We start from the raw sequence: 264,299 nt of genomic DNA, 5'->3' as shown, positions 1-264,299 counted from the left end.
TGCTACTTGAATGAGTTATCAGAACATTGTTTCACTTGTTTTGCTTAATTAAAAATGCCAAACATCTTAAATGCCAAACATTTTTGGGATTTGCCATCGAAAATACGTATATATATCTTATATAACGATAATAATATCGGTTACTAATATACTATATATAGGCCTATAGCCTACTGAATAATGTTGGTATTTTATAGATATAAAATTAATAAAATTCAACACAAATTTATTAATAAAAAATCAATAAAGGGTTATTCAAAAAATTTTGAGTCATTTTATTTACTTTTTATTAGTAAACTTCTTGACTGCACCAGTCTATATTCAATGGCACAATATTTATAAAATGAACGAATTTCGGTGAAATTTTAAATAGACTGAATTTGAAGTTCATAGAACACTGCTTGTTCACAGAGTTGCCGGTTTATAGCAACAGAAAACCCTCTGCAATACTTTGAAAATCTCTAAAAGACGTGAGAAATTCCTACACTGTCCGTACCGTTTATAAACTCAATACATATCACCGGTGAGTTCTCCGTCGAGTCCGTCTGTTGAACGATCTGATGTCACGTTTTGTAGAAAAAGGAAACGTTTGCATCGAGAGGGCGATTTCATGATAGCCGATTTAAGGAGAAAGCGACGATTGCGGATTTTTGCTAAATAACTAAACTAACTCACTTAAACATTATCCGAATGAACCCTTACCTGTATCATTTTCTTCTATACTGGGTCCTTCTTCAATAATTTTAATTTCTTAGGAAGATGTAGAAGGCAAATATCGGTCTTAATCAAATTTTGGAAATTCATGGAGGTAGTTTGTCTCTTTAAAAAAAGCTTAATATTTCAATATTGACAAAATTATTCAACATAATCGTGCAATTATATGTTTTACCATCTACAAACGTTCACTAATCTGTCCGCTATTACAGCGTGCACAGAAAGAGTGAATCGATAGTTTCTGTAAGCAAAACTTACTTGTTTCGTGGAAGACGCCATGTTAATTTGTTGAATACTCATCATCTTTCAGGTCGTGGAGACTATTGAGCTCAGCAGTAAACCAACGCTGACATCACGAGCTTCAATGAACAACTCAACGGTCCATTTAGAAACGTTGTTTTCTCACTGTTGAGCCAATCGTTGAATATAGAAACGTACCCTGTTAAACATGTCATTTTTCTCATTAAAGTTATAATAATGATGACAATAAATAGTCTACTTGCCATCATCTATCTCAGTGGCGTGCGGTAACATTTGATGACAGGGAAGCTGTGTTTCTGTAAGAAGCCGACTTCCAGGGACAATCAGTTAATTGCGCGTCAATGATGGTCTAGGGCAGGGATGGGCAACCTGCGGCCCGCGACATATAAAATGTGAATAAATATATCAATTTCCCAGCTTAAGGAAGTATGCAGCAAAAATTCAAACGTTATTTTTACAACTTATGTATGTGAATAGTTTTTCCCACAATGAATTTAATAAAAATTAAAACAAGAAACCGGCTGACAGACACATCGAAACTAATTTAAAACTAGCAGTGACGAATATTTAACCAAATATTTCCAATATATTACGTTTACATCAGTTTCAGAAGCTAAATTAAGTATGCCTATGCTAATTTATAATTATATATGAATAAATAATTCTGATTTACCAACATTTTTTTCTCTTTCTGTTGTATGCGGCCCGCATCAGTTCAAAAGTTTTAAAATGCGGCCCTTACGTAGAAAAAGGTTGCCCATCCCTCGTCTAGGTTCCATTCGTATTCCTTGGTTCGATAAGCCAGTAAAACCGTAGACTTCTCTAAATGTATTTTTAATATCACAATTACATTCTGAATCGCTTGCCACGATATAAGGGCTAAAATTATAAATAAACTATAAAAACTTAATCGGTGAAATAAAATGTGCGGTGGGTATACAGGGTGGGCCAACGAAAACGAAACGAAGGAGTGTTCGTGTTCGTCCAAGCAAATCGCTCGGACAGGTCGATTTTATTCTCGAGGGGACATCTTTTGCAATAAAGTTTTTGCGATTCTGAATCTTCAACAGACTACAAAAAATTTTAAAAACTCATTTATTTTGTATTATCTAAACAAACATTTATTTCGAAAAAAATGTTTGTTTAGTTAATATTCAGATTCTCAAAAACTTTATTGCATAAGATGTCCCCTCAGAGAATAAAATCGACCTGTCCGAGCGATTTGCGATTATTAGAAATACTGGGGCACCTGGCACTCGGTTAACGTTCCGAATAACCAAAACGCCGTGTGTAAATGCGCAAAAAAAAACAAAAAAAACAATTTCTCGTCTATTGTGCCAACCTGTAACTCGTGCCACTTCGGACTTACTCGTGGACCGTGTCACCGACTCCAACGGACGAAGTCTCCCCGTGCCTTACAGACTTGTCGACGCCACTGTCCCGGGCCACCTTCGATCGACCATCGAAGAACACATCGATGCCCAGGACGTCCGAACAGTTGATTGTCCTAAAGCAAACAATTTCGTACATAGTGTATGTTTATTTATGTTAAAATAAACGCACCACGCACGTACGAATGGACCCTAGACCATTACTGACGCGCAATTAACTGATTGCCCCTGGAAATCGGCTTCTTACAGAAACACAGCTTCCCTATCATCAAATGTCACGGCACGCCACTGATGTAAAATAATTTTTGTATGGGAATGTAATCAGCAAACGTTAACGGCGTCATATACAGTCAAACCTGTTTTTATGCGGGGGATAGGGACCGCATAAAAGAAAATGCATAAAAAAAAATCGCGCGAAACTTCACGAGTGGCTATAAAAAATAGTTTTCGCAACACAATTAAAAAAATATTTTTTTAATGCGGTGAATAGGGACAGCATTAAAAAAGTCTCACGTAGAAAATAACTCGAAACCGTACGAAATAACTAGGAATTGCTTTTTTAACTCCTTGGGCCTTTTTCTGCAACACCTAATGGGGAAAAAAATCCTCTAAGAATTTTAATTTTTATATTAATTAATTATTTCCACTTAAATACGAATCTAACATTAAAAAGTTAAAAATAATCGTTAAATAATGATTTTATTTGATAAATATAGCTGCAGGAAGTGTTATTTCATTTAACAAGGCGTGAAATTTCACACCTGCAGTCTAAAGCTGGAGGGGAGCTAACTTACCGCATCTGTTCAAATATAACATAATATTTATGGTTTTTATGCTATTAAAATAAGAGGGGACCGAAATAAACGTATGAGAAAAAAATTTTACTGAATAAAAAATGAAAAAACCTGCTGATGTCATAGAAAACAACTAATAGAGTTTTTAAAAATTTTACAGGAGTCAATTATGTTCCAATTTGATTGAAATTTTCATATTTCGCACAAAAAAATCGCACAAATAAAAATCGCACAGAAAAAGACCGCACAAAAACAGGTTTGACTGTACTATAGTCTAGACCGAGTGCGCTGTTGATTTCAGAAAGGTTTGCCACCCCTGCGTTAAAGTTGATATATTGTAAGTGTTTCCCGACTTCAAAAAGATTGAGTACTACGGATATAAGCCCATATGTTCAGCATGGCCAACAATTGGACAGCTGAGTGGTGAAGGACGGGAGCCGTCATATCCGGACGGACCACCCCCGGAGGGGTGTTTAACAGGTAGGCCGCAACCTTGACCGCTCGGCCATCCGGCCAAAATTATATTACATGAATAATTATTAATATACTGGCGATCTCGGCGCCACTGACTTCTCAATTGATAGCCCTATCATTGATTGATCGGGCTGTCGACTTTCTTTAAGACTCGCACGAGAGAACCTTCCCTTGTTCGTTCCACGTGCAAAACAACGTGTTTCAAGATGAAATAACGAAGATTTCTCTGTAAAATAATTAACTCTTTGTGGTTACCGTCAAGACAATGACAAGAAATATGTTTAGAAAAAGTGAATGTTTATGAATTTATGTAAATTTAAAACAGGATAAGTAAAAAGTTGCAATGGAGAATGTTGTTGCTAGAACGAATTTACAAATTGTCAGCAATAATTTAATTCATTAATTATACATTAATATAATTGTGAAGAATTTGATTTATAAATTGCAAAAATTTCTGTGAAAATATCGATATACCTATTGACGAAACAATAAACAATCGACAATACAAATAATAAGAATGTAATATGACAATCGGACGTCTTATTTGTTTGACTTCATTTAATGCAGACAGACGAAATTCGCTCCTCTCCGGACTAAATGGGGGCGGAAACCCAAATCCTCCGAGCCTTGACCCCCTCGTGGTGCCCCCGAGGTTATCTCCTTTCTGCCGCACTCCCGTGTGATCTGACCAAAACTTTTTTCTATAGAAAGAAAAAGAAGAAAATAAAGAAAGAGAAAGAAAGTTAAAGAAACTTTCTTTCTCTTTCTTTAACATTTTTTCTTCATCCTGGTCGGTGTCGGGCAGTGGGTCAGATTGAAATAATGCAAACAAGGCAGGGGGTACTTCCCCCGTTGTGTCTCCACCTTGTCGTGGTGGGGAGGCTTGGTGATCTGTGCTGCAGTGTCTCGATAAAATTTTTCGTCAGAGTGTTGCGGCCGGATCCAACTAAGAGAGAGACACATGCCTGAACTTGGAAGGCACGGTGCAGAGGTAGCGTTCTGCCTCAAATTTAAGTACGCCTTGTCAGAAAAGACATATGGCTGCTGACAACCACTCTTTTTATTACTGGAATTTTATTACTTCAGTGTTTGCTATAACGATGTTTTACCTGTATATTAACCGTAATAATTTATTTATTTCAAGTACAATAAAAAACGTCGTTGGACAATAGATTTCACTTTGATTTCAATAAAAAGTAAAAATATCCTTTAAAAACAATTTAAAAGTCAAAATAGTAGCAGATGAGCCCAGCGTTTCTCGGGCAAAAAATAACGATAGCGTATGATTAAGATTATTAGATTATAGTCGATCTTACATCTTTACACCGGGGAAAAAAATTTGGATATTTCCGTGGACCCTGGTCCTAAAACGAATTAGAAAACAAATGACGGACAATCTACTTAGTATTAAGTTTAACATATTTAGATTTTCACAGCTATGGTGAGAAACGTTTAAAATTTACAACAACCCTGTCGCGTTCTTTGAGGTACACTAGTGATGCGACAAGAGGCATTTGACATTGGCCGGGCTTATCTGCTGGTGTATAGATAAACATTATCATCTTTATCACGAATAATTGTTACAATTTATAGCGAGTAGCAAGTTTATATTGTAAGAAAAAGTTTTTTTGAAAAATCTTCTGTAATTATATAACGTTATTATTATGTATGAAGAGTAAACTTTTTAATAGAATTTCGAAATTTATTTTATAAATTCAATAAATGTCTTAAAATTACATATTTAATTATTTTCAAAAATGTCTTTCCACAAATTCATGACGTCACTGTCTTTTGTTCGTTCCACAATTTTTTCATTTAGCATCGTATTTGTTCTTCATTAAAGTGATTTTTCCAATCGCCAACAATTCATTTTCTAATAAGAGTCCCGCTTTTTGTATCTTTTCCTGTTTTATTTAAATTTTGTACAACTTTCATTATCATTGGAGGTACATTTTTGTTTTCTTGCCATGTTTTGTCTTTTTCAAAAAACACATCAATGTTCCTCTTACTGCTCTCTTTCATATAATCGAAACTACTGTAATGAATAATATTTTCTAATATTGTTGGATCATTCAAAATACTTTTCTCGTATTCTTCTCCCATGAATTTGGCTATTTTCAATACTTCTCCCTTAATATCTTTCTTGAGATCTTCGTATGTAAATGAAGTGAATTAAGCGAATGCGTAATCTGTTAAAATAGCACTTACTCGAAAGGCCGTTCATAAGACAAACAAGTTTTGGATTTCTAGGCCTTGCCGAAGCAACAGCAAGAGAAGTTCCAGTTTATCTTAAACTTCTTACTTTGCGGAGGACCTCCGAACTTTGCTTTGATCTCCAACTCCTTTTCGAACTTAACGAAAGCCTCTCTTAATCCTGCTATCATGGCCTTGTCCCAATATATCTTAGGGTTGTCCCTCTATACGTTCGGGATGATGCATCGAGGACCCCGAAGAAAGCCCACTGACGTCTGGGTCCTTTTGAATTTCCGAGGACTCTGGTGTAAGTCCTCCAACATCTGGATCCTTCGAATGTTCCGACGATTCTGCCGAAAGCTTGATGACGTCTGCATTCTGTGGAGGATCATTTGTCTCCTCCACTCTCTGCTCACATCGCTCTTGAATTGGGGTTCTTCGTCCGAAGATTCTACCAATCCACCTCCAAAACCTTTTCGTCTTTTCACTCATCTTTCTTGAAAATCGCACGAAAACGCAGCAACAAAACAAATCGCTTCGATATGGACAATCGAAAAACAAAGATATTGTTGTCGCGCGTCATTAATTGTTATCTACTGTCTGTGGAAACTATTTATTTTAGAAATTCTGTTTTTTACGATTTACCGGGTCTTATACGAGTGATTTTATTATAATTCGACCACTTACAAACCGATAAATTTCACGTTATTAATTTTTTTAAAAATATAAGTTTTTGAAAAAGATCAACAAAAAATTTTAGATTTTTTTAATTTATTATGTATTATAATTGCTTTTAAGTAGCCACGAAAAAATTAGAATGCCGGATACCGTTCGAAAAAAAATTAGAGATGACAGTTACATCATTGTGTGCACAAATGTGCGCTTTCACAACTTCTAAAGTTTCATTTATAAAACTACATAATGACACTGAAATGAAACTATAGGAGCTATGGAGGACGCCATGTTGCTTTCCATCGTAAACTACTACTACAAGCAGAGTCAATAGATATACTAGTCTATGAACTACCACAAGCGTCTATCCCCTTGAGCCAGCATTAGTTCTAAATTAAACCGTTACGACGAACAGCGGCAATGACGGAACTGAAGTTTTCGGTTTGCAGTGACAAAATATTTTGCTAATATACAGTGGATTGTTCGCTGTATAAAATGGAATGCGGTGAATGTAATTTGAAATATAATCATAAGCAAAGCTTAAATAGACATATTAAAGCGAAGGATATAAAGGACTATGATAGGAATGATAAAGATATTAAATTATTTAAATGCAGTCTGTGTTCGAGTAAATATCATAAAAGAATAACTTCAGCGAGATACACGATATTACATGTTTATATAAATACTTTTCCTGTAAAGATAATAAATGTATATTTGAATTGTTAACTTCTGTTATTTATATACAGTACTTGGAATTTGATAGTACAGTATTAAAATTTAATTATTTGTACTTATTATTCGGTTTGGTATATATTTAACTAGATTTTTCTGTAGTAATTTGTTTTCTGCTAACATTATTTTTTCTTCGGTCTCTTCGGTCAAATATTACTTCGATGGAAATTAATGCAAATGAAATCGTGACTATATAAGCTAAATTACAACGAACCACTATATAGTACTGTACCAGTTTCTCAAGATTGACGTTCCTAATATTAGTATATTGTTCTATCGGGGACAAATCTGGATAGGAACAATAGGGATATCCTTACCTGTTGACATTTTATTTATTATAAAATCACATCTTGAGATTTGGTCCTATCTGCCCTTATGGGATGGAAGAATGTTAAATATGTTGCTATTTAATGTTGAAAAATACTCCATATAAGAAAGTATACTGCAATTACATAGTATGTTGTTATTTGTTTAGAAAATAATAAACGTTTAGAAATTGCATATACTTCATAAAACGATCAAAATTTATTTTGTGTATACAGTATAAGTTTTTAGCTTTTATGTTAGGCTTTCCTCGACGATTAAAATATGTAGTTCTAAAATAGCTAAAGTGACCAGACATACTGATTTTAGAGATTGTGTTCTGATTTCAAGTATGTACTGAATTTTAAAGTCGCGCTGATTAAGAAAGAAAAAAAAATGCCGAGTAGGCCTAATTCTCCCTAGCGAATATTACTTCCGCTCTACTTATAATTAGCTGTGGGTGAGAGATTTTAGTCTTGAATCATGTCTTTTCTCTATAACTACCATAAGTCTCCTTTCCAACATACAGTAATGTTATCCATACAATATTATAGTTGCGTATGTCATGTGAGTAATGAATTTATAATTAATGCAAACAATAATGTTTTTTTAAGGTTATATACAGTACATATGCATATTACAGAATGGCACTTCTTTCAGGAAGAATATGAAATTTTAAGTTCCTCTATGTTCCTTTATTCATAATTCTCTCTCATAATCTTATAATACAGTAATACCCCGAACTTACGCGATAGGTGAGACCGAGCGATAACTGCGTAAGTCGGAGTATAATTTCGCATATACAGTCAAACCTGTTTTTATGCGGGGGATAGGGACCGCATAAAAGAAAATGCATTAAAAAAATCGCGCGAAACTTCACGAGTGGCTATAAAAAATAGTTTTCGCAACACAATTAAAAAAATATTTTTTTATGCGGTGAATAGGGACCGCATAAAAAAAGTCTCACGTAGAAAATAATTCGAAACCGTACGAAATAACTAGGAATTGCTTTTTTAACTCCTTGGGCCTTTTTCTGCAACACCTAATGGGGAAAAAATCCTCTAAGAATTTTAATTTTTATATTAATTAATTATTTCCACTTAAATACGAATCTAACATTAAAAAGTTAAAAATAATCGTTAAATAATAATTTTATTTGATAAATATAGCTGCAGGAAGTGTTATTTCATTTAACAAGGCGTGAAATTTCACACCTGCAGTCTAAAGCTGGAGGGGAGCTAACTTACCGCATCTGTTCAAATATAACATAATATTTATGGTTTTTATGCTATTAAAATAAGAGGGGACCGAAATAAACGTATGAGAAAAAAATTTTACTGAATAAAAAATGAAAAAACCTGCTGATGTCATAGAAAACAACTAATAGAGTTTTTAAAAATTTTACAGGAGTCAATTATGTTCCAATTTGATTGAAATTTTCATATACCGCATAAAAAAATCGCACAAAACAAATCGCACAAATAAAAATCGCACAGAAAAAGACCGCACAAAACAGGTTTGACTGTAATACAAATTATTTTTAATTGGAGCCGGAGACTAAAGAAAACAATAATTTAGAAAAAGAAATATTTAATAAAATCTTAGATAATACATATGTATAACAAATTATATTATTAAAATCGTAAAGCGAAGTTATTTTGATGTAGAAGGCTTCATAAAATCTAACAAATTCGTCTGACGGCTCAAAGATTTTTTTTCTCTCGCAAAAGTTCTTCGTAGCATGCTAATAATTTTTTTATTTCTCGTTTTGTAGAAGAAATGCGCTCTTCTTTGGAGTCTATATTTTCTAAAATTTGTAACCCCTTTTCAATTAAACTGAAGCCTTCTGTCAAGTTTTCACAGCTTCGAGAATTTTTTCTTTACCTTTTATAATTGTTCTGGCCGTCGATTCCGGTAGATCAACTTCTTTGCCAATTCACAAATTTTCATTTTTGTATCGAAGTCTTTAATAATGTCAACTTTACATTCCAAAGATAAAGTTTTTCTTTTTTTTTTTTTTGTTTGATGCAGAGGAATCAGTTCTACTTCAGTAGAGTCTCTCAAGTCTCCGTAGATATAACAAACACAGAAATAAGTAACACAAAATAAATTGTAGCTATTCGTCGATTCCGCGCGACATGTCCGAACATGTAAGCTGAACAATAGTGTGGGAGGAGTGAGTAATCAAGAGTTGCGTGGCGCTCAAACAAAAGACGAATCGAAGAGATTTGAAAATCGCGTAACTCCGGGTTCGTGTAAGTCGGGGTATTTATTTTTTATAGAAAAATTCTATAAAATGTATAAATGTCTATTCATAAATTTAATTTATTTTCACGTTTAACTAAACTTCATCTGTAATTTCAAATTATCATCTTATTAAATTTCTCTAAAAACCAAATATACTTTTTCTCCGTACTTATTTGATTGCTTACTGTTCTCTCAATTTGTATTTTTTCGGAATTAGCACAAGGTTGCTATAGAAAACAAATAAGAGAATGGCGATTGTCAAATAAAGAAACGCACTCTAAGAATATATTGAAGAATATAAACATCGAAGAAATGAGGTCCCTACTGTCATAAATTTGGCAAGTGATCACATGATATCGACTGATGATGACGACGCAACGTATCATACAATTTTGGTTTATCATCTTTTTTTCAATCATCGTTTCGGTTTATCACCCGATCATCCTTTTTTTCAATCAGATTTTTTACATTTATTCTAATTAATGCATATTCGTTTAATTTATTTAAATATCGTTATTTGAAGTCTAAAACTTTGTCACGCATAAATATCTTTAAAGATAAGTAAGCTTATTATATGGCACGCGGGCTCAAAAAGATTTTCCATCCCTGCTATATACAGCGCCGGATCCAATAGGTGCGAGGCCCGATTGAATTTTCTTTTGCGGGGCCCCTCAAACTTTAAATAACAAAATTAATTAACAGTTAATTTACATATTGAAATATAGATTTTAAAAATTTATTTAAAACAAAATCCAAAATCCAATTATAAAAATCAAAAGTCCATGAACCATAAGGTAGACAAATTTCTACATTAAAAAACCTGTACCAAATATAAAATCAACTACATTTTATTGAATATAACTACATAAATTTTTGCCATGAAAAGTCTAATACGTTGATGAATGAATATAACTGAATTTTATTGAATATAATCCTTTTTTTTTTTAAACTCTTTCCGCCCAGTGGGCACTAAGAGGGCCTCTTATAGCAAGCCCATTATGGTTTCGGCCAGGCCCACAATGGCGCGGCCGGGTGGTGAGGGACGGGGACCGACATATCCGAACGGACCACCCCCCGAAAAATTCCTGGGGATTTTTCGACCCGTCCGGATTCGATCCCGGGTCCCCCAGGGCAACAGGCTGCTAACCTTGACCGCTCGTCCAACTGGCTTGCTACTTGACTCTCAATCGACATGACCGTTAAACTGCTTAATCTATTCTGAGCCATTGTCGATCTTAAATAGTTTTTTTTAATAAGTTTTAATCTAGAAAATGACTTCTCTTCAGACGCAACGCTCACTGGAATTGTTAAATATATTCGAAGGGCAATAAATAGGTTTGGAAATGCCGTAGCGCTCATTTTTAGATAAAAATTGAAACATTTTAAATAGATTTTAGAAATATTTTGATGAAAGAATAGATTTTAGAGCTTCCATTGCTTTGACTAACATATTGCCGTCTAAGTCTGCTTCCTTCACAATATCAATAGATGTATCATTTTGTTTAATCTTAGAATCTGTCAGAGCAATTTATAAATCTGCTGCATGTTTTTTTTAGTTGTTCTTTTTCCATATTTTGAAACATTCCCAAAATCCCAAGTAAATCATTATAATTTTTTAATTGTTCAAAACGATTTTCTAAAGATACTTTAGCTTTATCTAAAACTAAATCGAAAAAAGATATCTTGAATGCTTTTAAAGGATCTATAATAGGTTCATCATCGCCTTCATAATTTAAATGTTTCTTTTTTTTCCGGAGACTTTATTTTGAAATTCCGGAGATATTCCTAAGTCTTCTGCGAGTGTTTTTGCCTGAACTAAAATTTGTTCAAATCCAGTGTTTCTGTATTTGGTCAACCAACTTAAAAGTTTTTCAAATGAAGAAACTGCTGTTGATATGTCTACTGAATTACTTTGAAGTTCCTTGCTTACAAAATTTACTTGGAATAATAAATCATACCAAAAAACCAAAGACACTAAAAATGTATAATCCTTCATTAAGTTTCCAAGTGATTCCGCTTCACTTTTGATTTGTGAATCTTCGGTTTTGCAAAATTATGCAAAACAGTTTAAAAAGTTCACCAGTAATCAGTCATTTTTTAAAAGAAACTATGTATTTTTAAGTATTGACTTGTCACTGGTCTGCTGAACAACAAAGTTCCCAGAACTTTCAGATATACAGTACCATGAATACACAAAAGACGATAGCAAGCTGACACTTAAACGACACACTAGTCTGTTGAAATTAATCTCTGAAATATTGAAGCGTTTATGAAATTAAGCAAATTTTTCTTTAACTTTTTCCTATATAGAGTGATTTTAATTCGCGCAAAAATTTAATAACTTTTCACCTGAATGAGATAGAAATAAAATTCAAAAAGTACTATATAGTATCGATGTTTACATTTTAAATGTCAATGATTGATTAATGTTAACAGTCATTTTCAAACTCGTGGCACTCACTTTAGAACACGTGTTTATTGTAAAAAATTATCATCAAAATTCTAATTCTCCAATTGGTGTTTCATCAGTGTACTATTTGGTGTGCTATCAGTGATAGCAGAGTTATTGGACCATTCTTATTCAAAAAGAACATTACTTCTGCTGCATATGTTGAATTAGTGAAAAAAAAAGTTTTATCCCAAATGCTTGTTGGGCATAAACATCGTCGTTCTTGGTTTATGCAAGATGGTGCAAGGCCCCATCGCACAAAGCAAGTGTTTGAAAGCCTTTACAGCATGTTTGAGAAGCATGTAATCGGATTAGATTATGAAAAATATGTTGGAGGAGGCGTTGAGTGGTTGTCTTATAGCCCCGACTTTAAATCCATGTGATTTAATTTTATGGGGCTATCTTAAAGACAGAGTTTATCACAATGCTCCTACAACTATTGAAGTGTTGATAGACACAATAAAAGAAAAAAAAAACCAGAAATAATGATGATTCCAAGAAAGACCTTTATTACCGTTATTGAATGTTTCAATCGGTTAAAGGTTCTAAATTTCATTGTTTTGTTAATTACAGAAATTACAGAAATTTTTAAATGATGTTTCGTTGCTGAATTGGCTGATGGATGACATTTGATGCGATAATTGTTTCCGAGATGTTTTCTGATTAAAATGTATTCAAATTCTCATTGTCTGTTTTCATTGTTCGAATATGTTCTCTTCTTCACTTATTATTATTGTTTAAAATTGAACTTTCGCTACTTAAAAATAATAATTAAATACGAATTTTAAGAAATAAAAAATATTTAAAAGAATTTATAAAAATCTACATCAAATTGAATTTTTACTATTTATAAAATCAAATGTCATTCTTTAAATTTAGATTCCTAAACTTTTTAGATGACGAATCCTTTTTGAAGTTAAAAATTGCCGAATTCCTAAGATGGAAGGACATTTTCTTAATCAAATTTGTAGTTAATCCTCCTAAATATTTTTTGAATATTTTACCTGTATTCTAGTTTTAGTTATGTTTATATACGCTAATAAATATAGGCTATAGCTACTTTATATCTTCAGTATATTTGCTTTATTACGATTGCAATTAATTCTGTTGGAATCACACTCTTATCGAAAGAAATGTTGAATTTTTGGCAGACCCCGTGGTATGCCAAACCCTTTAGTCAAGCAATTAGAAATTATAGTAAATTATAGTTTTTCTCGGGATAAATCTATTATTATCATTATTATTATTATTTCTAAATAAACTTTTAAACGAGAACTCAATAAACTGTCGTATTCGATTCTGTAACAGATATAAGGCACATATTTTTGAAATTTGAAATGAAATTTTTAAGTGTAGATAGCAATTCTTTCATAATAAACAATCACATTATCACATTACAGATGATTTTTACATATTTTAAAACTAATAACTTTATTATATATTTAAAATTAAACTTATTGTATATTATTTATTAATATTTAACAAATATTCGATCGCTCATTTTCTTGTGATATTCGCGTTTTTATTCGAATACGCTCACCATTAACTACCCGTTAAGTATAAAAATACGTAAAAGTAAAGATAATCATTGAATAAAATGTTGAAATACGCAATATATTACAATTTGTATTAAATTTCATTTAAATTTCTTCATATTTATGAAGGCAGTAAGGTTGATTTATTGACTTTGCTCAACTCTTTTTGGTAGTCAATGTGAGCAATATAAAAAGTATCTACACAAAATTATGAAGAATTTCGAAACAAATTTTAATATCTTAATCGGGATTAGATAATATAATCGTAAAATTGTTTAAATTAAATGTTTATAAACAGTTTTATAGACATATTAGATGTTGAATAAAAATAATTAAAATTAATTGGTACAATACTTAAACAATTATACTTAATTGTTGACATACAGTTAACATCAACAACGTAATAAAAATAAATTTCATTTTCTTTTTGTTTTTGAAAATTCGCTTTGATTATCGCACTAATCGCACCCGAATAATATCAAAATAACTATAAATAGCCAAAAATACTATAAAGATGTTTACGTTGTAATAGAAATTTAATGTAAAAATTTGTTTTTAAGCTAAATAGCAAATTTTGGTAATTGAAAATAAGTTTTAAAAAGTAATTTCGTACAGAAAACTACCAAAAATATTTTTATTTTTATTTATCCGCTACAAAGAAAATTTTAATACATTATTGTTTAATACATTATGTTGCATACAAATCGGTTTATTATGATTTATGCGTGTGCTATGTGCTGATGCAAATTAAACCAATTATTTATAGAAATGTAATGAAATTCCAGAGATGCGACTGAATAGTCACGAACTCAATAACTGCTTATTTTATGAAGATAAAATAAAATAAACTAAAATAAGAAAAAAAATAAATTTATAAGAATTTACATACATATAAGAAAATTACATTATAAAAAATTTAGTCGAAAGTTACTTTATAACACAGTAAAACGTTTGCTGTAATTATTTAATCAATGATTTGTTCTAGATCACAGACAAATTAACAATGACAAGGAGAGCCATCGAGACAATTTAGTCCGTGCGTCGGACACAAGGAAGGCCTCAAAATTTAATTTTTCGTGTAAAAAAAGATGACACGAACGTTTTTAATAAGTAGTAAATAATCTATATTTATTTTGCTAATTTCAATAATTTCCTAAGGAAGTGGACCTTGAATTTATGACTGGTTGGATCCTGTTTCACTTGTCTCAGTAGCTGATTGCCAGCGTTTGGATATATACGTTTTATTATAGAATTTGAATATTTTCCGCGCTCTTTTTTCAGTTTATTATTTAATATCTCGTTTGTAGTCAGTATGGAATAAATAGGATATTTCTGTTTATATTTTTGCATCTTTGTACATAATATAGGTTAATTAATCTATAATAATTGGTGAGAAAAACGGAAGTAGACAATAAAATAATGTGTTAATGAGTTTTGTCGGCAATTTAATGATATGAGAAAAAACTGCGGATATTGGCCTTTGTGTAATAGTTTGCTCTTTATTATATAGAATAGCTGTTCCTTTTTAACAAAAACCTTTTTAAAAATTCGGTAATTAAATATATAAAGTTTTGAATATTTTTTTCTCTTTAAAATATTGTTTCGTTAATTTTAATTATAATAAATATTCGTACAATCGGATAAATGTTTTCTGTACTACATTAAAAATCTTTTTCCGAATATAATAATATATATATTTCTCTATAAATTGTTTATTAACTTCAAAATGTCAGCATCACTTTCTCTAGATTAGATACTGTAATAAAAACCAGAAACAAAATCATAAATTACTTGAAAACTTTTATTTTATAGATCATGTGTGCTTATAAAATATGGATATTGAAATATATGATGATTTATGTAAGAAACCTTTAAGTTAAATTAGATTGAATTAGAAGAATTCAACAGGTAATAAATAATGAATTAAAATTCACTTGCAAATATAATAAAAATATCAATTTGGGTAACTTTATAGAAAGTTAAACAGGTAAATAACTTTGGAAAAGTATCAGTAATGAATTGGTTTAAATAGAATAAGACAGAAATAATTCATCTTAAGAAGTGTTGTATTAATAGCATTGTTATTAACAGTATGAGAATTTTTTCTGTGGATGCAATAGACATAGTTTTTGAGAAGATATTAAAGATCAAATTAGGGCAGAGATAAATCTATAATCTATCTAGTGTCATTGGTATTATGTTTTGGAGATTTAAAACAAAAAGTTAAAACATATGTAGACTCTCTCTACTAGATATTAATGACTTAAAAGAATTACTAGTAAATGTGATGTTCATGGACATCTAAACTTTAATTTTTAAATGAAATAACAGAATTTCTCAAAGTTTTTACAATTTTCTGATAAAATTAAATGATCAAGACAATATGAACAATAGTAAGTAGGAAATAATCTAAATTAAAATTAATTTATTATTTGAATTGAAAATAATTGATTTAATAAATACAGGAAACTGCTTTACTGGAAATGTAACTTTACATTAATAGCATCTGTAATATTTGCATCTATATATATTTATAAATGTCAGCATCCAGAAGATTGAAAAATATTAAATTTAGAATAAGTAGAAAGCTACGAATCAATGTAGAAAAGTTAAAATCTTGTTATTAAACACAGATAGATGATAAAATAATAATGTGTATTTGAAGCTCAAAAAGAAAGAAATGGAAGAAATCGACTAAGTGTGGACACAACTTAAGAGTAATAAGAAAATTAAAAAGGAAGGAAATGAGAATTTAATTTATTATAAGAATGCAGGCTGAATAATAGTTGAAATTCTAACATTTTTGAAGAAAGAAATAAAATGTAAAACAAAAAGTTGAAAAAAACATAAAAGATAAATAGATCATATATAAATTAATATGAGTATAGATAATTTATTCAAAAAAATTTAAAATGATTATATTATAATAGAATAAAGGGCAGTAAATCAAGGAAAAGGCAATTTGTATACATGGAAAGTAACCTGGCACATTTCCTTGAGAGCAAAAATTTTAAAAATGCTTAAATCTTTCTGGTTATATATCCATCTTCAAGAGTCAACCAGATAATCAGGATCTAAGAGAATAATTTTCTTGGATCTTTATTCTTGTTTGAAGATGGATGTATTACCTGAAAGTGCTTAAGTATTTCAAGAATTTTTCCTCACTAATGGTAAGAAAGATTAATATTACAGCAGAGGCACTAAGCAGTTGTTTTCTAATGTAAGATAAGAACCTGTGATGTAAGATATATCATTTAATCATCATTGGATCTTGTACTCTCTTTTTTTGTTTATGTAATGAAAATAAACAACATAGGAGATAGGAACAGAAAAAATTTGAACTTTTATGTATGTTACAATGATCCCTTAAAACAATAAGATGCATTCTTTTCTTGTACTCTGTTTATTGTAGTTTTAAGTTTGCTGACCACACACAGATAAAGATCAGCTATTATCTTTAGTTGGATGTAGTTAGCTGAAGCTGGCCAAAAAGTAGGCTGAAAATATACTGAATAAATTCTTATTTTTGGTTTCCTTAACAAGTAGTTTCAGTTACTTAAATAACTCAGACTACTTTTATTTTAATATGGTGACAGGTTTTGTTTCATTCAAATCATAGCAATAGTGTTAGCTTTCTCTGCTAAAAGCAGAAAAAAATGATTATTTTATGAAAAGTTAACTTGTTAGAAAATATGGGGCTTACTCAGAAATAATATGAAAATTGCTTATCTGAAAAATAATATATGCAGGCTTGCCAGACATCCCTGTTTTAAGGTGAGGTTCCAGTATCCTGGCCAACTTGTAATTTTGTCCCAGTTAGAGGAAAGCTACTAAAAATGTATGTAAATTAATTGGAAACACAGAGGAGCAACTTTTGGAAGTACCCAAGTCAAGAAAGGTGATTGTAGCGTGGAGGTTACACTACTGTCAGTTTTCCTTTCCTACTCCAAAATACTGCTACCACCTCCCACTTCTGTCAAATAAGAGCAAATGCATGTTACCATGTGTCTTGAGTCAGTAGCTAACTATTCTTTTGCATGTGTATTGTTTTCTCATCATAATTACTGAATCTTGGGTTGTATGAAATTTAAATATGTTGAATTGTAATGGGAAAGGTGAAAGGTGCTTCCGTAGCCTGTATCAGTTTGACATTGTGAAAATCTGGCAAGTCTATCAAGCCTGGCCAAATATGGTAACTGTCTTTTCAAATGAAAATAACATTTCTGATTTATTAAATTTGAAAATTAATTACACATTTATAATACTACCACTCAGAACTGATTATACTTGAATTAAAAACCTATAATTCAGCAATTTTTTAACACATGCAAATGTTTTTGTCCATGCTGAATGAGCATCATCAGGCAAACTAATCCCCAGCTACTGCAATCCCTGTTGTCTCAGCAGCTGGGAATTAGTTTGCTTGATGATGCCCGTTCAACACAACCAAAAATGTTTGCACCTATTATAAAAATTGCTGGATTATAGGTTTTTAGAGTTTTTAATTATACATTATTTTTACAAACAGAATAGACATCTTACTTGCTTTTCCAGCAAATTGAAATGGTTTTCAAATTGTTTTCTTGAGAAGCCTTCATGTCATATTCTAATTATAATGTAGATGTTTTAATTTTTAAATATATATTTTTTATGATTCCATAAAAATAAATTACTTCTTACAAAACATACCCAAGATATTAAAAGATAATGTCGTAATATGCCATATTAATGTATATGTTAGACATCAGTTTAGTTTTAAGTTTTCTTTCTTCTTTGTTCTTTCTTTCGTTTTCTTGAGTTTTCTATTAACATTCCTTCCTGTGGGTGGGGTAACCCTTTCCATGAACCAGGTTAACAAAGGGAAGTGAAGGCCCTGAAGCTACTAGAAGGATAAGAAGTTTCATTCTTGGGTTGGACTCTCGGTGAAGGTAGACTTGTGAAAGTTAGAAGAGTTGGAATCCGAAATAATCCTGTATATTGCTAATCATGTGAAAAAAATAATAATAATAATTGTTGTTATTTTTTTGTGTACTGTCTCTCATGGACTATTGTACACTTGTGTGACTATTACAATTGTGTAAATCTTGTAATTATCCTGGCGTAAAACAGATTGAAAATGTTTCTCATTAATTAGTTTGGCTAACTAAAAAAGCAGTTTTATTTATTTTTTAATGAAAGAAACTTTCAAAATACAAATTGTAAAATACTATACAAATTTTATATACAAATTATTATAATTTAAATGTAGAGAAATTCAGTTAAAGTTATTCCTTAATTTACATAGCATGATTAATATAGTTGAGTCCACCTAAGAGAGCACCCTTGTGATTGCTGCATTATGATTTCTTATCTGAAATAACAAGATCACCCAGAGGGGTTGTTGTTCATGATATTCTAATTTCTTTACTCTTTCATATCTTAGGAAGTCTGCATAACTTATAACATGCTTGGAAACATGGAAATTTACAACTGATGCAGCATTTTCTGAAAGTAGTGTGAAGGCTTCTCAAGAAAACAATTCGAAAACCCTTTCAATCTGCTGGAAAAGTAAGTAAGATGTCTATTCTGTTTGTAAAACATGGAAACATTAAAATTTATCATCACATAATTTTGCTATATTTACATATTGATCTCCATTCTTATAATATCAATTTTATCATTTTATTGAATAATCAGTAAATACAGTACAATTACCAGTCACATTACATTTTCACTGTTTTTTAGAAATACATAAGAGGCCTAGCTGAAAAGATATGAACATCCTTGTTCCAAAATTTTTGAATGTTCTCTAATGGGACATAAAGTTAAAAAACAAATATACTATTGCCTTAAAGTATGATGATATGATCTCTAAAATCTGGTTGCTAATCACTTCTTGCCTTGATCCCTCAAGATTAACATGTACAGTAAATGTGACCTGCATTGTTTGTTAATATATATTATATAATACCTTTTTTTTTAATATGTAAATTGTGTGTTTATCCAATAAAAGTTCATTGTGATTCCATAAGAAATCTTTTGACTGACTTTATTTGAAAACCAATAAAAGGTTTCATCAAATCTCAACAAATATTGTAGTGTAGAGAGCTCTGTCACCATGCACTCTGGATGGTGATATACTATACCACCATAAGATTAAAGATAGACCCTTATAAATCTTTATTAGACTAGTTATTCCTTATGCAGACTACTGCTTTAAAATATGCTCATTTAAATAGATTACTATGCAGTGCTCTGTTAACAAAGATTCTGCTTCATATAAAACATAAGGAAGCAAATTGGGAATAAATCTGGAGTCAAAATCTTTCACAAGGCATATGAAAAGCTAGTTATGGCACTAGCCCTATGTATATTATTTTGTATTGTGAGAGTATAAAACATGAGAACGAGTCGACATGTAAACTTTAGTGATTCTTCAAAGGGACAAATTTAGAACAAGCGTGCTTGATAGAGCAGATGCTTAGCAGGGGAAATCCACTGATCTCAATAGGGACTAGACAAAGATAACTATCCAAATTAACAAGATAACCCTTTAATTTTCCTGAGAACATACAGTACTTATAGGAAAAAACACAGGAATGTACAGAGCCCGACAATCCAATATACCGAATATTGTTAACATCAAATCTCCCGACAATATATTGCTCAAAATTCCCGTAACGTGAGGACATAAAACATACCGACAAATGAGTTTGAAGTGCACCTCTTCCTTTTCTTCACACTGGGCAGAAAACAGTTTGAAATTTGAAATCTCCACACTGACTTGGTTTCACGGTTTTCCACTTCCAGACTATTTTTCCCCACACTTTCACACACCACCACTACTTTGCTTCTTCTCCGTCCTCTCTCCACTTCCATTCTGACCTTTCCTTGAGACACACCCTCCAATGAAACTCCCACCCTCAGTTATACACCTAGAATTACACAACTCCTCTCCATCGAGACGGACCCATCACGTGGAGAAGGGGGGAGAAAAGACATAAGGCAGAGTATATTCATCTTAATTTTATTGCATATCATAGGATTTTAGGCAAGAATTCAAGACATTCCATCTGAAGATGATAAACTATTAAAAACATTTATAAAATATGATTCAAAACAAACTTCACCCGTGACTACCGGTACATATAAAGTCTAATCCAGCAACTTCAACCTTTAAATTTCCAGTACAAACGACGAAAATTAACAGAAAAAACTAACGTTTTCGAATCTCCATCGAGATCTTCTTCAGGTTCGTTAATGGAATGTCACGAGAATAGAACTCTTTTGAAGTTCAAGAAATCGAACATCTCCAGTGTGCGATGACGATGCAAAATATAAGATTGATTTAATAGACCTGAGTCTACTATCGTAACGTCGCAAAATATCAATGCAGGAAATAAAAACATGTCTACCATCGTGGATTGACCTCCGAGATGTATCACCACGCGTACGATAAGACGTTGCTGTCTTTGTAATTAATATGGTCCCCATGTGGCGTCCGCGACGTACGCCACGGACCCCGATGTAAGAGCGGACTTCGATAACGCCACCCTCATTAAGAAGTCGTTCAAAACGGACCACATTAGGGCATTGGAGACCCTGGAGATTTACAGAGCTACCAAATTGGGGAAATGCATTAATTACAAAGACAGCAACGTCTTATCGTACGCGTGGCGATACATCTCGGAGGTCAATCCACGATGGTAGACATGTTTTTATTTCCTGCATTGATATTTTGCGACGTTATGATAGTAGACTCAGGTCTATTAAATCAATCTTATATTTTGCATCGTCATCGCACTCTGGAGATGTTCGATTTCTTGAACTTCAAAAGAGTTCTATTCTCATGACATTCCATTAACGAACCTGAAGAAGATCTCGATGGAGATTCGAAAACGTTAGTTTTTTCTGTTAATTTTCGTCGTTTGTACCGGAAATTTAAAGGTTGAAGTTGCTGGATTAGACTAAATATGATTCAATATTGTAGTACTTAATTATTTAATCTTATTGAAAAAACATTAAACCATATTTTATTTTATGAATATTTTTAAAAGTTTATTATCTCTAGATGGAGCAATAGTTGAAGCTGAGTTTGCATATACTGATTTAATTGGAATTAGTTTGCTGTGAAAGATAAATTATATTAAGTAGTATATAGACTTTGTTTAGGACTAAAACAGTTCTTAAAAAAGGAAATATTATGGTTCAGGAAGTTGGAAGATAGTAATCAATTAGAAATAAAAAAATTTAAAGAAGTGTGTACTTTTTCATAACTTTGAGAACAATGATGGAAATGCAAAATGATTGATAGTTAAGATACTTTATTACATTAAAATTTAGCATAACAGAAAAAACTTTTATATTATTTTGTTTTATTATAATAACTCTTCAATTACTTGTATTGCAAGGTTGAACTTTATTATTAGATAATTTTTGAAATCTTTTTCTTGAATATGTAGATTTTTTCTCTATTTTTTGAATCAGTTTTTGTCGAAGGTAAATTATACAGTTCTTTCTCTCTCAAATTTTATAATCATTAAATATATTACTGCACCATGAAGTTTGTTTGCCAAATATATTAATTTCTCCTTTTTGTTTTGAATTTCTGTGAAAATTAAATAATGACCTTTGATTGTTTGAATTTGCAGTGATAAAGACCTGAAGAAAACATCTCATAAAAGTTGAAAACTTAGTGCAAGACTGAAATTATCTGCTAGAAAAGGTGAGTAAGGCTATAATTTTGCCATATTTTGAACTGAGGTTCCAGCTTGAACATTTAAAATTAAACAAGTATTAGCACAATATTATATCAATTATAGGAAGATGCTGTATCAGTTGTAAGAAAATAAATACAGTAAATATTGTAAATGACAATATTTACTGTATTTATTTTCTTACAACTGATATATACAAGGCAAATATTTGTCATTTACAATATTTACCTTTTTCTTTCAATTGATATAGCATTTTTTTTTAACATCAAGAAATTTTAAATGTAAAATATTTTTCTGAAAATTTAGAATTGAATAATCTATGATATAACAATAGCAGTTGTACAAGATAGTTGCTGGAATTCTCTGGAAAAAAGTCTTTGATAAAATGGGAAAAGTATCATTACAAATTGATATCAAGGTATTGTTGTTAAAATGTGAAGTCGCCGAACCATGCATAATGGCAGGATGTCCGAGTAGTGCCAAATTGTAAATAAGAAATTTCTACACTGGAGTACTTTATAATAAACGTACCTCACTGCCTTTTACGGTGTGTTCCTTCCAACTGAAATTGTATGTGGGAGTGTCGAATACAGAAACAACTCTCTCCAGTTACAACAGTTAACCCAGTTTATTGTAACAAAAAAATATATCTTACAACAACAGTATACTTTTAGCTGTTGGTAGAGGTCTAATCTTCAGGTTCCCTTTTTCTCAGATGATGACAGTAAGAGGAAGGTCCCTCGATGTTCCTTTAGGAGTAGACAGCCCCGAGGTGTTGTTATAGGATGTTCGAAGAGGAGATGCTTAGTCTGGTTTTGAGTTGGGGAGTGAAAACAATCCTTTCGATAAAGGAGTGGCTCATTCAGAAGCACAAGAGAAAAGCCCCCCCTATGTCCATGGAATTCCAATTTGCTTCTTCTCTAGAAGAGTGAATGTCCTGCAATGACTATCCTTTCAGGTTTCGTATGGGAAGATGATGGCCCAGGGTATTGGAAGGAGAAAGTCCGTCACAAAGTTGAGGTGTAATGCTGATCGATGTCGTGATGTGGAGGCGATTTTCCTTTTCTTTGAATGGTGTAGCGCAATGGGAAGACAGAAGAAGAAGCTCTCTGTGTCCTTGGAATTCCAATTTTATATTTTTTTTGGGGTCTCAGATTGAATATTTTGATAGGTCGATCCGACTCACCTCCACTTTCTAATTGGTCTTCACTCGTTACTAAGTGTAATGAGATCAGAACTCAGATTGCGGGATGAGTCAATATTGTCTGTCAATTTGATCTCTATCGAAGATGAATGGTCTTAGGACTTATATCATTCTATTGTTTAATATGAGAAGTACAGTTTTTCCAATAATTTCTTCCAAACGTGTCCCTTTATGGACATGCATTTTTCTATTTTTCCTTTTATAGCAGTTTTTCTTTATTTGCAGCTTTAAAAAAATATTTTTTTTTTCTATATACAAGAAAGTAAAATTTGTTCATTTGTGTGGTTCTAGTCACTTCCGGAGCCTCACAAAAAATCTAAATAAAAACAATTGTGATCTTATGAATTAGATTTACCTAAAACCAAACCATATTGAAAATAAAAAATATCACTATTTAAAATTTATTTTGTATACTAGTACTTTCTATATATTAACAGGACTTATCATACTGGAAATGATGGATGCAGATATTTAGTCTTACAGATCAAAAACAATGTTCTTTATTTAGTTCACCCGAACACATACACTTTAAACATGTGTTTTGGACTTGTTCGTCCCTCCTCAGCAGGCCTTTAAACGACACTTTCTACAATCAACAATAAAAACATTTCTAGGTACAATTATAACTAAAATTAGTTAAAAACACAAACATTTCCCAACAATAAATTTAAAAATTCTTACAATTTCTGTATTTCCGATCTTCTCTACATTTCCACTTAAACTCACGATCCACAGTAACCATACAATTTTACACATTCCTAATTTTTATACATTAAAATCAGTTTAAAACGATAAATTTAATTATTATATAAAATATTATTATTTCAATTAACTTACTTCTTTTTGTTTATTCGTTTCTACTTAATTTCTATTCCAATACGTTCCTATCACTTCTTTTAAACCTCTTCCTCTCCCTTTTTATAATGCTTAACCATGTTTGATGGATCTCTCTACCATTGTTGTTATTCATTTTATTAGTTTGCCTAATTATATTTAAATGCTCATACAGTTATCTTTTGTAATTGTTTTTTTTTCCTTTTTCCTGATTTTTACCGTATTTAGATCAATCGCACGACCTTCTGTATTACAATGGTCAGCTACTGCTGAATTTGCATAGTTTCCTTTGATTGCTCTGATATGTTCACTTAAACTTATTTTTAATTTTCTTTTAGTTTCTCCTATATATGTTTTCTTTGGATTACAATTACAATCAAATGAATATACTATTCCTTTCTCATCTGTTATATCATATTTTTCTTCTTTTCTGTAACATAATTGTTTTTTAGTTGAATTTATTTTTTCCAGTATTAAGTTGATTCTATTTTTAATTACATTTTTAATTCTTTCAAATAATTTTGGAACATATCTTAATTTAATAAATTTTTTCTCTTTATCTATTGATTTTGGTTGTTTGTCATTATCTAGTTTTTCAAGCCATTTTTTTATTATACATTTTGGGTAATCGTTTAAAATAAACATTTTAATTATTTCTTCTTCTTTTGATTTTGTGTTTCAATGCTGAACAAGCGAAATAGAAACACAAAAACAAGAAGAAGAAGAAATAATTAAAATGTTTATTTTAAACGATTACCCAAAATGTATAATAAAAAAATGGCTTGAAAAACTAGATAATGACAAACAACCAAAATCAATAGATAAAGAGAAAAAATTTATTAAATTAAGATATGTTCCAAAATTATTTGAAAGAATTAAAAATGTAATTAAAAATAGAATCAACTTAATACCGGAAAAAATAAATTCAACTAAAAAACAATTATGTTACAGAAAAAAGAAAAATATGATATAACAGATGAGAAAGGAATAGTATATTCATTTGATTGTAATTGTAATCCAAAGAAAACATATATAGGAGAAACTAAAAGAAAATTAAAAATAAGTTTAAGTGAACATATCAGAGCAATCAAAGGAAACTATGCAAATTCAGCAGTAGCTGACCATTGTAATACAGAAGGTCGTGCAATTGATCTAAATACGGTAAAAATCAGGAAAAAGGAAAAAAAAACAATTACAAAAGATAACTGTATGAGCATTTAAATATAATTAGGCAAACTAATAAAATGAATAACAACAATGGTAGAGAGATCCATCAAACATGGTTAAGCATTATAAAAAGGGAGAGGAAGAGGTTTAAAAGAAGTGATAGGAACGTATTGGAATAGAAATTAAGTAGAAACGAATAAACAAAAAGAAGTAAGTTAATTGAAATAATAATATTTTATATAATAATTAAATTTATCGTTTTAAACTGATTTTAATGTATAAAAATTAGGAATGTGTAAAATTGTATGGTTACTGTGGATCGTGAGTTTAAGTGGAAATGTAGAGAAGATCGGAAATACAGAAATTGTAAGAATTTTTAAATTTATTGTTGGGAAATGTTTGTGTTTTTAACTAATTTTAGTTATAATTGTACCTAGAAATGTTTTTATTGTTGATTGTAGAAAGTGTCGTTTAAAGGCCTGCTGAGGAGGGACGAACAAGTCCAAAACACATGTTTAAAGTGTATGTGTTCGGGTGAACTAAATAAAGAACATTGTTTTTGATCTGTAAGACTAAATATCTGCATCCATAATTTCCAGTATGATAAGTCCTGTTAATATATAGAAAGTACTAGTATACAAAATAAATTTTAAATAGAGTTAAAAAGGACACAAAGGCATAATAATTAAAAAAATCACTACTTATTTTTAGTATTAGATATGTTGGTAATTAATCAGCTAAAAGTAATCTGGACACAAAGGTACTGTAATAGTTTTGAAGTAATTTTGATTTATCAATCTGCTCAGCATAATAATCCTTTGATGAGAGGTGGACAAAAACAGTGTATGTATTCTTTGTAAAAAAATTATTAAATACAATTTATATGATTTTTTTCACACAGGAAATGTTAAAATATATATTGCAGTAGAAAAAATTATTGTATTGTACAATTTGATCAAAGTGATTTTTTTCTAGAATGAAAAAGAAAATGTAAATCAAATTTACTGAAAACATTTTTGGATTTGCATTATCTGTCTACTGGATGAACTAGAGAATGAGCAAACAAAAGAATTCGAAGTTAAATATTTTAAAAGCAAAGAAAAACATTGTTATTTAAAATCTTCTGATATTAATACTGTAGTTAAATTTTATAGGATTATAGCCCAAAATTCTTATAATTTCTTTTAAATATGATGAAATACATTTTAAGATGAAAACTAAAAAAATGAGTGCATTTGATTAAAAAAGAGTAAAGACTTTTTAATATGTTATGCATTTTGAAGTGTTTCATCAGAGTTGCATGCACCTCATCATCATTAAGATTAGCACATCAAATTAGGAAAAATATTAGGACTGTGATGGAATACCTCAAATGATAGTTTTATATATCACAAATACAAAATTATAGCCTGATATGAAATAATAAAAAGAAGTATTTTTTCAAAGATTGCATGGATTCTATTCATATAAAAATTGTAATTCTTAGATGTTTAGTGGAATGAAAAGATGTAAGTTTGGAGAATGAATTGAAGGAACAAAAGAATGACTTACTGAGAATACATGAAATAAAGATATTTAGATTTACCATTACAGTAATCAGAATGCTCATTTTGAGGTTCATGGATTTTGTTTGCTAAATGAAAAATAAATTGTTTTATGCCAAGATTTGCCCACAATCGAATATTTCCAAAAGATTAGGTAGATTATTGAATCACTTCATACATACATCACAGCAGTAAACTCCACAAATCATACAGGTTGAAAAGTCATCCTGACAGATGGAATACAAATTTATTGCCAATCATTTAGCATTGATTCAGAAGCTAACACAATCTTGCTAATGATGATATATGTCAAATATACCACAAATATGTTATAAAAGTATGTGCACACATTCATAAAAATGCATTTTTATGAATCTATCTATACACAATATCTATAATGTTTTTGCAGGCTTATAAAAATGAGTATTCAAGAACTTTATGGTACCTGTTTATTTTATGCATATTATTTTTTCTTTAATTGAATGGAGTATTTTAGAAGACCAGTTTTTAATACTGTGACAGACCCGAATTTTATTCCCAGTCCACTTGGTCACACCTTTATTGATTTATGTACTGTACAGTACCTAGTGATAACTCTCCCATTGACATAACTTGAAAAAATATTTGTAGCCTAATTTTTTTCTCTTTTAAGTTTTGAAAAACATGACTGTATCTACATGACACAGCATCATTTATTATGAGGTTAAGGTTGGGTGTGCACAGTGTAGGGGCTGTCCATAAGGCAAGTTTGGATGGGTGAGTATGCAGGCAATCAGTATAATGGAGTATTTTATAAAAACAAAAAAAAAGTAAAGATAGGGTATCAATCCTTGGGCAACAAAATGATTCAGTTTTGTTTCTAAAGTGGTGCATAGTGAAATGTACTGTTTATGTCACTGCTTTGTACTGTACGTTATACATGTAATTAATAAAATAATATAATTCTTTTTACCTCATGCTACATATTATTCCTTAGTACAATTAAGACAAATGGTTGGATGACCAAATGGTAAAGGCAGCAGTCTGCTGCTGTAGGGGACCAGACGTCAAGTCTGGACAGATTTTTTGATCTGTCAAAAAACTCCAGGAATTTATAAAGGTGGTCCGTCCCATTATGCTGGCTTTTCCATCTCTCACGACCGGGTTGCCCTATTGTGGACCTAGCTGAAGCCATAATCAACATGCTAAAATAGGTGGTCTCAGTGCCCACAAAGCATAAAGAGGTTTTTAAAAGTACAATTAATTAAGGTAGTTGATTGATATGCATTATGTATTTTAAGAATTGGTATGTGCCGACAGACTTAAGAATGTTACAGGAGTGGGATGATAGTTAAAAAGTATAAAAATAATGTTATGTAAATTGATAGACAATCCCTAGCAAAGACAAATTACTGACAATCACCTATCTGTTTTTGCATGCAAGCTATTAAGTCACTCACATTTAACTGGCTCATAGTGCACCAGTTATAAGTATAATTCTGTCTTCTTATTTGATGGATATCCTAAGAAACTCTCTTTAATCAATGATTCTAATGATTAATAATTAATGAATACTAATCCAACATATGGATAAAACTCAACTGGTCACAGTGTGTAATGTATCCAGAATAATGGAAAAGAGTAGTGCTTGGTTTATACTCTTAACAGTATTCTTAAGAACTGCAAACTGAATAAATTGATTTTGAACCTGGAGACTCAGATATTTGTCTAATGTTTTTAACAGTTCTTTATGTACCAAATTATAAGTGGATACCATTGCAACAAACATCAGGAAATTTCATCTCATATTCTCCATCACCAACAATCTCAAGATACCAAAGACACTAATGCAGAAGTCAAAATAATTGTAGCCAATCTTTTTGAAATTTCTCTCAATAGTTTGCCTCGTCTTATCTTCTATTCCTGCTCCTTGTCAAATGTCTGGGTTTTCTTCCACTGGTAATATGCATTGAAGAAATATGGATGCTAGACCTTGGTTTTCCATCCATAATATTTGCTCGGAACTCAAATTCCATTAATCAAATCTTATTTCAAATGAGCAACCAACCAGCATATATAGTAGTACGACTTAAGTATAGGAACTATACTTCTTCCTGTAGACTGGATGAAACTTAATTCTTTCTTACACGAAAAACCTTGACGATCCAGTGTTTTTATATACAACTGCTAACGTTTTCAACCCCTTCGGGGTCTTCATCAGGCACAGCACAAAGGTAGTTTCAAATGCCCGTGAATGGAACCAAGAAACCAAAGCGAGTTCTATTCCAATTTTTGAAATCAAAGAAATTGGAAGATAAAAATGGAACATTATGCACGAGCTATTATCTATTATCTACGCCTGCGTACTATTTACGTTCACCGCTCTTTAAATTTAAAACAATTAATGCAATATTAAGTTATTTGTGGGTGTGGGATTCCCTCATAGCAAAATTTCCATGCTTGCGAGATGTTGATTGCATCCTTGTAGTTGATGCACGTGTTGTGCAAACCCGCTTTATATATCTCTAGGGTCTCCAGCGTTCTGAGTTGGTCCGTGTGTTGTGACATTCTGATTATACGGGCGTTTTTGAGGTCGGCAGTGATTCCCTGCTGTGTGGCATACGTTGCCAGTGTGGTAGATAGTTTATTATTGGCAATGTCGTACCTGTGCTCTCGGAGTCGCTGATGGAGGGAGCGTTTGGTCGAACCCACGTAGACCAGACTTCTATTAAATCTGTCATCCCACAGGGGAACCTCATATACGCCCGGTGCGTGTTTCATGTCCAAATTGTCCTTCCCATTTCGAAGTAAGCTGTAAACTGATCGCGGTCTCCTGTAAGTTATTTTATTTCGGGTGCTGGATGCGATTTCTCTGTATATCGCATCTAAATGGTGGTTGTACTCAACTATTTTTCTTGCACTAATATCTGCGGATCTTACCCCGGCTTGTAGGTTGTTACGAGTATTTCCCCGTGCGTACTTGCGTGCCATGTTGTACACTATTTTTCTATCATAACCGTGTTGAGATGCCACTTCCTGGATACGGCCTAGCTCGGCCACTGTGTCTTCATACTTCGAGTTGTGCGTGAATGCGCGCTTAATTAGTGCCCTAAAAGCCGCTATCTTATACGAATATGGATCCTCCGAGGAAGCTGGGATGAACAGAGGTACATGGCATTGTTTGTAAAATACTTTATGCGTGATTTTATTATCCCTTATTTGAATGTCCAAGTCGAGGAAATGTGCGAAGGTGTTGCTTTTTTGTTCCAATTTAACGCTTAGCCCATACCCGTTGGTGTTCATTGCATTGATAAACTCATTTATGTCTGGTTCTGCCTTCCATATGATAAGGATGTCATCTACATACCTCCTGTAGAGGAGGATGTTGGTAAGGAATGACGGGATTATTTGTTGTTCAAGTCTCCTGATCACTAGCTCGCATAAGTCACCCGATAGTGGGCTACCCATGGGGACACCTCGTTTTTGTTCGTATGTTTTGTTATTAAGCCGGAAAAAGGATGAGTAACAAAGGATATGCGCCAATTCTAGTATCTGTTTGCGGTGTGTATAGGCGTGTGGTCGGGCGAGTAATATATCCCTGATCTCGCAAAAGCACGGCTGTATTTTAATGGATGGGAACAGTGATACAAAACACTGAACAGGCTATGATGCAAGATACATCAATGAATTGACTGTGAAAACGCGGAAGATGGATACCTCCAAAGGTTACAGGCAAGGGTGAAACGTTTCACACAAACCAAGTTAGCTGGAGAGTGGGGCTTGCGTAGGGCGGTTGTGGCGTCCCCTGACGTGCCAAGGCTGTTCGCCTTTGCCAAAACTCATAAGGACCTACCCTCTCTCAGACCAGTTCTAGACAAGGCCAGATCCCCCACCAGGGCTTTAGAATTGGCCATACACAAACTTGTGTGTGACCAAATGAGGGCGTACCCTTGGGCTATCAGGAATCCGATCGAACTGGTGGAGTCATTGAGGGTTCTTACCACTACAGAATCAACGTGTATCACCGTTCTTGATTTTGTATCACTGTTCCCATCCATTAAAATACAGCCGTGCTTTTGCGAGCTCAGGGATATATTACTCGCCCGACCACACGCCTATACACACCGCAAACAGATACTAGAATTGGCGCATATCCTCTGTTACTCATCCTTTTTCCGGTTTAATAACAAAACATACGTACAAAAACGAGGTGTCCCCATGGGTAGCCCACTATCGGGTGACTTATGCGAGCTAGTGATCAGGAGACTTGAACAACAAATAATCCCGTCATTCCTTACCAACATCCTCCTCTACAGGAGGTATGTAGATGACATCCTTATCATATGGAAGGCAGAACCAGACATAAATGAGTTTATCAATGCAATGAACACCAACGGGTATGGGCTAAGCGTTAAATTGGAACAAAAAAGCAACACCTCCGCACATTTCCTCGACTTGGACATTCAAATAAGAGATAATAAAATCACTCATAAAGTATTTTACAAACAATGCCATGTACCTCTGTTCATCCCAGCTTCCTCGGAGGATCCATATTCGTATAAGATAGCGGCTTTTAGGGCACTAATTAAGCGCGCATTCACGCACAACTCGAAGTATGAAGACACAGTGGCCGAGCTAGGCCGTATCCAGGAAGTGGCATCTCAACACGGTTATGATAGAAAAATAGTGTACAACATGGCACGCAAGTACGCACGGGGAAATACTCGTAACAACCTACAAGCCGGGGTAAGATCCGCAGATATTAGTGCAAGAAAAATAGTTGAGTACAACCACCATTTAGATGCGATATACAGAGAAATCGCATCCAGCACCCGAAATAAAATAACTTACAGGAGACCGCGATCAGTTTACAGCTTACTTCGAAATGGGAAGGACAATTTGGACATGAAACACGCACCGGGCGTATATGAGGTTCCCCTGTGGGATGACAGATTTAATAGAAGTCTGGTCTACGTGGGTTCGACCAAACGCTCCCTCCATCAGCGACTCCGAGAGCACAGGTACGACATTGCCAATAATAAACTATCTACCACACTGGCAACGTATGCCACACAGCAGGGAATCACTGCCGACCTCAAAAACGCCCGTATAATCAGAATGTCACAACACACGGACCAACTCAGAACGCTGGAGACCCTAGAGATATATAAAGCGGGTTTGCACAACACGTGCATCAACTACAAGGATGCAATCAACATCTCGCAAGCATGGAAATTTTGCTATGAGGGAATCCCACACCCACAAATAACTTAATATTGCATTAATTGTTTTAAATTTAAAGAGCGGTGAACGTAAATAGTACGCAGGCGTAGATAATAGATAATAGCTCGTGCATAATGTTCCATTTTTATCTTCCAATTTCTTTGATTTCAAAAATTGGAATAGAACTCGCTTTGGTTTCTTGGTTCCATTCACGGGCATTTGAAACTACCTTTGTGCTGTGCCTGATGAAGACCCCGAAGGGGTTGAAAACGTTAGCAGTTGTATATAAAAACACTGGATCGTCAAGGTTTTTCGTGGAAGAAAGAATTAAGTATAGGTAAATAGCATAACCATTGGCTTTTGATTTTTCTTTTATCTTTGGATTCAGAACAGGGACATCATATTGTGCCATAAACATAGCCTTGGGAGTAGTAGAAGCTTCATCTTTAGATCTGAAAGAATAAAATTAGGATCTAATTCGTCTGCTTTTGAGCCATTTGTTGGATATTTACTACAGTACTTGCTGCCATAGCCACTAGAGTAGGGCTTGTCTTAAATACACAATATTCGTAATTTTTCTTAATCTGGAAACAGTTGATTCTGTTTTCATTTCTTTTCTTTTCTATTGCTTTTAAATTTCCAGATTCATAGGGTCGATTCATGTTTCTAATTTTAAATTTACAGTAAGAAGATATGCAAATACGGACTGAACTAACGCTCTTCTATCATAGTAGTTTGCGTGATTTCCATTAAAAAAAATTGTAAACATTGTAAACAAATATTTGAAAATAGAATATTTTACTTTGCAAAAAGCATATTTTTCTTTAATTCCATTATTTTTTTCAAGAATATGTCAATTATGACATCTTTCTATAAAATCATATATGTGCTAGATATGCAAATTAAAATTGGCACGCGACCCTTACCGTAATAATAGATGCGTAATGAGGTGATATTAACATTGCCTAACATTGAAATATTTTTTTTTATTATTAATTTTATCAATTCCATAATTATTTCTGGATTTTTGTATACTTTGATAGACGATAAGGTAAGTTAAATCTTCTTATTCTTTATTTACATTGATATGTACTGTATCAAACTAAAAATAGAGTTCATGTTTGTTTATTTGTTAGAAATTAAAAGGATTCTAATGGCTATATTTAATTAGATTTAACAAAAGTAAATTTTGTTAACGAATTTTTATTCTTGTTGCACTCATGTCGCATTTTCTGAAATGTTTGTACAGTGTACCTGCATCCACAAAGAAAGATGTATATTACACGAACCAAATTTTCCAAAAATTTGGTTTGCAGTTCTTAAGAATACTTTCAGTTTGTAGTTCTTAAGAATACTGTTAAGAGTATAAACCAAGCACTACTCTTTTCCATTACTCTGGATACATTACACACTGTGACCAGTTGAGTTTTATCCATATGTTGGATTAGTGAAAACCACTGTGAACTGAAATCATTTTAAATTTACTTATTTTTCTCCAAACGCTTGACCTTAAATGTATAATTCTCGGAGAAATACAGCGCATTTATTGTTTTAAATAAAATAATGAAATAACCAACTGCTTTTGAATCACTTTCGTTAGTGTAAAATTTAATATATAGTGTATATGCAAAGCACCAAATATTAAGCTGACTGGAGAGACATTATTAATCCATTTAGTGAAATTATAATATTGATCTTTCGTGTTTGATGCACCGTCGGTTGTATTTCAAACACAATTTCTGACATCAATGTTAATTTTTTTTGTCTTCACAAATAAAATCAGCTAAAGATTTGCCAATGGTTGCAGTGCAGTTTACTATTGATACGAACCTCTCGTTGGTGGTATTTGTAAAGCGGTGCAAACACTATACGATTTTGTTGTTCTACCGTGGTTGGAAGACTGTTTGTTACCCAACAATGTAGAGAGAGTGACCACAAGGCAACATTTTCCTCTAGCGACCAGTCACGTGATACAGTTTCAAGCAAAAATAATTATTTTTTTTATTGACAATCGAAGATGAAGAAAGACGTGGACGGAATAAGGTAACGGATGTCATTACTTGCATTAAATCGGTGCTAGTATCATTGGAGATGCTCGCTGTGATTGGTTATTGGTGGCAATCAGTTGTGTTTTCCAAAAGTTTGGAAAACCAATGTTGGCCAATTTCCTTGTCCGGCAACACGTTTTGTGACGTCAGAATCGGCCAATAGACCACGTTGGTCACGCATCGCGTAGTGTTCGTCCCACTTGGCATATCTGATAATGATGCGACACTGCTTATTGTCTTTCATGATTTGTATTGAACAAGCATGGAGGTTTAACTATGAACAACTCAATGTGCGGCTGTGAATTCTTGGTCTGTAGAGCAAATACATCATAAGGGAAACACATTTGTGTTTTTAAAATTTTTAACGTTAGGCTATTACTCTACTAAAATATGAATTACCAGTTTGTTACTAATATTAGTTTCTCAACTTTCTTGTGAAACAGCATATTATCAACACTTTATTATTTTCCATTTTTCAAATTACGTATGCTGTCAATATTCTTTATTTTGAGATATCGTCTTGATACTGTATTTTGACTACAGAAAAATTACGACATGAAATTATAATAATCAAAAACTACAGGATTTAATAGTTTGAGCTACTTAGCCTATACTGTTTATAAGTAATTGTTTCCTTGAAATTAGCTTGCATATTGGAGATTCTACTCACTGTCATAACTAGAAAGTTGAATTTTCAAGCTTTCCTCGAATCGCTTGAAGTTCCAACTTGTGTTTGTGTTTTATTCTCATTAATGTCATTGAGAGATTCAATGGGTGCAACTATTGGTTTTAAAATATAAATTTTGTATTTTTAATTATATTCGTTGCTAACTGATGAAAGTTTCATAGCGAGACAATTTTTGGAAGCACTTTTCTAAGCCAAATTCATATAAACATAATTACGTTGTTAATTTTCCATAATTGATACAAAACGAACTGTTATTGATAAACTAATTATTTATAATCAGCAAAAATCTAGATTTTTAATGTTAATTGTAATTTCCAGTTTATGACACTAAATTTGGCTGTTCCTTTTCATCTTATCCACTTAAAAGCTTCTGTTCTGAGAACGTTCATCAAGTTATATCTAAATTTTCTACGTCTCAGTTTAGTTCAAACAATATACCTCTGTGTTTCAAAAGAAAATATCGCTCTTTGTCATGATATCGGGTATCCGTCATCTGTCCTATTTTGTTAGCTATATTGAATGATTATCCAATAAACCGTTCCTCATTGTCATTTGGCTTAACAATTATTTTCTGTTTACTTAAAACGGGAATCTTTTATTTTCTTATTTTCACAATTTATCTGGATTTTATTTTTCCTACTCTCAATTCTAATTATTAACTGTGATTTAGTCCAACTGCAACAACATTAAAAGTAACAGAATATGAAATCTTATAATAAATTTGACTAAAGCTGTTTTAATGCACTTTTTATTGCTACACATTCCTGTCAAGCCTTCCTTCTATAATAAATAGATCATTCAATGAACAGGAATTCATTTAACGATTTGGTTAATGTAACCCTTGGTGCCAAGATGGCGGCTCGCCTCAGATTCCAGCAAGGAAACAGTGAGACGCACGTTCTAACCTAACCTATTCTAATAATTTGGTTGCTAATAATTATGGTAATTTATTAGAATAGGTTAGGTTAGATTAGAACATGCGTCCCGTTTCCTAGCTGGAATCTGAGGCGAGCCGCCATCTTGGCACCAAGAGTTACATTAACAAACGATTTTGCTCGTGTTCGCGTGTCAAAGATATTTTATTTTTCTTCTTTTGGATAACTCGAATTTTTTACAAGGTAAACTTTTATTGTTAATTTTTGTTTATTATTTTTTAAATATATTTTAAATGGGATGGATGTTCATATAAACTTAAATGTGCAAACTGTCGGACTTCTACTGTAGCAGCCCGTATCTAACAACACAAATAAAAGAATATTTGATACTAAAATAATTTCGTATGATTCGGGATAATCGAATTAGTGTATGGTTATCATATACTGTAAAATAATAATTACCCATTGAAAAATGATGCCAAGTTTATTTATGGAATTATACTCATAACAATTTCATTAAGTAAGGACTGGATTTATTGTTCAACTGTGTTAGAAACTAAAGTATTGTAACCTTAAACTCATTAAGAATTTTAAAAATTTGAATGATTCTGAATATTTGAGACATTATTTACTTGTACTGTACCTGAAGTTTTTGTTTTGTTTTATAAACGTTCTATTTTTTAATTGGCTGCAATTTGGAAACTGAAAATTTTTAGATCTACTGTCTTCCTTCAGTCTTTTCTTAATCTCGAGAACGGAATTAGATAAAAGAAATTCGAGACCACATATGGAAACTTTAGGAGCAGGAGACCCGATTGACCATTATGAACTTCCGGTTTGGACCGGAAGTCACACTTTATTTCAATTCAAAAGTTTTCCCCTGAAAACAGTTAATAGATGATCAGCACGACTGTATTGTTAAAGGAAAAGTATGATGTACAGGGACAAGATACAATACTAATTTGAGGTGGAGAACATATATTCTAAATGAAATAAATTAAAAATTGCAGCTCGGCATTGTGACGACCTCGCAATATATAATCGCTCGTATTTTAATTTATATTCATACTAGCAGATAAGCCCGACGTTGCTCGGACAAAAAGTAACGATAGCGAAGATTAAGATTAATACATTATAGCCAATCTTACTCGTTTTCACAGAATGCAAGAATTAGGTCCCCCTGTTTCCAGACTAATTAGAGAACTTTTAGATGGGTCTAAAAATATGTGCGATTTCCCGCAAAAAACAAGATTTACATCTGTGAGGAAATTCCTGAATACAGACACACACTGATACACTTCTTTTTGTTTTGGTTACTATGCCTTGACTTTGGTCCGGCATAGTACACAACCACCGGTGTTAACCGATTATATCTCACATAACCCAACACAATAATAAGCGCAGAGCCCAAACGTTTGGGAGTTGAAAGTTGGTACACAGTTAGGGTACGTCACGAGAACGTACACTAAAAAGGGAAGCGGCGTGCAAGATTTACAAGTGCATCTGCGCCTGTAAATCTTGCACATCGCTTCTCTTAACACTTCCATTGAGACGGCCGGATGGCCGAGCGGTAAAGGTGGCAGCCTACCGCTCTGGGGGACCCGGGATCGAATCCGAACGAGTCGAATAATCCCCAGGAATTTTTCGGGGGGTGGTCCGTTCGGATATGTCGGGCCCCGTCCCTCACCACCCGGTCGCCCCATTGTGGGCCTGGCTCTTTTAGTAGGCCATAATGGGCCTACTAAAAGAGGCCCTCTTAGTGCCCACAGGGCGGAAAGAGTTAAAAAAAAAACACTTCCATTGTTACTCAACACTTCCATTCTTAACATTTTCATTGTTAACACTTCCATTGTTAAGGAATACACTTCTTTCAACCCAGGTGGAACCCTACTAAAACGCAGTTAAAAACAAACAACCGCATCTAAAATAGTACAGTAGAAGCCGAGTTCTTCAGGGTAAGCCTTAATCCTCTCTCTCTCCCCCGTAGGGGGGGAATTTCGAAAAATCCCTTTTTAGTGTACGTTCTCGTGACGTACCCTAACTGTGTACCAACTTTCAACTCCCAAACGTTTGGGCTCTGCGCTTATTATTATGTTGGGTTATGTGAGATGTAATCGGTTAACACTGGTGGTTGTGTACTACGCCGGACCAAAGTCAAGGCATAGTAACCAAAACAAAAATTAAAGAAGTGTATCAGTGTGGTGTCTGTATTCGGGAATTTCCTCACAATATAACATGTATTCAATATAGTGGCCTTCTGTAGTGTGATGTATGTGTTTCTATTCAATTGTAATGTGCCCAGTCTTTTGTGTAGTGTATGTGGTATGACACCTGTAGAGGAGAGAACGACAGGTACAATAAGCACCCTATCCATCCTCCACAGATGCCTTATTTCCTGGACAAGTTCTGTGTACTCGCTGACTTTTTCAGTGCATATGTTTTGTACACTGTGAGTGTTTGGAATGGATATGTCTATAATGTATATGATTTTATTGTGTTTGTCAATGAGTGTGATGTCTGGGCTGTTGTGGTAAATTGTTTTATCTGTGATTATGGCTCTGTCGTAGTACATTTTGTGCGTGTTGTTTTCCAATACTGTCTGTGGAATGTATTTGTAGTATGGTTCATGTCTACTAATTTGTGTTTCTTTGCAAGCTCTTGATGTATTATATTTGCTACTTGATTATGTCTGTGTAAATAATCTGTCTGTGCCAAGAGCTTGCAACTGGAAATGATGTGATGTATAGTTTCTGGCATAATATGCCATTTTTTGCATTGCCATTTGTGTGTTATATCTTTGAGAATGTGTTTTCTGTAGTTTTTAGTATTTATGATCTGATCCTGTATGGTAATCATGAATCCTTCGGTTTCTCCAAGAGGCATCCCTGAGCTAACCAGCTGTTTGATACAATTTTGTCAACAAAATCCTGGGCCAGGTCATAAGGATGCCTGCCATGGAGTGCCTTTCGAGCCCACGATTGCTTAATGGTGTCTATGCTTTTTATATGTTGTGTTGTGTCCATATGATGTGAGTGTAAGTTTAATGGTGTGTTATTTAAGTCTGCTAGAGCACTGCTTTATGTAACTGTGATGTTTCTTGTTTTCTGTGGAAAAACTCTCGCAGTGGTTGTATTTGTAGAGAAGGTTAACTATGACAATCAGGCCACGTTCGCCATCTTTATGTGGAAGGGTTAGTCTTTCAATGGCAGATTTAGGATGATGATGTTTACGCTTAGTGAGTGTTGTTGTTCTTGTTTGTTTGGAGTTGCTCAAGATCTATGTGAGTTTAATATATATGTGCTTCAAAAGAATATGCGAGTACTGGGACAACATACGTGTTAATTGCTTTAACTGTGTGTTTTGCATTTAACTGTGTTCTGAGAATAGCATTTAACCTACTTTTGTATTCTTTAATTAATCTTTGCTTTATTTGTGTATGTTCTGTTAGTTTGGCCAGTTGGAATCCTAAATACTTGTAGAACTCGCCCTCTTCCATGGATTCAATAACGTCCCCATTTCCAAGTGCAAAATTTTTCTTCGGGATTCCTTTTTCTATGTGAAGTGTTTTGCATTTGTCTAGGCTAAACTCCATTTGTATGTCCTTGGTGTATGAATGTGTGATTTGTAGGAGTTGAAGTTGTTTTTGTGTGGATGCATAAAGTTTTATTTATGTCGTCCATGTACAGTACATGTGATGTGGCAGTGTAAACTGTGTTGTTTTTTCATGTCTAATATTGTAACCATATTGCGTGTTGTTTAACATGTTGGATAAAGGGTTCAGGGCTAAGCAGAACCAGAGAGGACTCAAGGAATCTCCTTGAAAAATTCCTCGCCTAATGAATATTTGGTTTGTTTGTATGGAAGTGTTACTAACCCTGAGATGTAGTGTTGTTCTCCAGTGCTGCATAGTGTTTTGGAAGAATGCAATGAGCGATGGATGTATTTTGTACATGTGTAGAATATGTAGCAGCCAACTGTGTGGAACACTGTCGAATGCTTTTCTGTAGTCTATATATGCTGTGTGTATATTTCTGTGTTGTTTGTGTGCTTGCCGTAGAATGACTGAATCTATGAGTAACTGTTCTTTGCATCCCTTGTGATTTCTACGGCAACCTTTTTGTTGTTCCGTAAGAATGTCATGCTCTTCAACGTGTTTGTATATTTTGTTTGCAATATAGGATGTCAATAATTTGTAGAGTGTTGGGAGACATGTAATTGGTCTGTATTGTGTGGGTCTGTGGTATTGTTGTTTTTAGGTTTCATGTAAGTGATGCCTTGAGTAAGAAAATTTGGCATGTCTTGTGGATTTAAGATGATGTGTGTTAGGTGTTTAGCTAGTTCCTGGTGCAGTGATGTACACTTTTTGTACCAGAAATTGTGAATGTTGTCTACACTAGGTGTCTTCCAGTTGTGTGTTCTGTTAACATAGTAGCGGATGTCGTGTACATTTATTTCAGCACAAGGCATAGTTGGTATGTTATGCAAGTTTTTGTTTGCCTCCTCGATCCAGCCAGCATCAGCATTGTGCATAACAGCACTAGACCAAAGAGAAGACCAATAAGTTGTGAGTTCTTCTCCCGTTGGCGTTCCACTGTGCTGTGTATCAGTGTTTGTTTTGGTACTGATTTGTCTGTAGAAAAGTTTTTCATTGTTTGTAATAATTTATTTTGTTGTTTTCGTAGTGAATGTGTTAGGTATCGTTCGTGCCTACGTGCTTTGGCTGCGAGTTTTTTTTAGTGTATCGAGTATTCTGTAATGTGTGTGTTGTGATGTTCGTGTTTTGATTTTCTTTGAAAATGTTTTTGAGTTGTTTCTTTAATTTGGTTATGTTGTTTTTAGTGTATTGTGTCAGCCTGCCTAATTGCTGTCTAATGTCATTTATTTGTGTTTCTATTCTTCTCTGCCAGACAGGCTTTTTATAGAACTGTGTTTTGTGTGTATCTGTCTGCGATTGTATTTTCAGTCCATGGTGTGTCACTACTGTGACTGCCCCAGCATAAACTAATGTATGAATGTCTGCGAGTGTAGAAATTGAATGAACGTAGTGTGGTAGTAAGTGAATTTTTACATAATTTAGTGTTTTTCCTATCTTTTGACGTGTTGATTTTTGGTATTCGTGGTTTTTGTGTAGGATCTGTACCTGTATATTTAGTGAGTGTTTCCTGAAATATAAGTGAGAGCGTATTAACTAAATCTATGTCTAGTTATCAGTGATGGATGAGGAAGTGTCTGTAGTGTCATTAGTGGTAGTTGTTGTATGTGTGTTATTATCAATGCTTGTTCCTGGATTATCCTGACAGGTTACATGATCTTCATTAATGTTAGATGTTTCTGTCTGTTGATGTATTTGATCAGCAACCTGTTGTTTGATAAGTTCAAGTGTTGTTTGTGGAATAAGGTTGTGTATAATTGTTCTTTTTTGATCAACAACCCTTTGTTCGGTGACAGTGAGGTGAGGATATTGTTGTGTGAATCTGTGGTGTATTTGTTGTCTGTATGCTGTCATGTTTGTTTCGAGTTTTGTGATGGTGTAGTAAGTACGGATGATAAACTCGTTCATTTCTATTGTCCATTTCATCCGTTGGCGTGGTTTTCCAGCCTTTGTGGTCTGTAAATGCATTGCCACAGAAACACCAAGGCTAGGTTGGTTCCTCACATCTGTTGAGGGCATTGCAGTAGCCATGCTTGGGTCGGTGCTGCTTTCGCCACCGGTAACTAAGGGAGACTTTATTATTATTGTTATTATCAACGCATTTCGATTATATATATAGATTCACTTGCTTAATTAATTATTTTTTATTGGCGATTTTAATTTTTCAAATGGAACGAGCTATTATTTATTGCAACATCGTCATAATGCTCTCAATTTTAATAATGTCTTGTCCCTGTAAGTACATCATACTTTTCCTGTTAACAATAACGAGGTTGAGGCCGAAATTTTCAATGCGAAAACGTGTACGTCGGACGTTCAGCGCCGCTTTCCTGTATGCCTAGAAGTTTGGCAATGGCGTTTACAAAGTCAATGGAATCATGCTCGACATTCCAAACGCCATTGCCAAACTTCTAGGCATACAGGAAAGCGGCACTGAACGTCCGACGTACACGTTTTCGCATTGAAAACTCCAGCCTCAACCTCGCTAATAATCATGCACCTAACTCTGTTCTCGAGATTAAGGAAGGACAGATAGCCGGACGTCAGTCGGAATTTATAGGTCTGAAATTTTTTAAAATTGCTACCCAATGATATTTTTAGAACAGAATCTGTAATCTGTTAAATTTAGTAAAATGTTTGCATTTAACACCTAAATAGGGGCCCTATTTTCTATAGAAAGTCTTCCTGGAGACAACGCCCAAGACAACACTAATAATCTTCCTTCTGAAATTTTATGAAGAGTTTTGAAGTTTAAAAAAAAGGTCTAAATCTATATATATAATCGAGACGAGTTGATAATAATAATAATAATAATACCCTCTTTTCTGTGGGTTACGGGTTGAGGTATTTTTTACTCCGATGTAAATCGTGCAGAAATAAAATAATAATAATAATCAGTGCAGAGCCCAAACGGTTAGGAGTTGAAAGTTGAAATTTGGTACATAGCTAGGGTACGTCACGAAAACGCACACTAAGAAGGGATTTTTCAAAATTCCTCTTCACGGGGGAGAGGGACAGGATTAAGACTTAACACTTCCATCAACAATGGAAGTGTTAAATAACAATGGAAGTGTCAACAATGGAAGTGTTTAGAGAAAGCGACGTGCAAGACGCATATGCAGTTTTTTCGTTTTTGTAGGAAATCGAACATATTTTTAGACCCATCTAAAAGTTCTCTAATTAGTCTGGAAACAGGGGTCCCAATTCTTGCATTCTGTGAAAACGGGTAAGGTTGACTATGACGTAATAATCTTAATTTTCGCTAAGACGGTTAGGAGTTGAGAGTTGAAATTCGGTACACAGGGTACCAAATTTAAGTACCAATGGAAGTGTTAAGTAACAATGGAGAACAAGAGAAAGCGACCGCAAGATTTATGGGCGCTGGAGGAAAAAAAGAAAAAGAGTAATATGTTAGAACATATTCGATTTTCAAATTTAAACAGATTAGTTTGGTTTTTCTCGACTTTTCTTCTTTAGAACATTCGATGAAAATCGAACGATATAATCAGAACACTTCGTGAAAATCGAACAATATTAGAATATTCGATTTTCAAATTCGACCTTTCTTTAGAAATATTTAGTTTATTGATGAAATTATTCTTTTTCTTCTGTAACTATAACGTAATAATCTTAATCTTCGTTATCGTTACTTTTGCCCGAGCAACGCCGGGCCTACCTGCTAGTTTTATTATAAAAATTTCTAAAATATTTTCACTTGCGTTATTTATAACACTTCTTTTATTTTTTATTTAGAACATTTTGAAGGTTCAGAGGTTGTTATTTAATAAAATAAAGTGACTTTTTTTATAAGAGAGGTTTTTCTATAAATTCCTCCTCGGCCGGTTAATTCTAATGTGTTTTTTAACAAATTTCTTTCTTCTCGTGCAATTTCTATTTATTGTGCAGCCCTATTAAATCTAGCCTAAATAGATGTATTAGAATATTATTCTGTTTTAATAGAAATATAAGATTTTAATATAATTATATTTTTTAATTTTTATTAAAGTATTATAAAACTACGATTTCCCCTATTGTTGACTCCGTGTCGATTGGAAGAGATTTTGGTTTTTCGTAATGTCTCACACGGAAGTCGTCCGACTTTCATTTTGAAACAGGACGAATTTTGTAAACTTACACTGTACAGGTGAATTTTAATAATTTACAATATAGTCCATACAGACAAACGAACACACAAATAGTTTTTTTAGGGTGCTTAGAAAATTAAAGGTTATCCTACTAAAAACAAATTAAGTCAAGTAATGACTAAGCGTGAAAAGTGTTACAAACTACTCGAATAACTTTACATATTTTTTGAATTAATAAGTCGGTAAAAGTTCAAATAAAAAATGCAGAATAGGTCCTAATGCTTTAGTTTAACCCCTAGAATACTTTTTTAGTATTCACTTACAGCACTCATATTCGATACTAATTTGTTATGCAAACGGGAGAATCCGAGCTTCGAATCAAGTTACAATTTAATTTGTGTATTTCAGTTGACCCGGATAAAGTTGTATTGGAGTTGGGAAATACGATCGGCCGGATCAAATGTAACATTTATTTCTAATTACTCATCATTGAATCAAGTGTTCCCGGTTGGAACTAATATTAAAAAATAATTAATTCATCCAAAAGATGGCGCTTGGTTTAATATCGTAATACTACTTCGCTTCGTGTTATTTATTTACACAAAAACACACACTCGCACATAATTGACGTTATTATAGTGAGGCCAACGTGGTTATTTGGTTCAGGCCGATAGCTGATTCAGAAAACTTTAGAGGGAGCGCAGAAAGAAAACAATACGGCTTACAAAACTTTTTACTATCCGAGGTACTCGGCTTTACTCGGGAAAACTCTCAGAAGAGGTGCAGCTGCGCCCCGCTTACCCCTTTAAATCTACCCTCTGTTCACGTTTTATATTTTGCCATGCCTCATAAATAATTTATGCAAATTATTTATTCCATTGACTCTCTTGACTATTAAGGGAGAATATTATTTAACATTTCAAAAATATAAATTCTGATATATAAATTACATTTCAACTCAGTAAGACGAAACACGTAACATATTTTGAGGTCTCGCACATTTCTGTATACAATATGGAGTTAAGTAAATCAATTACGTATTTAAATTTACATAGCCAGTAATCAAACATTAATATTTAATTCAAAGTTAAAATTTAAATCTATAAACATTAAATTATAATTTAGAATTCAGAGACGAAATTCTCAGATGTTAAGCATGGGTGAAACGTCCAATAAACAATATGAAAATGAGTGATTGTGGATATTTTTGAAGTATCGCAGCAAACATTATAATTTAAAATTTTAATTCGTGTTATAATCGGTGAGCCATCACTTCAAAGCTGCAATTAGTTATCGTTATTTCGATCTATCGGAGGAATGTAACTGCGATCGTTTATCTGTACAAATGAAAGGTTTCTCCGTCACGTGATAAACCTGGAGAAAAAATCGTACCGCTGTACTCGTTTGAAATTTACCTGTCTAGTGAAGGTGAGGTTATACGATAACTCAGTCTCGTGATTTTAAAAAAAAAATGAAGGATATTATTTCCGTGAATTATTATTACTCATAAGTTGGCCGATTGGATTCGTCGTCTCGCAGATGTCTTCTGCAGATAATGCTGCCCGTAATTATATGTCTTTTCCATCGAAAAGTGATCTGGAGTGCCTTTCTGTTACTACTGAGCCTGGGTTTATTTTTGACCGCCGTCAAAATCAAGAAAATGAGCGATCAAGGGTATTTTTCGAACACTGTAGGAGTCCTAGAAACGGATCCCGTTCGAATGTCCACCGTTTCGTCCCTAGTCGACGACCAGAACGTTTTCTTCGATCTTCCTGTTTGCAGTTTTCGCCCCTATTTATTAATTTTAGTCGCTTCGTCTCCCGAAAATTTCGATCGTCGTGCGGCCATTCGTCGAACGTGGGGAAGATCGTCTCTTCGCATGCTGAGAAACAATCTTTCGACCGTTACGATGTTCCTGGTGGGGCGGTCGACAGATAGCAAATTTCTTAATATTTTAGTAGAAAACGAAAAGATATCTTCGGGTGATTTAGTGATAGGAGATTACGCGGATACTTACAGAAATCTCACTCTGAAAATCATCCACGGAATTCGCTGGGCCCATCGTTATTGCCAGTCTTCGTATCTGCTGAAAACCGACGACGACTGTTACGTCAACGTTGCCCTTCTGCTGAAATTTCTATCTCGGAGCAACAAGATGTATAAGGGTCTGTACGTGGGGCGCAAAAGGAGCCGAGCCAAAGTGGTGCGCGACCCCAAAAGCAAATGGTACGTATCTAAAGAACAATTTCCGCCATCCGTTTATCCCGATTACGCTTCGGGAATAGGATATATCGTGTCTGCCGACGTTCTATCCGTGTTCGTCGACGAGACAGCCCATTACGCGCCATTTCCCAACGAGGATGCTTTTGTGGGTACAGTTCTGAGAAGAGGAGGAATAAAGCCCATTCATAGTTCTAGATTCAGTATTTCTAGCGGACCGTGGAGAGTGTGCAATTTTCTGTACATATTTGTGTTGCACAGAATTCCGGCAGAATATCAGAGAAAAATGCAAGCATTGTCCGATATGGCATTAGTGGAATGCCCTTTCACGCCATGGGACGAATGGGACTAAAGCGGATTTCATCAAACGAGAATGAAGATTTTGTTTTTACGCGTAGTTTTTGACATTTTCTCTCAAAAATAACGTCTGCTTATTCAACAGAATTTAGTTTGAAATAAGGTTAGGAAGCATCTTCCCCAGCGTTATTCCTATGCATTCTATTTTCAAACGATCGAGAGATGTAGAGAAACACTATGCAAATTTTAAAACTATAATCTCGTTTTTCAGCTTCACTGTTTTTAAATAACTTATATCAGTACATTGTAAAATAATTTCACAGTTTTATCAGAATAATAGTCATTGTAAAGATCTTGCAATTAATCTCCTATTTAATTTTTCGTTTTGTATTTTCTGAGAGAATATTTTTAATATATTTGTAAATCAATATTCCTAAAGACATCAAAACGGGCCTACACTCAATCATATTTAAAGAATTTTTTCCATCAATTGAAGGCTTTGTGCAGCTTTAAATTTTAATGGAAAAGTATAACAATAATCAGGGTTTAAGCTAGGAAAAAATTTCCTGTAGCATTTTAGCTAATTTTACTAAAAAAAAAGTAGCAGCAAAATTTTAGAAACTGTAGCTAACATTTCTCATCCGTGAGGCTGTCCAGAACAATTCTCAATACATTATCGTTTAAACATTTGTTTATTCTCATAGATACTGTACTGTACATTATTACACTACCGATATAACCATAAATCTATTGTTACATACAACCCACAAGTATCATACATTATTGAACAATTCTTCTTTGGCTTTGATTCACACCGGGTAACAAATGCTGAATGGAAATGAAATTCCCATCTTGGTTATTGGGGAGGCCATTTATGGAGAAGTTTAGTAAGTTGCTGATATTTTTTACATCAAGACAGTTTCCAATTGGAGTTTTTGTTAATGTCATCTCACCGAAACCTTTCACACTCAACAGTGTGAGGTTTGCAGTGGGTGTGAAAGAACAAATTCAATAACTGTTGATATATGAGGGTGATCTGAGAGAAGGTTATTTACAACTCTCATTTTATAAACTTTAGCTGATGACATATCCTTACATCTGACAGCAACACACACTGTCTTAATCCACAAGAGGCATGTCCGTCATTCCGAAAAACTCCTCTTGACCTTGAAGTCCCAGTTTTTATACGTTTTTCTCGTGTACTATCCACCTTGCGGATTGGTCCCTCGTCCCTTTCCTCGTTTCCCGATTGGTCTCCCCTTTGTTTTCAAGCGCAAAACGAGACCATGTCGGGTCGCGGGAAAGGTCCGATTCGAGGTGTCTATTTGACACCCTTTGTCGACTATGCTCCAAGATTGTTGATAGAACCACAACACCTGCACTCATAATTTAATCCGTTGTTTGTAATTGATGTCATTTTGGAATTCTAACGATCACGCGATATTTTTCTATCTCTCCAATTTTTCCCCTTTTCCGAAATTGTTTTCCTAAGTTCAAATTTTTCCTTTGAATACTTGTGTCAAACTTATACATCTTTATGAGTGCGTGTGTCAGAGTTCTACCTTTGGATTGAACATTAACAGGTCGTTTAACACGCGTTGTCGTCGTCCCGAGACATCGTTGTTTACTCATATAAAATATCGATATTTTTTTCACAACGGGATTCTGCATTTTTGCGATTTCGGACCTCGTCTGGGTCCTCACATCATTGTTGTTTAGTAATGCTTACAAACGTGTAAAATTAATTATAAACTCTGAAAGACATTAATATTTAGAATTTAATATTAAAAAATAAACTTTACATGCTTGAGACATTATCCTTAACAATGTTTCTATTCTCAATGTTAGTCTGAATTTAAATTAAATAGAAAAAATTACGGACATAGAGAAACTTTATATCCTGAAACGGATCATCGTTCAGATTATATCCTATAATCTGACGATGCATTCTTACTATTTCAACATTCACTTTGTAAATTGTGAAAACTTAGTATCCAAATAATTATTTGTGAATACTTCTGATATATTTAATGTAAGAAATTGTCACATTTCATGGAAATGGAAACATTTTGCAACAGTTCTTCCAATAGTTTATATATAAGTATCAAGTAATAAATTATAAACAAAGTCAGAATTTGTAATTTATAATAAACGTAAAACATTATCAAATAATTTGGTTGAAAATTAACCATTTTTATATATAATTATTATGTAATTTATTTTTGCATTGATATAAAGTTAATAAATTATTTTTAAAATTTATTATTGAAGTAAACATCTTTATACTGCATTTGAAATATAATATATATTTTTAAATTTGTTTTTTATCAGATATTTTCTTATATATCTGGGAAAGACCATCTCGGAAAAATTCCTGGAATTTTGTGGTCCCAAATTCGATCCCAAGTCCCCAGAGCAGTAATCTGATCTCTTAACTATCTCAGCCATTCAGTGGGCTATATATATAGGACTTATATTTGGTATATACTCCAGGACCAAAACCTTACCAGTTCGACACTGGGTACAGCTAGACACATCTTTAGAGTAATCACAAAACTTTCCATGTAAACAATCTGCATTAAAAAAAAAAACTGCTTTTTTGACTGTACTCCTTAATCTCCAAATTCAATGCAAAGATACATTCGTCACTTTAAATAATATATTGCCAATCTTCCATGGTCCAATTCTGATGGTTCTTAACTCATTTGATTCGTTCGTGACATTCCTTGGTGTCCATGTGACTTTACCTTGGGCACGTATGTTCTAAATTCATATTTATTGTCGCCAAAATGCCACAGAGACAAAGGGCCTATTATTCAAACAAACTATGTTTGGCACAGCTGATCTCAGCTGTTATTAGTGTTAACAACGAACCTGAATCACGGAGTTACAATTTTGGTTTCCTTCTTCAATTGTTAACTCACATGCTTTCTTTATATTCAGTTTGAAAAACGAGTATTATAATGTTTATAACAACTTAACTACTAGAGAACCCAATTGATTTGTTCATTTATAACTATTAATTACAAACTTTTAAGAAATAATTATTTAACCATTCAGTTTCCTGTGTTTTGTTTTTATATATTTTGTAGGTAACAGTTTATCTGCTTAAACTTATATTGTTAAACTATTTAAATTAGTACATGATCTGAAACATTTGCCTAGTTATGATGTTGGATGGATGAGACATACATTAAGTTTCAATGATCTTGAAATATTTCATAATAGTAAATATATTTTCCTGTAGCAACATGGAAAAATGTTTTTGTGATTATAAAGGTCATTTCAGATATATAAAAGACCCTTAAATAGTATCTTGCTTTGGACTTCGGATCGCCAAATCTGTCGTTAAAAAAACTGCCTGCAGTATAATGTGAAAGATTAAACTTTGGCGAAAATTTTTTACTCGAAATATATTTTCTCACCTGAAATATAATACTGCACAACATAATGCTGGATGAATACTTTCTATGGTTGTATATTAGTTTTATTACTTACAGTAAAACTAATATTTTAACATATACTGTAACAAAATTTAGCATGAGAATTTTATATATAAGGACTGATCTAGTGTGTCAAATTATATTTTATAATGCATTCTTTGATACGAGTGTTATATCATGTTTCTGAATCAATCTACAGTTTATTGACCAAATATTTTCTAGGATCAGTTTAAAAAGAGAAGGAAATTCAAAAAGTTTAGCAAAGATTTGTTTTAAATTTATGTACTTAAAATTTGGCCATAAAAGAACTTTTATCTTTTGCATTAAATTTCTTTTATTTAGTTTATAACACACATTGCTATTTTATTCTTAATAATTTTTGTTAGTTTTAACATTAAAAAATAGTTTTGAAAATAGCAACTTATTAATATGTCATTCCAAAACAGATCATTTAAAATTTTAACCTGTTTTTGTTTTAATAAATTAATTTATACACTGAAATACTAATAATTAAGTATAAAACTTACACTAAAACTAATATTTTTCTTCTAAGCTTTCTTTTTGTATGCAAACAATAAAATAAAATGCTGATTCAATTCGATAATAAAAAATTAAAAAAACAGATTCAATATACAGCAGAATTCAGATTTAGCGGAAACTGTTTAGCATATAGTCTTATTACTAGGTAAAAACTGCCTTCTTTGAATGAAATAAAATTTCCTATCTCCTATTCTCTACAAATCTTTATTATGTGCTGGCAGTACAACAGATTTTGAGTGATTATTCATGGAAAACATGCAAATTTACTATGCTTAGCCTTGATGGCATCATTTCATAAAATTTCTTTGTGCTCTTAAATGTGTCAAATGAGATTTTCATAGTTCTATTTTTTAGATAGTATTCTGACACTCTACAAGTCAAGCATTGCTAAATTGATGTCAGTATAATGTGAGGAAAGAATTAAACAATTCAAAGAAGGAAAGAATAAAAGTAAATGAATCAAATGAGTTACATGTTGGAAAAATTGGAAAATGTCTGGAAGCAAAACTACCTAGCTACCAGTTTGCGGTGCCATTCCAGACTAACTTTTTCTTCTAAATTAATTAATTGTTAATATGTAATTATTAAATTTAGTAATAAATGTAATTAGGCACTAGAAGTGTTGTGTAAACATAGTCCTAAAATTTGAGCAGTTCCTTGCTTATTTCCTAATTCTATTCTTAACATGTATTCTTTTATAAAGCAAAATCATAATATAAACATACAAATCAATACTAAACAGAACTGTAAACTAGACTAAAACATATAAATTAATTAAATTACTGAGCTTTGTAAAATATATGGGAATTTTTAATAGATACTTGTCTTAAATACATAGCAGACTGTTTTGGAAACAGATTAAGGCCAGGTTTCATTGTATTTATTAAATATGGAGATGTGTCTATAATTGAAACTATGATGAAAATATTCTGAGATGATAAAATGTTGCAAATCAAGCACAGTTTTAAGTGAATAGAATGTTAAAAATCTACTAAATAAAAGATATATTATCATTAAATTAGGGAATTTGCTTTCATCTCAGGAGAATATCTTAACAACTTCTAAGAAATTAAACATTTTAGTTTTTTTTATTTTTGAATTATTTATAATGGGGTTAGGACATTCATAAAAATTTAAAAAATCCATTTGAATTTACTAAATGCATTAGTGTGATTCCAATTTACAAATAATATGATACAATAAGCTGTTTTCTTTTATTCCTTTTCCCAATCTAAGAGAAATTTGATATGATGACTGCTGACCAATGATCAGAATACTTTGTGCTCAAAATTTATGAAAACAATGAGATTGAAGTTTCCATATGCTACAATTAGATGGTTTGTAGGTTTAATCTCCATTTTCTTTGTTTCATTTATTTATTTGCTAGGGATAGTGCTAATGTAGAATGATCATTCTAATGTAGTTGTGCAATTTAGTAAACTTCACCAATAAAAGTATCTTTTAGAGATAATATTTTTTTTTAAATTAAGATTACAATTTTATTCTATTCTACTTCACTATCTCATTTTCTTAACCTTAAATAAAGAAATGTCTGTGAGATATGAAAATACAATATACTCCCAATTATCCAGGACAATCACCACAGATAATCCATAATGCTAATAATTCCTGACATATTTCCTTTATCAAGATGTAAGCATGCACAGATAATAGAGAGTATACTGTACGTAAGTTATCGTTCGCTTTCCTCATTTTGTATTAATGAAAATTGACCTTGTAACCATTTAATGTTGTTTGGAGAACAAGAGTAGGGTGACTTTTTTATAAATTAGGACAAGTTTATTCCTTATTTCTTAGATTTTGTTTACCGAGAAGTATTCAGGAAAAGGGTACACTTGTAAATTGAGATTAAGCTGTGTGTATTTCCTTTGTCTTCTATAATTAAACTTAATAAAGAAATATATTTTAGTTATTCATTCATGTGAGTTAAAGTGTTTTGCTTGAATAAGATAAACAAGACTTTTGTTGGATAGTAAAGATAATTATTTAATGATTCTGATCAAAATTCAGTTATTAAACAAAATTTTACACGCATTCAAATATAATGATTTTCAAAAGGAAGAATGATCACGAGAATGAGGAATCCTTTTTCTTATCAATTTTGTGAAGAGATTCATCATCTTCAGAAGTGTGTAGTCCTTGCGCTTTCATCAAAGATCTAATAGCCCTGGCACGCATCTCTAATTCTAAAATTTCCAGTTGAGTCTTAGTGAAAGCATTCAACCATTCCTTTTCTCCCATTTCAACTGTTACTGTTGTGCTGGAAATATGCACTTGGCCATCTGAACTATCTTGAATACTTTTCTCTTGAAGCTGTATAAATATGTAAAAAAATTAATAAAATTATAATAATTTTTTTCATTGTAATATTTATGTCAGCATTTCTAGATCTAGATAAGGATAACAATTTTAATTTTAATACTAGCAAAATATATAAATAATGTTACTTTCAACATTTGCTATATCATATATATATATAATTTATGGGCATTAACATTGTAATGAATCAAGAGCATTCAAAGAAATATCAAAATAGCTTTTAAAGAAATAATAAATTTAATAATATAAAGAATTATTCTTTGTATTATTAAAATAATACAGGGATTCCTCATTAATTCAAACTCTGACAGTTTGAAATTCCATTAGATCGATATATAGCTACTTTGATATTTGAATTGAAAATCCTGTCTGAATTGTGATATGTGAGTGTTAACTCTTACATTTAGATCAAAGTTTGCATGCATATTATAAGAGAATAATAGACCACAAACAACTCTAATCTGGTCAATAGGACTTTGCTTTTATAACAACATATTTTTGGGCTGCTATGACCCACTTTACCATCAACTACTCTTATCTCATAAAATATGGCTGGATTTAAAGTTTGCAAGATTGGGCTACATTGCCAAAAATTTAATTGTAATATAAATATAAAAAAATACTAAAATTTTGTATAAAATAGAAAATAACTTAGAAAGAAAAATTGTAGAACATTTCTGTATCGCCGAACATGTAAATTTACTTAATTTGAATGCTGGATTGATTGTTGATGCATGCTGGGAACGGCTGTTGGGTATAAAACGTAATCAACGAATAACATCCTGATGTATCCACTGATGAGGCCTAGATGGCGAAATGCATATGGATAAAGTAATAAAGTAATTGTTGTTCCTTGCTACCTTTTTTGTCTTGTTTTGGCTCATAGAATCCTCGAAGTCGGAAATAGAAAGAGTATAATTTTTACTTGTTATTTAACTAAAAATTTTTTATTTTTAGTGTGTTAAGATTGGGCTACTTTAAAAGTAATTTGAACTATATTTTCAGAATTTTGCTTTTCTTCTTATAAAACCTATCTGACAACCTGTGTTGTTCTCACCAGACATGTGCTGCTTACCTGCAATGTTAGTACAGTACATGATATCATTTAGCTAAAACTAGCTGATCTCCATTGTACAGCAACGAAATATATAATGAGTGGGTGGAAAGTGATTTTCACGGAGGAATCAAGAAACGGTTCCAAGAAAAGCTAAAATGATATCTCAATTGCAAAAATCTAGAATTCACCAGGAGGTGAATAAGAATGTACATTTGAAAAGTGAGAATGCAAGATCTTTCAATATTCCTTTTTTGGGTCTCAGAATGGCTAAAAAACAGTGACAAAATTGGCAAACAAAAATGTCTGTGGACTGCTAAATATGAGAAACTATGAGGCTCTTTTCCAGTGATTTTCTGATATGCATGCAAAAAATATTCCTGCAAGGACCTCTGATCAAAGAAAAGGAGATTATATTGGTGTCATGCATGAAAATCGACAATTTCAAATTTTCCAACAGATGATGTGTCAATTTCAAGTCTGCCACAATATCATATCTCTGAATGCCTATAGTAAATTTTTCATCAGTGAACACCAATACTGCAAGAATATGCTGAATATGACATCTTCAATCTAGACGAGACAGTTGTGTACTATAATTTGATGCTATTGAAAACTTTAGCACTGGAAGAAGAAACTGCCATAATGGCAAATGTGATAAGGAGCAGATGGCACAAAGAAATTTCTGTTTGTAATAACTGGAAAATTTTCCGACTCTCATTGCATGCGGCAGGTGACAACTGCACAAGGAGAACTGCAGTTACTTTATCCCTATGAGTTAAATAAAAAAATCTTGGATGACTGCAAAGATATTTAGAGACTGACTGCTATGCTTTCAAAACAAAATGGCAATGCAAAAATGGAAGGTCTTGTAGCTGATGGATTGAGTATTGTCCTACAATATCAAAGACCTATACCTTCCCAATGTACAGGTGCTATTTTTACCAGCAAACACTGTCCGTGTTATCCAGTCCTTAGATCAAGGCATAATTTTACAACTGAAAGCTAGGTACAGGATGCATTTGATGTAGTACAGTACATGCATGGAGAGATTTTTTTTTCAGTGTACCTGCTGAAAAAATAAGAAAATGGAATGTTTTGGATGCTTTGCAGAATGTTTTGGCTAGAATTTCTTGCCAGTTGGCCACAAGTATCTGAAACTGTTTTGCAAAACCAGGTTTTGTTCAGCAGCCTGCGGATGCTGGAGACTTTGAAGTGCCACCTGAATGGGAAACCTTAACAAAAACATCAACTATGTCAGATTATGTGAATGTGGATAACAATATTGCAACAACTGATGACATCAACTTCAATGAGACAATACCAAACCTGGATGCTACAGTACAAGCACAAATGCTCACAGTAGCAAGAACAAAGACCACCAGAAAATCCTGTCAACGGAAATTTTTGCACCCTGTGCACAATTGATATAATGCTTGAAGATAATACTATGAGTGCTAGCGAAGATATTCATCTTGCTCTTGAGAAGCTATGTGCCTTTGCACATAAACAATACAAACAGACAGCAAAGCAGTCCATACTTGATGCTTTCTTTCTTCCAGTGAGGGAAAAGCCACTACACACTCAATGAAATGGCAGACTAACATTTTTGATCTGCACAGATCATCTTCAGGTCTGAGAGTTCTAAAATGAAATGTGAGAAAGAAACATATGAAATTTTTTAAAAGTTACTGTATAATTATTATTTATAAGAATTGATAAATGACATTATTAATGAAGGTAGCATTCTGTATATCATATGTAGATATAATTTATTAAACAAATGGAATACATTAGTTATGTGGCACTTGGCATATTGCCCAGAACTATGTAAATCTCGGATAATTCAAAGTCATGACTATTTTGTCCCCTGAATTTCCTGTCATACAAAGAAGTTAATAATGATAAAACAATTAGTATAAATTCCAGTTTTCAAATTATTTCTAATATATTCATTACTTCTCTTGCAAGATGTCTGTTCTTAATTTTATTTTTTTTTAACTGAAATAATGACACTATGGGCTTTTTGTTTAAACATTACACCCAAGTTTCTTAGTTGGCACATTTCAAAGTGAGACTGAAATAATTAGTATAAATGAAGATTCCAATCATTTGGAGTTCAAGGACATGCTTGTTTAGATTTGCATTGTACCTGTTCTAAGCATTAAGGTTTAGCCACAAATCCCCGATCCTATTATGTTGTATCTCACTTGACAATAGTAGTAATATTATATAATTCTTATATTAATTATTAGGTAGTTAATGTTGTGTATTAAATATAAATATAATTGAAAAATTTTAGTATTTTTCAATTATATTTAGTTTTACTAATAATTGAATAATAATGAGAACTTATTTCATTAGTACTGAAACTTTGCTTGAATTTCATGTAGCCTGTATATATTCTGCTTATTGATACCAATGTATTGCAAATGATCAAGTGTTCAGAAGTTTACTGCATTTCCAGAGAGTATAAGTAGTTACATTTATGGCATAAAATGAATCAATTAGGAAATAAATAATTGGAAATTAATGGTTTCTACAGTTTTGCTAGTTTTCATTGAATGTTCCATGCCTTTCCAGGGTAGCTCTCAGGAAACTGCTGTATTATGGGGAAAGCAAGACAAATTACCTCCTACTTGTATAGTGCTAGGAGAGTTCAATTTAGAAATTATAAAGCTGTATACAGTTTACTTGCTTTAAAACACACTGATAAAGCATATTTTTGTGTTAAAGCAAATTTTAAATCAAAACTGTACCCACTCATTACTGTGCCCTGGCAAAATGCCATTGTCAAAATGTTATCTTTCATATGATAAAGCAAACCAAAATTTTACCAGTTTGTTAAACCAAACTTTAAATTATCTTCACAACTCCCAAAAATAACCCTATTTACAATAATGGTTGCTTTTACACTTTTTGAAGTGAACAATAAAAACTGATACTGTAACAAATGATCCATTATAACTAGCCACATATTTTCTTCTAGTAAGTAAGCTAGTAGTATAGTATAGTAAGCAAAGACAGGTTCAGCCACTAAGTGTAGAGCAATTCAAACATATTCTACTGAATGCAAAAAATAGGGGTTAAAGTTTAAGAACCTCCATCCCTTTGCCTCCAATTTGAACACATGCTAGTTTGCATATTAAGGAGTGCATACGGTGAATGTCAGGAGTCAAATTTGACTCGTATTTTTTACTCCTTTAGCATCTTGGCTACTCTTTGGCTAGGTACATGCTGCCATTAACATAACTCATACATCAAAATCTGCACAATAGTATCGGGACATTGCAAGACCAAAGTGATGATATGATTCTGTAAATTAAAGCAAAATATACAGTGGTGATTAGCCCATCTATGCTTTCTTTCAAGGATGCAATGAGTGCAGTAGAAAAAAAATTGTGTATATATATATATATATATATATTATAACTTTTAAAAGAAATCTGTGATTTCTTTCTGTTAGCTTTGTTTTGTTTAACCACTCTGATATACTGCTCCATATTTAAATTGCAAATACAGTTTCTGTCTCCTACTGGCTTTTGTTTGATTTGAAAATCATTTAGAACATTAATTTGTTTTAGTAAATTAATTCAAAATATTATAATTCAGAAATATCAATTATCTATCAAGCCTTGCAATACTCCCTAAATTATATGACTTTGACTGTGAAAATAGTTAATACAAATTTTCGATAAAGCAAACAACTCTTTCCCTAGTGATTCATATTAACATGAGTTGACTATTAAGACGTTCATGGCGTCAGTAGATAAACGTTTAAGCAGCTGCTGGACATTACGAGTCACCGGTGACTCATAGTCTATTTTAATATCGGGCAGCACGAGTCACCAGTGCTGCCTCGTACTATTAAATTAATATATTTTATTGCACCTAATAAAATATCGATATAACAAGTATGATGTTTGAAGAATTATGTTATCAAAACATGAAAAACACGGAAAAAGAAGCAATTATGTCTGTAGCCCTAACTAGACATGTCCATACGAGTCACATGTGCCTCGTAACGCCATGAACGTGTTAATAATCACTGTGCACATAATATGATGTTCACTTTCAAAACATCCATAAGAAATAACATAAGTATAAAAATAAAAACTGCCTGTCGTAAAGTTTTCTGAAACAGGTCTTTCATTGTTTAAATTATAAATATCAAATAGAGATTACTAATTTTTTTGTTTTACAAAATAATTCATTAAGAGTAGCTTTTAACTGGAATAACTAGCAAATATACATGATTAATAATATAATTAGAACTGTTGATTATTTCTTATAATTTTTAAATTTGGAATATTATAAAAGAAAATCAAACAAATCTATAGGAAATTAGAATAAAAACTGCAAGACAAATTATTAATATTAGACTTTATCAAAAATTTACATAAAAAAAAAAACATTTTTCCACTGTTCACTCCTAAATTAATTAATAAATAAATTTTCCTAGTTTTTATCATTTCCAAGAAATTAGCAGAAAGTTATTCCAAATCATTAACTTCCACTTAGCAGGTTCATAATCCAGTAAAAAATCTGCCAATCTTTGGCTTATGTAAACTGATTAGATCATCAAATGACAAAATTATAAATATCATTCAAAGCATTTGTTACTAAAGTGTTAATTTCCAATTTTTCTTATGAAAGAAATTTTATTAATTTTTTATTAAGAAATTGTAGGTTGTAAGTAATAATAATAATAAATTAATATTATGTAGGATTTAGTGGGTTATACTCAGTTGACACCGGTGGCTGTGTAATATGCCAGACCAGAGTCAAGGCATAGTAACAAAAACAACAAAAATTAATAAGTGGCCTTCTATAGTGTAATGTATGTGTTTTTATTCAATTGTAATGTTCCCATGCTTTTGTGTAGTGTGTGTGGTATGACACCTGTAGAGGAGAGAACAACAGATACAATAAGCACCCTATCCATCCTCCACAGATGCCTCATTTCCTGGGCAAGTTCTGTGTACTCGCTGACTTTTTCCAGTGCATGTGTTTTGTACATTGTGAGTGTTTGGAATGGATATGTCTATAATGTATGTGATTTTATTGTGTTTGTCAATGAGTGTGATGTCTGGTCTGTTGTGGTAAATTGTTTTATCTGTGATTATGGCTCTGTCGTAGTAGATTTTGTGCATGTTGTTTTCCATGTGGAATGTATTTGTAGTATGGTTCATGTCTACTAATTTGTGTTTCTTTGCAAGCTCTTGATGTATTATATTTGCTACTTGATTATGTCTGTGTAAATAATCTGTCTGAGCCAAGAGCTTGCAACTGGAAATGATGTGATGTATAGTTTCTGGCATGATATGACATTTTCTGCATGTGTCATTTGTGAGTGTTGTATCTTTGAGAATGTGTTTTCTGTAGTTTTTAGTATTTATGATCTGATCCTGTATGGCAATCATGAATAATAATAACAATGTGAATGTCTTGCTCAGTTGATACTGGTGCCAAGTGTTATGCCAGACTAAAGTCAAAGCATAACTATCCAAACAAGTGTAATAAAAAGCTGTTATTGGTATGCATGTCAACATCCAGAAACTTCCTAACAATGTGACATGTTCATTCAATATTGCAGCATTTAGCATATTCTAATTATAAATAATAATAATAATAACAATATTTTGTTTTTTTTTCTTTTTATCAAAGTAGCTTTTAAAATGAGAAGGGAAAAAATGACCAATATTAATGAAGTTATTTAGAAGTTAGTATAGTAAAATAACACATTTCTTTGTAGTAGCTACAAACAATTTCATACAACTAATACTGAAAGGGCCTAAGAACAATAAAACGTCTTTGGATTTCATAACTTTCCATAACAATGTTGTGGTTTGTATGTGTGTGTATATACATATGTACAGTACAGTACATATGCAGTCAAGTCTGCATAAGTTGACACACCAAGGAGAAGTGGAAGTGGAAATGTGTCGAGTTATCTGATATGATGACTAAAACAAATTTGAAAAAAACCACAAAACTACAATTAGAAAAATACAGTAGTGCTTTATACAGTGCATGCAATGTATCTCTCTGACCATTTATCACTGGCCCTGAAGTTGGTTTCTACTCCTCCAAGTACCTTAGCGATTTCCATCGTTTTTGTTTCAGTATCGTCCCTGAAACAGGAAGATTTGATGAACGAATTTGCTTTAGCAACATATCAGAGCATCTTAGACATCTTTTTACGGCAACTTTCTTTGGCAATTTTTGAGACAGCCGCGACAAAGATCCAAGAAAAAGTTTCTTAATTTCCTTTTTTTCTTCAGAATTTCCACCAATGTTGTTCTTGAAAGGTTTTCTTGTTTTGCAAATTCAACTTGCAAAGTTTTATTACATTCAAATTCAGATAAAAGTTCATATTTTTTCCTTCGGCATAAGTGTTGTTAGGTTTCGGATACTCATTTCTGATAGAAATGTGAAACATTTGCTGCAGATAACATATAAATGAAAGGTGAGAAAATGCAAAATCTGAATTCTGCTGTGACGTTAAGCTGTGTGGTGTGAACTCATTTTTTTAAGGAGGTGAGTCAACTTATCAGACGTCTAAACAAGTGAGAGATAGAAAAAGTATGTTGATTTATCCAATGGTGATGAGTTAAAAACTCAGGCATTAATGTTAAATGGTGTTGAGTAAACTAATGTATATTGGCTCAGCCAGGACCACAGAAAACTTACTACTTAACCAATGGTGTCTAGTTATACCTATGACAACTTATGAAGACTCGGCTGTATATATATCTACTTAGCTTAAAATCAACAAATTAATTTGTTGTTTATTTAATATTTAATCGTTTAAATTTCACAAAATTATTACATTAAAGTTTTCGAAAATTTTTAGAGTATTCAAAAGCTTTTTGTTTGATTGTGGAACTATAATTTCCTGAGGATGGTCTATAAAAATAGGCTGAAAGCATTTGAATATTAAATTTCAGTAAGCTCAGCAAGTGTTCTGGTGTTTAATTTAGTTGTAAGTAAACCGCTGAGGAAGTGAGGATACTTGTATACTACATTGTTATACAAGAGATACCCTCTATTAGGAAGATTTTTCTCATTTGGACTTTCTCTGTATATAAGATAACAAATGCAGTTAAAAAAAGTATTCTAAATTAAAATTTTGATGTAGACCATGTTATTTATCACATTACAATGGTATATTAGTTTGCTGGCTTCAGGCTAACAATTGATTACTAGTAATTTGGAGGTGTTGAACTTTAAAATCATGTAATGTTTCCCCATAAAATGGTGAGGATGTGAAGGTACTGTTACACATCACTTTAATTCTTTGTTTTCTTTTGCAGATTTAACTTGACATAGCAACTGTTTGTCAAAAGGGTAAGAATGACCTGGACATATTTTGCTACATTTTGTTTTGTTTTACAATACTAAAACAAAGAACAAAGTCAGATATATTTATGTTAAAAGCCTATAAAGCATATTTTGGAGTTCTGCTGAGTGACTAGAATAAGCCATTGGTGCCACAAAGTATACAAATCATGCATCATGCATCATGCATCAGAGAAAAAGTCTGTTTTGAAATCCCAATGGTATGTGAGAATAACAAAATCATGTTATAAGGACTTCTATTTTTGTATGGTGAATGTATTAGGCTTAAACAAAAATTCAAAGCAATCCCTACATTCCTACAATATTCTAACTTACTCTCTACAGAAAATCTGTTCCTCACTGAAATGAAATCCCTATCCCTACTTTCACCAAATTTGCAAATACAGATAGTGACGATGAGGAATTTGTTGTCAGATAATGAAACCAGAACGTGCAAGCCTTTCATTCAAGCTGAATGATCTTGTGCCCAACCTTTAGTATACTCTAAAGGCATTAGCAGAAGTATTGGTTTCAAGACCTAAAGAAATATGCTAGCTCTCGGAACAACCCTCATGTATAGGAATAGAGAAACATCTGTTAAAATATTTTCAGATGGACAAACTTTTTGTCTACTGAATCAATGTGAAGGAACTGACTGAATCTATGGGGAGTGAGTACTACGTGCAGAAGAATGAAGGTTCTTCATTGACAGCTCAAAGAGAGGTTTAAATTCTGTGTTACTGCACAATGGCAACAAGTTAGCTTCTATTCCTAGTGGTCACTCCATATAAAAGAAGTTTCATTGTGTCATACAATGAAGTACATCAATCACTGCTGGAGTTTATTCTGATGTGAAGGTTATGCTATTTGCTTACTAGGTCAACAGACAGGTTACATGAAATATCCATGCACGGACTGAACACTAGGCAAGAAAAATGTGCCCTGCCAGGGAGAAATTTCAGGTTAGTGAAAAGACTATTAGGATTGACAAGCAGCTAATTCTATATAAAGTTTTTCCTTCCACTCTGTCCACTTCACATAAAATTAGGGCTTGTGAAGCAGTGTATGAAAGCTCTAAAGAGCAGATTTACTTGAAAAATTACGTACTCAGAACCTTTTAAGGTGTGATCATGTATAAATATCGACAGACAAACATTTTCAAACCCCTTCTGGGTTCTGCTTCAGGTTCCAGGTGCTTGCTTCAGATTTACTTGAAGCAAGCACTGAATTTCCTGCACTCTTGTACAAGAAAGTGAAAGCTGGTGTTTTTAACAGTCCTCAAATCAGACTACTAATGAAAGGCAAAGAATTCTTCAGCACCATGAACAGCATGGAGAAGGATGCTTTTCTGATGATAATACAAACTTTCTTGGCAATTTCAGAGCAGAACCACAAGATTCTAATTAAAACTTTGGTGACAGCTTTTCAGAGGTTAGGAGTAAATATAACTGTCAAGGTGCATTTCCTGCATAGCCACATAAATTTCTTCCCCTCAAATCTTGGTTAAAGCATTTGCCTTACTTTTCAGATCTAAGATATTGTTATATTCAACCAAGATATAACCTTTATAAAACTCATATACAACAATTGTCTGCAATAATACGTCATGAAACACAAACATTCTACTGCACAAAGCAATAGCACACTTGTGTTTCAGCATGACATTACCAATACCTCCACCTCCAGAAAATGAAAATGTGCAAGAACTTTCACTCCTTTGATTTACTCTTGTGAATGGAAAATTACTTTTTTGTAGCCGTAAGTATGTGTTTGTGTGATGAGGTTTGTGAATTATTGGCATATGACTGAAACTTGTGTAAATAAATGTGTCATGATATGCAATCAGAAATTATGTATCTGGAATCAGCAGCCTCAAATTGTGCAAAGTCAAAACATCTTACAAAGGGACCTTACGATCTCGGAAATTCAGTTCGGGATGAGACTTTGCAGGTTAGTAGTATACCTCAAGGGTGTCCACCCAGAAGAATTGTAAAGCGCACTAGCCAGAAGATTCCAAGAAAAAGGGCTCTATAGTTTTAAGCGCAGCTCAGTGTCTGGTCAATTTACCCTATGGCAGCACTGCAAAATGGCTGAGTCTGTTGCAATCTCGCTTGCCATGTGGACAATCTAGGTTCGATCCTACCTTCAGCTAACTTTCTTCTTTTCAATTGTTTTAAAAATTATAACAACCTAAAAATATCATCAATTAAATCATAAATAATTTTATTTTATTTATGAAATGACTGTTACAGCTAATTAAAATGTGAATTAAAGATAATTTATTTTTAAAAAGTTGAATAATTTCAAATGCATTTTTTAATGGAGGTAAATTAAATCTTTAATTACTATTGTCATTAAAAAGTTATTACAAATTTTAAGATACAAGCTGTGGAGAAGTTAAAAATATTCTTTGTAAAGATAGGCAGATGGTCAGGAATTTTCAAGACCCTAATTGAACAATAGTCCTTACCTGCTACAGTATGATATATACAGGTTTACCCACCCTTATTCTTCCAGAAACTCAAACTAATGTGCCAGTTCATTCTTGACTTTTGCAGGATTGGAGCATTCTGTACTGTGAAATATTATTGGAATTTTGAAAATATTGTGAATTGAAAATGTCTGTTAATGAAGAAATCGCGAAAGTATCAAAGCTGCAGATGAAATCAGTCAAGATTCATTATACAGTGAAATGTCGAAATTGAAGTTAAAAGATGCAGTCGTTTATTACGAAAGCTTGATTGCTGAAAATAATTTGACTACATTGGAATCTTCAACTTCAATTTCTCGTGAAGCAATGTTGATGGATGAAGAAATTTACGAACGTATTATGGACATGCTGGCTGAAAAAATACTTGTGACTGATGAAGAACTTGCTCATGAAAATGAAAACTGTGACGAGGAACCTTTTGAAAAAGTCGAAGACCATAGCTCATCAGATGAATACGAACCAGAAGAAAAAAAGAAAAGGAGAGAGGTAGACCATCTTTCTTTGGATTACAAAATTAAAGTTGTTAATATTGCAAAGGCTCACCCCACGTGGAATCTACAAACACTGTAAAAAAAAGGATGCAGCAGTTAAAAAAGAAGGAATATTTATCCCAATGGGAAAAAGAAAAAAAGGAGGAAATCAATTTGATAAGTACGCGACAATCAATTCCTGGACACACGATCGTTTTGTTGAAGTCTGAGAGAATTATCAACAAGTGACTAGTCAGAATTTACAACAGTGGGCTTTAGCAGCAGCACGACAATTTACAGATTTTGAATTTAAAGCTTCTAACAGCTAAGTTCATAAATTCAAAAATAAACATGAAATTTGTCAACAAAAAGTGGCAAAATTTGTTTCAAAAAAGAAACAGAGAAGATCAAAGAAACCTTGGCTTCTGCAGACACTTTTCAAACCCAGATGTTCAAATTGATACTGAATTTCAACAAAGATTTTGTTATCAACACTGACCAGACAGGTAAATTATTGCAGAGTATTTACAAATTCATTTTGCTCTCTATTTTTACAACTCTCTGACAAAATATTTCAATTTCGGTTGTTTTCTCTTTCCAGGATGTCAGTATCAGTCAGTGTACAACAGGGCTCTGGATGAAAAAGGAAGCAAAACTATTTTCGTCAAAAGGCACGACATGAATAAAGTGACGTATACATATACCGCTCAATACGCTCTCACTCTGTCTGGAAAAGTCCTACCTCAAGTATTTGTTTGTTTACAAGAAGCAACCGGTAACTTTGGCCCCTGAGTTCAAAAAATAGTAAATGAATATGCACAAAAATATAAAAATGTCATAATAACGTCTTCAAAATGTGGGAAGCTTATGACAGGACTGTATATTGACTTTCTCAGTTATTGTTTAAAATCTTATGTGGGAAAAGAACAGTTTCTATTAATTATTGACTCTTGGGGTGGACAGACAAACAGCCTGAATTATGTGACAAAATCTTTCAGGATGACGAGAAATCACCGACTTGTACAATTAAAGTGATTCCTTCAAAAGGTACTCCTCTTGTTCAACCTTCTGACATCTATTTTTTTATAGACAGGTAAAACATCTAATAAAGCATATACAAAATTGCACTTATCTGATTGAAAATAATAGAGAAATAAATTCCTGTGAAGACTGTATAAAAATACAATCAACAGTGCATCATCAACTGTCATTGCCAATTTTTAATGAAATGATCCGGTATGCATGGTACACTTCCAGGCTTTCTGATGAAAGAGAAATTTTCACGAATGTAAACGAAGTATGTTTTCCAACAGATCTTTTAAAAAAAGGTTGTTCATGTAAACAATCGTCCTTCATAAATTGTGCAAGATGTCAAAATAGTTTTTGTTTTCTATGTTGTTTTCAATTTTTTATTTTACATACAAGCACCAGAATGATAATTATCATAAAAATTATCATTCTGGTGCTTGTATGTAAAATAAAAAATTGACAAATAAAGACGATATTGTAAAAATTTTTATATAAATAAAACCCTACCCGAAAATTTGTTATAGTGGTAATTAAAGTTTTAATTTACCTCCATTAAAAATGCATTTGAAATTATTCAACTTTTTAAAAATAAAATATCTAATTCACATTTTAATTAGCTGTAACAGTCATTTCATAAATAAAATAAAATTATTTATGATTTAATTGATAATATTTTTAGGTCATTAACTTTATTTAAAAGTTGTTATAATTTTTAAAACAATTGAAAAGAAGAAAGTTAGCTGAAGGTAGGATCGAACCTAGATTGTCCACATGGCAAGCGAGATTGCAACAGACTCAGCCATTTTGCAGTGCTGCCATAGGGTAAATTGACCAGACACTGAGCTGCGCTTAAAACTATAGAGCCCTTTTTCTTGGAATCTTCTGGCTAGTGCACTTTACAATTCTTCTGGGTGGACACCCTTGAGGTATACTACTAACCTGCAAAGTCTCATCCCGAACTGAATTTCTGAGAATGTAAGGTCCCCTTGTTAGTTGCAATAAATTTTTTTTTAAATTTAAACCAGTGTAATAATTGTAAGATGTAAGAAATGCAAAAAGACATCATATAAGGCATAAAAGTAAATTACTCATCTCAAGTCTCAACAATTTGCAACTGTGCATCAACATTGTAATATGTATAGGAAACCTTATAACACTTATGCAAAATTAATGATGTTTCAAGAGTTTTTGATTTTCTCAGAAAAAAATAAAATAAAAATGAGGAGGTAGACACATCCAATAACAAGATTCAAAGTGCCAAAAAATGGTCTCAAAAATAATGATATACATTTATACACAAGTAGTGCACGTCATCCTAGTTGTCACTGAGGTGAAGTGGTAATGTTCATTGTTTCCTTTTATTTGTATACTATCTGTGGCTAAAAATCAGTGCAGAAAAAATTAAATTTTTCTAATATTTTCTGAAGTTTAGTACTAATTACATAGTTGCTTTTTTTTACAGATCTGGAGAATTTTGTAACAGTTGTTGCAATGGAAACAATACCTTCATAAAAGGTATGAAATATTCATAAAGTTTCTATTTAATTTCATGATAATTACATAATTTTTAAGTGTTAAAATTCTTATGAATATTACATAATTATGAGTGCTAAGTCAAACTTTTGATGTAACAACTATGCAAAATCAAATTAAATAGTCACCAAAACTGTGGAATTTTAGTTAATAGAAGTTTCTTGAAAGAAATCTTATTAAAAATCAGCACAACCTGTTATAAACACACCCATATACATAAAAAAACAGGTCAGCAAATGTAAAAAAAAAGTTATAGGTTTATCATCTGTATATCAGATTTGAACCGGTTACCAGAGGTAGAAAGGAGGAAAAGACATTCACCAACTTCACCAAAAGGAAAGCTGACTAAATAGAGTAGATGGTTGAGTGTGTGTCATGAATTTTGAGGCCATTTTTTGGCACTTTGAGGACCAGGCACAGAAATGAACTTCATTTTCATCAGAAAAAGATACATGCAATCACCCCTGAAACAACGTTTACTTCATGTATGGATTGGAGATTTTCCTTGTAAGTGTAGATTTTTTTGTAGTGTCAATTCTACAAATATTTTCTTGTTTATGATACAGTAACAGATTAGCTTTTAATGAACCATTTACCATGATTTTTCATTCAAATATTTTTTTTAAAATGTGCATTAACAATGATTGGAAATTGTGCGTATTAATTGTCAATATTTTATTTCTGAAATACAAACAATAAAATTGATTCTTACCTCTTGTTTTTTGTCTACATATGATTCTTTCATCAAGCTATTAATTTCTTCTTCATTGGGACATAAATCCAGACCTTCACCTGCAGTATCTACTTCTATCACATCGTTTGCAGCAGGTAACTCACTTGTCGTCGACAAATTCTTTCTTAAAAGATTATAATTTTTATAAAAATTTTAATTTTTCTATTTCAGAACAAAATACATATATTTAATTATATTAAATAATGTTCTTATGAAAGTATTACTTGCATTAAATATTACAATTCATACTTTTTCCTGTAAATGCAAAATTTAATATTTCAAATTTATTTTTATCCTAAAGTAACTTTTCCAATTTTATGCATTGCTAATTCATTTCCATAGATGTCAATAATTTTATACAAAAGACTATTTAATTTTTTTCTTTATTTTCAGATAAAATAGATCATAAACAGAAATTCTTTCAAATTTTAGATTTCAATTCAGTTTGTTGAATGAAATTTTTTAGTGAATTTCAAAATCACTTCATAAGTTGAAGTTTTTGATTTATAGTTTTTACAATGTTTCTCAGTTGTATGTTTCTAAAAATATTCCGCATGGTACTTTCTCCATTATAAAACACTTCAGTTAAGTTCTTCCACTTATATGTGATACTTTTTGGTATCTATAGCATTTTTTTGTACACGTTATTCACTTTAAAGTGGAAAAATTTTAAGTGACTATCAATTAATGTTTTATTGAAGATAGAAGGTTCCCCTATAACTCTATCTTGAATACATACATAAATTAATCAACTCAATTATAACAAATTTACAACTTTCATTAAAAAAAAGTAAAAATTTTTGTACATAAGTTTATTATAAACATTTTAGTGCAATTTTTAAACATTTATATTAGTAGAATCCTTAAAAATTTGATTAATTATTTTTAATAATTGCTTAAAATAATATCTTAATACATAATTTGATTTGTAAAGAAAAAAATCCAGGACAAAATATATTTATATAAAAATACATTGTGTTAAAGACAATATAAATACATTATTCTTGTCTTCTGTCATCCTGTTTCAACATCACAGGAACATGATCCACACTGCAAAGTTGACCTTTCTTTTTAGGCTTCTATATTTATGCAAATCAGGTAAAAAGTTCCTTGACTGGATTCCACCAGAAAAAATTTTTACATTGTAAAGAAAAATTCTAAAAATCCAAGACGTAACATATTTATATAAAAATACATTGTAAGACAGAGAAGACAAGAATAATGTATTTGTATTGTCTTTAATACAATGTATTTTTATGTAAATATTTGCTTTCTTGCTAAATCTTAAGGTTTAGACACGGACAGAAAATCATACAAATGAAAAAAGCAGAGCAAATACTGTGGCAATCTTGGACTTCAAACACTAACTTTGAAGCTTCATTTGAATTCTGAAACAAAATTTTCTCAAAGTTTGAACTCGATGTGCATGTTAAGTAAAACCCATCTGTTTGCACCCAAGTTGTCTCGCATTACACTTGTGTGTTTGGTTAATTATATTGTGTGTTACTTTTCAATTTTTAACAATTTCTTTCTGCAATTTTTCTTCATAGCTTTTGGGTACTCTTTATGTTTTATATCCTTCCCAAAACTCATAAAGCATAATATGCCTAACAAGCTATCTATCCAAAAACATTTCAACTTTATGTTATTCAAACAAAATGTGAAGTAAAAAGTTTAAAAGAAACTCTAAACAAAAAATAGAATCTCGCATTAGCAATAATATGTTAAATTTTGCAACTGTTATAATTAAGACACATCTATGTTAATTAAGTAAGGAACAGCTGTTAAAAGTAGGCAAAAACTTTCTGTTCAACCCAATATAACCTTTAATTATTAACCATGGCATCTGAAAAATGTGAAGCAACAAAGTCTAAGAGGAAGGTTGTAATATTCATGATTGAGATGAAAAAGGAACTTAACCATAAAGCATGAAAGTGATATGTGTGAGGATATGGCAACCATGTTTAAGATGTCAAAGTTGATGGGATGCAACCAGTAAATGCAATTTTCATTTTATTTTACAATATTTATGTATATTATTTATTGTTTTAATCTATTATTTAGTTATGTTATTTTTACCTTAAACTTAAAACTGCAAATATACATAATTTATCAAAATGGGTATTGTTTAGGGTCTGGAAATGGATTAAGTCACTTTCCATTATTTCAAATAGGAAAAACTGATTCAACATTGAAAGATTCAGAGTTCAAATGGCCACCTGGAATGAATTAAATTTGAAGTACAAGGCACCACTGTAATATATAACTTGTAAATTATTTCCAATGAATCTTCCTATTTAGCAAATTGTTCTTTCATTCTCCATGTTTGGAAGTTTTGAACCAATTTCACTAAGGAAATAAAAATCACTTTCTAGTTTCTCATTCATTTTCACTATTTTCTGCCAGTATGAGCTAATATGTAGAATGACTCTTCATTCTTTCACATGACTGAAGTTTCAATAAAAGTAGACAACTGTCCAAATTCCATAAAAAAATTACTTGGTCTATTTTTTAATTGTACATGACTTTATTTCACATTTAGTTTACTTTTCATTTTATATGTTTGTTCTGTTCAAAATTCACATACAAATTCAGTTGTATAGTGTTAATTTGTACTATTCTGACTTTTATGTTGACTAAATTTCCTATAAAAGCAATTCAAAAGTAATTTCACTACACTTCTCTCAGTTCCCTTGCAAAACATATAACAGGATTTGACTGTATATATTTATACAATATTGAAGGTAATAAAGTTAAGAAATATTACCTAAGAATCATAATGTAGAACTTTTTCTACACAACAAAATAATAATGATTGATGTTTGAAAACAATCAAATAATGCAGGGAAACATTGAAGAAATAAATTTACAGAAAATGTTATATGCGTCATTTAATAAATGAAGTACACTTCAAAATTGATTACTAAGTTGGGTCCATAAAGCAATATAAACATCTCTATCTTCATAAATTCTGATAGTCAAAGGTAAATAAAATACTTTGCAATATTCACTTCTATGATTTCAAAAATAGCTAAAGCAATAAAAATAAAATAAAACTTTAGCATTTGTTAATATATTGTTCTGAAACATTTCCATCATTGTTTTATATAAATGTAATCATTTGAACAAATTATACATAATTGTATTAGAATAAGTAAATGAAATAAGTCTTGTTTAATTTTCTTATACTGTAAAATTTTATTAAATTAAGGTATGCTATCTATAAATTTTTTCTAATTATACATGCCAAATACCAAACATTTCTATATATGCATATATACGTGTATACTATATATACCTATTAACAAATATTCTGAAATAATATGAATTTATTGTGTTGTATGCTTTATATTAAGATCAACTATCAAATTACTGAGTAAGATTTTACTGAAGAATAAGTCTGCAGTATTTTCACAAACTATAATGATTTTTAAATCAATTTTTTATGTTTCTTTGTCTATCTAACTTCTTTTTGATAGATTCATTCATTAACAATTTTTCATTTTAAGTCAATGTTATAGCAAAAAAATATTGCATTATTGAAACATTCTTGTTGAATAATTTTTTGAAAATTTTGTATAAGATATAATTATTAAATTAAATAGCATTTCAAATCAAATTTTACGAAATATATAATAAATGAAAATAATAAGTGGCTCGAATGACCCTGGGATGGATCATTCGAGCCACTTATTATTTTCATTTATTATATATTTCGATAGGTACTAGATCTGACAACAGGCAATTCCCTTTACTACCAAGGGACACTGGCAGGCAGAACAAGCGGCATAGGTTTCCTAATTAACAAGAAATGGAAAACAGAATAGTTGACGTAATGAATATCTCAAATCAAGTAGCCAGCTTAACTTTACAGCTTACAAAAAGATACAACATACAGATTGTACAAGTATATGTTCCAACAATGTCACACCTGGACGAAGAGATAAAGGAATTCTATAACAATTTAGCTGAGACACTGAACAATAATAGAAGCCATTTCAAATATTTAATTGTGGACTTTAACGCCAAAGTGAAAAAGAAACAACCAAGAACAAGTAGTGGGAACCTATGGATTTGGTGAAAAGAACGAAAGAGGAGAAAGACTGGTGCAATTTGCAAGTTACCATAATATGTACAAAGGGTATTTTTTAAATAAGGTCCATTTTTTGATAAGGAGAAAAATACTGTAAATATCGTTAAAATATATTTTTTCCCATATTCTACATACTTTTATCTACTTTTCTACATAATTTCCATTTTTGTTCAAACATTTGTCATACTGCTCAATAATTTTTTAAATTCTGACTTCAAAGAAATCTGCCACCTGCTGCCGGAAAACATTAGGCCACGCCGCTTGTCTTGTATGGCACGACTGAGTTTTCTCAAGGTCACACAATAAGCATCAGAATTGATTGTTGTGCCTCTTGGCATAAAATCCACTAACAAACTTCCTTTCCTGTCCCAAAAGACAGTTACCATGATCTTTTGTGCTGAAATCAAATAACAGATCATATCTTACAGTCGGCGGGCGACTCAATTTTCTTAAACATTATAAACTTTTACAGCTCAGCACACAGACAGACATATGGCTGAAAATGGCATCTAAACACGTGCAAAGCATGCTGAAAGCAGATGCTCATGCACACTGCTGCAATCGAGCATCATTCTCATTCTCATTCACAAATGGACCTTATTTAAAAAATAGCCCTCATAGATATCGAATACATTATTCAAGAAAATGGACATGGGAAACACCAAATGCAGTGACTAAGAACAAAATTGACTACATTCTTACTGACAAGACCCACACAATTAAAGATGTCAGCATTCTTAATAAATTCCAAACAGGCAGTGATCATTGACTAGTCAGATCGAGAACTGTCTTAGATTTAAAACTAGAAAGGCTTAAGTTACTCAGAAAACCAAAAACATTAGGAATCAACATCCATAACCTAGTGGAAAACTCAGATCAGTACCAAAAAGCACTAGACAAAAGACTACATGACCAAGTCAATAGCTCTCAGTTAATGAAAATCATTCTCAACTGTGCTAAGATGATAGGAGGACTATTTCTTGTGTTCATCAAAAAATGAATACAAGAAACTGTCCACAAAACTAAAGATCTGTTAAAACACAGACAGGAAATGAAAGCAAGTACTAATACACAGAGAATAGAATACAAAGAATTATGTAAGACAACACGGAAACAGATAACAGAAGATATTAGGAAATACAATAAACAACTGATTGAGAATGCAATTGAAAATAGAAAAAGTTATAAAAGGATAAAAAGAGCACTAATCATGGGGAAGAAACAAATAATTGTGCTGGTAAACAAAAACACCAGTCCACAAAAAGAAACAAAATACTTCAACAAGTAACCAAGTTTTACAGTGAATTATACAAAGCCAACACAAACAAACAAACGTACTACACCTTTTTAAGTATCCAGTAGGAAGTTTTATTAGAGTAAAAACGTTTTCGGCTGCGTTAACTAAAAGTTTTAAGTTTTAGTTAACGCATAAAGTTTTACTCTAATAAAACTTCCTACTGGATACTTAAAAAGGTGTAATAAGTTTGTTTGTTATATAAAGCCCCAGAGAAACTTGGAGAAGCACTTAACAAATAGAGAAAACATCCCAGAAGTTCTTACAGAAGAAATGGAATTGGCACTCAAAACTATGAAAAATGGTAAGGCAGGTAAGCTGGTAATGACAGAATAACAGCTGAAATGTTGAAATATGCTGGCAGAAAGACATGGAAAATCTTGGTGAATGTATACACAGAATGCACACAGCCTAAGGTCAAGATGCATACCAGATCATTGGAACAGTGTAAATATAATACTCATCTATAAGAAAGGCAGCAAGGAGGACATTAAAAAATTATAGACCCATAAGCTTATTCCCAATTATATACAAAATATTTACAAAGATAAACAACACATTAGATGCTGCACAACCACGGGAACAGGCTGTTTTTAGAAGTGGTTTCAGTACAATAGATTGTATACAAACAGAGAGAATTATTAAGTTGTACCAATGAATATCGAATATCACTGGCCTTCATTGACTTTGTAAAGGCTTTTGACTCCATATATCCCAGAGCATTAATAGAAGCTTTAACCAACCAAGGCATTGACAAACCATACATAGAAACTATAGCCAACATAAACAGAGAAGCAAAAGCTAAAGTGAAAATATATGATGACACTCCAGAATTTTGCACAACCAAAGGCATTCAACAAAGAGACTCAATATCACCCAAACTCTTCATGGTAACCTAGAAAATGTATTCCATAAAGTAGACTGGAAGAACAAGGGTATATCTATAGATGGAGAACACCTGAACATCTAAAATTTGCTGACATCATCATCCTGATAGCTAAAGATCTGCAGAACTACAAGAACTAGTCAGCAATTTAAATAGTTAGCAATGAAATTGGCCTTAAAATGAACTTGGCGAAAACGAAAAATCATGTACAATGAACTGTAGACAATCAAGAGATAACAATAAATGACATCACACTAGAAACGGTAGTTGAATATATACACCTGGGACAAGTAATACCCAAATCTGGCTCACTACTTCCAGAAATCAACAGGAGGATAAAACTAGCATGGTTTACATTCAGATGAAATTCTGAAATCTTCAGGTCTAAAATGCCAATCCACCTGAAGAAAAGAGCATCTGATTAATGCGATCAATAATTTAGAATGATTTTACATTTTCTTTAAAAGTATTAATTCAGCTTATTAAGTTACACATAAAATAAAATATAAATTTAAAAATTCATGACTTACCAGTCATGACTTACAGGTGTGAAACTTGTACACTAAAGAAAGAAATAACAGCAAGACTCCAAGTTGCCCAAAGGTCAATGGAGTGATGCATGCTAAGAATAACCAAGAGAGATCACAAAAGAATAGAGTAAGGTACATTAGGCAGAAAACCCAGATAATTGATGTGATCCAATGTAAATCTCTCAAATGGCAATGGGCAGGACATCTGGCAAAGACTGACAACAGATGGTCACTAAGAATTACGATGTGGTATCAAAATGGAGAATCGAGAAACCCAAAGGAAATCCAAACTTAGATGGAACTATGACATAAAGAAAAAAGCAGGCACAACATGGTGGAGAGAAGTAAATGATAGGCAAACATTGGCACATATGGAGGACAATTATATAAGGGAGGCTAAACCATAATTTGAAATGGTAGAATAAGCTGATGATGATGTTGAATAAATTTATGTATTGTCTACTTTGGTAGGTAGACAAAAGCTTTTGAAAAAAAATTATGTATTATAAAATAAACCCTTCTAACCTTTTACCCGGTCTCGTTCTATTTTTAGAATCGCGTCTTTCTATTTACAGAATCGGCCTATTCGAAGAAGCCTGAAGAAGAGCCCAGGAGGGGCTGTGAAAACGTTTGCGATTCTAAAAATAGAACGACACCGGGTAAAAGGTTAGAAGGGTTTATTTTATTATTACAAGTTCCGGTGCATAGAGAGATTATATATTATGTATTATAAATAAATCAAATCTAAGTCTCTTATAATTTTTCTTAAATGATTTAAATTTTATTTATAACTGGCTATTAAATATTATTATAATCAAAAATTCATTTGTAAATTTCTTTTGTCACATATAATCAAACTAGAAGTGAAAAATCCAGTTCCACTGCTGGAACTAAATTTGTTGAAACCATTAAGCCAGATGGTTCCTCAGAACAGTTGTACTTGACAGTTTTATTGGAACTATTACAATATAATGGTTCTAAAGAATAGTCTGTTTCATCAGAATTGCTTAGTCTGTTGGACTGGACTGTCCCTCATCACTTTTATATAGGATACAAAATGATTCAAAAAACTAAAAACATTGATACTAGCTGGAACTAGACAGTAACTAGAGAAAGAGAGAGAAATTACCTTATGCACTTTTAGCAATTCTTTAATCAAACTAACATTTTTGGCTTTATTAATAATCCATCATCAGGTTTTTTGGAACAATATTTAAAATTCCAATAATTTAGAATGATTTTACATTTGCTTTAAAAGTATTAATTCAGCTTATGAAGTTACACATAAAATAAAATATAAATTTAAAAATTCATAATATACTAAAAAAAAAATGGGGGATACTATAGATTACTATCTATGGAATTTCGGGACTTTGAGTATATATCTGAACTGAGGGGACCGAGACGAGTTCAATGATACCCTACTTTTGGACCGGAGACGAAAAATAAAAAAGTTATCATACTTTTTTTCCAGCGATCGTGCGATGATAGGGAGTCGCATTGCTCTCTCCACTAAGTCAGCCTCGCTATCGCGATCGAGAGTCGCGTCGCTTGCCGTTAAAATTGCCTTTAGTAGATGTTTCCCCCCCCTTTTTTTTACTTTGTTCAATAACTACCGTGAATCAATAACTAGTGACATTTAGCACATGGCGGCCTGCCGGCGGCTCCCTCCGGGAGGTCAGTCAAGAGCACGAACAGTCAGAATGGCCGCCACGTTTGCTGCCATAAGTAACATTAACCGAAATGGCAATCGCGCAATGATCGGAAGTCGCGTCGCTCTCTCCGCTCTCTTATCGTGTGTTTAACCCTACTGGAGATGACTGTAGTCCGACGTCATGGTTTGCAGACTTTACCGCAAGATGGCAGTACTAGCAACTATGGTGTCGTCTTCATGAGCGCATTAAAAAGGTATGGTAAGTGAAAAAGTATGATAACTTTTTTTATTTTTCGTCTCCAGTCCAAAAATAGGGTACCGTTGAACTCGTCTCGGTCCCGAGTTCCAATATATAATCAAAGTCCTGAAATTCCATAGGGGGTAATCTATAGTACACCCAAAAAATGCACAATTGAGAATAAAAGTAAATAAAACAAAAACATTTGAAGTGTTACAATGAAATCATGTTTTGCATTGTGTTACGATTGTTCTAAATTAATGGAATTTTAAATATTGTTCCAAATTGAATCTTTTTTCAAAATCCTGATGAAGGCTTATTAATATAGCCAAAAATGTTAGTTTGGTTAAAGAATTGCTGGAAAAGTGCATAATGTAATTTGTGTGTCTCTACTTAAACTAAGAACAGAGACAATCTGCTCCAAATTATTATCGTTTAAGTCAGACTCTAGTTAATATTATATAAACTAACATGAAACCTGGATGCCTTACCCCTCCCTTGATTTCATCCCCTCTTAATAACTCCTAAACCCTTTGTCTGATCTGAGACAAATTCTCTGGGACTCTGGGAAAAATATAGACTTTCATTAAATCCAGATACCCCATTCTTCCCGATTTGCAATTGATACATCAAAATAAACGTAATAGCAGACTAAAATAACCAAATTTGTAATTTAAACATTTAGCCATTTTACTGTTTGGCCAGGCAATGCCAAATGTAACCACTAGTTACTAATAAAAACAAATAATTATGAATTCTAATAAAAATATAAATTTTTAAAATATCTTTGTAAATTTAAAATACTCTAAACTAATTTGATTATTCTTAAAACCCATGAAACATTTTCATTTAGTTAAAGAATTCACTGTCTCACAGAAAACCGTATTCATAAACGCACAGAATGAAGAGTCAGTGGAACTACTAATGCGCTCTTCATTCTGTGCGTTTATGAACTGTCTCGACACTGTGCAGAACTGTCCCTTGTAGTTCTGAGTCTGGAATGCTTTCTTTGGAACAGTTCCAACTAGAACTACCCACCTCTATTATACACTAAAATTCATTTTATAAACATTGTAAAATTTAAATACAATCAATATTGGAATAACAAATAAACAGTCAATAAAAATTAATTTGAGAGAAAAACTAAATAAAATAAATTTAAAATGTCTTATACCAACAGTAACATCAAACTTATTTCAAAAATTATATAAAGTTAATTTTATGACATTAAATGTAACTTACATAAAAAATACAGTATTTTTGAAAATATTCATATATAAATTTAAACTTTTTCACTATTTGGCTTAAATATGTTTAATACGAACTATATCCAAACTATGCTTGCTTACACATTTGTATGAAAGAAAAACAATTAAATATCGTACTAAACCTGATAACATTAAGCCAATACATCGCCAACTGCCGTAAATAATTGGGCTAACTTTAGGATATAAACGATTCGAGTCCCGCTTTGGGCCGATTCTTTTCTTCCAGTTTAATCTAAATTATTATAATTATTAATTTTAATAAGAGATGGTGCCTAACGCCTACCTCAAGAGCCAAATTTATTTCTAATCTTTAATCATTTATATCCAAAAGTTAGCCCGATTATTTACGGCAGTTGGCAATGTATTGAAAAAACAATTTTTCAACTACATATAACAATTATTGTTAATTTTATAATAATAGCATGATAAATTACTTTTAAAAATATTCAAAATAACAAAAATTTTTTTTTTATATTCATTCAAATCACTCTTTACAAAATTAATAAAACAGCAATAATTTTTATTACACACTTAAATTAAATCAAAAGTACATCTATTATACTTTTATGTATTTAATTACTAATATATTGCTAAGGAGTGAAATAACAGTAATTAATTGAACTATTATACATTTCCTTAAATTAGCTAAAATAAATAATTCTTTCTCACAACAGTAAAATAAGTATTACAAAAAAATAAATTTTTAATAATTAAAAAGTTTGTTTATGTTTGATTTTAAAAACTTTTTCAGACTTAAATTAAATTCATAATCACAGTCCTCCTTCATTTTATATCATATTTGGTAGATATTCTTCAAGATTATTTTCATAATTTAGTTCATGTCTATTTTCAATTACTTTTAAACTGATATTAGAATGACAAAACCAAAAATGTATTTCAGTTTTATTTTTTTACTGAAAGATACCATTTGGTATTAAAAACAGCATATAGTAGCAAATTCTACTAACAGATGGCAGTACTTATTTAAATGTGCTTGTTTTTAACATATTAGTTTAAATTTGTGGGTAATATATTTGGTCAAAAACACTAGGGAATAGATTATCATTCGGATATTATTAAATAAAAAACTGAATTACTAGAAAAACAAATTTGCATATGGTTGTTTCAACATGGTATGCATATACAGGGTGATCCAGACCAGATAAACACATTTTAAAATGAAGAGAAGAGTGTTTCATCAAAAATCCTAAAAATTTTGATAAATAATTCTATGGAATGGTGATATTTTTAACTTCTGGTACTAGCTGGAAATGGACTAACCAAAATGAAGATTATATTTTTTAAATGGAACATTGTATGCCTATCCCTCGATTTACACGGAAGATAGGTTCCTGAGAAAAACGTGTAAATCGAATTTGTATCTTTTTGAATGTAAAACCGTGTAAATCAAAAAGTATGCAAAAAAACACATAATTTCGTTGTTTATTAATTATGAATTTTTTTCAATTTTTTAAAGGTACATAAATCAAACAAAAATATTGAAAGGCAAAAAAAATATATTCTTTTATTAATTAAATACAAAGTACAAAGGAACAAAAAATAAAATCTGAATGATTCATAAAAATGTAAAGTAATTGTGTAATGTAATGTAAAAAATGTAATTAAAAATAATGTAATCGTTTGTTACTTATGAATATGAAAAATTAAAATTTTCTGGTTTAAAACTATGTGCAATGAATGCAACTTCGTGCATATGGGGGAGTACCCTATATCGGTTTATCGGTTACTATTTGACGGATTGTAATAAAACTGTCACCTAGTATCCTAAATATCAACTATAACATATAATTAAGGTGGATTGGAATTTAGATGTAGATTACAGTTAAAAATTGTTCCTTTTGATCATAGCCAGTTTATTTTCTACATTTATTTTTTAAACCGTGTAAAAGTGAAAACGTGTAAAAAAAGTACCGTGTAAAGTACCGTGTAAAACGAGGGATAGGTGTATTTTTCAATTTAGATTTGGATTAAACCAAAAAAAAAATTTTTTTTTGTTTCATTTTTTCTGAAAATGTCTCAATTGATCATAAAATGATCTTTCAAAAGTGTGATGCACAGAGAAATTTTCTTATTTTCAGTATAATTTATTTTAAGTTACAAAATATTTTTATTAACATTATCATGTAGGCAAAACATAATAAAAATGTTGGAACAATAATCACGTGTAATTGATGCTGAACTAATAAAAATTGTTACTACTACATTAAAAATTGTACATAGTATTTTTGTTCGTGTAAACTCTTCTGATGAATCTATTTGGTGCTGATTTTAACTGTTAACAATCAAAACATTCAAATTGGTCATCATTTTTACCAATGCAAGCATCTATTCTGCTTGAAAAAGAATTTGTTGCTCAAAGAACTTCATAGGACATGGCTACATAGATCACTATGATATACTTGAAAAATGTGTAATAGAAAATGAAAACTTATATGAAATGAAAATTTAAACGTAAATGTGATGCTTACATTTGTTGACATTGAATATTCAGCCAGCTGAAAAATATCTCAATGAAATGGCTTGTAACAAGGTTTTGCCAAGAAGAGTTCATCACACTTTTGAGATCATTTTACAGTCAATAGAGGTGTTTCCAAAAAAAAAAAAAAAAGAGACAAAATTGCATTATTTTTTCAAGTTAAACCTGATTCTAAATTTAAAAATATCATGTTCCATTTAAAAAAATTCAACTTTTGACCTGGCCAGTTCATTTCTAGCCAGTACTGATATAGTGCACTCAATTTACCAAAATTTTCTTGAATTTTGATGAAACTCATTTCCCTTCATTTTAAAAAAGAGATGCATGGGCAGTCTGGCTTACCCTATATATAAAGTCAGTCGCAGGGAAATCACATTTTTTTTTAATTGCAAACAAATGTCGTATAATCATGAGGAGCATCCAGAAAATAAAGAATGTTTGTGCATAGACCTCTGCACAGGTGAATGACTACCATCGATTCAAAGTTAATATGTTCTCTGATGTGTTAGCTTGGCGCACGTAGAGCTTTGATAATGGTAGGCTTATTGTTATTGTTTTGTCAAAGATTAAAATGTGTACAAAAATCTCACCAAATGCAAAGTTTTATTCATTTTTTTAAATATGAAGAAAGTTTGTCCTTATAAGCAAATCATGGAAGTGTATGATGATCACATTAAGATGAAGAAAATGTGAAAAAATGATGTTTAATGTTTAATCAAGGAAGATAATGTGCTCTGCTACAGCCATTTGAACTGTATTTCAGAAATTTGGCTAGAACATTTTTGACCACATACCATACAGTACAACTGGTCCCAGTGACTTTCACCTCTTTCCTAGGCTGAAAGAATTTTTGGGTAGTTTTTGGAATGAATGATGAGGTGAAAGAAGCTATCACTGAAAGAACTGGTGGTGGAAGTCTGTGACAAAGAAATCCAAAAACTAGTGTCCCATTACGACAAGTGCTTAAATTATAATGGTGACTATAAAGAAAACTAGCTGGTCTTATACTAATTACTTAATAAAACTCTTTTCCTATAATTAGTGTTTTTTTTTTCCTTTTTTATAGCCGAACATTAATTTTTGGATGCTCCTTGTATATCAAATTTCTATATAGTCCCCACTTAATTCAATAAGCATGTTCCAACTTCTAATGAGTTTTTCATTTCTTTCAGAAAGAAAAAAAAAATCATTAGGTTGTGCATAGGTAGTCATTCAATTTGCCTTTTTTTAATGGACTAAAAACATGAAAGTCGCTCAAACTTCAGGTCATCAATAGTTTTGCTTGTATGGAGTGCCATATGGAGTCAGTTATGAGGAATGTTAAGAGCCTACCAGCACTTAACATTCCTCCTTATTTAGACCTGGAATTTATAGTAGTGGACACTATTAATGATGACATCTTGGCATGTGTAATGTTTCATGAGTGATCCTTGTTCCAAAACAGGGACAATATCACCTACTTTGCTGATGGCTGTACACAGTTCTTTGGTTTGGGATATGATGGATGATGCCACTCCATGACTGTTCTTTTCTGTTCTTGTTGCTGGTAACAATTCTTAACAGGAAGTCCTCCCCTTCCCTATTGCATGCTGTAAAAGCTCCTGACAGACATTACTTTGCTCCTGTTTCATTTCTTGAGTCAAATGCTTTGGAATCCATCTTGCAGCCATGTTTTGGACATTGAGCAACATCATGGATGATATTATATACACAGCTATGACTAATAGTCAGTTCTAAAGCCACTTCATTAAGAGTAACTCATCAGTTGAATGAAACCACTGTTAATTGATAAAAAAAAAAGAACTTTGTAATTGTTTTTGCAATAATTTCTGTCCAGCCTACAACATCACAATGACAGCTTTAGCTAGCTCATGTATACACATCACTTTATCCATCTTGCCACTGAATGACAACATTATCTTCAAACAGTTGATTTTTTAAAGGCATTTATGACACTTTGATAGCAACTGTAAGCATAATGTTCTATTGGAAAAAATTTCAACTCCAGTTAAGTAATTAAACATTTTATTATAAGAATTGTACCATATCATTGGTACAATATCTGTTGAAAATGTATTTTCTATATTATAAACTATTTAAAATATCTTAAGATTTAAACCCACAGTTCTCTCATAAAAAGTAAATACAATACATTATAAATTGTACTATTAAATATATCAATTTATTCAGCATCCATAGAATCTCAAACATCTGCAAACTTTAAGCTATAAGAATTGTGCAATTGGTGCTGCTTATTGTAATAATGGATATTGTTATCAGTTGCCAAAATCAAATCAAATCAAAAAAAGATAATAAAGCTAGTTAGCTTTGAAGCTTTGATTTAACAATGATAATGTTTACAAAAAATACAACTGCTAATGGGTCATTAATACAGTAGAGCATTGATTATCCAAATATCGATCAACCGAAACGTCAATTAACCGAAAGCTTTCCAGTCGGCAAATTTAAATTTCTGCTAGTGCTGTGGCGCTGCAATCTTTGGCTATGTCTTGGGCTACTCCAAATATTATTTTTGTTGATTGTGTGTTTTAGCTGGCAGCACTGGAGCGATCATGAGAGAGTACTTAAGGATGCACCAGGATTTGAATGAATTTCAACATGGGATAGGTTAATACATTTTTTCGTACATAATTGGTTATCTGGAAAAATGATTTTCCGAACAACCCCAGTCCCCAATTAATTTGGATAATCAATGCTCTACTGTACATCATAAAGTAGAATTTGCTAAAAAAAAAAAAAAAAAAATGTGGGAAGAATGATTTTATTGCAACCAATGGATGGTTCAACTAGCAGAAAAAATTGAGAGAATACTGTGTACACACATTCAAGGTAGGGTGAAAAGTTCTGATTTTACATCATCTGAATTGTGGCTAAAGATACAATGATCAAAAATTATTGCTAAATAGTCACTGAGGAATATCTACAATATACACAAAACAGCATTTTATTTTCATGCAGTGAATAATCATACTTATAAGTTTAAACATGAAATTTCTGAAGAACAAAGATTGAAATCACTGAAAAAATGTATTACACTTCTTTGCTGTGCTAACATTCAAGGATAGTAACAAAGAGTTCTACGATTTTTACTTTTTCAATTACTAATGTTTTAAAGATTTTATTTGTGGATTACTTTTCAAATGTAAATACATGGATGACAACTGACATTTGGTTGGTAAAAAGTTTTGTTGGAGGACAATTGAACAGAACATTCTATTAACAATGTGTCATTAAAAAAAATGTAAATAATATTCCTTCCTGCAAATACATCACCAATTCAGTCGTGCAACAAAGACAACTTAATTAACATAAAAAACAAACTACAGGAGTGAAATGTATGTGAAAATTTTAGAACTGGACGCTAATCACAAATTGATATGAATTCTACTGCTAAAAGAATTTCCCTACTTGGCATACGACATCTTTGATGTCCTGGGACCAAGTGTTTTAGAAGATTATTGAAAATTTTTTTAGATAGACATGGAATCATCCAAAGATGAGTTGTGTCCATTGAAGAGGAGATCATAAATAATACTCTGGATGATATAACAAAAGAAAAGTTTAAAAACTGGTTGACAATTAACAAGAAAATTTTAGTGTTTGCTATGATGACATTATAAGAAATGTGCCAAATTGTTACTGAAGAAGACTCTGGAGAATTATACAATAAAATTGAAGAAAATAAATATGAAAATAATGTTAATCCTCCAACAAATGCTAAGATGGAAGAAACTCTGCAAGTAGGCCTATTGTGGCATATAGTATAAATATATTAAGTTTCAAAGACATTAATGAAATATTGCCAAAAAATAATCAACAAATAACAGTAAATGAACTATTCAAGTAAAAGTTTATTGATTATAATGATAATTACATTAATTACTAAATTTATTTTTAAACATTTTAATTGTATTATTTTAATATGTTTTTAAATTATTTGACTCAAACTAGAATTTCCATTAATTATGGTCTAATTCATCACATATTGTTATCACTTGGTTATTTTTATCAATTTAGGCTGGTCCTACAGTGATTACAACTAACAGCATTTACTGTATTCAAAATTCATAAAGATTTAGATAACAGCTTTTAAAAGTTTTGCAAGTTTGTATTAATAAAATATTAAGTTATCATCTAATAGATTACAGTATCTACAGATCCATACAACATTTGTAGGACATTGAAACAACAATTTATTTACACAATAAATAGGTAAAAAATTTTGTGAATTATGTAATTATTTCAGTTAGATGAAAAAGAATTTTGGAAATGTAACTTTAGTGAAAACATTTATAATACACTCTCACAAATCTGAATCTGTGCTAATCCAAATTCCACTTAATACAAACTACTTTTGTTCTTTCACAATATTTCAGTCAAAAACAAAATAGAATCAGATTATTTTTAAAGCATGCTGAATTTGTAAAATTAATATGTAATGTACATTTTAATATAAATATTTGTATCCATACAGCATAAAAAATTTAAAATGCTTAGTTCTTTTTTCTTTATAAATAACCCCTACTAATCTGAATAACCCATGTAATAATTCATTCAGATTCGTGTGTATGCACTGTAATTTAAATATTTACATCATCATATATACTTTTATGATATAACATTAAATTATTTGTGAAAAATTCATTAGTTTGATTAAGAGTGAGTAATTTTATTTTTTTGTAATTATTATTTATCAGTTAATTCAGTCTTTTAAACACTATCTATAATCTTCTGAATCAAACTATTTAATATTCATTCCTGACCAATTTTGTGAGGTTTGCCAATGGGGAGAAGCAGGAAGTTAACCCCTATACTTGTCAAGATAAATGAGGGTATGAATGTGATGTGGATGTGGTTGTCGACACTGAGACAGTCACCTTTACAATATAAGCTGTTTATTTGAAAAGACAATGCTTACACAATTCTGGTTGAGAATTTCTCTTGAATGGATATGTAAAAAGTTCAGTCTATGATCACAGTCTTTAATCCATGTGATCCGATGATGCTTGATCAGAGTCTCAGTGGCAACTGGCGGGATGTAGCTGAAGAGATGAAGAGGAAATCCAAGACAACAAGGAAACCAACACAGAGGGGGTGAACAGGTTGAAAGAGAGAGAAGTGACCATCCTTGTATTTCAATCTCAGGGTTTATATAAAGGATTTCTCCCCAAAATTCTGAATTTAATTGGTCCTGAATTTCTCTCTTCATCTTCTGATTGATCCTTTTCCTGTTTCCAGGTAAAATTAGACCACCAGATTGGATGCAGGAAAATTCACTCTGCAGTAATCAATTTGACACTTGCATTCGACTTCGTTTGACAAAGTTTGACCAACATTTCCTAAAGTGTTAGTCAAACTGTGAAACTTTCACTCGTATCTCACGCAATGATATTTTCTTTTCTGGAATCTAAGAATACTTTTGTTTTTATAACTTATAATGAGATAGTTTTTCTTTTATTTTTATTTCTGTTAGTTTGCAACAACTCGTGACCTCACAGGGTTGACCATATTGTTTATTTCATATCTTCGTGACAGATCATCCATTTCATACATTTTTTTATAACGAAATAATTTCACAAATAAATCAAATTCTTTGTACATTTAATGAGAGATTTGGACTCCATCTAGGACCTCACAATTTCTTTTCTTTTAGTATTTATATTAAAAAAGTATCATATGCTATTAATAAATTCCATAAATTAGTAAATATAAGATTTTATAGAGCATATTATAATTCTGTTCTCTGTTTTCTCTCAAACGAACAAATGCTTCTTCATATGTTAAGGTCTGCATTTGGATATTATTTGTTTATATTCATTCACAAGATTGATAAGTTCATATTTATTAATTGATTATAATAAATTTCTCAGTTCATCAAACATTTGTTTGCAATAATTAAATCTTCTACTGTCATGTTAAATGAAACTATGATTATTTAAAATAATTAATTAACAATAGTTGAAAATTAAATTTTGTTAAATTTATTCTCATTGCGTAAATATAATCAATTATTATTTTCTTCAAAACAAGTATCTTAAAAGCAATATTTCATAAACAAAAGCTACTTAGATTTTTTTTATAGTTAAAAGAAAATATTTATACATTTAGCTGTAAGGTGATTGTATAAAAAATATTTTTCAGTAATTAAATGATTATAAAAAATATGTATTACACTAAGCTATGGCCAGAGATTACTACAGTAGAGCATTGTTTATCCGAATCAATTGGGGACTGGAGTTGTTCGGATAATTGATTTTTCGGATAACCAATTATGTACGAAAAAACATATTAACCTATCTGATGTTGAAATTTTTCTCTGTTGCATGTCGCTTCGTGTTGAATTTTCGTCGATTTTAAGCCTAACGAAAATTTTTATAATAATCGATAAATAATGATAATTGAGGCTATTGTATCGTTAAAAATTATTTCTTTATTTTGTACAAACAAAATAAATATATTGAAAAATATAAAAACAAAAAAAATTATACTTTAGAAGTTAATCTAGTATCAAAAATGTTCGATTCAGCACGACACAGTCCGACTGGAAAGCTTTCAGGTAAACGCCGCTCTACTGTATTTTCAGATTACTCCCAAAAATAGTGTACCACTTATAAGTTTTACCACTGATGTATATGATATGAAATATATATTTCACATCATTTCTTATATATTTGTGAGAGGCTGGTATTAAGTTAATTAAATAATTTAATTAATTAAAGTAATATTCCAATCCAATACCCTCCGAGAAAAAGGTCACAGAGAAAGAGAAGACCAACCTGGACAAAACCTACACACATCCTATTTCCTGTGATTTCTTGATAGATAAAACAGTTTGAATATCAACAATTAGTACTAAGGTTGCAAGACAAATCCTGACCAGAGTCACCTCCAGCTATTAATTCAGTTTGTTTGACAGTTGTTATCAATTTTATGAGGTAGAATGAGTAACAATACTGAATAGAAAGAGGTAATAAATTTGATCGAACATTCAATTTCTGACAATTAACGTAAACAAACTCTAGACCCAGATCGAACTTGGAATGGGTTACATCATATATAGCATTAGTCAGCTCCCCCAAAAGTGGGTATAAAAAGGGGTTGAACACAGGACCTGTCCCACCATCATCCACAATGGACACCTCTGGCCCAAAGCCACCCTATCCACCAGCTCTCGGATGGTGTACCGTTTCTCAGGCAAATGTCTTCAGGACATCGCATAATCCAGGATCCATGAACAGCCAGTTATCATCATGAGGTATTAACTTAGACTGTTTTTGTAAACTCTCTCTCTCAGTTAAGCGGTACTTTAGTTCTATAAGTAGCCGTAATGCATCCCTTGTAGTTAAAACTAGATACATCAGGTTTCTAAGGTTAAGTGTTATATTAAATGTGTTGTTGTGTTATGTTGAACCTGTTCATTACTGAGAAGCGGCCAGCACCTATCGACTTACTCGCAACCCTCCCCACTCCACTACTTGCCCTCCAAAAGCCATCCATCCCCTGACAAGGAAGCTTATAAGTGAGGTCAAGCTCGCAGCTTAACCCCTTCAGTTCTCACATATTTATTATATAAAAAATTTATAATTTATCTAAAATCAGACTAATATCTGCAACATATAATCTAAATACACTTTTTATTTCTGATTATTCATATAACTTTGGAAAAAACAAAAAAGAGATACATGGCACAGAAAAATTATCCAATGTTCATTATTTATAAGAAATTTTTCTTTTCAATTAGAAATTTTGTTCATTAATACAGAAATTAATTAATTAATTAATTAATACAACAATTAATAGAAGAAATAGCTTAATCATTTATGAAAAGATAAATTGCATTTTTATAAAATGTAGAATATAATTTTTACTACTAATAATGATAAAGGGATATTTTAAAATTGTAACCATTTAAAAATAAATAAATAAAACTACAGTTACAAACATTTCAGTTTTATTCTTTTCAATTATGTATATTATGTTTATTAAGTTAAATTTTGTCAATTGTGTGTGTAATAATAGAATTATAAACTTACAATTTCATCTGCTGATGCAACTCGGTATTCTATGTAAAACTGATGTTAATTATTAGAAAAATAAAAGAATAAAATCCATTAGAGTATAAAAAATAAGACTTAATCAAGAAATTATATTTACCAAAAAAATTTAAAAATACATTTTTTCTTATATATGAAGTATTTGTTACTAAGTTAATTTCCTAAACTAATTAATATTTTGTAATCAATAACACCTGATTATTATCTAATCTCTCGCCTTTTTTGTTTTTGTTGTAAATGCTTAATTTAAAATATAAAATAAAGAACATTATTACGAATATGACTAATATTAATAATGTTAATATAGTTTTATTATTATCTGAATAAAATATAATTTTTAAATATGTAATAGAGAAATGTTTTACGATTTATGGCACTCATTAATAATCATAATAAGAATCAAGTAATTTAAAATATAAACTGTTCAATATTCTCTAATTAGTCTTTATTTTCTTTGCATAACTAATTCAAAGTAAAACTTCCTCCAATAAATCCAATGGCAAAAGTATCAGTTTTCAAGTTCTAGAAGCAATATTATTTTCAATTAGGTTGATGTGAAGAGAGAAGAAACCAGAGGAAGAGGGGAGTGAAGAAAATAAGTTAAATTAAGAATATCCCACATTTACATCTTGTTAATTTGTGTAATCATCCAAAGTTTATGTTCATTCATGCAGCAATGTTGTGATACAAAGTGGAAATATCTAGTAATTAGATTGAGTGACAAACTGATGCAAGTTTGGAGAGGTTTCAAAGATAATTCAATTTACACTGAATGGAATAAATAATTAATGACCAACTTTTCAACACCATCCAGTTGGCAAAAGAGATGGCTTTTACATTAGTCAGATTAATTGGACAGTTACAAGATAAGACCAAATTCAGATGACGTGCTAAAGTCATCCAATGCAAGTGTCTTCTTTGCTTCAACCCTTAAAGGCCAACTTCGACATTATGTTTATAAAATTTTAATTGGAATGCTCATCTTTGCACCTGCTGCTATATAAATGATAAATGTTGACATTAAATTAATTGTCATTGCAATTTTGTTGATCACATATGCCAAATCAAGAGTAATACTCTAAAGAAAAGAGCATCATAATTTTACAGATATTAAAATATATAATTTTACAATACATTATAAATGTTTTCAATTAGAACAAATAATATTAAATAATTTCATTGGCATTTGTTTAGAGGTTCCCCATATCTATGAAGGAAAATAAATTCACACTTTTACAGCATTAGTAAACACCATAACTTTGACTGGAAAAATTTCATTTAATATAATGCAAATTAATTAAAACTAACTACTACTGCAAAGGAAATTAAAATTACTGAAATAAATATTTTAAAATAAATGATTTATAACAACATATTTTGAAATAATTTATTAAATATCATACTTCTTACTTTAAAACTATATGGATATATTCCTTTATTTATATAAAACAAAACATTCTTTAATAGATACAAGAACAATCCCAAATGGCAAATGGTTTCAAGTTTCAACTACATAAATTATGAATATGTTTATTTCAATACTTTTTAGTACTACTAAAGAGAATAGAAAAGTTCAAGTTCACACAATTTAGTACTGTATTTTTTGTATCATATTAATTAACAACTTCAAATATTTAGTATAATTTATACTTTTTAACATCATTAAGATATTAAAAAGCCATTTCCTAAATAAAATATGTTGCAAAAATATTTTTGAAAAACTAATTTTAATTTTATGCTGTCATAATAAATTTAAACTATAAACATATTTTAATTGATTAGAAAGCTTATCCAATATATATATTGAATGAGTAATTAATTGGAGTATTAAATGAATTAACTTTATAGAATATTCTGTCCTTCATATTTTAAAAAATTTTCTTTAATCTAAAATGTAGTAACATCTTTAATAAATTAAATAAAAGATTTTACAAAAAATACAAATATAATTTATTAACAATAATGATAATTAAAAATGATCAAGTTATTCTAATGTTATATTTAATTATTTCACATTGTAAAAGTAAAATTTTACGTGAATTGAACACTTTGTAGACTAAGGAAAGATATAATTTAACATTAACACTCATTAAAAAAATTAATCACTGCAAAACTACAGTATTTACAATTACTTTGCTACATCAATCTAAAGTCAATCTGACAAATTATTTTATTTAAAATATTTATAATTAAGAGTAACAAATTTCCAGATTTATGTATTTTGATCATATACATTTAATGAATGTTCAATTCTTGATTTTGTTTGTTTCTTTTAAAAAATTCAACAATAAAACGTTTTTTTTCAAACAAAATTCTTTCTTTAAATATTAGTATTCATTTTCTGATTATTATACAGAACTTTAATAATCACAATAAAAAGAAAAGACATTTAATTCCAAAAGTTTCTTATCTCTGAAGGAATACTGAAGTTATATTTATATATAAAGGAATTAACATTTGTTTTTGTTTCATAAGCATAATTCATGTGAAATTTTCAAATTCAAATGTTCTATCTGACAATCATTAATGTTTATGTTTAGACTTGAAATTGCACAAAAAAAATTTTGTTATTGAATTAACCTTTTTAATTCATTTCTAATAAATTATTATCTTAGAATAAATTATATTACAATCAAGTGAAATGTAATATGTGAATTTATTAAAAATTTCAACATAAAAGAAAATTTATAAGTTTAAAAATATATTTATGACTGATTAAAAATGGGTTGTCCACAAAAATAAAAAATAATTATAAATAAAACAATAATTTCATTAAAAATTAAAGAGTTGATTAGTTTATTTTACAACTAAGACTTGAATAATGAATTTGTACATGAATTTTCTTACTTATTTGTTTAAAAGTTTTAGTAAACGAAAGTTATATCATGCATACACACACAGTTTGGAATTAATTATTCATGTAAAAAACATTTTAAAACTTTTCATGATAATTTGTGAAAAAGGAATTTTCAGACTCAAACTTTTAATTCAACAATCCTCTAAACAAAATATGATATAGTTGTAATTTACATAGTCATATTTCATGCAATTTTGAATTAACAGTAGGAACAAATATACAGTAGAGTGTCGATAAGTGGAACGTCGGTAGGTGAAATGGCCGGAAAGTGGAACGATTTTCAGTCGGACTATGTCGTGCTGAATCGAATGTTTTTGATACTAAATTTAGTTCTAAAGTATAATTTTCATGTTTTTTATATTCTTTAATATATTTATTTTGTTTGTACAAAATGCAGAAATAATTTTTAACGATACGATAGCATCGATGATTATTATAAAAATTTTCGTTAGGCTTAAAATCGACGAAAATTCAACACGAAGCGACACGCAACGGAGAAAAATTCAACAGGAAGCGATACGCAATGGAGAAAAATTTGAACATCGGACAGGTTAATGTATTTTTTCGTACAAAGTCGAAAACTGGAACAAATCATTAACTGGAAGGATCCCAGTCCCCAATTGGTTCCACTTATCGACGCTCTACTGTAGTATTATTAGTAACTAGCTGGAATTAAAAATTAATTTAATACACTCCATCTGCACATAGAACAAAAAACAAAAATTAAAAGTACAGAACTGTCTTTTAGTAGTTCTTTCAAACTTTTAGTTGTAAAATTGTAGTTTAATATCATTTTTATAAAAATAAAGTTTATGATTTTGATTGTTAAATGAAGAAATCAAGACACTTAAATCTAAATCAAATCACAATGACATTTTTACTAAGCTATGTAAATAACTTTCACTAACATTTTATACAAATTTTTGTTAAATATTTAATTTTATTTTATATATATTAATTATAAAAAATTCATTAAATTTAAATTATCTATACACAATTTATCCAACTTTAAATGTAAAAAAAAATTATTTATTTTTAACTAATTTTTTTAGAATTTCTTAAATACATCTTCAGAACTAAGCAACTTTTAAAGTGAAAAGTTTGATTTATTTCAAATAGCATATTTGTGTGATGTTTTACTTTAAAAAGTCTTTTATAATTTGTTTTTACAATCGATATTATTGGAATTTCTTAATTCCAATAATATTAAATATTAAAATATCAAATCTTTTACACAAAAACTTTTTAATTTAAGAAACAAATTAAATAAAAAAATATTAATTTATCTACATAATCAAAACCTACATAATACTTAAAGTTGCTAAGACGATAATTATCTATTTGTTCACTAAATACTTTTAGAATTTTAATGTATTTCTATAGGATAAAAAGTCTTAATTTGCACATATAATCAAAATTTATATATGAAATCCACTCCACATATATGTACTCAGGGCAGTTAAAATTTATCTCTCTCAGAATCAGATATAGCCTTTGTTCATTATTTATAAATTATTGATGATAATAATATTCCTAAAAATACATAAAATAATTAAACAGTACACTAAAATGTTGACTGTAATTATATTTAACAAATTAACATTTCTAATGGAATTATGCCATTGAAAATAAAGAAAAACAAAGAGAAATATTTTAAAATATGTCTAGTCAAACTATTTTAAAATTCTATTTAAAAAGTTAGTCTTTATAGCTTGTTTAGTGCAATAACAAAATTGTAAATTGTGTTATATCAAAATGACAGATTGAAAAATATAAAACAGAAGAATGCATTAAACATATTATCTGTTATAAATATTATCCCAAAAGTCAATAAATATTTTTATTTTTCAGTTAATTGTGTATAGGCATTTCGAATAAATTTATCCAATAAATTACTTAAGTACAGCCAAATGAAATATGCATAATAACATAATATTCAATAATATGTTAATACAATTTAGGCAAAGGAGGGTCAATTAATGACAACATAAATGTGCTTATTAGTCTCTAAGGTAACTTCCTAAGCAGATATTTCAAATTCTACATGATAAATATCAAGCAGGTACAATACATTACTTTTTGAATCTATAATACAATCTTGTGATATTGATGGAATTTTTTGCATAATAAATAAATAAAGAATAACTTTTTGTAATCAAAATACTTTCTCCAATTTTAAAAGCTATAAATTTATTATTATAATTATTGTATTCAGCCCATTTTTGTCATCATATACCAAATCTATGTTTTCAAGTGATGATATAGTAAAAAACTTCCGCAAAACAATGATTTCACAAGAAGACATTTAGTTAAATTATCTTGTAATATTCTATATATAAGCAAACATGCTCCATTGTTTTGTATTGTTCAAAATTTATAGTAAATAAGACAAAATTTTAATAATTTACATCAATATTCTTCAGTAGAAGAAATAATTAAAAATTAAACTACTCGTACTAAATATCAAAAACATCACTAAATTATATAAATTTTATCATTATCATTTCAAATTATCATAAAACTTCATGTTTGTATTAATAAGACAACCGATTAATGTATAAAACCAATCAAATAAGTTAGAGTATAAATTTTTGCAAATTTTAATATCTTTAAAATGATGACTATCATTATAAAATTTTCATTAGCAGCAAACAAATAAATAGCAATTTTCGACATATCTTATAAAAAAAAATATGGAGCAGAAAAGTCAATATACAAAACCTTCATGATCAAGAAAAAACATTCTAATTGATGATTTTCTCCTAAATAATGTATCAGCTATTTGTTAAACATTTATAGTATCTATCTCCTCAACATAAAAATAAGTGAATATTCTATAAAAATTTATTAAATCGTCATTAGTAAAGTTCATATTAAAATCTAATTTTAATCATTTTGTTCTTATTCAAATTCTTTTTTATTCTAAATATAATTTGATTTATTAAAATACATTTTTAATCAATTTTGAATCTGTATTTTTAAGATAATTACATTTCAAAATATTAATTTTTTTAAATCATCATCAAAATTTGTAAAACAGTTTTTAAAAGTGCAAAAATTTTAAAACAAGCACAGTATAAAAGAAGTTACATACTGAATGATTTAAAAATGGTATCTAAAAAACAAATAATAATAAATCTTATAAATTGAAAATAAAGAAAAGAATTGATTCAGAATGTTTTAGTGAATGATAAGTTCTACTTTATTAAAAGGATCACACACTCTAGTAGTGTATATATTTCAGTCTAAATAGAATATATATAAATGAAGTACACAAGTTCTCACAAAAGTAAATCAAACATAGTCAATTTATAAATTTAATTATTAAATGAATTAATCATTAAAAAAATGCATTTAGTTTAAAATATTCTAGAAAGGAGTGATAACTATTTGTTGAATAAATATGATAAATTTGATGTACTTGTAATAAACATTAATTGTGAAATAACAAGTAATAAGTATGTAGTGTAATTTCTATTTAGAAGATTTAACTTATTGCTTAACACTGTTTATTTACTATAATTAATCAATCAAAAAACTTAAAATACATACTTTTTTGTGGGAATTTCTGGTAAATCAATAGAAGTAGAATCTGCTTGCTGCTTGTCTTCAAAATGAGATGCTAACCTTTTTATCCCTCTAGTAGTTTCTGTTTGATCACCTTAAAATTTTATATAATCAAATTAATATGGTTACTTTAAACTTTTATATATAGAAAGAACAACCTGTGAAGAAAAATAAAATTATTTTCCAAATTACAACTAATGCATGAAAATTTTTATTATTTGATTACAGAGCATTTAATACAGCAATTATAATGTAATTATTATATTCTAAATCTACTAGGAAAAGCACTCTCTGAAAATGTAAAAGTTGTATGAAAATAAGTTTTACCTAATATTATTACAACTTAATACACTTTATCATTTTAATTATAAAAGTATCCTGTTTTGTAATCCGGTATTAAATATGACAACTAATAAACAAAGTCGAAAGTACATATGTTTATTCTATATAGTGACTTTTATTAAAATAAACAATTAGCAGATGATATATTCAAACTTTCAGTTGTATATATTAGATGAAGAAATTAAGTTTACATATTGTTTTCCCATTTCTAATTATAGTTCTGTTTTACCTTTGGGATTATTTGCAAAAACTTGCCTTTAACAAATTACAGCAATGTAAATGAATATTGAAATATATAATGTTGTCTGGGCAATTAAAAACTAACCAGAAAACATTTGTAGTAATAAATGTTGTTTATCTGTAGAAGAAACAATGCTAACTACAGTTGCTGGTTTATGTCAATTAGAGTATATTCAATTATACACATCACCACCTTACTCGTTTTGTAAGCTGAATTGATCAGAAGGAGAAAGGAAATTTTAGACAACATTATCTGAGAGTAACCAGAGCTTAACAAATGATCATATTTTTAAATAAATTTCAATTTTCATTTCATTTTCTGCTAGTGAAAATTAAATTTCCTACTAAATATTAGATAAACATAAAACCTATTTTTCTTAATTTATCTAACATTTTATTTTTAGTTTACATAAAGTTAAAATTTACTTTTATCATGATTGATTAAAATAATTAAAGATTTGAATTTAGAATAATTTTGTACCAAGATGAAAGTACAATAAAGTAAAGTTAAAATGTAAAAAGTATTGTATAATAAAATATAACTTTTATGGATAATTACTTTGTTTTTAATTTGATTAAAATCTCTTATTTTTTAAAATTTTATGAGATATAATAAATATTTACTAACTCAGAAACATTTAATAACATAAATGTTCAACACAAAATGCCAGATATCATCAGTTTTCAATTATAGTCTAGCTGATTTGGATATCCCTCATCTGAATGAGTAATCTCTATTGATCCAAGTCAAGCAAAATGATAACTCATGATATAAATTTTACACACTGTTCCATGCCTTACTAAGATAATAGGAGAATGAAAAAATCAATAAATTCAACTATAAATTGATGTTTTTATTCTGTCTACAGATAAGGCAATTAACAGATCATGAATAACTATTTAAAAAACTATAAGCAAAAATATGTATATAAAGTTAAGATAACTTTTTAGAAAGCATTTAAAAAAAACTACAAAACAAAAACTTTAACTTCTTTAAAATGTATTCAAAACTTTCATAAATATTTTCTATTAATAAATATTACAAATGAAAATAGAAATTTTTAATATTCATATTTTTAATAACATCAATTGTCCATACATTAAAATATATGGCATAAAAATAAATTCATGCTAATGGTTTCTAATTTAAATAATTTTTTCAGAAATTTCTCTAAACATCTTTTATAAAAAGTTATTGTCAACACATTATTGCTATTATTAAGACATTTTCAAAACTTGAAATTGAATTTAATTTTCATTTATCATTTGCAATTTCATTTCAATCATTTTAAGATAAATAGAATAACAATGTCTTATTTAGCTAGATTGCTCATTCCACTGTTGGTTATTGTAGCATATTCATGTTAAAATCAAGAGAGATAGGTCATGAACATTATTGATTATTAAATCAGGGAAAACATTTTTTAAATTAAAATTAAAATTTTCATTAGATTTTAATGCAAGTAAAAATTTAATTAAAAAGATAAAATGTTTTTTAATTTTGGAAAAATCTATTTAAAATAAATGACTTCTAAAAAATAAATATAAAATTAATAATTATTAATGACCTCTACTGACATTCAAAATAATTTAAATAATGTTCAGTGAGTAATTTCAATTTCATTTTTATATATTAAAAGAAATTATTTTTCTTAAATAATGAAATATTTTAAAAGACAGAAAAATATAAACCTTACTTATATTTTTTTTTATCTAAGTTACAATAAAAAAATTGATGAGCAATAACATTATTATTTGAATTACTGCAAATCTGTAACTAACAAGCAAATTTATATTGAAGAAGATGCTTGATCAACAACATTTATTTAGGCAGCAGAAATATTTTTTCTGCTCAAACAACTTTCTGTAATCTGTTTACCACACAAATGCAGAAATTTTCTAAATGACCATTGCAAACCATTTATCTACTAAATGCATTTGTCCCTCATTAACCAACCACCCCATTCAGTGCAACTCACCACTCTTTTAAAACTTTAAATCAAGCACACGGTTCCCGTCGTCGTAACTTATCGTCAGGGCAACTTAAAATAACACCACAATCGTGCACTATATCACACCAATGGTTATTAGTCAGACATAATTTTCTAGCCCGCCACTGGATTATGAACACCATAATTTCTTCTTGATCGCATTCATAACTCACTGGAGGTGCCATATATCAATAAAACAGAAAAAGGAGGGGGAAATTTTATTATGCAGTGCACACATCATCATTCCCGACTAAAGATGAAAGCCAATTAAATTTCTCCCTTCAGAGACTATCTCATAAAACTTCACATTTAAAATACGACTAATTCTATTTTCTCTCTCAGTGCATGCAGATAACGTGCGGTGGTAATTTGCTGTCTATGTTTCCTTGAAAACTCTCTAATGTTGTTAACTAGTCTAACCTGCTCCACAGCAGCCTCGTGATTTGATTTAATTTAATTCAATTCAGTTCAATTCAATTCTTCCTCCATCCCCCCCTCCATAATGTGAGGATAAAAATAGCGGCTGCATCGCTTCTGCTCTCCACTCGGTGATCAACCAACCTGCAAGCTGATAATACAGCCTTTGGTCGTACAAGTTTGTGTGACAGAATTCATCTGTGAAAGATTTTCAACAGAGACTTGTTTGAGCATCAACTATTAAGTCAGACTGACACAAGTCAGTAACAGTGCACCACAGCAAGGCTTGATGAAGTAAGTTGTTTTGTTCATTAATTTACTTTTACAATGTCAACAATTAAGACATGATACATGACAATGATAACTGAAGATTTAATATCAGTAACTTAGTAAAATAAATCTGAGCACGATTTTTTCTCCAATTCATCTTACTTTTATATTTAATTAATGACGACAAATTATAAGAGATTAATAATAAATTTTTTTAATTAACAACTTTTTATTGAAATTTTTAAATATACTCGGATAAAATAATACTTGTAACTTACACAATTGCAATTGAATATTTGTTTATTTACTAAAATTAAAAATTATACTTTTTAACACTAATAACTGTATGTATTAACAACTGCTCCACGAGAATGAATAAATAAATAAATTTTTAAAAATTAATTTTCAACTATTTCTCAAAAAATTTATTATATTTTAACCTTTAAAAAATAAATTTACTACTGTAATGGATTATATAAAAATTTATATGTTATTTTTCGTATAATATTAACTATTCTTTTCAGACACAAAATTAAATTCTGAGAATTCTTATTGACATAAAGAATAAACATTACTGTTATTCAAATCATTAACAGTTGTCTTTTTCCTTAGAGAAACATATAAGATATTCATGGACAAGTTACACCTCTAAGCTATTAATCACAACTGCTTCAGCAATTGCCATCAACTTTGACAGCCATCTCATTAACCTTCCATTTACAAATGATAAAAATATATTGAAGACACACCTAAGTTCCGGCCATTTGATGTTCAGTGTATTTTGCATTGCAAGCTTTAACTCATTATCATATTATTCTCTGAGCAGATATCAGATTTAAAAAGCTTAAAATTACATGGTTGATCAGGAACATCTCCATTAGAACCATGCAATTTTGAACTATATATTGTAGATGGATAATGTAATGACCAAAAACTAAATATTACATTTTGCACATATAAGTAAATCCAATTTACAGAAATACAACAACATATTCAGAATGAAAAAACTTAATAAATAATGCTTACAATGTGAAGTGGTACTTGATGCAGATTGAGGTATTGTTTGAATCAGTTTTTCTTCTTCTGCTTCTGATGATGAAAATATACTTGTCCCTAATTATAAAAACATTTCTCGTAACATATACTAAATTTTTATAATTATTTTTTATAAGAAAAAATATATATGTAATCACCAAATAAAAATAAGTATGCATTAACAAAAGAAAAATTTATTTGAAATAAAGTTCTATACCAAAGTTTAAAAATTCAAATTTGTGGAATAGCAGGTAGTTATGTTTTCTTCAACAGATTTGATAGTCCAAATGAAATAGGAATGACGATAGATGATCTACAATAAGAAGTTATATAAACTAAACACACATTTTCATCTCTGCCTCTTCCATCATTTATCAAAATGACAATTTGGAACTTATCTTATTGACAAAATGTATGATTACAACTTTTTATATCTTTCTTATTTGCAACATAGGAAATATAAATTTTCTGTAAGCTTACCTTGTAAAATATTTAATATTCTTTTTTGTGACATCAATTGAAGGTGATGTAGACATAAATGCTTTAATTCAGACACAGAATAATTCTAGAGATTTAAAAAAATTTAATCTATTGATAAATCTCATTAAATCAGACTTTAAAATGTTTACATTTTTAAATAAATCTTAAATAAAGTAACCACTTTTCATATTGACAATTTGATTAACACTTAAAATAATTTTGTTTTAATTATATTGAATTAAAATATTTTCTGAAATCATTTAAACAAAAAAAGTTATTTATAACTAAATATAAGCCTACTGTATAATAATTTTAATTTAAGTAAATTATTAGTAAAAAGTAATATATTAAAATGTTTATGTTGAAAACAAATTAAAATGATTATTTTTGTAAATAAAATCAATTAAATTCATTCAGATTTTTTGATAATTAAAAACTAAAATTTTATTTCTACAGTAATTACTAAGTTTTCTTTAATAAATAATATAACTTAAAATTAGACTGTTTAATCAAATACCTATTCTTCTTTCAAATAATTTAATAATTATCTATCAAAATTTAAAAAAATAAAAAACTTAACAAACAAATGTATTTATCAACAAGAAAATTAAAAATTAATTTTTAAATAATTAAGTTAGATTTTTTTCATTAAAGTATATAATCAATCATTAGTAGTTCATGAATTATTAACTACATATATTTTTAAACAAAATTTCAATATATAATATTTATTTTAAAATATTTATATTATTAAACAAGATTAATTAATTAAAAGAATACAATTTATTTACCCATTTAATTTAAAAAAACATAAATTAACTTATTAATTAAATTATAACAACAAACATCACAAATGTAAATGTTAAAAATATTTTTTCTTTACTGTTTAATTGGTTCAATAATAATAAAAATAAAATTCTAACTTGATCGTACACAGTGTTTTTTAAATCATTTTAAAATTACTTTCCTTTTTGTATTTGATTAGATTTTTGTTTGCTTACTTTTTTGTTTCCATTGGAACAGTTAAAAAAATATCAATGTTTTTGTGTTTTTAAAAATATTGTATATACTTGGTTAACATGAATAATAAATATAATGAAGCTATGTTGAAAATCACATATCAAAGCAATTTCTTCCAACTTAAATCAAGCTAAAAGAAACTTTTGTATGTCATCATAAGTCTACATAAATAATTTGAATAAATCTAGTTTACAAAAAATTAATAAATAAGTAGAAAAAGGCAACTATTCAATATTATCTAAATAACTTTTGTAAAAACACTCATTTTTTTGGGATGCATTATCAAAATTAAGTTTTAAATAAATAAACAAATGAATTAGACTAATAATATGTAATATAACAGAAAAACTTTACATAAAAATATACCTTAAAAGTAAATTCTCACAATAATTATTGTATTAGAGTTCGAAATTTCAAAATAAACTAAATTTATCAATCCTATAAATACAAAATATGTAATGCAATGAATTAAAAAGTTATCTATTAACAAGCACATAAGTAAAAATAAGTCAATATTTAAAATGTATTTTATATTAAATTCTTTAAGTTTAAATAATATTTAAATAAAAATAATAATTAAAATTACTGCTTAAAAAATTTACTGAATATATTTTTTAAAATATTCACTCTAAAAAAACTCACCTTTAAACATGGTGGTAAAAGTGCTTTTAAATCATTGCTTTTGATAACACTAAATAATTGATTTACCAATTCTTCTTTATTATTAATATAATGACCAATGGAATAAAGTTCCTTATTTAGATCCATTTCATCATCATCTTTGTCACATTTCTGAAAATTAATTTCATAAACAACTTATAATATCATATACAAATTTTAACTGAAAAGTTCTAAGTATCAGGAGAGATAAAATCACTTTTAATCAATTTTGAAACAGCATTGTTCATCTGACAGAGAATGTACGATTTGCAAATTGAATACAGATGGGAGCCAATAATTAATTCAACATAAAGCTCATTACTACAATATCTCTATTGATATCTATTGTCTCTTTTCATTGAGAATCAAATTAAATATAACACTAAATTTTAATGTTTTATATGAACTTTTTTATTTATAAATATTAAAAAACAATGTTAAATCAATTTTAAAATCTTATATAAAATACTGAAAAAAATAAAACAAATTTCATTCAATATTTAAGATAACATAAATTGTACAAAAAATTACTAAAACTTTTATTAATGTTTAATTTGATAGCAAATATTAAAATAGTACAGTTAGCAAAAAGTAAATGATAAAAAAATAAGCAATTATTTTTAATGACTTCTTACATCTTACAATTTATTTCAAACAGCATTTTATAAGTTTTGAATCATTCCAAGATGTGAAATATATCTATCCTGATTTAAGTATTAATAATTTTTCAGAATTTGTCTTAATTTTGATGGCAACCTTTACTAGAAGACAATAAAATGATGTGACAGTATTATGAAAAGCTGAAAAGATGTCTTATCAGGAAACATCTTTTAAATCTCATGGGAAGGGGGAGAAAATATAAGGATAAGGAGGGTCTATTCTACATCTACGAGATAACTTTCTCCAACATCTACAACTAACAAGATTTCTGAAGACAGCTTAAATTAAATTACATTCTTTCTAGAACACTATTGACTCCAAAGTGGATCAAGTATTATTTGTGGCTTCATTGAATCCAAATACAATTAGGGTTAAAAATATTCACTTCTAGTATAATCTTAAGAAGTCATCTTAAACAAGTAAATTATTTCAAAGTTAATTAGGTAATGGTGCCAATGAAAAAACTGAAGTGAATAAGATTTCGAAAAATGTTTATGCAAAACAGATATACACTAAGGAAAAACTGCATATAAAATACATACATTTTAAATAATTATGAAAACTTATAATACATAAAACTTCTAAATATTAAAAGTTTTAGTATGCATTATTTAAATTTTAAAATGTTATGATCATGTTTGAAAGATAAATAAAAATAATTTGCTTGATTACTACTTATTGCTAATGAGAATAAATGATTTTGAATTGCATATTTGATAATAAACTAATATTTGCTCATGATAACTATACATTTTCAATTTAACTATAAGCTTATAAACATGTTTAAGAAAGTTTGTAATAGAGAAGCATTACATCTTAATAAATCACTATAGATTACAGTATTACATTATAGACAACAATACATTAAATTAATAAATATTTCCATTATAAAATTAATAATTAAAGTTTAAAAAAGTATGTTTCTTACTAAATGTTCATCAACAGATGTTTTCTGTGAATGTTTAGTATTTTCTTTATCTTTGGCGTTTTTCTTTTCTTTGCTGGCAATCTTAGATACACCAGTAGAGGCTTTGGACTCTTTCATTATCTGCAAAATAAAATACATAATATCATATTTTGGTAGTCAACAATGCAATTTTCATCTACGCACTTTGTAAGAAGTCTCAAAAATTGAGAATACATCACAGGGTCAAGAGAATAAAGAGAATTTCAAAATTTCTATCTCATGTACAGATCAAATTATAAAGTTTGTAATTTAGAAATGGATTCTATCAAGTTATTAATTTTTATTTGATAAAGTATGAAAAAACAATAAAATCTCATAAAATGAAAGTAGTAAATTTGATGATTAAATATATAGTAGAAAGAAAAGATAACAAATCTAAACTAAGAGTCATATTTGAGAGGGATTTTTAATACAACTAGTCTACTGCAAAGTTGAACTGCATTGCATATCACTTCATCACTTACTCTTCTTCACGCTATCTAGAACAAGTTTTATGACCCATTACAAGAATCTTGCATTAAAGTAGAAACCTCCATTACTGTGATTGAATAATAAGTTATATTTAATTAATCACATTGAAAAGAAAAGTTATCACATCCTACAGAACATGCAACTCCCTTAATGACACCATCAAAATATTGACAGTTGCTTCATTTTTACTATATATTACAATTTCAATCTTTGATATAAAATTAAAGTACACACAAAAAAAAATTTAATTATGTTAACATAACTTATTTATTTATTTATCACACATAAATTTGGTTAATATAAACATATTTTAACAGAAAATTACAGGTAATTCAGATTTCAATTGCAATTATATACATCAGTAATATTTACACATGCTTTTATTTAAACCAGTGATGGAATATTTTTTAAAAAAATAAAATTTTATGAAAAATAATTTAATTAAAAATTAATTATTTTTCTTAAAATTTTATTTCTAGAAACAATTTTTTTTACAGTATTTATATTTAATATAATGTACAATTTTTCATTTATTTTAGCATATCTTATTACATTAAAGAAATATAATAAATTAAATATTACTTTTAAACTTAATTTTTTCTAATAAAATATTAATTCTTTATTGCTATATTTATAGAAGAATTAATAAATTAAAAAGTTTGTTTTTAAACAAGAACTTTGAACTGTATTTTATATATAATTAAAATATTGTAATGTTTACACTTCACTTGAATTGCATAATATATTAAATGTCTTCAACTTATCAAGATTTATAAATGCTGATTAGATATCTTTAACCTCATTTTAGATATAAATTAATAGATAAAAGTTTACAAAATAAGATTTAATATAAGGTTTTCGTTTAAAATTTTTATCCACTTTAAATATAATAATAATTGAAAATTTAAGATTACTTAATTTTTCCAATTTTAAATTATTTTAAAAATTTTTTCATTTTGTTTCAGGAAAAAACAGTAATATTTATCAACAATTAGCATGTAAGTATACAAATAACATAATAAAATTAAATATAAATTATAAAATTTCTTATGTCTGTTTTTACACATATCTTGATTTGTTATATTAGAATTTGGAGAAGTAAATATTTTTTGTGTTATTCACAATTTTTTCTATTTCCAAATAATGCAATCTAATTGTCTGTAAAATAAATTACCTAAAAATAACAACTATTAAAAGTAAAGGTTAATGTACAATGCTAATTTAATAGCTTAACACAATTAATTTAAAAGTTATGTAATTTATTGATTAACATTAAATTAATTTTAAACCATAGGCCTATAATAATATGAAGGCATAATAATCTGAAGATATATAATAAAAATTGTTTTATTTAATAATATTAAATTTACTTAAAAGTGCTTTATCATCATCAATCAAAGCATATGTCATTTAAAAAAAAAACTGTTGCTTTTTTAATATATCTTTTATTATGGAAAATTTGTTATTAATTGGTTTCCTTAACAATAAAAAATAAATGTTTAAAATAAGTATATAATTTCAAATAATTTTTTACAAAAACTAAAATATAATAACATCATTTTAAGTTTATTTCTGTTTTTCTAAGCTATGTTATATTAAATCATTTGAATTTAAAAGTTAATAATAATAATCTGTAAAACCTCAACTACATACTCAAACAACTAAGTACAGTATACATACATACATACATACATACATACATATATATATATATATATATATATATATAAATTAAAATATAATGATTCTATTTTATGATTTTAATTATTTATTATTAAAAAAATTAAGAGTAATTATGAATCATAATCATACTTGAATAAACAAACACTTTTAATACACTTATAAAAATAATTTTCAATGATAAAAGTTTGTAATTAATAAATTGATTTTATTTATAATTTCAAAATGTAATTTAAAATTATTGTGTAGACTTATTAAATAATTTAACAAAACATTATTAAACTACTTAATAGAAGTATTACAATTTTAAAATAAATGTAAAACTTTTTAAATGTATTTGTATAAAAGAAATACACAAGTTTTATTCTATCATTCAAATAAATTTTCGAAATTGAATAGTTATAAAAATAAAAATACTGTCAAATCCAACTACAACCTTCAATGTTCAACAGTTTTAATTTTATATGACAACCTGTAATCAAAAGCCATTTGCATCAAATATTTATTATCCTAACTAGAAATTATCTGTGTTATAATGATTAAGAATTCTTTTCAGGTAGCTCGAATAGTTATATACATTAAACAAAATATATACAAAGTTAAAATCTCATCAAAACTACACACAATAAAAAAAATATTAAATATCATAATATTAAATTTAAAGAAATAAGTAATAAGTATATAGAAAATTTAGATACTGTATATATATATATATTTACTTTGAATTCAATTAAATTGTATTAAAAAGGGAAAATGTAAAAATTATGCTTTGTAAAATTATGAAAGAAGCAAAATCAACAATTTCATAATTTTCAGATATACTAATTTGAAATTTTAATGTTTTATAATAAATCATTTTTCTTTACTTATAAACACCAAACAAGATAGTTTTTTGTTCTTTTTTTATTTTTCCATTAATTCAAACAGTTTCTAATAAACTGAAAAGAAAAAAAAGGCTATTTAGAACACACAGAACAATTTATAGGCCCAGAAAATGATTAAAAACATTTAGACGAGACAAAATGTTTTAGATCATTGAAACAAACAATTTTTAAATATACTCATTCGGATGAAAATAAATTACATGTACTTTTAAGTTGCAAATATAATTAATTACATTTCAATGATAAATATGTTTAAGACATGCTTTCAATGAAAGTGGTTAAAAATGTTTAGAAAATTTATTTTTCTTGCATTTTTTTAAGTAATAAATCGAAAATCTGTTATAAATGTACGCTGAAATAAATTTGGAAAATAAATATAGAAATTGACAAAATTTCAGATAATATTTGAAGAGAGAAGTTGTTCACACTTATTTTCCCGTTATAAATATTGTCGCAGAAACGCATAAATCGCCCTTCTTTTACAACTATAGAAATTGACATCTATCATTGTTATGGACACAACTGGAAGACGGGAAAGAGAAATGCCTTACCTGTTTTTAATTCTCTCATTTATATCTTCCTTATTTTAATTCTAAATATAATATCATGATGAGAAAAATAAGGCAGAACTTTAGCCCTAATCATAACCTAAAACCTACCAGGACCGACCTGGTAGCCCTGCCCTCTAGTGGCACGAAATTCAAACATATCCATCGCCATCTTTGAATCGACACTTCGGGATTTATTACTTTCTTGCCACACTTTTGTACTGATAAAAGATTTTCGTCGGGATTGGCACCGGTTTAAAATTAGCATTAGTTAACCGTAAACTGAACGAATAGGCTGTAACTGGACGGGGAGAGCGTTTGCCGCGAAATTCCCGGGAAAACGTTAATTACATAATAATATAGGAATATATAGGTACGCGTAATTCAAAGAAAGTTACACAGTATATGGTTTGTAGCTAAATCTGTTCGATCACTTCTTTAAAATGCTGACTTTTTACTTTTGACAAGTCAATGTAGCGTCTTTCTTTACTTTCTTTTACCGAAAATCACCGGACTGTGGCCACGAAATGGTGGATATCGATCCAGTCCCGTGTCGAGTCGAGACTCTGCTAATGAAACGATCGGGTTATTTAATTTTGTGGCGAAAGCTTTTTTCCTTTCTCTTCTCTCGCTCTTTTTTTCTCCCTTCTTACGTTCTCCTCACTCATTCGCTTCTCTTTTCCGAGGCTGGTGGACTGCAGGAGGCGTCTCGTAGCCGGAAGAATAACCAGCTTCCGTGTTTCCGAGTAGGGTAATAAAGCACTGAGAATTCATTTCACTACCGCCTTTTTGATTTAGTTTCATTTTAATTAAATTACCCGTTTTAATAGAGCCAGCTGTAGCGGGAAGAGTCTCGACCGTACGAAGGGGGAACAGAAATGAATTTAAAAAAATAATAAAAAAATCCAGCGCGCGCACACACACACAGTTAGGCTATATTGTTTCGTGTTTATCGCCAGGCTACAGAGAATGAAGTTTCAAAACAAGAAAAATGAATGACGACGAAATGAAAAGAAATAGAGATAAGAAAACGATAATTAGTAAGTTTGAGAAAAGAATTGTGAGAAAAGAAACCTAACTTGTCATGTTTCTCTTCTAATAGTGATTTGTTAGCGTATTTGTAATTGATGTGTACTACATGACGAAAATTCCAAATGCATAAACTAAGATAAAATAATCGATATAATAAAAAAAAGCGTTGTTATAAATCCTGATTTAGTTTCAATCAAGCTTTTTTCCCTGCTATTTTTCAATTTGGTCTTTTCAAATATCGATTCAATAGAAATTTTAATTAATCCACGCATCAAAATACCAATATAGTTACAATTTCTGATTATTACTGAGTATATGCGAGTTATATTTTCGAGTATAATTTGAGTAATCTTTCTTCTTTTTACAATAGACCTATTTGATTTAAGTAAACGGTAAGTTTCATAATCGTTTTGCAATAATATCAAGTTTTTCTAATATTGGATCTCAGATTAAAGTTACATAACCACTGACTTTTTCTTTGTCCGTCGCAGAGGTAATGAAATTCCAGTTTGCTATTCTATTGTTTTTAGCAGACAGGAATATTTTGAGATCGTTAAATACAATTATTTTCATAAATATGTTTATGAAAATGAATTAAAATTATGTTACGAACACTATTTTAATCTACGATAGTAATTTAAATAAATTTTTAAACTTTTTAAGTTTAAATTTTCAACTGTTTGCAACTTCGCGTATGGCATCTTCGCGGTGATTACAAAACAATTTCAGAAAAAAAATTAGTGTGGAATTTTTAAATAATTTAAATGAAAAATCTGTTTAAATATGATCAATGCTTGCTTATTTGCAAATATCGGATACGAATTAAAATAATCAGATATAAAATAGTATTAAGATAAGTTTTACTTTAAAAAGCTTTCATATATTATTAAAATAATTCTTAAGATTCACTACTGGTAAACTAGTCGAGTTGAATACCTTCAAAAATAATAATAAATTTAACAAAATTCTAAAGCATGCGCTTATATAAACGAATAGCAAGATTTAAGTTTCTTTTACATAAACCATGGATTAAAATTTCCTGCAGACATACGATATCGAATTTAGGACTATAAATAGATCTAAGCACTGTAGTGTACATTATATAAACTTATCTAAAATTATTATATGCTAATTCGTCTATTAAATTCAGTATTATTATCCTAGAAATATGTCAATTCAAAATAAACTAAAATCAAACTAACGTATAATTAAAGTTATTGATCATTAAAATATTAAAGATATATTCAAAAAATTGGCTTTTCCTATTTCCTTCTCTAGGGATTGTTTTCTACGCGTGTTAAATTAAAATTTGTAATTATTTGATTCAAAATAGCCAGACTTAGAGACAGATAGTAAAAAATAAATATCGTTTTTATAAACATATATTGAAAATATTCTATTGTTTCTAGAATCGTTTATTCTATAAAGCTTTCACAAACTTAAAACCCATGATAACAACGGGAGGAATTCTTACGCGGAAAGATTTATAGCACTTAAAATTTATTCAAAATTGATTTATTGCGATAAAGAATTTTAATTTACTTCGATAGCACGATTATTATTGAAAACATTGAATGATTAATTTGCAATAGTTTCATAAGCCTAGATCACATATTATTTATAGTTGGTAAAGCTAAAAACAATAACAGTTTAAAAATGACATTTGTTTATTTTCCTTCGTAAGTTGACTTAAACTCTAAGACGATTTTTTCACTTGGGTTTCAGTGCGAGACAAACAACGGAAAGTACATAATTCGGCACGCATCCGGAACCGTTCGAAATGCTTCCGATTAACGGATCTCGAGTAACAAAGAGAACGAAATGATCAATAATCCTGACAACATAAACCTAATTAAATCAATTGTAAATATTGTTTTAATCGTTTTCTTATTTTACAGCGAAGGCCCACTTATCTTATTATTGCTATAGGATAGATGACTATTGGGCGAGTAAACAAGGTAATGCGTGCCCGACCTTTTCACTCCATCAAAACAACAACGTTGATTACGATAAGTCGACTGCGTGACGGAAGTAGCTCGTTACGTCACGCGAGAGTTAACCAATGGGGTGAGACGTAAAGGGGTGGGGAAATTTGTTCGCGTGTGGTACTACGCCTTGTCTTCGAAACCCAGAAGCCCAAACAGTGCACTCTCGATATACATACCGGGGAAGGAGTGGAAGCGCGCACAAATACAGAAGGTCACGCAACAGTCTAACAGGAGGTCAGTGGCACGATCTACCACATCATTTAAAGGCACGCGCCTTACTCATTCAAAGCGCTCTGGCAGCCGCAGGCTAATCGATCAAGGATTAGTATCATTTAGTCTAAGTAGATAGACTTAACTAATAATTGCAAATCACATAAAACGCATTTATTACTATTACAAAAACATTGAATTAATCTTTTTTTTATACGGTCATCAATCCAAAATAAATAGCGATTGCCATTATAATTTTTTCCGTTTAGTGGCAAAATGGGTACTAACGGTAATGATTTCAAATCGACCGTTTCGTGATTTAATTGCAATTTGACCGCTAGTTGTAAAATTAGAATACTAAATTACTTTAAAATAAATTGCCTTTTGCTATTGATTGGAATTTCGGTCGCGCTACCAATCAATTTTTTCCAAGAAAACCACATTCATAAACAAAAAAAAGGGCAGAGAGGGGGGATTAAGTCCGAAAAACTTTAATATTTTAAAAGTTAAGGTGGATATTTCTCGGAAAAGCTGCATTGTAAAATAATAGTTAAACTATAAGCGTTCCATCGAGTTTATTGGAAAAATAAATTATTATATTGGTTTGTCGTGCCGCCGGTTGATATCCGAGAAACATTTCGGCCCTACATGATAAATTACTATAATTTCAAAATATCGTTTATCATAAACCATCGAGTCATAATGCAATTAATAATTAATTAAGAAGGTTTCTAATATCAGTAATAACTTACTGTAAGTGCTCGTTCGATTCTAGAGATGCGATAGTCTACAGACTATAGTCTTATCAACCGTAAAGAAGCAAAACGCGGCTAAATTTATCTTTTGTGTAAAATAATTATAATACAAGAGAGCGACAAGCCTTCACATATTGGATGAATATAATTAACTTAAGGTAGGTCACCATCATACACCGTTCCGAAACTCTCGACTTTTACTTCTTAATCTTTTACTTTCTGAAACAAACGCTCGAAATTCCTTATTTTTTTTCAAAAACAAAATAATTTCAGATATTTTAAGTTTGAAAGAATTTTAAACGATCTGTAGACGACATCTTTTTAATGCTACTGGTCAATAATAATAATAATAATATAAAAATGAAAAGGTAATTATTATGTTTTACAAATTATTTCATTTCAAAAAAGTAATGAATACCGAAAACAAAAGTTTCAACTCCGATAATCTATTAATATTATCTGGCAGTTCTGTATATGTTGATATCAACATTTTGAACATATATTTTTCATTGTTATTTATAAAATTTAAATAAATTTTTAAAAATTAATTTAGGAAGTTAACAATATTCATAAATTCGAAATCATTTACATATTTCTAATGATATATTATCCATTTATTCAAATGACGATATTTAATATTTCAAATTACTATTCTATTGTTATAAATTTAATACCAATAATGAATATATGCTTTACTTATAGAAATTATTTTAAATTTATACATTATAATAGGTAATTAAGTGTAATAAAATTATACAAATTAAAATCATATATTCGAAACTTTTTATAAATGTACGCAGTGATCAGTTTAAATATTTCTAGATAGGCCTGTATAGAAATATATATATATATTGGCCTATATATAAAGTTAAAATAAATGTAGACTTATAAGCAATTTTAAGAGTTTTTTTATTTTAATTTCCGCTATAATTTCCGAAAATAATTTTATTGATACATCTTATCAGTTGATAGATATTTACTTCATAGTTTAATAGATAGGTTTACACCACTATACCATGCGTTCATTACATTGAGACTAATTACTATTTAACAGGACAACGCCATTTTGATTTTAAATTATCTTATCACACACACTCCCTTATTACAATTAAACAATTTAGAGAGAAGTTGCGCTTCTTCATTTATACAACTTCTTGGAGAAACAATATGTTTATGAACTATATTTAACATTTAGAAAAATCTAATAGAAATACTTCGGATATTAAAAATTCTCAAACAATACATGCGACATATCGTTGAATTTATAAAAATTATCAATCTAAATCTTTCAGAATATATAATTAACTATAACAAATATTCCAGAAATCACTACCGAATTCCAATGAAAAAATTGCATTGAATTATAGAGTCAGTTGTACTATTTGATCTAAATTTATTCAGGCAGAAATGTAAAAAATAAACATATTTTTGTACATGATCTATTAGTTCTTTCTAAGTTAAAAGTTTAAATTAAGAATATACCTAAAGAAAAAACGTCCGATATTGTAAATAAACTCGATCGTTTGTAATATAAGCAAGAATTTACATCCTGAATTAGAGAATTTTTGTGATTTAGATCAGTGGTGCCCAAAACTTTTCGATTGGCGGACCAAATTGCGAAGTCGTGGTAGGCGGGCCACAAGCATTTTGTATATTCCATATTAGGGTTTCTCAAACGGGATTCCGGGATCCGGTCGTTTTTTTAACCCGGGAAATATCCCGGGAAATTTTTCTTATCCCGGGAAATCCCGCAAATTTTTTAAAAATTTACTTTTTTCTTATTTTATGTTAAGGTTGAGGAAATTTTGCAAATAGAAAGTATCATTAACTCATAAACTGTCAGAATACATTTGTATTTATTAATTTTAAACCTACTTATTAGTTTTTTTAACTTTTGTTCGTTATGGCAGGTCACAAATGGTCAATAATCAATACGTAGCTTATTTGTGGCAGAACTCTCAAAATTCTTTGCCAGTAATATCTGGAATAAGTGTGTTTATGCTGTCTTAATTTTTAACCATGCTTAGTAGCGCCAAGTTGTGCAAATTGGGCAAGGATACAAACGAGTACGAAGTCTGCAAGTATGAAGTTTTTCTTCATAACCTGATTATTAAAGACAAACGAACTGCCGAATTATTGGGCTATGATCTTTCTATTAATGCAGCCGAGGTAGACAAATCAAGAATACTAGAGAACAAAAGAAGTACTACAATCTCGAAAACGAACTAGAAATCTTTCAGGATACAGATGAAAACACATAATATTTGTCTTCTCTTAAATGCATTAAACACGATTCCAATCACATCAATTGAATCGGTAAAGGCATTCTCGGTAGCAAGACTTTTCATTACTAAAATAAGAATTAGATTGAGTGATCGGAGTACTGTATTGAATATCTTTGCTTTTTAAAATCTTATAAAGATTTGCAATATTTTGTATTATATTTTATTTAAAAAACAAAAATTACCTTCTAAGTTAGAAGCTTGATCTAAGTTTTTTTTTTTTAACTCAATTCAAAGCATTTTGTTGTTGTTGTATGCAGTTTCCAGCAGACTGTAATAAATTTTTTCTTTGTGGAAATTTCTACGTAATTCAAAGGTAATTTTTAATATATATCTTAGCGTTATTAATATGATTTTGGAGGTTGCGGAACATATTAAATTACTTTAAAAGACAAAAAATAAGTATATCATTTGATTTCATGATAATCCGTATATCTTAAAAATAATTAATTTTGTCCCGGGATCCCGGGAAACAGTTCACTTTTATCCCGGGATTCCGGGACAAGCCGGGAAATGAGAAACCCTATTCCATATATACATACACAAAAAGTAGGCCTATTTCTGTCACTTATAAGTGATGTGTCAAATATGCTCGCTGACTGGATTAACGTATGCCGTGGGGCCGGATTTAGCTCAGCAGCCGCGATTTGAGCACCACTGATCTAGATGAAAATATCACAGATATGTATCTTAACGAAGTTATAGAAACAAAAACGGATTAAACATTGATTTCTTCATAAGCATTACTGATATATTTTCACTAGGAAATCTCCATACTTTATATCTATTACGCGCAAAAACAAACTCACGTAAAAATTTTCTAATGAAAAAAACAGCATAATATCAACTAGACAATTTTTATAATGTAGTATTTATGGTAAAAAATTAAAGAAAGAAAAAAAAATAGTTTAATGACCTCAAGTCCTATAACAGAGGAAGACAAGAAAGGTTATTTGGCCCTGGCCTCACCTCACGTTTAAAGTGATTTCTAAACATTTATTATTAACTATTTATTCATTCCATTGCATTGTTATTTATTATTAACTATTGCATTTTTTTCTTATTAAGGAAAAGCTTTATTTTTGCCAATTTTTAATGCCGTTTTGTTTTTTTATACTGAAGCCTAAAAAAGATAAGTGGTCAGGACCTTTCTCAGCTTCCATGAAGCCCTTGATCGAACCAAAATATTTTGCGCAAAATCCCGAAATGTCGATGTCGAATAATAAATAAAATTATAAGTAATATCTTGAAATATTTCGCAGATTCATAATTATATCATTAAAAACTACATTATTATTACAATTTTAACGCTTTGATATGTGTTTTATTTGAACGAATAATCTTGAAAAATCACAAATTAAGAAGAGATGATCTAAAACAAAATTTTCAGCTATTCGATGTTCGATTTGAAAAACTGGAGTCAATTTACATTTTAGCGATTTAAAAGTACGTTTTGTTAGCGCAGACAGCAACATTTCTATTTTTAAATGATAAAAATAAAAGGGTAAAACGAAAAATATTTTTTTAATTGTGAAAACAAAAGCAAGAAAAGACATTTAAAAATTTTATGTTTAATCTGGAAACAATAAATGAATATTTACTTTACTTTGTAACTATTTGGTATATATCATTATTTTCATTTTGACACAAACAATTTTAATATTAAATAAATCTTAGAATGGCAGCAAAGTATTTCTTTTTAGTCTTTCCAAAATATTTTGCTATAATTCTTTTCTTTTAGCGGTACAATTCCCAAAGAAATTCATTATTTATATAAAAACAAGTATCATCTTCTTTGTGTTTAAGATCTAAATTATTTTGAATATGACATCAATATTTGATAGGCCGAACATTATTGTTAACGAAACTATGAAAAGCATGTTTAAACATACTATACCATACCATAAACATAGTATACGATTTTTCTCAAATACATTTTTATTTTATTTTTTGATTGAAACAGATAATTGAATTTATATAAGGTTAATGCGAAAATTATTAAAACACGAAAGAAAAATACTATTCCTATTCGAATAGTGTTGCCTAAAAAGTTTACTTCTTGACAAATTTCCCGTAGAAGTGTCGGATTTAGATTTAATATTAATCTGAATCTGATTTTTATACTTCATTAACAGACACATATCAAATATTCACTAACATAAAACATAATAAATTTACATAAGTTGTCAAACATTGAATAATTGAAGGATAAATATAAATTATTTTTTCCAGTTCTGAAAGGAAAGTTTTTCGTACTTTATTTATCTCAAATTTAGAGTTTTTAATTATGTTTTTTTTTCAGAAAATTCACAAATTCAAAGAGGAAACATTTTTTTAAAGTTTATATCAATTATATTAAAACTGAAAACAAATACAAAATAAAATACTTTGATGTCGTCTAACATTTTCTTCTCAAATTTAGAAAAATCATTAAAAACATTAACGGAATCGACCTTTTTCTTGTAGGTCCACAAATAGGTAAAAATTGAAAGACGACGTGCAAGACGTCAAAGTATTTTATTTTGTATTTGTCTTCAATTTTAATAAATCTTGTAATGTATCCTTTTCGTTTGGTGATAATATAATAGTTTCATTAGTAATCCAAGCTTTGACTAGTCGAAACTTTAGAAATGATCACCCGAAGAGTGTCTTAAGGTGGAAGTTTTATAAAACTTTCACCTTAAATATGCCTTAAGTAATTTATAATTAATCTATAATTTAATCTTTAGTGATAAAATGTATACAATAATATTGCAGATTTCGTGCTAAACTTAGTATAAACTGTAATCGTTTTCGTACTAAATCAATGTTTTTCAAGCAGAGTCGTGACACACGGAATCACATCATATACCGGGGCATTATTAAGACTTTCCAATGTACTAAGAGTGCGGACAATTAAGAATATTATATTAGGTTAGAGTACTGAGTTCTTTATATAAAAATTTCATAAAGTACTTCGTTTAAACATCATCACATTTTTTAAATCTGTTGTTTATATAATAATCGAAAACGATTTTTAGGTAAATTACGACTAAAATGATCCGATAATGAAATACAATGAAAGGAAAGTAAATTATCGGAATAACTAATCAATTAAATTAATATACAGTAAGCAAATTTCGTTGATTTCGAAAAACTTTCTGCAAATTTTTTATCGTGAGACAGAAAATGTAACATATGCAAGAAACGGCACGCGATATACAAAGTATCTTCTTAATCATGTAAATATAAAAATTAAACGACGGAAACGATTGTATTTCAAGTGATTCATACATAGTTATCGTTAGCGAAATGATGAGGATCCAAAATTGGATACATAATTAAATATTTTGTATGAGAATAACCAAATTAAAAGACCGATCGCCTTTCGTGCCCTAGAAGAATGATTGATGAGACCGATTACGTGACATTATCTAGAAATAGTATCGAATACTAAAACCATTATAGTACGAATGATAGTAAAATTCCTCATCAGATATACAGCGAATTCAATTCTTAATAGATCTCGAATACTGATATGCTGGAAATTTTTTCATAACCCCAATTACCGCTCTTATCATTTTACAAAGGAGGGGGAAAAACATATAGTAAAATTTTAGATAATAAGAAGTATCGTAGATAATGTTTTACAGGTAATATCTTACTCTTACACAGAAGAATGATATGCGAAATCGAGAAAATGTGCGTTGAAAGATCATTTACATATCTGAATTTTAACGACTAAATCTAATGTATAAGTTCTGCTGTTAAATTTTATAAGTATTATATTACTGATTTTGAATGAACGTAACCCATTAGCTGTAGCGACTACCAAAAAAATAATCTACGTTAGAGTTCGAGAAGCGCAAACATCTACGCCTAGAAATTAAAATCTATCATCCAATAAAGAACGACGCTTTAAAATATTGACACAAGACCAACAATGCATTAACAACGGACAAAATTATTATTATAAATTTGTACCGGTATTTTAAGAACTAAAGAAGGAAAATCCGATTATTTTAGAAAGGTCAGTTCCGATTTACTCGTCTTTCTTCAATATCTAACGTAGGCCTTTCCTAATAATTCTGCTTTCAAACACTGTTTTGTATAGATACATTAGAAGCGTGTTAACACTACCTCAAAACTAGTTCCCTAGTCTTACCTAAATATTTTTACCACGTCATTCAAAGTCGCGGATGCCACTAGACTTTAGAATGAAATTAAATATTCTATTTTAGCCTTATTAATGTTTTGATTTTTTAGTTTAAATTTTTTTTAATTAAAACCAAAAATGATTGTTGATTACTTATTATGTCTGTGCCGTCCCCTATAGAAATAGACATAAAAGGAAGAAAAATAATTAATGAGAAGTCTTAATAATAATTTTTCTGTCATGTAAATCGACGTGTAACGTAGACTAAACCACAAACTCCTACACAACTATTTGGTCTTTTAATTACTGTAAAACAATGTTTTCAAATAATCTTTCTAATTTTGATCACATTATTTAGAAACAAAGAAAAAGAAAGAAAAAATCCACTTAAACTCAATGCAGTAAAACAATAAAACAAACAATCATACACCAACGATATTATTGGACTTTTAAACATACAACATCAGTCTAACAAGAATAAGAGAAAGCAGCGAGTTCTGTACATACGCCAAACCCCCCAGTCTTAATTAAAACATATGACTGAAAGTTCGTTTGATTACGGTACTGGTAATTAGTGTTCTACTCTTCGCAAGAATAAATATTCATCCCCCTATTTTCTGCGTCCCCAATGAAGATATAGTATATCTGCCTTGTATTTATTGTGCCACATAATTTTCCTCTTCGGTCCCTCTTTTTCCCCCATCTTGGCAGATCTGGCGAAATTAAAATGCAGCCGCTATCTAAAAGACGCAGGAAAATTAAATAAAAAAAATTTGGAGAATTTAAAAAGATGTTTGTTACTGGCTGGATTTGAAATAAAAATCTAATGATTAATAAAAATTTTGAAATGCCTTTCCAACAGCAATCTGCGTATTGTGTTCGCTACTTTTTTTAAGACGGTTTACAATATTTATCAGTTTTGACGTTTTAAAGATTGGTCTGAAGTGTGTGTAATTCTCATTCCGCGGTATATGAAAATGCAAAGGGGAAAAAATTATCAGTGACAAATAAAAGAAGGGGAAAAAATACTTCCTTTAGAAAATAATTATTAAATGAACGACGAAAAAAAAATATATTTCCTAGTTTCAATGATTCCATTGGTTTTAGTTTTAAACACCTCAAACGACTTACGGCTTTAATTTAATGAAACACAAGAGAAAGTAAATCTTGATAAGAACTACAAACTAAACAGCGGAAATGCACGAATTAAATCTGAAAAATCTACAGTATAGTTGTTTAAAAAACTAACAACTCCTCTCGAATATCGTCCCGTTAGTTTAATTTTACAGTCATGTTTTAGAACTCTTTTCATTTAGTAAATTAAGATATATATAGAGATTGAAAGTTTAAATTATTTTATATTACATTAAACTATGTCCAGTCTGAATTTTGAAATATTTCTTTCGTTTTGATGCAAAAATCCGATTTAAAAAGTATCGCAGCCAAACACTAAATCAGATAATTACGTTATGATATTCGAAAGATGCAAGAAGAATAAAGACGGGGTATCGCCCCTCACGTTTTGTTGCTGCAGGTGTTTTTTATTTTATTTTATTTTATTTTTTTTTTTTTTTGTATTTTCGTCGAAAGGCCTAAATTCTGATTTTTGATCGTTCTCTTTTAACGCTCTCCCCCAGGCGTCGTATTACCTATCGGAATATTGATATCTTACACATTCCCAATATTATACATTCTGCCGGTTTGGTCCGACATAATAGCCATAAAAGCGATAGAACTACATCCCGAGAGAGAATCGATGAGAAGGGATATCGAGATGTATCCAGGCTTAAACTACACAAATTCTTTAACTGAAGTGTGTGCGCTTCTCATTCTGATTTAATTTTAATTTTTTTTTTTTTTAACTTTACAGTCAAATTGAAATGTTAGTATTTAAAATTCGAAAGAATTGATTAATAAAATGTTTGTTTTATTTGATCTTCGAATTTTAAATCTTTATAGTTAGGCCTATACATCTAAGAAAAGAAGAGAATTGAAAATTTTTGTTCGCTGAATTGCAGTATAAAAAAATATATATTTTAACATTTTTAATCCAATTCCTGATACTTAAACTTTATTTTTTTTATCGAATAGAAGTATTTTTATTTTATAGTTGTTAACATTATTTATCATTTCGCTTACATTTTCGGTTGTGTAACAAGTCTATTCGACTATTGACAAACATTTTTTACGGGGTTAACCTAAGATCTGTACATACAGTTCAAGTTGTAGATGATTCTAGAAGTATTTGTATACAAAATAGATTAGTTATTTAATCAAGAATGGAATTATTTTTGACCACGAACTTAAATGTTCGAAGATCCAAACCAACTTATACAATCTCAAAGTTTATCGTCAACGTAAAGTTATTCGGTTATTCATTTTAAATCAACAAACAATCCTTATATTACACCTAAAATGATATCTTTCTTTCTCAATAACGTACAATCAAATTAAAATTTATATAGAAATAAGCTTATATATTTTTAAATTCAAAATTTTCAAACGATTACCATTTTATTTTGAGAAAGAGACAGATAGAGAGAGAGAGAGAGAGAGAAGAAAGAATAGATGCCGTATGCAACAGTAAGAGACAAATTATTTCCCTCATATAAATGAGATTGCAGAAAATAAATAAGAAAGTGTTAATCCACCATTTTCTCTCAAAATAATTTTATTGCACAATACTTTTCATTTCAATTATTTGTAGAAAGGAATTATTTAAATTTTATTTGAAAACGTTTTAAAATGTATAGATTGTAGAATATAGTACACAAATTATTGAATTACACTAGTCAATATGACTTGTTTTTTCTTATACTTTGTTAAGTGTATTATATAAGTTCTTTTTATGTTGATTATTAAACTAATTTCGAAATTTGGCCACCACGTCATATTCTTCAGAAATTCTCAATAACATTAATACACACTTACGTAAATAAGTTTTAAAAGGAATGCGAAATGGCCGACTATTGCTAGACATTGATTTCAATAACCAAAAGGTGCATTATATAAATGAAAGGTGGCAAAAAAAGACTTTTTAAATTTTAATGTACATCTGTACTTATTTTATTACCAATAAAATTAATAATATATAAGTTGGCTTTTATTTTCTTATCCTGACCTAATAGAAATATTTTGTTCTTAGTTTAATCAAGAGAAATAACATATAAAACGAAATTATGTACAAAAGATCAAGAAAAATTAGAAAAGTTAAAATTTGTCCTGTATTATAGGAAAACGTCTATATATATATAAATTTCTAAATTTCTGCAATTTGCTAATAAAAATCTAAGAACAAAATGTATTCAAAAACGTCTATACTGAAGAAATTGTAAGTTAATCATATAGGGCCTACAAATATTTTTTTCTTTGTTCAGAAAGTATATTCAAATATACACAAAAAACTTTATTAAAAATAATAACTTTTAATTATATTAGGCTTAATATATTATATATTTTGACTTGTAAAATGTTATACAGTTAACCAGCGATGCCCAAACTTTTTTCCGGCGGGTCAAGTCATGCGTAAATCGTAGAACTACAAATATACTTACATATTCCAAGTATATAAAAAATATTTCTGAAGAACGTGTATCTGCTCAGATATACTTTTACAGATAAGACAGATAAGTAATGTAGGCCTACGTATATTTTCTTTTACTTGATTTAATCGAGAGTAAGTTGTTATTTATAACCCTTGATTTTTTGATCGTAAACTGATCCTTCAAGTATCTTTGCGTGTCGGAGTAAATTGTGCGGCAGACCGGTTCTGGCCCATGGGCTGTGGATCGGCATCGCTATACTAAACAGCGAAAACTTAAAATTATACTTTGATTAAATTAATGTAAAGAAAATCATCTTTAGTACATATTAAGGCTTAATAAAAAAAATTCTCGTCTGTATTTTCAATTATATAACATTCTAATTCTAAAAGAATTATTCTTATTAGATCTATAGCCCATGGAATTAAATTTTCTTTGTCCGATTCTTTCTTTTGTATTTGAGAATGTTACCAATAAAACTGAAAGTTAATAATATTTTAAATATAGACCTACGTCTGCATCTTAATTAAGAATAATCTCCGATCGCATATTCTGGTATTCCGTTCAATCGCTTCAATGAATTGAATGGAATATCAAAATATTGCTAGAGGAACTTTTAGAGTTCTTCATTGTTAGACTTTAAGTTTGCTTATTTAAAAAGATACGAGTTTCATTATTATTGACGTTATTCTCTATTACTGGCCTACATTAATTACACACTTAACTAATAATTTCATTCATGTGAAAGATCTAGAGTAAACCTTATCGAATTTTTTCATAGCATTTCTAAAATAAAACGTTTTGTCTTGAATATATGAAGATCGGATAGTCTAATCCAGTATGATCCGAATGCGGTCTGCGCCGGTTTTTAGTGATCTTTCATTCTCAAATCAAGATCACTAGATAATTTCTAATAGGACGGTAAACTAGTTTCGGAAAAACAAAATTAATTATCACGTTTATTAATATGGCTATATTACAGCTAACGTTTATTCAAACATCACTGAACTTTTTATTTTATTACAAATTGCTTGTGATGAAATTTTACTTGACAGCGGTATCATTTGCCGAATTAAACCGATTGCTTCTAAGGCATAAAAGACTGCATCAAATGACAAGCCATTAAAAATAAAATAGGTCAAAATAATGCCATATTTAGGATGATAAGTTAATACAGTCGAATTCCTTGGATGTTTTAAAGCCTTTAGCTTATTTTCATATCGGCCGGTTACTGAATTGTAAAATAGTTTTAAACAGAAATTATAGGCAGCAATTCGATTTTGTTGATTACTTCAGTCTTTATCGATCTGAAGGGAATTATTTTATTAAATATATATATATATTATAGCCTAACCAACATGCAAACATAAGACATTTTTAAAACTACTTAAAGATCTATTTTATTCATTAAAGAAAAGCGCATACTAGAAATATGAAACGGTATTAACATAAGCACAAAATAAAAAAAGGTATCAATCAAAACGCCAAAAATAAAAATGATATGAGATTAAACTTGAATATCAAACGAATAACAGTCAAATAGACCATGTTTTGTCTGTTTAAATTAGTTAAGCAAAACTAAATTATTGGGCTGAAATTTGACTAAACTGTAGACCCATAAATTCCCACAGTCGTCCGTCTGTCTTTCCTTAATCTCAAGAACAGAGTTAGATGGATAAAATTCGAGACCAGATATTGAAACCTTAGCGGCAGAAAACTCAAATAACTATATAAAAACTTCTGGTTTGCACTGAAAGTCGTGTTATTTCAATTCAAAACTTTTCCCCTGAAAAGTGTTAGATAGATGACCGGCACGACTCTGTTGTTAAAGGAAAAGTATGATGTACAGGGGCAAGCCACTACAAATTTGAGCATATATTTTAAATGAAATAAATTAAAAATATAATTACAAATTTCAGCCCGGCATTGAGACGGTGTCACAATAAATAATTGTTCGTTCTGTTAACTTAGAATTCTTGACTTTGGCATCTCTTGGTAACTTCTTGACAAGACAACTCTAAAATCTCTCAAACTGCAAATTTCCGAGAAATCGCGATTAAGTTTAGGATCCCATGTATTCATTTTAAATAGGCTAATCAATCCAATCAACTTTCATTATTAATCGACACAATAAACTGTAATTCATTCTTCATTTTCCTTGGTTCTGTTGTAATTTTTAATCAACAGTAAAGTATACGAAATAAACTTTTCTTTATATATTTTTCTATCTTTATAGATCGACCATTTAAGTTTTTTCTACTTTTCTTTGGAAAATTCTTTGGATAATCAAATAAAATTAGTTTATTTCATTTTCAATTTTCTGCCATGATGTCAATATCACTGCTATCCTTTTTTAAACAATGTCTGGAGTAATTCCGACAATATTTAAAAAAAGAAAGAAACCAAAGGTTTTTAAAAACTTTCTCTTTCTTTCTCATTAATAAATCATTATAGTTACAATATATATTATAAAAATAGCTCACTACTCAGATAGTATTAACGTATTTAAGACTGTTTAATACTAACTTAAGAAACGAAATCATAATTGAGTCAATGCCGATATATTTGAGAGCGATTAGTTGTTATAGCGTCGGGTAATTTTGATTCAATTTCAATGCCTAAATACGTTTAAACTTTGTTAACTTAAAAAACAATTAAGAAAATATTTAAAATGAAAGGATATAAAATATTTTCTTTTTATTTCTTAGTATCTTTTTAAAATAATATAATATAAATAAAAGACCATTATTGTTTTATACTACTTAGCTATATGAAAATATACTAATAATTCTTTAAAAATTTTAACACTAATCAGTATGATTTTTTCAAAAATATCTCAAAAGTTCAGTTCTTATATTGTACGAGGTAGTTTTTGGGATTGATGTAAGAAATGCTCATCACTAGCTACAGTGTCTATCACTTATAAACAGATGGGAATCGATCTAGAATTTTTCTATCGGCAGATAACATCAGGGATATCGAATTAAATTCAACAGAACACCATGTTTACTTTAAAATATTTGAAAAAAACTATTTGTTGAGATTAATTAAAACTTACTTAGTTACTTAAATAGTTCGATTTTTTCTCCAAATAAACGCTTCAAAACTTAGTTTACATATAATTGGAATTCAAAATTTTATATATTTACTACATATAGTAAGGTATACTTATAACTTATTCATATATCTGAAAACGGTATAATAATTAGTATTATTAACTGTAGAAACTAATAAAATTTTTGTAGGTAGTTAGCAAATATGAATCAGAAAAATTTCACTTTCTAAAAAATTCGCTTCGTGTTAAATCTAGGCTTCTTTATAAATATTGTGCTTGCTATACCATAAAATGAACATCCCGAGAATTTAGTTTAATTTCAAGATTTAATATTCTTTTTGCAGGATTTAATTTTTATCTTATTGCATCCATCTAGATTATTTTTAATTCCTTTCCGCAACTATTTCTGTCCGTCTTGGTTAAATTTAGTTGGATTAATTACTTAGCAAATTACCATTATCTTTCGTTTTAAACTCAGGATTATTTTATTTCTTTCCGTTTTAATTAAAAGTCCTAACGCCTCACTACGAAAAATCATTCATATTTATAAAATAATTTTCGGCGTTAATATCGTCAACTGAACGATAATGCTTTAGAATAATTAAACGGTATGTATATCAATACCTGAATTAGTTTATATCAACATATTAATTACATCTCCACAATTAAGCTAAAATTATCGAGCGCAGTCATCAATCTTTTGTAATAATCAACTGCCTAACCGTTTAATTTTATAATATTCTAAATTATTCGAACAAACAATTGCAAAATAATGAACATCAAAATGATCTTTTTAAGCAATAGTTACAATGATTCGGAGATTTGTTCCCGTATTTACATTGATCTTACATTTAGCTTCAGTAATCTACACGAGGAGATAATTGACTATCTTACTTAAAGAATAATCCTTAAACGTCTAAACTCGAGTTTCGAAGTGTTTTAATTTTCGAAAGGAGGTTTTTCTGCGGGACATCTGAGAAATGTGGAAATGTTTCATTTTAAAAAGGGAGAAGAGGTGAAGTTTCGTGGTTTTAATCGGTTCGCCGGTTTATTCGATACGCAGCAAATAGGCTAGAATATCTTTCTTGTTCAAGTATAAGGAAGAAAATACTTATATAAAAGAAAAACAAAAGAGACATCTTGGCTAAACGACAGGTGGCGTTAGTGACCGGATAGCCGCGAGCAGAGACTCTCATCTCCTCTTCCCAAGACATGAATTATCGACGAGGTCTTAGTGTATACATAGAGACAAGAGTAATCCCGTTGTTTGTATAGCACTAGGTTCAACAATATATATAAAAAAAGGACTGTTTTTCCTTAATAACCAGTGGAAACATGTTGTGGTCTTGAAAAAATTAATGACATTGTTGGAATTTTAATTGAGACGCCTATTTACTTTCTGATACGATAAGGAATATTAAATTTTATTGTACTAAGTCTACATCTTTTGTGGCAAGAATGTAAACTTATACGATTTCTATAAATATTTAATTGGAATATTTCGATGTTGTAAGAATAGATAATTAATGAATATTGTATATTAATTTATCAGAAATTTAAAAAGAGATTTGTTGGACAAACATTTGAATTTGCTTTTAGGGCAAAGACTACATCGTTAAATACTGTTATAAATAGAAAATATCGTCAAAAGAAAAAAGAAAAAATTCCTGCGCCATTGGGAAATCAGTTTTCGCCAATGAAAAACAAAAGAACATACATTTTGTATTCGTTTAATATCAAAATTAATAAAGTTAGCAATTTACAGTCTGAATACAAAAAGAAGTTCTAAATATTCAACCGCGCATAGAAAATTCATGATTAGCTACCAATTATTTCACAAATCTTCAGAACAGAGCGATACAGTGAAAATAATATAGGTCATACATTATAAATTTCTTACCTTTTTAAAATATTCCTAATTATTGTATTCCTGATCTCGCAATTTCTAACTAAATGTCGTTGAATTTCGTTATCAAACATTATAGTTATATAGATTCCTTTTTAATATGTCGAATCTAAAATATCCGTTAATCGGGAATATAAAATTTAAACTAAGTTCTGCAAAAGTTAATCTTTTATACTGGTACCGAACTTTTGCAAGCACAAAACCGAAAAGCTCCATGAAATTTTGAAATATAAATATATATATATATATATTACGTTTACTGAATGAACACAAAAAATGATGACACACACAACACACACAATTGCTTCTAGACTGGCCTCCGGGCCTCCCCTGGTCTCCCTAGCCTCCGGTCACACCACTATACCCCCTGCCTTTCTTTATTTTTAACAAACTCAAACAAAGACAAATTTTAAAGAACAGTGTATGAAGTCATAACTCTTCACACACACACACACAAAAAAAAAAAAAAAAAAAAAATTCGAAGGAATCAAAACATAATAATCATGTGTTTTATTAATATAAATTAAAAAATATTCTAAATTTTCAATTGACGTTTACGTTAAGAGTTGATAAAAATAACATTTTACTTTCAGTAGCGCTAATCTATTTTTAACTAAATTTTTAATATCAAAGTAGGAAAGAAAAATATTTAAGTTTTTATTTCATTTCAATTCGCAAGAAAAACGAAAATAGAAATACTTCATCACTCGATCCGCCCTGTATTAGAATAATAAAATATACATTTCGAATCCATCGGCACACATCATCAAAACATATATACCGGATATATATAGGCTTATAAACCATTCTTCTAAGTTAAGAATGAATGAAAGAGAAAAACTAAAAAAAAATTCTATTGTCCGAACATGTTTAAACTTTCGATTAAATAGTAAAAAATCAAAACAGAAAGCTTTAAAAAATACACATCAGTCAATCATATTTAAACAAAAAGTCTCCTATTAACAAACGCTTTAGCGTGTATACAATAATCCAAATTCTTGTCAACTGGACATTCACCTTGCCGGCTGTCAGGAATTGTCACGCGATTAACAGTTCTGTATCGAGTATATAGGCTTATATCTGCAACATTTGTGACAGTCATCATCGTAATTGTTCTGTTTCGATACAATTTTTCCTACGAGTTTATTATTATCGCAATTTTCTCTCTCCAAAATAGAAAAGCATAAACTAACGAAACATCAATCTGTTTCCATAATTCGTTTTATTAAATCACTTTAGCACCTTATTTATTTATTTTTTTTTACTTTTTTATAAGTCATATCGCGGGTCTATCAGCCGATATACAGTGTTTTTTTTTTTTTTTTTAACGTGTGTAAAACTAGAACATTGGTAAATGAATTCATGTTGTTAAGCACACGTCTGTTCGACACACGAAAATATACAATTACTATAATTTTGTAATGTCTTTATTGATTTGTTAATTAGTTGTTATACTAAAATACTTTTCCAATAACCATCCTAGCATAATTGGATCTATTACTATAAAGATAATGCTCGTTTTTGATACACCGAAACGGTTTTATTTCGAGAATTTCTCATCAATGTCGGCTACTCATCGAATGTAAAAGATTTCTCTTTTCGCGCTTTTTCTTATTTCAGCAAATATTAAAAAATGCACATCGATCGTTTGCACATTTCTTAATTATCCGGCGCAACTTTAGCATTAATATTTTTTTAGAAGAGGAGAACGAATACATACTATTATGGCAACACAATTTTTGTGACAATATCATATTAAAATCAGTTTACGTTGATAAGATTTGTTTATAAGCATTTATTTTCTTTCTGCGATTTTCGGATAAATCGTGTTTAAACATTTCCCCCCTTCTTTTTTTTGTAAAAATGATCATCCGAGATCAGCAGGGATACAATGAAGCAAATGGAAATGCTGTATGATTGGTTTCTTCTGTAACGATGTCCAATGGCGTGGCAGCGCTTCGGATGACACGATTAGATCGTATCATTTCCCTAAGAAAAATGATTTTAGGAAAAACGAAGAAAGGTGAAATGTAGTAAAACTTTATACAAAAATGGAAGAAAATATCGAATTGGTTATTATGAAGATTAGCTCCATTATTCACCGAACATTTTTTCTTAATAACCTTATAATTGAATCTAATATTTGTAAATTTGCAATAATTTTTTAACGGTTTACTTTAAGCTGTTGAAAAATTTATCATTTGTTCTAAAATAATTCAAGTACCATTCTAATTATTTAACCCCCTCTAAAAAGAAAAAAGGTAAATTTATCTTTAGTGCTTTATAACGTTCATTACTATTCCAATTTCGAATTCAAAAATATTAATAAAACAGTTAAATTAATGAAGCTAATATTTGCATATATATAAATTTCAATTTTTCATAAAAATAAAAAAAAAGAAAAAATTCATTTATTCTTTAAAAGATATTTCTAGAAAGAAAACAACATTTTCCTTTCGAATTAAAAAACTCCATGATAGAAAAATCAACAATAAAAACAATTATTCATGTTTAATTAAAGGCAATTATAATTTTTTATCATTGAATAATTTAATTTTTGACACGCTTCGAATATTTTAACTGCGCTGCTATAAAAAAAAATTCAAAATTTCCTTATCTCCTGATGAAATGATAAGATTAATAAATGGATGAGTGTGTTTGATTTTACTAGCCACGTGTACATTATTTGATTGCATTTTTTAAAAGCAAAAAACAAATGAGGGAATTTTACAATGATTCATTACTTCCATTAATTAATGTTAATTTTCTTTTTATGTCCATGTCATCTTTCTCTATTTGTTACATACAGTAGATATGGTTCCGATTTTTTTCTCCTCTTAATTTTGGTAAATACTACAGTTTATCCAGAAAAGTTTAAAGATACGATTACGATACTCGACATCCCAACCGCAAAAGTATGAAATCAAATCAAATCTCTTAGTCAAAGAAACCAATAATTCTGAATCGTCGTAAATTAAAATTTTATGTTTGCCGAAATTTTCTAATACTTCTTTATCTGATTCACAAGGGAAATCAATTACTTAAGATTGAGAGGATAAAACTTTTTTTTAAATAAATAAAATTCAAAATATTAACCAAAACGCACGAATACAATAACAAAACATTTCTTATATCGATGGAAAAAACACATTCGTTATTGCATTTTTTCCCAATTAATTTAAAGAAATTTCTAATGTCAGTTTTTAAACTGTTTTGAATTTTTAAAAAATAAACATTTAAAATCAAAATTAATAATAAAACTATTTATAAATCTCCATGTTTTATTAAACTTTTACTGTAAGCAAATTACCGTAAACTGAGGTAACTTTAGTCTATCAATTATCAAGGTGGATATGATTAAAGTGACGTAAGATTAAGACTCGACTCAGTGTTAACTACAATCAATGCAATTATCACTCAGATCTATCCTATTAAAACTAACATTTGATCTTTTTTTTTTTTATAAGTTCAAAGTAACCACTGGCAAAAGGTTGCTAGTAATAATAATTTTAGAATCTAATTAAATTTGGATGATTATTTTATACTTCTCGAAGTTTTTGAAAGGTAAAAATAGCAAGAATTCATCTTGTAAAAAACGCATAGCGTGTTTTCAACGTCGGTAAACCTATAATTAAAGATCCCAGTCTACGATAAGTGTAATAACAAACAATCATAATATTTATTGTATAGGCTTTTAATATTTTATTATATAAGTGGAATAATTAGAATAATTAGCATAATTTCAATCAGTAATGTATTAAAAAGTGAATAATTTAAGTAATTTTGTAGCATCGTATCTATTACTAGATTAGTTGCTAAGAAGAATCTAGGTTATTAATTAGTGTTTGTAATAATTAATTTTAATTTATGAGTAAAATTCATTGTTACAAACATCAAAAAATAAAATTCGACATAATTTTAGAGAAGTTTTAAAGCTTAAAGTCATTTAACTGTGATAAAAATTGCGCGACACCTCGGAGTTATATCATAATTTTAAACAAATTATTTTGTAAAATATATATTTATATAACTAGTGAGATTAAATTCATTTAGTACCTTAACTTCTATCATTTTCTTTTATAAAAGAAAGTTCGGTGGAGAAATAAACCAAACGGAAAGTATTTCAATAAAACGCTGGCGAACTTTAAACGTTGTATGGCAACGCTCAAGGGAGGAAAGGCAACAAATTCATTTTTCTCCTAAATAACAAATTCGTTCAATAATAAACATTGAAACCAATTGGTATTATAGCCGATAGCGGAATTTATCCGAAAGGACAAATGAAGCCCGGTCGAGAAGTGGTTGTTGGTAAAAGTGCATTTTAAAGGGAGACCAGTTGTGCGTAATTAAACGATAGATTTAAGCATTTATACCTCAAATGGAATTTGCAAAAGAGAATTTTTAATCCTACGCGAAAATAGTTTGTTTAAGCAATTACTCATAGTGGTAACGAGGGCGGGGCGAATAGCTGTGTCGAGCCGGCGGGCGTTATATAAGGCAGGGCGAGGGTGCGTAAAGTGAAAAATGATAATAAAATTAAACCAGACTAAATTCTTTCTAACCGAGTCGCTACGAGAATAAAACATATTCTTTTTATTCGACGCTACACAACTGTTAACTAAACGCCAACATCGATAGTAATATTAAGACGCATTACGTGCGGCTCTACCACCTAATTTGCCACCGTTTGCGAGGTTTTTAATAGGAATACTTATAATGCATTTTGTGAATTTATCAAAAATATATCTAAAAGAAAGCCGTCTGTCTATTCGTAGACATTACTACAAAAACTGCGAATATGAACCCATTTTTCGATTTTTTTTTTGAAATACGGATATAAAAAATGTCGTTATAAACGTAAACATATAGTAAAATCTTCGAATTTTTTTATGTCTAATTACATTTACCGCACTTTAAGTATACTCGCATCTATTTTTAAGTCTGTAAAATTCGTTATAAACGTCGAGTTCAGTATTAGCCTACTTTTAAATTTTCTATTTTTATTCCTTCTCTGAAAGGACAACTTCTTACTCTCAGGAAATATTCTAGCTTTCTGTATTTACGTTAATTACATCTCTTTATAATAGCGATGAAGATTATTTTGCATACTGAATTTTAATTTTAGCCAACTCTATAAAGTAATATCGATGAAACTATTCTATATTATAATTTTCGAATATACTTAACCTCGGATCAATATAAATCAAAACTCAAAAGAAATAAATACATTCAAAACTATAAAATCCTAATTCGAAAAGACTACTGTTGCGACTGCAAAAAAGTGTGTAGAAAAACATAGTTCAAATACTAGAATAAGTATTTAAAAATGTTTGTAGTTTATGCTCTTAATAGGGCTTTTAAATTTTACTTTAGTCCATTCGAAATGATCGCTAACGGTTTCTTTCCAAATACATTTTACTACTCGAGATCCTTTCTTCTAATCGCAAATTCTAATTTTATTAAATATATATGAACGTATATTTATATATCGGGTCTGTATTCAATTCTATAAGTAAGGATTGCAAAAATTTGAACGTGAAAACAAATCGAAATAAATAAAAATGCCCCTTTATTTAGAGAGTTTTAAATATATATTTTAAATTCTATATACGTAAATATATTTTTAAAATATTAAATCAGTTTTATTAAAATATAAATATAGTTTTCTCGCGATTAAAACTACGTTTGCAAGGCCGCTGGAACTACCAAATTGGCTCATCAAGAATTGGGATGGCCAAGATAATTCATATCCGGATGTAAAAATTACGTCACTGCAATTAAGTCTATTTTACTATTTAAAGCGAATTTATGTCTTTTTACAGCTCCTAAACTTAGTGTTAATTGTTACAGAACACGTATTAAAAAATACACTAATAGATCAATAGACAATTAGGTACTAACCGTATACTTATTTTCATTTTATTATTTATTAAAATAGTTTATTTTGCTCGAGCGGTAAAAAAAATATATATATATATATATATATATATATATACAACATGGTAAAATCATCTAATAATTAATTATTATTTATGGCTCCAATTATTTTAAATTCGATTTATTTTTTTTTTTCCGGATAGAACCAACTTCTGAAATCTTCATCTCCCTTTCGTTATATTTTAATTGGTTAATAATATTCACCTGGCATCATATTATGACGTGACTGTTACGTTTTAATTGGTTTAGAACACTCACATGTGACTTAATCTTATATATATAATTTACGAGACATATTTAGTTTTTAATTGACTAAATTAATTTTTCTTTTTTTTTAAACCAATCTTGTTTACTCACGAATTAATATTTTTGTGAATTTAATTTAAAAATGAAGTTTTTCCAACTCTTCTTAATAACTTTCTATCGGATCTTAATATTTGAATTTTTTCTAATGACAAAATTGTATTTTGAATTTAAGCTATAGAAAATATAATGGTAGAAAAAGTTGCACTGCATTCTAGACATATAAGATATTTATGCACAGTCTGAAAGTGAAACGATGCCTAAAAAAGATTATGTAGGCTAATTCAGAGGTTTTCTTATTGGTTTAGAATTCCCACTACACTCGAATATATAATTACATCGATTATTTAAAATCGATTTTATCTAATTTCAAACTGGCGCAGTGTTTTTAAAAACAAAACAGGGGAGGGGAAAAAAATATGCAGAAAATTTTAAACATTCATTTAAAGAGGACCTATTCGAGATTTTAACAAACATAACAAGCAAAAAACTTTTTTGACTTGGAAGACGTCAGCTTGACATCGAACAACAAGGACCAGAAGAGTCGAGAATTTTAATTTCGTTCGGTCGCATAAAAATTCGTCCAACGTCCACGACTCATTATCTTGACTTGGCAGCCGTACGCTAATTAAATTGAACCGTGGCGAGAGACTGTGTGTAAAAGATATGTTAATTATTATCTCTTGTAATTCGACCATCTTTTTTTTCCCCCCTCTCGCTCACTCCCTTCCCTCAAACCTCTCTTTGGCCATAATGTGTATTTGCGGTATAAATTTGTGTTAAACGTCAACTTTTAAAAATACGGGTCTTCTACCCGCGCTAAAACTTACCATAAAACCTAACGAAAATATTTTACGTCCGAGTTATTAATTAAGCATTTAAAAATAACCAATAATTACGTTAAAAACTTCTATGGCGAGGCAGAAAAGAAGTAGGAAACTTAACAAGTCGCAATTAGATGAAAAATACAACGATTCCATTACTTTTAATAGTATATTCGTTTATATAATGCAAATTTATGTAATTATTATTTTAGGTGGAAGGGAATAATTTTAATAAAAGTTTCGAGAATGCCATAAATCATATCTTTGAAGGAACATTAATTTTTTTTGCCCTCGGAAATCCTTTTATATTCAATTCAATAAAATGATTCATTGCTTTCCACAAATTTTAAACTTCGATTTTTTTTTATTAATAAAAATACCCTAACTTATTGACATTTTAATTAGAGAGATTAAAAATGGATGCAATCAATCAATTCTTTTATTATATATAATTTTGAATATGGATTAGCAAGATTTTTTCATCTCCCGTTAAAAATTAGAGCAAATATGCATATGCATCATTTTTAACGCTAAACAATATGACTTACTTCTTCGAAAGGAAAAGAAAACCTATAACAAAAAAAAGGAAAATGTTATCGTTCGAAATGAGTTCTATAAATTTCCCAGTTTTTAAAATACAATACATAAAATTTTACTTATTTGTTTTTATATGAGTGAGTATCGTTCTGCTTTATGTTTCTAGTTTGATTCATCACGTGGAGGAGACACGATTCTCTCTATAATTTTAAATTATACTATTAAAAAAATATATCCTTAAATTCATTTTACGCTCCAACGTTACACTCATTCATTAGTTTGATTTGTTAAAGCCCATAACCTATGAGACATCTTTAATTGTGGCATGCGTTACAGTTCTTATTCCGATACGCATATTAAAAAATAATAATAAAAAAAATACTCAGAAAGTTTATTTTTATCGTCATCGATTGAACAAAATCGATTATCCAAATCAATGAATTCTCAATTAATTCGGATAATCGATGCTTTATTATATGGAAGAAACCAATCGTGACAATAATGCAGACGCGGCATTAGGCCAGCGACGATTAAATGTGCACTTTTAGAAAATTGGGATGATTTTATTAAACTTGGATGATTTCATTATAAAGAAGGGAAGCATACCGACCTTTGTTACGGCAACCGTATCGGAAGATTATAGTCATGTCAGCGATTGTTGGAAATCATCTACTAGGCTAACTGCAAACTAGAATATTTAAAAATGCTTCGAACTCTATAAGCGCCAATTGTTTTAATCATTAAGATCATTTGCACGGATTTTTAAAAACTTAAAACATTGCTAAAATTATAATTCTTTTAACCGAAAAATTGTACAGAAAGTGAGCTATCATACAGATATTTTATTATCGAGCATTCGACTATTTTTATTTTCTATCGGTTAAAGTATGACGTGCTATTTAACTATTAAATCTAATAAATGCAAATGACTTCTAATACATATGCATTTGTAGTATTTCGAACTATTAGACTATAACTCTAAAATCGTTGTAATAGAAACTAATCTTCCAATACAAATTTTTAAATAATAATTTTCTTAAGTATATAGGATTTACATTCTATCCGTAGGTCCATTTACTAATTTAGAAATTAGTAAATCAGCACACCTAAAATTAATTTCAGGAACATAGACTACATCGGAAAATTTAATTTACACAGTTTGACATTTGACTTTTCCATGTCGAAGCTTACAATTTGGCATATTTTTAAATGAGTAATAATAATTCAAATTGTATTTAAAAAATAAAAAAAAATACAATTATTCAAAGATTAAATTAAATAAGAAAGTTAATATAATAATTCTGAAATAAAGTTTTTAGAGTGGAAAAAAAAGCAGGACAAGAATTTTACATTGAGAAAATTTGTCTGGATAAAATTGATTAAAACTATAAAAATCTGTCAAGGATGAGTGCACGGCCGCGTTGATATCTATATCCACTATTTATATATTCTAACGATAAAAATTCTATCCGGATAGAAAAGTTTATTATAATTAAGCGATAATTTATTCGAAATAACAAATGAAAATTTTTTAAAATGTTCGATAATAAAATACTAAATTTTCATTGTTATCAACATTAAATACGATTACTTTTTAAAAGGAATTAAACGCATAATAAATGATGGCATTAATCAGTATAGCGCATTTATAATTTTTTAATGATTGTTAAAAATTCATGCGATGCTTTAAACCGATAAATCACGATATCCGATGGCATAAATAGTATATTTTAAAATCGGTTCTAGGTACGTAACTAAAGTGGATGATCGCACGCAACTTTCGACGCAAATTTTAGTCCATTACACGTTTAAAAATAACAGAATTGTTATTACTTTCTACGCATTTCAAGAAGAATAAACTCCATCGCGATCTGTTATTAAAAATATAAAAAGAATAAACCGAGTAAAGAAAATAAAATGATGTCAAAACAAAGAATATTTTGTGAGAGCTTCTTTAATCTCAATCTTAACAATCCTCCCGGCATGGAGTACTTTCTGATAAAGTGTTAAGAGGCCCACTAAGAATGCTAGAATTGAAGTACCAATCAAGAAGCACTCGGGTAACTGAGAAATATGAAAAATTGTACAATTTAAGTGAAAGTACCAAGAATTATAATTATCATTACAGATTTTATCGACTTAGTAACAGAAATCACATTGTTCAATTATGTAGAGGGGGAAAAAATTCTAACTATCCATTACTAATTGGATCGTTTTTATCGATTAATTTTTATTGAAATAATTAAAATCAAATTAGTGATTCGGCAATTTAATTTTTTTACCTAACCTATTAAAAAAATTAAGCTTTAACTAAATAACAGATCCGAAAACATTCATGAAAGAATTAACTCTGTTTCTTTTTTAACACTTCTTTACTCGTGAATGATACAAATTGGTTATATATGAATAAAAACTATAACCCGCTCGGATTAAATTCGAAATTACGACAACAACAATTCGAATAATAACCCGCTAAGATAACTCGAGAATATGCAGTTGAATATATAGGAGTATCATAAAAATAATGTGTAATTTTTGAATAAGAAAGAAAGAAATTAGAATATGAATGGATGCAATTTCAAAAATATGATAGTTATATAAAGACGCTTGCTGATATTGTTGATGCTAAACATTCATAATTGGCTCGGAAAGTAGAACTATGCATATTATTATCTATAAAAATATGTAAAAATTAGACTGTCTCAGTTGTAATGCATTATGTAGTTTATAGTAGTATTTACAGCTAGATTTAATTTCTATTAAAAAATATCTCACTCATTTATTAATCGAAAAAAAATATATATATATATATATTATGCTAACAATATTGCTCAAAATTTAGTAAAACTGCATTTTAAAAATTGTTCAAAACTTTAAAAAAAATATGTTAAGAAATATGAAATATATTTTAGCGTATCTTTTCTCAATTTCTTTAGAGCCGCAGGCCTCTCGAACATCATTCAATAGTAATGCTATGATAAATAAAATTATTGGCAGACCCCCTGAGGAAGTACGGACAGACGGTGGTTCTTTTTTTAGTCAATTAAAGTGTGTATTTAATTTTTTACTTAAAAATAGTCTTAAATACAGCCGTACAAAACGAAGCGATACAAAAAATAATAATAATAATAATAAAAGGAAAGGACGGAAAAAAATTAAAAATCTTTTGAAGATTCGATTGTATCGGAAATTTAATAATAATATCGAAAATTTAATAATTTAATAATAAATGGATCTATATATATATAGTACATAATTGATGTTTATTATATTACAAAGAGAACTCGCTCGAATCCTAAACTAGAAATCTTTAGAAATGAAATATTCATTTTATATTTCCATTAATTTCGTTAGTTACAACATTATATGCTAAAAGAAATAATATTTTTAAGAACCGGCATATAAGAGGAAATTTATAGAAAATAATATAGATTATAATTAGCCGAAAATGCGTTTTATTATTATTAAATAACAAAGAACAGAGTTTGAAGATGTTTTTCTGTTTCGACTAATAAATAACTTTAGCAGAATATAAAATTAGTTGGTCGATGCCGAGCTATAATTATGTCGAAATATCTTTAATTAATGGGATAACATTAAAAATTATACGTTTAATCTGTAAATTAGATCTAATTAGTGAAGTAATAATTTAAAATTTTTCATTTCATATTGAAAGATCTAATAGTGGTTCGGAACCATTTTCGATCCCACAGGGGCCTTTATTTCTTATCCAATTCTAACAAGACGTAAACGATTCTCGAATGTAAAAAAAAAAAAAAGAAAAGCCAAGTTGCCAAAGCCCGTCCATTGGATGCAGGTGACGTTTAGGTCTTACCGTCAGGGGACGATAAGACCTCCACCTGGCGAAGCAGCCACGAAACAATTAATTAGTGAAGCAACCGAGAAGAAAAAAGAGAAACATCTCTAGGTGAACGATCCTATTTCTGTTTTGAGCACGGATGGAGAAAGAGCGTGAAAGAAGCCAAGAGACCCCAGTCCACTCTAGTTAATTGTCATGACCTTTCCCCTCTGAATCCTCTGTACAGGAAATGTCTAAAATACCCAGGGATGAGGCAGGAAATGAGTGTGGGGGTTCGGGGGACCAAGTTCCCGGAACATTGGGGATGTCTCTAGATTGCTGTAGAATGGACAAGGGATCGCGCCACAATATTGTCATAATAATATTTTGAACCGTCAAACTTACACTGAATAATGGCATAATATCCTATCGTCTACGGTTATTAACGGGATTTAATATTATGTAAAAAGTAGTAAAATTTAATGTCGTTAAGAGTTAAAAATAATTAATAAAATTATTTCGTTTGTTTTCGACGGTTTGGCCAGTTTTAAACGTTTGGCGCTTCCAAAATATATATATTCTACGCTTGGAAAAATAATAAAGGAGAAAAACCAGTTTAAGATTTACCAGGAAGAGACGTAAAAAGATTATAGATCACACTTTACGAAAGGCCGACAAATTATTTAATATGATTATCGATTGGTTATTCACTCTTTTTTTCACAAAGGGGCTTTTCATCCTCCGTGGCAGGATCCTCCAACACTCCGCAATTAGGAGAAGACAAAATTCGAAGCGATCTTTTCACGCATCCGCACTAGCCTTATAGCCTAGAGACCCACTTCGCTTAGGCACACCATCGGCGCCCACTCGCCCTAAATCAAAGATCTCGTCCGGGAGAAGGGGGAAAAAAGTCCTTAAAAACAACAGACAGTAGTTCGACCTTAAAGCAGCACCTGTCGTCGTCTCCCGTAGCAACGCCAACCCCTACAAACTCCGCTCGGGACATTTTCCCAACACCCCCACGGGATTATCAATCGACTGGTCCGTTGGTCTTGTGCGCTCCGTTCACTAACCATTGCCGATGACGTCGGTTGTGTTGTGACGGACGGCGTGAACCACGTGTGTGTGTAGTGTGTGTTGGACGAAAAACGTCTTTCCAAGGTGAGTAGCGTATCCGACTTAAGTCGTTTTGTTTCCGTTTAATCGCCCTGATCATCCCACGCTTAATCTGACACTTGTTAAGGCCCGACTGAATGGATTCCGTGACGTGTTGCACGTGTTTATTGACGTCATCTCCGATCTCATTGTCGGTCAAAGACAGTTTCAACGGAGTCAACGGTCGTTAGACAAACGCGCTTCTGACAATTTATAATCGAACACGAGCATTCGAAGATCGTAACGCAACATTGAAAAAAGGAAATGATACAAAGTCCCGTTCGGAAACTCTCCTCCGTGCAGCTTAACATAATTATGTGAGAGCATCTCTAAGCCAAAATAGGTCCCGTTTACGGGATGCTTTTCACAAATTCGTCGACAATACTCCCAAATTAATTTCAATTTTTCAAAATTTTAAAATGAAAGTGGCGGATAAAAAAAACAATTAACGGCGGGGAGTTTGTCTTAAAAACTTTCCGTCACGAAAAATTCTATGGTTGTTAATTTTAGAAAAATATAATCGGAGACGAGATATCACGTGATATCAAAATTATTCGAATCAATTAAACATTATCGTACATACCTGGGGTACGAAAACATTTTATCTAGATTACAAAATTCATTATACGAAGTACGGTTTGACATTACAGGTAGAATAGCATGTACTGCGTATAACGTGATACTTAATTTCGTAAATGAATGTAGTCAAAACACTTCGACGCTTCTGAATAAAAGCGTTAGATTAAAATCTAAAAATGTTTCTTCAACGATAATATATATATATATAACCTTTTTTAATTTTGTGTGGGGGTGAAATTTTACATTTTTTATATTTTTTTAAATTTTAATCGTTCCATCCTTTTCAACTCTTCGTTTAGCCGTCGCGATAAGATTTTCGCCTCGCCTATCAGAGATTTTTAAAATCTAGGCCTATAGTCGTAAATACATCAATGTATACTTTAAGATCTTTAATTTAATTTATATTAAAGAACAGTTCTAAAAATATTTTATAACGAAAATTAGACACGTTTTTAAAAGGTTGCAATTGCGAAGAACGTTCGGTTTGTCTGTCCTTAAACGGAAACGCTCTTTTGGGGCTAAGTTGACAAAAATTTCCAACGGCTCGAGAGCCGATTAGATGTAAAATTCAAGTAAAAACGGTAAAAGAAAACACCGCGCCGTACGCTGTTTACTATAAAGCGCGGATCTCCGGCATTTTTCGCTAAAAAACCGTATATAGATATACATGTAAGTATTTTTTCCAAACATGTCAAAATAGAAACTTATGTCAACATCTAGCTATGCATAAAGCCCATCGATCACGTGATCGACAATGTCACCAAGGTAACGAGACAGTGTTTTTAATTTGTATGTTGACTCGAACGTTCCGAGGGGGGTAAGGGGCAGATTTTTTAAAGTAATGAACTCGAGAGATCCATCAACGTCTGGCGATTGTTACGGAGTGCGAGAGTGACGTCACGGACGTACAAAGCAAACAAAGTTTCACGCCGATTCCGTGCGGGATCGGTGCAAATAGGTGTCAGAGAGAAAAATGTCGCGGGGTTTCGATTATTTTAAGGGGGAAAATCCGAAAGAACCAAAGAAAGAAACGCTCTTCTTCCCTTTTCTTCAGCGTTTCTAAAATTATACGCTGTTGATACAAGAAGAGATGGCGAAACAAACAGAAGGGAAAAAAATGGATGGCAAAATCTAGCCCCGAGCTAGTATTAGTCGATCTGCTGGCTTTTTTAATCATTAATGGGTAGAGAGTGTGGCCGATGACAAAAAGTCCCGAGGACAAACATTCTCCCGCAGTTGGGATTTTTATGTAGGCCTATCCAGACGCTCCAACGGAAATGTAGTTTTCCCTATTCCGTTTCCCGCCTCAGAGCGCCCAACGTTATAAAAGAGGCGTAAACAACCCCTAATTACACAATTAAAAGTTTCTGGGAACCCTTAAATAAACTAAGTCTATCTTATCTCTATCCGATCGCGAGACGCTTATACAAAAATTTCTAATTAACCAAATTATTTACGCTGGTAATTGAAAATTAAAGTTATCGTGAGTATCAGGCACGCTTACGAAATGATTCGGAAATATTAAAATAAAAGAAAAATCAATCCCGTATTTTTATCAAGAATCTATAACGCTTTTCCTTTCTAGATATAGATTTTTATACCTTATTTTCTAAATTATCCATATCATTCTCGGTTATTCGTGTTAATATCAAAAAACGTCATATCGTTCTCGTAACATCTTAAAACGGATAAAATTCTTGCTCCTCTATTTTTTTTTAAGATAAAAATCTACTTTCCTCAAGTTTGAAAGCCGCTCCCACATCTCCCTCTATTATTATGATTTCATTAGAACGTTGACTATGTTATAAAGCAAAATTATCTAAAATTAATCCACTTTTTAAAGAGTGCGATTATTATCTTCGTAATCATCACAGACTTCATAAGATGCGAGTTTCTAAAGAGTTTAAAAAAAAAATGCATTCGTACGTTCGTACGTCTTGGATTTTAAAATCTTTCAAAATTGTAAGAATTAAGGCCGATTTTATTCTTTCTTTTTTAAACTTTCTCATAAATTATCCTTATTTTTTATCATTTCGAAGCAAGCAATCGCAACCTTTTAAAGTCACTACGAATTGTTTTATATTGGATTTATTCCGATTGAAGCATTCCGAAACTAACAATCGAAGTCTACCGATTTTTAATCTTAATATAAGCAAAGAATTACAGAATTTAAATATATGCAAATACCCGATTTTAGCCTTAAAAAAGTCTGCTGATGGAAAAAATATTTACGAAATCTTTCGAGTTATAAATGCCTTACGATTCCCGTAAGTTAACGAATTATTTTATACGATATTAACTTAAATATATATATATTATAGATTTAATGTATATATATATAAAGTAATTCTTTATGTTTTAGATAAAGAAAAGCTTTAATAGGCCTAGATTATTAAAAACAAATATAAGGCGGCTTTTAATATAAAAAAAATTAAATATAATAAAAACTTTCAATTTTTCAATATAACTATAATTAATATTAGGAAAAAATATAATATAGTAATTAAAAGTTAATTGGTTAAATCATTTTTAATCTTAACTTTTTCAATCGAACGGGATATTGGCACTTCCGTTATTCGTTGGTATACAAGTCTTTTATAATTTCCTTTCTCCGCTCCTGACGTTTAGTGAAATTTAATATAAGAGATAAACCGGTATTTTTATAGCATTTAAATTCTCTAGACTAAGTCTAACTTTTATCACACCACAAACTTGATTTATACAAACGCCAAAGATGCGTTTGTACATCCCAAGTTTGTGATGACAAATGCTGAATAGAAGAGCTTCGTTTATGTATGAGAATACTCTGTCTTTTAGATTATAAATTAAATTAATTTATGCACCGAAATAATTTTTGTTCGTTCAATTTTACTGGCAGTTTCCGTCGTTTTTTTTTTCACCTGGGAGATTTGAAAATCGCTTTGTTAGTGGTAGTAACGACGTGACCGGTCGTAGTAATATTTGTCACATGATACACAGTAGCATTAACGATCCCCGATCACGTGACAGACACACTACACGAAATAGTTTAGTAGGGTTTAAGAGAAACGTACGAATTGCTCAGTGTATTACTCGTGATCTACTGTGACGTACTGTGCCTCTTTTTAAACTTCCTCAGTTATATTTTAATATCACGAGATCTGGGATCTTTTCTGGGCTCAATCGATGCAAAAGTCATGACTCATTTTACAAAAATGCCACTTTATGTTTTTAGATAGGCAATCTATGCATTTTTAAAATGTCACCTGATGTTTTTTTATATTATTAATTTTTGATATCGTTATTTTCAGAAATACTCAATGACCGATAATGTTAGCATAATATATTTTGTTTTCCAACGTATTTTTATTGCACTATAAATATTACGCTTAACTGTTTTAAGAAATTTATATAGAAACATATATATATATATATATATAAATTCCATAAAATGTGTCCAGAGATAAGTAAGAAGCAAACCCAATTTAACGTTACGGGACAGATATAACAGGCTCGTAATTATTTTTGATATTTTTATTATATTGTAGTCTGTAGACAGCGCGTAAGTTTACGGTTTGAAACATTATCTTTTTCTTCAATAGTTCGAAACTTATTTTTACTATGTTTTATATCACAAGAAACAGCTCTTAAAATCTCTTCTTTTAACTTATTTTGTACATTTACTAAAACTGATATCATCGAGGAGTTGGAGAAAAGTCTAAATTTTCCTTATCAATTACTTCAATGGCGCTAAAAATTCATACTTCCGAGACTTAAAAACATGGTTTCTACGTTTTAAAATTTCTAAACTCGCTTTAAAGATTAAAATAAACGAAATATTTTATATAAAAGTCTACTTTTTAGACGTTGCAAGTACGATTTCATCCTTATTTTTACTGTTTAAAATATTAGTTATAACGTTACTCGACGGCGTAACATACATTTAAAGTTTATTAGAGATTTCTGACATTTAGTAAGATGATCTCTATCTATAGTTGCAAATGTTATAAAGCTATCCATGGGGGGCTTTGAGTTTATTTCGCTACGTTCAGAATTAACAGAAAAAAAGTTTTGTAAAATAAAGGAGCTTCTGCCAATCTCTGGCAAGTGTTAATCTGTTTTGTATAATTATTATGGAATATTCCGCTTCCTTTATTGTTTTTTTTTCCCCCTAACTAAGTCTTTGGGCACCTGTAAAAGGCCAGATGTTTTGTTTACACCTGCTTTAAATCAGGTGTAGATTTTAGTCGATTAGACTGTGCCTTATAAAATATGTATATCTTTAAACTCTAATTAGAATTTTCATTTAAAAAAAAAAATTAACACACGAATGCGAAAAGTAGCTCAAAATTTCCAATTGGATGTCTTTTATTTTTAAAATGAATGCAGCGTAACAACGGTTATTGGGCGGAATCGACAATTCTGAATTTATAAACTACAAAACGATTAATATTCAATTTAGGAAACGATTGTTTCCCTTCTAATTTATAATCAGCACTGTCGATTTACTAGAAAATTCAACATCAAATTATTTTCTTCATTTAGAATGTCCATTCTCTACAAGAAAACATTTATATAATTCTCAATATTTAAAATTTTTTAATTTGTCGGTGTAGGTCTATGTTTGAATTGTTTTTTAAAGATATTCCTAAGCATTTATTAAATTTGATTTTACTTTTTATTTGTCGTCGCCACTTCTTTTTTGTAGATTTTTTATTTATGAAGTAGATAAAATTTGGATAAAATATTAATTAATCTAGTTCTAACAATGTTAATAGTTAGAGTGACGCAACAATTTGTATTAAAATAATAGAACTAACCGTTTCTAGAAATTATGCACAAAGTCTTTCTATTTTAATGATAATAGAAAAATTGTTTTATTATTGTCATTGGCAAATTTTCAATTTTTAATCATTTGTATCTGATTTTTCTATAGACGTTAATTTGTCTATCCGTTCTGCGTTGTGGGAGTTAAATTTCGTTTAAAATAAAATGAAAAAAATATATATAACATTTTACGAAATATAAACTTCTGTTACGATTGCTGCGACTCTAAATATTAGAAATTTCTTGAAAGTCATAAAAAATTATGGTCAAAAATTTCTATGAAATTTCAATCACGCACATTTTATTCTTAACGGTGGCTCTCTTAAAACAGATTCGCCAAAAGCGATCGTATTTTGAATCTACAGTTTAACATCGTATTCCAATTATAGCATTACAGGGTTTTCCGAGTATCGAATTCGAAGCTTTTTTACCTGCTAATTCCCAGAAATACTTGTCTTTTTGATGTAACATCTCCGAATTAACACAGCTTGTATGCGAAATTTTAAAGTAGAATTTTCCATATCTTTCGATTTTTGTATTATAAGAAAATCCTTTTTTTTTTTTTTTTAGAAAATCAAGTGAAAATAGACTTTTTCTGATTGTTATATATATATAACATTTTTTTTCATCCGAATATGCTCCTGCGTTACTTTAAATGTCATTCTCGAAAAAACTTAACACGTAGTTATTTATAGAAATTCGGATATTCTCGGACTTCTCTCTAGTTTCTTTTCGACTTCTTAGAAATTTTAATTTTTATACATACAGAAGAAAATATTTTTTAATTAAGCCACCTTAAACTGTATGTAACAGTCTTCTTTTTTTTAATCGAAAGAATATGTCGATATTTAAAAATAATAATTGTGATTAGAGGTCATCTCGGCTTTCTCAATGATGCTCTAACTATAGAAGACTAGGGCCCGTTAATAACTATGTCACTTCCTTCTAGTAATCTGCTATCATTTGTATCGGGACGACCACACATTCCCATATGAATCTGATGTGGTTTGGTAGAAAAGTTAAGATTTGGCAGTTTACTCTGAAATCTAATACTTGTAATTATGTAGGAAATTCAAATTTTACGTTGATCGCATTGTGTCAATTTATTCTATTAATATACTTTATTTTCATATAATCAGCTGACATTTATCTAGGCTTATATCTTTTAAAATTATTAACTTTTCACTAACATTTTATATTTATAAAAGAAGGAATCGTTCGTCGCTTCGTAACTTTTTAATATAAATATAAAAGATACTGTTAGGGAAACATTTTTGTAAAGTTTAAATTAAATTTTGATTACATATATTTTCTAATATTTGGTATTAAACATTTCTTATAAAACGAATCAACATTTCTTTTTATTCAAGTGCTGATTTCCTTCGTAAGACCTATTGTTAAATTTTTTAAAGAAACTTCTCAATAATTCGTATCGAACATATAAATAAGCTATACTTTTTATGATTTAACCAACATTTACGGTAAATCAGTGATATCAACCAGAATATCTGCAGGTTCTTTTTTTCAATTTAAGTAATATTAGATTAGAATATTCTTTACTTAAAACTATATATAAACAATGTACAGTACATTATATTTACAATATTTTTTGTATATTGCTGGATGGGCTGCATGGCGAGGAATACCAAACTATACAGGATTTGGAATCGAATCCGATCTCGATCCTGATGTTTTTAATGGTAATGCAAGCGAATAGTGAAATTATGGTAATCTAGGCTTAGTTCTCTATTCCATACTCATGTCGAATGAGATCTAAGCGAGTCATGACCCTCCCGTAACAGACAAATTTGAGGCAAACTTGTAATCCGTCGAATGCTGGTGCATCGCGAAAACAAAATCCGTTCGTTTAATTTGGGCTTTAATTCAATCATTAAGGGTAATTATATAAAAAATCTTTTGATACACGCTCTATTCTTATTTGTGTTTACATATAAAACTATTTATTCTGAATTGTAACTATAATCGCAAAAAATCTTCGCAGAATCAATTTGTTCTGTGGACCTCCAAATAAACAGCATTGCTCTAAGTTATCCATTGTAATGCTTCCTTTCTCTAACATTTTCAGTTTAACAGAGCATCGAAAACTTAAAACAAATAAAGAGAAGGAGGAAAAATCTGCATTTCCAAGTACATTAATTTTTGAAAAATTAATTTTTAACGCCGCAAATTTCGTTTGACGGGATAAACAATTTAATGAATGAATTTTTAGTTTACTTTTCATAACCTTTGGCTTTATTGAATTAAAATCACTAATCCGTTTTTGCAAATAAAAGCGTGTACGTAACGGTGAATGGTACCTAATATAAGATATAACAAGAACGATGAAGTCGACTTTCGGTATTTTTTTAATCTAAAAATAAGTTTACGGGGTGAAAAATAAAATTAAGAAACCGACTGGTAATTAGCTCTGCTGTTACCGAATCGTTAAGTAAAAATTTCGAAAATTGTAACAAAGATATGAAGAAACTTGCCAAATTTCTTTCTAAAAAAAATCTCATTACGTTTATTTTATAACATAATTTCTAGCCAAATTAAATAATTCTAAATTAAATATTTTATTACAGTTGCACATCTATAACACATCGATTTTTAATTATTATATCGATTATTTCAAAAACAAAACTTATGTCAAATAATTACGCACGACTGAGAAACCGAATCCAATTGACTGTCTACAAACAGTAATATATCTAATAATAATATAATTGTAAATCTATAATGACCTATATAAGTAGAAGAGTTGGATTTTTAATTATCGTAAATTCGATAAATTTTATGGCAATATTAAATTAAGAGATATAATCTTCATAATTGTCGATCCTCGTTTCATTTGGAAGCGCAGTATTTCTAAAATGTCGAGAATACTTTTGTCGTTATCGACAGGAGGAGTGAACTTTTGATTTCTGTTTCTTCTCTACCAGAAACGGATAATAGGCCTAAGAGCAAAAATTAATATGGCAACGTATCATTTATTTATTTACTCCCATAAGCCCGGAATAGCTTTCATTTTTCATATTGTTTAATAAAGATTTCATTTAAGACTTGTTATAGTTTCCAATAACATTTCGGGGCTAAGATTAAGTAAATAGCCAGTTAAGCAATTTTATTGAAGATTTTTTAATGTCAAACGAGCAGAATTTACTTTATCAATTTGATAAAAATTTTCTAGCACTTTTAAAATTAGAAAAGTCGACGAATTTTTTCGAGGAGAAAAAACAGCGTTAGTTAGCAAAAAAATTAATAATAATCGTATTAATTCGGTCGTATCCATCGCATATATAGTAGAAACGTTCAAGAAAGTGTTAATAAAATGATAATTCCAAGAATTATCATTTTATTAACACTAACTTTTTATAGCCGTATATAAATTCATATAATAGATTTAGTGGGTTATTCATGTATTTGAATTTTTATATACGATTTTAAATATTTCCTATTGTTAGTATTACAATTACGGACACCGTCGGACGGGACACTTTAAGTACGAATAATGTGGATAAAATCGTTTTTGTAGTGATTGTTAGTACCACTATTTTATATTTTAACGTTTTATTCAAAAGATTATTAACGAAATTTATCGCTTTGTAGTCGCTCTTTTCGTAAAGAATCGACGAAACAAACACAGGTGTAGTGAAAAACGACATCCGATCTAAACTGATTAGGCTTCAGTGTCAAGCTGTTATCGCAATCCCGAGACATCCAGGCAAATTGCTGCCACTTGAGTTTGCGATAACGAGAAGCGACGAATCTCCGTTTATAGGTCTACAATTACAGTACTCCTACCACCGAACTCTTTCGCCTTCATCAGATCCAGATGGTTTCTTTTTTTTTTCTTTTTTTGCTTATTCTATCGCTACACAGTACGTTCGTTTGTTGAGATAAAGATTTTCTTCGTCCATGTCGCAATTGTTAACGCCCATATTATTTAAAAAAAGGGGGAGGAAATGAGAAAATTATCAAATATTTACCTTTTAATTTCGATTAAAGTTGTCCCGTTAAATGAACAGTGCAAATGGGTTATTACTCTTTTTGTTTTTAAAAAGCTAAATCTAATTTAAGCTACACAAAAATGTTAACGCGTTTTATTATTCTTTTTTTTATTTCTTCATTTTTTGCTAAGAGCCGAAAATGCATCATTTATAAGCTAATAATATAGAATCGCTTTATCACATGGGCTATTTAATTAAAGATGTCATTTTAAGCATAATACAGAACTAACTTCAGAAAGTAATTTCGATCAGAAATGGTACAGAATAATCTATCGGTAAAATGTCGATTAAATTCATTAGCCGGTATTTTATCGATACATTTTTTTATGTACAGAAAATTATGAATTTATATTAATTTATGATGTAGGTGTAGTAAAAATAAAAAGGCATCCAATCGGAATATCGCTTAATTTATCTAAAATTTATGCGCAAGTACTTTCTGTGACTCAATTTACGACGTCGTTCATTTGTATCTACATATTTAACGTGGAAATTCTCAAAAATAGCTATCAAACATCGGTGCTTTAAATCCTAAATTTGAATTAAAGTATAAATACGACAATAATCCTTTAGTATTTGATACGAAAACAAAAATCCTTGCTATACTTTATTATAAATCTCTATATTTGGATACGTAGAAAGATCTATCGCCTCTCGGGATCACCATTCAGAGAGCCTTTTAAGACGAAAATCACTTTTTAATTTAGAAAGTTCATTAGAATTCCAATCACCAAGTCCAGCGTAGACCATCGTTTCAGATAACACGCTTGTTTGACTTTCCGGAAAAGCAGTTGACAGATAACCACTGCTTCCGGATAAGTGACGGCCGGATGATTGACGTTTGACTTCACGATTCTCGACCCCTTGACTCGAAAACCCTTCACAATCCTCGCAATCCATACGTAAAAATCAATATTGAGAGATCGATAAGAGATCATCGAGACTAATTTTTTTTACATACATTTCGAAAGTATTGCGACCGGTTTTTAGTAAATCCCATTAATTTTATTGAAAGTAAAACAGCATCTTAGTAGCACCTTGTCCTATTGTCCTCGTTAGGAAGAATCGTCAGAGATTATAAATCGTTGTCGCATCGTGATAAAGTGAATATTTGGACTTCGAGTCACGAATGAAAAAGACTCCCGATATCCGAATATTTTTATTTTTTTAAAGAAAGTATGATAGTTATTGTATAAGCTGTAGTTTCCCCAACCGGAGAGTAACAAATTGGCAAAAGTCCCAAAACTGGATAGTTTTCGAATTGAACTTGAAAACTCCATTCTTGACCGACTTAAATTGTTTGGGTTGCTTTTTCTTTTCGTAGACCGTAGTTATAAAATTGATATTAACATCTACTTACGCTTCATAAATTGAAAATAACATTTTATTTTGTCTTCGTTTTTAATCATTTAAAAATTCTTCTAAAATAAAAGATAAATCGTGTCAATATATATAGGAAAAAATTCATATATACAGTATATATGAACTCTAATACAAAACGAATAAGAATTTACTACGTAATTTTAATTTTTACAATGTAATATTTTATAGTTTTACGTTCTGATCTTACATTTACCGTATTTGTAATTGTTATTTATGCATAGATATACGTTCAAATTTTATTATAATTTACCTGCACATGAATGAAATATAATGAATAATAAATAACCGTATATAGTGAGAATGTATTATACATTTTTATTAATTTCTTAACTTAAATAACTGCTAGTTTATAATTTATTAACTATGTTAATTTACTTTTCCGTTTACGGATAAAATTTGTTTTAAAACCTGCCTATGGCTTTAATATATTTCTTTTTTAAGATGTGGAAATTTATTTTTAAATATTTAAACTTTATATTATAATTTTAATCATATCTATCATATTATTTTTAAAATGTCAAGGGCGAGATTCAAAATACCTAATACTAAATTACAGTTTACGCTTGAATGCCTACAAAATAAGTTTTGCCATTGTTACGCTCGATGAATAAATATTTATAAAAAAAAAATAATACAAAATCAGATCAATTAATATCCGTTTTATTTAGCAGAAAAAAATGATAAGTTTCCTCTCTTCGAACGGGAAAAAAGAACTCTTAATTTTTTTACCCTATGATTAGTTGTCACAGTTATTAATTAAAAACTATCTACTTAAATTAAAATACCGCTAATCCTTATCGTATTGAACAAACCAAGAATTACAGATAAATTTAAGCTTATTTTATGGAAATAAACCTACCTTTTATTCTAGTGATAGCGTCTCTTTAAAGGTTAGCTCAAAAGTAACCTGAAAGAATAATCAAAATTACTTTCTTAATATATGCCAAAAATTATAATTATAAAAAATCTTTAAAGAATATTATATGAAACATCCTCATAGCTGAACCCTGACATTTACACAGAATTAATTACAGTAGAAAACCGCGTCGCGAACCAAGCGTTTAACTATCCATTAACTATCATGAATTATTCAACAGAGCGACAGGAATGTCGTCTCCCACGCACAACTGATTCCTTCTTCGTTATCGATGAATGGGATCGACCAAGAAAAGAAATACACTATGTATTAGAATGTAAAAAAGAAATCTGATCTGACACGTACTATGACGTAACAGCGTTCTTCTAGTCTTGTTAACGTGAACGATTCCAAATAGCACAAACACACTAACTACTAACAGGAACAGATAGGCCACTTACTTTCGTTAAAGATTACAGAGTAAATTGTCTCCTTCGACACATTTCGAACTTTAAATTTTCGACAACATCCAAGTTTAAATTACGTAAAACTCGCTTCATAAATTTATTCGTATTAATCTATTACTTTTTATATATCGCCTGTAATAATATATATATATATATATATATATTGCAATTAAAACTACTAAAAAACTAAAATTCTATCCAACCTGATTGTCATTTCTTGCCATGCAACATACTCACTTGTATCTTACCTTAATAATTATATATTGTAACTCAGATTAGATTTCTACAGACAGATCAAAATTTATTTATATAGTAGGTTGCATTTTTAAACAACGTAGGGATGATAAAAATATATGTTTAATTATCACATAAGTAACCGCATCTAATCACCGTACAGTAAATTTTCGCATAAAAAAAGTCCGAACACTAAATATTTGCGCTTAATAATCCATATAAAACACGATCTTTACGAAATCAAATCAGAGAAGTTACGCTGTAACTTTTCAGACTAGCTTTCTGCGTACAAATTAAATATATTTTTAATTTAAAATTTTGTTTTAAAAAAATAATAATATAATATAAAATAATTTCATATTAATTCATAAATTTAAGAATTAGTATTACTGTTTCCTTAAAAATATAAATATTAAAGCGGGAAAGTCGTAATTGTGATACAGTTGACATTTGATGAAACTATGGTTTTCCTTTAAGAAGAAACAAAATTGAAAGTTTGTTGTTCGAAATTTCCGAAAAAAACGCAGTGACAACTTGAATTCTATAAAAAAAATGCGTTGATAGCGAATATTTCCTTTAAAAATCCTTTAATATTTTAGGTTTTGATACAGTCTGAAGAAACTTATTTACGTTCTTGTAACTATGTTCGATGGCAAGATAGAGTATGCATTAAAAACACATGTAAAGCAGGCACAGCGGGAAATTTTCTTCTCCAATGGAAAAATCTATTCCCGCCTAATGTTTAATGAGAAATGTTTTAATATATTTTATCAATGACAGTCAGCATATTACTTATTAATGCATTTCCACTACAAATGGATGCATTTATGGATTAGATCTGTCCGAGTTCATTTTGTAAAGAACAATGATATTAAAAATTTTGTAAATCGCGAAAGTGCAAAGTATTTGTTCTATTTTATCAAAATAAATATAAGTATTGGTCGTATAACAATTTCAAATTTTGATATATTTATAAACAATTATTCATAAACATTTTATCGAGTCATTTCATCATTATCAAGTTAAATAGTAGTTATTAAAGTTAGTTTCTTTTCCTTTTATAGCCTAACGATGTCATTATAAACAATTACATTAATTTAGTAGAATTAAATAACTTGAGAATTGTAAAGGCAATATAAGGACTTTTTCCCTCTCCATCACGCATTATTGTTATTTCATATTCTGCGTTTTCTGTGCTAACCAAACTATAGTAAATTTCGTTGAAACTTCTGTTATATCTAGAAACTGTTAAAGAAAATCAGTTTGTTGAAAATCGGCACATTGTCTCCAGTTCTCTAATATGATCAAAACTGAATGCAATGATTTTGACAGATATGATATGCGGTTTATATAGCCAGAGGCTTTGTAAGATCGAGGTTATTGGAGATTATAAACAAGATCAATACACTTTGCGGCAACTCTCGGTAGAATATAATCTTAAACATTATTTTTATTTAAAGATTTTATTATATTCATGTAAAATTCAATTATAAATCAGAGATTTGGATACAAATATAGCATTTATCCGCTCGGTCCCTTAATTCTTAATAGCGGTCATTAAGTATTTATTCATCTTTTATATTTAAACAAACTTAGCCTGTAGGAACGTTTGCCAACGAAATGGTTCAATCAGACCAATGATATCAACAAACTTGTAACTCTCAGACAAGATAGCATCTCGAAATTTTGTCTTAGATTTTCTTAACATATCAATAATTATATGAAGTGTAATTTGTAAACAATGATATAACTGTGTAATAAATACTGTTTGTAAATACAACATAATATTCTATTTGAAAAACAATACATTTTTTGTTTTTTTTTTTTTGCTAAAAAATGTAATATTCAACTACAGACTAAAGTTGATCATCCTTTTCAATAAATTTTCTTTATTCATTAATGATTAAGTTTTGAACACTTGATATGCCAGGTAAATTTTCATGTATGCAACTAAATCACAATAATTCTAACATAGTCAATGGAATAATATTTAATGAATTTAATCTAAGTTAATTAAATCACAATAAGAATTATGCCTTCAAATTTGAATAGAAATATAAATTAATATATATTTTATTAAATATTGCTAAAATTTTTCGGTTTATTTGAATTCCTAATCAGTCTATTTCTGATTTGTTACTTATTATCATATATTTTTCTTCGAGCATGATCATTGATAATATTTACCGAAGATATTCTATTCAATTGAAAATTACCAATTTTAATATTCACGCTGAGATGACTATGTTCACAACTGTAATCTGTTTGTTACTTTCATTGGCAAAACGGCATTTAAAACAATTATAGACATAAATATCTAAGTGAGAAGAAGCCAAATTATTTATCGCATAGTATATTTTATATAATTTTTGACTGTTTAATTGAGGTCGTCTCCCATTTTTTCCCTAATCATAAGCGCTGATTAAGTATAAATTTAAGATACCGTTATAAATTCATCCTATTAAATTAATAAATATTAAAGAAAATTAAATATTAATAAATTAAAAATCATTTCGTTTTTTTCTATAAAGTGGCATCACTTTAACGATGATAAAAATTTTCTACAATAACAAACTACAGTTTTTACACGTTACTAGAATGAAAATTCGAGTTCATAATTTGAAAAACTAATTTTTAAAATACTTTTAATTATGGTAGTTTAAATTTTTAATTCGGAATTTTAATTATATAGATTTTTAATTTAAATGCCGTAAAACATTTTAAAAATTAAAATCTCGATTGCGCAAATCCTTGTATCATAATATACTTACCGTCCATTTACGATGATAAAATTAATATCAAAATTGGACAATAAATCTTAAGTTTAGTGTGAAATGAATATTTTATTTTGAATAATTATATAGAGAAACTAAGCCAATATAAATATTCAAAATATAATTTCACGATTTTCGTAATGTTAGTTAGAATGATTACAGAAGCGTTAATAAATTTTTACCGTCTATCACAGAATGATGGAGATTTATTCCTTTAAAAGGAAAAATCGAACTTTTTATCCATCTATCAACTACATTTTATTACCTTTTTATTAACTTATTTTACAGAAAATGAAAAAATAAGTTTTTCAAAAGCGAATTCAGTCAAATACTTTCTAAAACGTATTCAAAAATCAAATTTTAGTTTGATAAATAAATAAAAAAAAGCCACACAAATAAAAGTTATTGAAAATTAGCTAAGATTATTTTCTATCTATTACAGTTTCTGCGATTATATTAAGACATACCCAATAACAAACTTGACTTTTTAATCTTATCGCTAGAGACAGAACAAAAAAAAAAAAAAGAGATAATAATAGCAATCGAACGTGTGATCCTCTTTGAATAGTAGATATTCAAGCACGCAGGCTAAATGATATTCTAGTCAAGTAGCAAACCACCGATTTGCCATAAGAGTCCTTCTGGGGTTAAAATAGATATTAATTTATTAGTAGTAGTAATTTTTATTAATAAAAAATTAACGCTTACTTTCTCCGACAGACAAAACTATGTAGACTACGGGGATACACAAACACAAAAGAAAAATAAATGTAGCAATTTATTTCTAGATAATAAATTATGCTGCTGATCTATAAATGATTTTATGCAGTTTTTAATTTGTTTATGATAATTTTAAAATACGAAAAATGAATAAATATATTGGTAAAAGATACAAAATATGAAACAAATTAACAATATATAGGCCATTACAAGAAATGAATTTTATAAGTTCTTTTAATACATTTTAAGCTTCAAGCTATGCTGTGTTTTCTAAATAATTACATTTACCCTGTCATATATAAACTTATTGTACAGTAAATATAATTGTTTGGTAATTAAGTAGACTACTAACTGTATACAAAGAAATATAATGGTTATAAAGTATTGTTAGTGAAATAATATACAAATACAGCAGATATCGATGTAAATAAGTATATAATTGAATATTACAAATTAATTTATACATATATAATCTTCAATGTTGAATCTTAATAGATAATATTCTGATACTTATAAATTTTAGGGTTAAATTCTTATATTTTGGTACTTGAAATATCTGGCTAAATGCACTGATGAATAGAAAGGTAGCTAGCTATAAGTTGAAATTCCCTTGAGCTTTTCTATCTATGAGAATCTCTGCCTGGAGCATTAATTTTTGATACAGTATTAGAATATTTAATTAGAATTTCTTTAACTCGATAACTTTTTTGACAAAGATTTTAAAATTCACTATTTCCTCTTTCAACCAGTTTCTTTCCATTCAACTCTTAGCTTCTAGTTATTGTGAGTTGACTGTATAACAAATTTACTTAAGTTTTATTGATCAATATAGGAAATTTGAAAATTAAATAAACTACTCGCTTAAATTATTAAATTATTTTGAATGGACATTTTTTAAGAACTAGTGATCAATTAATATTGATCGCATTTTTACTTTTTAATTTGCATCAGTTCGTGCGGGACAATTTTACGTGATAAATTAAAAACGTTTTAAAATCAAATTACATTCAGTAATATACAAAAGGTTATAAAGATTAATTTATATATTACTGCAAATTCGCTTTCAAATGTTAACTTGTTAGTTAATTAAAAGCGCTGAACAGATAACGAATAATAAATTTTAAAGTATACACGGAGCTACTATAATTATTGTATTTTTAATTAATCACTTATTACTGTAATAATAAATTAAAATTATAAACTAACAAAGACCATACAAATATTACATAATGGAGAAAACGCAGAGAGCTTTAATAAAAGTCAAACATTAAACATTCTGAATCTTATAGAAAACACTTTATGGATATGATTTTTAAAATGTAAAAAATATATATATAATTTCGAATAAATACACACATATGTAAAGTTTTGTTTTGTATATAATTTTATAAAAATAAAAATAATTCATTTTTTGGACTGTAGATGGTCATTTTAGTTAAATATAATAAATTGTACCCTTAAACATTACTTTTATTTTATGTATAATATAAAATGAAACATTACTATAACCAATTTTTCAATTTTTATTTAATTTAATTCAATTACAAATATTTTACATTTAATATTTTCAAATAGAGTAAAACAAAAATTTAAAACTAATAAGTCAGAAACTGTTGAAAGCAATTTACTTTAACTAAATGCTATTTTATAAGATTTCCTGATGTCTCCCGTTCTCAGTCTTGGTGCTGTCCATTTCTAGTCCAATAGTATAGAGGATTTTGTTGTTTCATTCCCGTATTTGACTGCTTCTGCCTTGTCCAATAACATACTCAATTGTTTTGTTAGAATCCTATTAATCTCTATACAATCCAATAACTTTTCGCCATTAACTTTTTATTACCAGTTCAACGCCGGTAGAATTTCAATGATATTTTAAACTTTTTCCCTTCATATCAGATTCTAAAATTTAAGTTAAATGCTAATATAGAAATTGTATTCATTATTACATAAAAAGGAATTAAAATTTAATTTTATTACTTCGAGAAATTATTCAGTCTATTCATTTATTTTTGATGATAAAAAAAACACTGCAAAAATATATTGAATATTCTATTATAAATTTAAGTTTTAAGTAATGATGCTATAAATTATAATTAGAAAAATTATATATATCAAATCATAAATGCAAATTTATACGCGTAATTCCCATAGAGAATATTAATTATATGTAAGTTATAGATAATTATTACGATCGAAAATATAAGACTAGAGAGAAAAACATTAACATAAAAAAGAGAACCATCACTTTTTTTGTCTTGTAAAGTCTTGAGATCAGCAATTTTCGGCAAGCTATGGCCAATTACTCTCAATCTCGATCTTTGAAAGCTTTTCGCCCGGAGACTACTACTATCAAGTAAAACTTTAGCCAATTGATACAGGTAAACTTCTAACTCGAAAAGATTTTTAAAAGAAAATGTCTAGTTGAATATATTTTTGACGGCGATTTTTGTATGGCTACAATGCAAATATTTACTATTTAAAATCTATTCATCGCTGTTGCATGCCAAACGAAATTAATTTTTATCCAATAAAGATATAAATTTAAAATAGTAATAATATTTTCTTTTATTCATTTTTATTTACAAGAACTGAAATAAAGGATTTGTGATTTAAAAATATAAATACATTTAAAAAAATATAATCTGCAGTTAGCACTTTATAAAAATTTATAACGCCACAACACTTAAAAATTGAAAGAAAAAAAAAACTGAATTTTTGTACGAAGATCGTTTACAAACGACGTAATGAAAGCTCTAAGTCGACAATTATAGTACATCAACAAATTGGCATTAAAAGGTCAGAACGTGTTATCTCCGATGGCCTTTACTCTCGTACCTAGTGAAAGCAGAATGAATGGGAAAGGCTGTTAACACGTTAGAAAGGGAAAAGCTGGCATTCCCAGTTCACAATACAATGGCATGGATCTAGTTTTTAATAGGAACCTTAGTAATTTTCAGAGATAATCTAGCCTATTTTCTTTATATCTATCTTATTAATCCTTTATATCTCAAAAATAAATTGAAGAAAGGTTCGAGATATTTTTCAAGCTCGACTTTAGTTTCGCAGTTTTTAATTTGGAAAGACTAACGTTTCTGTGTGATTCGAAAACATTTCCACCGTACAAGTTTATACATATTTATATTATCGTTATTGTTGTTTGATTTTTAAATTTCTATATATCCGTACGAAAGAGTATAAAGACGTAAAAAACCTAAAAGTTTTTAAAAATAACTTCGTTAGAATTTATATTTTTACGATATCTATTAAGGTTTTTAGTTTTAAAATTATTTTATTTATAGACCTTTTATTTTTAGTCCAATATATTATGGCCATATGAACTTTCCTTACATCGAGAAACACAATAATTCGAATTCGAGCCGAACTAAATTCTTCTAATATTTTTTCATTTTATTCTTATAAATATCGTTCTCGTTCCCTCACCCCGTTGACCGACCTTACTACTAGTCAAGACCGTCCATAATAAACAAATTGAAGCAGGCCGTCTAGCTGATATAGTGTACACTGTACATTGTCTCGCGAGAAAAGTAAGATATAATCTGACATTTTCATCAAGAAACACACAACAAACATTAAAAATTACAATTTATGTTATTTACGTCAATTGGAAAAATTCTATTCAGTCTTCCAGCGACAGGTTTCGTTCTTCTCTTTTTTAGTTTTTAGTGAGTTAATCCCTCTTTTGTATCTGAAAGATCGATTGCAAAGAATTAACAAAGATCATGGTAATCGGTATTATTTTCATTTTCTTTTTATTTCAATAAATATAAAAACTTTACGTTCAGTTTTTATTAATTTGAAAAAGTAAGCTGGTTGCTGTTATAAAACTTTCGAGACTAAATGAAAAGATATTACTACTTTCGTCCATTCACAATCAATCTTTTTTTTTTTTTTTTTTTTTTAGATTGGATTTTGAACCAAAAATGTTCATTTTCACTTTTAGGTCGGTTTATTTTAAGCTTTTGCATATTGAAAATAATCTATTTACTCAAAGTAAATATTTAAATATTATGATGTAAATGTAGATAATTAATCTTTTTTGTATGTTGTGTTATAATTCCGATACAAACTAGAGCAAAATCAAATGTATGACTGTAAATTGAAGCAAATGTAGAGCAATACACAAGCACGTAGTGCGGATTTCAATTTAAAAAAAAGAATGCATTTTCACCCTTAAATATTAATTTTAAAAGACTTGATCATAAGAATCATAAAGATATTTAGACAGATAAAAATTCAATAAAATTTCAAAATATACCACCGTATTATTTAAAAAAATATTTAAAAATTTTATTGTCATTTAAGTTAAGTTATATTGAATACATATATAAACAATTGAATTACTCTATCATTTTTACTCGTATGTATAATATATATTAAATGATATATTAAATACATATATGCACGTTGTTTAATAAACATATCGATATCGAAGCATTGAACTTTATTTGCGTGTTCGGACATAACAGTTTTACTTCTTTGGCCTAACAGCGATGACTACAATAAGTAAATTAATGAATCCTGTATAGAAAATCGAATAATTTACTTCCATTATATAAATGTACTGTACTTTTAGTTACAAAGTTTAAATTTTTTGTCGTACTAATTGCGATTCTATTTTTTACGTAATAGTTTTATTAAATTAAATCTGTTTCCTAATTTTCATAAAAGCAATAATATATTAAAAAAAACATGAGTATGTATATTTAGGATATCGACTACACTGACTTGACAATTAGCATTGTGAACTTTATACTACTTCGAATCATTTTAAAAATAAAACGACATACTAACTTGTCAGTTTTTTATGCATGCTTATATAATTAAAATGTTTTGTTTCGTGTTGCAAAACAAACAATTCTTTTAATAAACGCGTGTTAACATGGTAAAATAAATTACAGGTCTTTGCCATATCGTTCCCATTCCAGATTTACTGTATTTATTGTTCCTGTTTGAGAACTGATTAAGGAAATAGACGATTTTGTTATTACAGTGTCAATTTACATCATATGTATATGGGAAAGCATTAGAATCAATCATAACGTATCGGATTTTAAATCATATTTCTGTTTAATTTACCAAAGTAATGATTAAAAAAAAAACTTTCCTTTTGAAATTTAGGAATTTGCTTATAACACGGCAGTACACAGAATACACATCATAAATCATGAATGAAACAGTAAATCTACGACTATGTAAAACAGTTTTTACGCCAGCCAGCACGTTATGTTTTTATTATTTTTAAACTATAGATTGCTTGAAGTACGTACATTATTTAGGAACTATTTCAATTGAATGCCCTTGCACATTTCATCGAAAATGCATCCAGACTTTCGACGAAATTTGCAAGGCCTGAATATTTTTCGAACGAAATTAATCCGAACATTAATAGATGAGATCTGTAGATATGACCTAGTCACTCTAGTGGACTATATTTAATTAACAAGAATATGTAAAGTTAAATGACAAAAGAAATAAGTTTAACGAGTATAAAAAGTAAGCTGTACGTATTGATAATACAGAATTTTATCTTTTTTAATCATTGCTTTTAACAAGATATCCTAACTTTAATAATTTGGATGCACTTAAATATTTCAAAATAAAAAACATTTACGAAACTGAACTTTTAATTGCTGTATTGGAAAATACATAATAATAAATCGTCAATATTTTATAAACAGGTTATCTAAATATTATAGATAATCGCCATTTCTTGTAATCGCACTATTAATATTGATATAAATTGAATATCAAATATGTTCATAAATTATTTTCAATTTTAGCTATTAATATTACAGTTCTAATTGAATTTTATACAGAGGAGCGTTATCCTATGGGTAAAAAGGGCAATTTCCCGGGGCCCCCAACAACAAGAACCCCAAACCAATCTTTTATCAACTCATTATTGTAGTAAGAATATCGAAATTTAAATTTGGTGCCATATCTGGGGTCCTATATTACCGGTGTAGAGAGGCGCAGGGTGCACTGGCACAGTGAAGAGGTTGAATTAACGAACGAGGGTACCCTGAGATTCCCCTCAAAATTTCCTCCGAAGAAAAATGTTTGTAGTCAACTCTGTACATGGAACCCTCTAATTCAAATCTGCATGGGCCCCGTGAAGTTATAACGCGCCACTAATTTATATAATTTAATTTAATAGGCGATGTTATAAGTGTTAAAAGTTACACAATCATGTATTTGTGTTAGTGATTTCGGAATTTTAAGCTCTTTTCACGTAACTACAGCTATTTAGATTTAGTTGTCAATTTGATCACGCACTGCATAATAAAGGTTTCTTATCGCCGCAAGAATTCGGGTCCGAATTCATCGCGATTTTAGACATATCAGTTCATTTTTATTATTTTCTGCTAGTCGACTCCAATGCGAAGGATCGGACTGGAATCTAACAGACGATTCCGATCCTTCAGGTTTAATCCCTCATCCATTATATGAGGAAGCGACCGACAAGAATAAACGACAGGGAAATCCGACAGGATTAAAAAAAAATACAAAAATTAGAGAAGATTCAAACTCAAAGTTCTATACGACAATAGAAAAGTTTCGACATCATCGGAAAATTCACCGAATGCATTAAATTCGTTTAGCTGTAACAAACAGAGATTCGGTGTGGCTTGAATCATCACAAGGGAGATCAGGCTTGATTCTGTAGTAAAAAAAAAAACTAGCAGTACTGAGTAGAATTCAAATCATTACAAGACAGATAAGGAGCATATGATGTATTTAGTATTTTCATTCATCTACATTACTCGAGAACATAGTGATAGCTTCTCTGTATTGAATATTTTATTTTACAATTGTTACAAACGAACCATTTTTAACCAAAAATTATCAGAACATTCTTAAAATTCCAATTCATAAATATCTTAACAACTGCATATTTATAAAGTTTATACCTGTACTGTACAGATAAACTTTTTTCATGTTGGTGAATAGGCCTAATAAAATTTCAATAACTCGATTCGAGTGGCGGATCGAGAACAACCCAAAGTGAAAGGGACTAACTCAAAAATTAAAAATATTTGAATTATAAGTGCTTTTAATTAACGTGTAAGAAGACGATCGTATTACGGCTGGACCGATTAAATGTTTTTAAAAACAACGTTTGTTTTCAATAGGGGCTATCCCCTATTGAAGTTGTTGTATACAGCCCATGGATTCGCCGTTGATCGACTCGAGATGAATATAAGTTATAAATTCTGGGGAGATTTTCTCAATAGAAAATATAGGCTGTTTAACTTACGTAAAAGCTAGGACTAAACTTAAACCACACCGTTCTTCTACAAATTCAGGGTTCAGAGCAATCCACACTAATTTCGCACCAGTCAGATTTTTCTTGTGAACAAGTAGAATTGTGGTAAATTGTAAACTTTAGAGAATGAAATCCGATTTTAAAAAAAATAATGATAAAGCTTTATTTTAGAGCAATTCATTCGATAGAAGTTAATTCTTCAAAATTTCTCACAAGTATTTAAAAGTAATTTTGTAACGTTTATTATAACCCAAATTCTGTTTCACAAAATCAATAAGGTAAAACTCGACAAGATAAAGAGTAAACATGAAATAAATTCTTTTGACATTTTATTCCATACCAAATAAACTGTCTAATCAACGTTCGCATTAAATTATTAATTTATTCTAGTTTAATAAACAGATGTTTATCGTTAATGAAACACATACCTCGATATTTTGGAATTACTTTATTTCTGATCAGATTAATAATGATTAATATAACCATATTGAATCATTATCATTGGCAAAATTGACTCTGACAGGTGGTAACTTGTATTGATAAGTAGATGAAACTGCAGATTTATTAGTCATATAAAATCTGGTTTGTGCTAATATACTTAACACGATATATATATATTTGAATATGTAAAAATTATTCTTATTTCTAAGATTTTTAAATAGATTTAACTCTATTGTATAAACTATTTTAAATCACTAATATCTAAAAAAGTGTTTTTTAAAAAAAGCAAATAATTAGTTTTGAGCAGCAGATTTATAAAATGAAAATAAATAAAAACTTGATCGAGTAAGCATCCTGAGCTATGGACAAAAAGTCTTATATATATATATAAAAATTAATTTAAAAAACTTGTTCGTTTACATAATAATCGATAATCGAAAACATGCTAAATTAGTTGTGTACTTTTTCTACTGCCCGCTATACAAAATTTACATCTAGAATTGAAGTTATTTAACAGTTCACTCAAAGTTGATATGATGATCGATTTAGTCTTCGTGATCAATTCGTTTGGAAATTTAATAGTTTGGACTTTTTTAAACGTATATATTGCTTATGAACATGGGTATATTTTTAAAGATCGATAAATTCATAAGTGATCGTTAAACAGCTATTCGTATTTCATTCACGAATACATTTAAAAATTCAAATTATCGCGACAAATTAATGTATTCTATATGGAAGATTTCTAATTGTTGACTGTGGAAAGTTTCATTATAATTTATGATTATAACGTATTGTTATGAATTTTAATCGTTCTTCGATGTCATTATTATATACGTGATGGTCTATGTACAAAAAAAAAGCATTATTAAGCATTCAGATATCCATGAAGCAAAGCTACTTTCGAAATAGCAAATCTCTGATAAACTGAAGTGGACTCTTGATATAGTCACTACGCGATATAGGGTATAATTTTTGTTGGTCTTTGCTTTTCTTTATGTATAATCAACACCTAATTTTTGTAAATTTTTCTGCTTTGTTTCTGTTCCTTGTTATGAATTTATCATTTAAAGTTTCAAATATGATTAGATTTATTATAAGAATCAAAGGTTATAACTATCTGCTCTCATATTTTAAGAATCTGAATATGAACATTCATTATTTAGGCCTAAATGTGAACAAAATATAAAGCATGATTTACTGCGTGATTTGTATAAACATATAGTACATTGGTGAATCTTTGTACTAATATTTAGATAATAAAAATACTTTAACAAATTTATAGTTTTTTTTTAATAAAGTCTATCTTAATATGTCATTGCTAGTTTAAAACCAATATCATACTATTGGTTGATATAATATATTAATTAACTCGTCAAATTTTTAATTTCAGTATTGTATAACTACATAAAAAGTTATACAATATATGAAATAATAATGATAAGATATTTTGGAAGCCTAAATTAAAGTTAATTATTTAAAAATTTATTCAAAAGTTAACAAATTTGATTTTATTGTCTTTTTTTACTAACGGAATATGGAACAATTATTATTAAAATAGCCAATATATACTAAAATTTCAGTTCAACTAATCAAATAATTGGAATTCTTTCTGTTTCAGTTCTGCATATACTGTATTATAAAATGATCACGAACGATTAAGCATAGATAATTTCAAATAAACTTAAACATAATATAGTTAGTTGTAGCTATTATCATCATTTTAAGAAGTTTTTGTATCGTTACAACGTGAAGTGAGTCGTTTTATGACTAGATTCCTTTATGCCATAAAAGTTCAAGTTTATAGAAGCGATGTAGATATTTTAATAGAACTCTTCATATGCTATATGTTGAATTGATTATATACACATAATTAATAAACTGCCAATCGCTGAAATGCAATGAGTTTAAAGAAAACTTGAGTCATTGGATTATGTGACATCAAAATTTATTAGAGTGTACCAACAACTTCGATATTGATAAATAAATTATTTCACGTTTAAGATAAGCTAAGTTTAGTATTAATGGTCATCCGAAAATCTTTCATTATACTTATACAATTTAATTTGTTCTTAATACACGATTTCAAATTGAGATTTTAAAATGAAATTACTGGTGTTGAGGTGCAAGCTCGTTATGTCATGTTATGCGCTATACTACTTTGCAATTCTGACTTGTGAGACGAAAGATTATTATTTAAGATTAGTTTAAAATTAAAAAATTATTATCTGAAATTTAAATAGGAAAATATTGTGATAATGTTTAGCGTTAAGTACAGCAAACTTCAATAAAAACTACGATGGGGATTCTAATCTTTAATTAACTTACTTTTCTCTTTATGTTCATAATATTTTCCCTCATTATAATTGTTTAGAAAGATATAAAAATTTCAATATTGAAAGTTTTATTGAAAATCTAAATTTATTTTTGAAAGGATAAGACATATAATTAATGTCCACAATATGAAATTATTAATTAATGCTGAAATGAATATATTTTATGGCTATTCTATATTCATTATCGTAATCATATCAACTTCTAATAATACTGTATATTCTACATTATTTATTAGAGATATTAATTATAATTTTTGTCTCGTAAATTTTTTTACATTGAGAATAATATTCAATGTTCGAAAATATATCAGTTCTTTACTAATTAAGTAAAAACTTATGATTCATTTCAGTATAAAATTTGAGACTAATTTTTTATTAAATAACTAAGTTTTTGAAAATAAAGTTATTTAACGAAAAATAAATAATTTTTATATTTAATTTCAAATATCGAAGTTACATGTTCTAAAAACGATTTATTCAATAGAATATACCAGGAATGGGCAAATGCGGCTCTTTTTGAGTTACATGCGGCTCTTGCTGAAAGTGTTAATTTCTGTTTTTTATTATTATTTTTACAATTTTATTTTTATAATTTTGTGAAAATATGTTTATTAAAAAAATTCAATATTTGTTTTATATTATATTTATATTATATAATGAAATCGTGCGCCTTCCCACACTATCCGCCACGACAGTACAGAACTGCGGCTCCCATGCATTTTGCAAAACCTACATTTCGGCTCCCACTGAACTCTTGCTTGCCCACCCCTGGAATATACTGTTAGTCAATTTTTACTCAATCCCGGGGAGAAGCAAGCGCCCCATTTGCCTGCGAAAAATAAAAACTTCTGAAACTCGAATAGTAAAAGTGATTGAGATATGCAACTTTACACCCTCGACAATAGGACGCTTTGATGCAATATTGTATTCTATAATCTACTTTTGAAAAAACCCCCCCAAAAGTTACATCAATAGATTTTTTATTTATTTAATTATTTGTTTCGAAGCTTTGCTTCCCTGGAAAATTTTCTGCCGACACCCATGTGAATTCTGTAGTGCAGCTATAGTCCCTCTTTTTCTCGAAAAAAAGACATCGCTTTCATAAACAAGATGATTTTTACAAATACAGTATTATCTTTATTCAGAAAAAAAAAATGTAAACAATCTTAACTTATTATGAGTGAAGAAATTATTGTAAATTAAAATGGTGTTTTCAATACAGTGCTAAAATAGAAAAAAAACCAAATAAGTTTACACTTTCACAAATTGTTTCTTTTCGATTTCAGTTACAACAGTATCTGAAGCCAAAAGTTTTCTTTTTAAATCGTATAACGATGATCTTTAGCTGTAAGAAGATATCAAACATATAATTTATAAAAAATTATTTTAGGTTTGGTTTGGTTTGGTGGGATACGGCAACGCAACACATGGGCGATCTGCCAAGGGGGTGTGCCTCCGAGAAGACTTTCTATGGGGAAACTAGTCCCTACTCAGAATGTTAGACTCGTGAAAACACCACGTGGCCAACCCATTCTTCAGGCGTGAACCCACGACTAACTATCAGTGTTCAGTTATTTTATCTACGCGACCACGGGTGGGCAAAACTTATTTTAGATCATCTATATAATGATAGAAACTGTAGTTGGCAATTTAATTAAATCAAAGTACTGACTGATCTAAAGTCGTTTAATTGATTCGAAAACTTTTTCAACGAATTACACATACTGATACAATTTACTTGAGATCTAAACGTACGCTGAGAAAAATATGTTCTAATTGAACTTAAATTTTTGTCTAGGATAGAAACATTTCTTTTTGAAACTAAATATAGTCTACACCTGTCATACATTTCTTTTAAGATACGAGTTTATAAGCAGGTTAAAAATTTGTCAAAATTTTAGATGTAACAAAACATTTCAATCTGAAAATTATCGCAAAATACTGAATTAGCGGAAATTAAAAATTGTAAGCTAACTAAACAAAAGCAAAATTTGTTATTTATTTAAAAGATCCTATATGTAGTATTTATAGATTATATAAACTTAGTTTTTCCCCCTTCTAAAGTGTGTACTGTACGTATACAATACTGTACATGCGTTGATATATTCGATTCAAATACAATTAACGTCTACATAAAACTCGTCTACAAATTCTACGTAAGACTTAAAGAATAATTCTTAACTGACTCTAAATGACTAATTCTCTAGATTAAATAATCTGTTTACGGAAAGAAGGTATATTTTTCTTATTTACGTGGATCAAGAAGCCACAGTAAGGTCTCAATCTCACTGATATCCAACGAAGACATTTCGGTCGCGATTATCCAATATTCTCACCTAAAATAACCCGATGTAAATCCGATATTTGGGGATAACTACATTTTGACTTGGTCTTCGTCTGAGACTTCCCAAAAAAATCATTGTATCTCGATTTTTTGAATGCGTTAAAATTATTGCATTCGATGTATTCAAAGAAACATTTCTCTTCGCTAGATTTTTCTCTAATGATTCTTGACGACTTTTTAAAATTAAATTCCGAATTTAAACGCTAAATGTCTGTATTGGTGATTCTTTTCTTAAATTCTAATTTGTTTTTTTAGATTTACTCAATCAAAAAACATATTCGGAAACAATTATTATTAATTTTTTGAAACATATCAAATATATTTTAATTCTGACTCGAAAATTAGGAAGAATATTGTCAAATTATTCTAAAAATGTATGATTATATCTGTGTATATTAAAATATTTAATTTTAATTTCTGATGATAGGAAATCGAGAATATCGTCTTTACAAAATACTCATTTTTTTCTAATAGGAATCTGAAAAAAGCCTTCTGGTCTTTCTATCTGTTTAAATTTTCGTGTCACGTCAAAATACTATAATTTATATTAATAAAAACGATTTGAAATGAAAAGGAACTGGATAAAAATGGGTGTACATTTTAAATTTCGACCATTAATTTGAATAATATATTCATTTTATAAATTAAAAGAGTAACTTTTTGTTTAAAATATTTAAATAGATCTAAATGAATTTTAATTGTTACTATTAGAATTTAGACACATTTATTTTACCAGGAAATTTTTTAAATATTTACGTTAAGCTACTGTCGACAATAATTGGCTACTTACTATTTTATATTAAAGCCTTACTTTAAAAATGTTAAAATAGAGAATAGTTATAATCCCTTTATTATTATTAGCTAGTCAATTACTGAATATTTGATATTAGTTAGTTATTTAAATATATTCAAGGATCGTTTATTCCATTAATATTGCCATTCAAATCATAATAAATATTCGTACAATAATGATAAAAGCAAGGATAGTTCAGTCATTTATTTACTTTACAATTAATAATACTTACGATGATATCATCCATAATTATTAATTGATTGACAGAAATATTTCATTTAACTTCTCTCCAAAACAATTAATTCGTAGAAATTTATAAATTTAAATTTCGATTTCTTACCCGAAACGTCAACTTACTCCTAAAAAATGAAATCTAGTGATACAGCCGACCTCACTTTTGTCCATTACAGGCCATGCTAGTGTCTTTCAACCTTTTAATAGCGGCACCCCAACTTGGTAATTTTTTTCTTGCGGTACCATTACTACTTTATCAAAGTTATTGAGCTTTTCGTACTTTTAGTAATACATGTAAGTGTTATGTCGCTGCTCAGCACCTACATTTAGCGGCACCCCGATTGAAAACTACTGGGCTAATCTGACCTGCAAACAGGGTCAACTAAATCGGGGAATGGGAGAGCTAAAATGAGTATCCGTGATAGTGTGTCTAACTTCAATTCCTATATATATTATATAGGAGACTCGGAGTTTTTATATACAGTAAAACATGTGTAAACCGGACTAGCAGGCACAGGATATTTTTTCCGGCTTGGCAGGTTTCCGTTTTACTGTATAAGCGCGGCTATTCAATTAAATAACAGTGATTTCAATTGACGTTTAAAGCTAAGCTGACTTTTCACGTATTTTTAAATACGATTAATTAATAGTGAACAAGATGTGCTTGCACACTGTAGGCTACACTGCCGGTCGCAGTGTGTCAATCTTTGATGAACCTGATCCGCACTGGAATCGGCTGGTATTCGTTAAGACTTTGTGATCGTTACCCAAATTCGTACTAATCATGATAAATTTTGGGAATCTGAACCAAATTCGAACCAAAAATCTAAATTTATAGTCGCACAAGAGACCCTGACGTCAGGCTCTCTTCTGCAGCTATTTGGCAGGCTTATTTTACATTTATTTTTTTATCATTTTTATTACGTATTCATCTTTATAGGGTAAATGTATATTTTCAAATATTAAATCGAACAAATTAAATACTAAAACTATTTCAAAAATACCGAATATAGCGTATTTATTTCGGGTAAACATTTGTAAATAATCTAACAATGACGCAAGAAAAAATTTTACAGAAAATTTATTTCTAATATCTCTTGGTATTTTGAAAATTTTATTAAATTACATTTTTCTTTTTTTTCAATTTTTAGAACTTTTTAGATATAATTTAAACTTACATTAACAACATTAGCAAGAGGATTTCATTATATGAAGCAAACTATCCTGATTATTTTCATATTCATGTAACAAGATTCTATTTTTCAGTGCAAATATATTCCCTTTAGTATTTTCTGGTCTATTAATGAAGTTAGTTTCTAAATTTTTGTTCGTATCTCATACAGTTGACCGTGGGAATTCGCAACAGCGGTTAAAACCGAAACAAATTAAATTTCCGAGATCAGGCTTCCAACAAAAATATATTTTCTACCTAAAAGTTTTTTTTCCTTTTCTGATACATTTTAAATATTTATTTCTTTAAAAAAATTTTTTAATTGATTTTTGGGTGTAAATCAAATCGGTTAGAAAGCAATAATATTCTAACAAGTATTGTAGTCAAATTATACTGAACAAGTTTTACACACATTTTTGTAAAATCTATATTGCCTCCTTAACTTAATTCGTAAGATATAGCACAATTAACTTGAAAGATCTTGAAGAATAAGTAATTCTTGTTAATAATCTAATTCAATATTGTGCCCGGAGTAAATTGTATTACTATGAATATGGCTCATCGATCCGTATTTCATAAAACGGTTTTTTGCAGCTTCCATTTTTTGAAACAACACTTTGAAAGCTTTCGACGTTGAGGAAAAAAAATCGCAGGTGTCCTAGATTTGTTAAGCAGCAACAGTAGATCTCATATAGATTTTATTTTGTTTTTCCCGAAGAAAAAATAAAAATAGAAATACTCCGATAAATGGAATTTTATTGAAATTAATATTTTTATGCTCTGCGTTTTTTAAGTCGCCTTAAAAATAACATAACATCTTACAATTAATATAGATAAAAAATGTATTTCGATTGAAATAACCCTTAATGAAGAATTAATTTATTAGTAAGTTAAAAACAATTGTATCAAAATTAAGTGAAAATTTCATTGCGTATACACCCACTAGACAAAAACAATACAAATTCAAACGCACTTCAAACATCAACGATCTTGGCCTTGACCAAAAGAAATGATTATAGATTAAGCTGGCAAGTACACGTGAATTGTATATATCATTTAAAAACTTATAAATTAATTAACAGTTACGCGATAAATCCTGTACGACAAAATATTTTCTGGAAAATTTTTTCATATAAAAATGAATTTTATCTGCTAACACCTCGGCCATTCAACCCATCGATTAATAAGAAAAGACCGTTTTGTGGCTCCCTCTGTTACAATTAATCCTGAATTTAAAATAATAATAATAGTAAAGTAATAATAATAACAACATAATACTTTGACCTACAGAAACGGAACTTTTAACGAGGTTTCCTTTTTAAAATAATTCACTGACCTCTAACGACTCCAACAGGCGTCATAGTCATGCTTACAAAATCTATAATCATCAAAAAATATGGTAATGAGTAAGATAGAAGACGAGATTTACGTTTGGACCACACCCTCATTACAGAAAAGGAAGTTTTAAAACGATTCGACCTAGCGATAAGAACAGGGAAAAATTAATAGGAAATTATTTCAGAGTAATATATTAGAATTTTGCATTTGAATACTTTTTTTAATTGATGGTATCCAGCATAATTGAATTAAGTGTATTTTTAGGTCTTTAGATTAATCGATTAATATGATTAAAAAATATATGTATTGAATCATATTAATGTTCTTTTGGTATAAAGTTTATTTCAGTTCGGCTAATTTAATTAGTTAAATGGGAAATCAATCCATCTAACCTATCAATATGATAAAGTATGTTTTAAATGGAAGCCATGTGCAAATAAGAATTTTCTATAGTCATATTTAGGTTAATATGAAATCCAGGCTAATAAAACTTGACTTTAATGTTTGATAAATATCGAATTATTAATAATACGAATTTACAGTATCTGTGATCATTTAATAAAAGCGCTAAAGTTTCACTTCCGTTACCTTTTCCATAGAAAATATGTTCTTTCAATATCAAGTTATACAGTAAAACCTGTCCAAACGGAAAGAATTCTTCGGAACGATACGATTTTTTTGTTATATTCGGTACCGAGAGATTCCGGTTTACACAGGTTTTAGTGTATTTCATTTGACGACGGATCTATAAAAACACGGAATCAGTATTCTAATTCTTTCTTTATAGTCACCATTTTCTCAATCTTTCTAATAGGCATAAGTGTAACCACTTTATTCTTTATTTTCGTGACATAGCATATAAAACTTCAAATTTCGACACGAAGCCAATTCAATATCATCCATCCATTGTGTATATATGCAGATATTCGTGTTAGCAGTCATAATTTAAAAACAATTGTAGAGTATCTAAATTGTTTTAATTATTAGCAGAGACGATCTCACATTAATATTACATTCGTCCTGCTCTGAGATTAAGCGAACCACAAAAATGAATGATGATATAAATTGCGGATCCAGGATATAATAAGGCCTCTAGGTCTCCGAACTCCCAACAGAGCCTCTCATAAAAACAAGTTACAGTACTTATAAACGTACTCCGTATAGGCCTACATCTGATTGCTGTCCATAATTAATCTAAAATTGAATGTATTTTCGTGAGTAAAAGGAAAAAAAAAATCAATTACACGAAAAGAGCTGAAAATAATTTAGTTTCACAGCTTAGTCCACATTGTCTGCGGTGGTGTCCTATTTATGATTCAGATATACTATTTATTGAATAGATTAAAATAGATTTTTGAATCTTACTTGTCATTCTATACGTTCTAACACAATTATTACAGTGACTATCAAAATGTCAATGTATCCATCTTTTGACTACATTATACCATTAAAAATAACTTCACGCGTAGAGCTCATCGCCCGTAGCCAGATTTAGTTGTAAATGACATAATTTATAACATTGCACTCATTAAATACGAAATGTCACAATGGGTTCAACATTCTCCATGCTTAAAATTAACGTCTTTAAAAGAATAACGTGTTTAAATACTAAACAGAACCGCATTAAAGCTACTTATTATTCTATTACTTGAAATTAGATCTAACAAAAATCGAGTTCGAATGATCAACACGTAAAAAGTTTTATTAATTCTCTTATTTTGATTGGTGGTCGACTTTATCGAAACCGCCTGTAACCAAAACAAATAAAAGCCTACGTGAAAACGATAATGAAGTGAGCATGATATATTAATGAGATATGGTGATGTCTGCAGCTTAATCAACAATGACAAATCTATCCGGTTTGGTACAGTTCCAGGAGCTGATTTTACTGCTGAGATGGGCGTTTAGGTTACAAGGAGTGAAAAAAAATCATCAAATCTATTAATTGTAAACAAACACACCGTAGACCTACAAGCACCATCTGTTTTCTGCTCTTTATTAGTGATAGCGAAACAAGATAAATAAATTAAAAATGTAAATGAGAAAATCTGGAATATTATAGCTTTGAAAATCTTCCTTCCTGCACTAAAAAATTAAATAAATATGTACGAACAGACCTTTTTTTTATGTCTCCCTACACAAAATGCTACGGAAAACTAATTTTAATTAACGAATTAATATATACTAGTATATAGCTCAAATATGCCGAGACACTTAGCTTATCAAATTTTCCATGTTTGTGTTATAGCCTAACTTCTAATAATTTTTATTTGATCTAATTTCAAAATAAATTAATGAAATTTTTGTCTGCTTTAAAGACGGCTCGACATTTTTGTTAAGCCAGAACGGCTTCTTACGATGGGCGGCAACCTACTTTAAAATTAATTTTTTCTTTAATTTAAATGATAATTATCGTAATAGCCATGACATATCATTACTAAAACCAATTATGTTCGTATTTATAGGTACATTTTTGGACGGAAAAATTTTTTGAAAATCTATAAAAATATGCAAATTGTCGGAACCTATAGTACATTGCAGGTAAGTTGGCATCATTTATTACACTAAATACGTTATATTTATGTATAGAGAGTACGTATTTTTAAATAGAATTAGTATAAAGTCACTTCGCTACTGTTAACTATTAATAACCGACTAAATAGTAACATTCAAATTACAAATTAAGCAGAGATTGTAATTTATGGGTTAATACGTCACTATTAATCTCGATTATTAAAATGATGCCTTATACAAAATTCTACACAATATCGATCCATCGAAGTAGACAAGCTGAGACATCAGAGTCGCCCAAGCATGACGTTATGCGCCACTTGAGACAATATATCCATCCAAGAGAGCGGAATTTTTTCTTCTACTTTTTTGTTTTTTAATTCTCACATCCGTACGGTTTCAGTACAATAAATGCCGGTTGAAACGTCACTTAGAAACATCCCCACGCAATAAAATTAACTATATTATATATATATATTATAGGTGTGAAGCAATAGGAAACAATAGAGAGCATAATTTACAGTTTTAATCGCTAGATCCGTATAATTATACATATATATATATTAATTTTTTAGTTAGTATTTCTATATCCGATCATCGCAGAACAGTAGTTTTAAAAGTCATCTATCAACCGGTGTCGTAGCGAAGCAACGACAGCATTTGTATGTATAGAGGCGTTAAAAGCTCTACCGCACTGTCGACAGAGCTGTAATCAGATCTACTACAACGGGCAATAAAGGGTTTGACGATATCACGCGAAGTATTCTCTCTCTTTAAAGCTTCACACGAATGTTGAAAAGATTATTTATGAAATACAAATAACAACGTGCAAAAATTATTTACGTCATCGTCTCGTACGAACGAATATTAAACGCTTTATTCCCCCCTTTTTTCTCCTACGACTTTGCGGAATTTTGTTTTAAAAAATTAATTTAAATAAATAAAACTAATTATATTCTAAGTGAAGTTTTTATCTATCAGAAATTCAATCTGATATGTACTTAGTATATACAAATTTTATTCGTTGGGAATCGTTTCATTCTACATTATTTTTATATCATATGATAGAATATTTAATTTTCTAATAAAATTAAAAATTTATTTATATATTTCTCTCAATTAATTAATAAATGCAAAGAATACTTTTATAAGTTAGAAACGTATAAATTCTTTTATGGAGTTCTAATAGGAAAGATAAAATGGTTTTTCTATGATCCTGAAACTTGGTAATATTCAATGACACATTATATATACTGTAATTAAATTAAACTAAAGCTAACAGATCTGTCAATTTACCAGAATCGCATTAGAAATTCTCCTATTTATTGTTATTTACTTTACAAGGTTTAAAACTTACAAAGTATTGTGGATTTCCCGAAAAAAAGCAATCGTGAAGGATATATATTCGATATTTTATACGTTCAAGTGCTCTAAGTCGAGTGTGTTAAGTGACGTGATCCGTTTCTTTAAAGTTAATATAAACCGGTAAACTTCTATATTAACGCATTTAACTTTATGCGTTAATTTACGACGTAGAGAAAATAATAGCAAATTTCTAAAAAGAAGAGCGTTGTAGAAACGTCAAATTTAGACAAATGAAATATCTTATTAGATAATATCACTCAACAATCATGAACTTGATAAGCTATTGGTTATAATGAAAATTGTTGCGCATGAGAGACGTATTTGTGTATTCGATGTGGACGGGACCTCAAGAAAAATTACCGAAAGCTTCCGGCTCCTCGCTGTAAATGTTGCGGAACGATTGCTATAGCCTACGAGATTGTAACCGGTATCTTTTACTCGACTAGAATTAAATCAATTATGAAATGTGTAAGATTCGGTTCCTTCGCATAGATTGATAAATAATTAAACAATTCTATTTTCCCGATTGCTTTTTCAACAAAAATTATTCTCGACCTGAATGAAAATCAGCTGTTGCGAACTTATCACAGTAATATTTAAGGAACGAAAAATGTATTAAGTGGTAAACCTTTGAAAAATTTGCCTTTCGTAGCTATCTATCAACATTTTATCTACGTTGAAAGTAAGCGAAAGAAAACATTAGTGTTTATTTCAACATAATTTCCCCTTTATCATAGAAATCTCACACTAGATCCATCGAGAGACTTAAAACCGCAAAATTCAGAACAAAACTTCATCATCCATCGCGTATTATTATACACAATTTTATTATTCGTGTATTTTAACCAACCGATTCAAAATTATTTTAATTATTGGGAATTCCACAAATATTTGAAAAGTTCCTTATATTTCCTAAAAACTGCATCGATATTTTGAAAAAAATATTTGGAAAATTTTCTGCATATCCTTTTAAATAACCTGTTAAGTATCAAAAATTTTAAAACGAAACAAGTTTGCCGTAATTAGTATTATTTAAGAGTGCTATAAAAGTGTTAAAAGTTTCCATCGATAATCGACACTTTTGTAGATAAAAAGCGTTAACTTTTATCAGACGTAATTTAGATGTTTAGAAGAAATGTCGAAATTATCGTGAAATTAAATTTACTACATATTTCGACTCTATAAGCCTAGTATTAGAAGCGCAGGATTCAAAAATCCTTTCAAATTTCAGAAATTAATCTGAGCACATTTTATAATTCTATAACATTGGTTAAAAAATAAAATACTGATATCGATACAGCTTACAACTAATTAAATTCAGCTTTACCAAACCGCATTATTTTCAACGGATATGAGAAAAACATCGTCGCGAATGCCATAATAACTCTTTTCTTCAATCCCTCAAGATTAACTTTCAACAAGACGATTGATTCAACAGGGAATTCAATGCTTTAATGAGATATTTACTCCTGAGGCAATATTTGACCTGCCATTTCGTTTAATTAGTAGAAACTAAATATTTTTGAAAAAAAAAAACTAGAATGAATTTGCATGTTAATACGAAGATAAGACGAATTTCATTTATACCTATCCGACTTCAGGCGTTGATCTAGGACAATTCTGATTTTCAAAATTACAGACTCGAGCTCTTTATGCGATTTTAAAATGTTAAAATGCTTAATAATCAACATGTTTTTTAGTTCGGACGTTAAGTATAATTCCGGTTTTGCTGGTTACACCGTGTTAAAATCGACTGTTATAATTAAACCGTACGAAAGTGATTGGTATATCGGGCATTTTAAATTCGAAATTTGCACACGCCATCAAAAAATATCGGATTTTCATTTTTGTGTTTACAAAACAGTATTGAAATATACGGAAAATATGCATATTTATTATGACTGATAAAAGATTTATGTTGCATTCATTAAACGTAGTTACTAACAATCGACACTACTATTAACGCTCATTTTACAGTGATGAGGACGTCACAGAACTAAAGAATAAAAAAAAAAACGCATACATATACTAAATACAAAATGTTATGATATAAATTTATACAAAGTACACTCGATTTTTCTTTAGAAAACGGCTCTTATTGGTAATGCATAGTGTTGAATTGAAGACATTATGTAACATTTATTCATGGAAATTTTTTCTTGACATAGATATAATCAGACGTCTAGAATAATTCTATTATTATAACCAATCGAGTTTCAAAATTAAAGAACAAAAGTGACGATTTTCGCTGTTTATTATATATAATAATTAATTAATCCTCAATTTTAATAGATAATAAATTTCGTTATTCGAGACGTGGAAATATTTCACACCTGAAACAAATAGAAAAAAAGGGGGAAAAAAGCGTAGTATCGGCTTTCACAGTTAATAGCATACGTTCTAGAAGTAAAATTTATTTATTTGACTACACAATGCTTCATTCATTTGACTGCTCATTATTATTAAAATAATAATAAGGCCTATACGGTCTTATAATTTCAGAAAATTTCTGTAAAAAACAATCGTATAAAGACCTATCGCAAGATTATAAACTGTGAGCACGATATATATTTAGGTCTATATTTAGCAATCCTCGCTTAAGCGGTATATGAAAAAATATATATACCAAAAAAAAAAAGTATAGATTCAGAAGAGGATATCTGCCTCTTCTGCCAAAGCTGTAAATTTGATTCTATTAAATATGATTAAAAAAATCGTCCGTATCACTGCACGATATCAGATCAAACGAACATTAATCGTGAATGGTGACGTAAGGTCTTTCTCATCGTTTGATTGGATAATAAAAGCGTGTAAACATTGTCTTGTAGTCAATTTGTAAAGCTATTGTTAAACGGTTAAAACGATTTGTATGAAATCTAACAAGACGAACAAATACTAACGGAGGATAACTTTTAATTATCACAGGTACGAATTTTATCTTTTTTCTTTCTTTTTCTTGTTAGTTTTTCTCAAATTTAAGCGAAGGACCAACTTGAAAGTGAATGCAGTTTTATTTTTATTTAATCGTTTTTTTTTTTTTTTTTTTTTTTTAAATTCGATACCCACTTAAACTATAAATCAACTTTCTTCTCTCCTTTCTAAATAAAATGCCCCCTGCAAAGTTTTAGCATTTATTATAAAGTCCCAAACGATTTCAATTAATATTTTAAATTCATTCGGTTATGCCAATTTGATGTGTTAAGTACCTCCACGAATAAAAGAGAAATTATGTAACCAGTGATTAAAGTTTATTAGAAACGGATTTAAATTCGTTTTCTATAAATAACGAATATTTTCGGATATAATTAATCAGAAATATGTGTCGAACTGTTAAGCGCGTTTCTTAAAGAATCGTGTGATAAAATGAGTTTTAAGCTCAGAATAGTCCTAAATGCATATTAAATTTGCAAAGTCTGATTTATCTTTATTTTATATACAACTTTCGTCTATAAGAATTAATCGCTTCTACACAAACTCTGCTTAAAACATAGAAATTACAAAGGTGACTTTTGTTTAAACTTTGCGACTTAAAAGATTTAAGAATTTATATTAACTATTTGATTAATTAAAAAATTACTATTAAATATTCTACAAGATTAATGCGAAAATAATAATAATAATATTTGGCCTACATACATAAATCTTTTGAGTAAATTTAAAACAATTTATACAGTTATTACTGGTACAACTTTTACTTGATACATAGGAAGCAAAAGATTGTGAATTTTGATATAAAACTATAATTATTTAGATTTTTTAATAGATTAAAGCAAAAAACATTATCGCATCAATCACTAATAAATTGGATCCATAGGCCTACGTTGATTAGCTTGCGTAGATTATTAGTATTGTTGTATTAGTGACACATAATTTGTAAATGTGTAGTGACGAAAGCGACAGTTTTTCCTCTCCGGTTCTTTACAAAATTAATTATTTAAAGAAAGCGCATGTAGCCGACTTGGTAGAAGACCAAATAATACTAAAGTAGTCTATTTAAAGTGATGGAGCAAAACAATTTCTTCGAAAACCACGGAAAAAGGAAATTCTACTTTATCCCGAAGCTTTAAAAGCATTTAAGAGATGTACGATGACAACCTGTGACCAGAAATGGTCAATTCTTCTTGATATATTGATCTTGATGTCGGCTTTTGAACCGACCGAGTCATTATACGATGGTAACTGGTAGAGTATCGATTTTTATTGTTTCCACATTATAACATCTATTATAATATAGTACTAGCCGAATTACCGACTACCACAGAATACTATGTTGAATACGATCGTATTTAAATGAAATATAACAACGTAGTAAATGAATTTTTACTGAAGGTAAAATTTGAAACGTTTACAGTACAACCATTTTTATACACAAAAACAATGTTTTTATACTGCTATATTATAAATGATCACTTATACCGTTTCTTACTTTAACCTATTTTAAGTGCATTTATTAATTTCCGTGATACAAATAATAATAATATATAGCTAAACTTTTATATATTTCGCAATGAAATATTTTTGCTCAGCCTACGAAATAAGCAGACTATAATTTTTTTAATGCTTGTTTTTTAGCGAAAGGAAGCATTTCTGTACACGCAACCCAAACACAAAAAAATATCAACGCTAATAAATGATTGATTCTGCAGTCGAAATCTCTATAAAATATGCTAATTAGCGCTTTTCTATGTAATCTATAACGGAACGTTCCAAATAATGTATACATTTTATATGATTAATAATTATACGGCAGTGTATATATTAATCCCATTCCCATCTTTGATACGCGGAATTATATACAATGTTATTTCTTATTTATAACTGCATTAGTGCTATATATATATAAATGCCTACGATAAAATCCCATAAAAAATTCAAAACAAACATCGCATGTGTATACAGTAGGCCTATATATATAGTATAGTATGCTCGAAACAAACGCTATTAACGCTTTTTATAAAATTCACTTTATAGATAAGAAAATTAACGTAATGAAGCATCACATTATTAAAATGACCTTTATAATCTCTATTTTAATCTTTTAATTATTTCACGATTCAATGGGACGAAGTAATAAATTAAAACAGTCGTCGCAAAATTTAGTTTCCCGATTTATGAAAATTGAATTAAGCAAGATATAAAATTTGGGAAAGCCTAGTAATTATACAGTAAATGCTCGGGTTCGTCCAGAATTTGGCATTTAATGTACGTTAGACAAATCATCGTAAATCTAACTGTTTAAATCATATGGTTTAAACTTAACACCTTGGATATTTGGGCAAATCAATCAGAAAGTTTAACGCGAACGAAAGATTTATTATTTTATCGCCGTCATTTACTAAACATAAACAAAAATTATGTTTTATTTGAGTTAATTAACGGCTTAACATGCGAATTATAAAAGATGTCGATGGACTAAACTGATATTTTCAGTTTGTTGATAACGTAAAAGTGTATAAATTAGGAAGGAAAAAAAAAATCCGTTTTAACGGCAAATCCCTAAATCTGATAGCCGAGATATCGGATCCATTCAAAATAAAATATAACCCTATTATCCATTATCCTGCTTAACCGCACAATTCCCATAGAATTAAATGGAAGGGGAGGAGGGAAGTGATGAACTAGATTTGTCCCAGACGGTCGCGTTACTACAGATTTTGGCGGGGATCCACAAGTATTTGAAAGCTTGTTTTAGTCACCAAACAGCTGCAAGAGATTTGTTGCTGAACTAACATTTTTTGAAATGAACTAAAGCTTGTTATTTGTTCTAACTGATCGCGCTTGATTTGAAAATATTCTATTCTCTTTTTTCCATCTTTTATATACTTTTTATGGATAATAAAATTATCCAAACATTTTATTATTTTTTTTTATATTATAAGAAAATTCTGCAAGGATCAAGCGAACATTTTATATAATATTCAAAATTACAAATAAGAATCAATCGAATCCGATTTCGAATTCAACGGAGTAGGTAATTTCATTAAGAATAGGAAATTCACAAAAAGATGATCATTAGAATCTCATCTTTTCAACATTTACAAAAAGATCGTATACTAAAGAAAATCGTTTTAAAACAAAGATATTTCATTTAACGTCACTCGCTTTAGCGCGAACTTCGCCAATTCTTTCTTAGACGAAAAAGTAACCTTAAAAATTCTTGATTTTCGCGACTAACGACAAATTATCCGCTCGTTCTAAATTTCATTACTGCAATATAAAGTGATAGTTATCTAAATAGATACAGCGATTAAGTTTCAATCTATTTCTAACCAAATGCTATTAGAAAACTTCTTCACGGTTAAAATATAGCTTAACGATGTAGGCCTGTGCACAAATTTATCACGATTTTTCCATAAAGGTCTCCTCTTCTCAATAAGAACGTTATAATGTATTTTATTGTATTATTGTAAATTTTCGACCAAATAATTTTACTTTTGTATAATGCGAAAACATCTCCGTCGATGTAACAAAGAATAAATTTACACATTACGACAAATTTAAACCGAAAACTTCATTTCGGAAATCCTGCCGTTAAAAAATAATTCATCCACTTATTTTTCGAGTTTTTCATTTCCAGTACTAATATATCGCATCGTCCATAACACAAAGGCCTAACATTTGAATTCCATCATCAGTAAGAAACATTAGAACTACTTATTCATGTTTTTTGATCATTTGAAAGTTGCGCCTACATCGTTAAGTTTTAAAATATATGCTTAAGCGTCGTATATTTTGAAGACGATACAATTGTTCCCATTGTCTTACGCAGAAGCAGGTAACTATTAGAAGATATTCTCGATATAAACAAAATCAAAGATCGAAAAATGTTGATAAAATTTCTTTATATAATCTAAATTTAACGAGAAAGACTAAATATTCAAATTAACCACTAATTTATGAGCCTCACTTAGTAGAATAATTGAATTTTTTGATGTGAAAATGGAATAACTAAATAAAATAACAACTGTTATTTTAAAGAGCATTTCGACTTGTTTTTTCCCCTTCTTTGATAAGAAAACATTTATTTCTACAATAAAAATGTCAAAACTTTTTCAATATAGCTGTATACGTCTATTGTTAAATATAATTCACCAGCTCTGCAATACATCTGTTCCTAAAGTAGCGCCTGAATATTTCTAATAAAGTTTCAGATAAAGTTTTATTTGTAAATTATTTTATTCAGTTAATTTACGAAAATAAGTATGCTGAATTTAGTTAAGAATGCAATATTTGAAAAACCTATTTCAAAAATTATGAAAAGTTGTTGATTACAGCATCAGAATGAAATTTGTAAAACTATCTTTAATTACATACGAAATTAAATTCGGCGAGCTTTTTTTCCCCCTTATTTTTTTTTAACTCGGTCGTCCTAATTGCTATTAAAATTTAGACAAATTTCAAGTCAAAAATTATATAAGAAAGATAAATGGGTATTTTTGATTTGGCTACAAAATTAAGTATATTAATGTTGCACAGTTTTTCTAACTTTGGAAATTATTTATTGAAACGCGTTTTTGAAAACTTTTTATAAACATACATGTACATAAACGAGATAAATGCTTAATTTTTACCTTTACTTGAAAAACTACATCATATCGGAATTAAACAGCAGTAAATAAATATATATATATATACGACAGTTTTTCTTTTACACGACAAAATTTAATCATAATCTTTAAAAAATTCTTACTTTGAAATATGCTACTGTTCAAAATATGAAAATTTTTATAGTTTGGAACACATTTAACATTATTTTTTTTATTTAAAATCATTAGAGGTTGCCCCAAAAATTTAAATGAAATTAAAATTTACGCAAAATTTAATCTCATATTTTTTGTTTATTTATTTAAATCTCTTAACAAGTAATCTCAAAATATAATTTCTGGTTTAAATATAATGTATTAATTTTCTCAAAGTATTATTTAAATTTTAAATTTAATTTGGTAATAATTTAAAAACTTGTCGTAACTTTAAGATGTGTATTTTAAGATAAGGTAATCAGTTAGTATAATTGTAATAATTGATATTAAAATTTTACGAATATTTTTCGGTATATATATATATATAAAAAAAAAAAAAAAAAATTCTGAGATCGTAAATTGCGGAAAATGTCTCGAAAACGGTTTGACAATAACATTAAAAACATCACCTCTCTTAAAGAAACTAAACTGAAATAACTATATATCATAATGTAAAATAAAAGTTTATATCGTCCTTTAATAAGCACAATAAAGTTAAAATTGATGTTAAAAATAACTCTTTAAAATAATGTCGACGTCATGAACGGTGCTATTGTGCTTGTTGAAAAAGAACTAAGAGCACAGTTTCAAGCTTTAACTCTTGAATTCAAATTAACAAATTGGAAAAGGGAATTGCAAATTACGACAGAATCGAAATTTTTAATCGGAAAAATGTATGATTTTGTATACAGATCCGTTTACGCTTCTTCAATTTTATATGCCGAAAAATATTCAATGCAATGCTACCCCATAAAAGTTATATAATGAATTTTTTCTTTCTTTCTTTCTTTCAGAATTGGACTATCATCAATATTAAAAATTTCTAAATTTTTTCGTTGTGTGTGTATGTGTATGTGTGTTTACGTGTATATGTGTGTGTTGTGATTATCGTTTGTACTTTCATATATTGAAGACAATTCCCAAATCAACGATTCTACCAAAAAGGTAAAGTAAATCAATTGCATTCCGTTTTATTAATTTTCAAATTCATTTAACTATTTTTTTATAAAATGTAGGGGAAAAAAATACTTTTATAAATTAACATTTATAACGTGTAAGAAATTACTTTTATTTATTTAAATGACGGGTCAATGTATGAACGAAGGGAAGGGAAGGCAAGCAAACTAAGCCATTTCTTAAACGAAGGGAAAAAAGTTAGATCGATACTTGTAATGATTAGTTATCCATCTGGATATCCGATTTAATCAGCTTTATGTAAAAAATATGCCTTTTAATTGTTTAATTTCTATCAAGTTAATATAAAGTTTAATTATAAGCCTATTCCATACCGTATATAAATTAATCAAATTAGTTACTCTTATTTAGTAATGTTAATGCAATATCTAATCTTTAATCTTCGATCTTTAATGTAATAAAGGATTTTTTGAGATAAGAGAGTATTTTGTGTTTAGTTTCAATTAAATTACTGATGATATATCGGGGCCAGATTTTTAATTTACAGCTTGGCTGTTTTAATTTTATTGCATTAGCGAGATAACACAATTTTCATAATGTCTTATCTAAAACGAGATTAAAGTTTATTAAAAATACGATACATTATTATTAAATATACGTGTGTATGCACACAGTCCATTCTAACTAATATGGGATATGATTCACCCTTCAACTTTTGAAGGAAGTTTCGAAAATAAATTCCCATTCTTGTGTTACTTTTATAAATCGTCGTTTTATGGATGATGCAGGCACTGGAAAGCTCATTTTAAAGAATATTTATGCTTATTATAGATATGGACGACTCATTAATAAAACTTTGAAACCAATAACTCTTGACTATTATAGGAAAAATTTTATTGTTTTCAGTAATAATTGTAAAATGCATTACATATAAAAATTAACGATTCACCTGTAAGTAATAAAAATATATATCGGACACTGTTGAATTTTATTTAATAACAATTCAAATAAAATTTGATCATTAAAGTATAAAACCACATAAAACCCATCAATTTCAATAATCAAATGTACAGAATTTTGATTTTTAAAATTTAGCAGTTGTTGCCTGCACACTACCGATTATCTTGCAATAAAATTAATTTAAATTGGGTCGAATTTTAGTCTAATATATTTTTTAATTAAAAATGTCGCAAAAATCTTGCACGTATCAATAATTGATTTATCACGATATTTTTTCACTTATCATTGCAGGTTTCATTAAATATTTTAGTTTCTAAAATTTGAAAAGACATTGATAGCGAACGTTAAAAATATAAATTTTAAAATTGTTCTTCGTTTTCTATTGCATTTAGATAAAGTAATCCCGCTTTTATATACTTGTCTTATAGTTTTAATAGAACTATAATAACTACTAAAAAGCACCGAATATATAATTCCTGTAAGTAAAAACTATTAAGAAAGTATAAAGCTAAAAACTTTTTGTTTTTGAATTTGCTTCCGTGAAACTTTGCTTGAGACTTTCTCAAGGGATATCGCAAGTTATTTAAAATCCAACGACAATAAAAAAATAAAAATAAAAAACATTTATTTAAAAAAACGCAAGCTAATTAATTTTCAGAATGCGCGTTTTTCAAAGTACTGAGATTATAGAGAATTAACTAATCGTATTCGGCGATACCGTAATATTTAAAATTACTACGAACACGAAACAGGTCAAGCTGTAAAAATCGACGCAACAACAAATGATTATTACAATGAAGAAATTATTTTTATCTCATCAATTATACTTCTGTAATATGCAAACAAATTCAATGATTATTTTGTTTAATGGTTTCTTTTGTTTGAAATTTTGATTGTCCTTTGGACGTGAACAAATGAGAACGCATTAAATAAACTGTCAATTTTTAGCTATCGGAAAAACAATAAATCCTGTTACACTGATTAAGTCAATAAATTTGAAGCAAAGTTATTGATTACGTGACAAATTTTTGTTAAATGTTAGGCATAGATACAAAGCAATGGATTAGTTCAATGACGCTATTTTATATTCATGATAATTAATATACACTTTACCCTTACGCCATCCCCTTTAAAAGCAACCTATCATCACACGCCATATACGATAAAGTATCACTTAGTATAGATCTTAGTAGAGCGTAAAGGCGGGCAAAACCCTCTAAATCTAGATAAACACATTTTAATAATTACTTTCGTAAAAACTTTTATAATAATAATAATAATAATATATTTACAATTATCGAAAATATTCGAGGTATTCCCTAAACTAATTGAAATTGTAAATTTCCCGGAGTAATCAAAATAACAACACGATATATATTATGTCAAGGTTGCTGCATTTTTATCGTAAATAAAATATTCATAAAATAACTATAGGACTTTCGCTTAAAATATGTAATAGATACACAACTATTATCCATGTAAATCCGTTTCGTTTTAAAAATTTACGATGTTCCTGTATAATGTGTTTTGCCGTCGTATTTCATATTTAAAGTATTTTGTATCGCTAACTGTTGAGCTCCATTATAAAATACTACATTAGCCAAATATTTTATACTTATTTAAAAAAAAGAAACCTTCCTATTTCTGCCTGCATTCGTTAAATTTTAAAAACTTCTCTGCATGATGTATACATATATACATTCTCCTTCGTTAACCCATAAATTTATATAAATGTTTTTTTCACAACTTAAAAAAAATTAATAATAAATAAAAAAGCTAAAACCGCCGTTTGTCCTGACTTTTACACGTGTCATGCTTATTTTCGTCCCGCCATCTAGTGCCATAATTGAAAACTAAGTGTCATACATTAACATAATGACATTTGCTAATATTTTGTTATAAAAAGTGAATGTAATCTCAATATTAAAATAATTTCGTAAAAAAAAATTAAGCAAATTATTTAATGTGGGTTTAACAATGATTACATACGTAACCACATTGGAAAAAAGAAAACCAACTAAGAAAAATATTAAACCATTAATACATGTTATATTATTCATAGTTAAGAATATGAGTTTCTCTGTGAGTTTTTGTCGAATATTATATAATTCAAAGATTTAATTATAAAAATAAATATTTCGCTTTTATAATTACCGAAATACAAGCTCAATCAATCGGTGAAACAGCAATTTATTCAGTTAAAAATCTATGATTTAATATTAAAGAACAATAGCTCATTAGTTTATCATTAAATTAATATTTCCATTTCTCTTTTACAGATCATTACTTCAATTGTAAATATTTTTCTGGGAATATTAAAAATTATCATCATATAAATGGGTTTATTTATTGATTTTTTGTGAAATGTAAGTAATATTTAATATTTTAAAATATTTTTTTATAATTAAAAAATAGCATAATATAAAAATCTTATTTCTTTGATCAATTTTGAAATTCTGTAAATATAGTTATATATAAATATAATATTTTATTCAAAATAATAATTTTCCCTGTAAGTTAAACAGATATTATAGAAAAATAATAAATAGCAATAATTAAAAACAAAAATACATTTGTTAAAAGCAACATGTATGATTTTATTCTTAACTAATTGTTACTGATTATTAAAGAATTTTTGTAAATTATATTAAATTCTTGTCTCAAAAAGTTTTATTCTTATTAATTTGATGTTCTGTTACTATTCATTTTACATAAAATCAAACCAAACAGAAATTTGATTTAAATAACAATTAAAATTGCCATAATTAATTACTAAAATTAAATTAAATATAATACTGCTTGACTAACACTCAAAAAACATCAAAATCTCATCTTACATAGAGATAACAAAGATTTTTGCTTAATGTATAGGTAATAATTATAATTTTCTATTAATAAAAATAATTTAATTTTTTCTTTTACTGACAACATTGCTTTATTTAAATACAAGCAAATTCTATTATCTTCCATTTTAAAACTGTTTTAAATCATAAACTACATTTTTCATTTATGTAATTATTAAACCATTGCTTCAGGATCTCAGGATCTGATATACTGAATTTCAAAACTATTATCAAAATAAATACAAAATTAAAATATTTAACAAAATGATTTAATATTCCTCTATGAAAAAATACACTATTTTAATGTACTGTACTACATAAAAATAACAATACATAAGCTATATTTTTCCATCAAGATAGATAATAGTAAATTTATCATTCACACCACAATTTAAATTGATAAACATATAAAAACAATTTTGACGAATATAAAAATCTTTACATTTCAATAATATTTACTGAAAAATTATATTAACCACTTCCCGTCCAGACCCACCCGGACCATTCTATATAAAATAATATATAATAAAATAGCAAAAAATGTCACAATTCTATAAACTAACAATTTTAGTAAAAATATTTAATTTCCTTTTCTACAATTGAAACAGATTACACATTATAAAAATAAGATCCTCTAAAACATTATTTACATAAAAAGATTTATTCTCAACTATCTTAAGGGAACATTAAAGAAATTATAATAACGATAAGAGATACTGTATCATGCATAAAATATCACAAGACAAATATATTAACATAAACCGATTTTAAACAACTAGTCATTACTAAAAATATACTTTTAAAGTATAAACAATAGTTCAATTTCTTACGGAATCATTTAAGACATCAATTACATCTTAATTGTATGGGATAAAATACATCACTTAAGTCATAATTAAAATTATCATTGCTTAAATAAAAAAAAAGTTATAAATTATTCACAAAATTCAGAAGACATCTTTAATATGGATTTTATATTTTATATTTTCAAAATAAATATTATCACCATGCAATGATGATAAACTATCAGTTGCAAAATTTAAATAGGTAAACAAAATAATTTTGTTAAATTTAGATTATTTAAAAGTCAAATTATTATTAAAGTTTATTTTTCTATGATATGATATTTTACAAAATTTTCTATTTCTTATAAATTTTCATTTTTATATTTATGTGTCAGCAAAAATTTAATTATGAAATCAAATTTTTGCTAGCACATATAAACCAATTTTATATTACATAGGGTTATTGAATTGACTTTTGATTTTATATCTAATTTCAAAGTATTGCTCTAATAAATTATTACTAAATCTTTATATTATATTCAGAATTATTTTTATTAATAATGTCCATTTAATGATTAATTATATTAAATTAGTTAAGGAAATGGTTTCTATGAAAGATTTTTAACTTATATTTAAAAAATATAAATAAATATATAAACTATCTATGGTTCTATAACATTAAAATGTACAATAATCCACATTACTTATTATAATAATTGATATTTATATTGATATTAAAAGTAAGTAAAAATGAATAACAATCTTTTAATGTAATTCAGTTTTCAATATGTAAAAAAAAATCAACTTTCTTATATTATAAAAATTTCATAAATATAAATCTAATATTTAAATAGTCATTTTTTTCATGAAATAAATCTATAATCCTGGATTTTATCATCTTATGAATTTAAACAAGGTAGCTTTGAACAATGTAATAACAAATGATTTTTAGTATTTAATTCAAATAATTTACTTTCTTTTAATAATAACAATATGGATTTCATTCAAAGGCTATAGAAAACTTCTAATTGTTTCAGAATTTATTTAACTTCAAAAATCATAGCCTCCAAATTGAATGAAAATAAATATATTTAGAAAGATTTTAAAGTTAGAATTTTCAAAAATATTTTCAAATCAAGCAAACACGAATGCTCAGTTGAATTTAAAATTCTATTAGATAATAAATATACAGCTTTAATAAATTTATTACTTGATAAAATTTCAAATGTAATTAAATGTACTTGTTTAATTTTTTTTTAACCTTTAAATATTCTCTGTACTCTAGTATCTTACAAACTCCATTTATTTTTTTATCAAATTATTTTATACAAACAGAAATGACATTCAATTATTTTAAACAAAATTTATACAATAAAACTCACATAGAAAAAGTTTTCAATCTCTTTCTTTTTTAGATTTTTATTTATTTAACATCAGACTGACAAATTAGCTGTAATATCTGTGAAGGAATACATAGTTTCGAAAGCACATCAGTCTCTTTAGTTTATTGTATCTGAATGATTTGTTTAAAAATGGTATGAAATTAAATGGTTAGAGATATGTAAATATCTACAGAAATGAAATATCAATAAATTTTTAAATAGGATTGTGATTGCCATCACACTTTTATAATTATATTCATATAAAATTTCATATTTCAGATCAGGTCACTTACTATTTAATTAAATTAATAACAGTATTGTTCACAAAAAATGTATAGTTATTTATTTATATTCATTATAATTTTAAATTAACTTTTTGAAATAAAAACAGCTTAACAAAAAAACATATCAATGTAATTTAAGATACTTCCATTTGTCCTATCTTATAGACAAAATGGAAATTTTAATATCAAGAAACGTTTTTAATTATAAAAAGATGTTTGTTCCAAATTTAGTTTGTCTCAAATCAAAAATATCAACAAAAAAACACATTTTATGTTTGTAGTTATAATAAATTTTATTTAATATCAAAATCACATAAGCTATATTTTAGGTTGTAATTTTTCTGAAAAGACAAAGTTGAAACTGAAAAACTTTTTTTGATACATGTTAGAGCAATTAGTAGAAAAAAACTAATAATTCACAATATGACAGAAAAGGGTAATAATTATTTCTACTCTAATTTGTAAAATTATATTATTTAAGTTAGCTTTATAATTTATATTCTTAGATATGTTTTCAATATACATCTAATATTACAAAACAACACATTTTCTAAAGAAATTTTTTAAAATTATAATATATCTAAAATATTTTTAGATGCTATTTTATCCATCTTTAGAAGCTTATGTAATAAATTTTCTTAAAACACTTAAATCTGTCAATGATAAAATGAATTAAGCTAAAGAATTATTTTTATAAGGTTAAAAGCATTCTTAAATATATAAAATTCTAAACTTATTTTCTGCAATACATACAACTAATTCTTCTTACCCAGTAAGTAAACACTTCTCATTGATATAATGCATATAATTATCTTTTACATTTTAAAAATTAGTATATTAATATAAATTTTTTGAATTCAAAAAATATTAATTACGAACCATATGAAAAGAACTAACCATAATTGAATATGCAATGTTTCCTGTATTTTTAGAATCCAAGTTTTACTATAATAAACATTTTTGCATTAAGTAGACCACAATCTAAGTTTGAGAAACTCGAAATTAAGTTTTAAATTTTTATTTTTGCAATACACCTTTTAAAAAATTTATATTAACTTTATTTTACATATGATTATCATTTCAATATAAATTATTATTCTATATATATATAAATATAAATATATCTATTATATATATAAAAATCAATCCTTCCATCTCATTTATACTAAATTCAGGTCATATAAATCTTCATAATCAACTTTCATAATTCTTGTGTAGTATTTCAAGACTTTACTAGAAATTTTGTTAATTATATATTCTTTTAAAAACAGAAATTCTTTCAAAAATATTCCTGTGTTATATGCATTTCTCATTTGTTTAAAATTAAAGATTAAATCTAAACTAATATTTTTATTACAATAAATTATAAGAAATGAATATCTAGATATTTTATATAATCAGTACATTTACTAAAGTTTAATTTCTAGCATAAAATTTAATATTGAATAAAGCTGAATAACTATAATACTTAACTCAAGAAAATTTAAATATTTTCCAACAAACACAAAAACTTCCATATAAATTACTTCATTTATCTTTAGTCATGATAGATAATTAATGTTTTATGAAGTTCTTATGCAATATAATAAGAATTTTTATACTTTTTATTTTTATATGTATAATTTCATAACTTTTCTTGATTCAGCAATTAAAAATCTATAATAAGACAATTTACTGGAAAATAAGACATTTACTGGTCCCAAATAATAAGATACATCACATTGTCAATGTATTGAAAATTTTATGCTCGACAGTTTTAGTTCTTTAGTATATGGATTGCATTAAAAATTGTAAATACAGTGCACTGTATATATTAGATATTCTTTTATATTGGTTAACTATTAGTGTTATAATTATTATGTTGGTGCCATGTGTTTGTAAACTGATGAGGGGTTCTTGTACCCAAAATGCATCCTTATCTAAATTTGAAATGTGATTATTAAAGACTAACTTTCTTTGTAAAAGACCTGGTCCTTCTTTCTGTCGGTCTTGGTGTGATAAGCCCTCCAAATTGTTAAATCATATTTATTAGGATATCTAACTCTATCTAATTTAAAAATCTATCATTTACCTTAAATATATAAAAATTTAAAATAAATATATTATTATGTTTGTTTTTCTTCAATAGTAACAATTTAATATAAAAGTTTTATAAAGTTTTTGATAAAATAAAAATTTACAAAAAATTTTTTAAATCATGGCTTCACAATTTGAAATTATAATTTCTATGATTTATCATCGAGTGTTCTGCACTTTTTGCTATCCTCAGAATATTTAAATAAACTTGTAACAATGCAAAATATTTTTATTTTATAGCTATTAATAATAAAATTTTAAAACATTTGTAAAAAGTCTATTTAAATGTACAATTAAAAAAATACTGTATTTTCAAATGTAAATAAAATTACACTTGAAAATACTGTATACAATGAAGTAGACTTTTTTAGACAACTGGTAGATGATTAAATAGTTTTTATAATCTTAAGTAATTCAGATTTTTGCAAACATATTAAGAAAGATTTCAATATTTTTAAACTTAATTCGTAATGATAAAACACTTTCATTCATCAAACACAAAGTATTAAAAAATTTACTATGGATATTTTCACTGTTTTTATATAATGTTTCATATATATCAATTTTAAATGAATTAAACTAATACTGTTAATTTAACAATAGTTGATAAAATTTTCATATAGAAATATTTTAACAACACTGAAAATAAGTAGAATAAAACTGTATATGTATATACAATGCATAATACATATATGTATATAATTCAGAATTCCAACAAAATATAATTCCAATTTCAGACTTATTATCTTCGAAACTATATATATAACTATATATAAAACTGCATACAAAATACATAAATAGTTCAGGTGTTAAATGAGTTTATCCAGATGTTTTTTTAAAAATATAATTTTACTGAATTCTATTGACAATTCATTATAAAATTTCATTTATGACATTTATCCATTTTGATGTATAGTCTTTAGCTTATAACAGTTACTTTGTAAAATTATAAAATGGAATTAAGGTAAATTTATTCATTACAATAAACTTGAAAAAGTATTGCATAATACTTTCAATAATGTCTCTGAGAGTATGCCAGTTAAAATATTGAATTATTCTAAAATTTTTGTTTTAGAAGTTATAATGACTATTCAAATTCATTAAAATATAATGAGAAATTATTGCAAAAAATTTTTAAGAATTAATTTTGAAATGTAACATAATCCACCGAATAACTAAAATTTTTGATATTATGTATTTATATTATTTGATATATTATATACTTTAAACAAATGCTTATGAGCTAAATTAAATATATAAGTAAATGCTGCTAAAATATTTGGTAACAATTAAGTAGCCACACTATATATAATTAGTCAATTTTAATATTCATGAATAATTACTGCAGAATTTAAATGACAGATTAATAAATATTTTATATGTTTCCAACATTCTATATAACAAAACTGTAGTTTAACTGCTATAGGATTTTAAAATTAAATATTATTTGCATTGATGTTTTTGCATTTATGAAAATTTTTTTATCGTATTTTATCATAGAAAAATTTACAACTGAAATGAAACCTCTTATTCTTCATCATATAAAATTATAAAATGGGAAACTATAGTTAATTTAAAATGAAATGCACTATTTGAAATGACAATGCTATAAAAGTAACATTATTTACTATAGGACACCACAGTAAAAATTAAATAAATTAAATCAACCATTTTCCATTATTAAAATAAATAAATAAAATATAAATATTAAAAGAGTAGGATTCATGTAATTCTTTATTTTATTTATAGTGTTATCAGTAACGTAGAAAAGAATTAGAAAGATAAAATTGCAAATAGTATTTGAATAGTATAAGTTTTTAAAGATTTTTGAAGTTAAAAATACTACTAGAAAAGTATAATTTTTTTGAATTATTGGTGAAGTTAAATTACAACACTCAAATAAAACTTGAAATTTGAAAAATGTTATATTAAATCTGACTGTTATGATTTGCACATACATATTTAATATAAAAATTATCATACATTACATTTATAGAAATAATATAAAAACTGTATACTTAAGAAATAAATAAATTTTAAATTTCAGATAGCTTGAATATTAAAATTATCCTTGAATCTTATTAAAAAGACTCCAGTTTTATTGATATATGAGCATATCATTTCTTAAGTTTATAATAAAAACATTAAATTATATAAAATGCAAATTTGATATACACGTATATCAATTTATAACTTTAATTAACATTTTTATATTTCTTGAGGTTATAATTAAAACCTTTGCTACATTAACTTATTTGCATAAGTTTATTTTTATTGTAATATTTTATAAAATAAGACAATTAATATATAGCAATATAAATGCTACACACATTACTAGGTATTTACATTTGTAACTACGAAGTGCTGAATTTCCCAGAAAGAAAGAGTATTTTTTTAGATTTTATAAGTATATTATTTGTTCAAGTATTCAAAATCATGCTGTTTAGAGATTAATATCTAAAATAGTAGAATGTTGTTTCAAGCGATGTAATTATGCCTCCAAATCAAAATACAAAAATGAATGGCTTGACAACTCTTGTTACCACTACAAAACTAAAAAACAAAAGGATCTTAAAGTTTTTAGAGAGTCCAATACACCTGAAGCATTATCAAACTATGTGAAAAGTAAGTAAGAAAACATATATAAACTTAATTAAGGCAAAAAAAAAAGTTATGTTGTTTATATATTCATATTTTAAAAGACTTATTATGTGGTAACTAATAGAAGATATAAGAAACAAGGAACAGTAATATACCATAATCTTTTGGTATAAAATAAAATCAAAAATTAAGATATCAACAAAAGCAATTTATAAAGTAAATCAATTTTTATCATTATTATTACTGATTATATATGATGTAAACAGTAGAAATGTTTGATACGGTAATGTAAAACTAAATGCAAAATATTAAGAATAAATTAATGACTTCCTATTTCTTAAATTCTACAGATTTTGACTGAAATTTATTTAGTCATTTTAAGAAAATACATATATTTTTTTAAAAAATTTTATACAAAAATAATCAATGTTAATATTTTCCATAACTCTCTATCAAAGGCTATATTGGTCTACTTTTTCATTTGCATAATATTGGTTTTCACAAAAAAAAAAAATTCTTGTCTTCAAAAATGAAAATCTAAATTTAACATAAGTATAAAAATTTAAGTAGAATGAAGTATACAAAGATACTCAAATTTTTTTTAATACTGATATGCAAAACATCTAAAATTGATAAAAGACAACTTATAAAACACAATTATTAAAAATTTATATTTCTTATTGAGTAACGTTTATATATTTTAGAATATTCAAATTTTAGAATCCATAATAAAAGTAAAATTTCCATAATTTGTTGTTTTATAATTTTAGATTATGTCAAAACTTTCCATATTTATAAGTAATTTTATTAATTTATTAAGTTTAAATAAGTAATGTAGCAAATGGAAATATAATTAAAAAGTAAAGAAGGTAAAGTTAAATAATAACCAAAATTGCAAAATCTTCTCTAAGTTATTTCCTAAGTTAATCTGAAATTTGAAAACAAATTAGGTAAAGTTACTATTTTGGAATAACAAGAATAAGCAACAATTTTAATTTAATTAACAGTTTAAAAATGCTTTTGAAAAGACTGACTTGAAATAGATTTAAATCTTATTCTGAGCCAATCTTTATCATAGAAATTGAGCTTTATATTCCAAATATAATCCAAAGCTCAATTTAATGTCATTAATTCTTAAATTTTAAGACTTCAAAATAATATCTGGATTCTTAAAAAAATATCTATCATCTTGAATTTTCAAAACAAATGGCTGCTATGGATTATGATTTACAGAATCCACTATACTAAGTAGTAAAAAAGTTTATGAAATTTTTAGATATATATAAATTGGAAAGATTTTGCAAGAAATTAAACTGTCGTCAATTAAATACAAATTTCTTCAATTAGAAATTCAATTACAGACTTTTATTATTTAAATATTGCAATATTATATAAACTATAACAACTTTCTAATGAAGACGACATGTTTTTCTCACTCGAATTCTGTATGTGAAATAATAAAAACAACTTTATAATATCATATAAAGAAATTTTTGGTAATTTATTTAATTAAAATGTCATCATCAAAAATTGAAGTTTTGATATTTATCATTTGCACATAAACAGAAAAATTTTAAAATAGCATCTAATAATTTGTACTAGTATCAGCATATTCCCACTTACATGGAATGAATATCATCTCAAAACTTTTCTGTAATTTTTTTAGACCATTGTTAAAAAGTATCAGCCACCTGAACTAGAAAATTATTACATGTTAGAAATATAAAAAGTAAATTAAATACACAATTTAGAATTAAAATAAAAACTTATGATTTATCATTGATTAAAAATGCAATTACAATTTTCTTAATAGCTAAATATAAATTGGATTCTTTAGTATTTAAGTTTAGTCTTCTAAGTATAGTATTTAAGAATCAAACTTTTCTGTGCTCTTTAATCTAAATCTCAATTAACTTAAAAGCATTATTAATTAACAAAATTAAAAAATTAACATTAATATTAATGGGTCTATACATCTATTCAGATATTAAGAGGGCGGTAGAAAAAAAATTATTTTAAAAATGAAAATTTCAATATTCAAAAATGTATTAAATGTATAAGTTTGTGATATCTTTGTATTACAAATTAGTCAAAATTTCAAAGTAGAAAACTATATTAGTTTACTTAATAAGTAGTTCTTGATCTGTAGCTGTTAATTTGATGTTAATTTATAAAATTTAGTTTTGAAACCGTGGTACATATCCATTTCAGTTCATCCACAATTTATTTTATTAATGATGATGAGCTATAATACAATTTATTATTTATTTTCAATTACTCTGAATTATTTAAGAAATATAAAAAAATTGTTTGTCAATAATTGAAAAAGTCATAATTGGATTGTTAAAATAATAATTAAATATTTGAAAAATTATCTTCAAATCATTAAAAATAAAAAAAATTCTTATATGTTAACAAATTGCTCTTTAAGAAAACAAATTTTGACTGATAAACATTTCACTAATTATTTTTAATAAAACGAAATTACTATTCCTTCAGAAATCAAGGTTCTTTTCATAATCATTATTGTTATATCATTCTTTAAAATCTTTAATAGCAATAAATTTAATTTTTTTAAATAAAATTTTTAATGATCACCTATTGACTAGCATTATATAATAAATAAAGAACCATTTAATCAATTTAATTGATTAATAAAATAAATTACTTTTATAAAAATTAAATGAAAATAAAGGCATATAATCTGTCACATTAAAATTAATTACAATAATTGAAACAACAAATTTGAGTTTGTTTATTATTTAAGTTTTTTAGTATAAATTTTTTTATCTTTGGAAGTTAAAGATAAAAATAAACATTAAGAATTCAAGATAAGTTAAAACAGTCAATGAAAAATTTATAAATGCAGTAATAAATATGAATTAAGATATTATTGTCAATAAATAATATGTTATGAAATAGAGTTTTGTTGGGAATGCTTCCAACCCAAGAGAATCAATTCATCTCAATTATGAATAATGAAATCTTTGAAATAAAACAAAAATTCATTTTTGTATATTTTTCAATTTTACTTTGACAATACATTATCTAATTATATCAGATTTAGTAAGTAGGCTCACAACTTATCAGTATAAATGGATTAGAATGTAATCTAGTATGAATAAAAATTATTGAAGAATATTTTAGTTAATTGTAAAAATAAAATCATGTCAAAATAAATTATTGTTATGTTATATATATATATATATAATGATTGTACAAATCTTTCATCCCTTAAATAATTTAATACACTATGTTAAAATCTTTTAGTATCTTGAAGAAATCTCAAAAATATATTAATTTTAAATTAAGTTTTATTAGTACCTTAACTTAAAATTCATCCATATAAGAGTCAACATCTTACTCTGCAAGTAGTCAGAGTCTATATCCATCTATAACATCCACATGATAAATATATTTCCTTTTATAAATATGGTATTTTTTATATATAATTTTGCTAGTATCATCATAATGTAATATTTAATTTTGAACAAAACTTTTAATGTTACAAGTATTAAAGATTTTTTAAATAAAATTTATGAATACGTCTTAAATTTAAATAGTAATACAGTAGAGCATCGATTATCCGACTTAATTGGGGACTGGGGTTGGTCGCATAACTGAAAAGTCGGATAACCGAAAAGTATGATAAAATACATTATTAGTATAGTGTATTAGGCCTGGTTTAAATACTAGTTTCCCTTTCATGGTCGAGCCAGTGCTGCCAGCTAAAACATGCAAAAATTTAACAAAAATAATATTAAAGTAGCCAAGACAACCAAATATTGTAGTGCCACATCACTAGCGGACATTTGAATTTGCCGACTAGAACACGGTCGGTTAATCGGGGGTCGGATAATCGATGCTCTACCGTAATTAATTTTTTTATCATATGTACTCTTAAGAACAAACCGTCATATTGAATATGGAATTTTAAAGTATTGAAGATTTACACAATACTGTACTGGACCAATTATCTGGAAAGCTTGTGACCAGAAGTGGTTTGGATTTCTGGATTTTTCCAGTTTTCTGAACATAGGCTAAATATATACTTAACTTTCTTGATTATTTTCTATTTTAAGAACAAAACTGTATTTAACAGATGCAAATCAATATATTTCTAAAGCAGAGTCTGTTTAATTATTATTAATCCTCTTAAAATATAAAATACCATGTACTGTACATACAGTGTAATATTTAGGATGAAAATTAAATGAAGATAAGCTTCCATAATGGAACTGGCATGGTGTAATGCTCATGCCACAAACCAAAACAAAGCATCTGCACAGCAAAGTACAAGGGTACTACAGCCCACCAAATTCAAAAGAAGTTTCAAAATTCCTTTTCTGGAAGCTAGATAATTGGCCCATTACTGTATAATATTTACATTATATATATATATATATATATATATATATATACATATATATTTATATCATTGAAAAATGAAGATACGCTAAGATGTTTTAGAATAAGTTACTAATATAATATAATGAATAAAATTTAGTTTGTGAAATGTTTGTAAAATTTATATAAAATTTGAAATATGAAAGAATTAAATAGAAAGGAACATCTTTAGTATATATAGTCTATCTGAAATTCAGTTATTAAATTTAAAATGTCATTTAAACATTTTCTCTCTTTATGGTTATCTTAATATAAAATAGATTGACAGATTCTTACTCTCATGAGATATAAGAACAGTAGAATTTGTTAAATATAAAATATTAAATTTTGACAACTTCCACATAACAGCAGCTTTTGTTATTTAAAATTAAAGGAAAGACATTGCACCATTAATTAATAATACTTCTAAGTGAATTTCACTCTTATGAATCAAAAACTTATTACAAAATAAAGATCTGTATGTTTAACATTAGTTTATTCAAACAGGTAAAATGTGTATGTGTACTGTACATTGTATGCATTTTAAAATACCAATAAATATTTCATATGTATTTTATTAATCTTTATTGTAAACAATATTTCTGTTGTGTAAATATATAAGGATTTTGTATTATTCTTATTTGCTTTATCAATCTTATTGATTGATATTTGAATTCAATGTATTTGCCACAGCTCACCGGCTGTGCGGCATTCATTTATTTATTTATTGTTTTCAAAAATGTTTAACATTCCAACGTATTGAAAATCAATGATTTTTATTGGCAAAACAAATAATGCGAAATCATTGCAGAAGTAAACTAAACAAAATCACATCTGAAACTAAGCCTAGTTTCTTCCAATTGCATATTCATCTGTTTAATTATACATTCTAAGAAAAAATTTATCTGTTTTATACTCACCCGAAACTTATAACAAACACCAATTAATATTGTAATCTTTACCAATTTGAATATAATTAGATATTAATTTGAAATGGTCAGCCTGCAATAGACGAATACTTCGCCATATTGTCTGATTACACGCGATGCATTGTGGGTCGCACACGCGCAAAGCGTGTTAGGTGACTGCTTGCAAACCAACATGGCTGCCGTTTGGTGTCAACTATGAGATGTTGTGTAAGTAATCAGTGTTTGTTTACTATTCATGACGCATCGGTTAGGTTTTTATATCGTAAAATATCAGTTTTATCTGCTAGATAACATGCAATGTAATTTTTGTCGGTTGAAAGGCGTTGATTGTTGCCAATTCCTTGAAGAGTCGGAGATGTGCTATCGATGTGTTGTTCTGATATAGCGCGCGTCGAGCATCGGACTCATGTAGCGGTATTTAAGGTTGACGGACGGTGTGTTTCATCAAAATTGCCTCAGCATCACCGTCTTTTGCACAAAACTAATGAATTACAATTCATTATATTTTTTCACCTCGTTTTACTCTAAACGCAAAAACTTGCTTAAAAATTACAATTATTTTCCGTCTTTCCATTCCGCTAAAAAAAAATATATATATAATAATTAATATATCAAACTCGTAAAAAATTACCGCTATCGGAGTAGAAAAATTTGATTAAATTGTTTTATTTTTAACAGCTTTGTTGTAAGCAAATATACTATTAAACGATTAAACATTTGTTAACATTGTAGCTGTTTTCCCCCCTTTTTTTATTTTGCGCGCGCGATTAATTTAAAAGCACTTATCATAATTTTTAATTATAAATAATAGTCGAATAAACGCGCGTTTCGTGAAATGCGATGATAAAAATTATTATATTATTTAGAGAAAATTAATAAGTTTCATTTTTTTTCCAAAAAAAAAAATATATATATATATATATTAATTGAGAAATTAGAAAATTATTTTACAAGAATTTATTATATACGAAATAAATTATATTGTTTTAAGTGCTATTACTTAATTACTATGATTTTTAATTAATTAATAATATTAATTATAAATTAATTATACTTTCTTTTGTATGTTTGAATGAATTAATTACAAAAAAAAGATAATTAAAATATTTCAAACAATATTTTAAAATAAAATTTAATATTTAATTAATAAAAAACAATGGTAAACAGTAGAATATAATATAATTTTCTATTTTTAACTGTAAAGTAATTCTGCATTATTTTTCCTTCCTTCTAACTACTGTTTTATAGAAATTTATTCTAAAATACTGAACAGCTGTATTTTTTAAATTGATATGTCATTCTGTTAAAATGCTCTTTTATATATATTTTTTTCCTTTGGATAGAAATGATGATGCATGCTTAATAATTTAAAATGATTTTAAAATTTTTTGATATTTATTAGTAATGATAATGAATATTCACGATGAAAGCTTTTTCTTTAATAATAATACTTTTACTTATTATAAATTGTCAATTAAATGTTTCTAAGTAGATTTAAGAATTATAGTTTAAATTTTTAAATATTTATTAAAATTATTAAAAAATTTAAAATATTTTGAAGAAAGTTAAAAAAAACACAATAGGCTATTAATTAATTAACATTACTGTATTTGATATCGATAAATGCACAATGATTCAATAATTATGTATTTTTAAGTTAAAATTAAAAATATGGAAAATTTTTTAAAATGTATTCATCTTTAAAAATTAATTTGAAATACAAACTGTTCTATCAGTAACAGTTTTATATTTCAATGTATTTTTATTTTACAAACTTTATACTAGAATTTAATTTTTAAAGTCAAATGAAATATTCAAAATTTAATCATTTCAAATTGGACAAAATTAAGTTAATTACAGTCTTCCTATAATAATTGAAAAAGAATTTATTTTTATATATTACAGATAAATAAATATAGCATATAACAACATATCATTTTCCTGTTTCTTAAATCAAATGATTTTCTCAACCTAATATTAAAATCAAAAAATCTGCATTTATGTTATTTGATTTTCTTGTACAATTTTCTTTTATATAATCTCAATTTTTAATATCACTCATTTAATTTGAATTTTTTATATTTTAAATTTTTGAATTTGTTTTTAAACAGCTGCAAATAATTTTTTATAGCACAAAATTACATATTTTATTCCATTAAAAAGTATATTTTTCATTGTAAATATTAATAATAATTTTGACTATGACAACAGTATGCTTGTACTAAAAAAATAGAGTTTTTTTCAATTGTGTTTTTATTTTTGATATAAGATTACCAACAGTTGTATAGTTGCTATTCTTCATTAAACTTTATACTATATTATATATTAAAATTAACATAATTTAATATATTATTTTAAAAAATGAGTTTTTTAGTTGTTGCAATCATACTAAAATTGAACCTCACTTAAGAAGTTAGCACACCTTACATGAAATGTTTTGTTTATTTGCTACATTTCAACATTTGCATTTATCAGACATTTTTTATAGGGTAAAAAATATGAACACAAATACTAAATGTGTGTTTAAATCCAAAATTTCAAACTTAAAATTTTTTAAAGATTAAATTATGTTTAAAATAAAAATAATTCATAAAAAATCTTTAAAAATGTAGAAAATTTAACTAAAAATTTTAAATTCATCTCAGAAATCAAGAATATAATATAAAATGTTAATTAGTTTTATGAACTATTCAAAACTGATATTGCAAAAACAGATTTAAATATTTGCATAACATTATTCAAGGCATCAGCTAATATTCATTTACTTTAATTTTTTTCTTAATATATATATTTTTATATTCACTTAAATATTTCTAAAATGTTATATTCAAATACAGAATATCATACTTTCCAAACTTACATTATATATGTGTTTGACTTGATAACTAGGAAAAGCTGATTTTGGAATACAAAGGCTGAGAAATAAAAACACAATATGTAGAAAGATTGTCGAAAAAATTGCAGCACTTTTAACCATTTATTCAATCTTTATTCTTTTTTGTACAATACTAGGAAGCTGAATGCCCAAGGCAGTTAAGGCATTAGCCCACTGCTCTGTGGGACTGGAATCAAATCTTGACAGGTCAGAAAACTTCAGGACTTTATTGGTGGGTCATCCTAGATATGTGAGATCCTGTCCCTTACCACTCAGATGCTCCATTGTGGGCCTGGCCAAACTCATGATAAATTTGATTAAAAAGATCCTCTTAGTGTTCACAGGGTGAAAATAAAAATAATAAGAAAGGCACAATACTAGATTTATATTAGCTTTTCTTATTAGATTATTAGTAGTAAAAATGTAGAGTAAAGCATAATAGTAAATTGTACCATATATAATAAGTATTATATAAAAAGTTAATGATCTAATAGAAAGAAAATTATGAAAACAAATAATTCTTTATAGCCTAAAGCCTAGATAATGTGAGTTTGGCATGTGACTTAGATATACGAGGACTTTCAAATCAGCTTTCTCATGCAAAGAGCTGAAGATCTTGTATGTCTACTATATTTTCATACACAAGTTTAGAAACTATTTAGGAAAAAAATTAATTTTTTATAATTTAATCAGAAATTTAAAGCTTCCATTAAAAATTCTTCTATGTGTGTATGAGAATTCTATGTATGGCAACATTGAATTAAAAAACAAAATGTTAATGTTGGAGAGTGGACAATTTCTAAAAAAAAATGCCATACAAGCACACTTGGGATGTTTAGTATTTGTTGTAAATCAAAGTTTGTGAAGACAATGCATTACAGGTGTTATGTTATCTCAAAAAAGCAGAGAATTTCTGCTTCAGACTGACAGGTTGACAACTGCTTTTAAAGGTCAATTCTCATCCATCTTTTTGGTCAAATTCTTAACCAAAAAGATAAAGGGTTGGCAACTATAGAATATACTTTTTATAATTTTATAAAAATTAGTAATATATCACTTGGCATCTAATAGACTTTATGTAATCAAATAAGCATAGATTTATTGATATGATATGTTGTAACTTTTGAAAGTAATTAAATGAAAAAAATTTTCTGTGGATTTCCATTTTATTTCAATAATGGTTATATAAAATTATTATTAAGAAATAATTCAAAAAAATAAAAGTAACAAAATCACAGTCAAACGATTATATTAAAATGAATAATCTTATATAATAAATCTTCAGTAGCACTATTATGAGACATTCAAAACAGACAGAAATGCATATGGAATAGTTAATTGCTACTTTATATAAATGTATGAAAACCAAAACTAAATCAAATTTTTACTCAAGTCATTTAAAAATCTATAATTTAAAATAGCAAGTCAAATTGATATCTTATGTCCAAATATCAAATTACTTATATTTGGTGAGATAAAGAGATAAAAGTTTTTAACTTCATTCTATTATCAGCTTTTGCAAAAAGATATAACAATATTATATATAATATCTCATTTATATTTTCTTTTATATCTATTCCAGTGATATAAGTAGTTAAACCATTAGCCTGAATACAATCATAAATTCAGAGCCTTTAGCCTTGAAGATTTTAATTAATAAAATAGTTTCATTTTTGATTAAGACTACTAAACTATATTATGCTTATTCAAGGATTTAAATTTGTTTAATCTCAGAAGTATTTTGAACTTTTTAATTTATTGGTAATTTAAATATTAAATTTGGAACAAGACTAATAAATTTTAAAAATTTTATTCTGTTATAATTATTACATTTGTTAATAAATAAGTTATTAATAAAGATGAAGACAATATACTAAAGGATCTGAAGTTCTGAATAACTTATTATAGGATATGTATGGAGTTTCACATTCACTTTCTGTTTTTTGCTTCATCTCTCTTAGTATTTATTAAGAGATAAAATAATTATGGAAAAAATACAGAAAGAACTGTTGTACTTTTCTTAAATTTTCTTTTGAATTCTATACATAAGATATGTTATCAATGAATTAAAAAGTTTAAAAATACTATAAGAATAAAACAAATCTGGCTCTTAGATACCTTTTCAAAATCTTAGCTAATGTATTATCATAACATCTATATTAAAAATAAAAATTATATAAAATATTTTAATTCTTAGTTTTAGCCAGATATTTTTTTTAAGATATGAAAAATTGAAGTTATATTTTGAATATTTTATCTTAAACCAAAAATATCACACTTCAAGGGATCATTTCTGAAGCAGTTGATATTTGTCATATTTAATGTTGAGTGTAAGTAGGCAGCTTGCATAGCTTGTAATTTATGTCAGGAAGCCTGAATCAAGGAAGTGAAAAGATTTGTTATTTTGCAAATTTGTTTGAAGATACAAATATTAACTATTGCCATGTTGTTTAACAATCTTTGTTGCATTGCTAATTTTTCTGGACATTGTACATTTATTTAACAATTAATAATATGTAGCATTTTTCTGTTGTAACATGTAGCATAGCATAGACCTATACATATTGCCTTCCATTAGTAATCATTGCAATACATTGTAACTTGAATTCAGTAGCAAATTTTGCTTATATTAACTAGAATTTTTTATTTAGAATGGTCTTTTTAATTTATATTTTCAATTTGATTTGTTCTTTGTACTTCAATTGAAAATCTACCATATACAATGTATTTATTATTATTTAGGATATACAATGCTGAATTTCTATTGTTATATATGACCATTTCTGTTTATTTCAACCAAAATTTTTTAAATGTAGAATATATTGGAAAAAGCCATATATTGTATCTAGAATATATGAATAATAGAATGAAAAATCTTAAAATATTTTGTTGCTGAAAACAGAATAAAGTTTCTCAAAAAAAAAAATAAAATTAATTTAAAATTGAGGGAAATAGCAAAGTTTATTTAAAATTATGTTGTTATTATTATGTTGATGAGGGAGTGCTTTGCATTTGTTTTAAAATTGTCTATACAGATAGTTTCAAGCAGAAATGAATTAAACACTGTTGAAGATTTTTTCTTAGAATAATAGAACAATTATGATTTTTCATGTTATATATGTTTTAAATTGCCATTTAGTACGAATTATATTAATATTATTTCAGATCTAAAGGAGTTTTATGAAAGCAAACAAGAAAAATATATTACTAATGCTCATTATTTTCTTTAATATTAATATTTTAAATTTTTTACTAAAATTCATGTATAATATAGGCCTCATATTCTATTATAATTCTGTAGATGTTTTAAATTTAATATTTGTTCAGTATTACTTTTGACATATTTATAAAATGCATTCCTACACAAAAACTTTTTGGAATATAATGCCTTAAAAATTTCAAAATTGCACCTTTTCTAGAATGAAAAATTATAAACAGAAAAGTTAAATTTACACTGTTTCGAATGTCTCTCTGAAGATGATGATATAATTTATACTGGTAGTTTTTATACTGATATAGATCTAAAAAAAAATATGAAATGATTGTTTTCTAAAAATATTCCATTCCAGCATTAGATTTGATTTAAATTAAAATTATTTGAATTAAATTTGATGCTGAATTTAAAAAATGCTTATCCTAATTAAAAATTTTCCATGCATACAGACTTATAAAAAGTATTAAGTAGTTCATTTTTTGTCTGTTTTTAATAAAAATGGAAGTATTAAGATTCATAGTTAAGTTTATACAGTGTTCTAGACAAATTTTAAAACTGAACCTCATAAAAATATACTGAAGAAAGTATTTTTTATGTATCTGTTGGATAGAACCTTGGTAAATTGATCACAATAAATGTTTGATCAATAAGTAATTAGTAGCATATATGGTCTGTTATAGGAATCAAAAACTATCAGTTTAGCTCACCTGCATAGTAGCCAATAAATCACAATATTTTAATAGAGAGCTTAGACTAATTTTTCAAAAATAGAACGTTAGGTTGATAGCTAAAAACAAGCTACATTCACTTTAAAATTTTTAAGTTTAAACCAATATTTTCAAATAGTTAATAAATTAAAAAAATAAAATTCCAAATTTAATTTTATAATATGTATAATAAAAAAAAAGCTAATACATACAAATACTTGTCTTAAAATCCAATTTTGTCTTATAAAGAGACATTTATAAAATTTATTATGATCCTTAAATTTTTTGTTTTCATACAATAAGCATTTTATTATAATAAATAGATAAAATGTTATCCAATTAGAAAATTCATTAATAATATATTTTGTTTTTGTTTACAACATTAGAAAATTACTTACACATTTAACTATTAAATTACATTTAGCTTGATTTAATAAAAATCTAAATGAAAATACATTTTTATGAATAATTTCATGATATTTCATGAAATAAAAATTATTTGCTATAATTTATAAGCATTAGTTTCACTTATTATTTACAATTTTTGAATTTAATAATTGATGTAATTTATTGATATTAATTTAAAGGTAAAATGTTTTAATAAGTTTTAGTGTTTATCACATATGATACACACTAAAAACATTTTTAGCTGTAAATATATGTAACATTTACTTAGAATCATCAAATGTCCTGAATTAGGTAGGACAGTCCTGCCTTTTAATATGTTGTCTTGATTTTAAAAATGTCCCTATTTTTAAACTGTTTGAAAAATGTCCTGCTCTTGGACTGTTTCATGATTATATTCAAAAACAACAAATAATTACATAGATTTAAATCAAAAATGAATATTATAGTAACCAAGTTATACTACACTATTTATCTTTGACTTACAATTAATATCCAATTTATAGAAACAGTAGTTAAGTTGGCAATTCATTTTCCAGTCTGTCACTTGAAATCAATTTTAAAAGTGAGTTGATGATTTTTTGTTATTATCTGAGTTAGAAAAAAGATAAATCTCTATTTTAATTTTTATAATAGGAGTGAAATTTTGTGATGATTTGTTGATTGCTGTTTATTTTGTATTAATATTTGGCCACTAGCTATGGAATAAATTATGAAAGATTTCTCTTTCTATTAAAGAACATTATTGTCATAACATTCTTACAAGCATTCCAATATCTAATAAATTACTCAAAAACATGAGAACAATAGAGATTTTCATCACCATAATCTATTATTATTAACTAGGATAATTCTGCTATGAAAACTAAAAAATGACCATAAAAAAATAACATATTTAATTTTTATTGTCAGTGCTTAGTTTTCATTTTTCCCAGTTTGCAGCAAATGTTGTATTTGCTCTGTTCTCCATTACCAGAAAGAACAATGATTTGCACAATAGAAAACTTCTGTTCTCCATATCAGAACAATCAAATATGAGTTAGCTTTTAGAGGATTGGATCAATTATCATGGACATGTTGAATCTTGTTTCTGTATATGCATTTACATGCTTATTATGAACTCGTGGAACTAATTTTTAGCATATATAACACTTTTCAATTAAATTAATAATAATGTTTTAAATTTTATATTAAATTATCAAATAAAAGATTATTTTTTAACACTGGATATAAAACTATTTACATAAATATGAAATGATATTGTGCATTTAGAAGAAAATTATATATTAAAGAATTTGGAATGTTAAGTAATCATCTTGATTTAACATTAAAAAAATGTTTTGAGCATAAAAATTACACCTTAAAAGTGTTACAAGCTAATAACTCAAGAACAAGTTGACCAATGCAATCAGTTTTTTTCTTTTTTTAATTTTTTATGATTTCAAAGGAGCTTCATAACAATGATAAAATTATGTAACTGTTTTCACACATAGGACAGGAAGCGACTTTGAAATTTCAAATGAAACCACAGAAATGTGAAAGACAAGAAATTTTTATCTAAAGCATTTTTTTTATAACATGCATCTATTAAAAGTTATAGTTGAAACTTTGAATTGATTTAAATTGTTGGCCAGATGTAACTGATGAGAATGCAATAATTATGCTATTCATTTCAAAGCATTTACTTATTCTTCTTACAAAATTAATTCTGCACCACATTTTGGTGGTCACTGTAGCATACACCTTAATGTATTCTCTGTTTCATGTCTTCTTCTCATTATAAGTATCAAGGAAAAAGTGATGTTCCTACAGGAACATTAATTTTTTCTTGACATAACTCTATAGAAAGAAATTGAAAGGTATGAGATTGGGTGGACAAGGGGGAGCCATTGACTGCCTTTTTTCTAGTTGATCACATGATTGGAGGAGAAGGGACTCAACATTATGAATCAACTCAAACTTTAATTGTCCATAACCTTTAATAGACACAGGTTATAAAAATATGCTTTAGATGAAAGTTTCATATCTTTTTTCTTAGAATCCAAAAATATACATTTTTATGTAGAGTTCCATTTGAAATTTCAAAATTGTCTCCAATCTCCCTAAGGAAGAGGATGAGGAGCAACATAATTTTATCATTGTTATAAAGTTTGTTTGAAAATATAGTATGTAATAAAAATAATTTCTTTTCAATCTGAGTTTTTTCAGAACAAACATAATAACCCTTTTTAAATAATTAATATATAGTTATTGATGTACTAAGAATATCAAAGAATATTTGAAAATTGATCAGTTTTAAATGACCAGTCTCATTATTGTATATTCAATTTTTATATTACACAAGCACATGAAGAAATAGAATCAATAGAATATCAGTTTCATCATTATCTGTTTAAAAATTTTTCAAATATATTTATTTAGTGTTACAATTTACAATTTATATATGAAACATTGAAAATGTTCATTCTGCTTCCCATACAAATAGCAATGTAATAAGGAGAATATACATTCACAGGCAAACTATTTTATCATTAGTTTCTTACACATGAACTATTGAATACATAAAAAAAAAATTATATTTTTGTGTATATTGCAACTGATTTAGGCAATATAAAATATAGCTAATTGGAATGATGAAAGTATAATGTATTAATTAAAATTTTTATCAAAATAATAATTACTATATTCAGTTTTTAATTTTTTTAATATTTTCTTTTATAATATTTTAAATTTAATTAAATTTTTATGTACAAAGATAAATAATTATTATCAGAGCTGAGATGCAAATATTATAATTAGACATTATATAATTTTAATCCTAATTTAGATTTTCCCAAATATCAAATAAAATTTTTTATTTTGTGATTAATACAAATTTAGAAATAAAAATATAGTGAAGGCTTTAAAAATTCATATATTTATTAAATTAAAACTAAATTTAAAATGATAAAGTTTATTTGGATTTTAAAATAGTTTCAAAGTTAAATCGTTATCAACTACTAAATCAACAAGTTTTAACAAAAAAGTAAAAATTAATTTTTTAACAGAGTCATAAATAAAAGAATTGTTTTATTTATGTTCCCTTTCAGATTTTGATAAACATGGTCAATTTAGTGAACAATGATCTAATGATCATTAATGTTTCTGTTAATAAAAAAACTCGTTTGAGACTGCATAATATTCAATATAAGCAACTTACTAGAACACCTTGTGAACTTGCAGCCCAATTTTTATTACTTCCAAACATTTTCGTTCATATTCAATGAACTTTCACAAGAAAAAGAGAACACAACAAAATCGAACTCTTAGTACAAAAGCAGAAAACGAACAGGCTGTTCGAATTTTTTTGAAATACGTCATCTATAACCTTGCAACCGGACTTATGCAAAGCATAAGCTTACAGAAAATTAAAATACCGAGGCAATTAAAATACCTAAAAATAATACGTGTCAAGTTATGACCCTGATTATCTTTTCCACATATATGCATTGTTTAATAATGTATATTATCTTTCTAATAATACTGTTTATATTAGGCTAGAAGACCATGCTGCTGACACTTTTGTAGACTCTTGAAAATTGATTACGAGGCCTTTATGGTTCGCTTTACAAATTTGCCAAGCTTCCGCATAGTGTCGGTGTTTACGGTCTCGGACTATCTGCATCAGACTTGCTTGGTCCCACTCGGCTTTGTCATCTTGTGGGTTCGCCAAGACGTGGGTGCCAGTGCAGTGCACTGTTGTTCCTGTCGTATATTTCTTTGGTGTTCTGCTAATCTGGTTTTGAGAGATTGTCCTGTGGCCCCTACATACATTAATTTATTAATGTATGTATTATTGTGTTCTCTTTTTCTTGAGAAAGTTCATTGAATATGAACGAAAACATTTGGAAGTAATAAAAATTGGGCTGCAAGTTCACAAGGTGTTCTAGTAAGTTGCTTATAGTTAATAAAAAAATGTCTCTCTGAAAGTAGAAATTTATATAGTTTGTATATTTAAAAGTGCAAAAATTTTAATTTTTATGATAAAATATACAATAAAACACCAATTATCAGGATTATCCTCCAATTTTGTTAAAAAAAATAAATAGGCATGTATATACATGTACTGTATACGCATCAAAAGTAATTTTTTCTAAATGTAAAAAAGAAACTATCTTTGTTTTGTTGGTAAATTTTCACATTTAATATTTTATTTCAACAAATGTGTGTACACACAAACATAACAGGCTGTTTGGATAGAAAAGAATGACAACTTTCAGCAAGAATCCAATTATCCAAATATTCCACATATTTTGATGGTCCAAGGTCCCTGTTAATTCAAATAACTGGAGTTTTACTGTAATTTACTTGCATAATAGAATTAAGAGCTTGATTACTATTAATGTCAAATTTTTATGAAATTTTATATTATCTTGATAATTTTTGAATCATTAATATACAAAAAAAACTTCAACTGAAAGAAGCCAGTACTTCTTTAATATTTTTAAAGTAATGAAAAATTTAGATTTTTTTCTTAACTGATAATAATATATATATATTATTAGTAGTTTTATCAACTTCTATTAAAATAAAATAATTAACTAATAAAATAATAAACTTCCATTTTTCTAATGCAAATGTTTTTATATAAATCAAAATAGATCAGTTATAAATTCATTCTTTCAAGGTACAAGTGATAAACATTTATTATAATATATTATATTATAGGTAAAAAATAAAATAAACACAAGTGACTAGTATAGAAAACTATTTTTCAATAAATGGAATCATTTATAGTGAATGCAATATTTTGATGCTTTCATTAAATCTTAATGAAAATAATCATATGAAGTCAGAAAAAGATACACACTGTTTCCAATGTAAAAATACATGAAATATTCAGAATTCTGTATTACATATATGTTCAGTATTCTGCAAGTGCCATTAAATTACAGATAGTTACTTGTAACATGGTATAGACAAGCATCCAAAAGTGTTCCTCAGACAGTTCACCAGTGATGGGTTATCCCAAAGATTTTGATGGGATTTTAACCAAGGGCTTCTTGGTGACCAATTCATTATGGCAAAATCTGCAGAATGCTTCTGGAACCATGCAATAGCCAACCAGGACCTATGCAATGAATAGTTGAATCTTGTTGGTAGATGCCAATTCAATTGGGATACTGGATGAACATGAGTTCAAATCATTAACCAAGAGGCCATAAACTGGAATGCATTGAAAGTCTTGATACATGGAACATGTACCAAAGATGATCAAATGAAGACATCCCAGACCTGTCACTAAGCCTCCACCACCTTGTGCTATTCTGATCTGACATGCATAATTCATAGTTTTACGGGATTGATGTCACAGTCTCTTGTCAGTACAAGAAAGTTTAAATCAAGATTCATCACTCCTGACTGTCTGTTACCAATCATTGATAATCTGGTTTTGACATTTTTCAGTCCAAGTAAGACATTGAGCCCAATTTTGTGGAGTTAGGAGTGGTATTCTTGTTGGTCTCTGGCTCCATGGAGAAAACATTCTCCAATTTTCAGTGTTAGAATGAAAACTGTGTTGTATGAAGGATGTCATTCTCCTCAACAATAAGTCTAACCTCAAATGATGAACTTATTTGCAATATAAATCTTTTGTGGTTAATGTTACCTATGGTTCCAAGATGGCGGCTCGTCTGATTCCAGCAAGGAAACAGTGGGGACGCACATTCTAACCTAACCTAACCTATTCTAATAATTTTGTTGGTAATAATTATGGTAATTTATTAGAATAGGTTAGGTTAGGTTAGAACGTGCATCTCCACTGTTTCCCTTCTTCTATTTGCTGGAATCAGAAACAAGCTGCCATCTTGGAACCATAGGTAACATTAACCTCTTTTGTTAAAAAATAAATAATTCTGAGACTAAATTCTAATAAAAAAACAATACAATTTTAATATTTTTGAAACAAATAATTTTTACTTAGGTTTTTTTTGCACACACTAAATTCCTCATTTGAAATTATAATCCAATTAAGCTGCATAATTTCATGTATATACACTTGCACATTCCATCATTTGCCTTCTGATATCATGAGTTGTTGCATTGCTTATAAAAGTACTGAAAATAATTATAAAATTGGGGTCAAATTATTAATTTTTTTCATATAAGTACATAAGAATAGTTAGTAGAATAGTACATAAGAACATTAGAATAGTTTATAGCTAGTACTAATAATAGTCTAAATAAGATAAATTTTAACAAATGAATAATTGAAAACATTGGAAAGAAAATAATTAAGCTTAAACTTATTTCACATTTTCACTTGTAGAATGCCAAGAGCTTGATTTCTTGACTGGATAGCAAATAAGTATATTGTTGCTGATATTATGATTTAAAATGTTATTGCACATTCTACTTTATTCAGTATAAGTATTACTACTTTGTATATCAACAGATAATTGCAATATGTCAGCACCAGCTATAAGGCATATGATGCTAACTTTTATTTGGTTTTGATATAACTACAGGTATCCAACAGCATAAATCACATAATGTGAGTTCTAAAATTTTGTTACTTTTGGTCATAAATGACTAGAAATTTTGATGTAAAAATGTGTTCAATAAATATTTGTATAGATACAATCCTACATAAAAATTATAGATTGTACATATATCTATTGTTGCAATGAAGGAATTTTAAAGATATCAATGTCTGTCATTTTTAAAAAAAAACCATGATAAGAAATGAGACATTGGCTTTCAGATAGAATGTATGTTTGTGCTCTATACAGCTTTTAGATGCTCACTTACAAGTATGTGATGTGTTGTACTTTCCTGTTTCTGAAAAATATCTCTTGGATCTTACTTCTGCAAAAGTAGCTAATCATTATTGATTTTTATTTGTGCTTGAACTTTCAAAGCAAACATTATTCTTTTCTAAGTATCTACCAGCTGAAACTGTTGAAATAGGGATTATATATGGATAATACCAAAACATTTCACACACTTTCCGTACAGTTAATGAAGATATTTTCAGTTGATATGCAATACTATTTTTCATTAACACACTTTTTGATGATTTTTATTATATCAAATCCTGTATTACACTTAATTTTTTTCAAATAAAGTTTTTTGAACAGTTTGCAGATTTCTTTTAGGCTGGCAATAGCAAATCTTTTCTCGAAGATGAGTCAAAATTGAATTCAAAATTTAATAATACCAAATTGTGGGTCAAGTATTTAATTTGGGTAATTAAAAAAAAACCAAAAAATGCTTAGAAATTTTACTTTATTTATCTTTTAATCTATAACAGAAAAATGGCAATAAATTTTACAAGGGAAAAGAAAATAATAGAAACAAATATTTTGTTTAATAGGAAACTTAATACTTTCTATGTGGGTACCTTGAAATCATCGCATGGGTCACAGGTTCAACATCTCAGTTCTAGGCAATAAGATCATCTGTTTTTCAAATTTATCAATCATTCATTGAAATACACTTACTAAATAGGGACTCTTTGACATTTGAGTAAAGATAGTACAAACTCTTTATGGATATTTTCCTAGCAGTTATATTCTCACAAAATTATTGCCACATAAATATAGTGTAGATGAAGCAATTTCACAAGAACTATAAAACCTGAAATGAAAGAGTCATTTTATGATTCTTATTAAGATTGAATCATTTAATAACATGAAACTTGAATCAGACAATGTTCTAGACAAGAATATCATTCTTTCATTAAGAAATTATACTGTAGAACTAAAAGAATAGGCATAAGATAAATAGGAGAAAATAAGAAAAGCAGAGGAGTGAAAAGAAGAACAAGATGTCCTGGAGATAAGATATTCATATCTTCTCAAAGAACTTAGAATAGCTTCAAAGAGAGAAAGTTGGTTTTATGCCTGCCAATAATCAGAATCCAGTCAAAACTATTTCAAACCATTATTGCTCTGCTCCTCTAAGTGAAGTTTATTCAGATCACTGTAATCTTTTACAAATACAGTAAACTCTCTGTTAACCAGAATTCAAGCAACAGGCAAAAAAATTGAAGAAATAATACTGTAAATAAAAATTATTAATATCAAATCAATAAAGGGTTTATGGTATGGTACAGGGTATAGTATTAGTTACTTTTAATAGTAATGCTCAAGCAACTAGAATCTACACTTATCTGGCAACTACCAATCCCCATGGATGCCAGTTAACTGAAAGTCCACCTTCTAAATAATTTGCTTACTCAATATCTGTTATTCAATCACTGATACTTCTGTCATCATTTATTTATTTAGTGCATTTATAAATGTTTCTTTTCAGAGATATAAGAATCACTGATTTTAATGTTTCATGTAAAAAAATGCAAAAATATATTTTACATACATTAAAAATAAATTTATTTGTACATGTTGTAATAACTTGTATAAAAGAATTTATTTTTAATGAATGTTTTTATATACCGTGTTTCCTCGAAAATAAGACATCCCCTGAAAATAAGACCTAGTAGAGGTTATTCTGAATTGCTAAATATAAGGCCTCCCCTGAAAGTAAGACCTAGCAAAGTTTTCGTTTGGAAGCATGCCCGCCGAACAGAACACCAGAGCATGCAGCTGTGATTCTTTTTAGCCCACCGCCATTGTCCCCTACTTTCACCGTCCATTGCAGAACAGCTGTACGCAGGACATGAAGACCTTCACCTGCTCCAACCTTAAAGTTTCCTTCTGCGGCCATCACTTGTAAATGTGCAGGCAAGGCATCAAGAGGCCCGTCACCTGCCGCCATACCGTGCGCTGTCCCTGCTGTGCCTGCCATACCGTACACTCCTTACAAGTGTGATGTGGTGAGCTCCCCTGGTGGCCGGAAGTTGCCATACCATACAAAAAATAAGACTTAGCGCATCTTTGGGAGCAAAAATTAATATAAGACACTGTCTTATTTTCGGGGAAACAGGGTAAGTTATTACAACATGTATTTTAAAAAAAATGAGCAATTTGGTCTTTTTTTGCATGAAATAAGCAAAAATATCAGTGATCTTGATTTTTATCTTGGGTATGAAACTTTCAAATAGAGAAATTTGTAGTTGAAAAAACCCCTTCCACAATGCTTCTTATCATTAGAAAAGCAGTTATTTTTCTAGCTTTTTTAAAGAAATTTTTTCAAAGCTCCTATTACAAATTTATCTATGATACATTTTGTGTACATATATAAGATTTTCAGTTATTTCAAATTTTTAACATAAATCATTTTGTTTTATTATAAATACAGTCTTGAAACACAATAGATTAATCTGCTAATTTTAGTAAAAAATATCTCTAATACTGAAATTTGATATTATTATTTTTGATATCACATTACATGTAAATATAAATAAAATTATGAAAAAGTTTATATTTTAATAAATTTACATTAAAGGAAGTAGAATATTAGAGTGATTTACTTTTAATTTTAACTAGAATATTGTAATAATAATGAAATTACAGTACTTGTTGGAATTAGGAACATTTAAATTTTTCATGTGTAATACAGTTTTTGATTAAGAATAGATGCAAAATAGGAAGGAATAGGAATTGATATAATTTTCTAGAACTTTTGTTTGTTCTATTTTGTTATCTCATGTATTAAAGTTACTACATATCCAGATTTCCTGACATTTTTAGTCTATTCTTGTTCCATTATTTTGGGTTTTTGTACTAACTGAACACTTATTTTTTGATAAAAATTTCCCATTAATAATATATATATACTTATTTATTTATTTATTTATTAATAAATGGTTTGAGTGAGAAGAACTTGCAGGGCCAGATTTATTGTAACCCTTTTGTCACTGTAGGTACATACTAGTGGCAATATATTGGAGTTATACAAGGGTTCTCAGGCTACACCTGAGAACCCTTGTGCAACTCCAATATATTGTGTATGTAGAAATGGACCAATGTTTTTGATCCTTCTCTTTTTTCAGATTTTCCTCAGGTCCAGTTTTTTCTTGGAAAATTATGAATCCAAAGCAAACATATTCACAAATTCCAAATGCATATTCAATAAAAAGAATATGCTCCAATAAAATGTTCCTCCAATAAAATAGTTGTTAAAGATGGATTTTTATGGAGATTAATTGAATTTTATTTTCTTACATGAAATATAAATTTATGCAGGGGAGAGGAATTATTTTAAACCACAAAATTCCAAATTATTGAAAGTTAAGAATGATTCTATATTAGATACTGTATTTATCATGCATATAACCTGTAGATTATGTGTGTTTAAAAAACAATATTAAATGATGTGGATTATGCAATAGGGCTGATTATATGTCAATGTTAAAGTTTTGATTACAAACTTGCACCTTAGGAGCAATGGTTGTTCCAAAAGCACAGATCATATAGTGGGGAGTTATAAAAAGGTTTTATTTTCATTCTGGCAATTTTCTCCAGAGTGTAAGACATTGTGCTTTATACATCATCATGGATTATAAACACAAAAATAAAGTGAGTTGCATAAAATTAAAATTTTTTCAACAAAAATAGTCAATATTTTGGTACTTAAAAAGAATAAAATGTTTATTTTTCCCCATGTTGTTAAAATTCTTGTTGGGCTGCAATTTGAAAAATTTATAGACCTATAAATTGTCACTGTCATCCATCGCTCTGTCTTTCCTTCATCTCGAGAACAGAGTTAGATAGATGAAAGATGAGATCAGATATGGAAACCTTAGGAGCAGGAAGCCCCAATTAACTATATATGAACTTCCAATGAAAACTGGAAGTCATGTTATTTCAATTTGAAAATTTTTCCCTGAAAGGTGTTAGATAGATGACCTGCACAATTCTAATGTTAAAGGAAAGGTATGATGTACAGGGGAGCCACTACTAATTTGAGGTGAAGATCATATATTTTAAATTAAATAAATTAAAAATATGATTAAAAATTGTTCAGTTATTAATTTTGTTATGGTGATACTTTCTTAATATTTTCTTAAGCTCTAAAATTCTATATCATTTGTTTTAAGAATATAGCATTGAAATGTTTTATTCTTGAAATAAGGAAAATAAGGAACATAAATAACTGTATAAAAACAGAAAGTGTACCATATAATATATTGAAAATAGAAATTGTTGTAAGATTCAATTTAGCATGATTTGGTAGGGATTGAAAAAATCAATTTTGCTTTAAAAAGCCTCAAATCAGTTTGGAATAATATGGACATTAAGACAGTGCCAGAACTCTATAAAATAATTTAAAGAATTACTATATAATTCAAGGAATTAACTTATTTACTTGCAATTAAACATTTTCCAAAAACTTCCTGTTTCATCCTCAAATTGAACACCCAACAAGATGAAAAAAGTGTCAAAAATGTTTAGTTGCAAATAAATAACAACTCATTGAATTATACTAGTTTTTTGAATAAAGTCATAATTTCAGAAAATATTCTATAAAATTCTATTATAAATTGCATACAAGACACAAGATCACCTACAAATAGGGCCATGATATAATAATCATGCAATTCTAAAGTTATTCTTGCTTTCTTTCTCTTTGTTTTTTTTAATGTAATTATGAATTTATATAATTTATACAGTATATATTGGGCTGAAATTTGAAAAAATTGTAGACCTATAAATTTCCACTGTCATTTGTCCATTTGTCTTTCCTTAATCTCAAGAACAAACTTAGATAGATAAAATCTGAGACAAGATATGGGAACCTTAGTGACAGGAAGCCTAATTAACTCTGTAAGAACTTCTGGTTTGCACTGAAAGTCATGTTATTTCAATTCAAAACTCCCCCTGAAAGCAGTTAACAGATGACTGGCACAACTCTATTGTTAAAGGAAAAGTATGATATACAGGGGCAAGACACTACAATTCTAATTTGAGATGGAGAGCATATATTTTAAATGAAATTAATTAAAAATATTAAAAATTGCAGCCTGCATTGTGACGATGTCACAATAAATGATTGCTTGTTTCATTTTATTATAATTCTGATTATATTTAACAACAATTTTAAAAGAGAAATAACTCCTAATTAATAATAATTTTAGAGTGATTTTTTCATATATTGTTTTATTTAAATCTCTTGTGTTACATTTAAGTTATGTAACTTTTATTATTTATTAAGATATTTTAATTCCTGTTAAATTCAAAAAATCTCTTATTCTATTACTTTTATGTAAGTAACTGTACAATTATGTAAGTAGTTTGTAGAGAAAGGATAAATATAGCAGCATTTTGCTTTTTATATATACTCAACAGTCATGACTAGTCAGTATTATACTACAATTATTTATTTATACTATATCCAATTATTAATAAATAAGAAAGTACATTTAAAGAAAAAATATATTTCTCTTACAGACAATACATATAAAATGTGTCTTTTTATCCAGACTTCCTTTCTCACGCAGTTGAGGGATAAGACAATTCCACGGCAGAGTTGACTGTTTATTTGAGGCTTCTCGTCCGCCTCACAATGTAAAATAGTCCAATATTTTCCTCTAGCGGTGGCAGCACAATTAAAAAATAATTTACAATTTTTAAAATAAGCCAGGACGATTAAGTACAAATAAACAAAAAATATATTTCTCTTACAGACAATACATATAAAATGTGTCTTTTTATCCAGACATCCTTTCTCACGCAGTTGAGGGATAAGACAATTCCACGGCAGAGTCGACCTTTTATTTGAGTCTTCTCGTCCGCCTCACAATGTAAAATAGTCCAATAGACACATTTTATATGTATTGTCTGTAAGAGAAATATATTTTTTCTTTATTTGTACTTAATCGTCCTGGCTTATTTTAAAAAAAATAAAGTACATTTTTTATTTTTAATCTAAATTACACATTATTATTAATTAAGCTTTTTATCTGAAATATTTCATTAAGAATTTTTATGATCTATTATTTTGAAAGTATGCTGTTGAATTATATGACATAAAGCAAAGTCTTTCAGTGAAGAATTTAAACTATCAATTTAAAATTTGGTCAAGATTTTGTTGACCAAATTTTTAAAACATACAGGCTCGTGAAGTAGTTGAATCAGTTTAATATATCCAGATTTGAGAAATCAAGTCTACATAGTAAGTTACTATAATCATGCATTGATTAACATCCGTGATACATTCTGTGAAATAGAACATTAGGAAATTTAGATGTGTGAATATCAAATTACTGTATATACATACTTACCAAAGCTATATGGATTATTTTAGTGTACCTGTATTGACTAAATAACCAAGATACTGTATTCATAGTATTAATTAAAATGCTTATTATGTAAGTATTCTATGGTTCATCATCTTTTCATTTATTATGTAATACAGTAATTTAATTCAAGAACTCAAACTGGAAAATTTTGCTATATCAAGTAGATAAGCTTCATAATAAAGCACAATCAAATACATCTTACTAAATTGGCTTTTACTGGCTTTTGGAAATATGACGTGAATTACAATCTATTTCTATAATTTTTTGGAAACATTTTAATTTTATTTTATTCTGTATTCCAACCATATGCCTTGGATAACTTGAAAAAGTCTGTTCAAATAACAAAGTTCAAAAATTGATTGTATTTGATTCTTTTTTGTCTGATGATGGTGGCTTAAGCTGTCAAAAGTACTAACAAGTACATCTTAATTAAACTAATAAATTGGGTTTGTAATACCACTACACTGTTGTGTTAATTATTCCATCAGATAAGCTTTTCTTTATTCTATCAATTTAATAACAAATAAGACAAATGTTTTTGAACAGCTTGACCACTCTGCTTCAGGTCTGTTATAAATGTGTATTGTTTGAAATACTCATTCATTAGCATTCCATAACATTTATATTAAATTTCAAAATTTAAATTATATTTTTAATTTGCAAAATCAATTCAAATTAATTGAACAAGTTATATATTTTTAAAATTACTTTCATAATAAAAATTTTGATTTTTTGAAATATGAGTGCTTTATGCAGAAGAATATTTTAGAAGTGTGGAATGAGAAAATGATTTTGATTAGATGGATTGTTCAACAGCAACAAGTTAAGTAAGGAAATATACATCATTACTATGGTTGTCTGCTGTTCAGGAATGTTCTGAAAAATGAATTAGTTGTGTGGTTTTTGTTTTTGTTTGTCCCTTTTTCTTCATGAGAAGTCAGCACCCATAATTATAATCTGAATTATTTTTATTTTTCTCTTTCTGCCCTGTGGGCACTAAATAGGCCTGTTTTAATTATATCCCTTGTGAATTTGGCCAAGTCCATATGGTGGTAGCAGAGTGGTGATGAAAGGAGTGGACATCCATGAAATATTCTTGAAGTTGCTCACCTAAACTATTTTAATCATCTGGCCAAGATTGTTATTTTCTTCAGGAGAGAGAATAAATGATATTTTCATCTTTCAATATATTTTGATTTATGCATTTTTACTTCTTTTATTTTAATTGCTGTTTGAATTGCATATTTAATATAACTGTTTGTGTACAGACAGATGTGTACACACATCTGTGATTGTGCATAATCATAGCCTATTTGTTAAACACTATTGATAAGGCATAAACAACAATCTTCTTCCAAACTTTAAATTTCTCCAGTGGTATATGACTTAAAAAATATTCTATTTGTTTTTATAAAGGGCAATTTAATGACACCATATGAAAGAAACCTATTTTTAAATTAAAAATACAGATGTTCAAACCACTCAAATTATTTTATAGTTTTAATTTTATATTTATTTATCTATTTCAAATTTAATTAATACAGCAAGTTCCCACTTAATTTCATTGATAGGTTCCTGGAAATTGTGACATTAAGCAAAACAATGTAATGAAACCATTCTTCTATAGGCTAAATGATATAAAAAGGATATAATTCAAGTAGTATTTTTTTTAATTGGATTATGTTTGCAACCTCTGGCAGTTATTTTTCATCTCATAGAATCAATATTATCATTTATAAGAAAATTCAGTAATGATAATTACTGAATTCATTGTAATGAATACATATGTAATCATTTACAGTTGTGTCTTTAATTCTTAAATCTGTAATAGGTTCAGTCTCTGGCATAATGAACATACAATAGAATTATTTGATTTCTGCAGACAAGAAACAGTTTTGCCTTTCTACATGATTTTCAAGAATTGTAAGATTCTTTGAGCCAGGAATCTAACATATTTCAAATTAAAATAAGTTCGTTTCAGTATTTGTTCCATAAACTAAAATTTAAAAATTTTTTAAATGCCATATTTCCTTAATTCAATTTTCAAGGGATATTTTAAAACCATGTATCCCTAGGATTTATATGATGACCTGGATTTTTTTCAAGATTGGGTTTTATTATCTTGCAACAAGAGACAAATGGATAAAAATTGAAAGAAAACCTTAATTAACTTAATTTATAAGTTATAGCTCTAACAATTGAAATAATTATTTTTCATATTTAATCCAATTTAACATCTTCTGATTTGGTTGTTACATTGTCATTTATGCCTGTTTTGATGTTGTTGGAATCAGGATCTTGACTTACCATCTGGTTCAAATTTACCATCTCAGCTAGATAGTCAAAGTACTTAAGATGTCAGCCTATCACACTAAGGATCTGAGATCAAATCTAGAAGAGTAAAAACATCCCCCCTAGCAATTTTTCAAACGGTCTATCTCAGATATGTCGGGCCCCATTATGAGCTGGGCAGAATCCACAATGGGCTTGAAAAAAGCACTTATTCCCATAAGATGAAAACAGAATAATAAAAAAAAACCTGTCACTCTAAATTACATCTTATAATATAATCGAGATGGGTTAATGATAATAATAATAATAATAAAAAGTGCAGAGCCCAAACAGTTAGGAGTTGAAAGAAGAAATTTGGTACATAGTTAGGGTACATCATGAGAATGCACACTAAGGGATTTTTCAAAATTCTCCCCTCTGCAGGGGAGAGGGAAAAGATTAAGGCTTATCCTAAAGAACTCAGCTTCTACAGGACTATTTTAGATGCAATTTTTTATTTTTAACTGCATGTTAGTAGGTTACCACATGGGGATGAAAGAAGTGTATTCCTTAACAATGGAAGTGTTAAGAGAAAGTGGCGTGCAAGATTTACAGGCGCAGATGTGGTTTTTTTGCATTTTTGTGGGAAATTGAACATATTTTTAGACCCATCTAAAAATTCTCTAATTAGTCTGGAAACAGGAGGACCTAATTCTTGCATTTTGTGAAAATGGGTAAGATTGGCTATAATGTAATAATCTTAATCTTCGCTATCGTTACTTTTTGCCCGAGCAACACCGGGCTTATCTGCTAGTTACTCTATAAGTGAAGTACTTCAACACGTTTTCCATGCTTTTCAACCTGGTGTTTATTTTTAACAGCAACTTCATTGTTCAGGGTTTATTCAAAGACTAGGATTTATTTAAATCAGGGTTTAATTGAGGAAATATGGTAGTTTTTAAATTAAGGGCATTGGGAGTTTATGATAATCACGTTTATGAAATAAGTAGTATAAGCTTCTGTTAATAGTCATTGAATATAAATTTCATATAAGAAAAATTTTCATTTGATATGTTTAAGCTTATTCTATAAAAAAATTATATAGAAATTTATTTAAAGATCAATATTGTAAATTAAGCCTATAATTCAAATACATTTGCAATCAATTAACATTAATAAATACAAAAACTTTTAAATGAATTATATGGACGATAAATTGCCGCTATTTGAAACCTCTTTTCAGTTTTATTTGTTGGTTGCTGCAATGGAAGCTTGCAGTGATTAATCATTTATGGTATAATCTTTTTCTCTATTTAAAATTTGTTTCAGAATTTTTTTACTATCATTATTACAAATCTTATGCATTTAACTTGCATCATCTAAATTAAAGCATTAACCTTATAATTTACTTTTAACTTGAAGCCGTTTTCCTATTTCGATTTTCTGTACTTAGTCTAAGTTTTTCATCATCATTAAATCTATGTCGTATTTTCCCAAATGTATCATTATATAGGTTTGAACACGTTCTTGCATTTAACTAACATTTAACTGTATGAAGTTTTCCATTTGAAATTATTTCTACATTTTGTATGGTCTTTAAACATTTAAAATTTTTATTTTAGCATTTAAAATATATCTTATCAAAGCTGTCTTTATTCATTTTATAATATGTTTGTTACTTGCTCAGATAATGCTGTTCTTTTCCACTTCTTCTCTCATTGTATCACAACAATTCATTAATAAAAAAGCCATTACACCTTAAAATCCAGCAAAATTTATTCACAAAACTAATGTTTTTAGACATGTTCAACATCCTTCTGCACATCTTTACCATTCTAATTTTTAAATATTGAATTTCAGAACGAGTATGTAACTTTGAATTTTTGTAACAAAGTAGAATATAAATTGTTACATGTTCCTTTGGTAATTTAAACAATATTTTTAAAAATTCTAAATATTTCAATAACTTGTGTATCCTACCCCATTAGCCCCAACATTTACACAAAAGCATACATATTACATTAAAGAACATTCTATAGTATTTCATACAGTATATATCCTTAAAGAGCATACTATAATACTTCATAATGTGACCTCCATATATTTGAGAGATCTTCCACAAATTTAGAATTGATATATTCTTCTCTCATTGCCAATTTATAGATTTCAATTTTTTTTAGCACATGCAAGTCCACATTGTCCTATACAAGTATAATTTTTGTCCCTTCCCATTTTACTTTCACTTCCAGTCTCTTAGCAAAAGCCACCAGGGTTATTATAATAATATGCATGTGTTCTTTAAGCCTCTCCTTTAAAATTTTAGTCATTGTTCTTGTTTATGTCCTTGCAATATTATATTGGTTGTCTTCTATACTTCTATAAGTGCTTGATAAACTCTTGCCTACTAGATTCCACTGGATCATTATCATTTCTTAACAACTGGAACATGATTGGGGTTCTTCTATAATAAAACATCCAAAAACATTAGTCTGTTTTGTGAATAAATTTTGCTGGGCTTTAAGATGTAATGATTGTTTTATATCACAAGATATTATTATTTATTGTCTTTCAATGAATTAAATTGAACTATTCTTCTTAAAGTATTATACTTTCATGTTAATTTCTTAAAGATCAACATCTAATTAGAAACAGTCATGGTTTTAAGAAAGTGAATATTTATTGTAGATAGAGTATTATAATTCAGGAAATATTTCAAACATTAAAATATCAACAACAATGATGATATTAGTTTTAATAACTAAGTCTTTATTTTAACACTTTAATTTAAAAAAAAAAACAAATAGAACCAAAAGTGTCGAATTAAGGATAATGCTGGATTATTAGAAGCTCACACATTTCAATAAATTGATAATTTAAATACAATAAAAATGTGATGAAATGAAAACGATTGAGTGCACAAATGAATTTGATAGTCTATTGTTCATGATGCAGCAAAACACAAGTTAGACTACTGATCAAAACATCCAAGCATGCTGCCATTGCCAGTAATCAATGTTGCCAAGTTGGTGGATTGCCACTAAATTTAGTGGGAAATTGAAACAACCATGGGAAATTTAGTGAGAAGTACAGTAATTTTGGGAAACTGATTTTTGTACTTACACTGTAGTATGTTATAAGATATTGTGTCTTTTTTGAGCATCCTAAGATGATGAATGTAATAATCTTTAATATCATGCCCAATCTTGAATGTTTAAGCTCAGGCTCACTATAATTCCACCATTCCAATTAGTGGAAAGATGTTGAAATTTAGTGGAAACTGTTTTGTGTAGGCATATCTTTATATTTTATTATCTTTGGGATATTTTAGCAGCAAATTTTCAATTTTAAGCTTTTACAATATTTTAATGTCTTATTATATTGTTGAAAAATGAAGGATCATCGTCTCTTTTGTATATCATATTTTTCCTTTGATTCATAGATGGTGCTATATATTTTCTTTTTCTTTTTTATTTGGTTAGATCTATTGATTTTATCACTATTATTATGAGTATGCAAAGATCTGAAATAATTTAATAATATTGATTATTGTTAATTTGATATAGTATGATAATAGCAGTCTTATTTTATTTTTATTGTATATGTTTTTTGCTGGAGCTAAGATACATCATAATTTTAATATTTTTTTATGCTTCAAATGGGAAATTCTATTTAATACAAGTTAATGTATACATATATGTTTTAGTTTATTTTGAAATGATTTTTGATACTGTTAGTCACTTTAATAGTAAGAGGGAATAATTTGGAATGTGAATAAACATTTGAAATATTTGATTTAGTTCACATCATATATATAAATGTTTTTTTTAGTATTTTTTAACATATTCTTTTCATATTGTGAAAATGTTTTAGTTCTCTCACAGTTTTATTATTGCTATTCCTTGCAAATTCTTTGAAAAGCAATTGTTTTAGAAGAGATTTTTAATTTTTTCATAATTTTTATATTTAGTTCTTGGAAAAATTTTTATAATTGATTTCACTCATTAAAAATGCCTTTGAACTACGACTATTTTTCTTTTACACTTTACATTTTGCTTCATATTGTGGTCTGATGTCACATCAAATTGCATAGCACTGTTTTGCATTAGTCAAGAAAGTATGCTATTCAAAAATTCAAAATCAAATTTTATTTGAAAATAGCCAAAACAAATTTTTTAAAAACTTAAATTAAGTATGTAGTAATTTAAAAAGTAAGTAAGTAATTTAAAAACTTAAATTAAGTAAAGTATTTATTTTTTTACTTTGTTACATTAAAACGTTTACTTATTACTATTTGAATATCAAATTAAAGCAATACTACTAACTTTCCATCACTTAGAATAACAATTCACATTTAAAAATTGCAAGCAAAACTAACTTTTAATCTGTGCATCCATGTATTAGCTCACACACCAAAAATGTTCCAAAAAATTGAATTGTCACAATTCCAACTTTGTTTTAACTCACTTAGCATAACTACATTTTATTGCCTTTTTTGGAAAAGGTTAGGAATGTAATATATTATATTTCTGCAGAATAAGAACAAATTCTTTTTGTTTCTTATATAAAATGAAAATAGTAAATAAATACAGTATGTCATTCTTCTCAACAGTACATCTAGCCTGAACTGATGGACTAATTTGTAAACTAACAGGTAAAAGTGAGTTCTTTACAAAATAAATCATTTTTTAAAAATAATTAATGCTAATATTAAATATGAACATAAAAAAATATTTTAAAATTTTAGAAACAAATAATTCATACTTAGATCTTAATTTTTGCACACTTTAAATTCCTCGTTTGAAATCATAATATAATTAGTCTTCATTATTTCAGAAGAAATGCAATAGCTCATGATTTTACAGAACATGCACAACATTGAAATGCAACATGCAAGATTATAATGGAAAAATGCCATTAAAACTTCTTTTCTCTATATTTTTCATATTTTATTCATATTGTTTTTATATCAGTCATAGAGAAACCGTGTTGTGCTAGATAGCTATTCGAATTGTTGAACACAAGATTGTTTTATTAACTCAATCACTTGGCTTTTGACTCCACCTTTATTTAGTTGATACGGTAACTAATTTTACACATTTCGGGCTTTTTGCCCCTCATCAGTCAACTAAAACAAGAATAGGATATATAACATTAAAATTACTTTTACAAATAAATTGCGCAAATAATTTAAAATACACATATATATTTTACACGTACCAGTTTTGTCCCCAGATATGGTACTTGTACACGCTTAAGTCTGTACATCACAAACTTGAAGAATAAGGTGGTTATAGAACCATTATAAAATTGTTTTTGTATCATTTTACTGATTTTTCTGTAAATATTTGAAAATTCTCATTTCTCTTCAATCAGTTAATTTTTTTCTGTTATTGTCTTTGTAATTTCATTGCTCTATCAAGATGTAATAAAAGGTTTCTTTATAGAACTTTTCAGAAGAGACCATTATATGATAATTTTATGTAATAAATTAAATGTTCTGTGGAGATATTTTTAGCTGTATTTTAGCAAACAAGTTATATAATGTGTATTTATGTCTTCTTTCAATTTCTTGTTATGTTTACTGTAACTGTCTTTTTAAGAAAAATTTACTCATAAATTAAATTATTATTCAGCTTTCTAAATATCATTATAGAAAGAATTTTTAAAATTTTCTCTGAATTTTATTTATTGTATTTTATGATTTATATGTATTAGTCCATCAGTTCATCATTTCAGGGTAGATTGAGGGTTGAGGAGAATGACATATTTTTTTACTTAAAATTACCTATATAAAATAACACAAAGTCACAGACAAAAACCTTTTACAGTGTTGTATACGACAGAGAACCAACAAACGTTTTCGGCCTCCACCAAGGCCTTCTTCAGGTTGAGAACTAAATGTCATCCCCCTCAAGACTGCCAGAATGATGTGCCCGAGAAATAAACACTGCACGTGCTATGTTTATTTCTCGGGCACATCGTTCTGGCAGTCTGGAGGGAGATGACATTTAGTTCTCAACCTGAAGAAGGTTTTTTTATTTAGTTCACAGGTGAACTAAATAAAAAACATTATTTTTGATCTGTGAGACTATCGGCATCCATATTTTCCAGTATAATAAGTCCTGTTAATATATAAAAAGTACTAGTATACAAAATAAATTTTAAACACACAAACATATGCACACAGAAATGTAAAGTTCATATTTTATGATGAAGGTCCTAGCTTTTCTGAGATTCTTGTTTTTTGCGATAAAGTCGTGGTGTTTGTTTTGTAGCTTTTTTTTTCTTTCCTTAAGCAAATGTCAGAAGATTGCATCCAAAATGCCTTGTTTTGCTTTTGTACTCATTTCAAAATCTGGATCATTCTCTACAATTTGATCAATGATTTTGGTTATCATTACCAAACTTTCACTAAGGAAATCTGTAGAGAAATTCTTTGGGTTCTTCGTTTTCAGAATCACTATTTTCCAGTTTATGTGAATTTCTTGTTCTGCCAGTTCTTGAAGGTCATTGGTAAGGTCCTCACCTGAAACCTGCAGTAACACAGACCAGTGAGCAGACCACGTTACATCGAATCAGTGTTAATCGAGATAGCATTAAGCGGGGTCTTACTGTACTAATAATTTGAGGTGAAGAGCATATATTTTAATACAAATCATGTTTACTGTGATTGATTTCAAAGAGTCTGAAATATTGGTGTAGGCTGTGTTGCAGATTGTAGCTTTACTGATGAGGGATCTGTGAGAATTCCGATCCAAAATGATTAATTCTCAGATATTTAAATAAAATATCTAAAAATTAATAATCTTCTGAATAATTCTTTAACTCGGGTGGGCATCAAATTCGAAGGACATAACATTTCGGTTTATTTATCCAAAAAAAAACCTTTTAAACCCAGTTATAAAAGTGAGTGTATATTTTAAATTAAATTAATTAAAAATATTAAAAGTTGCAGCCTGACATTGTGACAATGTCACAATAAATAATTGCTTATTTAGTAGTATTTTTCCATGTTAATAGTTTAAATTCTGGTTTATTATAAATTTAATTACTTAAATTAATCATGTTTAATGTAATTTAATAAGCACATTATTTCATTTGATTATTATTGACTGAAATATTAGAAGATATATATATTCTAACAAAACATTAATACGTAATAAAATAAAATTTAATTTAATTTAGTAATTAATATAGTTGAGAATGGAACAGTTTTTTATACAAACAGAAAAGAATTGTATAATTCTAATATAAATATCATTTTGTAATAAGTGATTTCTTGATTTTCTTTAAATCTTGTCATCTATATCTGTTTCTGTTCTATATATATACAGTAGAACTCTATTAAGAAGTTCCTGCATTAGAAGTTTAAGAAGGTTTAGAGGTTAAGCTATGTAAGAAGTTTAATTTAAAAAGTCCCAATTTTCTTCATAAAAGATTAAAAGATGTGTAAATTTTTTGCATATAAAACTTTCCATTTAATTAAACTGAAATCCTTGTCCATGACTGAAAAATGGATTTTTTTCAACTGCATCCTATCAAAACTTCTACACATTTACTGTACATGGAAAAAGAATGTACAAAATTTTATGTTTCATAACTCATACATAACACATGACTTTGAACTACTTTGAACATGAATTTTACAAATTTTTTACAATTTTTTTCCATGATTATCTGGCAACTTTGCTTGCAGCTAGCAGAAAATTCCAACAAGTGGTATCAATAACTAGATGACACTATTAAGTCTTCAGTGAGTTTTAGTATGGTATTTGTAGTTCTGTGGGTTTTGTTTGTGGGAATCAAAACACATTTTTTTCTCATGTAACAAAACTGATGAAGCAGATTACATGAGACAAATGTCTAAATAAATAAATACTGTATAAGCCTAATTCACTGTAATATAGAAGAATATTGTTAAATAAATATGGATTATTGATAAAAGCTATATTATTTTCATTTCCCCCTGAGAAGTTTTCTTTAAATTGGTCCTATGAAAACTTTTTAAGTTCTATTATATTATGCTACGGAGATTTATGTTAACTTGAACTTCTATATTTTTCAATGAATTTAAATGAATTAGGTATTAATAGATAGGGATGGGTCTGCAGATGTACAATAAACTTTTTGTTTTTGGATCTATTCAGGAGATATCAGGTTCTGAAGTTTTGAAATTTTCCTATCACTTTGTGTAGAATGTTGATAAGAAACTTTTTACAACATTGAAATTTTACAATAATTCAGTATTATGTCATTAAGTTAAGATACACTGTCTACTACTAGACCCTGTAAGCACTTTGCAGTCAAGCAAGTGCTCACGGGATCAAGTAGTAGACAATGCATCTTGATTCTTCATATCAAGCTCATTTCATCACAGAGTGCTCTTTCTTTATGATGTACCACTACCAGTTTCCAGTAACTTTTACATTTGCCATGACTGTCAACAGGAGCCAAGGTATTTCTTTGTATTGTTGCAATTTACCTTCTCTCCCCTGTCTGTGCTGATGGACAACTTTATGTTGTTATAAGTCATTCACAGTCCTTCAATGACTTGAATGGATATTCACAGAGGACCAAAGTTGCTAGAAAGGATTTTGGTTCTATTGGATTTATCACCTTTAACATGGTATACAAAGAAATTTTGTAATCAATTTTTGTAATTGGTTTTGGGAGCATGAATATATTTCACATAGATTTTAATTAATATTAACACATAAAAATAATAATAATATAAAATTAATCTAGTTATCTTATAAATGATTAGATGTTATGTGTACAAAAAAATTTTAATTATTAAAATTAATTATTAATTAAAATTTATTATGCATATAACATCTAATCATTTATAGTGCATCTATGTTAATTTTATTTCATGTAGTCCAGACTACAAGTAATTTTTGATAGACATTAAATTCTAAGTTTTAATTTTAAATTAACTTTTTATGTTTAATGCCTTATCCCATGGGCACTGCAGATTGTTTTCTAGTTTTTCTAATTCCTATTTTTAAATTTTGTTATGAATTAACAAAGTTATAACTTTGTTAATTTATTGTGAGAAAATAGTATATATAATCTTAAAGTTTAATACTGTATTTATATTACTTTTATTATCAATACATCAAAGCCCATAAATGAATACACTTACCTTATTTTACAGACTATAAGACACACTATTTTCTTCGAAAAATTGCCTCCAAAATTCAGATGCGTCTTATAGTCCGTAGCGTCTTATAGGTATTTTTTAAAAAAAATTGCTTAAAAATTTAAACAAAGCATTTATTTATACAACGTACTAGCCTGTAGTTAATAAATCCGAAATATTTGCTTCAATTAAGATAATATGATAGAGCATTGGCAAGTAAGAAATTATCAAAGCTTAATCTGAAAGATTATATTTGGATGAATCAAGTGAAAGTGGTTTTCTGAATAACATGTTTTCTTGTGAAAGTATTCTTTATTTAAAAGTAATCCCTGTAAAATTTAAGAGACTTATCCCACTGCTGTACAAATCTATTAATACTGTCCAAGTAGGAAAACTAATAGCTGGATTAGAATATCCATCATAGTATCCTTAACATCATTGTCCAAATCAAAATGTCCCTTTAATTCCTTTTTTATCTTCAAAAATATCCAGAAGTCACTTGATGCAGGATTGAGAGTATATAGTGGATGATCAAGAACTTCCCATCCAAATTATTCAATACATTCAAATATCAACTGAGCACTATGAGGTTGTTACTGTCATTTAGTAAGATAATGTTCTTTCTGTCAAAAGACCTGGGCATTTGATTTAGATTACTCTCTATAAACACTGTAGTGTGCCATAATAATGTTCTTGTTGTTTAGTTTTTTTATCTTTGAACTGAAAAAGTATTGGATCTGAGTAGTCAAATAATAATGTCAATTGGATATTTTGAGATGTTAGCTTGGGTATAATGTGATGTCAAGATTCACCACTTATGGTGATGTGTCTGATCGTCTTTACAATTATGCCAGACAGACTGACAAAATGAAATACACTGAACTGAGAAGACCAAAGATGTTTTTTTTATATATATATGCTTAGCACAGTCTATTCCAAAACACTGTGTCTGCTGTCAATTGACTCCATTAAACATTTAGATTTTAGGCTTTTGGATTTATTATTAAAAATAGTAACTTCCTTTTAGAAAATATATTTGATAATGAAACGATTTGAAAGTAAGTTACAGAAAAATGGATAATTTTTTTATTCTTTTCTAATTTATATTATTTCCTTCATAAATCTTTTCTTTGTTACATTCATTAACTAAATTTTTAAAAAATTTTATGTTTACTATCAGATGAAACAATAATTTTATTCTAATTTCTTGCAGGCTGCATGATATTGGTTTCCTTGTACAAGAGAAAAATGGCTGGAACAGCCATTAAACTTTCAAGAGTGTAATTCAGGGAATTAATCAGCTTCCTATGGCACAGCTGACTTGCCAAATAATTGGACTGAATGAAAGACCTGTTAGCAGAAGAATGAGTTTTGAAAGCAATGATACCATTTCTCTTATACATCATGATAGTTTGGAACATCAAGAATCACCGCACATGGAAAATCACGGTTGTTCAGGTGATGAAGATGGAAACAGTAGTGAAAATCATAGTAGAAGCACCCCGCTTTTTGATGCAGGGTGTGTGGAACCACGTGCAAAGAAACGGCGAAAACAAAGCAATCCAGTTCGATATCAGACTACTTCAATTATGCCAATGTTAGATAGTGAAGAAGGAGAAGATGTAATAGGAGAAAAGGAAAGTATGCTTGACTTGGAAACAAGAGAGGATAAAACAATCAGAGACCAAGAGGATATTTATCAGTGCCCACATTGTAGTGTTACATTTGAAATTGAGAATCTTCTTCAATTTCATATAGAAGAAGAACATGTGCAAAAACTATTGGACAAGCAGCTTCAACAACAGCAGTCATACAACAAATCTACCTCAGGTCATGGCAGGGAAGGAAACAGTAATGAAATAGCCAAAACTTTTGCCTCATCAAAACTTAGTGATACTGTAGCACAATCTTATTTAGGAAAACAAACAACAAATAGTCCATTGGATACTTTAACTCAGGAAAATAGGGACACTAAAAATCAAACAATGCCATTTCCAACTATGCCACCATTAATTCCATTCAGTCAAAGCAATGAAAATAAATCGGGTAATCTTTCTGTTCCACTCTCAATGTTTCCTGGTCCAATACCACCATTTCTCTTTCCAGTCATTCCTCAAGGTCAAAACTCCTCTCTATCAAATGGTGGTTCTCATCAAAATCAAGGTGTTAGGATTTTTAATCTAGAAGCTTATTGTGAATTATGCAACAAAGAATTCTGTAATAAATACTTTTTAAAGACCCACAAAGCAAATAAACATGGCATTTATTCAGTTGAATCAATTGTAAGCACTCCATTTTCAGGAACCTATACTCCTACAGTGTCTGGAAATACATTTTCTGTTCCTCAAACAATGCAAACTTCCCCTTCAGAAAGTTCTTCAACTACAAAACAACAAGGTTTAATTAATGTAGAATCATACTGTGAAATATGTCAAAAAGAGTTTTGTAATAAGTATTTCCTTAAAAAACATAAACAAAAAAGTCATGGTCTCATTGATAACACCCAGAGTGCTTCCCCAAGTCATACTCCAGCTACTAGTGAATCTAAAATAAATTCTCCTATTTCTATAGCAAATTCACCACCTTCAACAAGTATGAATGAACAAACAATAGGATCTATCCAAGAAGAACCTCAGGACTTATCAAAAATTGAATTTCCATCTCTTTATAATTCCCAGTCACAACAAAACATTCCTGTAACAAATGGAATTGTGTCAACTGCCTCTTCCATGATTAATCATCCCATATCTATTAGCACATCAGCTCAAGAAGGACTATGTATTTCACATACTTTTACAGGAAGTCCTGTTTTTACACCAGATAAATTGCGTGAAATGGGAGTTATCAATGCAGATGCATTTTGTGAGATCTGTTGTAAAGAGTTTTGCAATAAGTACTTCTTGCGAACTCACAAAATCAATAAGCATGGATTAAGTGCAACTGAAACATCCACGTCTCCACTTCATAGTCAGAGTCATATGTCTACCTCATGTCTGATGCAGTCTTCACAGTTCTATAGCTCTTTTGATAAAAATGATGAAAACTCATGTCCTAAATCTGTAGATGAAACTCAGAAAGACATGCAGTTTTCACAAAGAAGTCAATATGATTCAGATGTAACAACAGATCTGTCATGTGAGATTTGTAACAGACCCTTCTCCAGTCTCTACCTCTTAAAAATGCACAAGTTTTACACTCATAACATCCCATATATAAAGGAAGAAGAAAGGTCCAAGCCAACTTCTCCAGCACAAAACAATGCAAATATAGAAGGGAAAGAGAGCGGTGAAGTGACTGCTAAATCTCAAATGTATGAAAGTATTGGCTGTAATTTAACAGATACAGCTAGCCAAGATCTGCAGAAGCTTCAGACAATGATTACAGAACTGAATGCTGTCACAGGATCCGAAAGTACAAAATTATTATGTAGCTTGTGCCATTTAGAATTTGAAAATAAATATTTCTTAAGAGCACATATGATGAATGAGCATGGAGTACTTCCTAATGAAGATGGTCAGGCAGGAAACAACATGGAAATTGCTTCCAGCATTCAGCGATCTTTGGAAGGCGTTCTTGACTTACAAAAGACTACAACCTCAGCTCCAGTTATTGATTCAGAAGCTTATTGTGAAATTTGTCAAAAAGAGTTTTGCAGCAAGTATTTTTTGAAAACTCATAAGCAGAACATTCACGGAATATTACCAGAAGCCAGTCCAACACCAAAGAAACAATCAGGTCCAGAAACAGCAGTTGAACTTTCAAATCCAGTCAAATTATGTGCAAGCAACAATTTACCTCCTGCAACTCCAGAAAAACCACGCAATGTTACAGGTCGTAATTATTGTAATATCTGTAATAAGGAACTTTGTAATAAATATTTCATGAAAACACATATGTTAAAAATGCATGGAATAAACTTAGACAGTCAACCAAATGAAGCAGCCCGCAGCAGCACTATTGGAGGAGTTACTTGTGATATTTGTCAAAAGGAACTTTGTAGCAAATATTTCTTGAAAGTACACAAGCAAAATACTCATGGCATATATGAAGAACCATCTCCAGTAAAAGATTCGCCCAGTTTTGTTGCATTTAATAATGATAAGGAATTTTCCAGTTCTGGTGATCTTAACGATCCCACTAATCGCTACTTCAGCAATTATTCAGAAGTTTGTCCACTCTGTGATCGTCGTTTTAAAAGTGTTAAGTGGTTAAAAGCCCACATGCTAAATGATCATACAGGAATGATGAAAGATAATCAATTTCCCACCCAAGTGGAAAATACCAATATAGATTCTAATAATGAACTTTGCATGATATGTGGTCAAAACTTTCCTGACAAGATAGCCTTACAAGTTCACCTGATCAAGGATCATCGTACTACAAATGAAGATATAGGAATCACAAATAACTCAGGGATGAATACAACATCAGATTCCTCAACAACAGCAGTCCAAGATCAGGCAAGAACAAATGGTAGTACATCACCAGGAAGTTCTTCTTCTTCTGTCCAAGTAATACAGTCCAGATTACCAATTAAACTGTCAGGTATTGGTGGTAATAGAATTTATCACTGTTCATTCTGTATTTATTCTACTCGATGGCTGTCCAATTTGTACGCACATGAAAAGAGACATACTGGTGTTAATACTGAAGGCGAAAAGAGGTTTGTTTGTCGTATATGTCATCGTGCATATCGTTACAATCACTCTCTTCAACGCCACTTTTTAAATCATAGGGCTGCGGGATTTTCGTTTAAAGATATATCGCACTCTTCATTATCATCATCACATCACCAGAAGCGTGCACAGTCTCTAGGCCAACAATGGGATTCTTCCAGGTCAGCCACAGCAATGGGAAAATCACAAGATGATATGCAACATTCAACAAAAGTTAAAAGATATCGCTGCAGTAAGTGTAATAAAAAATTTCGCACCAGGGAGATGTGTTTGGCTCATATTCACAATATTCACAGTGGAAGAAGAAGTATAATAAATCAACAAAAACATGTGAAGATCTTCCGATGTCGTTTATGTGGGTTTGCTACGAAAGTTTGGAGTATTTTGAAGTTACATATCAAACAGCATCAAGGGGCCACAGATGTAGCTAAAGATGTCCAACAAGAAAGTGATGCTTCTGCCAGTTCACCTTCAACACCAAATAACATGCAAGTTGTTCCAAAACTCTTCCCATCTCCAGGAAGACTTGGGTGTCCATCCAATTTTCCTTCTTCCACCAATAGTTCTCAACTTCCTATGACATTTGCCATGCCACAGAATCCACCTGCTGCCGGTTCCTTTATCATGCAGCCTTTCCTACTTGCCCAGCCAGAATCTGATGGAGTGGCCAAAAATGGCACATTTGTACCCTCACTGGTATATCTACCTGTATGCCAGAAGGTGCTCCATCCTGTGACTCTACCTTTTACATTGACACCAGCATGAGCATCTATTATTGCCTCTCTACCTCAGTGATGCCTAACTTTGTCAAGGTGACATTGTATACAAAGTATAGGTTTGGTGGAAATCATTACATCAAAAGTAATCAAAACGTATAGAAGCCTGCTGTCGTTTTTATTTCATTGTTGTTCTTAACTTTTCTTAGAGATTTTAAAAGATTTAATGGTAAATGATGAAATCAAAATGCACTTGTGATTAGAAGTTTCATTAAGCTTTATCCATTAGAGATGACAATAATCTGATGTATCAAGTCATATCACAAGTGGAACATTATTTTACATGAGGAAGAAAGTGGAAGATTTGTTTGATACTTTTATGCTCCTTGATATTATTGAAATTTAGATATCAAATGCAGAATCCGGAATTATCGTCCATTTTACATAAAATATTTAATAGAAGAAAAGCAAAAGTTAGATATCAGAAGCTGTTAATTACAGATAAATTCTGAATAAGGCACCAGAGGAATTGTAGGTGATTGTGTGTGTGTTTGTGTGTATGTGTTCCCCCCATTATATCTGCTAAGTAACAGGTGAGCAGTTTTTGCAAGTTTACATCGTGAGCCATGACTTCCACTAACTGTCCTCATTCAACTCAGGGTCTTTTTATAACAAAATACATAAAAATAGTAATATAACCGATGAGGAGGAAGGAAGATCCTGCTAATGAGGCTAGGAAGAGGATCGTCCTTAATTCTTACTTTTTGTTTGTTTTTATTATTATTAATTTTTTGTTACCACAAAAAAAATGTGGTAGCTGAAGAAGTTGATGCAATATGGACAGAAAGAAGAAAACAGTAATTATCATTATTATATGCTGTTGGCATGATAATTTGTAAAACAATCCTCTCTCTTTAAAAAGAACTTGTTTTAAAGAGGAATTCAAAATCATGAATTTCTGAAATTCTAAGATTTTTTATGATTATAAGATTGTTTATATATATACATATATATATATATTTAAATTCAAAATTTTTTTTACACTTATAATAATTTTATGAGAAAAATCAAAAGATTTTTCAGTTTTATCCTTAAAAAAATTAAATCAAAATAAGAAAAACTTTTTGGATAATTCCATATTTGATAGAGATTGGATATAAAAAAACAAGTTATTAAATATTAATCATTCAAATGTATTTATTATTGAGAGAGGAAAGCTAGCATGTATCGTTCTTATAGGATAGGTATTTTATGATGTATGTACAGTATGTAGATTGTGTGGTTATTTATTTGTTTCATACTATTATGCAGAATTTAGTCAGCACATAAATTTTGCCTGCAAGGCACTGATTATGACTCTGTGTGTAACAGTATATATACGTGGAATTAGTACGTATTTATATTAATTTATGCATTTAAATTAAACAATTAAATGATGGTTTAAAATCCTTAATTTTGCCAAATAAAAACATTAACGATTATTTTAATCTTTTACAAATAGAAATGAATTCCACGTATATAAACTGCGAACTATGAGGCAATTGTCTTTATTAAGTAGTATTATTGTAGATAATTGATTATCCGTGATTATTAATGAAGTTTTTGCACATGGATATAGCCATTCATGGAGGTACACGGACAGGATCCCATTCGGACCTCACTCAGTCGGTGATGAGGGACCACGGCGAGAATATATATATATACTATAACAATCCTGCTGAGTGGGGAATGAGGCAAAAAGAATTTGGATTTTTTCCTTTTTTTATTATTATATTTCTTTACCTCGATTCCGGGGAATCTGTCCATCGTCCCCATTTTCCATCCTTTATACCTCATCCCCTAAATTATACAAAATTTTATATTCCAAAAGTTGATAGAATGTTTGGATACAAGAGAAAGTTTAAAGCTTACAAAAATCAAAAGTCCACTCCCCTTTCCTCTCTTTGAAAATCAAAAAAAGGAAATATCAAAATCTTTTTACTTTCCTGCCACGGAAAGATATCAAGAACTCCCATTTGTTGTTTTAATTTTTTATGATTTGTTTCAAAGTTTGTACTGAGTATACGTAAACGTTTCAATCCTTATTTAAGAGAGACGATCTCTTTAAGAGTACAAAGTACCTCAGTGACAACTGTCGTCTCTCGTATATTTCATTTTCTAAATCCTTAAAAATATAGGGGAAGACTAAAGGGTCCGATATATTCCGCCCAGCTCTCAAATTCATTCAGTCGGGACGATTGCCAAAAATTCCTCTAGCGTCCGTAACTAGTAAGGGATCACTCATAACTGTAAGTCAATGGACAGTAGGGTGCCAGCCACTTCCCTCGCCCCCCGAGTCACATAGAAATCCTGCCATTTATTGGACGGAACCATTTTTCTCAGCCATTTCCCTCCGTCCGCTGAAAAAGGTTATCGATCGTTCCTACCCCCATTCAATTTATACCCCTACAGTACCTAATGACCGCTGGCTTCCACCCCGCATCCTTAGCAGGTCTATAAATATTGCGATGCCCTCAGTCAACCCGCCCGCCCTTTCATAATTTTTCTCTTACGTTCATTTCACTAATTATTTGCATATTTTTTCATAGTCTCAAGTAAAGGGATAGATGCCTATACCCTTTAGTATTAAGCTACCTCAACCGCCAAATACAAGTTATATATATTTATATATTTATGGAATCGGACCCTTATGAATCTTCCGGTTTGAATTCCTTTCTTTGTTTACATATAATGTTAAAAAAAAGTCTGTTTTTTGTTTCTTTTCTGTTGTGTTTGTTTTTTTTTTAACTTTTACACCAATGTAGATTTTAATTATTTTGTAGCATTGTGTTTTATCTACATATCTAGACAATTTTTATAGCCTATTTACTTGTTCAGATTTGTTCATCCTATCCCAGCATGCGTTGTGATTTTAATTATTATTATTATTATTATTATTGATTATTATTATTATTATTATTGATTATTATTATTATTATTGATTATTATTATTATATTATATATATATATTATTATTATTATTATGTTTGAAGCACGTGAGATAATGTTTTTTTATGATTGCACGTTATTGTACAGTGTTGTGTTGTAAAAAACTCACTTTGTATATCTAGTCGCTGTAGAGGTGACCAAAGTTTTCCTATTAGGAGAAAAAAAATTGACTATATGAAAATAAAATTAAAAGAATAAGATTAAATTGACTTGACTTATCTTTCTTTTTTTTTAATTTTTTTATTATTATTTTGAATTATTATTATTATTTTTTTTTATTTATTATTATTTTTTTATTATTTTACTTTCGGGAGTTCTTATCATTACTCTGGACAATTCCCAATACTTTTTTCCGTAAAGGCCTATGCCTACAATCTTGTCGGTATGGCTGTAATGCTTGTTGTCATGGCAACACTGCCGGAAGATTTATTTCCACCCCCTCCACCTTTCATGCAACACTATACGTGAAAGATTTGCTGCACAGAATCGTTTCAATTTATTGTTGGTAATTAGTAAAATTTCTCTAGTATATAATCGTTTTTTTTTTTTCCTTTTTTGTAATTCGGTACTCTTAATATCTTGAGGTTCAGTCTGCTAATTCTTCCTCCCCAAATACACGTTACTAGTTCTTAGCTTACAATTATATTTTCGAAATTTACAATCGTTTTATGCATATACAGTATAATAAATTAAGAAATTCGATTTAAATGTAACAGAATTATTTAATCAGTATCATATCAATATTTTTTTCAAATTATATATTCTAATTAATACATTTTTTTTCTTATTTATTTATTTACGTGCTCTTTCTTTCCAGTTTATATGAAACTATGTATCTTGCAATAATTTCCGCTTATAAAAGTAAAAAAAAAAACACAACAGAAAAACCAATAAATCGAATTGGCAGGGTATAAAAAGCCTTAATTAGCCTGCAAACTTTTTATTATGCAATTCATCACCGAGTTGAAAGTTATGAATTTTTTGAATAAATTATGAATTTTACTTTTCCTAATTAAAAAAAAAAAGTCTTTCGTAATTAAGTGACATGTAAAATAAAAAAAAAGGTCCACTGTTTAATTCAGCAGCATTTTTAATTGTCATTTTCGGTATTTTTAAAAACATTTCGCTACTCGCAAATTATATAATTTTCCATGCGAATGACTTTTATAAACACCAAATAAAAATATATTAATTTAGATTTTAAGTAAGGAAAAAAAATTATTTAATAACTTTTAAATAAGTATAAAAATTTTCCTAAATTTAAATTTTTAATTTAAAAAAAATATTAAAAAAATTAATTTTTTCAGGTGACTCTCAGCCATAAAAACTTGACATTTTCATTTATTTTTTAAGCATAATCTCCCATCTGCGCCTATTAAAATAATATTTTTTGAAATAAAAACTGCATTAGTTTCTCCCCTTAAAAAATTATTTCATTCTAATAAATACGCCGAAATTAAAAATATAAAAGCGGCTACTTCCATCGCACTACTTAAAAGTTGCAATTCTTTCCTTTATACACTTTTCATAAAGTAATGGTTGTCATGACGATAGATTCGACCATATTCTCTTTATGGGGTTGATGCGTTTTTATGGATGAGGAAATTTGAAAAATAAATGTTTATAATACACGAAAAATAATAGATTTATATGTTATAGTATATAATGATACATTCTTAAATTTTTATTACCATCTTATATGCTAATTATTTATTTATATAAAAAAAATTGCGCCGTACACGAAACAATGACATGGGAACGAACTTGATGTTTTTTGTTTTTTTTAAAAAACATCCATTTTATGAAGAAGATTTTAAAAATTAAAACAGATCCTAATATAGTTTTTTAATGCGAATAAACATACCTTATGGAAAAAAAAAAATATTTTAGAGAATAGATTTTAACGCAGTCGAATTTAAAAATATGGTAAAAGAATTAAATTTAAAATGGTGACTATAATCTGTTTTTTTAAAGATTTCAATATATTAGATAATAATTTATGCCAATTGCCAGCATAGTTTTTTATACAAAACATGTTTAAGGTGCTTGCCTGGAAGCCGATGACATTGATCGAATGATTTTTATCTTAACTCGGGTTAGAGGGCCCCAAATTGAGGAGTATCCGAAATATTTTATGCAATATTCTAAAGTATCGCTCCATTAAGCTCTGTATTATAGTTTTGTGACCGAACCATAATTTAGAAGGGAGAGGGGAAAAATTAATTTTGCTAACGTGTATTTGCAAATGATGTTCGTGCGACATTTCGTGTTTGTAGTATCATTAAATTACATCAGTACCAACATCAACTATTGAATAAACTATTGAAAAGTGCCATAAAATATATATATATATTTTTTTTTTACAGACTTTAAAGGGAAATTCGATATTTTATTATTAGCAGATTAACATACGAATGTTAAATAGTACTCTGTTGATTTTTTGAACAGTAAAATTGTTTGTTTTATTATTATGGAAATTGCGATTTAATTAAATTCGATATTTGAATATTAATTAAATTTGATCCATTTTAAAGAAAATCGATTATTATTATTTTTTTTAAATTTTAAAGTTAATAATATGATTTTTAAGGATTAATCTTGTTAATCTTATTTTTAAATGTAGAATTTATGATACCATATTAATTTTCCTGCATCATCTTTTAAGGTATAATCTTATTAAAGTTCTATGTTTATCATTTCTATTTATGTCCACAGTTTGTCATTTCAAAGTCACTATATTAAGCCAAGCATCTGAAGGTTATTAATCTTCATATTCTATAGGTTTTCAAATTAATTCCTAAATTAGTAATGTTAATATAAATTCTAAGATGATAAATTAATTACCACGTTTAAATACAATCCTAATAACTCCTATATTTATTAAGCTTCGTTTTAAAGAATCTGTTTGTATTAATGGAATTTAATAAGATTTTAAGTTAAAGTATTTTCTCAAATAAAATTTCGACGCTTTATTCTTAAATTATATTACATATATTTTATAGAAAATAGAATAAATCATTTCCGTTTTCTTTCTTTCTCCTTTCTCTTCTTTTTGAGATTACGAGTGAAATTATCGGGTAGTTGTGATAGGAATGTCTTAGCTGGAGATTGTTGCCTACCTATAATTTCTGTCAAGAATAAATATAAAAAGAAGGGGACATGTTCCCCTTCGTTGTCATCGTAATAAACTCACCCTGCCGAACAAGATTTAACGAATTATTGGAACAGCTGTCGGCGGCAATTTCTGATTGGTCGATTGAAGCATGACGTGGAAAAATGTTTTTGTCCAATAGCGTGTATCGATCTGGTTTTAGCTTTGTAGTTTAGAAGTGAAGAAATAAATGATAGAAAGTAAAGTTATAACTTGATTAAATCATATCTGAATTGTTAGATATATTCAGTTGAGCTTATATTTAATTCTATTTCAATAGGGTTTTTTTTTTGTTTGTCCGATTTATTCTGTCGACCTTATTGTTTCGATTTATTCTTAAAAAGTACCAATTTCCCTACTTATTAATATAAAAGGAAGTTTCCTTCTTCCTTTTGTTTTTCGCATTTCCTTTTTTTTGTTATTTTAAGATATTCTAGGAATATTGTCTTACTAAAACAATCGATTTTTTTAACTATTACCGACAAAAAACACATATAAAACCCTGGAGTCATCAAAAATAAGGTAGACAGTGAAGATATAAATTTAATTCTCTGTTCCGTTACTTCCACCATTGCTTTAGTCTTCTATCTTAGGTAATCCTATCCTTCACCTTCACTCAGAATTGTGACGAGATAATGGAATTTCCGATGGTCTTTTTCTAGCACTTTTTTGCAACCAAATATGTCTGAAACATTCTGTGTAGCAAATATATGAAAAAAAAAACTACTTCATTATACAGCTTTTTACACTCGGTCATGGGTTACAAATATGACATTGAGGTAAAGACCATTTCCGGGGTCTGATTCATCCGTCCTTTAGTCGTCCACTCCGTATAGGTCTGAACCCCTCAACATATAAATAACCTATGGCACGACTGGGAGCAGCTGTACCAATTATTACCCTCCCGAATTTGGCCCCTGATCTTCAATATGGTGTTTGTCACCCTTCCAGATGGTCAGCACGGTTGGGTTGATTAGGAGCACGACAAAACTTTTTCCCTTGTATGCAATAACCGATAATTATCACACATTTTTAATTTTATTTCTTTAGTAGTTGAATATTGTAAAACTGTTAAATGCGTCGACGAAATTTTAATAATAATTTTTAAATATTTATTTAAAATTTAATTATCGTTGCGTTTAAATTCATAAAATAAGTGCATAAATGAATAGAAGAAAAATAATAATCATCATAATCCATTTTAGGATGTCTTGGCTATATCATTAGTCGTATAACGAAGAGTGCGTTAATTACTAAGTACAGAGAGTTCTGTCCTCAGAGACAGGTGTGACGTAGTAGGGTCACTGTACTGATTGGAGTTTAGTATATCTGCACCCTACTAATTAAAGATGGGATAGGCAGAGCGTGTAGAGTATTTTTTCCATTGATATTGTTTTCTTCTCTTTTGTATCGGGTGCAATGTTTCATAAACAGTATATTCTATTTTCTAAGCGCCATTGTTGAAATATCAACTTTATTCATCCGGAAATAGAAGAATTTAAAGCCGCTGTTAATAGATTTATTTCAAAATCGTTCTCTCTGGTCGATGATCGTCTCGTTTAATTCAGAAATTATAGTTTGGCCGTGCGTGTTTTGTCGAGTGAAACAATTAAATTATTTTAAAGTAGTATAATTGTTTCATTCGGTGAGATTCATTTGTATTCAATATGGCGTCTGGAAGCGCTTAAATTATTCTTTTCTAAACCAAAACATGTGGATTGCCATGACAACACGCTCGATGGTGGGGGAAAAGGAGGGACTGATAACAATTGGGCGAGGTCCCTCTCCCTCTTTCTCCCCCAATAAGGGTGGAAACGGGTAGGGATGACCATTCCCCAAATAAGCAACAGCCTTATTACAACTCAGGGTTTCCGGCCTTCTGTGTGTACAGCACCAAATCTTTTTCTTTCGTTTTCGATTGCGACGACGTGCTAGTGAGAAACAAAATGAGATATAAAAAAAATAATAACACGTCGCCTTTAAAAAAACAATAACAATAATAAATTAGGGGAATAACTCTTTTTACCCTAATCAACCAATAGGAATTGAAATAGGGTATCACTTCTCCACTTCCGATAAGGGCGTCCACATTTGAGGGACCATTCAGTTCAGTTCCCTACGGGTGATAGTGGACGATGTCGGAGGAGGAGTAAGTGGTTCTTCTAATATACTTCCTCTTACCCTTTTTATCTTTGAAAAGTTGGCCCCTTCCATAGTGGATAGTTTTAGCATTTAAAGAAAAATTAAACCAACAAAACTGATAAATAAACTATGTTAATATATTGCTATTATGGTTCCCATCTGTTCCCTTCCTATCCCGTTGCCTTCGATGTTGTATAATTCTAAGGACCTTTGACCGTTTCCCTTTGCACCCCTGGCTTTGTATGTCTTTGGTATGCGTTGTGATTTAAATTCAACCAACACATAGATTGTTTACTCGCGCATCACATTTAGGCCTCAGTTTTTGTTGTCTCCACTATTTCTAGAAAAGAAAATATATATATAAATATATAATAAAATTCATTATATATATATACATATATATATATATAAAATGGGAAAATATATATATATATATATATATACATATGTATATATATATACAGTATATAAATAAATATATAATTGTGTGTATACATGTACTCTATGTACGTACTGTATGTATGTAAAGTACTCTGTACGTATGTATGTTGTGAGTGCCTATGGCCCAGTTCTCGAGATTGAGTAGAGAGAGCTGCGTTTGGGGAATGCCCCCACAATTCATGTGCTCCCAATGAAGATTGTTTGCGAGCTCTTATAGCTTATTGATAGGCGGCGGTTTAAATCAAGAAATTAGAGGAAAAAATTCTAATATTGTAAATAATGTACAGGTTTGGAGATATAGTAATCCTGCCCCTCTTCAGCCGCAAAGTCTTTTTCTAAAAGACTTGGATCTTCTCGTCGAAATCGTTTCGATCTGATGAGAATTTCGAGTGTGTGTTTATATTAGCCCCAAAGAGCAATCTGCAAATTGGAGAGGATGCACTTTCTCGGGGTTATCGTTCTTCGCCTGTCTTCCCCGCCTTAACAATGACGAATTAGCAGAAGCATCCTTCCCATTCTCGGTCTTCCGAATTTGTGTCCCGGGAGTAAGAAGGATGGGAGTTGGGTTGATTTCTCATCCTTACGTCACACCATTTTGGAGTTATTTTTGTACAGTAGCGACAGAAGGATGAGAAATGACCACATGTCTAAATATCTACGAAAAGAGCGCAAAATCAAAATTCCAATACAAACGATAAATCTATATGATGTATATTCTGTGTTTCAAAAGCCGTTAATTGGATGTTTCTGCTACATCGTCATTAGTCCCTCCTTCTATCTCTTAACCTTTCTTTCTCTCTCCATCCCACCTTTTCAATAGTGTATACTGTGTATACCAATAAAAGGCCCGGTTGCCTAAAGGGGGAAGGAGCGAGCACCTCTACCTCATTCGTTATCGGTCAGTGCTGCTTAAAAAAATACTCTTTTTGCAAACCGATCATAAAAAATTACATTAAGGGCGTAAATTCGACGCCTCACTGCCAATGCAACGCAGCAGCACGGACCGTCCGCTAGCCCCTCATAAATGAGAATAAATATAAAAAGAAACCCATTAAAAATATGAAAACGGGACGTCCCGTGATCCTCAAACGGGAGCGATAAAAAAACGTAAACGAGCGTCGAATCAAAAAATACCTCATGACATCCCCGTCCCGAAAATCAAACGTTGTTTATGATTGTCGCTCCCTTGGGGAGAATTGTTGATTACGAGACGTCTCAAATGCCTTTAAAATAAGAGCCTTAAATGTGTACAACCTGCTCTGAGTCTCATAACATAATACTGTAAATAACACATACCTCCGTAACGGAGTACGGAAGTGCCGAGTCTCAGAGCTTATCCGATCCCTTCTTTCATACTGGCTCGATGCTAAACTTAAAACGTACTCAATCTGAGAACTGGTGCCAGCACTTTTCATATTCATAATTGAAAATTTCATTCGTTATTTAAACAATTTTCTGCACTTATACTAAGAGCAGATACTTTTTTTGTATCTTATCCAATTATGTCCCCCTCCTCGAAGGCTATGCCCTTCAAATAATGACAAAAAAAGGAAAATTTGAATAAAAAAAATCAATGGCCCTTTAATGATGATAAATAAATGAGGTTTAATGCATTCAGCTTTAAGTTGTTATTTCCCCATTGCTGAGTGCTTTTTAGTGTCTTGTACATTGTCTACTTGTGTTTGGGATGAATAAATTCTGTAATATTAATTATTGTGTTTTTTCTCTCTCTTCTTTTTCTCCACACATAAAAATACACGACCACGTTTTAAACATTGATTTTAATTAATTCATTTCATATTTTCCAAGTAATCTATGTAATTTTAATGCACATGAAAATTTAATGACCGCGACTTGTCGCGAATTATAAACACCGTTTAATAAATATATAATAATTGGAAGTCATTACAAAATTATTTTACAGTTACAAATTAAATTTTTATACTGGTTTTTTTTATGTCGCATCTTCTATTCGATACGTGTAATAATATTACATATTTAAAAGTTTATAAATAGAGAATAAATGTTTAATCATTAAAAAAATCTGATAAGCGGTTATCAACAGTTTTTTTAGTAGTAAAAGTCATATTACGATTTGTAATATTCGATATTTTAAATAAAATAATGCTGCAGAAGCTAAGTCAGTGCATGATACGGCGACTTTTGTTAACGAACAAACCTCCAAATACCTATAAAGCGCATTAAGGGGAGATAATTCATTCAGGCAAAAATTAAGTAAAAAGTTTTGCTAAAGTTAATAGGAAGCAAACTTGTAATACAGACTTAAGTATCCGTGCTATATTTTCATTAAATTCTGATTAAACGTTTAAAAAATGATCATTTCTGTATCAAGCCTGGAACCGATCGTCGTTGCGATAAAATTACATTGATCTAATTTACTAAATTTAGAATTTGATTAGTACTTTTAAGAAGACGAAATGGTTACCTTTTAACACAGAAATTTTATTGATTTACTGGAGTTACCATCCTTTAAACATCTTTAAAAGATGAAAAGTCTTTTTCTTTCTAGTAAATTAAAGATTTGCACAATAGGAAAGGGGCTAGAAGATTAAAGGATCTTCTCGCCCCTTTCTATTGTGCGTTTCTCTGCACGCCTAAGTGATCCCACTCTTATAAAAGGGTCTGTATAAAGTTGTTAGTGTCATCCCGTGTTGTTTTTCATTGTAAGGAGAAATGCACATGTCCAAATGAAATTACCAAGTAATTGAAAGAGAAGAATTTTAATAAATTTAATTAAAAATCCTTTGAACTTACGAACATATAACTTAATTATGTATGGATTTTTGACGAGAGAAGGATGCTGACGACACCACGACCGAACAAAAGCTGTCTGCTAATCGAAAAGGGGACACTTGTAATTATCAATATCATTTTTGATGAAATTCCCGAATGAATTCGGATCCAGTTCTTTATCGTAACTATTATATCAACCCATCAAATGAGACGTTTGTCTCACGTTATAATTATCAAATTATCACTCGATTTCTTACAATAACCTCAAAACCAGCTTCTACAAAGATGAAAAAATTATTAAAATTGATAAAACTCGGTTAAATCTTTCAAATAAAGAAGTACATTCGAAGGATAACAAACGTTTATTGTTTTTCTATAGACGAAACTTAAGTTTCAGAACAATAACAACCAACCTCCAGACAAAAAAAAAATCCGCGTATGAAATGAGACACCCGACAATTATTACATAAAAAGGGCACTCGTTGATTCTAGTATCTTTTATCAGATAACCATTGACCTAATTGCTCGAGTTACAGTTCTACTATTGTTACGAAATTCGTTAGGGGCCTATAATAATCATTTTTTTAATACGAATCGTGATAAAAAATAATAATAATAAGTATGGAAAAGTTTAAAATCGATCGATTCATTAATAACCCGACAATGTGCTATTTGCAGAATATATGACCCATTTGTGGAATCAAATTATTTGATTGGAAAAGAAAAAAAAGAATAGTCATTTGGCAAATTATCGATACGCCGTTTTCGTTCAATCATATTTCACTAATTTAAAATATGCATTATTAATCATATTTTGCTTCCAATAACGAGACGGAATGTCGCTACGAATGATAGTAATATATTAGGAAATGGAATGTCAATAGATAATGTAAAAACCTGTAAAAATAATTAAATATATAAAACAGTCGATGTGTTAAATCGTTTCTTGCTCAAAAGCATTCTGTTCGAGCTGAGCCTTATTATCTGGATATCCGTCACTCTATGCACTTCAAGAATGTCACCTAAAAAATTAATAACCGGTTCGCCCTAAGTACAGCAAGATTCCCTCACCTTTCCTTCAGCTATCTTTTGTTCGTGAGGCCAGATGTAGGCCTATATATTCCCGGACTCGATCAATCCCCCCGTTTTGAATTTTGTTTCACTTACCGCTGGTGTCCCTCCGCTTTCACAATTTTACCCATGCGTAACTTCTAAAAAGGAGCATCCGATTCAAATTCTACTGTAAAATATATTATTATCTCCATATTATTCCATTAATTTTTGTAAAAATTTCAAACGTATGTCTAATTTATTATCACAAAATATATACTGGAGTATATTAAACTAACAACAAATAATACGTTTTTACTATTTGAAGTGAGGTGTTTTTTTTTAAATTATAAATTCTCATCCGCGATGTAAAATTATATTAATTTAAGTTGTCTAACCTTGAAGATTGATTCCATCGAACTAAACAATCTCATTTATTACAGTGTTAGCTTTGAAAGAGGCTCAAAGTGGGTCTTGGACTAAGTAACATTGTAAAACATTAGATTAATCAGTTAAAGAACGCATATATTCACGTTTTCATACGATTCTCTCGATATTATAAATGTAATTTTATTTTTAATGTTGTTTTTTTTTCATGAATTGTTATCCGAATTGTTCGAACTCGGATTTCTGCATTACTATGTCGGCGAATGATGTATTGATTGCAATTACCGTCAGCTGTCCTGTCACGTGACGAATTCTTGTCAAATGATATGACATTGGTGATATTGTAGATGATAAACTGAAGAGAAACCAAACTGTTGTGTAATTCTATCCTCCGTTCGGTCCCATCAAAAGTTTTTTGGGGATCATCATCGCGTAATTTTCCATCAATTCCCATAACTGAATATGAAAGAAAGCGACGGATAACAAAACTTCCTTTATCTAATATCCCTCCACTCTTTGACTTAGTAAGATCCGGATTGAATCTGCAGAAAGAATATGAACTTACATGAACAAGGAAAGGTTAAAAAGAAAAATACCAGGCGTCTTCTAAGCTCAATTCTTAGCAAAATGGATAAGTTTGCATCTGTGATACTGAATTAGAAATAAGGTTAACAATTAAATTGTACACTAATAGCATAAATAACTCAAAAAAGGAAAGAAAAGCAGCATCTTGCTATTTGTTTTTATATATATATATAAGAGAAGGTTAAATTTAAAAAGTTTTTAAAAATATTGGCCATATGTAAATTTCCTGTACATACGTTGACTAATTCAGCTGTTTTTCTATAAAATGTAATAAATAAATTGAACTAACGCTTATATTTAAACAACTTAATACAATGTTTAAATATTGTATTAAGTTCGCTCCCTTTTTTTAGATGTTGTTTAGCAAATTCCGTATTAAAAATAATGTAGCGAAAAGGATATATAATTACTTTTTTCTATGCTTATAGACGTATCTTATTTTATTCGGAATATTTAAAAATATATTTTATTATATATCTGAACCGTCTCTGGTCATAAAATAGAAAATTCAATTTGCAAAGTCGACAGAAATTGTAAACATGATCAACTCCGGAAATAATTAAAAACAGGAAATTGAAAAACGTTCCGTCCTCACATCCGGTCAGATGGTATGTGACGTCAGCCGACGAAAGTTTTAACGGAATTTCAATTAAAAAGACAACAAAATTTTTGTTCTTTGTTAATCTACTTCCGTTTACTGTGATTACTTCGAAAATAGTCATAAAAATCAAACTGTTTTTAATGATAAGTAAACGGCGATTCTTAACTTTGATGCGTTTTCTCCGCTTTAGCTACGAAGTTAGCCACTATCTATTAAAATATTTTTATTAGTATTTATATAAAAACGTTTGTTTCCATGTATGAAATTTCAAACAAAAATATAATTCCAGAATTTATAATTTTCAAATCGTGTATAATTATATAAAATAGATCTGTCTAGTATTTAAAATCTGATTGCAATATAAGCAATTAACAATAGAAGTGGAAGGAAGCAAATCTAAAGAAGGAGAATTTTAAAGGAAATTTTATAAGAGAAAGGATCGTAGAGAGATGGGATAATTCACTAGAAATAGAATCTCATAAAATATCAGTTAATTGCGGAGTGGCGCAGTAAAGAGGAGAATTCCTATCGAGCCGGATGACTTCGAACTTATTCCGAATCTCGATGATTTTCCGTGAATATTTCGAACAGAACATCTTTTCCTATTCTCCTCTATGTCGGCCGATCCCTTTGAGGGTCCTGCCCGCTCGTAGTGGAAAAAATTGAGGCCAATTGTATCGTCAGTTCGTAGTACGCTGCACCTCACGAAAACAAATTTATGTAATATCGATTTTAAAATAATTGGAGAACTTTTGAAAAACTGTATTTAGGAAGATGTTAAACACCCAAAATGCTCCACAGTTTAAGCTCATTCGTTCAATACAAACTAAAAAAAAAAAATCTCTGTATAAAGAATGAGTTTAAGGTTCTGCACATAATTAGTATTTTATGTGAGGGCAACTCACAAAACTCGTTTGGCGTATAGACGAAATTCTAATTATCACGAACGAAAATTATGTATTAGGTCAAATTTACATTGTGCGTGTACGATCACAATTACATTATCTTCTCTCGCTTAAAATATGATCGAGATTCTAATTTCTGGCTTTGGATAAATAAAAATATATATACAGCACTATGTATTAAATTTAACAAAATATAACTCATATAAACTTAATATCGTTATTTCAAAATGTAGTTAGATCGTAAACAACATACAAATGCTTGTTAAACAAATTTAAAGAATCAACAGAGCAGATCAATCATTCGACAGATGGTGCAAACGTATAAAATATTGCTCGGAATATAATTAAAATCGAGCAATATCATTGTTCCAATGAACAGCCACGCTATGGCACTTGCAATAGTAAATGCTTCTTCTTAAATTTCAATTAAAGTATTACACGAAACATTATCACATTAAATAGGCAGACAATGTAAAACGTATAAATTTGAAATAAGATTAAAGATTCATCACACGAACGATAAATTAACTCTATTTAAATTGGCAGCAAAAGGCCTCCGAAACCCGAAATATTTTAATACTTTTTTTTTTCTTTTAATTACCGACAAATAAATAAAGTGGAGCGGCACAACAAATTACTTTTTAAATTTTCCGGTTGTCGTTAGAAACGCTAAAAATAATTATTATTATTTTATAAAATTTAGATTTGCTGCATAACAAATTGAATTTTTTTTTTTTCCTTTTCTCCTCTCCGTACAATATTCCTCGGGGTAATATTTTAAAAATTCATAATGAAAGTTAGATGGTAATAGGAAAATTTTGTAAATTAAACACGGAATGATTAATTACTCTCCTTTACATAAACAAACAAACGAAAATGAACAAAATTTTTTTAATATTTATTTAGTTTAAAGAAAGCTTACAAATTATTCTCTGACTTGAGATTCTCACATATCATATTTCATCTGTTTGTTTATTGATATTTATTTAAGATTAAAGAAATAAAATATTTTTACTTAACTTACCAAAAAATAAATAAATTCACTTTTGATTAAGTTTTTTTTCTTTTATCCCGAATATAATTTTTTTTTATTTGATGATTTTCCAACTTTAATTTTTTTTAATCAGTGATTTTTTTCCGTCTTTAATTTCTATATTAATTTTTTAATCAATGACATATATTTATATATTAAAAAAATTATAAATCGAGCATTAAACAAGAAAATTAATTTTATAAATAATAATTTTTTTTTATCCTCCCTTTTCGATTCTAGCATTTAATAAAATCCTAGCAACTTTTTACCGCAGCAGTTTTCTAATACTTTTTAATTAATCGTATTCATTATTTATTAATTTTAGGAACTTAATTATTTCTGTTATTATTCAAGTGAAATGTTTTTAATAAACATTCATTTTACGAACTGTATATAGAAATGAAAATTCTCTGCTAACAAACTCGTTCATCCGAAAGATACAGCGCGCAGATAATATATAACCAAGAGAGCGTAAAGTATGGAAAAGTGGGAGGAGGAAAGACAGAATTTCAATTTTGAATTAGGCGAGATTGTCCGCCAGCAAACACGAAAAATAATTAAAAGTTCTTAATGAACTAAAACGCAATTAGAAACTTATATATCTTTAGTATAACGGCGGAGCGGGTGTCGGCAAAAAGAATGGTGCGGACCTTCATAACGCCCCACCAAAAACAGATAACAATCGTCGTAAAACGATTACAACATTATAACCACAACTTACTTCCATTTACTTCCTCTTTCTATTAAAACAAACGAAGAGGAATGAAGGAAGAAAAATTATGTTCCTCTCGTTCCTAATGCGGAAGAGGGAGGAGGTGTTCGGGGATGGGAAAACATACAGGAAATAAGATCAGGTACGAAAACGAGGTTTTAAAATTGCATCGGAAATGACGTCTGTTTCCGGATAGATGTTTGCTTTCCGAAAAAGCTTCCGGATCAAGAAAAGGCGAAGAAAATACTTTATGTTTTCCCGTTTTATTCTCTTTCTTTTTTTTTCTATAGTCTAACGCCTTTTTTCAGTTTAATTGTAAATATAAACATTTGTTAACTCCTACCGATTTATCTTCTATAAATATATATCTAGACTTAAATGTCTCCAGGATGTTGAAAAGCGTAAATATAGATAACTACTTTAATGCATTGTATTCTCTTCGGTCCGAAGAGTGGCCTTGGATGTTTGCCTATAACATAACATTATATTTTTTTAAGTCTTACCTTCTATATAATTTATAGGCATTTAGATATTGGAAAAAGCTATCCGATTAATTAATAAATATATATATTTTTTTTAATCTTTAATCAAATATTATTAAATATAAGAAGGGGAAAAAAATTCCATTAAATAATCTTAACTGTAACATATTATTTCTGAAAATAACTTTGGAATCAATTTCTCTCCTACTTTAATTTATAATTTAATATGAAAAAAATGAATTATAAATATACCTAAATTATTTAGATTTTTAATATTTGCTTTTTAAGACGAAACTATAAATAAATTGTATTATTGTATAACGAAGAGTATTGTTTTGAATTTATTTCATTTTATTTATTTAATTTTTTTTTATTTTTTTTTACTGCACACAAATGGAGCATTAATTAGAATGAAGAGAAAAAAGAAGAATTAAAAGTAACTACTGTATCAGAATTTTAAAGACCGAAGTCAACACGAGATAAAGCTCAAAGAAAAAAGTCTCGAAACCGTCTTTCTAAATAATTGATTTAGCCTCCAGGGTGATTGAGGATTAAAGTTTACAGCGTTAAACAATTCTAGGTTTTTAACGCCGAAACCGTCGTAAAATTCCTAAGAGAATCTTTACAATAACAAATACTATACACGTCATCAAAAAGTTAATTCCGTTTTTTTTTATTTAAAAAAAATTAATTAATTAAACACATAGGTATACATACATAGTATATTTGAAGAGAAAAAAAATAATAAAAAATAAACAGGTTATTCTGCCGGCTATTTTTAACTCTGATTTCTAAATTTCGTAAAGAAATACATTGATATTTACTTTATTATCGATCTATTTTCGTATATTAATAAAAAAAGGGCATTGAGAATTTATAAATAGTCGGTTTTTTTTTAATTTACAAGCAATTTACGAGCAAATAGAAACAAATACACAAGATGTAAGAATGTTTTCAGGGCAGCTAAGCATTATATTCAGTAGATCTTCTTAATGGCTACTAATACATGCTACTCACTTTACATAGCACATAACTCAGGATAATTATTGACGATACATTCTCTCTTTACATTAGCGCTATTATATCTGCGAGCAAGAAATTTGCACTAAACAATCTTAATTCATATACATACTGTTATACATTGTTTTATTTCTTTCTTCTTTACAGAATGAGAAGAACCGAACGGAACTAAACTTCGCTCTTAGTTCACCAGATAGAGTTAAGTATCAACAATTAGTTTTAATAATATAACATGTTGCTGATATTTCACGCTTATGTTAATCGTATATTCTGATATGTTTAATTACACGTGCCAACGTAATAATTCGTCACAGTTTACGACTTACGCGACGGAAAAAGTCATTTATATTCACATTACATCTTTTAGTCGTGGAATTATGCAAGCTTGTTCTTTTTAGACACGTAAGCCCGGTAATTAGAAGGATTTGTGGGTCAAACTGACGGCTGACCGAAAAAAAAGTACTTTTTCATCTTTTATTTTTAATCAGATTTACATTGGAAACGCCTCACCCTTTCTAGATTAAGTTCAATGATGTGTATGCATTATATGCGATGTAACTAAAAAGTTATGAAGTACAAAATACTTTTTTATTCGCGTGCATAATTAGAGGTTCTAACGCCATCTGTTGGCTGGATCTTCTAATAATTTAGCATTTCGACATCCCCTCGCAGGAAAAGCTTTGTTAACATCCCTTCTATTATCAGAGATGTTGGCTTTTGTATATAATAAATAAAATAAATTTCTAAAGATTTATATTTATAATTAAAATCAGCGAGAATAATGAATAAAACGAGTAATTCTCTTTGGTGTAAGAATTTAAAAAAGTATGTTATAATTGGAGATTGAATTGAGAGCTTTCATAATGTATCTGAATGTTTTTCCCTCCTGTAGCGGTGATGAAAGTTGGCCTCTTTTTCTAAAATCTTTATATATGTGTGTGTGTGTGTGTATATATAATACTATATGTGTCAATATTGAATTAATAAGTGGACATTTTCATAAATTAAAAGTGAACTAGGCGCATAAATAAATTAATTTCATTCAACGTATGTAGGCCTTATATAATAAAATAATAATAACGGTTAGGTTTTTGCACGTATACGTTGTAAAAAACATTTAATTTATTAATATTCAGCAGTAATTTATTACATAATTTTAATTATAATGCAATTATTCGTCCTCTTTTCTATTATAATATCATTTTTTTTACCTTTAGGAGTAATGCTTTTTCATGTAGGCTACCATGTTAAACGATCTATGACCTCATCCTTATCTCTGTATCACAATAAACATTCTAAAAAATTATCATTTATATAAATATTTAATGAAAAATATTCTGCAATTTAATATATTATATTTTATATATTTTCTAATTTGTGGGAGAAAAAAGAGAGTCTTTTACAAAATAAAAGGAAAAGGAAAGCGATAATCGTGACAAGCTAAAAGTGATTTTTAATTAAGGATTTTTCTTAGTTGACGTTTAATTATTTAATTAAGTAAGTCATTAATAAAAGAAAAGGTAATATTAAAAAATAGTGCAGTAGACGTGAAAATATATTCATAGAAGACTAATAATGCGAGGAATCGCAGCAAATTGAAAGTTTGCATCATCGCTCACTTCTGTCCGCTTCCAATATGGGGTATTGGATACGCTTCTGGCTGTTTGACAAATCTAGAAGATTATATATTTATCTAGTTTATTATTAATATTTAAATATGCTACCAAATATAAAAAAAAAATGATAAAATATACAGACATAGTTACTTTTAATATCGAGTACCAAAGAACTTGGTAAAGTTTTTTCTATTGTTAATGCTATTATTAAATTAGTAAAAGCCGTTTATAAAATCGCGATTGTTTTAGCATCGATTTTTTCGCGTAAACTTTTCTTGCTAAATTTTATTATAAAATTAATTTTTTTTAATAAAAATAGCACGTTGTAAGAATAGATTTACATAAGAGATTTTTAATAAAAAATTCTTCGACATATTATAAAACGTTCGCATAAGCTCTTTACATTATTTTAAAGCTGATAATTGAAAAAAGAAAATAATGTATACACGCGAATGTATATTTTAATTTTTTTTTTCTATTAAGTGTACATTATATAAAGTCATACACGCGAATGGAAAAGTATTAAATAACACATTTTCATCTCGCATGATTCGTTCTCCCGATTTTGAAATAAAAGAGAAAAATAAAGTTAATTTTTTCTCGCGTGATACATCTATTCAATTTAATTCAACGATATACAAACTGTATATAATCTTACTTGTCATCGCAGATACCGATGTAAGTTATTTTACAAATTGATTCGAGCCTTTAAATATTCTAGGCATACTTGATCTTTTATTTCTCCCGGTGATAAGAGAATTGCTTACATTATTACAACGATTTTTTTTTATATTATTACTTCAACGTTTTTAAATATGAAAGAAATGAGAGCTATCAAACTGATCAGATATCATTTTCTAGATAAAAAAGAAGAGAATTTCATCAGTTTAAAACGGTTTAAAACTTTTTTTTTGGTGGGGATGGAAGTTTAATATTATAATACAATTATAATAGGGAATAATCATATAATTTTTCGTGTAATTCTATCAGAATGATAAAATATATATATAGTTTGATCCAATATTGATCCACCATCCTCAAATTCAATCTCATATAAACTATTTAGGCGTCATATCTCTTCGTGAAGTGAGATGAATCTATCCGTGTTTTCTTCGTGAATTATAAAATATATATATATATATATATATATATACACATTGTCATAAATAATATTATAAAATTCTTTTAAAAAGTCTCATCTTTTTTATTTACTAAAAATTTGAAATCTATAAATTTTAAATTATAGATTTTTCAGTAAATCTAGTGAATATTTGAAGCTTACAAATTAATAGCTTCTTCAAATATTAGCTTTAAAAAAGAAGCTTAATATATTTTTATAATTTCATTTTTATAAAAAGTGAATATTTGAAAGACGAAGATAATTAATTGTTGAAAAATATAATTAAAATTGATTAAAACTAATTTTTTTTAATTTAATTATTAGTAAATCTGTCCTATCGACGTTCATCCCTGTCTATACAACAATGGACTGTGCCGAGAGCTTTACAATACATACCTTGCTACATACTATACACTAATATATATATATATATATCAATTTTCCAAACCTTTCTCAGAACCAACAAACTCCCTACAAAAATTATCGATCGAATATTTCATCTTGTTCCGTTCATCAGCTACCTTTAGAGAAAAAATTCTAATAAAAGTATCTTTTGTACCATGATTTGCTTACTGGGATATCTGATCAAACTTAATTGAACAATTACACTTGTTGGTGGCATTATCACGTTCACTTTTGACTTTTTCTTTTATAAATTGGCACAGAAGTTTTATCAAACTTTACAAACACACACGCACGAATTTAAAATCTACAATGTAAAAAGTGTATAGAACTCCCTCTCCAGAAGTGAGAATATGACTTGTTTTTTTAAAATTTTGAGAGTTTTCAATGGATTTTCTAATTATTTAATTAGGATAATTATTATTTTTGACTATAATATATTTTAATTTTTTTTAGAGATGTGCCAGATCGATATTTGTAGACTATAGTTTGTAAATTTTTTTTTCTCTCTTTCTTTCTTTTTTTTTATGAGATAAAATCATTTTTTCTGTTGGTGAAAAAGTTCTTTCGTGTCTGATGGGAAACAAACACAATGGTTACTATGGCAACCATACAAGTTCACTTTCGTCAGAGAGAGACTGTGGGGGACGTACGAGTGGAGGAATCTTAGCAAGAACGGTTGACTTCTGACGTGAAACCACCTGATATGACTGCGATTCCTCGCACGTAAACAAGCGTAACCGCGCCATTATGCACTTTTAAATTAAATCGGATTAATTTTCGAACGTACGACATGCATTTACGGTTCTAGAGAGAGAGAGAGAAGATCGCATCATTTTCTGCACGACACAATTTAAAATGAAGGAGTATTTAGAGTCATCTTCGTTGAGAATCGAATTAATACTAGCACCAAGTCTGCAATAAAACATTCGAATTAATGAAATTATGACAATCTTTCGAATTAACGAAAACTCGCCTCCTGTCATCAACAAAAATCTTATTAACTAGCATCTTTCCACTTTCTAATTGGCTGATCCGAAATTTATTTATCTTCCGATTCCTTTCGTTTATTTACATATAATTTTCTCAATTAAAACGCATGTAAAATCAATTGATCCGATTAGTTATGAGAAACTTATCTTCTATCGCAGCATTTACATTATCGCCCTTCATTTCCATTCTTAAATTTGCATATCAGAAAATTCCGATTTTAATGTGTTCGATGAATAAAATATAAAACAAGCTTAATATAGAAAATTAACTTAAGAAATTCGTTTGAATGTAATAAAGTTAAATACTTCTATGGCTTTAAAAAAGTTCAATTAAAGGTTTCCAAATCTTTAAACATAAAACTTAGTAATTTAGTTATAAACTATTAGACTTTAAAGTGATTTAAATTTATATGTGACCAGGTCTATCCGGAGACAATCCCCCAAAAAATATGTATAAGTTTAAATCTACGAAATTGTACTTTTATAATTGTGTAATACAGTGGCGGGGTTATAACTTCATGGGGTCCAGACAAATTTGAATTTGGGGCCTCGTGTAGTGTTGAATTTTTTGGGGGAAATATTTTCTTATGAAAGATTGGTTTGGGGCCCCTTGTTTCTGACGATTTCCCTTTTTACCCATCGAATAACGAGCCACTGTATATACAGTATCTGTAGACTGAGTTAATACAGAATCGAATTAGTTTATGAATAAATTAAATCATATAGATCCTTTATATAGTTCCATATGACATTTATACAGGAATTTTAATAAAAGACACTTGTTTATTTTTTAATTTTACAGATTTACGAAACAGTTAGGTCTATGATCGTCGTAATTGTAGGCTCTACGTAATATCTCATTACCTAGCCACATAGGAAATAATCTAAATTGTGGAAAATTGAGTTTTCTGTCCTAGATGAAAATCATTTCTTTTAATGCTTCTGATAAAGGAGAGGGGATTCATAACGGTTGGAAGCAGAACCGTCAAATTATAAGCACTTAAAACCTTTATAATCCGTGGATTGTACAGAAAATCTGCGGTATAGAGAACATTCAAGTAAAGTCGTGAAGATGAGGATGTATGTTTTGTCATTCTGGATAGTAAAAGCTTAAAAGTTGGAAAGGGCACAAGCAGCAATTATTTGACGTGTTATAGAGAAAGCTATCGTACTGCTGTCGATTGTACAAATGGATAAGAGTTGAATCTTCGAATTTCTTTCCATCGATTTCTAACTAATAAAAGAAGAGAAGACGAAAACAAAAATAATAGATTGCTATCATTGCATTCAGAAAAACAATAATAAAATTTTACCAAAAATGCCAATTGTATAAGCCGTCCTTACTCCATGTAGTCTTATCTTAAAATAAAACGCACTTTTATTTGTTAGAAATTAAATTAAATTTCAAATATTTAAATTATTTGTTAAAATTCGAAACGTATAATCTATAAGATAAATAAGATGAAACTCAATTTTCTAAATAAATTTAATTTTAGGAGCAATCAATGGTTAAAAGGACATTTATAGGACTATAATGTTGTCTCACAGTATTTTGACCTTTTCCTTAACATTCTCGGCTTAGTTTTATAGAGTAGAAAACTGTCTGGAGTAGGATCTGCCAATTATAAGGAAAACAATAAATCAATCTAAATTAAACAATCGAACAGTGGCATTTTTTTTCTACTTTTGATAAAAATTTTTACTTAAAAAATTCCTCTCGATACGCTCATAAAAAGTGCTTTATTACAACTAAAAAATTAATTTACAAATATAAATTTTGTTTTAAAATTAGTATAAAATATTTTTATGTATATAAGACCTATATGTTTATACGTATATGACTTATATAAGAGAGAATAGATTAAAGTAGATAAACGTTTTATTATTTTCTACGAAGGGAAACCTCATGTTATAATTATAGACGTGTGACTTTTCTCGAATACCCGAATACTTAGTGAACTTAATTACTTTATAAGTAACGTATAACTTATTTAATTAATAATTTATTTAAAAGGAAAACAATTTACTAAATTTTAAGAAATAAAACTTCAGACTTTTAATGTTGAATGAGTTTTAAACTAGCTTTTTTAATGTGTGCTCTTATCCCAACTACAATAGATTAGCAAATAATTGTTCTCATTCTCGCCTACTGTAGATTTTTATCCGAGAAAACAAGAATTCGAAAACGTTAAGGATCCAGTCTTCTTCTTTTCTTGTCACAAATTAAAACCAGAGGCGCTGAAAAAGATTCTATCTGTACGCAATGGCGAATACCAAGGGGATACCATTGATACAAACAAAATGAAATTTGTTTGTTCGAACTTCAAAACGTTGTTTAAAAAAAAAGGAAAAAAAACATTTGATTTATTGTACCATCCGCAATATAATCGTTGTGCACGGGTTAATAAAAGGTCCTTATTAATTTTTCAAATATATTTTTTAAATTTTTGGTTGACCCCCATTGCGTACTTCTGGATCCGCAACGTATGGCGCCATGTTAGAGCTGTTTGTAGTATTCGAATTCACTTTTTATCAATGTAATATTCGGGTATTCGCTCATCTCTAGTTATAATATTTATGTAATTCGGTACTTTGTATAGAATTTTAACAAGTTTTAATATTTAATAATAAATGAATTGCATTGTGATGCTTTCATCTAACGTAAGAATCATAACATTTGATATTTCAATTTACTAATTATTTATTAATTCAAATTATAAAGATACTTTAATACGCCATATACACTCTACTACAAGCAGTATCAGATTTCTTAATATTTTTTAAAAAAATATATAATAGAGTTTGCGACTGCAGCCATCATTTTATCCAGCACAAGGTAATATGGCGGCAGATAAAATGACGAAGAAATAATTGTATAGAGATAATGTTGTATTTTTATATATATATATATAAATGTATATTATGGAATTTTTAAAAATACATTCAAAACTTGCAGATAAATTTATGTCTAAAACTTTTATACAATTTAAAAATTAATTAATTATATGTAAACTGCACTGATTAATATATAAATTAAGCACTCAATTATAAGCACAAAATAATATATTTGATCTGTTCGGCTTATAATAAGTTTTGTCAAAGAAAATTAAATAAAAAAAGGTATTCTTTATCTTACCACGGGCCTAAGGTGAGATGACAAATTTTATCTCTTTTATTTTTGGTCATTCTTTTCTCTTTGTGACGTGATTCTTGTATGAATGAATGATATAACGTGAAGCGAAAATAAAAGAAAAAATTTTTATGATTAATATTAATTTATTTACATTATAATTTTGAATATAATTTGATAACTTCATCAACTTATTCTATTTGAATAGCATTGTAATTTTATGTAAAAAAAGTTTGTTTTTTTTATCACCTATAATTAAGTTTGAATTCAGACTTAAAAGTTATGCGAGAATCTAAATTACTGTTAAGTCCTAAAATTAACTTCTTTTTTCTTTTAACACTTATATTTACATTTTAAAATACTTTAAATTAAATATGCCAATGGTTTCAATTTAAGAAACATTACGAAATTGCAGTTAATTATCTAAGTTGATTAAAAAATAAGATGATCTCTTTTTTTATCGTATCGAATATAGAAATTGCAATATCCTTTTCTAATTATAATTTCCTACTAGTCATCCAATTCTTTGAAGTACTGGTTGGATGTACTTGTCTCCTAAATTCATTTACTTGTCCAAATATTACACATTCCTTAAGGTAATAGTTTCCAGGAGATGGTGCTTACAAGATAAATCTATTATTCCTCTTTGTATCATCTTAATCTTTTTTCGATTTATTGAAGTTTCACCGGAGTATTTATATAAAATAAGTGGTTTGTTGTTTAAAATGAAATGATAAAATTACGCTCTCGAATCTTAGTAATAAACTTAAAAAATTTTTATCTGTACGTCACACACACTTTATCTGTCCTGTTTACAACATATTCGCGTATTAATTTAAATAGATAGATCTAATTTAAAACGCGAAGAACGTACAGGACCTTGTATTACAATACACTTCTCCTTCATTCCCATGTTCTGAAGTGAATTACATACTTCTAGTCTTTGTTTTTTTCATCATGTTCTAGAATGAACTATCGCATCTCTTTTATATTAGAGATGTCTAATCTATTGACTTAAATTTATTAAAGTTCCAACTTCATGTAATATATCTTAACAATTCTGATATATGAGCTTTCTTCCAAAAGTTGTTTTTCTTGCATGCGATGTATGGTTTTACTGTAACTGTTCAAACTAGTATATCAGAAAAAAAGAAGGAAGTATACTCAATGACAAAAGAATGTAGCAGGAAAAAATTTGAACGGTTACTGGCACAAATAAAAATGAATTTAGAGGAGGGGGAAAAACTGAAGATCGTCCAGATTACTTTCTTTATAGAAAGTTGAAATATGTATGTATCGTGCGCGCGATGTATTATGGTACTTTCTAATGTTATATTACTGTAGATATAGCGTAAAAGTGATATAATATGCAGGTGTTAGTATGATTGATTGTTCTCACTAGATTTCTATTTAGTTAGCTTCCTTTCTTTGCCACTTAATTCTTTGGCTGATGAAGTGTCGCTGTTTATATCTCCGTCAGATATTGTTGACGTTTCATTGGCTAGCGGAGGATGACGTCACAATTCAATCTGGCTTAGCACTTTCACTCATTCTCTCCTCCCACCACACACACACACAGAAAGACAACTTTCTTGTCAAAAATAAGAAAAATAAAATCATATAAATAGAAATAAAATCGACTAAAGATATACTATTTCTACGTCCTTCACTCTGGAAAAATTACTAAAATTTCATTTTTTTTCCCTCTCGAATTAAATATAGAAGCTTTTAGATTAATTTTTCTCTCGGACGCAAAACACGTTTTCATCAAAAAAATATAAAAAAATAGCAAGAAACAAAAATAAACTTGAACGGTGCATAAGTTTTATCAAATGGGTAAACTTTAGTTACTAATTTAATTCTATCAAATAATAAATAAATTTTGTTAAAAAAAAAAAACTATTGTAAATTTATTAAATTATTTTTATAGGAGAAATAAAACGTTCCTTTAGGAAAACATTTCTTCGAGTAGTTTCTATGATGAATGACAACTCAATACTCTGAGGTGCAGTTGTCTCCAATAAAAAAAGACCGTCTGTTGTGACGTCATCCGTTCTTTTCAGTACATGAAAAACAAAATAAAAAGAAAAGAAAAAAAAAAACGATAATTGACCCGGGAGAGTTAGGTTTGGTTTATTGATGCGGTCTTCGGTAAAGACCTTGTTTATTTTGTACAGAAAAGTTAATTTCTATCTTTCCAATAGTAGATACGAAAAACGTTATATCTTTTGTCTGTTTTCAGTCAATAAGTGCTTTTACCAAGGTGATAAATGCTATAAATTATTATTGGTTTAACACATACGATTTTCTCCACTTTTATCCTTAAAAAATAAATATACCAAGAAAGATTAGAATTTGTAATAATATATATCGCATCACTGCGATAGAAGAGAGAGAGAGAGAGGGGGAAAAGTAAAAGAAAAAAAAAATACATACTCACACACGCATATATATATATATATATATAATACACTAATTCAGAAAGTAAAACTCATATATTTGAAGTAATAATCTCCTTCAAGATGTTAAACCTGATATTCTCTTTTTCCATCATAAAAAATTTACAAATTCACTCCCTCTGGAAACTAGAAGTTTTATCCATTTACAATGAAGTAATTTTTCATAAATTGAAATATGATATTAATTAAATTTATAAATTACCACAGTTTTTGTATTAATTTTATGCAGAAGAGAAACATTCGAACAAAAAATTAATCGATTTTAATTAAGCTTCTTAATTTAAAGAGCTACTGTCATTTGAGAATGTGTAGTTACTTTACTCATTGATAAAAAAAAATAAAATAAAATAAAAAAAATGTAAAAAAAGAGAAGAGAGGGAGAGAATAAAGAGGGAAACAGATTTTATGACAGTTTAAATTGTCAGCAGTGTTTTTCTTGGGATTATTTTCTGCTCGATGGACGATAGCCCAAGTATAATAATTTCTTTAATAATATTCCTGTTAATATTTTACTATAAGCAGAGCAGATCGTGAAAAAGCTAGAATTATAATGTACCGGCTTCGATTTATACCAAAAATAGTATATTTTATGAGAATGTCACGTTTTCAATAAAGTAAATGCCGTAACGGCAGATAATCGATTGAAGCATCAGACTAATATTGATAAATTAGAAATTAAAAAAATTAAATAAAATAAAATAGATTTAACTAATTTTAAGATTTTTAACATAAAAAAAAATTAGTAATGATTATAAACATTTCTTTTATATTTTATTATTAAAAGTAATCTTGCCGTAAAGAGAAATGATTGGCATTTTTTTCTTCTTCTTCTTTTAAGATGAAAAAATGTATTGTAAGAGGCAGTAATTTACTAAATATTAAAAAAAATGTCTATATTTTAAACAATGATTATTTAGCGAAATTAATTTTAATAATATTTCTTTTTAACTTAAATGTTAATTTACAAACTTTGGTCGTAGAAATTAGTTATAATATATTATTATCAATTTCCATCGTACGTTTTTCAATTTTTAAAAATTACCGTTTTAACGATAACCTTATTAAAAGTCGGAAAGGGGGAAAAAATTAATATCTTATCATTAAAATAGTAATTTTTAAAATTGAAATTTATTATTACGGTTAATGAAATTTGATTAATAAAAATTGAAATTCATTAATGAAATTGAATAATAAATAATTTTTTTTAGTAGTTTTACTCATTCAATATCATGAATTAATTTCAATTTTCTCA

General features: G+C 28.7%; 3 protein-coding genes across 9 annotated transcripts; 2 read left to right on the top strand and 1 right to left on the bottom strand.

The window, feature by feature from the left end:
- The first annotated feature begins 45,283 nt into the window (after positions 1-45,283).
- Positions 45,284-46,364, top strand: LOC136982815 (beta-1,3-galactosyltransferase 1-like). The gene has a single exon (XM_067279339.1). It carries the CDS (start codon positions 45,319-45,321, stop codon positions 46,333-46,335), a length of 1,017 nt encoding a protein of 338 aa, XP_067135440.1. The 5' UTR covers positions 45,284-45,318; the 3' UTR covers positions 46,336-46,364.
- Positions 46,365-52,244: 5,880 nt separating this feature from the next.
- LOC136982804 (caspase activity and apoptosis inhibitor 1-like) lies at positions 52,245-198,003 on the bottom strand. Of its 5 annotated transcripts, none has more exons than XM_067279327.1 (9): positions 197,880-198,003; positions 148,976-149,023; positions 102,257-102,376; positions 100,651-100,800; positions 98,989-99,073; positions 98,500-98,586; positions 94,199-94,307; positions 67,234-67,378; positions 52,245-52,597 (listed from the first exon to the last, which is right to left on the bottom strand). In XM_067279327.1, exons 3-9 carry the CDS (start codon positions 102,371-102,373, stop codon positions 52,352-52,354), a joined length of 939 nt encoding a protein of 312 aa, XP_067135428.1. In that variant the 5' UTR covers positions 102,374-102,376; positions 148,976-149,023; positions 197,880-198,003; the 3' UTR covers positions 52,245-52,351. The 5 variants fall into 5 exon arrangements, with proteins under 5 accessions (XP_067135428.1, XP_067135430.1, XP_067135429.1 ...); XM_067279329.1 differs by lacking the exon at positions 197,880-198,003 and adding an exon at positions 169,111-169,239; XM_067279328.1 differs by lacking the exon at positions 197,880-198,003 and adding an exon at positions 156,785-156,873.
- On the top strand, positions 137,240-238,270 carry LOC136982798 (zinc finger protein 423-like). 3 transcript variants are annotated; one of them, XM_067279314.1, is made up of 5 exons: positions 137,240-137,344; positions 171,578-171,653; positions 181,522-181,672; positions 184,882-184,968; positions 230,899-238,270. In XM_067279314.1, exon 5 carries the CDS (start codon positions 230,993-230,995, stop codon positions 235,124-235,126), a length of 4,134 nt encoding a protein of 1,377 aa, XP_067135415.1. In that variant the 5' UTR covers positions 137,240-137,344; positions 171,578-171,653; positions 181,522-181,672; positions 184,882-184,968; positions 230,899-230,992; the 3' UTR covers positions 235,127-238,270. The 3 variants fall into 3 exon arrangements, with proteins under 3 accessions (XP_067135415.1, XP_067135416.1, XP_067135417.1); XM_067279315.1 differs by lacking the exons at positions 137,240-137,344; positions 171,578-171,653 and adding an exon at positions 175,730-175,913; XM_067279316.1 differs by lacking the exons at positions 137,240-137,344; positions 171,578-171,653; positions 181,522-181,672; positions 184,882-184,968 and adding an exon at positions 198,006-198,095.
- The last annotated feature ends 26,029 nt before the right edge of the window (positions 238,271-264,299 follow it).

Source organism: Centruroides vittatus, unplaced genomic scaffold (assembly GCF_030686945.1).
Source record: "Centruroides vittatus isolate TY-2023 unplaced genomic scaffold, ASM3068694v2 contig_863, whole genome shotgun sequence".
In the NCBI taxonomy this organism is placed as follows: domain Eukaryota; kingdom Metazoa; phylum Arthropoda; class Arachnida; order Scorpiones; family Buthidae; genus Centruroides; species Centruroides vittatus.
This window is presented reverse-complemented; position numbering and strand designations above follow the sequence as displayed.

Excerpts from the sequence above, each read along its gene's own strand:
- LOC136982815 (XM_067279339.1), top strand. The coding sequence starts at position 45,319 with ATGCTGCCCGTAATTATATGTCTTTTCCATCGAAAAGTGATCTGGAGT.
- LOC136982804 (XM_067279327.1), bottom strand. The coding sequence starts at position 102,373 with ATGAAAGAGTCCAAAGCCTCTACTGGTGTATCTAAGATTGCCAGCAAA. Across the intron at positions 100,801-102,256 it reads CATCTGTTGATGAACATTTA|AAATGTGACAAAGATGATGA; the intron begins GTAAGAAACATA and ends ATTAATTTTCAG. Across the intron at positions 94,308-98,499 it reads ATCAAGTACCACTTCACATT|GTGATCAAACAGAAACTACT; the intron begins GTAAGCATTATT and ends TAAAATTTTAAG.
- LOC136982798 (XM_067279314.1), top strand. The coding sequence starts at position 230,993 with ATGGCACAGCTGACTTGCCAAATAATTGGACTGAATGAAAGACCTGTT.